Here is a 267,843-nt window from a genome sequence, read left to right on the forward strand (position 1 = left end):
CACTGGGGGAGTCCCTGTTCCCCCGAGCACTTCCAGGAGTGACCAGGAATAGCGGTCACAAGCTGGCAGAGGGCAGGTTTAGGTTAGATATCAGGAGGCGCGACTTCGCAGTCAGGGTGGCTAGGGTCTGGAACCAGCTTCCAAGAGAAGTGGTGCAGGCTCCTACCCTGGGGGGCTTTAAGAGGAGGCTAGATGTACACCTCGCTGGGATCGTTTGACCCCAGTACTCTTTCCTGCCATGGCAGGGGGTTGGACTAGATCTGCTCAGGTCCCTTCCGACCCTACTAACTATGAAACCCATATTTTAGTCACAAAAATAATCTCTCCAGTCACTAAAGTGCAAGGACATGCAGGAGCACCTTGATTTTTCTACACTAGCATGCATCTATTTGTACCCTGGCACATACGGCTTCTCCAACTGTTGGGTTCTTAATGAAAAAATTTTGAATTTTCACAAAGAGAAGTTTGCAAACACTGAACTTCCTTTTATAGCAATTTAATTTAACAAACTTGTGAGCTACATCCAGTAAAAAAACAAAAAAACCCAACAACCCCAAACCAAGCTCAATGAACTTAGGGACTATTTTTAGTACAATCTTAGAGCCCTGATGAACGCAGTGAAGTTGTATGGGACGGACACTATTGTTGGGAAATAAAACAGGAGCAAATGCAATCCCTTTAAATAGAAAACATTTACATCACATTGGAAAGAAACAAAAATACACGTGGTCAAGGCATGAGCTGCATTTTACATACAATTTATACAAAGGAATTTCCCTTGTCTTCTTGATTGATTGTGTCACACCAGGTGTGTGATCTGGCACATACAAAAAGTGTTCCTATATTGGGAACAATATGCCTGTATTGCACAATATCGTTTAACTGATACTGCGCTCAAGTTCCATTCAAACCAACGGGAAAATCCCATTCACTTGAATGCAAATAAAACTGTTTGCTGTCTCCAATTATGTCATCGTCTTTTGTTTCCTGAGGAGTAATCAACAAAGGAAGCTCTACCCAAAGGTTTCTGACCTTCTTCCAGGAACCAATATAATAGTAAATCCTTCCTGGTACACTGAGGGATTAACACACAGTCATTCCTGGAACCCTGATAAAGAAGAACAATATCTGCCGTAGTATGCATGTACCCTGTCTTTGTACAATATTGGATATTCTAGTTAAAAGAACAGACTAACTCGAACAAAAGTGAATCTATAATAAGCAGAAAGAGTTAAAAATTTGTAGGAACGCAAGCAAAACCTTAATCAACCCTTAAACTCATATAACATATTGGAATGGTGTGCAGAAATCCAGTTGTCATTAACAATCCAGTTTGCCATTTATGCCTTCCTGAGAAATAACAGAGAGAAGGTAAAACAGCAGGCTATGCAATCCAAACGCGCTGTTTGTCACACAGGCTAGAGCAGGACTCTGGACTTTTCATCGATCCCTACTAATGGTCCAGTAGTACTTTTAATTCAACATCCGTTTCCCCCCCTCCATTCTTGGTCTAATATCTCTACCCCTTACCTTCTGCCAAGACATATGCATGCAGACATGCAGCTGCTTTGCACAGAAAACCGCAGCAGTATTAAAAAGTAAAGAGTAATCAGATGTGCTGAGTACTAAGGGATCTGCAAGCCTAATACTTAGGGTGGTAAAGACTAGTTCAGGCATTTATCTCTTCCTTGCACCTTCTGACGGGCCTCAGCTTCTTGAATTATGAAGAATTAAGTTCGATGTGTAAACATACTTCTGCATATTTTGCCAGCGTCAAGTCCGTTGCGGAACAAAACCACTGGCTGCACTGTTTGGAATGACAGATGCTCACTTACACACACATATATAAAATAATAAAAAGACCCTGTTGGTTTTGTGCTGGCCTGCCAACACTTAACAGGAGGCTGAAAGTGTCAGATGATAGCACCATAAACCCCTCTGAGAGAGCTCCCCCAGTTCCTGCTGTTACGTGTTAGGTTTCTGAGGTGTTCCCTGCTAGATCAGCTACTTCTAGGTGTGGCCCAGAGGACGGGAAATTGGAGCTGTTCTCTGCTACTTGCTCAGAAACGGCGCGTTTCTCCATGGTAACCAGCAGGAACGCAAGTGCTACGCAGTGAGAGCCAGATCCTGTTTTCAGACAGATGAGCTGAGCACCATGTACTGTAGAAACCCCCCTCCACAAAACAAAATGAAAAATTAAAACAAATCGAAATGTCCCTGTGTTTTTAAAGAGCACCATATGGATCTGCACAGAGGAACACGGTTGCAACACTGCATCGCTAGAGGAACAGCGATGTCGTGGTCAAAGACTTCCTTTCCTTCGCTGCATAGTTTTTGTTCTCCTGAAGCCTCTCCAATTCTTCTCTGTCTTCCGCTCCCCCTCAAAAAAAAGTACCTTCCCACCAAAACGGTTTCACCTCCTGGAGGCACGTTCGTTGCCCCGGTCGCGGGTGCCGTGCCCGTGCTGGCGGCAGGTTCGGCAACACTGCACGTTGACCGTTGGGAGGTGGCACCTGCCCAGGATCCGTAGGGTTTGGCAGAAACTGAAAGTCAGGCGGTCGCGCTCGCAGACAAAGCCTGAAGGGGAGAAAGCAGAGAGGCGGGGAGGAAACCCCATTAACATCAGTGCAATTACTTGTATTTGGGCAACAGCAGAGAGAACAAAGATGGATTCACCCAGAAACCAGAGTCGCCTTTTCTCCCGGTGCTGGACATGGGGGAGCAACTTGGCAAACTTTGGGTGATAAATAAATGCTAATCAGTGATAAATAAATGCTAATCATTTTTGCCAGCATCCCTAATGAAAGGCTGGTGAGCAAGGAGATAATGAGGTGCTTGCCAGCGGCAGCAGGGGTTGGGTTTCATCCAGACCGTCCTCTCCAGGCTGGAGCCCTAGTTCCCATGTAAAATCTGTACCAGTGACTTTGTGCAGGGGCCTTGCCTAACTCTTCTCTTCTAAACTTCCCAGCCAAAGATCAAGTCAATCCTAGGTACATGACACTGTGCAGCATCATGAATGCGAGTAATGTCTCTTAGCAGGCAAATTCACCCAAATACTGTCAGCTAAACCCCTGTATGGATGCTGTCTGCAGAGCACCTGTCCCAGCAGTAGGTCGCACTCACAAGACAGCTTAGTATCTTACATCGAACGGTCACAAACTCCTGCAAGACCATTTCAGGCTGGATATAAGGAAGAATTTCTTTCCTGTCCGAGCCCCCGAGGTCTGGAGCAGTTTGCCAGCGGAGGTGGTTCAAGCACCTACACTGAACACCTTCAAGAGCAAATTGGATGCTTATCTTGCTGGGATCCTATGACCCCAGCTGACTTCCTGCCCTTTGGGTGGGGGCTGGACTCGATGATCTCCCGAGGTCCCTTCCAGCCCTGATGTCTATGACATCTATGAAATCAGCTCCATGAAATAACTGCGTGGCTTGTAAGGACCATCAGTCGCTGGGCTGGGTGTGAGCCCTGCTCTTCCATCACAGGAACCTTCCCTGACCCTGAAATCGCAAACCCCTGATTTCTAACTACAGTCCTCCTATAATCCTCCTGTCTTCTAGCCCTCTGTTAAACCCCAGGTGGCTCCTCAAACACTTGTTTCAGTCCTGGACCAGCTGCTCATAAATGTGAGGAGCATCCCCCGCTGTGCTTGTGTGCTAATGCTCTGCCTGCCTCCGTCAGAAAAGTAGGTTGTTGCCACTCAGGAAGCAAGCTATCAGCACAGCGAGCAGGGCAGCCTCTGAAATCACCCCAGGTCAGGCAGACTGATGGCCCTCCCGGTGACTTGGAATATACTCATAGAATCACAGGCAAGGAGGGTGGGAGGGACCCCAGGGGTTCCCATCTAGTCCAACCCTGCTCCAAGCAGGACCAGCCCCAGCCCCAGCTACACCATCCCAGCCAAGGCTTTGTCTACCCGGGTCTTAAACACCTCCAAGAATGGAGATCCCACAACTTCTCTAGGTGACCTGTTCCAGTGCTTCACCACCCTCCTAGTGACACAGTTTTTCTTCACAACGTCCCTTGCTGCAGCTTGAGCCCATTGCTCCTTGTCCTGTCACCTGCCCCCACTGAGACCAGCCCAGCTCCATCCTCTTTGCAGCCCCCGTGCGGGGAGGTGACGGCTGCTATGCAATCCCCCTTGGTCTTCTCTTCTCCAAACTACATCAGCCCCACAACCATTTTTGTTGCCCTCCACTGCCGTCTTTGTAACAAAACCACACTGTTGGCTCATATTCAGCTTATTTCCATTCCCCGGCACAAAAACAAGCATACTCCCTTCCACGGCCGTGTTGGGAGGGTAACACTAGCTTTACCAAACAGATTTTGACCTCAGCATTCCCATTTCAGGACCCAAATTAGTCCAAAATATTTCAAAAGTGACAAGCATCCCTGATGAGTTCTAGATGCTTTAAAATAAAGTTTTAGGCCACTTATCTGGAAGTATAAGATAAGGCCCCTGGTGCTGAAAAATCTTACCCTGAGAGTTCATTAAGTGACATATTGCAAGGGTTTCTGTTATTCAGGGCAGTTCTGCTGCTCGGAGGTATTGGGCCTGCTTTGTTTCTTGCACGCGTTTGAACTTGTGGTCTGATCCCGTGAACTTTTGCAACTGGTTTCTCTAGGACAGGATGAGCCCTTAGGATCCAGGGAAAGCTGTTGTCCTGATAGCAATGGAGACCGGAGCCCCTTGTTGCCAGACAAAACAGGTGCAGAACCAACAGCAGCATTTCAGCCCCTTCCAGGGATGCCAAGTCATTCCCTTCTTGTATCCCTGGAACAGCGATATGTGAGCGATCTTCGTTTTGCCAGGGCTTGCTTTCATTTTTCAAAGATGTCCCCGCTGTTTAGGGTTCATGACAGAAACAGCAAGGTCAGTGACACCCTACATTGCTAAGAGTGCAGCTAACTAATAGAGGTGCCCCAGCAGAGAATACTGATGGCCGATTTTTAATGAGTCGTATCGGCCAATACCGATCCCATTGCCGATCCAGTGTCCAGGGTCCTATTGCAAACAGCGTGGGAATCCTGGCTGACTGCTGCCCTGCCCTTCCACCCAGATCTTTAATCCTCTTGGAGACACCTCTTGTTGTTTGTCATTCCCACCTGTTTAACATCAATGACTAACGAACGTTATGGAGTGCTTGAGCACCAACTGAGGCCAGCTGGACCCGCCTCTCTCTTTGTTACTCATCACTTGCTAAGCCGGAGCAGGACTGAAAGTGCTGAGAGTTGGAGGGAAATCCCTGAGAGGCAGCAGGCTGTGGGAAAACCTGAAGTCATGCCTTTTCTGGAGTAGTAAATGACTGGCAACCTTGTAGAGGTGAAATGGTTTACCTGCTTATGTGACTCAGGTAATGGCATTGGCTCGGGCATTCGAATGGAGAGTTTTGAAGTGTTTTTAGCCCTGCCCTTCAAATGCTCTGCTCCTATCTCCATAATCAGCCTTTTCTTTCAGGGGAAAGGGTGGAGTGCTGCCGGCTGAGATGTGGCAAAACTTTGAGGCTTGTGAAGGAGGCTTTGGAGAAATTAGGGTTACCTTGAAAGGCACCCCTGCCTCGTAGCACTTGGAAAGGGGCGCAACCTCGTGCGAGCACACGGCTGTGCTCTAGTACTGGCTGCAAGCGGCACAACCCCTTTGCATTTGAAAGCCCGGTGAAGAAGCCACTTCCCCATGGCACTTCTGGCTTTAAAGGGCTAAGTACCATGAGGCCAGCAGACAGATATTCTGATTCACAAGGAGCTCATTTGGCAAGGGGCTATTGTTAAAGGCTAAACATGCGGTATCACAGTCATAGGTGGCAGCAAAAGGCCAAGACCCAGTGGCTTGGATTTGAAGCTAGACAAATTCACAATGGAAATCTGGTGTGAAAGGGTAACAGTGAGGGGTATTAACCATTCAAAGATGGCACTGTGAACAGGAGCCATTCTCCCCTACTTAGCAGCGTCTGGGTTGAAAGAGGCCCTCTCTCTAAAAGATTTGATCCTGCCCAAGCAGGAGTTACTGTTATGCTAGAGCACAGGCCATAGGATCCTAATCATCCCTTCTCACCTTAAAATCTATCCTACTGTGCACAACGAAGGAGCAAATCACAAGTGGCTTGTTCCCTTTCTGTGAGAGCCCAGCGTCTGCTGAGACAACTGTTGCCCACGGAGGGTGCATCACGGGTGCAGTTATTCTGTCTGCAGGAATCGCTGTGATGCACTCACAGTCTGGTCGGATTAGACGCTGAATACTAACCCGATCTGTTAAAGCGATGCTAAAATGCTGCTCAAGTCCGAGGAAATTCGGAGCGGGGACCAATGGAGAGGACGGAAGTGTTCCCAGGCCAGATGAGCAGCTCTCTGCAGGCGTGGATGCCGTCCCCCTCCGAGGTCAGCTCTGTGAGAAGTGTCCTTGCAAGGGAGATACCAGCTGTCCCAGGGACACACGGTGGGAACAGGCCTGCTGTTCTGCAGCATTCAGGGGCTCGGGACAAGGGCAGAAAGGGACTCCGGGTATTTTGTGCAGAGGCTTGTGTCAGCAGTGAGTGAGAGAGAAGATGCAGCTGAACACAACCCCATCCACCCGGATCCCTGGCCATGTACCAGAGCCAGAGGTTTCCCCATGAGGTTGTCCCAGATACATTCCCAGCACCCAGAGACCACTGGCTTGAAAGCAGCTGCATGGATGACCCTCTGGCTCTGATGCATGTCAGTCGGATTGAATGGGCTCAGTCCTGTCCTCCCCAGGCCATGCTCCTGACACAGCATGGACAAGCCCTCACAGTCCAGCCCTTTGTGCCTGGGCTCACAGCAGGGAGCAGACCTCTCGGTAAGGTCCTGAGACAGTGCGTGCATTAAAAAAAAATCCCAGCTCTGCTTCGCACAGCCAGACTCAGCCCAGTGGAGCAGCTCTGTTTTGGAGGCGTTCGAAGGGATCCCACGACTCTGCTGATGAGGCTGGAAACCATAACAGTGGGAAGCCGGGTCCTGGCTGGGGCACTCCCTTGAAGCAGATACAGGGACAGCAGAGGTGGGGTGTTTGAACAGCCCCACGCCAGCCAGGCAGCAAAGTGAGCTGTGAGATAATGGTTGGCATTTAGGGGCTTAGTCTATTTTAAACAGTTTTTTCAAGGCACAAAGAATTTTTGCCATTCAGGAAGAGCTGTTGTGGGGGGAGCAAGGAAGGGAGAGGAAATATCTCCACTGAAATAGAAAAGGCATTAAAAAAGGCTAGCGGCTTTTGCTAGTGAAAGGCTGGGAGGTGAAGGGTGGGAGCGGGAGTCCGAAATGGGAGAAGCAGGCTCTGTGGCTGGCGTCTCGCAGCGGTCGTTGCACTAACCACTGACGGCTACATTTTGTCTCATGGGAAATGGGGCTTTGGCCCGTCCCTGCACCAAAGCTTTGGTCCATGGAGCTGACACCCCATGAGGTGACGGTCAGCGCCCAGCGTCCCTCCAATTCGGTACCCAAGAGCCTCTCAAAGAGGGACGACTAACGAAGTGTCATCATCTCTGTTCAGACTGATCCAGGCCGGAGGCAGCACAGGCGCACCGGGCTGTTGGCACCACCCAGCAGGCTCAGCCAGGGGCAAGGAGCTCACTTATCATTTTCTGACAGAGATGCAATTTCCCTCGGTCAGTTCGGGGGTGGGAGGGTGCCGGGAAAAGCATCACTAGACAGAGATGCTGCAGCTTAATGGTGTTTAAAACAATCACAAAAAAGACACGGGAGTATGCTTTTGCTTTCACTGAAAGTTGGTTGCCTTCCTCTCAACAGCAAGAAGGATGCAACTAGCCAGCCCAGGAAACTTGTTACTAGCAATCCCGTAATCTCAGGCTGCCTATCCGCGTGCTCAGGGATGGGCGTGTTAATTAGACTCCGTTAATCGAGTGTGCTCTGACGCGCTCTAACTGGAACGCGAGCGAGCACATCTGCCGGCACCCTCAGTTCCTGCCGTCGCTAGCTGCAAAGACTGACGGAGCAACGGGGATCGGCAGTTTGCAGCAGGGTGAACCAGACGCCCTGTTTTTCATGTTGCCTCTGTTTATTTGACCAGGGAAAGAGTTCCTGTCGTGCAGACTCAGCAGGACTGCCCTGCCAGCTCTGTGGTGTGTCGCTTCCCAGATGTGGCAGTCGGGGCTCATCCCTTGCAAGCCTCCAGGCCTCCTATCCCCATCCGGCAATGACCTGGTTCTAGCAGACCGGTCCCCGGAGCTAGTAGTGCTTTGCATCCATACTCAGGTCTTTAGGGCTTAACCTTCTTCGCTGTGCAGGGCGAAGACGCGCGTGGGAGCTGGAACGACAGTGCACAGCTCAGCTCCGTGCTCCCTCACCTCACCCAGAAGATCCTTCAGAGCCATGGCTGTGTGCAGCCTTTGGGCTGCTTGGCGTGCCCTCACTTCACACCCCTTTGCTTCTCCGCATGGGATTGGGTCCTGGGCATGACCATAAACTGCGTCCGACTGGAGGGCCTGGTGGCTACGTGGTGGGGCTAGTCGTGGCGAAGGAGCTTCTATTAAACACCATAACGTTGCAACCTCCAGAGTAAGGCGAGTATCGGGCACCTCAAATCCTAGCCCCCACTCCCTTGGTTGCAGAAAGACTAAGGGTCATCACCCCGATAGAAACCTGCCCTCGCTGAGGATTAGGCAATCAGTAGCAATTCCTGTCTGTTGCTCTCTGGCAGATGCTACCACCGTCGCGGTGCTGAACGTCTGGGCTCAGTCTCAATGGTCTAAAGTGGGAGGTGGGGGATAGTCGGTCTCGAGCAGCCTCCTTTGCTAGGTGTACACACTGGAGGTCTTGGTATGATGGTCACATGGACCACCTGCACATACACCATGATCCCGAGGACTGACGGTTGCTGAGGTGCGATTGGGAGTCTTGCTGGACAAACACCGAAGAGACGCTCCAGCTTTTCACACACAGTCTCCCCCTCTGCACTTTGCATAAGATCATAAGAAGTGCCATACGGATCAGACCAGTGGTCTGCAGCCTGTCTCTGACACAGGCAGATGCTATAGAGGCAGTTGACCCAGGTCTGTCTGTAGTGGTGTATCCCCTCTTCCAGAGGTTCCCAAACTTTTCTTATTGCATACCCCCTTCCAGATTTACCAGCTACCCCTACCAGCATACAGTTTATATTCTAACTCCTTAAATACTAGCTGTTATTATAATGAAAATTAAATTCACCATTACACAATTTCTCCCATGAACCGCCAGGGGCTCGCGTACCACAGTTTGGAAACCCCTGCTCTATTCAGTACGATCTCTAGCATCCACCATCACCCATTTAGAGATGCCAGAGGACACATCTATGACTGTTAAGGGATCTATCATCCATGAACCTGTCCAGTCTCTTTGAATCTGGCTATGCAATTTGTCTTAACCAGCTCCTGCGGTGATGTGCTCCACAAGTTAACTATGCACGATATAAAAAAGTATTTCCTCTCATTAACTTTACAGCTGTTTTCTGTTCGTTTCAGTGGGTGTCCCCTAGTTCTAGTACTCCAGGACACGGTGAATAACTGATCCCTATTCTTTGTCCACACCCTTCATGATCATATAGACCTCTACCATATCCCCCTCAGCCTTCTCCTTTCCAAATCAAAGAGTCCTAGCCATTTCAGTCTCTCCTGGTACAGGAACTGCTCCATAATCCTCCTCATCATAGGGGACTATCAGACCTGCACCCAGAATAGCTCCCCGGCTGTTTGCAGAAGGAAACACCTCTTGCAGGTAACTATCCGTCTCCACGTGATTCACTTGTGCCTGGGCTGTGAGCTACAACGTCCTATGCCATGGCTGTCACTCCCTTGAGCAGATGATGCATCAAAATAGGCATGTTGAGTAAGGCCCAGCCTTGGGAACGCTGTCTCCAATGCAGAATGAGCAGTGGTGCTTTGATGTCTGCAGGACACCTGCAGGAAATGAGCCGCCTCCTTTGTTTTGTTTTCCATCAGCTGCACAATGCACAACAGAATTCCTTACCCCCTTTTTGAGTGCCGTCAGATGGCATTAAAATGCTTGGTTTTAGCATGGGAAAGGAGACGCAGCCTGGAAGCAATTACTCAGTGTTTCAAGGAATGCGTTCCCACCAAAAAATGGCAAAAAAAGAAAAGAAAATGGTTTATTCGAAACCTGCGTACCCTCTTGCCCCAGCTCTTGGACGTCTGCAGGGTTCAGGTTGATTCATCTACTGTTTTTTCTGTGGTGCCCCTGACTGAACTTCACTTCACACCTACAGGAGTGAAGATGGGGCAAGTCACACTCCCAGCCGTGTACATGGGGCCCCTTGGCACGAGGGAGGAGGCAGCTTGTCCAAGGTGACACCAGTCTGAGCAGAGCTGCTGAGTCCCCCATGAAACACCGGCTGACCTTTCCAAGGTGGAGACTTGTTTTCCATTGTAAGGCCAGCGCTGAGCCGTTGGACACCCACCCACGGCGAGCGCAGTTCCTAAGAGTTGAGGTCACAACTGGAGTCCGGTGTCCAGCTGTGGGCCCCTCACTATAGAAAGGATGTAGGCACATTGGAGCAAGTCCAGGGAGGGCAAGGAAAATGGTTCATGGGCTGCGGGACAGGACTGGTGAGGAGAGGCCGAGGGAACTGGGCTGATTTAGTCTGCGGAAGTGAAGACCGAGGGGGACTGAATTGCAGCCGTCACCTCCCTGCAGGGGGGCTGCAACGAGGATGGAGCTGGGCTGTTCCCAGTGGGGGCAGACGACAGGACAAGGAGCAATGCGCTCAAGCTGCAGCAAGGGAAGTTGAGGTTGGATATTAGGAAAAACTCTGTCGTTAGGAGGGTGATGAAGCACTGGAACAGGTTACTCGGAGAGGTGGTGGCGCCTCCATCCTTCAGACCCGGGGAGACAAAGCCGTGGCTGGGATGATGTAGTCGGGGCTGGTCCTGCTTGGAGCAGGGGGTTGGACTGAATGTGACCACTGAGGTCCCTTCAACCCTCATTGTCTGTGAGTCTGTGAAATTTAAGTTCCAGCTCCCTAGAGCAGTGCTCACCCTGCGTATCCCTCCTGTCTGTTAATCTCTTATTACTTCTTTAGAATCCACATGTGCGGCCCAGACACACATACCAATTTGCAGGATTACGCCAAACGTCAGTCCACAGCCCCTGCCTAAGAAACGGCTGCTAAAGCCAGGGCTCTGCTGATGCACGAGAAACTGAAAACACAACCTTGTTCTGGTTTGTTTTTTTAAGTTGGCATGTAGGTCACTTTAAATTTCATTTAAGCTCCTGCCATTCAGACATCAATGCTGACTTTTATGCTGGGAAAAATAAACTGCCTGGTACAGGTTTTGTAAAAACAAGGAAAAGTCGAGCTTGGAGCTGAGTTGGCAAGATGAGAGCATTAAGCTTCTGACCTCTGGCCTTTGCGATGGTCTGAGTGCCCGTCCTGAACTTCCGAAGTATTATCCCAGTCGGCTGCCTCTTTTAAGGCCGACCACAGTCCCTGTGAGAGTTGTGACTGAGAAAGTGATCCAAATGGCAAACTTCATCACAAAAAATATTTGAATGGGTGCGTACCATCAAGCCTGTACCTATATACATCTGCACGTAAATCTGTGTGACCCTCTTATGTCTCACGCACACCATGATGACATTGTGCACAGGTTGGGATTGTGTCCAAATGGTGACACAATCCCAACTCGGGATGCGAGAGCTGCCGCAGCAGGACTTCCAGCCGGCAAGCAGGGGCTTTTCTAAAAAAGGTGATTTCTTGGCTTCCTTTTTGGCACTTGCACAGTGTGAGATTTGCCAGGGCTCATGCAGTGTATCCAGCCTTTGCTTTCTCTCTGGGGGGCACTGAGATGCACATCTCTGCTCTGGTGTTTAGCTCCCTCCCCTCTGGAGCTTAGCAACAGGTATGAACCTCCTGCAGCCGCAGAGCTGCCAGCTCCTTTAGGCAACGCGGGCTCATCCTCAGCTACCATCCCTGCTCGGCCTAAGGCCCCTCGCAGAGTGGTCATTGTGAGAGACTCCATCCTGAGGGGGACCGAGGGACCAGTCTGCCGCCCTGGCCCCTTCACCCAGGGGGTCTGCTGCTTCCTGGGAGCCCATATCCAGGACATAGCCAAGAGGATCCCAAAACTCATCGGGCCCACTGACCACTACCCTATACTCCTTATCCATGTGGGCACAAATGACACAGCTTGGAGGAATCCCAGCCAGATCATGAGAGGCTACAGGGCTTTGCGAGTGGGGCTTAAGGGGTTGGGGGCGCAGGTGGTGTTTTCCTCGCTCCTCCTGGTTGTGGGTCATGGGCTGGGGAGGGAGAGCCGGGTCGAGGTAGTCAACCAAAGACTGTGGTACTGGTGTCTTAAATGCTACAATTTATGTTTGGGGCCAAGTGACCTTTTGGTAAAGTTGAGATTGTTTTCTAGTTTCAGCTTCCATGATCAAAGCCTGCTCTTTGGTGAGGGAGGTCTGGTGGCGAGACGGCTTCCACCTCTCTCCACTGGGGAGGAGGCTCTTCTCGGCCAGGCTGGCTGACCTGCTTGACCAGCCTTTAAACCGAGCCCACCGGGGGGACAGGGGGACTACCGCCACTGCAAGCCCACTGGGCAACCTTTGCAATTCCAGCAGGCCGAGGCACTGAAGGGAATCCACCCCTGCCCTCACCCCAAAACGATGTGTAGGGAAGGCAAGGGCCCGCAAAGGGACACCTGACTGCCTGTATACCAATGCCAGGAGCCTGGGGAACAAACAGGAGGAACTGGTCCTCCTGCTAAACCAAGAGGATTACAATGTCATAGGGATAACGGAGACCTGGTGGGACTCCACCCATGACTGGACCACAGGTATAGATGGCTATAACTTGTACAGGAGAGATCATGTGGACAAAAGGGGCGGGGGTGTAGCTCTCTATGTCAAGGACAGCTACATGTCCCTGCAAGCTGATGTTGGCACCCAGGGTGGACGACTGGAGACCCTCTGGGTTAAAATCAGTGGGGAACATGGCACAGAGGACACAACGGTGGGAGTCTACTACAGACCCCCTACCCAGGGTCAAGACCTTGGCAAGGAGTTCGCCAGGGAGTTGGCTGAGGCTGCACACTCCCGGTGCATGGTGGTCATGGGAGACTTCAACTACCCGGACATCTCGTGGGAAGAGCACTCGGCTAAATCTGAGCGGTTGCAAAGCTTTCTCTCGTATGTGGATGAGCTCTATGTGATGCAAGAAGCCTATGGGCCGATGAGAGGTAAAGCGCTGCTCGACCTGGTACTGGCAATGGGGGATGACTTAATCAGCGACATAACGATCAAAGGGAAGCTGGGTGACAGTGACCACGAGCTGATCACCTTCACCATCCACTGCAAAGCTGGCAAGTCAGTCAGCAACACGAAAGTCCTGGACTTCAGGAAAGCTGACTTTGACAAGCTCGGGAGGCTTGTCGGTGAGGCCCTAAGGGACCACAACCCCAGGGAGAGGGGAGTTCAGCAAAAGTGGTTGCTCTTCAAGGGAGCGATCCTGGATGCACAAGCAGTGTCTATCCCGTCTCAGAGGAAAGGCAGCAAAAGGGCACAGCATCCCCCTTGGCTCAACAGGGAACTCATGGACCTTCTGTGCCTAAAAAGAAAGGCCAACAAAGGATGGAGGACTGGAACTGCCACCAAGGAGAAATACTCTGCACTAGTCCGGACCTGCAGAGAGCAAACCAGGAAAGCCAAAGCTGCAGCTGAGCTTCAACTGGCTACACATATCAAGGACAATAAAAAGTCCTTTTTTAGATATGTGGGGAGCGGGAGGAAAAGCAAGGGCAACATTGGACCCCTGCTGAACCAGACGGGACAACTGACAACTGATGCCCAGGAAAAAGCCAACCTGCTTAATGGGTATTTTGCGTTGGCTTTTCACCAGCCCCGAGGGATGGCCCTGCTCAATACGGTATGGGACAGCCAGGGTGAGGGAGAATTGTTACTGTTCATCAATGTAGACCATGTGAAGGAACACCTTGAGAGGCTGGATACCTTCAGGTCAGCCGGCCCTGACAATCTGCACCCCAGGGTACTCAAGGAGCTGGCGAGCGTCATAGCCCAGCCCCTGGCACGGATCTTTGAGAGCTCCTGGCGCTCTGGTGAAGTGCCTGAAGATTGGAAGAAGGCCAATGTGGTGCCGATCTTCAAGAAAGGGAGGAAAGTGGATCTGGGGAATTATAGGCCCATCAGCCTGACCTCTATCCCAGGGAAGATCTTGGAAAAAAATCATCAAAGAGACAATTCCTGACAAACTGGCAGAAGCATGGGTTTGTTGCAGGTAGGTTTGGCTTGACCAATCTCATCTCCTTCTATGACCAGGTGACCTATCACCTGGACAAGGGAGAAGAGATTGATGTCATATATCCTGACTACAAAAAAGCCTTTGATCTGGTGTCCCACAATCATCTCATAGAAAATCTGGATAACTGTGGCCTCAACCTCACCACTATCTGCTGGCTAGGGAATTGTCTCCATGGTTGGACCCGAAGGTGGTGGTTAACAGAAGTCAATCGTCTTGGTGCACAGTCCTCAGTGGGATCCCCCAAGGCTCCGTTCTTGGACCCATATTGTTCAACATCTTCGTTAATGATGTGGACATTGGTGTCAGAAGTGGACTAGCCAAGTTCGCTGATGACACTAAACTTTGGGGTAAAGTGACCACACCTGAGGACAGGATGGTGATCTGGGCCGACCTTGACAGGCTCAGAAAATGGGTGGATGAAAACCTGATGGTGTTCAACACTGATAAATGCAAGGTACTCCACCTTGGGGAAAAAAACACACAGCATGCTTATAGGCTCAGCAGTGCTACGCTGGTTAGCACCACGGCCAAAGGGACTTGGGGGTCATTTCATAGATTTCATAGACATTTGGGCTGGAAGGGACCCCAGAGTATCATTGAATCCAGGTCGCTACCCCAGGGGCAGGAAGTTAACAGGGATCATAGGATCCCAGCAAGATAAGCGTCCAAATGTCTCTTGAAGGCGTTCAAAGTGGGTGCCTGAACCACCTCCGATGGCAGTCTGTTCCAAACCTTGGGGGCTCAGACAGTAAAGAAGTCCTTCTTATGTCCAGCCTGAATTGGTCATGGTGGAGTTTGTGACCGTTCGACCTCGTCATCCCTTGGGGCGCTCTGGTGAACAGACGTTCCCCCAGATCCTGGTGGTCACCCCTGATAAACGTATACATGGTCATCAGATCACCCCTGAGCCTGTGCTTTTCCAGGCTAAAGAGTCCCATGGCTCTCAGCCTGTCATCATAAGGTCTGTTTTCCTGACCTCTGACCATGCATGTGGCTCTCCTCTGGACTCTCTCAAGCTTCTCCACATCCTTTTTGAATTGTGGAGCCCAAAACTGGACGCAGTACTCCAGCTGCGGCCTCACCAAGGCCAAGTACAAGGGGAGAAGGATGTCCTGGGATTTGCTTGAGAAGTATCTATGGATGCAAGCCAGCATTTTGCTTGCTTTAGTAGCTGCAGCATTGCGTTGCGGCTCATGTTCATCTTGTGGTCAGTCATGACCCCCAAGTCTCTTTCTTCCTTAGTGCTAGCCTACGTAGCACTGCCGAGCCTATATGGATGCTGCTGGTTTTTCTTCCCAGGGTGGAGAACCTTGCATTTTTCAGTACAACACCATCAGGTTTTGATCCACCCATTTTCTGAGCCTGTCAAGGTCAGCCTGAATCACCCTCTTGTCCTCAGGTGTGGATGCTTTACCCCAGGGTTTAGTGTCATTGGCAAACTTGGCCAGTCTGCTTCTGGCACCAACATCCACATCATTAATGAAGATGTTAAACAGTGTAGGCCCGAGGACAGAGCCTTGAGGGACCCCACTGGTCACAGCGCACCAAGACAATTGACTTTTGTCAACCACCACACTCTGGGTCCTACCGCCAATTCCCCAGCCAGCGGATCATGGTGAGGTCAAGGCCACAGTTAGCCAGTTTTGCCAAGATGTGGTCATGGCATACAAGATTGAAGGCTTTTTTAAAGTCAAGATATACGACACCAATCTCTTCTCCCTTCTCCAGGTGATAGGTCACCTGGTCATAGAAGGAAATGAGATTGGTCAAGCAAGACCTACCTGCAACAAACCCATGCTTGGTATCCCTCAGGATATTGCCTTCAGCTAGTCTGTTAAGGCTGGCCTCTTTGATAATCTTTTCCAAGATCTTCCCCAGGATAGAGGTCAGGCTGATGGGACTGTAGTTTGCCAGATCCACTCTCCTCCCTTTCTTGAAGTTCGGCACCACACTGGCCTTCTTCCAATCTTCAGGCACTTCACCAGAGCGCCAGGAGCTCTTGAAGATCGGTGCCAGGGGCTGGGCTATGATGCTTGCCAGCTCCTTGAGTACCCTAGGGTGTAACCCATCAGGGCCGGCTGACTTGAAGGTGTCCAGCCTGTCAAGGTGTTCCTTCACGAGGTCAGCTTCGATGGAGGGCAAGGAATTTCCCTTGATTGACCACAAGATGAGCACGAGCCTTCAGTGTGATGCTGCAGCTAGTAAAGTGAGAAAAACTCTGGCTTGCATCCATAGATGCTTCTCAAGCAACTCCCAGGACGTCATTCTCCCCTTGTACTCGACCTTAGAGAGGCCGCAGCTGGAGTACTGCATCCAATTCTGGGCTCCACAATTTAAAAGAAGCTTGAGAGAGTCCAGAGAAGAGCCAAGCACATGATCAGAGGTCAGGAAAACAGACCTTATGAAGAGAGGCTGTGAGGCATGGGAATCTTCAGCTTGGAAAAGTGTAGGCTCAGGTGGGACCTGGTGGTTGCCTATAAGTACATAAGGGGTGTTCACCAGGATCTGGGGGAACGTCTGTTCACCAGAGCACCCCAGGGGATGACAAAGTCAAACGGTCACAAACTCCTCCAAGACCATTTCAGGCTGGACATAAGGAAAAACTTCTTTACTGTCCGGGCCCCCAATGCCTGGAATAGGCTGCCTCCTGCAGTGGTGCAAGCACCTACTCTGGACTCCTTTAAGAAGCGTTTGAACATTTATCTTGCTGGGATCCTTTGACCCCAGCTGAATTCCTGCCCCTGGGGCAGGGGGCTGGACTCAATGATCTCCCAAGGTCCCTTCCAGCCCTAATGTCTATGAAATCTGTGAAATAAATAAGGCACTTATGGCCCAGATGAAGCAAACACCAAAACTCCTGATAGGTCCTCTGGGTGCAAGGGCACTCCTGTGTTAGCGCTCGGCCCCTTGTGCCAGCTAAGCCACAGTTAATTCAGTGCATTGCATAACTGCAGAGTTGTAAAACTGTTGCAACAAGCAATCAACTTCAGCATTCCCTGTGGGTCCAATCCTGCCAGGAGCGAGCCCCATGGAGAGCCACTGCATGCCCCCAGCTTCCCCTGCCTTGCCAGGCCAGGCAGACTGGTCGCCAATCTGCTTTATGGTGTGCAAGGGGTTTGGGGAGCCCCCATGCCATGCTGAGATAGCAGCCCAGCCTCCTCTTGCTAGAGAGGAGGATGGAGTTCGATGACTGAGTCCACTTCTGAACCCAGTCACACGTGCAGGTATTGGGGTTTGTCATCCCTGGGTTACCCATCGGGTGCATTTAACACAGTCGGTGTGACAATGAGAGGTCAAGAGGCAGGGCTTTCTCTGCAGTTGTCATCAGCAGGATAGAGGTAGCTCCTTCCTCCCTGGCTGCTTGTCCCTGCTAATTACCTTCTGGCTCTGGTTGCCACCAGTGTTTCCCCAGCATGGGGATCTGGAAGCTGTGTTACAGTTCTCAAGCTTGCCCATGAAAACTGGTGGCTAGCTCCTCTCTTATTCCCACCTCCTTCAGGAAAAGGGGACACATCCTCAGTGCAGGCCTCTCACCACTGAATCACGCAACACAATTAAATTATACCACCAGTCCCTGATTATTAGGGGGACACATCTCTCTGGGTCCAAAACAGCCGTGGAAATTCATCAGAGCTTGCCAAGTGCTGCCCCAGGTCTAAATACCCCCAATTAAAGTACAGTGGGTGCCTGCCTGCCTTGCTGTTCTGCCCAGCCCCTGAGATTCCTACCTGGTGATCGTTTCCTGAAAACAGTTGTCAAAAGATACTCAGGGGTGGATATAATGAAGTTTTCTTTTAAAGAAGAATTTAACGTCTTAAAGTCCAACCATCTGCTGATGAGCAGATAGGATTAATCCTATCAGAATAACAACCTGGTTGTTCACCGAGAGGATGTGCAGATGTTTTTTTCTTTTGGGCTCAGACTTCAGCACAATAAAGTCCTTCTCTTGGAGCTGATGCTGGGTGGACAGACCCCCTAAGTCACCTGGAACCCTATTAATGTCATGGGAGCAGCCCACTCCGACTCCAAGCCTGCAAGCGTCACTGATGTGCTCCAAAGGTAACTCCTGTTTTAAAAGCACATTAGAGAGCAAAGAAGGCATAAATGTTTAGCAGCCCTAGAAGTGCTCTTTCTCTCTGAGGGGCAGTAGATCACACAGACGGGCACAACTCCATTTAACATTTGACAGGAAATAGTCACCTCGTAATATCTTTCATCAACTGAGCCTCTCCGTGTTGTCTGCTTTGGCAAATGTGTATCTCTGTGCATATGCATGTGTGTGTGGGGGAGAAGATACCCATTTTTGTTTATTGTTTTCTAATACTTTTTAAAATCAGCCTGGTCTTTGGGTTCTGTAGTGGAAGTCTGGAAACCAGAAGAAGGTACAGCTTGCACCGCTGAATAATGAACTGTGAAAACCAAGTGACATAAGCCTGCTGCACTATTACCCATTCTCCTAGATCTTTGTCCCCGTAATACTGGTGTATTGACTCTATCCCAGCGAACTCCTGCATTCCTGACTCTGGTTACATCCTTGGGTAAACAGCACCAAGGCCAAAGGGCAACCAGGAAAACAGCTTCTCTTGTGGGGTCTTATTAAGAAAACAGTTTAACACCTTTGCTATGGGTGACTTTCCAGCACAACTGTTATTACAGTCCCCTCTTGCTTTGTCTGTGTTCCTAAACGGTTTGTCACCACAGGAGTCAAGAACCGTCACAGAAGCGTGGGCTAAGACAGGCTGAGATGTTTCAGGGTAAATGCACTTTGTTTGTGAGAGTCACCTGGATCCTTGGAAAGCAGAGAGAGAAAAATGAAAAGATAAGGCTTCCATTTCTTTTGAGGCAGATCTTTGCTTCTCAGCCTGCTGGTATTCTCCATAAGGTGCCAGTAAGTCTAGACTACATTGCAACCCCCCCCCCCCCAAACCCCTCACACATGTAAACTGTAACACAGCTAAATTGCAAAAAAGGGCAATTTTTGTCATCTGTACAAGTGCTCCTTAATTTGGAGCTAGGGACCAAAGGTCAGTGACGCTGGTCTCTGAGGTGTAGGTATAGGTGGTAGAAGGCCAGGGCTAATGGGGCTTGGCCCCCCCAGACTAATTTCAGGGGGGCGAAGGTAAGTGGTGCTAGCCTGTTCTTGGCGGGGGAGCTGGGCTGGGGCTGGGCTCAGAACGGGGGGGAGCGGGGCGGGATTAGCTGGGTGGGCAGGTGGGTGGTGGCAGCGTTGCTGAGAGGTCTGGAGGCTCCCAGTCTGGCTGAGCCCAGCTCCCCTACTGGGAAGAGGCTGGGGCTGTTTCTGGGAGTAGGGATAATGGCTAGCCATAGTACAATCAAGTCCTGGTTTTGGCTGGAGCCTCTATCTGCTACTGTAATACAGACAGCAATATCAAATATATTATATATCATCTATCTAGACAGTAATATGAGATACTATATATACACACACACATGTATATACAGACATCTGTCTGTACATGTATACACACACAGTGGCTAATGGATGACCTATCGATAGTCTCAGCCCAGTCCCTACTGTCCATATGACCCAAATGCCCCACAAAAGCTCCATCACAAGTGACACAAATTGGCACTCTGCCTGTCTGGATGAAGAAGCCATGACCTGCAGATGCAGAAGCAGGACAGAACTACCCTCTCATTGCTCAGTGTGGGCAAGTCCCCTGGCAAGCAGAGCAGAGCCAGCGGGAATTCGCCCAGTCGTTCACCAGCACTACCTCCCTGCTAAAACATGGATGAGTATTGGACTGGGTCTTGTAGCCCATGAACCATTTTGTTGGGAACACACCTAGCCACAATGCTATTACACTGATCCCTCTTCTTCTTCTGGTGCCTGTTCTCATGCAAGGGTTTACTGGCCTGTCGTATAAATGGAAAACCCCATTGATTTAGGACCTGTAGAAACAGCTCAGTCTTCCCACTAGCTTTTTACAAGCATCTTGGACTGCACACTTCACACAGGAGCCTAAGACCTGCCACATTTAATAGGCGTGACAGTCCAATGAATTTACTGCCACTCCAGTGTTTTGCATCTGTGAGCTGTGCATTATGTCTCATGTGGGGTGCGCACACAGTACTTTCTTTGTGAGTGTGCAAAGGAATGGTGTGTAGCTGTGGGGTCCGAGCTGCTCTGGCAAGGAATTGCATGTCACAGGAAAATAGGAACTGTTTTGGGAAAGAAGCCAATCAAAGAGGTTTCGAAAGACCTGGTAGCATTCCCTGCCAGAGAGCTTTAAGAGACGGTTCACGGAGTCTCGTGGATACATTGCAGATGAAATGAGTTTCTGTTCCTAATCAAAAGATCTATGGTGAGCACTGCTACTCAACGAGCGCTCAGCACATCTGAAAACCAGGCAGTTATCTGAATGCTCAAATATCAAATTAGGAGAATGGAAATGAGGTTAATTTACAACCATCTTTGCCATAATGTTCTACAAATCCATATGACTATACGGGAGCTGCTATTAATCCACATTACATTCATGGAACCGTACTGTCGACATGTCAAGCATCTATTTTACCAGGCATCATTTTAGGCAGTTCTACTTCTGGAGATGATTATTTTAAAGCGGACATGACAGCTATAAAGTTCCCATGGATGTGAGGGGCTGGCGGAAGAAGCATGTTCTAAATCTGCCATTGTGCGTAACGATTCTTTGGCCGGCTTTTAAATTGGGTAACACATTGAAAGAGTTCAGCTTTGGCTTCTTCAATCCCAGCTTTTTCGCCTGTCAGAGGAAGGAGAAAGAAGAGGGTGGGGGGAGGGGGAGGATGTCACACGTTGTACCCTGGAGAGAATAGCTCTGGTTCTCAATGAAGTGCCCTGTGCCGGTCTCTAGCAAGCGATGACATCCACAGGTCATAGGTGACAGCAGTCCCATTCTCCAGCTAGTGCTGAACTAAGGCACAGTGCAATTATATAGCTGGCATCTAACACCCCCTAAGTGTCTGACTTGGAGAATTAGGGACAAAGGGGAAAACAAGCCAGTGCCTTTTAAGAGGCTAAGAAGGATTATCCATTTTCAGACTCCATGGATCTAAAGACAGAGAGAAATTCTCCTTTCCCAAGAGCGTGGCTGGGCCAGAACTAAAGGACTTTTCTTAAACTCATGAAAAATGAATGCCCTCTCTTTCACTCCATTCCCTATGAATAATAGGGGGAGAAAAGCCAACGACGTTCACATGAGTCACTGAATACGACCCTAAGGCTACGACCCTGCCACCCAAAATATGAAACCAATTTAAATCTTGTACAAAAGGCTCCTCACAGACTCTGGCATGTTGCATTAACTCCACCCTAAGCGAATAATCTCATCCTTCGTGAGCAGGCATTTTGCACGTGAAACATTTTAAACCTCACAAAGGTGACGGGGAGGGTAGTAACAAGGCCAGTGAGCACCTCTGGATTGCTCTGCTTTGCCCTCTGGAGATGTGGGCCCGCAGCATGGCTGCAGGGAGCGCGACTGTTTGATGGGAGGGGGAAGCGTTCATGGAAGTTGCCTGAGTTCAACCCATGCTCAAGCCTTACTGAAGTCTGATTTCTGAAAATGCAAGTGCGCGTGTGTGCGTCCGCGCGCGCGCGTGTGTGTATGGGGGTGGGGAGATGGGATGGAGAAATTCAAGTGCTTTCAAGGAGCATGCCAGTGTCCTACCAGTTAAAGGAAAGGTCCAGTGAGGGTGGGATTTCCTCGGTGACCATAGTCTTAGCCAGTCTCCCCTGCTGTTTTCTTCAACGCTGGATGGCTGTGATTAGGAAATAACCCACGAGGTCCAGATCAGCACACACCGTTGATGAGTGCTGCTTTGAAGGTGCAATCACATACTTGTGTTTTCTGGCCTTGGCTTTCACCATTGCCAAAGACCCTTTATTTTTTCCCCAAATCATTGAGAATCAAGTAGGAATTGGAGCTGACTGTCGATACGCCTTTCTGTCTTGCCCCTCTGGAGGGGGATCTGGTCAACCCCTTCTGAGGTGTGCCTGGCACACATCGACTCCCCCTCCCACAGCACAGGGGGTCTCTTGATCGTGGCTACAGCTGGAAACGTTGTTAGGGGTCCGCCAGGAGGTACAGCAACCCCGGCCCTTTCGGCAACAGCTCTTATCTCATGTCTTGTGCATCTCTGAAAATGCCACAAAAGGGGAGTAAGAAAAATGTCTTTGATGTGTCTGGGAATGTTTTCCAAACAGTTAAGTAAGGGTTAAGCTTTTGTTGTTCAGATTAGGCCTCACTTCCTCATTGAAAGGCCCCTTATCAAAGGCTTTCAAGAGAGGCTCCTTTACAAAGCTATTTAAATAGCCAGCCATAGAGCTCTATCATTTTAACAAACTAGGACTCCTTTCAGGATGAGACTCCAGAACACTAAATCTCCTTATGCATTCATGGCTGGGGGAAGGCGACACATAAGATAAACACAGCCAGTCTTTCAACCTCCTAATTGGTTGCACTGGGCAGTTATGGCCCCTGGGGATTTAGTTTTTAGAAAGTTATCTGCTCCCAGATTGCTGGGAGATGGGGGGAAAGCATCTTCTGCAGCAGTTGATCCAAAAGCATCCTTGTTTAAATAAAAGCTACACAGAGCATTTGCCCTTGTGATATGCAAAATCTACTCTTCCCATTTGGGAAGTGAAATGAGGCGTTGCTACTTCCTCTGCATGATGCATCGTGCCGCTGCCCAAGGCCGAGTTCTTGACAAGGATGCTGCTGTGCTGCTTGCTGTGGAAGACCAGTTGCTACGCTGAGGACATGCTGTAGTCAGAAGGGTGCCTGTGTCTATTCCCCAAAATATAAACTCATTTGGTGTCTGGGAGAGATACCAGATACCAAAAAGAGAGGCAGATTGGTGAGTTGATAGCCCAGGGGAGCCCAGCACTTGCAGCTGCAGATGTTATCCCATATCCCTCCATCAATACACCGCGCAGAGCAAGAAGGATAAACACAAGCGGTGTTTGAGCCAGAGAGCCCAGCCATCATGCTGAGTCTTTTACTGAAGGCTTGTTTGCAAATACATCTGAAGTGTCCAGCAGGTATGACTCCTACACTGGATCAAGGAAGATGTCCGTTGGGTATAGGTTTCAAGACTGCATATTCCTGGGAATTTGCAAGAAATAAAAGAATGACTTGTTTATCTCTGCTTCCCAGTCTGTGGAAATAGGATGCACAAACCATACGAAAAATAAGAATGTGTTGCAATGATTGCTAATGGTCGCATTTACATGTGCGCATTTACTGTGCACTACTGCACAGTACAGGCGCATGTCTACACATGCATGCCTGTACTGCACAGTAAATATGGTGACTTCCACTGACTTGAGCATAAATTTGATACCTGAATCATGCACCCGATTAGTTACTGTGCAGTAACACATGTGTAGGCGCCTTACTCTGCAATAATACTGTGTGGGTGAACTAACCTGGGACTAAGTTTAGTCCCAAGTCAGTCCACACACAGCATTAATGGGCTTTAACACAAGTACATGTAGATGTTGGCCTATTCCAGCTTAATGCACAGTAAATTTAAGCCAGTGTAAATGCACGTGTAGACATACCCAATGTGCCTTTCTCGAGGACAATTTAGTTTTATAGAAAACTCATCAATTATTCTACTGCCTCACTCATACACTACATTTGTATTTGCTTTGCTTGTTCATTAGTACCAAGACCAACCAGACACTGTATATTTTAACTAGCTTGAAGTAGAGGAAAGAATTAAAACAAGAAAATAAACTGCCCTGTCTTTAGCGTAGGAGCAGAGGACTGGAAGAAAGGTCCAGGGTCAGCAAATCCAGTCATCTGTTATCACAGGCAGCTACTTCCTGCAATCCCTTTCATAAACTGGTCAGACTATTTTAAAGCTAGTTAGATTTTTTTTTTATCTCCATGACTCCTACTGGAAGGCTGTTCCAGACTCTAACTCCTCTGATGATTAGAAATCCACTAGTTTCCAGCCTAAATGCATTTATGATCTGAACTGAACTTTAAATGCATTTATGACCAGTTGACAGCCATTTGTTCTTGAGCCAGCAATGCCTTTTTATCTTAAGAAATTCTCCTCCGTCCATGGTGCTCGTTTTCCTAATGCATTTGTAGAGAACAGTCATATCCCTTCTGTGCCTTGGTGTTAGGCTTAAGAGCCTGAGCTCTCCTTGCTTCCTCTCAGATGGTAAGTTCACTGAACTTTGATTCTTTTTCCTTAGTGGCATTTTTCTGCAACTCTTCCAGGTGCAATTTGTAGTTCATGAACACAGCTAAGGAAAACTTTATGCATTGTCATATAATGGCATTAATAGTTCTCCGTCTCTTGGAATGATCTTTCCAGGCATGTCTTAAAATGTGTTGCAATGCCAGTGTGGCCCTAGCAATCCAGGAGCTATGTGAGAAGGAGAATTACTTGAGAGTCCACTGTTTCCATTTGACCAGTAAAAGATTTTCATTTGCTTTTTCCCCAGGTGGATCACATCAGTGACCTGTAGCATCCTGTGATGAAGTAATACACACGGCTTATTTTCCTTCCCTGTTGTTTCCAGCTCATGAGCTCCCAACTTCTAGAAGAAATCTCCTTGCTTCCTAAGTTAATGCCCTTTCACTTAGCACTAGGAAAGTTTATTAAGTTTCTATTGCTGCAGACTTCAAGATCATCCAGTCGTTCTCATATGACATCCCAATCCTCTTCTGTCTGGATGATTTCTCCCATTTTTGAATCCCAGTGTTTCTTCAGTCTCACGCACCGAACCTGATCTGAGCAGCCCTGCGTGGCCTGTTTCTAATTCTGAAAGCTACTCTCGGTACTCAGCGGCTTCTGAAGAAAACCCTCTTGTGCCAGTTCAGATGATCCCAGGATTTGTGGGACCAGTGTACTGGCTACCTCTATCACTCATGGGGGACGGGGGGGGTGGCTGAATCTTTGACAAACCTGAATCAAATTAACAGTCTTTGACAAGCTTGAATCAAACATCCCAAGAGGGACGTTTACTAGGAGAGAGCCAGTGGCAAGGGCTTCAAGGCAGAGGGGAAAGGGACCCAGCACTGGGCAACAGCTCAGAGTAAATGAAGTTTAGGTTTAATGATATAACAGTTGACAAGATACTTTAATGGCACTTAACATGTACGCGCTCCTCGTTAGCCAAGATGTTTGTATACCTGAACAGGGTAATAATGGTGACACATCCCAGCTGCTCAGCTTCCCCCTTGGATGACAGCTGATCTTTCCCTCCTGACATCATTCCTTAACACATTTCAGACTTGGTCCTAATTAGCTTTTTGGCTACCCAGTAGAAACAATTTACTAACAATTCCCCTGTGCAGAAGGTCCACTGCAGAGTCATACGTGTTACAAAGCTACACTTCCAACCATACATCGGAGAAGTGCTTTTGGAGCCCTGTGTGCTAGGTCCATTCAAGGCCGGACTGTAAGCAAAGCATGGAAAGAAATCCTGTCTAATAATCTTGTTTCTCTTCCTACTGCCTGACACATTTTTTGCAATCCCTCACTTCTGTTTTAGAAGGCGGCGGCTCCTAGGATGGGCACAGAAATCATTTAATTCCTACAAAGAGAAAATTCAGTGAAAAGGACTTTCAGGAGGGGAAAACAGAGCTCTAAGCTCTAAAACAGGGAAGGGATTTAACATGCCCTAAAACCGCCATTTTGTGCACTCACTCAGCACTTTCAGGGACAGACGCTGCCCCTCTCTAAATGCCTCGCACACCTTCAACAGTGATGCAAGGCACCCATTTCTCAGGGTAGCAATATACTGCAACTCCTTAACTTTGGCCTCAGAAACATCAGTCTACGTGTGTCAGACATCTGCGCTGGTCAGTTCAATCGCATGTGTTTTCCCAGTGTGGATGTGTAATGGTGGAACTATGGGCCCCTAAGCACGCTTCAGAGCTGCCCTGAGGCTGCCCTAAATTATATCATGAACCAAAATAGCCCTGCCCAACTCCAGTGTACAAACAGAAGCCACCTTTGTACCCTCACCCCTTGGATCCCATAGGAATTGAGTCCTCCCCTGCTTTTTGCAAGTGGTTTAATACTTTGTGGCTTTTAGCAATACCAAAATGCCGGGTCACAGCTCCAAACAGGCTTGCACTGAAGTGTGGCAGTGATATGAAAACCAAATCAGGAACGTTGCAGCTGAAACAGATATGTGCCCACCCTGCTGCCATCATAGTGTCCTCTCTATATTTTTCCCCTGAAGTTTTAACCAGGACCAGGGATATTTTCTTTGCAAGAAAACAAGCTCCCCAAGACTGTTGTCTTTGATAGCTTAACTGGTTAGACACCAGTCCTTAAGGTGCAGAGCACTGCTTTGCTGGTTTACTTTGTGCAGGATGATCACACGTGCCAGGCACCTCAGTGCATCAGTAAATTGTGTATGAGCAGGCAACTGCACTCAGTCAGGTGCATACAGATTTGGTGCCCACAGAAGTCAACAGGAATTTTACCATGGGCTTTTGTAGGAGCCATGTCAAGCCTCCAGTGCAGCAAAAATAGTCTGGGGGCTTCCCTTTCAGAATCCAGAAGGAATAGATCTTATTGTGGTGCCAGCGGGGACTGGCCAGGTTCTGGGATGACACCATGGGGATGGTTCACGAGCTTCCCTCTGCTGCCTCACCCCTCTTTGAAACTGCGTTCAGGGGTTTCTTCCCCATGCGCTCTGTGCATACCGTCACCCGCCGTGCCGGTCGGGGCCAGCTCTGATACGTTTCCAGCAATACAGACCCCTGCCTGCCATGCACTGAACTGACGCTCTGGACATGCTTTGGATTCAGGGGAAGATATTAAAAAAAAAAAAGCCTAATGGAAGGTGAGATGGTAAAATCATGGTTATCTGTGATTTCAGCTTGGCGTGAGATGCCGAGGCAGCCTGATTTCCTTGTAGCAAACACTCTTCCCTCTCCCCCGACCCTGTGAATGATGGGATCTGCAATGCAAGGGGGGCCTCAAACCCCAGCCATCTCCTCTTGCCCTCTCAGGTCTGAGTGACTGAGAGAGGGTGACCGTGGGCAGAGGGGACGGTGCCATCACTCCATGGCAACCTGCACCAAGGTGGTTTAGGGCAGCTGTACAGCTTCCCTCCACCATCCATGTCAGCCAAGTGCAGCCCCTTCCTGGGACCCAGGGGAGCCAGTGGCACTCAGAGCCAGCAGACAGCAGTGCTAAGAGGACCTGGGTGCAGGCTCAGGGGCAGGGCAATGCCCCCAGATAAAATGTGCGGCTGCAACAGAAGCTGACTAGGGACAGTGAAGGAGTTAGAATAGAAAATTCAGGCCGGAGGGGACCTCAGCAGGTCACATCTAGTGCAACCCCCTGCTCCAAGCAGGACCAGCCCCAACTACATCATCCCAGCCACAGCTTTGTCTACTCGAATCTTAAACACCTCCAAGGATGGAGACTGCACCACTTCTCTGCGTAACCTGTTCCGGTATTTTGCAACCTTCTTGTGAGAGTTTTTCCTAACATCCAACCTCAACTTCCCTTGCTGCAACTGGAGCCCATTGCTCCTTGTTCTGTCGTCTGCCATTGCTGAGAAACGTCTAGTTAACAGTTAATCCATCCTTTCGCTGCTATCTCTATGTGATTCCTGCCGCTCCATGGAGCTGTATTAAAGGATCATTTCATCCTTGCCAGACGAAGCCTGAACAGGAGGAATCCCAAGGAGAGCGATTGTGCCTCTCCTGGCATTGAGAGGCACGAGGGCCTGCTTCTCTATCTGCCCATTAACATTCTGCTCTAATGAAAAGTAACTGCTGCCTTTGTGTTTAGACCAGCTTCACCTGCAAGATAAAAGGGCTCCTGTTACTTCAGCCTCCTGCAGTAGGTCTCTCTCCTAATTACCTTCCAGAAAACTAGGTACACTCCACGACCCTTTTCCAATTTTCTGCATAAAAGCTAGGAGTTAATGCATTGCTTGGCGGGGGGATAAGATACCCCTCTGCACTGCCTGCGAGCTCCAGTGGTTGAGGCAGGGGTGCAGGGCACAGAAGCAAGCTCCCCTGAAGCCTTCTCTTATTCCCATTGGCCTTGCTGGTATCCCAGCAAATCTGCTGCTGCCTTATCCAGAAACTGCTGTTGGAGATGGTGACATCCAGATTCTAGTTTTGCAAGTGAACAAGAAATGGGAGGGTTGTCTACTGTGTGGCTTGCTGCTTTAAAAGAGACGTACAGAGTTGAATGCGAGTCTCCCAGCTCAGCAGCAGCAGATGAGCAGCTCTACACACCTACAAATATTGGGGTTTTTTGGGTTTTTTTGGAAAGGGAGTGGATGAAATTTATGGCTGGATGAATCCGGCAGTGGGAAACCAACATTTTTTTTCCATTTATTCCCTGACAGCTGCCGTGTGGGTGCTTTCCAGACTGCCCCCTCCAATTTTTTTGTCAATGGCAGGGTGAAAAATGATTCATTTTTCATACCGCTTTAGTTCCGACCATGCTGAAAGCAGACAACTCACCCAAAAATGAGTACGACAGCACTGCGAATCTCCACGGACAGGGGTTTATTTGCTAAGCTACACAGTGCCTGAGCCAAACGCTGAGTTGAAAATGTTCAAAACAGGCAAGGCTGGACAACATCCCACATGTCTCAATTAGCTTCATCCCTTGCTGTTTTCCACGAGGAGCATTGTGTGCGAGCCATATAGGTCGCTCTCTGAAAGAAGAGTATATACAGAACCTCACAAAAAATCTAACAGGGCTTAACCCTCTTTTCCCCCCACTAATGATGATGTCTTTTGCTGCAATTTCCGGATCCGCTGAGATAATAGAGGTCATCTCTGTGCAAGAGGAAATCCGTGCCAGCGAAGGGGGGCTGCTGGAAGACGGGGGTGTGGGTGTGAACTGGAGAAGGAGCCAACATTCAGATTTTGCCTGGAAGCTCGGGACATTTTTGAGGTTTGCTGTTCCCCCTCCTCTTCCAGCAGTTCTGCTGCTGGCTCCATTTGAAGCATGAAGCTTTGAGACCTTCTGAATATGACCTGATATATTGCTGTTAAAATATAGTCCAGAAAGGACTATGCCAATCTTGTGACCCATTGGGAATGACCCTCTCGTCGGCTTGGGTGGATGAGTGTTAGAAGCTGGTTATGCTCGTCAGGCACCAAACTCAAAGTCAACAGATCTGGGTCCGACTGCAGCCCTGCCATGGACTTCTTGTATGGTGCTGGCCCACACAGCATCTGATGGCCTCAGTTCCCTATCTGCAAAATGGAGATAATAAATCCCCACCCTGCCTTACTGAGGCCTGTGCCCAGAGCCTTTAATGTGAGGAGCCATTTCAGGACACATAGGGAGATCATATTATTTCCACCCCCACAGCTGGATGCAGATGTAAAATCAGAGGGTCACTGAAAAATAACTTATCTGCAAGCATTAATTAATTTATACCATGGCAAAAGGAACAGGGTTCAGGCTTTAATGAATTCTGACCCCCTTTATTTTGCTGAGACCTGATTAAGACTGAGATGCTTGTTTACTTTTGATCTGTTCTCTCTCTTAAAATCAGAGCTATTATGTTTTTAACCTTTCAACTCTGCTGAGTTTATTTGCATTTTTATGGTCAACCTACACAAAATCACTTAAAAAAGAGAAATAAAGGAGCTGGCTGATATCGGAGGAGATTATTTGACAGTAGTATTCTCTCTATCCCTCTAACACAAACACACAAATCACTGCAGCCTTCATTAATCCTGGGCAGTAAAGGCTCTTTAGAGCCCAGGAAGGGAATATAGTTTATGTTCATGCCATTTCTGAGAGCCTTTGCCTGTGGATTTACACATCTGTGACTTCCTGCCATGTGAAAGTTTTCTTACTCTTCAGAGTTTGGCAGGAAATGTTTGTATTTCCCATTGGTGTTTCCTGCCCTGGGCTCTGTCCAACATTCATGCCATTTTTAACCCAAAATTAGTGTTTGCTTTTTTTTGTTTTGAACGGATATTGGTGCGTCACATATGGAACAGATGGATATTCGGGTCAAAATCATGGCCCTAGATCTAAGCATCTGCATGCCTGCTCACTTAAGGAAGCAAACACGAATTCTTTGCCTAGACATGTTCAATGGCAGTGACGTGGAGCTTTTGGAAAGTAGAAGGAAATGACTGCAGAAATGATGTGGACCCATTGGAGACAGTCCAGTGGAGGGCAACAAAAATGGTTTCAGGCCCTTGGGCACATGACTGGTGAGGAGAGGCTGAGGGAAACGGGTTTCCTTAGTCTGCAGAAGAGAAGACCGAGGGGGATTGAATAGCAGCCTTCAGCTCCCTGCAGGAGGTTGCAAAGAGGATGGAGCTGGGCTGTCCTCAGTCGGGGAAGATGACAGGACAAGGAGCAATGGGCTCAAGCTGCAGCAAGGGAAGTTGAGGTTGGATATTAGGAAAAATTTTCTAATGAAGAGGGAGGTGAAGCACTGGAACAGGTTACCCAGAGAGGAGGTGGACTGTCCATCCTTGGAGGTGTTTAAGACTTGAGTAGACAAAGCCGTGGCTGGGATGATGTAGTTGGGACTGGTCTTGCTTGGCACAGGAGGTTGGACTAGGTGTGACCTCCTGATGTCCCTTCAACCCTCATTTTCTATGATACTATCACAATCCTTATTCGAAGCTGGATGGGACAGTACAGCAGCTAGAAAGAAGATCTTTAATGACCCAAAATTGTCAGAGCCATTAGCCTATGTTTCATAAGCAAGGCAGCATGCATCTTCAGTGCCGCAGTGTGGCTTAGTTCTAGCTTGGGCAATTGGTTCAAACCTAACAGGGTTGGATCCAGACTCTAATAAATCAGTGGAGAGAGGTGCACTGACACGAAGAAGGTCTGAGTGGAGCCCTGAGGGGAATTGCAGCCACCAACTAGATCAGAAACACCACGTTTGTGGCACACAGACAGGCAGTCCATGACTTATGGGAAAAACTGTCCTTAAAAGTAAGACCATTCTGTAATAACAAGAGGAGATTTAGAGTGGGAACACATATTACCAGGCCGGGTCATACGGAAGTCGAGAAAAGGCAGCAAAGTAGAACAGAGACACGTGGACTAGGAAGCCATGTAGGCAAGGGCATCCACATATGCATGCATATAATTCAAGTTAAAATGCTGGAGATTTTTACCTAATTTTAAACTCTACTCAGCTTCTATCTGTGGCATGTCTATCTGTGGCAGATACTACGATGACTTCAGAGGCACTTCTATACTACATTCACAGCTGTCGACTTGAACTTTGTGCGACGATGAGGTTTATTTTCATTTTGCAAGCAACTCTGACCTCAGAAAACGGCTCCCATGACTTGAATTATGTTCTCCGTGAAGCATGAAAGCAACTTTGTTAGTGGGTGAAGGAAGCCTAAAATATGTTCCTGGTTTTTCTAGATTTTTTCTTTGTGGCAGATCTGCTAACTATAGGGTGTCCCTTAAAAGATGAAAATGAATAACCAACACAAAACCTAACAGATGGTAAGCCTTTGTGGCTTATAGCCACATCTTTTGCTGAGGCTTCTGTGTCGACTGAGACGGCGGCGTGGGAGCCATTATTTTGGCTGCAGGTATGCCTCCCATTACAGAGCAAAGGCAGAAGACTCTTCTTCAGCTGAACTTCTCAACTGTCAGAACTAGTAGCAGATCTCTGCCCAACTTGCCCGGGATCCCGTTATTAGTCATTCTTTGTTAAACAAACCTCCAAAGGGTTTAATGTTTCTTTCTGTGCAGACAAAAAGCTCTTTTCCAGACACATTAAAGAGATAAGGATGATTAATGATTAACATGCTATTATCTGTGACATCTAATCCACTCATTATATTGCTTCTGCTTTTCAGCGCTGTTAACCCTGCGAGCCCCACAGAGATTGCTAGCAGATAGGAGATTGTCTGGGACCAGGGCGCACGTCTATGTTTCTCTAACAGAAGGGGAAAGCAGCAAGGAACAAAGGGCCTGTAGCATGGAGGAGCATTACGCCTGCAGCCAGGTAGGTAAATAAAGGTGGTAAATAGTCCTCCTCGTTCCAGCCAGAGACAGAAGTAGCTCGTTGGATTACTTAACCCAACGTTTCAAGCCACCTCAGTAGGACTGCACTATGCAGAAAGTGCTGGTGCTAAGTCCGGACTGTTATTAAATATTTGAAGTGAAAGGACTTTCCCACTAAGTCGACATGTTGCTTCATGCACTAACAGATGCTCCCATCAGAAAGCTATTGCGTGATATTTCATTTGCTGTTTTAACAACATCCCGTCACCTCAAGAGCCAATCCCTTCGCACCCCCATAAATAATTCCTCTCTATCCCTTGGACTACCTCCATGCTAGCTCTACGTTGGTGGGCTCCTACCGACTGCAGCGGGGCCAGCCCTGACGGACAATCCGTCCCGGCGGTGCCTGCATGTATCAGACATTTTGCAGACGGTTATCAGGGTCCTGCCTACGTAATGATAGATGCCCCTGGTAGAAAGCGCCCCTTCCAGCCCTCCTCGCGCTCTTGGAATTTCCTCCAATTTCTCTCCCTCTTTCTCTCCACAACCAAATGCAGCGTTTCAGGTGCCATCTGCCAGCCTGTCCCAGAGAGCGGTTACCGCTGCCCTCCCTCGTGGCGCCGGTTCTGAGCTGCGCTGCAAACTCGGAGCTAATTTCCTGCCCCCTCTTGCACTTGGATCTCTTTCAGCATCCTTGCTTTCCAGGCTCTGTCCCCCATGGGTTCCCTGCGTTTCATCGTATATGCCCCCAGATGGATTCATCTGTAGGGCTCTTTCCTGCTGTTATTTCCTGTCTTTCTTTCTAACCTCTCTGTCGCCCTGCTCTCGCTGCTGTTGGGATCACCTCCCGACTCAGCAACTTCCATGCATTTCATTAACACGCTGCTAACCCCTAGCGTGGCGTGCTTTGCGCCTTTATTCTTACCCTTTGTTTGTGGCACGATGTGAAATCCATGTGCCGGTGCCCCTGTCTGAGCCAAACTGATTCCTAATGCAAGTAAGATTTCATGAGATGTTGCATCGAGTGACTTCCTGAACTGGGTGCAGCCTACAGCAGCTGCGTTCCCTTCATACACAAATTCTGAATTTTGATCAGGAAGGAATATCAAGTTGATGAGGCCTTTATAAACTCATACTGCCGGCGTCTTGGTTTTCTAATGAATGCATACATTTGCCCTTGAGCTTCTGTCCCAAGAGGGGTTGAAATGAGATATAGTTACCAAACGATTTCTTTCCTTTTTTTTTTTTTTTAACCTCAAGACTGCACTGGCCTCTTCCACTCCTCTGATACATCCCAGTCCTCCAAGTGATCTAAGAAAATAATTATTCCTTTCCACCGCGCTTAGAAGACTGCAGTCAAGACGGGGACCCTATTGTGCCAGGTACTGTACACACACATCTCAACAACTGAAGGGGCCAAAGCTGATAGCTTTGTATATAGTGATAGGGATCTTATTCCACAAGCAGTCGCATGGAAGTGACAGCAGATCAGCAACCTATGAAGAGTGGGGGGAAGCCACTAAGATAGTTGCTGTAATTATGCACAATATTTTGATGTGCCAGTACAGAGATGGATAACTGACTGCCATACATGAATGCAGCTTCATCAAAGCCAATGGTGCTATGCTGACTTTCACTGGGTATTTCATCCAAATATTTTTGCTCAGGCTGTTGGTTGATTTCTGATGGGTGTCACCACCCTTGGAGGTCCTAGGAAGGGCAGCAAAGGGCACTGCTCTTACTGATCAGTTCTTTCCCTGGTGCCACACAGGGAAAAAAGCACAAAGATAGCTCAGGACAGTGAGCTGCTGGGCATTTGGAGGCTGGGGGGATTGGTGGAGCAGAAAGGTCCAGCAATAAAAGGGACTGTAAACACAGAGCTGTGAGGGGCCTTGGAGGAGAGAAGAAGCAGTGTGAAGTTGATGTGGTGGAAGAGGAGGGAAAATTGGTTGATTCTTTGTCTGCAAATCCTGGACACATTGAGATGATGCACAGGTATTTATTCCAGCGTTGAGGCTCATCCACCTACTTCCAGCCACTCCCAGAGGGACAGCTGCAGTGCCTGGACCTGTGGGATGTTCCCTGACTTGATGGAAGCTACTTTGGGGGTATGGGATTGTCAAAAATTAACTTTACACATGTCCTGGTTGATGGGTAGGCGGGAGATCACATTCCTGGCTCTAGGGGAATTTTCCAAGGATGCTCCCTCCTTGAACTCAGGCACATCTCCAAAGCTGAAACCATGAAGATAATGATTCACATGGGGTTTCACCCTGGCAGGGGAAGAAGCAAAGGCTGCTATGACCTAGTTCAAAAGCACTAGGGAGGTTGAAAGCCTTGAATGGTCTACAATCAATCCCTGGCCTAGGCACTGGAGAGATTTTCTTGGCTCAAGAACCTACAAGGGGAAGACTGACCCTTGCAGGGTGCCTGTGTCCAGATGAGTCTCCTTTCCAGAGCTGGGCATACGCAGAAGCAGCTTCTTCTCCTTCACTTCCTTTTGCTCTGGATACTAATGATTGCCTTAAGGGAGCTGGCTGGTCACTGGGTAGCCCCCACATTGCCCTTGAGGGAACAGAGCTTGTACTGAGCTCAGCCCTACTGGGAAGGTCCCAGGCTGGAGTGGGGTCTGCTCACACCAGGTTGATGGCACGAAGTCTGGATCCTGAGTGTGGAACCCTTGAGGAGCCCACAAAGGGGCTAGAAGCACAGCTAACTTGGGAGCTGTGGGACCTACTGCCCTGTGGATCATCCTGTCCATCATTTAGCCATAATCCTAATTGCCCCAGCTACATTGCCAACCTCTTTGCATTCGTGCACAGCATGCATTGAGTTTATTCACCCTCTGCCTCCTCTGTGGAAGATGGAGATCTTCTCCCTCATTTCTGCATGTTGGAAGCAAACACCAAAGAATTTAGGCTAAAAAGTTGCCCTGTCTCCCCTCTGGGATTGGATTCAGGGATGTTTCAGTAGCAAGAAGAAGTGATACAGAAATCCCAGAGAACGCCGCCCCCCCCCACCAACACTTAAAAGCTGCTGCTAAATGAAAACAGCACTCTCAAGGATGGCCAGATGCCCACTCAGATATAACTTCACAACAAAGATGTTTAACTCTCTTCTTCTTCTTCCAGCAAAACTCTAGTAAGCAGCGTTCTTCTTCTGATCTTTCCTCCTCCCCTTTAAAACTTTGTTTCTCTAGGCCTTTAAGGACTCAGAAGATTAATTCTGATCTGCACCCCAGGATGAGAGACAGCAGAAATTGAAAGAGGCAAAAGAAGCAAATGCACGGGTATCTGCTCGCTGACATTGTCCGATTGCTATCTTGCACAAGCCATACTTCCTCAAATGAAAAACAGTGGCCAAAGAGAGCCCGAATAAAAAGGCAAATTGTGACTCAATAGCTGTGGCTTATCATTTGACCCTAGATGGAGTCAGTTTTGTTAGCACTGGTTTTTTTTATTTGAAATGCTGAGGCAGTGATAGCTTCATTCGCATTACTCCAAAGGAGCACCACAGATTTCAGCGGCACATGTCATAGGGGAAGGTGTTCCTTGCTGTAAGCGTGTCACAGCTGGGCTCAACAGCCCAAACAGTGATTGCTACTGAACACCCCTTCGTGTACATGCGATGGTCTCCGTGAGGTAGCGTTTTTACACGAGGCCTTCAGGCCTTTGAAGTGCATCATCCACAAGAGAGCTCGGAGAGGTCGTTAGCCATGTTAGTTGGAAGTCAGGCAGAAGGCAGGGTAGCAATGCACCTTACTGACTAACTGAAACAGGGTGCAAGAGCTCACTTCATCAGATGCTTCTTCCAGTGCTCCTGATATAATGATGGCACACCAGAGCTAAAGACTGTTTGATCAGGGGGGATATTTCTTGCAAGGTTCGATGTGGGTATGTTGATAACGCAGGGTACTTACGACTGGAAATAGCCAGCTTGCACGTCATGCTCTCCAGCTGTGGACTTTGGAGGGAGCAACGTTCTCCTGTGAATGGCAATGTACCCTGCGGCAAATAGCCAGGAGCTGATAGCAAGTTTTTCATCTAGCCGTCTTGTTACGGCCTAAGTATGTAGCACCAATGCTCATGTGTGACAAGATAATACCTGAAGAGCCAGGGCATGATGGACTCATTATGAGACAGAGCAAGGCTGAATAGGGGAAAAGACTGAGGGACTGGGCCTTATGCCAGCTGTAGCATGGGAAGGAACGAGGTGGTCGCAGCAGCATCCAGATGGGTTCTGAATCCTGCAGCTTCAAACCTTCAGTCTGTCCTTGGGACAAGAGCATTTTCGCTTTCAAACTTGTAGCATGCACAATGATATTATCTGCTCCTTTCTCAAAATCTCACTGAACATTTAAAAACACTGTTTTTTACCCCTCCAGATGTGGGCTGACAACCTGGCAGAGCTGAGTGTACAGAGTCTATCTACTGCATGTCAAGCAGGCAGCATCAGGTGTAACTATTTTGGTGTGAATGGGTGTAAATAAGGACAGGAAATGCATAGGAAGCAAAAAAGTGAAGAAGCCATTTCTTGCATTAATGTGCTGCACAGAATACTTCCTCAGATGCACGGACCACATTGCCTAATCACTTGGTCCCTGCTACAAAAGCCCTTGAAAGTGTCAAAGCCTATTTGTAGGCACCGCAAAGAGCCCTGAAAGTACAAAACCTTCCTGAAACCGAGTCCTTATCTCTGCCTGTCCTTGGTTCCACGCCATTATCGCTCCTCCTGGACTTGCCGTCATGCTGCTGCTTCAAGGCTTCTTCAAAACGCCCCTGGGAATTCAGCCTCCCCCGCTACCAGGGAAGCACAAATCTGCTTCCTCCAGGATTTCGATTGCTATGTAACTGCAATTACAGCAGCCCAGCTGCACAGGGCAACTGGGTAACAACTGCTCTGGGGGCATAGGAGAGGGACACGAACTGGCCTTATAACAAAATAGAAAATCAAAGAGGGTTTTTAGCAAATTGCTCTGATGGAAAAATATGTGGGGAAAACCCTGCAGCTTCTGGGTTGGTGTTTTTTTGTGCCTTTCCAAAGGCTGCTAATCTGTGAGGCACTAATTATCGCAGATAATCTTCACCAGCTGTCATCTCCACAGTGGTTAGCATGCCAGAGCACAGTGCTGGCACATGCTAATTGACTGGCTGTAAATGAAGCTCTCACCAGCCTGAAGTTTTTGGGCTTTGGCTTGGCACCATCCTTACTTGTTGCATGGATCAGGATTGCCTGTAGCCTACGGTGGCACCAACTGACTGGACCCAGGACCACAAACACCACTGAGCAAATTCACCATTAACGTGGGAAGTCTGGAACGAATGGGCTGCAGAAGTAGGAGGTACCTGCAAGGAGAGTTATTAGCTAGAGATGCTCTGGGGGTATATGCACCACAGGGCCTGGGAAACACAGCCCAGACCCTCAGCACCAGAGATTTCTCTCCTCTTCCTACCTGCCTTTCCCAGCTACCAGGTCAATGCAGCCCCCTTTCCTGCCAGCAGCCTGGTCAGTCCCTCCAACCTGGCCACTGCCCCTGGACACACCAGCTGCTCGCTCCTGCCTCTGCAACCTCCCTGCAGACACGGCCTCCCCGGCTTCCTGCCGACCCCCGCAGGCAGCAGCACGGCGCATCCTTCCCCTGCCATCAAGCAGGAAATCAGAGGGCCTGGGAAAGTAAGTGAGGATCTAAAATGAAAACCACAGCAAGATCTAGAAACAAAGCAGATGGGGCCAGGTCAAAACACCCAACACAGTGGGAACTACCGGCAGGGGGGGCCACACTTCAGGGGACCCTTCGAAAAATCCAGCTGCTGCCCCTGCCTCCAACCCAATTCCTTCTTCTCAGTTCCAGATGTGAGTAAGGACCCTCTAGTTGATTGCACCCAGCACCCCACCCCCGTAAAACCATCGGTTCAAGCCTTCGAGCTCTGCCTTAAACCCACTGCATCATTGCACCCCACGGGGCGGCTGTTCCAGACTCACACTCAGCTCTCCCTTCTCATTTCCAGCTCACGTTTATTCATGGCCAGGCCTAGCCAAACCTCATTCCACCTCAGATAAACTGGGGGCTGCTCTGAGCAGCCTTGGTTCAGAGGTGATGGAGTCAAAGGAAGAGCACCAGCTTATTCATTGGAGAGCAAAAATAACAGGCTCCTCTGTGATGGCTGCAGCAAGCCATCAAGTGCAGCCTGTAGAATCATAGAATCAAAAAAATGAGGGTGGAAGGGACCTCGGGAGGTCACGTCTAGTCCAGCCCCCTGCTCCAAGCAGGGCCAGCCCCAGCTACATCATCCCAGCCAGGGCTTTGTCTACCCGGGTCTTAAAATCCTCCAAGGATGGAGAGTCCACCACCTCTCTGGGGAGCCTGTCCCGGTGCTTCATCACCCTCCTCGTGAGAATTTTTCCTAATATCCAATCTCAACTTCCCTTGCTGCAGCTTGAGCCCATTGCTCCTTGTCCTGTCATCTGCTCCCACTGAGAACAGCCCAGCTCCGTCCTCTTTGCAACCTCCTGCAGGGAGGTGAAGGCTGCTATTCAATCCCCCTCGGTCTTCTCTTCTGCAGTCTAAATCAGCCCATTTCCCTCAGCCTCTCCTCACCAGTCCTGTCCCCCAGCCCTCAATCATTTCTGTTGTCTTCCGCTGGACTCTCTCCAATGTGTCCACATCCTTTCTATAGTGGGGGCACGCAGCTGGACACAGGACTCCAGATGTGGCCTCCCCAGTGCTGAAGAGAGGGAAGAATCACTGCCCTCGATCTGCTGGCACTGCTCCTACCAACGCAGCCCAGGATGCAGTTAGCCTTCTTGGCACCTAGGGCATGCTGCTGGTTCCTGTTCAGCTCCTTGTCCCCTGTCACCCCCAGGTCCTTTTCTGCAGAGCTAGTGCCCAGCCCATCACCCCCAGCCTGCACCGGTGCAGGGGATTACTCCCTCCTCAGTGCAGGACTTTGCACTCATCCTTGTTAGACCTCATGAGACTTTTGTTTTGACCCAATCCCCCAATTTGTCCAGGTCACTCGGGAACCCAGCCTTTCCCTCCAGTGCATTTACTACTCCTGCCAGCTTGGTGTCATGATATTTCTCACGCCGCTGGCTGTCAAGGTTGCAAGCAGAGATGAGTCTTGCCTCCCCGGGTCAGTAATGTGACAATATTTAACTTGGCCCAGAGGGCAGACAGTTTGCAGCTACCGCTTCCTTGCTCAGTTCATCTCCCTTCCCTCTCTGTAACTGCAGTTGCTTGACATCAAACTGTGCGTAGGACTTAGAGCCGGCTGGTCCTCCAGATCCTGTGATGTTGCTGCAGAGCCAGCACTTAGATGCTACCTGGGTCTGATGTTGAAGCCAGACCAGGGCTTCACACAATCACAGCATTATCTGCAGGTGCTGCAGGGCTCTGCAGGTTCAAACTGTCCGGAGGGTGGGCCGGACAGATTCCTTCCCACTTCTTGTGATACCACCCTACAGCCTCCCTTGCAGTCTATAAGGAAGCCAACCACTCCTTTTGTGACAAGGAAGTCCCTGGGCCTTTACAACTGCTGCATGGGGGAGGAATTGATGTTTATGATGGGCATTTTCTTGGCTGGACCACAACGTACAGAAAACTTGCACCAGACTTCTAACCTGTCAAGGGAGGCATTAATTTCTTTGGGGGAGTCTTGCTGCATTGCTTCATGTGCTCATTTAATGTAGATTTTTGTGGTAAGGCAGCTGCATAGCATCAGTTTTTGAGCTAGTTTAAAACTGTGCTACAGCCAGAGGTAGACTTGTTTATGTGTGTGTGGCTGGCTGGGGGTGAAGCTGAAGGCAGGATTTCCTCCTTCCTCTGTGGACTGAAGGAGACCGTCCCAGCACTCCTGCTCTCACAAGAAGGAGTTGTTTGTTTCATTTGAAACGAGCTGCTCCATATTCGGTCAGCTGGTGGAGGAGCTAGGGATACGTGGGCACGTCTACATGAGATGCTAAAAGCGCAGTAGACTAATTGTACTGCACGTTAGTGCAACACAGCGAAAGCCATGCTAATGCGCAGCAGAACTAGTCTATTGTGCATTACTGTCACGTAAAAGATGGGCACCTGTGCTAGTGTGCGGCAGTGCTGATTAGGGTGCATTTAGTACCTGTTACCCCAGGTACTAAACTTAATGCACTGTAATTATGGTGCATTAATGCACGTGTAGACATGATCGCTGAGTGTTAGCTTACCACTTCTGGCTTTTTGCTCTGGAGAGCAGGTTTAATCTTCAGTGCAGGCATTGCATCCAGAGTTGGCTGGTTCTGATGTGTTAAACCCCAACTGCCTGCTTGTATTGTAGCTGCGACCCAGTGAAATCCCAGTCACCACTAAGTCTCCTTGTGTTAGCCCTATCACAAGCCTGATTTGAGGCATGAATCCTGGGTTGTTCATTGACCCTTTCAAGATTCCCATGCAGTCTGGATGAAGCTAGAAAGCGATGGATCTGCCTCTCATGCCTGACTACAGTGATGGAGAGAGACAGGCAGCAGTTAAAAGTCACAGAAATCATACAGAAGTAGAGATGTGGGGCTGGAAGGGACCTGCAGAGGTCACATCTAGTCCAATCCCCTGCCTGAGGCAGGTTTATTTCTGTCCAAACCACCCCACACAGTCCACCTCATCTAACCTCTTTGTAAGACTACCATAAACTCTGAGATAACACAAGACTTAACACCCCAACCTAGAATCATAGAAAATGAAGGTGGGAAGGGGCTGCAGGAAGTTACATCTAGTCCCACCCCCTGCTCCAAGCAGGACCAGCCCCAAGACTTTGTCTAGCAGGGTCTTAAACACCCCCAAGGGTACAGACGCCACCACCTCTCTGTGGAACCTGTTCCAGTGCTTTACGACTCTCCTCGTGAGAATTTTTTTTCTAATAGCCAACCTCAACTTCCCTTCCTGCAGCTTGAGCCCATTGCTCCTTGTCCTGTCATCTGCCCCACTGAGAACAGCCCAGCTCCATCCTCTTTGCAGCCCCCCTGCAGGGAGGTGAAGGCTGCTGTTCAACCCCCCTCGGTCTTCTCTTGTGCAAACTAAATCAGCCCAGTTCCTTCAGCCTGCCTCACCAGTCCTGTCCCCCAGCCCCCAACCATTTTCATTGCCCCCTGCTGGACTCTCTCCAATGTGTCCACATCCTTTCTGGACACAGGAGTCTAGATGTGGCCTCTCCAATGCAGAATAGAGGGGAAGAATCACTGCCCTCCATCTGCTGGCAGCACGACCAATGCAGCCCAGGATGCCGGTAGCCAGCAAGGACACACTACTGGGTCATATTCAGCTTCTTGTCCCCTGTCCCCCCAGGTCCTTTTCTGCAGAGCTGCTACCCAGTCTGCACCGGTGCATGGGGTTGCTCCCTCCTAGGTGCAGGACTTTGCACTTGTTCTTGTTGAACCTCATGAGATTCCTTTTGGCCCAATCCTCCAATTCGTCTAGGTCACTCTGAACCCCCCAATTTGTCTAGGTCACAGGAAGAGCAGGGGAAACACAGCAGCTATTTAAATGACATTTAAAGGCATGTATCATGGTACAACCATGGCTCCAGATTCACCGCTGGCTGGAGCTAAGGGCCACCCCATGCCATTCTACTCCTGAATGAGGGGCGTCCTGGAGTCTCCCATAGCCAGGCCCTTTTCCAATGGTTTAAACAGCTTGTTCACACTCGTGTGGGTGCTGGGAGGTCCCAGCCATGGCCAGGTTTGCCCTCAACATACTGCAGGTCCAGGACCGGTGGGATTGAATCCGAACCATGAAAGGGGCCATGCCCTCTCCACAGGATCAAGGAGCAATGACCCTTGTGATAACCAAGGAGGCCGTTGTAGGGGTGAGTTAGTAAAGGGTTTGCTTACACTCTGTGGCCCCCTTGGCACATGTTTCTCATTCTGGTGCCCCTGGGCTGATGCTCTGATGCTCATAAAATCCAGTGAAGTTAATAGGGAAAGAGACTCTGCCAAACACACGCTGGTGCAGTGACATTCAGAGCTGAGAGCAAAGGGGTGAAACGGAAAAGAGCATTTATTGCCCTGCTGGCTCTGTGCTGCTTTATTTGATGCAGCAGTGCCGCTGAGTAGAGGGCTTCAGGTCTACAGCTGTACTGGCTGCTTGCCTTTCCTGAAATAAAATGGCCAGACCTTTGGTGCCACCATTAGATAATCACCGAGGAAGAGCTGCCCCACTGTCGACCCCTCCTCTTGGCTACCCGAGCTGTGAGAGCACAAAAGCATGAGCCGCCCACAAACAGTTTTAACAGCACATACCAAGTCTGCCTATTCAATGGCATGCTGAAAGGCCTGGAACAGAGGCACGCCTTATTAACAGAGAGAAAGTGCCTTTGGCCAAGGGCAATGAACCGGGTATAAAGGGGCATTCGCGCTTTTGGGGAGCAGGCCTCTGCAAGCTCTTGGCCATTGTCAGTGCTGTGTATTGTATCCTTCTCAAGGCAGACCTGTCACCTCTGATCAGGCCAGTGTCTTCTGAAAGCTTTGTTGCTGTCGTTCCCCTCCATGCAAATGCCCATATCACCTCCATTCACCGCACTTCCCCAGCCAGGGCTGGTTCTGCAAGGGACCTGAACGCTAACCCTACGATGCCAGACATGGCCTGCCCCGGGAGGGTGATGGGGCAGAGACTGCAACACAAAGGCTCTGTGAAGGCCCTAGGAAGTCACGGGTATACGACGTCGCTGTGGCCTCTTGTCTAGGGCCCTTCACACCGTTTACACACACTTCCTCTGCAGACGAGGAATTGTGCCTACTGCTTAGGACCCTAATGAAGGAGTAGAGGGTGGAAAGGCCCAAATCCACAGGCTGCCCACCTGAGCAAAGGGGCTATGCTCCACGTAGCTCGGAGGGGCCCGGGAAGAGGAACCTTCCCTGCTTCCACTGCCCTTCTGCGGATGCAGCTGGCACTCAGCGCTCACGGGCATCTTCTGCAGAGCATCCAGGGTAGGATGTCGCAGCACTGCCCCTGCCCGACTGGTCCGAGGTGCCTTGTTGTCTTTGGCCACGTAGGGCACAACCTGCATCAGTGCCAGGCAAAGGATGAAGCTGGGGACAGGGTTGTCCCCAAAAGTTTCACTGGGTTTTCCCACTCTTTCAGCCTTACAAGTTGCTCATTCCCTAGTTACCCCGAGGAGTTCACGAGGACATGGAAGGAAGAGGAAACACACCCGAGGGTGGGGCACTGAAGCATGGCTGGAAAAAATACTGAGCTCGATGACCCACGAAACGCACAGCGTTCCAGCAAGGTGGCTAGTTCTCCTCAGTGCATAGCTCCAGAGGGGTTAAAGAGAATACAGGTGCAATGACGTCCATGGCATAGACCAACCCCATGCAAAACATATAGGGCTACACTGCCCTGCATTCATAATGGGAAAGCTGTGACATCCCAGATCCTCTGACAGCAGCGTGCAGATGCTGAGCTTCTAGTGGGTTAGCACCAGTTAGAGAGGATGTGGGAAGTAGCTGAGGAGCATGCGTGAGGGAGCGGACGTGCAGGCCTAATGGAGCAGACCGATTTTTGCCAATTCAGTTGATGTTTCCTTTGCACATGTGCTTTGAATCCAAGATGGGTTCAGAGGATCCGGTTCATGATCAAAAGCCTACTAAATCAATACAAGGCTTTTAGCTGGCACTGACTTCACTGTTCCTGCTGAGGTCCCCAGTAAAACTCACTCCGGTTTCCTTGGGATCAATTAAACCAATGCTAAGAGCTTCTGCAGACCCTGTCTGCAGAATGCAGTACAATCGCTAGCCTTTTGTTCACTGTGCTTGAAAACACCAGATAAGCTTACGCCCCTTAAAACCACGTTCTCTGTCGAGCCTGGCTTTTAACATTGGCTGAATTACAACATACAGCAAAACACCGGGCTCTTAAATCAGCCTCACTAGGGCTCACCTATGCAATGCACCAGGTACTTCTGCCACAAATGTAGGCATGTGCTTCACTTTAAGCATGTGAGTGGTACCGTTGTGGCAAGTGTTTTGCTGACATGGGCCAGCATGTTCATCAACTTGAAGCACTAAGCTCCAAAGAGCTTAGACTCGTCTAGATCAGAGGGGACCATTTTCCCAAGGACTTTAAACCCATCCCTACTCAGCGCTATAAATACTGTTGGCTCTGAGGCTGAACTGCTGCACTACCCTGATCTGTGTTTACATGCAAAGGTTATAACGGCAGCTAGCAGAAGTCAGCATAGCTCCACTGAAGGCCAAGAAGCTAGTGGTTTGCACAACTAAAGGATCTAGCCCATCTCTTATGCACTGTGGCTGCTAGGGCATCTCCACCAACAAAAGGCCAGCCTGCTGTTGCAGAAGCTGGAGTTCATGCTTATATCCATCTCCTTGGAGATTACCGTTAGGGTTAGGTGACTGGGAATCTAAATCCTGGTGGCAAGAAGTGATTCTTTTTTTTCTTTAACCTTGGTCTCCAAACTGGATGTGGTTTAAATGCATTTCAGTCATGGCACAGTTATAGGTCTGTGAAGTCTTACCGTGCAGGAACAATTTAATGCACATACTCCTTCTCAAGGCAACCTCTCTGGTACAGGTACAGCATCTCAACTTGAAAACAAAATCTCCTTGACTCAACTGTTTCCTTAAATTATAACCTCTTGCAGAGTTCATGAAATGAAGAATTTGTACCACAGAAAGCTTTGCACAAGCCCTTTGGCAGCTCAAAGAAAGAAAACGTATTTAACTTGTAATTCATGGCCGAAAGGTACACCGGGTCCCTCTGAAGCCCTTTGGCCCCATAACAGTTATCAAACACTTACTTGACTCGCTGTGGTCACAGTCCTGAGGATTGCACTTCTGGGTGTTTTCTGGCCACTGCTCGTGGTCACACAGGCTGCTGTCTTCTTCAGCTGCACCTGTTTTAGTGTTCATGCATTTCACCTGCCGCCGCTGGATGCCTCCTCCACAGGTAGCTGTGCACTGCGGGGAGTTAACAGGGCAGGGTGTAAACAGCCGCATCCAGACCCGCCACTGTCTCATGGACGGTGGTGCTGGATGTGAGACTGTACTTCAGTACCTGTATTCAATGTACCCATGTACAAGAACACCCGAGCCAAATTCCTACACTGCCCCCATCAAACGTGTGCAGCTCTTTATCCCCTGGCTGCACCAGCCAGACCTGTTGCTATGGAGCACAAAGGCATTTTTATTGCACATAGCCCAAAGTTTATCTGGTGTAGGTCTGCACAGGATGGCTTTTAGCTAAGTCAGTCAGACCTCAGGCCATCCTGGCAACAGAGCAGGCTTCTTGTTTGGCTGGAAATCAGGAGTGTTTAGCTGCTTGCATCTGTATTATGAACTGTGACCGTATTGTCTTCCAAGCTGGACTCTGCAAGTTCCGATTTCGCAAGTTGTCTAGTCAAATCGGGATGCCTTTGGAGTTCCTCTGCTTACCATGGAGGGCCAGGAGAAACTATTATTTGACTATTCTGTGCTGTTTAGTGATACCAAGTCATTTTTAAAGGCCCAGTGCAGTTCTTGTGGGCTGTGTCAGGGCTTATGGCTGCATCGCACTGGAAGTTTCACCGACCTAGCTAGTTATTGGCCACTGCTCAAGGTCAGTTGTACAGACCAGGTAGCATGGGATGTCTGCTTATCTGAGACTGCCATCAAGTCCTCGGAAAACTGCCTTCCAGAGATGATAAGCACGATTAATTCTATGAGCAAGGCAGCAGAAGGAAATGCTTGTTTCTCTGGGATGTGTTTGCTCACCTGCCCCCAGGATCCCACCACCCAGCTGGTACACGGATGAGCGTTGCAGGGCCTCGTGTTGTTTGGCCTCAGCATTTCCTCACACCGTCCAAACTCTGGGCACGTCACCAGACGCTCCTGTTGTCCTCCTCCACATGACTCGGAGCACTAGGGAAAAACACAATGGCTGTCAAAAACAGGAGATCAATTTGGGATAGTGGATCAGGAGGTACATGGCTCTTTCTGGGTCCTTACAGAAATAGTGTCAAGTGGCTCCAAAAAGTGCTGAATGCTCTTGTTTAAGTACCCAGCTGTTTAAGTACCCAGCTGTGGGTAGTGGGTGGTTTCACTCCGGCTAAACTGGATCACAGTTGGCCCCATCAGCTCATCAGAAGACAGAAGGTCTCAGTTTGGAGGCAGGCCTGCTCTCTACGCTCCAGATACTTAGAGGGTCAAATTCTGCCCACAGCTGAGCTCAGGCAATCCTCCTCCCACTGACTTCTTCCCAAGGAGAGCTCCAGAAGCGAAGGCAGGGCTTCTGGCCCCAGCCTGTTAGGCACTTTTTAAATAGCAGCCATTATACTCTGTGCTGCATGGCTAAGCAAAGCCAGAATGTCAGCTAGTTGTGTCTCCGGAGGAGGAGATGAAGAATAACAACTGGTGTAAAACAGCACATCACAAAGCAGACAAAAAATGTATTTACTGACTGTGCAGCGAAGAAAATGAATAAGGCGTCTCCTGACAAGCTGATCTAAATTTGGAAGGTATTTGATGGCACGACTGCCAAGTAAATGATGGACCCTGGGGCCCCTGGCTTCTCTTTTTCAGCCAATGTGTCATTTTTAAAGCTGATGGCAAAAAAGAAAGAAATGTCATGGGCTAATCGAATGGCACTGTGGGTTATGAAAGCAGGGCTGCTGGGTGAATGTGCCCTGCTCTGGAAGGGAGGAGCAGAGAATTCAAGGCAGAAACAGGCTTGTTTGACCGCTTGAATCTTTTCTCCCCCTATGCAATCCTCTTACTATAAAGACACCCCCGGTGGCATCGTTATACGGCTTCACGAATTCCAGAAGTCCCCTTGTAATCCATCCATCAATGATGTCACCAAAGGATGCATTCTGGGGAGGTCACTGTCATTTAAATGCCATCAGGTCTATTTGGGAACAAGTTTTAAAAACAAAGCAGTGGTTTTCTGAGTCTTCTGAGACGACTGACCCTTCAGCTGAAAACTGGGGATAAGAGCCATGCCTCAGCTGCTGATGAGGATTTCCACTCTGGCAGCCAGAGTATGTCCCAGATTCACCCTGTTTGCATTGTCGCTGGTACCTTTGCATTCCACCACTTACAAAAGAAAAATAAAAAGACTTGTCATAGAATCATAGAGTCATAGAAGTCGGGTCGGAAGGGACCTTGTAGCTGTTCAAGTCCGACCCCCTGCCTGGGCAGGAGAAAAAACTGGGCTCAAATGATCCCAGATAGGTAGGCATCAAGCCTCCTCTTAAAGACCCAGGGTAGGAGCCAGCACTGCTTCCCTTGGACTTAATTCATCATCATCATCATCATTACGGCAAGCCATTGTTCAAGCACATAGAAGAGAACTTGGTCAGTGCGTCTCCATGTTGGCATCTTACAGATGGGTCTGGAACGACGTCCTGGATCAAGACCTTCTGGATTCCAGCAGAGTTTGAATCAACCCTGCTATGAGAACACATTGGGCATGTCTACATGTGCATTCCAGCTTAAACTTACTGTGCAGTAAGTTACTGCGCAGAAAGCTGGAATATCCCGGCATCTACATGTGCAGGCATTAAGGTGCATTAACACTGCGTGTGGACTGATTTGGGACTAAAGTTAGTTCCAAGTCAGTCCACACATAGTGTTACTGCGCAGTAAGATGCCTATAAGTGAATTACTGCATAGTAACTAATCAGGTGTAAATTTGATACCTGCATGATGCAGGTATCAAATTTACATCCAAGTTGGTATAAGTCACTATATATACTGTCCTGTACAGTCACACACGTGTAGATGTGTGCCCATACTGTGCAGTAATTTTGCGCAGTAAATGTGCATGCATGCACCCTCCCGCCCCGGACACCCCCCCTCACCTCTCTCCAGGAGGACGTGTACCAGTCCAGACAAGGCTTGGTTTGACAGGGAGCCTGCACAGGTGGCTTGTAGAGAACAGCCTGACAGTGGAAAGGCCTCAACAGCCTCTGATCTCGGGTGTCGATGCAATGCACGTCCCGGACCTGCAGTCCCCCTCCGCAGTTCTTGGAGCACTGGGTAAACAATATAATGAATCATGCCACTGGAAGGAAGGCAGTAAGAGTCTCCAGGCTGGAATCCCTCTGGCAAAGTGGAGTTCAGCCGGTTATTAAAGTGAATAGTCAAGCTTCATCTTTCACTACCTCTTTGTTTTGTTTCCCTGGCTCTTTGTGGCCCTCTCCATTTCTGAACCTAGGGTGGTCCAAAACCATGTCTGCTCTCTGCCTCGAATGGGTTCTGCTTGCATTTTTAATACTGACAGATTTTTCTAGGGTGTGCAGACAGAGCTGATGCTCCCAGGGCTGAGGATCTCGGGAACGAAGACCAGTTAAGATCAGCAGCAATAATCAGGACTCTCCCCTACCACTTATTCTCCTTTACGCTGGATTTGTCCAGCCTCAGTTGACATGCTCCTAGGAGTCCTTGTCAGTGCTGCAGATGCCACCATCTTGCAGGAGATTGCCCCAGCAGTTCTCCAAAATGTCTCTTTCCTTTATAGCAAGAAACTATTTCCCCGTTTTTGATCTCCCCAAGAGCATTCCCACTGTACCTACTTCTAGTGACTCCCTTCCAGTCAGAGGAGATGGCTATTCCCACTTAGTTACCCATTACCAAGGGGATATATATCAGCTGCTTTAGTCTTCCTGCATATTGTAACTCTGTTTGGCTTAACTAACAAGGCACCTAGAAAGGGCAAGAAGCCCTCACGCCCTCCCCTATGTGTTTACCTTACTCCAGTTGCCAACACGCCACGATGAGCACGGTCTCAGGGAACACCTTCGAGCAGGGACGGGTTTATTTGCAGCAACACAGTTGTCATCGTTGCCTGTGCTGCAGTGCACTGTCCTCCAGATTGCTCCCAAGCCACAGGTGGTGGAACACTGGAATGGGGTAATTGAAACAGAGGAGAAATAAATCCTTTGCTCTTGCTTCACTGCAAGCAAGACCTCAGCAGCTGAGCAGCACAGCGTCTGTGCGAAGACATGCAACCAGGCAGCTGCAAGCCCCTCTGGCCATTCTGGAGGAGTCCTATGAAATGCAACAAGGATGGGACCACCAGGACATGATGGAAATGAAATGGGATTCAGCAGAAAGGCCTCTCCAAACCTTGGAGGTGTGTTTCTCTTGGCTCAGCTGTGAATCAGAAAGGTTACACCAGGGTAGAGCCAGGAGATGGTGATGGAAGATCAGGGGCACAGAAGCTAACAGAGAACAAAAGTGTGGCAGCTGAAAAGTGTGTCTGTGTGATAGAAGTGCTTGCTGAAGGCTCTATGAAGATTAGACCAAGTGTTTTTCTGTATTTGTTTAGATATTAAGCTATAAGTTGTTGCTAAAAGCCTAATTATAGTTTAAGATGTAGTGAGGCCTTGTATCAAGTAAGGCCTAGTAAATTTAGCAAAGCTTAGAAGTAGTAAGGCCCTGTGGCACAGTTAAAATTACCTTATCAAAGGAATGCAAGGCTTGTACTGCTATTGGTCAGTCTAAGGACGGTTGAAGAAAAAGGAATCTAAGTGGTTGTATGTTATTAGTGTCTTTCAGAAGCTATAAATTAGCTGAAATATCTGGAAACCATTCAGAAGAAAGATGCAGCTCTGTGAAAAGGATTAGTTAGCTGTTGCCTGGATCAGTGGGCCTGTGGACCTTGAGGAGCCCAAGAACTACATTCCAGGGTCCTTCCCGGCACCCCTCAGACAGCGTTGTCCGGGGACGCCTGACCTCACTGAACTTTGCGGAAAGAGAAGCTTGCTGTGTATCAGGCATCAGAGGGACTGCTGATAAGTTGCTGGCACAAATTGCTTTTGTCTGTCATCATTTGTCTTGTTACTACATGTAGTTGTGTTTTTCTTAAGTCAATAAATCTTTCTTACTTTTCTACCCCCAACCACACTCTCAATCTAAACCCTCCGCAGGCAGCTGGGACATAAATTGGCCTCATGAACAGGATTGAGAGGCTCTGGTCCAGAGAGAAAGGTCAGAATGGAGGGAGTTGCATGGGCTCCATTAGTGGCTTTGCTTATGGAGGTGACAGGGATGGAGAATCCTGGGTGGGATAAGGATAGATTGAGACCTGCCTGGAGTGACCCAGGAACTGTACCCGATCATTGGGCTAGGTTTGCTGCTGCTGCCCGGGGTAAACCCAGGAAGGGATGCCTGTCATGGCTGCTGGCCACATAGTTTCATAGTTTCTAGGGTCAGAAGGGACCTGAGCAGGTCATCGAGTCCAACCCCCTGCCATGGCAGGAAAGAGTACTGGGGTCAAACGACCCCAGCCAGGTGTACATCCAGCCTCCTCTTAAAGACCCCCAGGGTAGGGGCCAGCACCACTTCGTTTGGAAGTTGGTTCCAGATCTTAGCTGCCCTGACCGTGAAGTGAGGCCTCCTGATAGCTAACCTAAACCTGCCCTCTGCCAGCTTGTGACTGTTATTCCTGGTCACTCCTGGCGGTGCTCGGGGGAACAGGGACTCCCGCAATGCCTGCTGATCCCCCCTGACTAGTTTGTAACAGGCCACTAGATCCCCCTTAGCCTTCTCTTGTGGAGGCTGAACAGGTTCAGGTCCCGTTGCCTCTCCTCATAGGGCCTGCCCTGCTGCCCCCAATCATGTGAATGGCCTCCTCCGGACCCTCTCCATGCTGTCCACATCCCTCTTGAAGTGCGGCGCCCAGAACTGGACGCAGTCCTCCAGCTGCGGCCTGACCAGTGCCGCATAGAGGGGGAGGATCACCTCCCTGGCCCTGCTCGAGATGCATCTGCAGATGCAGGACAAGGTGCAGTTGGCCTTCCTGACCGCGTCCCCACACTGCTGGCCCATGTTCATCTTGGAGTCAATGATAACTCCAAGATCCTTTTCTGCCTCTGCACTGATGAGAAGGGAGTTCCCCAACCTGTAGGTATGGTGCTGGTTCTTCCTCCCCAGGTGCAGCACCTTGCACTTGTCAGTGTTGAATCCCATCCTGTTCTCATTGCCCACCCCTGTAACCTGTCTAGGTCCAATTGTAGCCTATTCCTCCCTTCTAGTGTGCCCACATCCCCCCACATCTTACTCTCATCAGCAGATTTGAACAGGTGCTTTTTACCCCCTCGTCCAAGTTACTGATGAAGATGTTGAACAAGTGCGGGCCCGAGGACCGAGCCCTGGGGGACCCCACTGCCCACATCCTTCCAGGTCAAAAATGATCCATCCACTACCACTCTCTGGGTGCGGCCCTCCAGCCAGTTGGCGACCCAACTGACTGTGTTGGTGTCGACACCACAGCCCCCCAGTTTCTTAATGAGAACGGGGTGAGAGACAGTGTCGAAGGCCTTCCAAAAGTCCAGGAAGACGATGTCCACTGCTACCCCTGCATCTAAGGATTTGGTGACCTGGTCATAGAAGGCCACCAGGTTGGTCTGACAGGACCTGCTGCTAATGAACCTGTCTGCAGTTAGGGGCTGAAGTCACCCAGCTCCAGAAACAGGTCACCTGGCTGAGTAAGGAGTTAGAAGATGTGAGAGATTCCAACAGTGTGGCATGTGAGGCGGCGCAGGCCTCTCAGAGCCGTTTGGAGACTTTGGAGAGGAGGGAGGGAAAAATTATGATCGCGTGCATGGCCGTTTCCCCCAGAAAAGGGCGCAGTTAGCACAGGCTGTGGAGCCATCCTTCCACAAGATCAGACAATGTCTTTATGGGCAGGAACGGGAAGTTGAGCTCTGGGAAGATGGAGAGGAGGAGACTGATGATGAGCCTAGTGTTGAACCGTCCCCTTACCTCCCTGTCCAGAGGGAGGAACCTAGCCAGGTCTTCCTCATGGTAGTAACCTGTTCAGGGCCACAAGGAGGGAATCCCCGAACAGACCTATGTTCATTTACCCGAGCAGAAATAAGAACCGCATAAGTCCAAGCCAGGAGAACCAGTGATAGACTGGCTAGTTTGAATGTATAGTGAAGGAGCTTCTGCAATTTCAGTGAGTAGAGCCGAAGCAGCCCAAATCATTCTGTGCCCTGAGCTCCAGTTAAATCAGTTTGCAGGAGGTGATGAAAATGTTGCTTTGTTTTCTGCTGCGCTCCAAGCCACTGCAGCCAGTTATGGTAATATGGAAGAAGAACTTAGTCCTGCTCCTCCAGCATGGCTCAATTTGGAGGAGGCTGTTCGTTGCTTGTATCAACTGGTGCTAACAGATCATTCGTGCAGCAGTTTGGACTTGCACACCAGATGCAGAAGTTGTGACAGCACCGTTGTGGAGGAGGTTTTGCCGATGAGCACCAACAGAGTGTACCTCAGCCTTGTTGGCCTTGGAGCCAGAGGCAGTAGATCACTCGGTAAGAGATGTGATTCGGTGATTAATGCAGCTTCTACCCATTTTGCAGAAGCCAGGGCTGGCTAAGCCAACAAAAGCTGCCAAGGCCATGGCGATAAAAGACAAACTCCCTGATCCCCCTGAATTGTTGGAAAAAGCTGGAGAAGGCGGCCCAAGACCCCACTAGCAAAACTGTGGAAGGACTTGTTAGCTGCCGGTTTTAATAAGGTGCAAATTGATGGAGTGCCCACCAATTTTTTGCGAGAGCTGTGAGCTAAACACCGCAGTGAAAAAGCAAGCCCAAAAGCAGAGCCATCAGTGCCACCAGCAGGGTCACCAAAGGGATTTTCTGCCCTGAGGGCAGAGCTGTCGACATTGTCCCAGGCACCTGCGGGGCCACCAGCCTCTACCCTGCCTGATCACATGGCCTAGGGAGTCCGGCTGGCCTCAACTCCCAAAGACAGGGGCCACAATGGCGGTGAGTGTCAAGGGCTATAGGCTATACAGGAAGGACAGGATAGGAAGGAAAGGTGGAGGAGTAGCACTCTACATCAAGGAGGAATATACTTCCTCGTTAATTAGCATGGGGGTAGAGGGGGGGCACTCTGAGGTGCTCTGGGTTAGAGTAAAAGGCAGTCCAGGGGAGAGAGACTTAACGGTGGGAGTCTACTATAGACCTCCCAACCAGGGAGAAGAGCTCGACCTGGAATTCTTAGGTCAGCTTACAGAGGCAGTGAGGGCTAAGGATGTGGTCATCATGGGGGACCTAAACTTCCCAGACATCTGCTGGGAGGAGCAGTCAGCCAAGTCTGATCGCTCACGTCGGTTCTTAGCCAGACTGCAGGACCTCCATCTAACCCAGGAGGTGCACAGCCCCACCAGGGGAGACGCCTTGTTGGACCTAGTGCTGGCCACGGGTGATGACCTGGTGAGGGGGCTGCGGGTGATGGGCCACCTGGGAGACAGTGATCATCGCTTGCTGGAATTCACCATCCAGCGTAAGGTGGCAAAGGGCTGCAGCAAGGCAACAGCCCTAGACTTTAGGAGGGCTGACTTCAACAAGCTAAGGAGGATAGTTGGGGAAGCGCTGAGGACCCAGAGGGGAAGGGAATCAGATGTCGAAGGTGAGTGGTTGCTCCTTAAGGAGACGATCCTCCATGCCCAAAGGGAGGTAATCCCAACAAGGGTCAAAGGGAGCAGGAGGGCACATAAACCCCCATGGCTCACTAAGAGCATCCGGGAATGTCTCCTTGCTAAAAGGGAGGCATATACCCAATGGAGAGATGGGGTCATCGCCAAGAAGGACTATGTTATAGTCGCCCGAGGATGTAGGGGGGCAGTCAGGAGGGCCAAGGCAGAGTTGGAGATAGGACTAGCTTCCCGGATTAAGGACAATAAGAAGTCCTTCTTCAAATACATAGGGGGTAAAAAGAGGGTCCCGGGTAATGTGGGGCCCCTGCAGGACACGATGGGCAACTTAGTCATCACGCCAGATGACAAAGCTAACATATTTAACGATTTCTTTGCCTCTGTCTTCCTAAGTAGGGACCAGTTCAGCCACCTCCCTGCTGGGCCCCCCTCGGGCCCCGAGAGAGACACGCCTGGGCCAAGGGTTAGCGAGGAGTTAGTTAGGGTACTTCTGGAGAAGCTGGACGTGTTCAAGTCCGCTGGTCCGGACGATCTTCACCCTAGGGTTCTACAGGAACTGGCTGAGGTCATTGCGGGACCCCTGGCACGGCTCTATGAGCACTCGTGGTGCTCTGGCGAGGTGCCGGAGGACTGGAAGAGGGCCAATGTGGTCCCTATCTTCAAAAAGGGAAAAAAAGAGGACCCGGGAAATTACAGGCCAGTTAGTCTGACCTCAATCCCGGGTAAGCTCTTTGAAAAAATTATCCTGGCACACATCCAGGAGGGCCTTGCGGGGGAATGCATGCTCAGGGGCAACCAACATGGGTTTATCAGTGGCAGGTCTTGTCAGACCAACCTGGTGGCCTTTTACGATCAGGTCACCAAATCATTAGACGCAGGGGTTGCTGTGGATGTAGTCTTTTTGGACTTCCGGAAGGCTTTCGACACTGTCTCTCACCCTGTCCTCATCAAAAAGCTGAGAGACTGTGGTGTCGATGCCCACACGGTCAAATGGGTCGCCAACTGGTTGGAGGGCCGCACCCAGAGGGTGGTAGTGGATGGGTTCTTCTCGACCTGGAAGGATGTGGGCAGTGGGGTTCCGCAGGGCTCGGTCCTCGGGCCTGCACTGTTCAACATCTTCATCAGTGACTTGGATGAGGGGGTAGAAAGCACCCTGTTCAAGTTTGCTGATGACACTAAGATGTGGGGGGATGTGGGTGCACTAGAAGGGTGCAATAGGCTACAAGCTGACCTTGACAGGTTGCAACGGTGGGCGGATGAGAATAGGATGGGGTTTAACACTGATAAGTGCAAGGTGTTGCACATGGGGAGGAAGAACCGGCACCAGGGGCAGTAGCCAGCCGGGGACCGGTATCTAATGTTAATATTGGCCCCTTAATTCGGAAAAGGAAGTACCTGTACAGATTCAATTAGGTAAAAGTAAAAAGTCAATTGATATGCTATTAGACACTGGTGCCCAGATTTGCATTTTAGATTCCGCAGATTGGAAAGGGGAGAAAGGAACCCTTTATCAAGTAATTGGAGTCGGAGGCACCAGACGACCAGGGCATCTGGTCCGAGCAACCTTCACATTACCTAATGGCTCTAAGGTAACAGCGGCATCAGTAATACTTAAAGGGGGACCAAGTTTACTGGGACTTAATGTACTAAGAGGACAGTGATTTGCCCTTGAACAAGAGAATTGGCAGTCTGGGTGTGCAGTGCCTCACCAAGAAACAGAAGAAACTGCTATAACAGCTGTAACTCGATGTAGCATGATCCCACTAACCCTGCCTCCCATGAAAGGAATACACAGACCCCAGTATCGAACTCCCACCGAGGCCACCCAACCTATCCAGTGTATCATAAGTCAGCAGTTGGAAGACAGGACGATTATCCAAACCCACTCTCCGTGTAACAATCCAGTGTGGCCAGTGCACAAGCCAAATGGAGGGTGGTGGCTGACTACTGACTTTCAAGCTTTGAATGTTAATACTGACCCCTCAACAGCTGCTGTCCCATCACTACCAGCCTTGGCAGAAAGCATCTGGTGTTATGGACCTACGTGGATGGGATCCGTTGATATCAAAGACATGTTTTTTGCTATTCCCATCCAGGAGAGCCACTGGCCACTATTTGCTTTCACGTGGATGGGGCAGCAGTATACCTACACCGTGCTGCCCCAGGGGTGGATACACAGTCCCACCCTGGCTCATGGGGTTTTAGTTACAATAGTTCATGAAGTTCAAGAAAAGTACCCTGATGTATGCATGTGGCAGTATATAGATGACGTCATGGTAGGCAGTCAAGACAGAGAGGCTGCCACCAAGGCCTTTGAATCTTTACAAGAAAAAGTGCTTACCTTTGGATTCACACTGTCTGAACAAAACATTCAAAAGGTAGGGCCCTGGTGTGAATTTCTAGGAATAGCATGGCAAAATGGGGGGCCCACAATATCATCTGAGGAGCTGCAAAATATAGCGGAGACCCCGACTCCCACTAATGTGAAAGAACTGCAAGCCCAATTGGAAGCACTCAATTTCTGGCATATGCATGTTCCTGAGTTTAGTGTATTAGCTCATTCCCTGTATAACCTATGTAAGAAGAGAACTAAATGGGAATGGGGTCCTGAGCATAAATATGTTTTACAAGCCCTTAGAGAAGCAATAACTGTCCATGCCTCCCTAGCAGCACGATGTCCAGAAGGAGAGCTTTGGCTCCATATAGGCATCTCGGAAGGAGGACCACACTGGAGCCTGTGGCAGAAGAAGTCCTCGGAAGCAGAAGGAAAACCCCTTGAATTCTGGAGCCGAGGCTGGAGAGGGGAGGAAGCCAGGTACGCTCTCTTAGAGCAGATGTTGTGTGCAGCAGCAGCAGCCCTGGAAGCCACAGAAGCACTGAGAGGAGAATTGCCCACAGTTATCACTACTCCGATACTGATTCTCGAAATGGCTCTGTCAGACCACCAGCTACCCCCTTGGGGGGGAGAGCCCAAGACACCACGGTCCAAAGGTGGATTTATTACATTCTGAGCCAAGTCCAACGAGTAACCCTAAAGGGACGCCCTGCATTAGTCGAAAGAGTCGCAGAAAGTACAATTAATGTTTATCCTGATCAAACTAGCTGCAGTGAACCTTCACCCATCAAAGAAGTACCTCCTTTCTTGCATGAAATGAAGACCTCAGCTGACGTTGGAGTCTGGTTCATAGATGGGTCCGCTCAAGGTCGTGCCTGGAGAGCAGCTCTCTTGAGGATTTGAGATGGCAAGCAAGTAGTATCACAAGGCCTCTGAAAAAGTGCGCAGTATGCAGTGCTCAGCGTAGCTGTGTAGGAATTAACAGAAGGTCCATGTCCTAAAAGGCCCATCTATATTTATAGTGACTCCTGGATGGTAGTAGAAGGATGTACTAAATGGCTACCCCTGTGGCATAAAGAGAACTTCAAAAGGCGAGGACAAGACATTTGGAGCCATGAAGAGTGGAAAGTCTTATGGGAGTTAGCCCAAGATAAGCTTCCTCTGCACATCCGACTTGTGAGTGCAGCACATGGAAATAAAGCAGGGGAAGGCCCGGAGGCAAAGTGGAATAGGCGAGTTGATCAGCTAACACAAGAGGAGAGTGTGGAAACCTTGTATGCTGAAGAAAAAATAAAGCGGCTAGTCCATCGTTACCCAATTCCTCCTCCCACTGCACACCTGGGGAACGAGCCGCAGAATGGCTGCATCGACAACACGGGCACCCCGGGCGTGATGAAACCGCCTGCCTGGCCGCGTCTTGGGCCATTCATGTAACTAAGAAAGAAGCACAAGAAATAGTCGGTGCATGCATCACTTGCTGTGGGGTAAAAATGCGACTAAAACCCTGCCCGACTGTCCCATTGTCATTACGTGAAGGAAAAGCAGTGTGGCAGGTATGGCAATGTGATTTTATAGGGCCCCTCCCTCGGACTTCCCAAAAGTGACCGTACGTGTTTGTAGCTGTAGAAGTTGTCACAGAAATGACGTTTGCCCGTGCCTCAGCGAGAGCTACAGCCCAGGACACTTGTGCAGCACTGGAGACTTTGCTCACTGTGTATCCACCACCTATAGAAATACAGAGTGATAAAGGCCCTCACTTCTGCCACCATCTTGTGTATGACTGGACGGCCAAACACAGCATATTATGGACCTATCACATCCCGTACCATCTGCAGTCTAACGGATTGGTAGAGCGAGCCAATGGCATCCTGAAATGCAGTTTGCGGTTGGCCACTGGCCCAGCTCTTAAAGACTGGGACTTGCACCTGGATCGAGCTATCAATTGGGCCAATAACTGACCCCGACCGGGAAGTAGCCCCATGCAGCAAGCCTTTGGATTGGGTGGTCCCCGCGAGCCGGCAGTAGAGCGACCTAGGGGTGGTGACCCGGGAAAGCTCCAGGCAGGAGATCGGGGAGTAGTGAAGCATCCTCAGGGAGATAAATGGGAGGGGACATTATTAGCCAGAGGTATGCATAATACACGGTGGGTATTTAAGTCAGATTCACCTAATGGGAGCCAAGCTCCTTGTCGTCTTGTTCCTACAGATTGGATCTGTCCACAAGTGCAGCCATAACCATTCCTCATTGAGCCTCCCACTGAAGACGAGTCCTGCTCTGTCAGCGGTCTGAATCGACCAGCACCATGAAGTGGTGGACTGTTATGAATGTACTCTTTTTATTAATTCCTTATTGTGTTTTCTGGGTAGGGCATGTCTACTATCCTTCTTATTACCCAGATATTAATGAACTTGCTCCTGAAGACCTCAGGGAGTGGCCTGACCCTGAAGAGCATTCCCCGGAAACACGCTCAGATGGCCTTCACGTGGTCCAGCTGCAGTATCCATACTAGAAGAAACCCGCCACCCTGGGGCAAGTGAAGTCCTGGTCTCTGAGTAGAAGAAGCAGGATAGTTGACTGGCAAGGTGGTAACTGTCAGTGCACCTGTGGCACCAGTTATTATCTTGGGTTCATTCCCCACCTGAAGGCTGGAATGGCTGACTGCGGGAGGGGAGGTGATTGTTGTAGCTCTGCTTGTTTGGGAATTCATTGTTACCTACTTCCCGAGGGGAACCCCGTTGAGCTCAACGCCCCTGAGTTTGTGTCCCCAATAGCGCATTCTGCATCTGTTCAGCCTCTTGAGCCTCTGCGTTTACGGGAGAGCCTGCCCCCTCCCATCCCTATGGCTGATCGCACTCTCCAGCGGTGGGGTGAGGCCCACCAGGTGGGAGAGCGCATTACAGATTGGAACAAAGTTATTACGTGGTTTGTGAATCATACCTGCACAGAGGCATGGTGGAATGGTACCCACTTTAATACAACCAGAAGGAGGCTGTATGCGCAGGCCTCCACCACTTATCCTCATCCTTTCATACCAGTGGGATTCCTAAAGCAAATCAGTGCTATGATCCTGCCAGGACAATGCTGTTTTATTAACCCAATACAGCATCGTCTCCATGAGCGACAGTGGGAGCTCTTTCGCTCTCTGGGAAGTGAAGCATGGCTACAGGTTCCCCGAGAAGGAAGGATAAATGTGACTTGTGAAAAAATGGGGTGTTCACTACTACCTCTGGCTGTTCTCCCATGAGAGGCCCCGACATCACCTGTGTATAACTCCACACCCTGGTGGAGGTCACAAGTTAAAATCCGAACCCTCCTAAATGCTTCATTGTTCACTGCCTGGGTGTTGTTCAGACCAGAACAATGGTATGGCTGAGCTACTTTTCCAAACTGTTCAGCAGGGGCCCGGGTAGCTGAAGGGTTGCTTAGCTGGGAATGGCCAGTTATTTTCCATTCCATAAGTGCACTTAAGCCCCTCAGACAAAGAGATACTCCAGGTTATCTTTGGGACGGACTTAACTCAGTTATGAATGTATGGAACTTGGATAAACCCCAGAAAAACACTGAAGGAGTAGCCAATCTCCAACAGGCGGTAGGGCTTCTCACCAGAGGAGGCATGCTCAAAGGAAAAACGTTAGAACGCACTGACAAATTGCTAACTGCTGTAGGATTAGAGACAGCTCATCTTGCCCAGGTCATGATGGACACTGGTTTTAAAGCAGACAAAAATCAGACTTAGATTACTGCTTGTGTGCAAGTCCAGTTATCATTGAACATGCATTTTTCCCAGGTAATAAACAAAGTTAAAAATAGAGAATGGCCCCCTGGCTTAGAGCATCATGGGATGCCTGCAACATTTAAAGAGAGACACCCCTATCAAAGTACCTGGGTTACTACTTGGGAAGGCTGTGATAAAGGAAAATGTTCATTCCTGGTGCAGGAGTAAAAGAGGGAAACTGGACCACTGCGTATTTGCTCAACACAGGGCTAGGAGGGACTGGAATTTGCATTGCCCCATATGGGAAATAGTTACCCCCGATGGCCCACGGTATGTGGCACAGTCCCCCTGGTTCAAATTAGTAGCACCTTGATTGGATTAGGGACCCTATGGAGAGGCTAGCCTCTCAGCCCGCCTAACACGATCTGCATATACAAGTTACCTAATGTGTCATGTAACAATAGGGCAACGTGATTGTTGGGAGGGACCAGGTCGTTTGCTGCATGAAAATGGTACCACCTGGACTTTGTGTAATTCGTGTTGCTTAGGAGCTAAAAGTGGAGCCGTTGCTCTACTGCAATTAAGTAACTGCACTATTGCCCTAAAATGGCCAGAAATTTCCTCTGAAACTATATCTTTCAACTTCACGATATCCACTTCATGGGTATCAAATGTAGACATGCTACGGTTAGAAAACTGGAATAACGTGAAAAATAAGCTGCAAAGCCTTGAAGCAAAGGCTCAGTGAGGCACTCAGTTAGCTCTCCTTCCTTGAGAGGGTGGGTGAATCATCAGCCTGGCTGTCAACGTGCCCAAGCCATGTAAATGGTATGATGTAATCTGTGCTAATCATGTGTCACCAAGTGTCACCTCAACTACATGGCTAACCAACTTGAGCATCATAGTATTCTGCATTGCCCTAGTGGCAACCGCTAAATGGTGTTTCAGCCGTTGTTGTTGTAAATCTGTTCATGCTATACAAGTTAAATTTATAGATCCCTCACTCCCCATTTCCTGAAGTAGCGCATGTGGCTTTGGCATCTCAGTTGTAGCTATCATAGTGCTTCAGCAAGCAAGGGGTGGAGTGTGGCAGCTGAAAAGTGTGTCTGTGTGATAAAAGTGCTTGCTGAAGGCTCTATGAAGATTAGATCAAGTGTTTTTCTCTATTTGTTTAGATATTAAGCTATAAATTGTTGCTAAAAGCCTAATTATAGTTTAAGATGTAGTGAGGCCTTGTATAAAGTAAGGCCTAGTAAATTTAGCAAAGCCTAGAAGTAGAACCCCTGTGGCGCAGTTAAAATTACCTTATCAAAGGAATGCAAGGCTTGTACTGCTATTGGTCAGTCTAAGGACAGTTGAAGAAAAAGGAATCTAAGTGGTTGTACATTATCAATGTCTTTCACAAGCTATAAATTCCAGATATTTCAGCTAAATGATTCAGAAGGAAGAGGCAGCTCTGTGAAAAGGATTAGTTAGCTGTTGCCTGGATCAGCGGGCCTGTGGACCTCAAGGAGCCCAAAAACTACATTCCAGGGTCCTTCCCGGCACCCCTCAGACAGCGTTGTCCGGGGACGCCTGACCGCACTGAACTTTGCGGAAAGAGAAGCTTGCTGTGTATCAGGCATCAGAGGGACTGCCGATAAGTTGCCGATGCAAATTGCTTTTGTCTGTCATCATTTGTCTTGTTACTACGTGTAGTTGTGTTTTTCTTAAGTCAATAAATCTTTCTTACTTTTCTACCCCCAACCACACTCTCAATCTAAACCCTCTACAGGTGGCTGGGACAAAAAGCTTTTCTGTGGAGCGCTTGAACCACCCCATACAATTTAACTGAGAACTTGATGTTGGGCTGTTCTCAATGGGGGCAGATGACAGGACAAGGAGCAATGGGCTCAAGCTGCAGCAAGAGAAGTTGAGGTTGGATTTTAGGAAAAACTTTCTAATGCAGAGGGTGGTGAAGCACTGGAACAGGGTCTCCAGAGAGGTGGTGCAGTCTCCAGCCCTGGCGGTGTTTAAGACCCAGGTAGACAAAGCTGTGGCTGGGATGATGTAGCTGGGGTTGGTCCTGCTTGGAGCAGGAGGTTGGACTAGATGTGACCTCCTGAGATCCCCCCCAGCCCTCAATTCCTATGCTTCCATACCTGCTGGAGAATCATCTGAAATCCCTCTTACCTTCTGGTCTAGTCCAGAAGACACCAGGCTTTTGGGAAGAGGATCTCCTATATATTCTCTCCGGTCTCTGCTCTGACTGTGAGCTTGTGCTCCTCATTCCCCCTTCTTCTGAAATATTTTACACAGGTCTCAGACTCACCTATGTGAGACCTATGAACTCTGAACTGGGGTCACCTTCAGCTGGTTTCCCATTGACTAGGCAGCTCTGTGCAGTCCTGTAGTAAATGGGTGAAATATGAGTGACTTCAGCCAGCTGTGGGAGGAGGGGGGGGCACTAGCCTGTTTAATTTTTACAGCTCTGTTTAATTAGCTTTGCTGGCTTTGGTTGTTTAACAGCTCTCTGGTAAACATTTCCTCTCCATCTCCATCTCTATCTCATTTCCTCTGAGGTCAGGACTCCCTTTATTTGCAGTTCCTGTCCTGTCTCATCAAGTGCCACAAGCTCAGATGCACTTCATCTGTTGGTGACCTCTGAAGTGCAGCCCAGTTTTGCTCTCCCTTCTGGGGCTCAGCTCCTGTCTCCTGCACTCTGAACGGCACTTGCTTCCCCATTGCCTCCTTTCTCTCCCTGGAAAGCCTTGTGCAGTGGCTCAGTTACCCCACTGCAAATCTGCATCATGGCACTGAAATGGTACCTGTCCCACTGCACACTGAAGGAGTAACTGGGAACGCAGTTTAGCTCAGTACCCTCCAATATACTCCTCTCGTTCCCTGAGCAGCACTAAAATTAACACCCCGCTCAGTGCCCCTCTGACAAGCTGCCCGTGCTGGATTGTGCTTTGCTGGTATGAGGTGATGTCCCCAAAGCTCTTACGCTTGTCACGGGAATGTCTCCCAAATTTCTCCTAGGGATTAGTCTTTAGTGCTGCATGCCCTTGAGGATTCGGTCTTCATCTGCATTGTGTTAGATACGGGCCTCATTACCTTGCAATGACCTGCATAAGCCAATTCACCCTCATTGCACAGTCTAGCCAAAGAAATAGTCCCAGCAATTATGTCATCCTATAACCAAGCTGTAGCTAATGATTAGTGATGGCATTGCAGGGAGCAGGCTCAGCCTTCTGGGTAAGCCACAGCTTTGTTGCAACCTTAGCACAGGCATTACATTTCCATCATTTTAGCCAGTTTTAAGGCTGCCTCCACAGCTGAGCACTGTAGGGCAGGGTCTGCATCTTACTGGGTGTGCTGGCACATCACCTGTGGTCTGTGATGTGGACTATGTTGGTGAGGGGGCATCATCACTGGACCATATAATGCAGATTATAACATCTGAGGTTTGTTCATATGCTGTCAGATACGCCATCAACTGCTTACTGTGCCCCTCTGCTGTCGACGTTGGGCAGACATAGGGGTTATCCCTACTTGTAGGAGTGAACGAGGGGCAAACTGAAATCGGCTCCAAAAAGACACACAAGCCCACGGCAGAACACTTTGAACACTTCCTCGCTGACCTCCGGGTGCTGGTTGAAAACCAGTTTGACTGGGAAACTGAGGAACCAGAAATCACCCACAGACTGGACTGTGTTAAGTATGGTCTAAACTGAGACGAGGGACTTTTATCCCATTACCTGGATTAGTTTCATTCCCCACCCTATGCCTCTCAGTGAGTTAACTGCTTTGTCTTCCTTTCTCCTTCTCCTGCTCACCTTGCCTGTCTCAGCAGTGCCCCCTCCTTCTCCTGCCCCCTTCCCTACCCTTGGTATTTTAACCACTGCTTTCTGTTCAGCAGCTCCGCTTCCCGCAGCCCCTTTGCAGCATCTGACGAAGCCTGCCGCTGCTTACAAAAGCTTATGCTACTCATCTCTGATTCAGGCAGCCTACAGGGTGCAAATTTGCCCTCTGCCCGACTTCAGGGTGGTGCAGGTAACTACCTCTCTGCCTCAGTAATGGATGCTGGAGATAGTAGTAGGGGAGCTGGGAACTTGGCTGGGACTGGCAGCATGTTCCCTTGTCTGCTGGTGTACTGTTAGCCACAAAGAGAGCAGCTCAGTGGTATCTGGATGGCAGGTGAAGAAGAGGGCAGGGCCACTTCAGACTGCTGGGAGCAGGGGAAGGCACGGCCCCAGGGGGAAAGCAATAGGTCCAGTGGTTGCTGCACGCTGTGTGCACTACAGGGCCGGTGTGTGCACCCAGGAAGGAGGCTGCTCTTGCCCAGCAGAAGTAGTGTGTGTGTGTGCAGGTGTGTGCTCAGGATCCAGAGCCCTGACCCAACTCCCCCCAGCATCCTTTCAAAGAGCAGAGTGATCCCTTTTCTGCTGCCTGCATTTCATTAGCACTAGCCAGCCCCGACGAGGCCTTACTAATGCCTGCAGTTGGAGTCTGGCCAAGGAACTGCACTGACTTGTGAAACCAGCCCAGCTCCCATGGACCAAATGAGAGACCAGCCTGGCTGGTTCAGGTAGCTAATGCCCATGTCCTTGATGAACAGGTCTCAGCGATACTTACCTGACTCCAGTTCCCTACTTCCCAGCTGGCTGTTACTGCGGCTGCTTCCGTAGCTGAGACCCTGAGGACAGACTCCTCCTTCACGACGTTCTCCGCCTCCTCCTGCGGCAGCTCTGGGTGCACTGGGGTTGGGAGAGAGGGCTCAGGTTCTCCGCTGCTGTGGGCAAATGTGGTTTGGGTTCCCTGTGGGGACCCATCCCCTGGGGCTGCACTTCGGCGTATGTCTGCTGGGGTGGTCTCGTGGGCCCTGGCAGCAATGTGCATTGTGGGATAAGTCCTCTTCATTTCCTCTGATTCTCCATCAGCCCATCCTGTAGAGGTTAATGAGGTGGGCAGAGTTGCTGATGGAGCAGCTGTAGGGCTTTGACTGGAGGGTCTCGGCACTGCAGGGGTCTGGGTGCCTGGGTGGGCTGGATTGCTTGGGGTAAGCATTTCAATTACTTGGGTAGATGGGCTGGATGTTAGGGCTGTGGTGGCTGCTAGGACATCCTGGGTGGGCAAAACAATGGTGGAATAGACTGTCTGGTTCTGCGCACCTCCTGCATGGACCAGCTCTTTGTCCAGTGAACTGTTTATTCTCAGAATAGAATCAGCATCTTTTTGGCTGTCTCCCATTTCCTGCTCACCCGTAGGCACGTGGGAGAGGAAAGGGGTGGCATTGGCTACAGGGTACGGTGACTCACTTGTCTGTAGCTGGGGTGGCAGGGTAGATGGTCTCCCACTGGTGCCTATTGTCTCCTCTGTTGCAGCCCTACCTGCCTGTGCATCTTCATCTTTGGTTTCAGAAGCAGCAGCATCACCGTCACCACTGTCATTATCATTGATGACCAAATCCACGTCACTCACATCTCCGTGGCCTTTCTGTGTAATGCCAGCCAAGATGTGGTCTTTCTTGCTGTCGTTATCAGGAGCCTCTGTGCTTTCATGATCCTCTTCCCTGCTTTTAGGCTTTCCTGTGCTTTCAAGAATGGCGTGCGTGTCTTCCCCACCGGTGCTGTTCTTGTCAACGGGCAGCGGTGGAGAGAGAATGGCCAAATAAGGAAACGTGGTAGCGAGGTCGGTGATTGTAGAAATGGTACTTGTCAGCAAGGCTCCTTGGGGGTTATCAGTGGGCGGATTATCATAGCTGTTTATAGAATAATGGCTCGTTGCACTCAGAGTGGGTGGAAGGTCTTTGGAGAGCGGCGTATGCATTTCCTCCTCTTCCTCGTCTGTCGTGTAGTAAGTGGTGTAATCAGCAGGGGTTGTCTTGATAACCTCATGTTGAATTACGCTGAAGAGGGTTTTGTTGACTTGAGCCCCCGCGTCTTCCTGCTCTTCACCATGCACCTTTGCAGAAGGGTTTGTTTCGCTGCCTGTTAAGATTGTTTCGCTGGAGTCTCCTCCTGGTTTCTCCTCATATGAAGTATCGGGAGACACTTCATTGGACTCTTCCAGACTGTTAGCTGTCTTGTCCCTAGGATCTGGTTTAAGCCCATTGCTCTTGATGTCCTTCTCACCAAAATGGTCATAGGACAGGTCTTCATGGAAATTGATGAAATTGTAATCGTAGTAAAAGTCATCAATAAACACGTTTCCCTTTTTGTTGCTGCTGGACGAAAAGTCCTCCTCGGGTATGACGTTCACGTCGTTGGACTCTGGGACATTTGGAATCGAAGGGCTAAATTTAGCAACGTGATTATGGGGCATGTGATGTATCTCATTAAACAGTTCTCTGCTGGAAGACCCACTGCCAGACCAGTCAGCATTGGCATTTTCTATTTTCTTTTGACACGGCTGTAGGGAGCATGTCATTTCTGACCCTGGCTTTTCTGTAGGGTCGCAGGTCATCCGAGTATTGTTACTGCAATAAACAGGGCGTCTCCGTGTCCCATTTCCACATGTTACTGAACACTAGAAAAGGAAGAAAAGAAACCAAGACATTAGTAAAGAGAGTCTGCAGTTTAAGTTGGTAAATTATGCTAAGGATGTGCATCGTCTTGGGAGCATGGGCATCCCTATGCAGATGAGCTGACATCATGACATAATATTGGCAAAGTAGGAATCACAATTTCATCAGAAGTCAAAACAGACTTGAGTTGAGTGAAGTTCCTGTGCCCTTAAGCAAAGCCCAATCACCTGACTCCTGAGTGAGTGCTTGGGTCTTCTGGTTAGATATACAGCACAGAGCAACCTCTATATTGTTTTAAGAGTCTGGTGATGAGGCTTTAATTAAAAGCTGCATCCACTTCTGTCACAAACCACCTTATTGATATATTTATATCACAGGCTGAAGCATGGCCAACATGTTTTTGGAGATAGGGGTAGCAAGGGGCAATGGCTAAGATGATCTAATAGGTCTTTTCCATCTGCAGTTTTCATGAAGGATAGCTCTTCTTTTGAAAGAGGTTGTTAAATAAAGGGGCAATAAAGATGGGTGTTGTCCCATAAAATGAAAAAGGTGAGGATCAAAAGTTTTGCTGAGGGGGAAAAGCACATAATGGACCCATTGATATTTACTCAGCACAGAAGTGTGCCCACAAATCGGAAAGGAGGTCAATGAGATGTCCCTGCTCAGCATGTAGAGTATACTTCCACATATGTTGCATTTGGTCTGAATGAGCCATAGATTGACAGAGCTTTACTTGGAGGTGACACGAGTGCCTTGCTAAATCAAACCTAGCAAAATGATCAATGGGCATTTTTAGACTGAAAAGCCATTACCGTGGCCACAAATGTATTTTTCAGTGACCACAGCACTAAAATCAGAGTATAAGATAAACTGCAAAGATCAAGTTCTCACCGTATTCTCTGAGTCCCTACATAGACTTTGGCCAGTCTTGGCCTGGGCAAGGACTTATAAGTATGCTTACTGCACATATACAGACAAACACACATGGGAAAAGGTCCCTGAAGTCCAGCTTTGTTCCTCTGCATCCCACAGCACTGCTCAGGACTGATGTGGCCTTCAGCATATACGAATGGACCCTGTGGGTCGTTATCACTGAATCATATAAAATTGAGGCTGGCAGGGACCTCAGAAGGTCACTTCTAGTCCAACGCCCTGCTCAAAGCAGGACCAGTACCAACTACATCATCCCAGCCAAGGCTTTGTTGAGTTGTGTCTTCAAAACCTCCAAGGATGGAGATTCCCCTACCTCTTTAGGTAACCTGTTCCAGTGCTTCACCATCCTCCTTGTGAGAGAGTTTTTCCTAATATCCAACCTCAACTTCCCTTGCTGCAGCTGGAGCCCATTGCTCCTTGTCCTGCATCTGCCCCCACTGAGACCAGCCCAGCTCCGTCCTCTTTGCAGACCCCTGCAGGGAGGTGAAGGCTGCTATTCAATCCCCCTCTGTTTTCTCTTCTCCAGACTAAATCAGCCCATTTCCCTCAGCCTCTCCTTCCATTCATGTGCCCCAGCCCCACAACCATTTTCACTGCCCTTCACTGGACTCTCTGCAATGTGTCCACATCCCTTCTGTAGTGGGGGCCCCAAACCTGGACACAGGGCTCCAGATGAGTACTGTGTAGCATGGAAGAGCCCTCTGGCTACACCCCATCTCTTAGGTCCATAACGGGACGGTTGGTGACAAGAGGACCTCACAGGCTGCATGTTGTCTGGGCTTTCTCCCAGGCAGCTTGCCCAGTGGGAGCAGCTCTGTAAACTGTATTACAACCAAGGTATGTGGAAATGAGGCCCTATTTCCTTTGCAGGCTAAGACAGAGTTTCAGATGGTGATCTGCTACTGCAGTTGCTGAGGAAAGAGGAAGGATTATCCACTGGCCAGGCCAGGGGAGAGGAAGGTTCAATTCCCTGCTTCTCTACTTTCCACAAACTTATCCCAGAACGAGCGTTAATTAGCCTGAGGAGGGATTTGACAACAGTCTTGAAGGGTGATGACAGAGAGGATGGAGATGGGCATTTCTGTGTGCCTGTAGGGGACAGGACTAGGAACACTGGCCTCAAGCTACAGCGGGGGATATTCAGGTTGGAGATGAGGAGGAAATCCCTGACTCAGAGGGTGGTCAAGCATGGGAACAGGCTACCTAGAGATGTTGTGGAGTCTCCATCCTTGGAAACTTTCAGAAGTAGGCTGGACAGATGTGTCTGGTGGGGCTTTGTCAGGGATGATCCTGCCAGGAGCAAGGGCTGGACTAGACGACCATCCTGCCTGACGTTCCTATGAGCCCATGATTTCCTGGGTGACCTTAAGTCACTTAGCCTCTTCAGACAGTTTTTGTGCTGGAGGGACCCACGACAGCATCTTCCCCATTGCCCCCACGTGGCCCGGGAGGCCTGAGTGCTTCTGCATTTACCCAGTGCTGACTGTGCTGCTCACCCCATGTGCCTTGGTATCAATGGGCAGGCTGGGGCCTTCATCTATCTTAGCTTAATGCCTCCTTGGATATGTGAAATATGAGTGAAATCAAGACGAAGGAATGTGCGGGCACAAGGGCAACTTGTTGATAGACATACATGCCCCCGCTCAGGCATTTTGTCATGCACAAAACAGGACTGAAGTGAAGGATTTCTACATACAGCCGGTTGCTGACGGGACCCTCGTCCACTGCTTCTCCCCGCCAGGATGCTGTGGTTGAAACCAAGGGAATACAGAGCAATATCCACAGCTTGTCCCTCACGACAACATACACTAATGCCCAGACAGTGTGTAGCAAATTTGGCTGAAAAGCCCCAAGGGAACGGAGTTGTAGAGCAGAACACCTCACCGGATCCTCAGCCCCTCACCACTTCAACTGAGGAGACTGCCTCCCGTGTTGGGAGAGGAAGAGACTGCAACAACTGATGGTCTTAGGAAGGCTCAGCATGTGCAAAGGGTTAAGGAAAGATTGTGTAACACTACTTGATGGGGGCTTGTAGGTCTATACACACACACACACACACACACACACACACACACACACACACATTTAATTAACCTGAACCTCATTTAAGTGCAAAGAGAAGTCATTCAGAGAATCTAGCACGTTTAACACGGATGCGCATTGGAAACCTCCTGAATGAAAGGACCAACGGCTCTCACCAAGCAAAGCACCTAGGCATGTGTTTAAATCCCCTACTTAAAAGCCATGCTTAAATGCTGTGCTTGATAAGGGCCCGTGTGATTATAAGGCTTTCCTATTATAATCGTACAGGCTTAGCTATTATGTCCCTGTCAAGTTTTCTCCCCTTTATTTTCTATCTTTCATTGTGGCTGAGAGAGAAAAGGAAAGAAGACTCTTGATTAGAGATAAGAAAGAATTTGTAGAAAATAATGGGGGATCTTTGGAAAAGCCCCAAAGAATTTTTTTCTGGACTCACTATTGATCGTAAGGCCAAAAGGGACCATTGTGAGCATCTCATCTAATCTCCAGCCTAACGCAGACCATATCACTTCTCTGAATTGGCTGATTATTTCAACCAGGGCAGCCTTCTTTCTCAATCAAGGGATTGTGGCTTCGTCTCAGAAAATTCCCATTTATCATTCACATTTTTTCAGTCGCATCTTCTTCCTCCTGTTATTTTTCAGTCACAAATACTTCCTTTTTTTATTGTTCTACTGATTTTTTAAAAATTAAAACTTATTAATTTCTTCTTTTCTTGGGGGGAATGGAAAGTTTTGGAAATATAAATCTTATCTTGAATTTACAGTTTTTTTGGTTAAGAAAAAAAACACACAGCCTATGATTTAAGCTGAACCATCAATCAACATCCTCTCACCCCTCCCAAAAGCTGAGTAGATTTTCAATAAAAGTGCCCATGGAATATTTCTTATAATATGAGACAATTTGGACATAGGCTTGAATAAAGAATTCAAGATGTTGCTTGTGAGCGAGAGCCACATTTCACAGCAAAAATCATTTTACAGAAAAGTTTTCCTTGACTCCATGCTCACTTTGTTGCCCCACTTTTTGCAAAGCCCCTTAGGTGCTCTGGCCGTGCAGGCTTCAACCTCCAACTTCCAGTGCAGGGTGGGGGAGATGAGGCCAGTAGGATTAGGGAATAATTGCCCTCCGAGGGTGCTGAGCACCAAGCACAAAGAGCCATTTCCTTGCAGAAGCCCCTAGTCCTGACGCAGGCCGGGAGCGGGGCTTTCTCCTAGCCCCATCACAGTGCTATGCTCTTCCTGTTCCAGATGTTAGCCTACGCTGGGGCCCTTGTATGCTGGAGACCCAGGACAAGCCACACTGGTGTGCCACATCTGGATTGGGTTTTGGCATTGCTGCAGATGCACCACTGTTGCCACCCCTGGGTATATATCCCCATATAGACAGGGCCTGGTGTTTAGCCAGAAAGAGCCTTAAAAAAAGACATAACCACACCAAGCCCCTCGGGATCTGCTCTTCCACAGGCGGCTGCAGAGAAATGGTAATAAATTCCATCTGCAAATAGACAGCGCCTGCTTAGATAAATACTGGAGGGGGGAAGCGGGGGCTACTTTTGTAACTTGCTATACTGCACTTTTTGTTTCTGGCTTTAAAACAATGATTGTGGAGATGATCAGTGTGAAGGTTGCGTGGGTCAAGGTCAGTGCTGACACTTAACAAAACCCCCAGTCTTATGAGAATCCCTCTGCTTCCTCGATTCAACCGGTTGACTTATCTGTTGAAATCCATTAATAGCAGGGCATCCCATAAACTAACTGGGGAACAATCTGTGCTGCTCACTCCCCATACAGCCAAGTGGGCTAGGCTGGCCAGAGGGCTTTTTTAGAAGAGAAGAGTTCATTTCCTCCCTGCCATATATTACAAAGAGTAACCAGCTGCTGGCCAACATGCCCACCCGCTGTTTTGGCTTGCCAAAAACACCTTGTTTCAGGAAACTTAAAACACGAGCTGGAGGCTGCCAAAGTTGAGGGTGGAAACTTTCTGAGCTGGAAAACATGCAAAAGGCTTTAACAGCTCTTATTTCTGCGATTCTTGGTGCCAAAACCGGCCTATTTACTTTGCCCTGATGGAGAAAACAGCACAATTCACAGGCAGAGGGAAAGCAAAGATGAAAACTGCCTGGGGCTCATTCTTTCTGTTAAGATCTGTCTGAACCACAAGCCTGCCTTGCATGTGAGCTGGCTGTAGACTTGCAGCTTCTCCAAGAGAAAGAGAGAAGGACATCTGCACTGTTCGGTTTATCCGGAGCCCTGCTGCTTGCTGGGGTGTCTGAGAGCTGGCAGCATGGGAGCTAGACCCTGCACCAACCCCCTGCCCCAAGGATTTTGCCTGTCACTGGAGGGAGCCCGTCAGGGAAAGCCTCTGCGTCTCACTGCCCGGTTCCAAGAGACCTCTTGTTTGCAAGTGCAATGGAAAAGGGCAACCTAATCCCCCTGCACGCCCTGGGAACATTTATCTACATGGGCCCTCAAGCCTCTCCAGGAACGAAGACTAATGTTCTCTCTACCCTCTGACTTTCTCACCTCGGACCAGTTGCCCACAGCCCACCGAGCAGGGCAGGCAATATCCCTATTGCAGGGACCGGCAGCTTCTGGCTTGGAGAGCGGCTGACACTCCTCGGGAGGCAGGGCTCTCTGTTCATCCACCCCCACGCTCTGGATGCAGAGGACCGTCCTCCTCGTGAGCCCCGTTTCGCCGCATGTGGCAGAGCACTTCTGCCACTCGCCAGCCCACCATCTAGGAGAAACACAAGCGAAGATCAGTCAGGTGGTGCTACCCTTTCACGCATCCTGGCTTATTTCTAGACCTCCCCCCCAGCTGAACGGTCCACAGAGAAGGGCCTGAATTTCAAACGCTTTGAAGAGCGCGCAGCAAGCGTTTGCACCCAAGAGCCGGTTGTTTGTGGAGAGCAAAGCCATTTGCAAAGCTCAGGGCTGCACCGGGATGCTCGCTGCCTCTCCAGCAGACAGCTCAGAAGGGCTGTGAGAGAGGCTGGGGTCCCTGGGGAAACTGGGACTTGACTGGGGGGTGCATCTCAACCCTCTAAAAACTCAGATCCAGGCTGCAGGCCTACGATTCGTCTCTGGCTTCGCGTGCGACTTACCCTGCAACATGGTGGGGGTTTCTGGCTTTTTCCAGCTGGGTCCCTCCCAGCGATGCTTCCTGTCACAGGGTTCGACTTGCAAATCCCTACTCACAGGAGAGACCCCTGGGACGTCACTGTGAGCCAAGATTGCCTCACAGGATGGGGGCCACTGCAGGGTGGGGGATGAAAACCATGGTGTCTAATGGTGCTGCTTATGCCCGAACCCAAGCTCAGTGCCATTTCAACAGCACGAGTTTGCCGCACAGCGCCTGGCCCAGGAGAGGAGCAGGGGGAGCAAGGAGAAGCGGACCTGGCGGGGCAGGGCTCCTCGCTGCACGTCCGCTGCCTGTCGTCGGGGCGGCTCAGCGACTCGCAGTACCGCTCCTCCACGATGCCCGCCATCTTTTCAGCACAGTGCACAATCTGTCTCTGGACACCTGGGGAGAGAGACCGCAAACACAGGTTCGCTGGGGCAAGCGGGGCCCTCGGTGAAACTGCCCTGGCATGTCGAGAGCCGAACACCTGCCGGCTGCCGCAACAATCAGCTCCCTTGGCGGGGGGGTCGGAGGCCTGGAATGCTGTAATTAAGCGGCCACTGAATGCAATGATTTGGGCCGGGGGTCAGCAGATGTCAGGTCTGGATTGCAGCTTGCCGAGACGCACACGTACAGTACAGATCATCAAGAATTAACAACCAGCGCCTTTGTCTGCCTTCCCCCTTTGTTGGGCAGCCTGTTGGCAGCAGCTCCCTTGCTCAACTCCCTGTTTTCAATCACCCAGAAGAAAAATGATTGCCTTAGAGAGAGAGAATCCTGACTATGTAGGAGGAATAAAATTAACTCCTTTCAATGGTCCCTTTAAAACAACAAGCTACATAAATGCCAGTCAAGTCCCCACGATGGGGCGGCTTTTCTCCTTCTGTTTCATTTACCCCAAGCTGCTTTAGCCATTGAAAAAAAAATAGCCACTGTTAACAAATAACAGGAGGCCTCCCAGCCACCTGGTAGGAGAGAAGGGAAAGGAAACCCTTGAAGGCTGCAATTTGAAAGCCCCCTCCAGCCCCATGCCCACGGTGCCCACCCAGAAGAGCTCAAGACCATTCCCCAGACTCACAAAGTCTAAACGTTTCTGGTCAGCAGCCACTTCAGGTTGCTGGATCCACAATGGCACAGATTGTGGGGGGAACAATGCTCCCATTGTTGGGCAGAAGTGCAAAGGAGAGTGGGAAACCCAATCCGCGCATGTTATCACGATCAGATTTACAGAGCTTCGCAGTGCTGGAAAAAGGATCCTGGCTACATGTCTCCTGCCGGGCGCTGCAGCCCAGAGGTGAAGGGTTAGAAATAATACCAATCTGTCCAGGGCGCAGACACCGAGTCTCTCAAAGCAAAACACATCACGCACGGGCACGGAGTCCCCGGGGAGGCAGGACATATTATCCGTTTGCCCAGCGTGAGATAAAGATTAGTTAGATGCTAATCCCGGCCAACCCAAACACAGAGCTAGCGCCTGATTACGGAAAGATTTGGATAAATCTTGTAGCTGCCTTTAAAAAACCATATGTCAGGTTGTACTTTCTCGGTTCCCTGTCAGAGCTGGGGGTGGTCAGGAAACGAGGCAGAATACGCAAGGATGTTTTCTGAAGTCTGTGGCCCTGGGAAGAGCATGAGCTGCTTGCATTATGTGTTTCAAGGGAAACAAAATGAACTTTAGAGCCTAATATTCATCTCCCCCTACTTTAACCTTCATCCAGAGAGAAACTGCCCATGCTCCAGGCTCTGCGCCACTCCTAAAGAGCAGAGCTTGCTTTCATGCGACACAGCCTGCACTGCAGCGCAAGGAAAACTGCGAAGGAAGAAAGAGCCAGGAAGAGGTCCCCTAGCCCATGGCAGCACTTTGCATCTGCCTTTGACCCGAGTCGTAGCTGCCTCAGGAACAGGCGGGGGGGCCCCCTGGCACCCGCTTCTCCCCAGCATCCTGCAATGTGCAGGTTTGGTGGGTGGAAAAAGCAGCTGGCAGCGCGGTCCAGCAATCAGGCAAAGTACCCTGGGTCTCGTCTGTCTGGGGGTCCATCAGATGACTCTCTCATGTCTCCGAACAACCGGGACTGAGAAACAATAGAAGGACAATCTTCACCTGCTGCTGTCTCCATCGGGCCCCGGGGGACACGCTGGCCAGACCGGACTTCTGCTGCAATTGGAAGGAGCGCTGGGCGTAGCAGGCTGCAATTATGATAACCGCTCTGCTGGGGAGTGCAGCCCCCCTTGCAGCAAAATCCCACTCCCAGCCAAGTCTTGAGGAGTGTGGCTTGCTCCTTTTCTCTTTTTTTTCTGATCCTCCAAATTATTTTAATGTAATTGTTTGTTGGAATATACAGGTACCTATTAGCTCACTCATAACCAAGCCTGTTTAAAATAGGAAGCATCTGGTGAAGAAATAAGAAGGATCCCCTGCTGACTCCTTCTATAACAGGCGTGTTGCTCATTATTACCTATGACAACATAGCATAGGGCAAACTTGATTTCCTTTCAATTATAAACAGCTGAACCATAAAAACCAGCTGTGAGCCAGTCTCTGCAGGTGGAGAGTCCTGTCCCACATGGGATCTGCAGGGGTTTTCAATCTGGAATGAGGGGCAGCTTTTGAATTGTTGTACTTCTTATTTAATTGCCAGCTCTTTCTCTGGAAAAATGCAAGTGGTAGCAGCCAGCTCTCTTGGCTTTCACAGGTCCCAGCTCAGTGCAGTTAATCCACCTGGGGAGATTGTGAGTGTCTGGCACAGAAAACTGAACCGTCTTTAATGTGCAGGAAGGGGATGGTGATTAATGCTGAACAACAGAGGTGCTAAGCAGCTGTTTCCCTTGTACTCCAGCCCTGGGCACAGGACTGCCCAAGCTCCTTGTCCTATTGCTGTGGCCAGACAAAAGTGAAGCAGCAGTTTGACTGATAAAAGCAGCAAGGCTCCCAATTTCTGAATGGTATTGATGGGGGGGAACCCACCCCTAGCTCAGTGCCTGTCCTTGCCAGGGGGCATACCCGCCCTGCGCATGCCTGCACTTTGCAGCTGTTGACCTTTAAACCGTTGTATTTGTGTGGTGAGGCTGGACACGCGTGTACTTACTCCAGCTCACCGACTGCACCCTCCCTGCGAGAACAAGGTGCGAGACCAGTCCCTGGGAAGTCCACTGGCGTGGTCCCAGGCAGCTCTTCTGCCCTCGCTGCCGGAGCTGCTCCTTGGCTTTACGGCTTGTGCCTGCCTCTCTGCACCCTGCAAGGCTGATGCTGCTTGTATTCTGTAGTGGTGCAGCACAGTTGGGCTGGCAGAGGCCTCGAAAGGTCACATCTAGCCTAGTCCCTGCTCCGGGCAGGGCTATCCCTGTCTAAACCTTCTCCTCAACATCCCAGGATCTAGTGCATTTTACTTACTTTAATTTAAAGGGTTTGAAGTGACTTCTAGTCCCCCCGAGAGCTGAACACAGGCAGTCCATCAGTCTGATGTCCTGCTCTGCACTTGCAGTTCCTGCATCTGCCCCATCCCTCCCAACTGAGCTACAGCAGATCTCAGAGAAACAGCAATTTATGGATTTCAGCCCCTGAGAAACTGCTCTTCAACCCTGTTAGGACTGCAGGGGCCTCCTGGGCCACTGAGCTTGGTCCCTTGCATTCGCAGCAGACACTTGCCAAGGAAACTCCCGAAGTCACCGATTCAAACCCCCGTGCACCTACAAGACCCAAACCAGAAATGCCAAGCCTGTGTCCTGAATGCCCTCAGTAAACCCAGGAAAGGTTTACATATGAGACTGCCAGCTGCCTCCCACTGCAGCAACAAGGAGGAAGTGGTGAACTGATGGCCAGAGGATCCCAAGAAGAGGACTATGCCCCGCTCTCTGGAGGGAGCCTCCCCTGGCTCGCCGGTCTGCCTACAGGAAACATTCCTTCCTGACCCCAAACTGTCTCTACAGCTGCTCAATTAGTACAGGACACATCTACAGGGTGACTCATTTCTTGACAACACTACACATCGGTGTCTGACTTCTGTAGCTTTTTGCTCAGAAACAGCTATCCAGATGTTCAAAGTAGCTTTTTCCCTTAATGCCAGTAGCAAGTTCCCACATTCGTGTCTTTAACCCTTCCCCAGCTGGAGCACGGGGAGCCCATTCTTTTCACACCAGCTAAAAGTCCCTGGTGTTTGCGGCTGCAGCTACGACTTTTCGACTTTTCAGTGAGTTCCCCAGACAGAGACGAGCACCCAACAGGTCAGTGCAGCCGCCGGCTTCTTGCATGCAATAACAATGCATTGCTGTGCATCACATATTGCCCTCTGCTAGAGCAATAGCCAAGGAAGATGTCTCCAGAGAGGGGGGTGCCGGTTTCATGGTCCCAACAACCTTCCAAGCTCTCCAGCACTGGCACAGAGGAGCTTAATCTCCCATGTAGTTGAGGGTAGTTTCCTGGGACTTGACAGATCTCCAGCTATCTCTGAACCAAGCAGTCCATTAGCTTGAGATTAATGTCTTCCCTAGGGGTGTAGAGGACTTGAGATTGCGAAATACATCTCCCAGGGAATGGACTCTGCTGTCGTGTTCAGAAGTCAGTGAGTCAGTGGCCAGAGGGGTTTTGCAGAAGCAAGCTAGGCCTCCATCCAAAAGGCCTTGGGACATGCTTTGCAAGTCACAGCTGGTCAGAGAGGACTCTGACCCCATGAAGGCCTTTAGTCGTGGCCTCCCAATCCAGATGACCATCCCATCCACCCAACAGAGAGGTCCCCAGGTGGCAGCCGTCCGCCGGAGGGGAGTGGACAGGGCTGGAGGCACCTGCCACCCGCCTGTTTTCCCCAGCTGAAGAACGTAGGACTGGAAGGGGCTACTTGGCTCACAATACTGGCATTGCACCCTCCAGCCTGGCTGTGCACCTCCCTCCAATGTTTGCATACTGTTCCCATGCTCCGATGCCTCATTTTTACCCATCAGTGTCTGCTCTTGTGTCAGTCCCCTCCAACACCTGGTCACTTTTGTTGGCCCACTATTGTTCAACCAGTGGGGCACACACGAGGGGACAGGACAGGGCACTCGCAGGGGTCTGTCGAGAGGGTTAACAACATGCCAAGCTGGGCACTGCTGCCTTTACAGCACAGCAGAGAGCCGTAGCAGCTGCTTTTCTTTCAGCCCTCTCACACTTTAAACTCGGCCTTTGTTGCCCCTTTCCTTGAACACGCAGCCTCCTGGCTTCCCAGGCTCTCTCTGGCATCTAGCATGCTCATGCTGGCTTGCTTCCCCTGAACAGACTACCTCCAGGGCTTGTTTCAGTATTCGCCTTTTCTGCCAGTCCTTCTCATTCCTCTCACTTGACCCAGAATCTGCAATCCCCTTCGCTTGTCGGGAAAACCGGCCTTTTTCTCCTTGTGGAAAATCATTGTGAAGAACCCCGGTTCTTGGGAGACAAGCACAGAGCACCCCTCTCTGGCTTGTCACCACGTGCACAGACCTGTGCAAACTCGTGCCATCTACAGCAGGTTTTACAGGCACCTCTGGTCCACGCAGGCCATGACTGTCATGCAAAAGGCTGCTCCTCCCGTGAATTTACAGCTGCATAAAGAGGACAGTGAAAGGAAGCTTGCCTTGTACAGCTCCTTGCTTCATCCCCTGGCAGGCAGCTGAAGGTAACAGAACCTGCCCCGGAACCGCTTTCGTTTCCTGACTGGGCGACATCTGCCCTGCAGAGCAGGGCCAGGGAATTTAATAGGGTCACAAAACGGCGCGATGCCTTTTGCATAACAGTCCCGTTAACAGCAGGGCAGGATGACTTGCTCACCCAAAACCTTTCCCTGATATGGAAAGAAAGTCATTCATTACTATGGGAGAAGCCTTGAAAGGCACGAGCTTCTGACCCGACACACAGGCGACAATATTATTCTCTGTTTCTGAAAGGTCAGTGCCTATTGAAGGCCATTCTCATCGCCACCCTTTTTCCAGGGGCGGCGAGACCTGGCAAAGAACTCAGGGTCTGACCTAAAGATGTCCTCCAAGCTCGTGTTAAAAGAATAAATGGCCTGGCACATCACTATGCTCCCTAAAGCTGACCACAGCCACTGAATCTTTTGTGAGAAAGCCATGCCCTGTGGTATAGCCACCAAGACCAGGAAGGGAGCCAGCATGGGTGGCACTGGTAAAAAGGTGAAAAGATCAATGCACAAGCAGGGAACATGTCCATACCTTGAAGCAGGCTGGGCAGTAAGATCAGGGTCCAGTTTTGGACCCAGGACTCTGGCATCTGAATCAGCATAACCTGAGCATGAGAGATCTGGAAAGCAGAGGGAGAAAAGCAGCACAGGCAGGAACCAGGGTGAGATGTCCATGGGTGGATCTAGGATTTTGAAAAGAAGGGTGCAAATCACAGAAAATGAGGGTGGGAGGAGACTTCAGGAGGTCACACCTAGTTGAATCCCCTGCTCCAAGTGGGACCAGCCACACCTACATCATCCCAGCCAAGGCTTTGTCTACCTGGGATTTAAAAACCTCCAAGAATGGAGAGTCTACAACCTCTCTGGGTAACCTGTCCCAGTGTTTTACTACCCTCCTAGTGGGAAAAATCTTCCTAATATCTAACTTCAACTTCCCTTGCTGCAACTTGAGCCCATTGCTCCTTGTCCTGCCATCTGCCCCCACTGAAAAGAGCCCAGCTCTGTCCTCTTTGAAACCCCCTGCAGGGAGTTGAAGGCTGCTATCAAATCCCCCTTGGCCTTCTCTTCTGCAGACTACATCAGCCCAGTTCCCTTACCAGTCCTGTCCCCCAGCCCCACAACCATATTCATTGCCCTCCACTGGGCTCTCTCCAATGTGTCCATGTCCTTTCTGTAGCGTGGGGCCCAAAACTGGACACAGGACTCCAGATGTGGCCTCCCCAGTGCTGGATAGAAGGGAAGAGTCACTGCTCTTGGTCTGCTGGCGATGCTCCTACCGATGCAGCCCAGGATGCCGTCAGCCTTTTTTGCACCAAGGACATACTTCTGGCTCCTATTCAGCTTATTATCCACTGTAACCTCCAGGTCCTTTTCTGCAGAGCTGCTGCCCAGCCAGTCAGCCCCAGCCTGTCCCGGTGCACAGGATTGTTCCCTCCTAGATGCAGGACTTTGCAGTTGTCCTTGTTGAATCTCATGAGATGACTTTTGGCTCAATCCTTCAATTTTTCTGGGTCACTGTGAATCCTAGCCCTGCCTTCCAGCATATCTACTACTTCCCACAGCTTGGTGTCACCTGCAATCTTGCTAAGGGTGCACTTCATCCCATTCTCTAAGTTGTTGATGAAGATACTGAACGAAGCTGGCCCCAGGACTGACCCCTGGGGCACTCCACTTGATACTGGCTGCCAACTAGACATCAAGCCATTGATTACTACGCTTTGAGCCCAATGCTTCAGCCAGTTTTCTATCCACCTTACTGTCTATTCATTTAGCCCATACTTCCTTAAGTATGGTGAAGTGCATTATCACATATAAAACAACGCATATTTTTCACCCATTAAAAATAAGATAGAAGTTTTACTAACATGCTGGGGGCCTATGGCTGGAAGATTCAGTTTAAGATTGAAGTAAAAATGAAGATAACATCATTGGAATGAGTTTAAAGCAATCTGCAGGGCTGTGAACTAGGAGCTATATGACCAGGAGCAGCCAACAGAGAGCAGAATGGCAGAAGAAAGTTAGCTTGATTAGTGGAACATTGAGATTATTAAAAAGGAGAGAGGGTCGTTAACACCTGTGGAATGAAAGCTTAGAAGGAATCAGGTAGATGATAATGATTCCCTCAGTGAGGCCTGAGTAGAAATGCTGCTGTCACTGCTGGACAGGTGATTTTAATCTTTGGAGGGAGCAGGAATGAAAGGGGGATGGAAGTGCATCAGTGCAACACTCCCTCCCCCAATGCATCCCCGGAGGTGTCAGTGTTGCAGGGACCAGTAAGCCTCATTCCAGCAATGGGGCTGGATGCTGGTGGGCTATGAGGAAGAGTCAGGAGAAAAGGATGGTGTCTGCAGAGCAGAGGTGAAAGCCAGCCAGGACTCGCTGCTAACACCTCTCTGTTTCTGCACCATCTTCCCAGCGGAGGATCTGCAAGCAGCTCACGGGGGCAAGGACATGAAATCTTTCAATGCCTTTTGGTCACGTACAATTTTCTCCATTCCCCATTTGGCAGAGGGAGAAACAGGAATGCAGAGAGGTCCAAGTCTTGCAACATTTGCTTCTGCCCTGGGACCCCAAGCCCATCCTTCCTTTCTTCCGTTCTGAACAACAGGGACAATAATATCATCAAAAATACACCAGCTTGCTAAATCAGCTTAAGGCAGGGTAGATAATGAACCTCATGCAGAACCACTACTGGATTGCAGGAAGCCTTGGACAGGACAGATTACCCAAACCCTTCATCAAACATCATAGGCTCTCTCCTTGCCATTGTGTTGATGCTTTGGCTCTTTGTGCAGAAACAATTCACCATGCCATGACTGGCATAAAAGCAGACTGTTTTCCTCAGCCAGCAAGCTGGCTTCCACTGTCACATGGACTCATTGATATTTGTGGCATCTGGCTGGTCCCTTTTGTCACAAATGATGGATTGTGGTGTGGCGGCATGAATGGGGCTAAGTAGGAAGGGGAACAGCTCCTTTGGGTGAACAAGTGCCTTTATATTCCACGATGGCAGAAAAAGATAGAAAAACGGTATCCCTCCAGCAAGACCCCGCTGGAATGTAAGAGGGGCACAACCAAAGGGGTGCTATAGCAAGACATCCAAAGGCATGCCCTGCCAGGCTGGAAAGAGGCCTGGGTCAACAGGCAGACAATACAGCCAGCCACCACCAGCAGAGACCTCAGCCCTTGAACTTGAATCCAGACTCATGCCGGCTCCTTCCTAAATCCTTGCAACCCGTACTACAAGAAGACCCAGTTTTTAAAGAGATCTTCTCACACCCACCTATCCCAGCTTTTAAACAAGCACTAAACCTCACCAACCTCATCACCAGAAGCAAACTTCCTATGGCCCAAAATACACCGAATGGATCCAGACTATGCTGGGACAAGAAATGTAAAACCTTCCTACGCAAAGCCATCACCATTCCTGGATCTTGCACCTACTTCTCCAGAAATGTAATATAACTCATCCTGTGCACCAAATACCCTGATAGAAAATATGTAGGAGAAACCAAACAACAACTGCATACCAGAATGAAAGCACACCGAAAATCCACTGAAGACAAAAATACCCAATTTTCTGTGGGTGCACACTTCTCACAAGACAACCACTCTATCTCCAATCTCTCAGTTCTAATCCTCAAAGGGAATGCACAAAACACCTTTTGCAGACAAGCCTACGAACTGCACATCATAAATCTCCTGGATACAAAAAATCATGGACTAAATATAGACATTGGATTTATGGCACATTACAACTTCCCGCCATCTGATAACCCCAGGCCTGTATTTTGCATATTGGCGCACAAACACCAACAGACTTTCCACATGCCTGAAGAAGGATTTTTGTGTCTGAAAGCTTTCAGAGAACAATTTTTCCAACTACTCAGTTAGTTTAATAAAAAATATCACATCTACCCAAAGAACCTTGTTTGCCTGGCTCCTTCCTATAGGTTGTAATGCTGTTCTTAATGAGAGAGAGAGAGATTCATTCCATCCCAGTTGCATGGGTCTGCAAACCCTATGGGAAGACCATCATCTTCCACTCTTTTTCTGGGTGGGATGACAGGCTAATGGGGTGCTACTGGTGCTGCTGAAGCATGTGTCACCACACTCGTATGTCGGAAGCATGACAGCCAGAAAGCCAGCAACAGGTAGAATGATCAATGTCCATAAGACCTTGGGTGCCCAAGGGAAGTCCATAAGGGCTCTTGCACATGATGTGGTCAGCTGTCTGAGCTTGAGCACCACAGCTGCAGCCAGCATCATGGGAGAGGCCTCAAGGGTGCATGCTTGCCTAAAACTATCCAGCACCCATTCTGATATGGCTAAAAGCAGTCCAGGCCCAGCGAGGCAGCTGCCAACCTGAGGGGCAGATGCTGGTGTTAGGGATGAAGTCCTCTGGCCGCAGCTCATATGCAATGTATTTCCTGCTTCATCGAGGGGAGGTCCATGCTGTGGGTGAGAGGTTATCTGTAGATTTGACAAACTTATTGGCCTGAGTGGAGAATGGTTTTCAAGACTTCAAGTGGGCGTTGGTTTTCTGGCTTGTGGCTACTAGGCTGGAGTGCAAAAAATGGTCTGGATCTTGGGCTTTGAGGCTTAGGGCCAGGGCAGCAGCTTATCTCCAGAAGTTGTGGGGTGGGAATGCCCGAGAGGACTGGTAAAAGGTCAACCAGGGTTGGCGTAAAGTGTGCTGATGCAATATTATGGGCTAAACAGTGCCCCAGAGGTTCCCCCAGTGATAGGGGTTGTGAAGAGCTGTACCATGCACAACGCCTCTGGGACCGTTTGCTGGCCAGTTCTGTAAGCCCAGGTAGGAAAGAGATCATGGCTTTGCTTTGCCCTGCCCTGGCCCCTCCCTGGGGTGTTTCGGGCTAACGGAGGAGCTGCTGAGCTCTGTCACTTCTGCTACGGTGCCTCCTGGCTTGGGAGAGGGGCTGGTTGTGGGCAGAGGTCAGCTCTGACACAGCAGTGATACTCCAAGGGGCTATTCCTGTGATGACCTGGCCATGTGGATCACAGACCCAGTCCATTCCATCTCAGGCACGTTCGACCAGCCCAGGAGCAAGCAGTGGGTCGTCCAACTTCCAAAACAAACAGTGGTATTGCTCCCTGGGCCCATAAGGGAACCATGTGGAAGCCAGCTGGGTGTCCCTGGGCATGCATGGTGCCAGGACCTGTTGCCAGGCTGGTAGTTTGCTTCTAGGACTGTTTTGTTTTGTTTTGTTTTTTTAAAGCCTTTCTTTACAGTCCCTGATTGGCACGGGGACAGATCGCCAGACAGATCCACCTTTTTGCTTTCGTTCCATGCTGGTTGGAGGGGGACATGTCTCGGGACAACCTCATGTCTCATGACCTGCTTTGCTATCTCCTGCTCCTTCTCACAGCACAGGTTTCAACTCTGACTTTTGACTTTTGCATTATGCTGTGATGGAGTGAACACGTCACTGCAGGTTCCTGCTGAAGTGACAAACCCTCCCAGAGCACCTGGCTGAATTTCATCATCAGGACTCTTGCGTAGGTTTGGTGCTGAAGGTTGGCATTTGGCGAGAGAACCAGTGCTTTGAGTCACCATTTGGTCTCATCTCTGCCTCTGGAGAAATGCTGGCACACGCTGCTCCCTTACACAGGGCAGAGGACAAGGCAGAAATGGAGCCCTCTGGTATAGGAATAGGTGGCTGTGTGCATGCAGCGTGGCACTAACAGCCTCCTGAGATGCGGGCACGCTCCCTGCTGCAGCTGACTGGCCGGATTCTGATCTCTCACCACTTCCCCACCCATGCATCTCCATGGACTTCAGTGGTGTAACTCTTGATTCTCTCTGCTGTAAACGGTGTAGGCTCGGGGTGTGGACAGGTGTCTCTTTTTGGCCACTTTATTTCCCCACCTTTGGTGTCAAATGATGAATGGAAACGTGTAAACGCTCCCCAGTTCAATGCTGGTTTGGGATATGAAGCTCTCCTCCTCCTATTGGACCCTTACCACAGGGAGGTGAGGTTTCAAGCCCCAGTATAAACAGAGTTGAGATCCAATGCCCAGAGTTACAGCAGTAAATACCTGCAAAACTTTGTGAAGAGCATCAAACAGTTGTGTGCCAGGGCAGGAGCCAACCACTAAGTATTGCAAGCTGCAAGGAAACTTCTCCCTGGAAGCAGGTTACTCTGGGATTCCTCAGCGCAGGGTATGTACCAGGGAAGCAGCAGGCACTGGCCACTGGAGCAATTAGGACCCTCATCATTAACAATGGGAGTCTAAGGTGAAGTTCTCTTGTATGGCAAAAGCCCCTTCTGACTGTTGGAAATGCGACTTCACTGTGTGTGTGTGTGTGCATGTGCATGTGCATGCGTGTGCATAGCACAGAGGGAGAGAATGATTGCTTGTGTACACATACACACACAACATATAAATGTACAAACATGCATGTACATTTGTGTGCACATATAAACATACATATACATCTAGCTATTAAAAAATTCTCCAGACTAATGTGATAACAGCAAAAATCTCCCCTTGGCTCCAGTGGGAGTACAGATCAGGCACTTCTGTCTTTATGCACTGGAATCAGATGCTCTTTTTTTTTTGACATTTATTTAAATATAAAATCTGTACCTCTTGGACGTTACAAAAATATGTGCAAGGCATGTGCCTGGTGCTTCCTGAAAGGGTGCTGCCTGGACACCTCGGCATGCTGGACGCCGGGGACCGGTACAAGCCGGCTGTGTAGGCTGCTGAAGTTCTCACAATGAAACTTGAGACCGATCTGGTTACAAATAGATTTCAACCCAGTCCTGCAGGGCAGGAAGAACTGTTCCTCCAGAGAACGAGGGCGCCGGGGAGAGTCCAAAATAATGCACTGAAAAGAATGGACGCGGCAGCTCCCTGCCATAACTCATCACTGCAGCGGGTTTGAATATGTCCCTTCAACATACTGCACCTATGTGAGGCAGTGCTAGGGCTCCAAAGACTCTACACAGGGGTTAGTGGATGCACAAGTGGCCAGTGAGTGTGAGGAACGAGTGGCAAAGCTCCTATGCAGACAGGTAACTCGCTCTGTGTACTATGAAATGCTAAAGCTACTGCAGCATCTTCCACAATGCCTTCAGGATGGATGGAGCTGCAAGCAGGGCAGGACTAGGCATGGGCTGACACTGGTTGCGGTGTCCCTTGAACCAGTCTCACACATTTGCAAACTCGGCACTGAGACATGAGCCTCCTTGCCAGGCAGCTCCCCCAAGCCCAAGTTATACGTTCAGGTCGTGGTTTGTACAAAAACCCAGCGCTGTGCTCTCTGCCACCTCTGATCGAGATGCATCAGAGGTTAGTGAAACACAAAGCCCACAACAAAGCAAGAGGCAGATTCTTCTGATTTCTGTTTATGGAGTAGAATAAAAACCAAAGTTTTCTGTTGATTCAGAGAAGTTGGCAATGAGATAAAGAGGACCACACATGCAAACACACACAAGCATGCGCTCTCTTCAAAGACTTAGCACCCTGAGTAAGCCAGGGGATCATATCCAACAAATTTAAGGTTCAAAGACATGGAAAAATGTTACATGAGCCTGGCTGGGGTATGTGCTCCATCTCAGTAACAGAAACTTCAATGTTCAGCTTTCATCATTTTGGACGGGCAGTTCTGTAAAATCCTCACACAGCTGAACACACATGCATGCACACACATGTGCACACAAACACGCACACAATCACCCACCCCTGCTGAATAAATTGTCTGTATACTGCTGCTGTTTGGGAATTCACTGGGACTGGCCACGTATGCACAGCCTGACACAGCCCAGCAAAACAGCTTTATAATCAGTATTTACCTGCAAAGGACCCCCTTCTCCACCCCCAAGAAATATCTGCCCTATCTGCAGCTGCTGTGACATGTAAAAGGGACATGGCATCCCTCTTTATCAGCATAGAAGAGCAGAGTGGGGAGGAACTGTCACTTTAACGAAACAGTTTGTGAGCAGAAAGTAAATTGATTAATAGCTGTCAGTGTGAATTGACAGCTGCCAACCTGCTGCCCAGCCAACCCCAGATAATGGGTCAGCAAACACATTTGGAGGGCCCTGTTCAGGTGCATGTGGCCACCGGGAACCCCGGGGGCAATGCTGGGGGTGGCCTCAAGACTATGCACCTGACCACAAATCCATCCATCCCATCCAAACAGCATGGTGGAAAAGAGGTGGAAGGAAACCTAGTGGGAAAGCCAGAAAAAAGGGGACCAGGGACCTGGAGAGGGCTTGGGAATATAATGCCTCAGGGAGCAGTGGGGGAATGGCAAAAGCTCTGCCCTGCATGTTCTGCAGATTTGGAGGTGAAAGCAGATGGGAAGTCTCCACTAAACCTCTGGGGTTTGAGCCTCTGCAAAGCAGCTGCACCAGCCTTTTTAAAATGGTGCTGTACAAATCCATGTTGGACTCAGGGGTGCCTGTCTGACTCCCCTAGGACTGATCTGTCTTAAGTCCTGGGAACCTCCGAACAACCAAAGTGGACTCGGGACCTGGCACTGAGCCGCGCAGACTCCCCACGGCGGTGCTCAGCAGGGGTATAGCTGGGCAGATGTGTCTCTCCCTTAGCCCCAGTGAAATGAAAATCCAAAGAGTTTTTAGGACAAACATTGTGCCATTCCTGGATTGCGATGCAAAACGTGGCATGAGCTAAGCACTTTGGTTCCTTTCATGCGACGCATTAGACCGGACTTCTAGATGGCCTGAGTGTTTGAGATGACCACAGGTCGGGAGGTGACACCGGCTCCAGGGAAACCGGAACCCCTTCCTGGTAAATTCCAGTGGTCGTGCCAACTTTTCTGAGGGAGATGCAGATAAAATGGGTGGACGAGCCAGGAAGGCTGCAACGTCAAACAGGATGTGCCGTACCAGTGCTACGCGGATCTCCGGCGGGTCCAACACAGCCTGGGAAAGCAGCATGTGGGAACAGAACTGCCAGCCTACATGGGCCCCCCAGCATGGAAAGACTGACGGACATACCTGTCCCACAGGTCGCAGTGCACTTTGTCCAGGAGCCGTAGTGCCAGAAAAACTCTGCCGGCTGAATCTCGTTCTCATTATCGGACTCCCTGCGGATGGTGTATTGGTAGCGAACCCCCGGGTTGCTCTCCTGAAACAGCAGCTGTGAGCAGACAAAGAAACAACCCAAGTCAAGCTAATTGAGGGAAGAAATGATTTTCTGCCGGCATTTCCCAGGCTTGTCAGCACTTATTAGATGCACAGCTGGGAAACAGCATCAGAGACACCTCTGCTCATGTACAGCCCTGGGACAGAGAGAGCTGCTCAGTAAACGCGGCTCTTAAATGTGGGTTTCTAACTTGGATGTATTGTTGTCTTCAAATGCTGAAAGCCCGGAGCACAGAGACCCTGCACCAGATACAAGGCTATGCGTCTGAATGCAACAACTCCAGATATCGTCTGGTGTAAACGAGATGGCGATCTGTCCTCCTACGTGCTGTCCTGGGGATCAGGGGCAACAAATCTAGCATTTGCTGATGCTCCTGGACTGGTTCCAGCCCAGCAGTGCAGAGGAAGGAACAGGAGAGCTGGATTGGGATGTCCTGCCCACGGTCCCTGCTGGCAAATGCAGCATGACTGCACATGGCTTTGTGCAGCTACTTTTGCAGGCAAGAAAATGCTTTCAAAAGTCCAAGACTATTATGTGTGCATGGACTGGGTTGGGCTGCCCAAAGCCAAAGGCCACTGAGCACCACACCAGCTGAGCTGCATGGGAGTTGCAGACTGGGGCAGGGGGAGACGACCCCCAAAGCCAGCTGAAGCAACAGTGGAATTGGGGGAGGCGCTGCCATTGCCCAGGCTGACCCTTCGTCCAGTCACAGACTCATTGAAACAAGGGCTGGAAGGGACCTCAGGAGGTCACACCTAATCCAACCCCTGTTCCAAGCAGGACCAGCCCCAGCTACATCATCCCAGCCAAGGCTTTGTCTAGTCAGGTCTTCCTCCAAGGATGGAGACTCCACCACCTCTCTGGGTGACCTGGTTCAGTGTTGTACTACCCTCCCAATGACAAAATGTTTTCTCATATCCAACCTCAACTCCCCTTGCTGCAGCTTGAGCCCATTGCTCCTTGTCTTGTCATCTGCCCTCACTGAGAACAGTTCATCTCTGTCCTCTTTCCAGCCCCCCTGCAGGGAGCTGAAGGCTGTTATTCAATCCCCCTTGGTCTTCTCTTCTGCAGACTAAATCAGCCCATTTCCCTCAGCCTCTCCTCACCAGTCATGTCCCCCAGCCCCTGAACTATTTTCATTGCCCTCCACTGGTCTCTCTCCAATTTTTTCTGCATCCTTTCTGTAGTGGGGGACCCACAACTGGACACAGGACTCCAGATGTGGCCTCCCCAGTGCTGAATAGAGGGGAAGAATTGCTGCCCTCGATCTGCTGGCACCGCTCCTACTGAAGCAGCCCGGGATGCCGGTCGCCTTCTTGGCACCAAGGGCACACTGCTGGCTCCTGTTCAGCTTCTTGTCCCCTGTCACCCCCAGTCGAGGAAGCACAGCCTTCTGGGTTGTGAGGAAAACACATTTAAAAACTGCTCTTTGTCCGCTGAAGATTGCCAGACTCCTGGGATTTAAATATAGCCCTTTTGGCAGCACCGGGCCTCTCAGCACTATGCCGACTGGTGAGGAAATCTGCCTTTGCAAGGGGATTCTGGAGAGGGACTAGTTAAAAGATTTCCCTTTTAGTCCAAGCAGAGTCTGAGCTGCCAAGTGTGGGCCCAGAGGAGAGGTTCCCCACTGAGCTCCTGGCAGTCTGGCTTAGGTCTGTATAAATGGCTAAGATGAGAACCAAGCTCCCAGTGTTTGAGGGGAAGGTCTGGGATCAGGCCCTGCTGTGAAAGAGCAGACTCGGGGGGTTAGCGGCAGGCTCAGGGCCTGATCTCTGCTTTGCTGTCCAGAGCAGTGAGTTGGGGGGAGGCACTGAGCACACACATGTGGTTTTCTTGCTCTGAAGTCCAGCATGTGCAAAAAACTTGTCCTGAGCCCCGCAGCGCAGAGCTTTGCTGACACTGGGATTCCCTGCAGCTCCCACTCTTCCTGCACTTGTGCTGGGCAGGCAGCTGCCAGCCCCCCACAGACAGAGGAGGGATGGAGGAAAGTTAAAATACCTGGGGAAGTGCTGGCTGTGAACACTTACACAGTGACCTATCCCCACCCTGCAAGAAGGCAGCCTGGGGAATGCAATTAAAGAGGCAATGTTAACAGGAGAGGAGAGAGGCAGGGAAGGAGCAGGAAGAAAATGTTCTGGCAGCCACCAGCATTGAGCAGGGAGCTGGATGCCTGAGTGCTGCACCTCCCTCCCCACCCTGCCCTTCTACAACCCTATGCTCCAGGCAGGGCTGTCCAACTGGCAGCCTGCAAGGGGTTAATGTGAAGTCCCCAGGTTCCCACCCACTGCCCCTATCACCCCAGCTACAGCAGCAGTTGGGGTGTCTGGGCTCCTCTCCCTCCTCTGCCTTCTGCTCCATGCCCCCCTCCAGGTTTGCAGCCCACGGTGCTGGGGTTTCCATGTGCAACAGTGCAGCAACTGCTTCGAGGTTGGCCAGCCCTGTTCTCAGAGAAGATATGTGGTTGAGATGTCCTTGCTGTGAAGCGTTCATGCCGAGCAGACAGAAAATGCGGCTGTTTGTTTCAAGTTTGGCTGGAAAGGTCAAAATAGGTTTCCCCTCTCCTCTCCTTCCATTACAGTGAAATGAACCTTGCTACCGAGTTGGGCATGACAGTAGCACTTCCCCCCCAGATTGCTCCCTACTCAAAGCCTTCCACCAAGGGGTGCCTGGTTGCAACTCTTCTTAGCAAATGCGCATCCTGGAGGGCAGAGCGCAAGGTGACTTGGCATCATGCACACAGCAGGTGCGTCTACACATGCACTTTAATGTGCATTAGCTAATTTCAATGTGCATTACAGCATGATTAAACAAACATGTTTTAGTTAATGTGCACTAAAATAGGCTAATGCACACTAAGCGTCACTTAAAAACCATGCTCTTTTGTTAATGCACATGATGACAGACTAATGTGCGTTTTTTCAGTTCCTCATAATGGAGGTACTAGATTTAATGTGCATTAACTAAAGCATGTTAATACACGTGTACACACACCCAGGGCAGCATGACATGGGGCAGAGTTAAAATGATCTGTGAGTTGTAGGGGTGTAAAAATAGCTGATGCAGATGGAGGAAAAACATTGAATCTGAGATGAAACAAGAACCCAGCTGGCAAACATGGGCTGGAAGTGAGTCTCTGAGACCCTCCCCCTGTCAAAGGTGGGGCTTGTCCTTCTCAAGATGATTGAAGCAGTCTCACCAGCGGATATAAATTTACTGCGAGCTGCCTCGACTGCCAATCACTCCTGCCGAAAGCTCATGGGCTTAACGTTGTTTTCTTAGCCTAAGCACGTCCATTATCGCCAAAGCTTTGTTGTTCTTGGAACTTTGGCGGAGTCGAGGGCGTCCTTCCAAACCCTTCCTGCCGAATATCAAAATGTCTTTGGCCAAGAGGTTTGAATTACATTACAAATCCCAGAAAGCTTTCCAGAGATTTGCTGGTGGAAGGCATTCCAGACCTTTAACACAAACAAGGAAAACAATTTTGCAAAGGTCAGGACAAGGGGTCTCCAGGCTTTCTTTCTGAATATACCTTAACACTTCTGCTCCCTTGATATTTAGAACTACCCTTTCCAACACAGTGGAGCATGAGACCCAAGTGCCCTGGGTTGCTACTTGTTAATGCCACTTTGGAGACACCCTTGGGCTTTGCCTCTAGCTTGTTCCTTTGGCCTTTTGGCTGGGGCAAGCAAGACTAGGGGGCATCTGAACTCCAAGGCCTCTGGGCCTGGGGTGTGCATATAGGATGCTTGCCATGGATTTGGGCCTGGGGCTTGCATGTGGGATGCCTGTCATGGGTTTGGGAGTACCTGAAACCCCAGGCTGAAGAGCCTGGGAGGGAGGAGACTTGCTGGTGGTAGCACCTTGCAGACTTAAACCATTGAGCTCTGCTCAGCTGATAGACTTCAGGACTGATTTGACGTGAGACACGAAACTTCAAAAAAACAATGCCCTGCTTTGGAGATACTAATCTGTCCTGCTGGGTCCTCTGTGCCAGAAAAGGCACCTGAAGGTAGCATGAAAGGCCATTGCAGGCATGTAAAAAGTCTTCAGACCGTTCCATCAAGCCCTATAAGTGACTGGGAGGGTCACAGCAGCATTACGAGACTTGCTATAGGCCACTTTTTAAGGCAAAGTTAAATCAAATGAAAGCCACTAGTGGCTCTTGCAGGTTTTTGCACTGCCTATGAGTTTTGCCTAATTTATGGCTGTACTTTTGTGCCACAACATGTCAAGCAGACTTCCTGAGCAGCACGACTTGAGAGAGCCTGACCCTTCTGTGGGTGGCTGCCAGGATTTCCCTTCATTGCATCAGTATAACATGGGGCCTTCCAATCACTGGGCACCATGCAACTCGCGCTCAGAGCTCAGAAGGAACAAAGATCTCTGTACCAGGTTGGCTGTAAGGCTGTGGGGTTGGATTGGCCATAACCTCCCCTCCTTCCACAGCTGGGTGTGCCAGTGGTCCAGGGTGCCCCCCATGATGTTTTACACCCTCCTGTGACCTCCTACCCATACGACGCATGAGAGCTATGTCACTGATTTCACAGGAAAAAGAACCAAATGCTGCCTTGGCCCGGGTGAGTGACTGCAGACAGTGCAACCTAGCAGAGGATCGGGACCAAAGACTGTCCCTCCTCTGCACCCTGTCGTGCTCATGGAAGGGAGTGCTTGAAGGCTGGGAGTCTTTTGTGGCCCCAGGGTCCACCTCTCCCTTAGTGTGACACACATGAGTGTGTCCCAGTGAAAGGGTGAAGGCAGTTCCTTGCATCAGCTGCTGCTGTCATTCCCTGGTCACCAAGGCAAAGTGCAAGGGAAGGAAATGCGAACAGAGGGGGAAGATGATGGGGAAGGCAGAACTGCAAAACACAGCCCCCTCAGGACTTCTTCCCCCACCCTTGGGGGTTGGAGAGTGAGCTGCACCTCCAAGGGGCTTCTTCGCTCTCTTCTTCCTCTGCCTCCCTCTGTTTAAAGGACCCCACTCACAGAGCAGATGCAAGCTGCATCTCATGCATTCAGGGGTGGCAAGAGGATCAAAATGATCTGCACACAAGCCCAAATGCAGCTTACTCTGAGGCTTAGCTTGGGTTGATTCCCCAGAAACATCTATGTTTCACTTGGCAGGAACCTCCTCAGTGCTTACTGTTCACCTGTGTAGCTGCAGTGTTCACAGTGAACACACCATGCATCACAAGGGCACGGGAAGATCCTGGGTTTTGAAAAGTAGCGTTGTAGGTGGTGGGGTGGTGCATCATCACATACAATACGTTTTTCTCCAGTTAAAGAGAAACTAGAAGGTTTACTCATATGCTAGGGGCCTGGCGCTATGCTATTCAGTTTAAGATCAAAGCAAAAACCATTGTAACTATTGGACTGTGCATTCATTTACTAGATTATGTATTAAATTTAATAATAAACAAAACGAACTAGGCAAAAAATAGTCAGAAGCAATTGTGTTGTTAGCCTGTAGTCATTACAGTTGCATGCACGTCTCTCATTTAGATTTGTAAAACAAATTCTAGGCTTCTTGTGCATCTTGACAATGCCTCCATTTCACTGTCAGCCATTTCCACACCTGATTTAATATAACTGCACCTGCATGTTTTTAGCTAGAGCTAGAAAGAGTTTGCGGGGCTGTGAAATGGAAGAGACATGCCCAGAAACGGCTGGCAGACTGCAGAAAACAGGATAGTCTGCAGAGTGGAACATCAAGAAAGGAGAGGGGGTTGTTAACACCCACGGAGAGGAGGGAGGTTAGCAGGAATCAGGGAGATTATAGTGACCCATGAAGTCAATCCATAGCCTTAGTTCTGCCTGATTAGAAATGCTGGAGCCCCTCCCAGGCAGTTGGTTTTTGGGCAGAGCAGGAATCAAAGGAGGATGCGACTGCACCATGCATCCCCCTGGATCCGCCCCAGCAGATGTGGGATGAGTCTTGTCCTTCCTGCTGCTAAAGCCAGGGGCCGACCGCCCACGACCCCACGGGAGCAGGACTGGATCTGCAGCCGAGAGCCAGCCCACTCGGAGCTGGCTGGGGTCACAGCAGCAGGCTGCTGTCCGCTGCTCCGGCCAGGGCAGTCCTCCGCCCTGCTACACACCTGCGTGGACTCTAGCAGGGTGGACACGACTTCCTAGAAATCACTCCCTTGTCTTGTTGTGGTTCAGCCTGACTCTGCCTAGAAAGTTATTCTTATCCTCCCTAAAACGAAATGGAAGCAGAAAGCTGGACTGAAATCCGACTCCCGGCAGCACTTTTACATGGAAAGGAGGTGAAAGGCAGGATAGCAGGGGTTGTTTGCTAAACAGAGTGATTTCCAAGTAAGCACGGAGGCTCTGGCTGCTGCAGCTGAGATAGGTTTTACTGGAGCCCAGCCCTGCTCTTGTTAGGTATGTATCGAGGAGGCATCAGACCAACGTAGCTGCAAAGAGGCGGTGAAAACCCCAGTGATTTCAGATGGCCTCGGCCAGTCCCAAGACAGCCCTGCACCCTTGGGAAGTCACTGGGTGTAATGCACCAGCTGGAGGGAACCCCCCAAAGCCCTTTCTCATCCCGCTGGGCAGGGAGGGAGCAGGGGATGTTAAAGTAAAATTCATTAACTGCTCACCCTGCTCCAGGACTGGTTGTCTAAGCAAAGGGGAGACTGCATCTGCAATGCCTGCGACAAGAGACCCCCAGCTGCCCTTCCCTCCCCCATCTCCACCTCCCCACAGACCCCTGTATGCCTGTGGGGCTGGGGTTTTTACACGGGCATTGACTGCACGTTAGCAGGACTCTCTCCTTCCTCTGCTGTTTCCCCTGTTTCTGAATTTCTCCTGCCTCGTCTTGGCACGCTCACCTATGAGCTCAAGCAGAAGGCAGGGTAGAGTTGCACCTTAGAGTACATCTCTCTTTCTCTCTCTATATAGCACAAGCATATAGCATATATATATATATATATATATATATATAAAAAAATGAAGCATTTGTCTGTCTGTCTATTTGCTTACAACTCAAGAATGGCTGGTCCTATCTACTCTAAACCTAACAAAATCACTGAATTACCACCCAAAGAAAATTATAGGTGGGTTATTTTTCACTTGACCCTTTTCAACTCAATTCTCATGATTATATTGATGCTTGCCTTTTTTTGCTCCACATTAAATATTAAATATGTTGTACTATGTTCTTTACAAATAAAATATTTTTGACCTAAATATGTTGTACTTCAGAAATAAACAAACTGCAATTAGAAAAATAACCATCTGGGTGAAGAATGGGTACCTCAGCTAGTATATCTATATATCTATACCTATCTATCTCTCTATCGATATGTGTGTGTATATATCTATATCTATATCTAGATAGATAGATATGTGTGTGTGCGTGTGTATCACATATCAATAGAGAGAGAGATATCTAGAAATATAGACATAGAAAGATAGATATAGGTCTATAGCTAGAGAGATATCAGATGGCATACACACACACGCGTGCACACACACACATCTATAGAGAGATAAATAGCACAAGCTTTCCAGAGCTCACTTCATCGGATGCTGGGAAAGGATGTGCAGCATCTGATGAAGTGAGCTTCAGCTTATGAAAGCTTGTACTATGTATATATGTACTTGGGTTAGTCTCGAAGGTGTAAATCTACCTGCCTTCTACTTGACTTCAGACTAATAGGGCTGGCTATATCTGTCTGATAAAAGCCAACCATATCCCAGCAGTGGTGTCTCTGGCAAAGCTGGCTACGCATTTTTCGTTGAAATGTATGTGTTTTTCTAAACAAAGAAATACTGTTTGTTGGTTTTTTTAAATGGACAAACATCAAGAGAGTGACTTTGCCCTCATCCTGACAGAAACATACTTTGAAATGAAAATACTTTCATTTCTAAAAATTTAGGAATTTGGCCTTTGTTTAAAAGTTTATGCATTTTCAGGTGGATGTTGTAGCTCTTATTTTCTTTCATAGGGTGAGAAAATGATATAATGTAATAATTAAAATATTCTACTCTGTTTATTTTGTTGTAAAGATCATTAAGGACAGATGCTACCTAGTACTGACTTATCTTCTTTACTAGACTCTCTTTCTTTCAGGCTCAAATAAATCATGATTTAACTTACTTGTATTGCTATGGAATCAGGCAGATGTAGCAGTCACCCTGTAACAGCTGCTGCACGTTCCCCCCCTTTCAAAAGGCACATGTTGGTCCTGCTTGGAGCAGGGGTTTGGATTAGATGTGACCTCCTGAGGTCCCTTCCAACCCTCATCTTCTATCATTTTATGATTTATCCACAGCCAAAAAGACATTGAAATTTTGACATAGGCAGACAAGGTGCTTTGGGTAGATATGATATCTTTTATTAGACCAACTAAATAGTTGGGAAAATTGTTCTTTGCAAGCTTTTGGGTGCAAATAGTTGGAAAAGTTTTGGGTGTAAATAGTTGGAAAAATTGTTCTTTGCAAGCTTTTAGTTGGTCTAATAAAAGATATCAGATTTACCCAAAGAACCTTTTCTGCCTATGTCCTTAGACCAACACGGCTACAACCAACACCCCTGAAATTTTGACACACACTTTTGGACGAGTTCCGTATTAGTCCGTGCCTTTTGTAGAACTGCTGAGCTGTGCTGAAGTGTGATAGGCTTTCTCCTACAGTGGAAGTTCATATTTTCAAGGGGAAACAACATAAAATTCACTGGTATGTTCCCCTTTTTCATCAGCAGTTACCTAAGGACTCCTGCAGGCACGAACGCTACAGCATTAGGCAGCAGCAGCCAGATTCAGAACAGAGGACAGGCAGAGCAGCAGAGTGGCTCTGCTCCCCACACTAAATAATCGGGTTGATAGATCTAGGGGACAGGCAAAGCTAAGGCTGTACTCCCCCCTTCTTCCCCACAGCAATTCCTAATGATCCATATTTGAATGGAAGAGCGTTCAAGAGGGGGCCGAATCAGCCACACACAAATCATTTCATCCTCAGCTCCTCAGCGGTCTGACACTGCAGCAGTCCCTGCACAGAGGAAGGGGTAAGACACGGCAGGTTTTTTGGAGCTACTAATTGGAAGGAGGGAAGCCAGATGTTAAATATCTGAGAGGTAGTTTGCCCTGTTAGTGTGAAGTCAGGGTAAATATGCACCTTCTAGACTAACTCAGCAGGCTATATAGAGAGCATAAGTGAACTTGAGCTCATTTCATTGGACGTTAAATATTTATGTTAAATATCTGCCGAAGGACACAAAGCGAGAGCACTCATGGGTGTCTCTGCCTGCTTTCCTATCACCGCTCCCGGTGGGTGACCCTGAGTGTTAGAGGACAGTGTTTCAGTGCGGCTGGCATTGGGTCTGCCCTTGGGTGAGGTCTGGGACATGTGTACCCCCAGGCTGGGCAGTGGGAAAGGGTGCACTGATACACTTGGCACTAACAGCGAAAGCCCGAGTTAGACCCAACTACCCTCTAGAAATCTCCCTCACCCACCCACGCGCACACACACACACACACACACACAAAGATCTTGCACATGCACATGCACGCACACACACACAAAGATCCTACACACACACACACACACACACACACAAAGATGCCTCCCCACACACACATACACAGTCATTTTGAATGGTTCCCACAGTCCCTTTCCCCACTACCACATGAAAATAAAACCCGAAATCTCCCCCCAGCTTGACCCACAGCCCACTTGGGTCACAGCAGCAGGCCTCTGCATGGCTTTCAGCACAAGGATCTGAGATGTACATTTTAAGACTCCTCAGTCCAGCATCTCGGGCTGCACATTGTCACCGCACCCCGACATTTCCCACCAAGACAAATGGCCAGGCAAGCCTGAGCCTGGTGTCTGCGTCAAACATCGTGGAGCCTCTGGGCTTGCACAGGGCCCTTGCTCCTTCCTGGGATGCGATGACCTGCTCAGCCCCAGAAAGCAGCATCAGACTGGCTTGGGCGGTGAAGGAAATGGCAAAGGGCAATTTCCCATCATAACTCAAGCTCCAGCTGGATGGACTCAGAACCACAAATAAGAACCAGCCCCCACAAAAGCCAGGGCCTCCTAGCTCTCTCTTGCAGGCTCAGCAGGAGGGAAAAGCAATCCCATGCATACAGTAAATGCAGATGGGGTCCATGAGGCCACAGCCCGAGGCCACAAGGCAGCTCAGAACAGATTCCTAGGGTGCAGATACAGGGGTTGGAAATCAGAGGCTGGCTGTGTGTGCTGGAGACAAGAGGCCAAGGGAAGGAACTGTAAGCGTGTCCACAAAGAAGGACAGTGTTTCTTGGGTCCTGGGCTCTCAGGAGGGGCAGACGGAGTTTTTGGGCTGCTGCTTGTGTCTCCTTTCCTTGGCAAGCAGGGCTGCGTGATCATGCATCCTTTTGTTAACGGGCAGAATCGCACCAAAGTTAGACTCGAGTCACTTCAGCTACTTGTCCTCCTCCTGGAAGCAGCCCTGCAAGGCTCTACACTTAGCTCAGCCCCCTGGGGCAGCGACTTAACACAAAAGAGAGGCAAATCTGTGTCTGCAAATGTTCCTTTTTGCTGCTCATGCAGAGCAGACAAAAAAAGCCTCTGCATAAATGTGGGACATGATGGATGGGTTGGTTGGTGCTCTGTCCTGATTAACAGAGGCTCCTTGGCACTGGCTTTGCCCTCACGGCCACGACCTACCATTACCCCTGGAAGTGGGAGTTGATTACCAGTGTCTTTGACATCACAGTGCGCGTTACACTTGTCTAGTCAGACACCCCAGGGCAGCCGAGGGCTGAACCTCACTCGCTGCTCTTGGGTTTGGCATGATGCTATCAGGTTGTGATGCTGCACTGCAATGGGGTGGGACGTCACATCCCAGCGCTGTGGCCCTGCGTTGCAATGCAATGAGACAGCACTGTAATGACAGACAACCCTGCCACGTTTTGGAAGTGCAGCCTCGGCCAAAGAGCCTGAGGTCAAAGCCCCGCTTCGACCCTAGGGCTCTGGGCCGTCCATTAGTAACTCTGCGAGTCCCTCTCTCTCTCTAGCCATGAAAAAGTCTTCAGGAAATACACAGGTCTTTTAATACCCTCCTTCCTATGTAAATATTTTGAAGAATCAGATTACTTTCAGCTGGAAAGAATAGAGGCCAGAACCACCCACGGATTTGGAAATACGTGTCTCAGGTCAAACGTCTCCTTTTGGCTGCTAGTTGCATTTGTTCCCAAAGAAACAGGCTTGTTTTTGAGTAGCAATCAAAGCACCAGTTCCCTCCGAAGCCCTGACCTGTCCCCTGGACACAGCACGCTCCTCTGCAGAGAAGTCCCCTCGGTAGCCAGGACCACTCCAGGGAAGGGGGAGAAGCCAGCACAGGACAGCACCATTCCTTGGAAAAGATGGTGGTGCTGGAGATCAGGCTCTGCAGAAGGCAGGTCCAAGTGCTGCTAACCCCAAATGGCATTACCATCTAAGAGCAGGTGCCAGCAAACACACTTGAGATGGAGCAGGGGGCAAGACAGCATCCGTTCCTGGGTTTCACCGTAGTGTCCCCAGCATGGCTCAGAGGCTGGGTAGCCGTGTCCCTGGGGGCAGGCTTGCTCTTGCCGTGCAATGCGTAACTGCACAAAAGCTGATTGACTGGAGCAGCTGCTGCAATTGGATTCAGAAGGGAAAATCCAAATCATTGCACTGGCTGCAGTTACTATGAGCTGAAGATGTTTTGCTCGGCCACACCAATTGGAAACCGTACAGGAAGCAACCGCATCCACCTTGGCTTGGCCTGCTGAGGCATTTGCTCTGCTTTCAAGCTTAAAGCTTCCCTAATTGAGGGGAAGGAGGATGGAAAGAACTGGTAAAACACTGGGACTGTGCAAATCCCTGCTGTGCTGCACGGTCCCTGGGAGTCTGAAATCACAGGGCTGGGGCAGGGATTTGCTCACCGTGCACATGCATATGGCACCAGTGTCCCGATCAGAGCTGGAGGCAGCGTCACAATGTTGTTACTACTACTGATTAAAAAATATGTCACCGATGAAAGAGAATTAGCTGCTGGCATTTTGCGAAGTGTGAGTTTGCACACACATCCATCTCCACCAAGCAGAGCTTTGCACGCACTGTGTGCTGCTACCACAGCAAGACAAAGCACCGCTCAAGTACCTGGATCCAGACCGGCTCCACCGTGGGCCCAGGGGACGTGAGGTTCTCCCAGTTGCCTGTCCTCTCGTAGGTGAAAGTTGTCCCAGCCACTTTGTAGTCCCCGTTCCACTGGATGGTCCAGCCGCCATTAAGGAAGTATTTCTCAGGATCTTCGCTCCTCAAAGCCAGAAAATTCCCAGCTTCTGCCACCTCTTCGATCCTAATCTCACGGGCTCCAGTGGGAATCATCCCGATGTCAACATAACCTAGGGATTTCATCACATGTCAGTCTCAGGCAGTCAAGGAAACACTGGCAGATAAAGCAATTGCTTCTGGTCCAGCTGCTAAAGTAATAACAACCAGGGTGGATTTGAGCTAGTGGCATCAGTACTAAAATGTACTAGAGTCCTGGTGAGATTGCTTTTTCTTTTTAACATGCTGCAAGTTTTATTTTATGTTGAACCAGGCTGGGCTTTTTCTCCGCAGGGATTATAAAATCACAGACAATGAGGACTGGAAGGGACCTCAGGAGGTCACATCTTGTCCAACCCCTGCTCCAGGTGGGACCAGCCCCAGCTGCATCATCCCAGCCAAGGCTGTGTCTACTCAAATCTTCAAAAACTCCAAGGATGGAGACTCCACCACCTCTCTGGGGAAACTGTTCCAGTGCTCTGTGACCCTCCTAGTGAGAGAGCTTTTCTTAATATCTAAACGAAACTAGATTTTCCTTCCTGCAACTTGAGCCCATTGCTCCTTGTGCTGTCACCTGCCCCCACTGAGAGCAGGCCAGCTCCATCCTCTTTGCAGCCCCCCTGCTGCTATTCCACTATATAAGGGTGGATATTTAACTACAGAATGACAAATATCCCTAATGACCCTTGTCAAATGCATTTAGTGTACTTTTGCCTTGTCCCCAATGGAGATGCCAGCCCTCTTACACCTTTGGTTTAGCAGAAGCCATAAGAACAGTCCCAGCACTTTAAAAACAAGTCAGGGCTGTAGGAGCAGGGGGTCTCCAGAGACAGGTTTCCTCGGATAACTCTGAATCAGGAAAGTAACTCCACATCCGTCTGTGCTAGGGGCTGGATCTTGGTCCCATTGAAGTCAATTACAAAGCCACTAATTAATAACTGACTAATCAAGGACCAAGATTAAAAGGCGAGTTCAAGCTTTTTGTCTCTAGCTAATGAAATGGGTGCCATCAAAGGAACTTTTTCTATAGCTTCCTGAATGCCCCAGCCACAGCCCCTGAGAGCAAGAGCATGGGCACCAATTTATTCGGTCTTTCCCCTGCAGCCCTGACTAACAGCCTTATTAACCAGTGCCTGTTTGTAGCCCAATCCCTGACTGTGCTGCTGCTAGAGGGAAAAACTACATTTGCAGATGGTGGGTATTTATTTTAAGAACATTGTTTAAAACTACCCAGCCTGAATCTTTTCCCTTTCATCCTCAAATAGGCAAGATCTTCATCTTTGACTTAACCTCAGTCACTGCCTTGCAGTGAAGGGTCCTGGCACTTCAACAAGACGGTGTCGTTGTGTCCCTGCTTAGAAAGGAAGCACTGTCGTTGTCTGTCTCGTTGCAAAAACCCTCCGCTGAAGGTCTGGTGGTTTCACAGCCTGCACTGCCTGTGTGAATGCTGCTTACAGAGCCCACAGGACCCCCTTTCCTACGAAAAACCATCAGTCCTCTCTCATCCATGTTTGCTCGGTCTTTTGGGTCTCATCCCCCTCTAAAAGAGCCCCGTGGCAGGATGACTGCTTTGCCTTCTCACGCAGGCAGCCTTACCCAGCCCCTCGCTCTCCTCGAATGTCTTCTTCACTGTCTGGCAGGCGGACCCATCACCGTGGCACACACCGCAACGGTCCTCGATGGCGTTGGAGTCAATCTCGTAGTCGCATCCCACATTCTGAAACACAAGAGTGCCTGCGGCTCAGACTCAAGACCCACCCTCTTCACAGGCCCCTGGTTTCTGGCAATGAGAGGCCCATAGTTGTTCTAGCACAAAAACAATATGATAAATGCAAATGGTTTCTAGTTCTTACAGAGTTAGAAAATGCCCAGCAGCCCAGACGGCTCTAATAATGGAAGTGGAAATGCATGGACTAGGATGCTCTCCATGTGCTTGCTTCACTCCCTTTCTGGGCCTGCCTGTGAGCCTTTATCTATACTTGCAATTCTTTCCATTTTCTACATGTTTTGTACAAAAAGGCGGGGGGGATAGGGCCTTGTTTATAAATATCCAGTCTTTCTCTATCCTACTCTTCCATGGGGAATCAGCTTTGTGGCAGAGAAATGTTGAGCTCTGCTGCACATTCATGCCAGAGACCCTACTCCCACTGCTTTCCCGATGCATCTTCTGTGCAATGCCAGAGATCCAGGGCTAATGACACCCTCCTATTCTGGGTGCTGGGGCCAAATGCGTCGCCTTTTGGTACCGCAGGAATCCGTCTGATTCCAGTTCAGGGAAAGCTCTGGACTGAATGCCCAAAGGGGCCCTTCTGTGCTACTAGAGGGCTAGATGCACTTGAGAGCAACAGAGACCCCTTGCCCTTGGCACGTGAGGGAAGGAATGGTGTTATTTTTTTGCTTCCGTGGGAGCTGTTCAGGAAGTTAGTTTAATGCTGGTGTCAAAGACCAACATGGTGCCAGCCGCTGAGACATGAAACAGATAGGACTGTTGTGTGTGCTACAATGGGCTGACGGGTCTTGGCAGGCAGTTTTCAGTTCTCACTTCCACTTCAGTGTGTCACTAAAAGTTTGTGCCCCTTGCGCGCTTGTGTCAGCCTTCAGATGCTGCCCATAAAGCGGACGAGCAGAATGGTGTGACTGCCACACCGCCACTGGGCAACTGGCTCCAGAACAAGGAACAGGGAACGTTTCCATGAATGTCTTTGACATACATGGCTGCAAGGAAACTGGCTGACTTCCCCTGCTCCGGATGGCGGGCATGAGCCCAGCTGCCCACCCGGGCCCGGGGACGCCGTGTAGCGGTGCTGCTATCCTGCACTTGTCGGCTTCCCCCGCGCACAACGAAGTCCGGAGCAGACAGTGCCACGTTTCCTCTGCTGCATTGGGAGCCAGCCTTTTTGGGGGGTGTCTCACTCCCTGAGTGTCATTCTGGTCCCCTTCCCCTGCCCTGCCTGTGATCTGCTTTCTGTTCCCCGCCCTGTGCTCCTTATCTGATCTGCTGCTCTGCTTTTTGCTCCCTGCCCTGTCGGATGCTCTGCTTTTCACTCCCTGCCCTGTACTCCTCGTCCAATCTGATGCTCCACTTTCTGCTCCCTGCTCTGCCTTCTGTTCCCTGCCATATCCACGGCTCTGCTTTTTACTCTCTGCCCTGTACCCCCATCTGATTTGCTGCTCTGCTTTCTGACCTATTTTCTGCTCCCTACCACACACATGGCTCTGCTTTCTGCTCCCTGCCTCTGTCTACTGCTGTGCTGTCTGCCCCTCACTGAGCTGCTGTAAGCCCACACACACAGGCTCTGCCCCTGCCACTGGTGGCACACATGCCACGGATTGCCCCCCCTACTCTGCTGAGTCCCACTTCTCTCTCCAGTCAGCAGCCGTGAAGACCCTCAAGGCCACTCAACGTTTCTGCCGCTGCGCTGCTCCAGGTAGTGCTGGCAAGTAACTCGGCCACCGGCAGGAAGCTGAGCATTTCTTTCCTCCTCCCTGTCCAGGGGAATTCCCCTTCTATGCATTTCCTCCCACACGGGGGTCAGAGCGGGCGGATGAGCAGGTGGCTCGACCCCATTGCTGGCAGCGCACAGGCTAAAGCATCCACCCTCCACCGTGCGGCTTGCACTAATGCAGCATAAACAACACACGCTCCCATTCCCGAGCTCGATCGCTCAGCTCAAGCCGACCCCAGGGCTCCCACCCCTTGCACCCAGGGTGGGAGACAAAGCCGGGTAGGCCAGAGCTGGAACATGGTGCCAGCACAGCAGAGCTGTGGCGCTGCTCTTACACCCAGCACACCCAGGCCGTGAGACGGTAGGCTGAGGAGCAAGAGTGAGCTCACCAGAGGTTTCCCAGTGCTGGGAGGGCAGGACAGCCTGTGCCTGGGTGGTCTGCAGGGTCATGCAGCTGGTTGCCATCCAGGCCTGGAACGAGGTGCGGCAACGGGGCGAGGGCCGGGGAATGAACTCACCAGGCATCCGCCCCACCGCTTGGGGCTCCTGGAGGCAGACACTTGACCCCACGCAGGCGGGGAGCAGCAAGCAGTGCCCGGGCTGGAGCATGGGGGGATTGCCACGTCCCAGCCTCGGGGGACGTGTGCATGGTGCATCTGAAAGTGTCTGCACCCGCAGCTGCTCTGGGGAGTGGCTGGGTCGCAGGCTCCAGGCATTTGTCAAGGGCAGGAGGTGGGAAGGAGCTCAAGCTGAATCATCTATAAGTGCCCTGGCCTTGAGAGCAGGAGCGACTGTCAATGGCAGCCCATGAACTACCAGAGACTAAAGCTATGGCTGAGGTTGGTCCATCCATTGCAAAACCAAGACACCCTGAATGGCTTCCTAGGCCTGCGACTGAGTGCTCATCTGATACCATCGGGATGCTTTCCATTAAATCCAGGGGTGCTGGCCGAGGGCCTATGTCCGTGGGCCAGAGCAGGACTTAAGAGGCTTTGCTCTGTGAAGACACTTTCTGCTAAAATGCAACGGGTATTTACTCTGTCCTGAACCTCGGGATTACCGATCAGGGCATAGGGGCGCTGTGAGAGCAGGATGTAGCCCGACGAAGCCCCATTGCCTTTCACTGAAAACTAAAAAAAAAAGCCCTGTGGGGTGTTCAGAGAGGCTCGATCTGTCTCTAACCAGGTGCATTTTACTAGGAAGATATTTTGTGTAGCAGTTATAATCAGCTCTCCATCAGCCCGGCCTCCCACTGTGTCTGCCCATGCTCTTTCTGGACGGGCTGCTCAGCGAATTGCCTCTTGAGGCTGTCTGTCCTGCCTTCCTCATCATCTCATGGTACACTTCGGACCACAGGAGGTCACATCTAATCCAACCCCCTGCTCCAAGCAGGACCGGCCCCAAATACATCATCCCACCCAGGGCTTTGTCTACCCGGGTCTTCAAATCCTCCAAGGATGGAGACTCCACCACCTCTCTGGGTGACCTGTTCCAGTGCTTCACCACCCTCCTCATAGTTTCATAGTTTGTAGGGTCGGAACGGACCTGACCAGGACATCTAGTCCGACCCCCTGCCATGGCAGGAAAGACTGCTGGGGTCAAACGACCCCAGCAAGATGTTCATCTAACCTCCTCTTAAACACCCCCAGGGTAGGGGCCAGCACCACTTCTCTTGGAAGCTGGTTCCAGCTCCTAGCCGCCCTGACCGTGAAGTCGCGCCTCCTGATATCTAACCTAAACCTGCCCTCTGCCAGCTTGTGACCGCTACTCCTGGTCACTCCTGGCGGTGCTCGGGGGAACAGGGACTCCCCCAGTGCCTGCTGGTCCCCCTGACTAGTTTTTAACAGGCCACAAGATCCCCCTCAGCCTTCTCTTGTGGAGGCTGAACAGGTTCAGGTCCCGTCGCCTCTCCTCGTAGGGCCTGCCCTGCTGCCCCCTGATCATGCGAGTGGCCTCCTCTGGACCCTCTACATGCTGTCCACATCCCTCCTGAAGTGCGGTGCCCAGAACTGGACGCAATACTCCAGCTGCGGCCTGACCAGTGCCGCATAGAGGGGGAGGATCACCTCCCTGGACCTGCTCGAGATGCATCTGTGGATGCAGGACAAGGTGCGGTCGGCCTTCCTGACCGCGTCCCCACACTGCCGGCCCACGTTCATCTTGGAGTCAATGATGACCCCCAGATCCCTTTCCGCCTCCGTGCTGACAAGAGGGGAGTTCCCTAACCTGTAGGTATGGTGTCGGTTGTTCCTCCCCAGGTGCAGCACCTTGCACTTGTCTGTGTTGAATCCCATCCTATTCTCGTCCGCCCACCCCTGTAACCTGTCTAGGTCTGATTGTAGCCTGTTGCATCCTTCTAGTGTGCCCATGTCCCCCCACATCTTACTGTCATCAGCAAATTTGAACAGGGTGCTTTTTACCCCCCTCGTCCAAGTCACTGATGAAGATGTTGAACAGTGCGGGCCCGAGGACCGAGCCCTGGGGGACCCCCCTGCCCACATCCCTCCCATCCACCACCACTCTCCAGCCAGTTGGCGACCCAGTTGACTGTGTGGGTGTCGACACCACAGCCCCCAGTTTCTTAATGAGAACGGGGTGAGAGACAGTGTCGAAAGCCTTCCGGAAGTCCAGGAAGACAATGTCCACTGCTACCCCTGCGTCTAATGATCTGGTGATCTGATCACAAAAGGCCACCAGGTTGGTCTGACAGGACCTGCCACTGATGAACCCGTGTTGGTTGCCCCTAAGCATGCAGTCCCCTGCCGGCCCCTCCTGGATGTGTGCCAGCATAATTTTCTCAAACACCTTGCCTAGGATCGAGGTAAGACTAACCGGCCTATAGTTTCCCGAGTCCTCCTTCCTGCCTTTTTTGAAGATGGGGACTACGTTGGCCCTCTTCCAGTCCTCCGGTACCTCACCAGAGCACCACGAGCGCTCTCTCCTCATGAGAGAGTTTTTCCCAATATCTAACCTCAACTTCCCGTGCTGAAATGTGCTGAAATATTCCCTGCAACCCCGTGTGCTGGATGGGAATCAAGGATGGGAAGTGTCATTTGTGCACATGAAAGCAGTGATGATGTTCATCATTACAACGTGTGTTTTGAGCAGGCAGAGTCTCCACTCTCCCTTCATGCTCAAGAACATGGACCAGAGAGCACTGCCAAGCACCCCCAGCTCTGGCTTCACCTTTATTTAGGAGATCTCTGATGCAGGGACTTTGCTGAGCTAGGTTCCTATCTATCCCTCAACAACTCTTGTCCTCAAAGACTCACCCGGAGGAGAAGCTACAGGCTTCTCTACACCTAATAGTGCGGCACATCTCTGCAGGGTCCCAAAGTCACATTCCCTGAATCCCAAACGTACCTTGCAAATACCATTGATGCAGATGTCCCGGCTGCCGTTCCCGTCATAGCACGGAGTCCCATCAACGACGGCATCGCGGAGCTTTTCCGCAAAGTAGTCGTCTTCCGGGCGGCAGTGCAACTCGCACAGATTCACTGGGGGTCCAAGCAGATGCTGAGCAAACCCAACAGGCCAATAGTATCTGCACCCTTGTGTCCACCTCCTCTTTCCCCCCCACAGAGGCAGGACTCGATCTCTCAGGGCTTCCTATGCTTCCTTGAACATCTCAGTTAAACCTACAGTCATGGCTGTTGATCTCTGTTTAAAATACTTCTAAAGATACCTGAATTGTGATGGCACTGAAAGCTAACCCTACCTGGCACCGAGCATAGACTCTGACCAGGAATAATGAAAACAGTTCATTAATAAAAAAATCCACTTAAAAGAGCCCTCTGGCTCTGGAAGTAATACTACTACTACTACTAATTTAAAAAAAAAAGGCTCAGCAAATGTAAGGTTGACTTACCGTTGTGGAGCACGGGTGTCCACTTGTGCAGCTTCCCCTTGTAGAGCATGGGGTCAAACTGGCTGCACTGGAGCTGACGGAAAGACGGTTTGTCGGTGGGGCACGGCTTGATGTTACAGATACGAAACCGCTTCCTCTCACCGAGACAGTATTTCCCACCGTACTTTGGCCTGAGATCCCACGGGGGGAGAGACAACGGTAAATGAGGGGATGCAGCGCATGAGGATGGAATTTGCTACCATTTCACAGAGTATAAGGGGCGAAGATGAGACCTCATCTTTTAACGGAGCCCTTTGTGGGGCACTAAGATCCACATAGTTTGCCCCACCTGCTATTCATTCCTATTGCATCACTGTAAATCCGGAATAACCTCCCTGGAAGGAATAGGGTTTCCCCAGCACAGCAGAGAGCATGGAGCCCACCCAGCGCTCGGATCCATGAGGGATGTTTTGGAGGGACAGATGCAGACCTGAACATGCCCTTGGGACAAGGGCAGGGGGGAAGGGAGGCTGTTTGGAGCTAGCTATTTTGGAGAGGAGACAAGGCTGGATTTGAGTTTCTACATCCTGGCAGACTGGGGTCTGGGCTTTGGTTCCAGCCTCTTGCTTGTGTCAGTAAATGTGATTTGCTTGCTTCCAACAGACCAAGAAGCAGGAGAGCAGAGGACACATCTTCCTGCAGCTAACAGACCCCAAGAAGAAGCACTGTGGGAGAAGGCTCTTTGTGCTGTGGCAGGCAGGCGCTAACAACGCTGTACTTGTAACCACATCCCTTTCTAAAGACATTTATTTATTCCGGGTCTGAGCCTTGCTGGGGTGCACAGACTTTTGCATTGGGGTCAGTAACTATAGAGCGGGTTCTCCAGTAATAATAAGCCCATGAAAAAAAAGCCAATATTTCAGCTTAAATGCAAAGCCAGGAAACAAGGTCTCTGCAAGATGACCATACCTGGATACATCATTCATTTCTAGATAAATTACCTTGCTGATGAGGTAATCACTACCCTGGCTCAGGGGCCTATTGGGATTAAAACTTGACCTTTGGCTGGCTATTAACACTGCAGATCAAGGTTGGCTCTGGCCAAGGGAAGGCTGTCGGGCTGCATTACTGTGCTGAAAGCCCCAGCTCTCGGGTTGAGAGATGACATCATCCCCCCAAAAAGAGGAAGCATTGTCTGGCCTCTTGGAGGGACCTTTGATCATGGGGAATAAATCCTTTGCTCATCTTTCAGCAGATTCTGTTCACAAATCAGCCCACTGAATGCTGGCTTCTAGGCAGAAATGAGCGGCACCAATTAAAAAATAGCAAAGCCACAAGTTAGTGCAGGGCTCTTTCTTCTTCCCCACCCTGGTCTGCAACAATAGCAGCCTTCAGAAGCAAATTCCCCGATGAGCCGATCTGCACGGACTGCGAGATGACAGGCTGAGGTGCATGGCTGCGTCCCAGCTGCAGGTGCGAGTGCCACGGCCCTTTCTGGCTGAGCCTGGGCACTGCCTGTGATACTTCAGAGAAGACTTGTCATCCCAGTGCCAGCTGGTTGTGGGACAGCCATTTTCCTACGCTGCTGTCACACGCTGCTGCAGCATGGCAGGGCTTTGGGTCCTGGCACTGGAGGAGTGCCCGTGGAAGGTCACTGCTTTCTTGGGCTTTGCTGTAGAAGAGCAAGCGCGAGGAGCAAACATGCAGCTCTGATGGGCAGTCTGGGCTAGGACACATGAAAGGGGATGGTTGTGTTTTCCATTGCCCCAAGAGCTAGCCACAACCCAACTTGAGGCTTAGAGCTGCAGTGTTCACAGCCGGGCCCTGCTGTAAACACGACCCCAGAGGTAGTGGTGCCCGGATCATACAATCACAGACAACAATGGCTGGAAGGGACCTCAGGAGGCCACATCCAGTCCAACCCCCTGCTCCAAGCAGGACCAGCCCCAACTACATCATCCCAGCCAAGCCTTTGTCTACCCGGGTCTTTAAAACCTCCAAGGATGGAGAGTCTACAACCATTGGGGAGCCTATTCCAGTGCTTCACCACTCTCCTAGTGAGAGTTTTACCTAATATCCAACCTCAACTTCCCTTGCTGCAGCTTGAGCCCATTGCTCCTTGTCCTGTCATCTGCCCCCACTGAGACCAGTCCAGCTCCATCCTCTTTGCAACCTCCTGCAGGGAGGTGAAGGCTGCTTTTAAATCCCCCTCGGTCTCCTCTTCTGCAGACTGAATCAACCCACTTCCCTCAGCCTCTCCTCACCAGCCCTGTCCCCCAGCCCCCCAGCTGGACTCTCTCCAATGTGTCCACATCCCTTCTGTAGTGGGGACCCACAGCTGGACACAGCACTCCACATGTGGCATCACCAATGCATAATAAATTGGAATAATTACCTCCCTCAATCTGCTGGCAACACTCCTACCAATGCAGCCCAGGATGCCATTCGCCTTCTTGGCAACCACGGCACACTGCTGGCTCCTGTTCAGCTTCTTGTCCACCGTTATCCCCAGTTCCCGCAGCCTCTCCTAACAAGTCATGTCGTCCAGCCCCACAACCATTTCCACTGGACTCTCTCCAATTTGTCCACATCCTTTCTGCAGTGGGGGGGCCCACAGCTGGACACAGGACTCCAGATGTGTCATCACCAGTACAGAATAGAGGGGAAAAATCACTGCCCTCGATCTGCCGGCAACACTCCTACCGATGCAGCCCAGGATGCTGTTAGCCTTCTCAGCACCAAGGGCACGCTGCTGGCTCCTGTTCAGCTTCTTGTCCCCTGTCACCCCCAGGTCCTTTTCTGCAGGGCTGCTGCCAGCCAGTTGGCCCCAGCCTGCACCGGTGCATGAGATTGTTCCCTCCTAAGTGCGGGACTTTGCACTTCTCCTTGTTGAACCTTGTAAGATTTCTTTTTGGCCCAATCTTCCAATTGTCTAGGTCACTCTGAATCCTAGCCCTACCCTTGGTTCTCCTGCGAAGCCTGGGGGAGCTGCACTGCCCCAGGATCTCCTCCCCAGCCATTGTATGCATGGGAGCTGTGTGCTCTGCACCCCTGCTGATTGCTGCCCCATTGCAGGGGGCCTGTGAGGCAGTGGTAGGGCTGTAGCCCAGGCTCCTTCTTGTCTGCTCGTGGGCTTCTTGCTTTGATGAGCAGGTGATGGGACAGCAAGTGCCTGCTAGCCCAACTAGCTGTGCAGGGAAGAGCAGACTTGTCCCCTGCCTGCCCCAGGCAAGCACTTTCCACCTGGGCCATAATGCCTGGTTGGAACTCTGTGCCCCTTCCCCGGATCCAGCGGGGTCTGCAGTCTCATACCCGGGGGCAGCTAAGACTTCTGATCTGTCAGTCTACAAAGCAAACTTGCAGAGCTGGGGACCGAGCCCACGTGAGCTACCCAACCTGTGCTCCACATGTGTCAGAGAGGAGTCTCTAGGTGCCACACTGCCACTGAGGGCAGTGAGGAAGGATCACAGAGTCACAGAATCACTGAGTCGGGAGGGACCTGGACAGATCATGGAGTCCGACCCCTGCCAAGGGCAGGAAGGAGCGCTGGGGGTGGGAGGGCTCATAAGACCCCAGCCAGGTGCCTATCCAGTCTCCTCTTGAAGATCCCCAGGGAAGGCGAAAGCACCACCTCTCTGGGGAGCCTGTTCCAGGCTCTGGCCACCCTGACAGTGAAGTAGTTCTTCCTAATATCCAACCTAAACCTCTCCTCCCTCAGCTTGTGGCCACTGTTCCTGGTGACTCCAAGGGGGCCGGGTGAACAGACTGTCCCCGAGTCCCTGCTGGTGGCCCCTGATAAGGCTGTAGGCAGCCACAAGATCCCCCCTCAGTCTCCTCTTGCAGAGACTGAAGAGATTCAGGTCCCTCAGCCTCTCCTCATAGGGCTGGCCATGGAGGCCCCCGACCATGCGAGTGGCCTCCTCTGGACCCTCTCCAGGGTCTCCACATCCCTCTTGAAGTGCAGCGCCCAGAACTGGACCCAGTACTCCAGCTGCGGCCTGACCAGTGCCGCATGAGGGGGAGCAAGACCTCTCTGGACCTGTTAGTGATGCCCCTGTTGATGCAGGACAGGGTGCAGTTGGCTCTGCCTGTTGCTTCGTCGCATTGGCAACTCACATTCATCCCGGAGTCAATCCTGACTCCAAGATCCCTCTCTGCCTGAGCTGCCAAGAGGGGCAGCCCCTACCCTATAACCATAATGCTGGTTCCCCCTCCCCAGGTGCAGCACCCTGCACTTGTCCTTGTTGAACTGCATCCTGTTCAGGATGACAGTCCCCACTCAAATGCCAGCATGGTCCATGAAGACTCCCGCAGGTGCAGCTGGTCCTGGGCTTGGATGCTGGGTCTGTCCTGTTCCTGGCACATCACTTGAATCATGTGACAATAGCAATGTGTTTTAAACAAAGCCCTATGGTATTTTATTTTCCAGATGCTATTTTTTCGGAATGACAAAATGACAAAGGGGCATGTCAGCCTCTAAAAAGGGTCAGAAGCAGACGATTTGAATCTAATTAGGTTTTGGGGGAATATGTGGCAATGGATATTGGAATTAAGGGGGCACTAAGAAATCTTTATTTAAAAAAATAAATTTACAAATAGAAGTGATAGAAGCTGCAACGTCTAACGGACTGTCATCAAGGATTCTGCCTGGTTGTACCTTTTACATTTCCCTTTCCTTAGAGGATGCAAACTCCCTCATCCGCTCTGTGGTTGTCCCTAACCAGCTTTCCTTTCCTGTTCTCAGACCGTAGCAAACCACTTCTATACGTTCTTGATGAGGCTTTCAAAAACTTAAGAAAAATCAGGGTTACTACTGAACTCCTTGCATCTTGACAGCACTGTGTCAGTGTTGCCAACATGACCACTTTTGTGGCTTGGCTTACGATACTTTAAAAACAGTTATTAAAGTGAAGCATCAATGATAAGCCTTGAAGTCTGAAGCCTTTCTCCTCTCTGAGATTTCACTCCAGAATCATTATCTGTTGGGGACCCTCTCCTCACCTACATCCACAGAGAGGCTCTTCCTCATTGCTTTCAGTGGCTGACAATATTCTTTACAAGATAACACAGGCAGTTATATTGCACTGAGCCATCTGCTATATCATCCTTGCAGTTAAGGACTGGTGAGAGTGCTTTGGCTAATAGCGGACATAACTGACCATAAGTGTACCTGAAACGGGCCCGAATGAGAGCATTTTAACAGAGGTTTCTTCTTCTTTTAAACCCACTTATGCATAAAAGACACGGGCCTGGATCCTGTTCTGTCATCATGCAGGAATAACTATGGAGCAGCTCCCTGCTCATAGCAAAGCTCTCGCTGGCATGGCTCCAGGGGAGATCAAACCGTGGCCCAGACCAGGACCAGGCTGAAAGGTTCAGCTTTCCCAAGGACAGGTCTCTAGCCCTGGGCCTTTCCCTTCTCCAATTCACATCCATGGCAAAACTGCTGTGGCTGAGCCCCTCCTGCTCCACGTTTTGTGCAAATAGCATCCACAGCTTCGCCTCCTTGAGCCTAACGTCCTGTGACAGGCGACCGAGGCACACAGGGCAATGGTTACTCCCTCCACAATCACACTTCGTTACAGGAGCTGTTTAATTAAGCACACTCCTTTTGTTCTCCTGCGCAGCCATTTCTCACAGCAGAAGAGTCAACGTCCCATTTTTCCTATAAACACATTTCTTCACAGCTACACTTAATGGTGCGTGTGACTATTATGTACACAGTGTTTGTAGCAAGAGAGATTTCCACCAGCCAGAGTACTTTTTCCTCTACAACAGTTGGTTATAATAAGACCTTCATTTGTCTCCATGATTTTCCCACCATCATGGAAAATCAGTAGGACCACTACTGAATGGGCAAAAGCAATTGGTGACAGACAGGGGGGACAAGGCTGAACTCCTCAATGAGTTCTTTGCCTCAGTCTTCCTAAACGAGGGACAAGACAAGTCTCACACTGTAGAGAGGCAACAGCTGGGTGCCAGACTACCAAGCGTTGACCCTGAGATGTTGCAGAGTCACTTGGAAGGACTGGATGTGTTTAAGTCAGCAGGCCCGGACGAGCCCCATCCGGGGGTACTGATGTCATTGCACAGCCACTGCCAAGAATATCTGAGCACTCGTGGCTCACGGGACAGGTCCCAGAGGACTGGAAAAAGGCCAATGTGGTCCCTATTTTCAAGAAAGGGAGGAAGGAGGATCCAGGCAACTACAGACCAGTCAGTCTCACCTCCATCCTTGGCAAAGTCTTTGAAAAGATTATTGAGATAATAATAATCTTATTATTAAGATTATTAATTATTAAGATTATTAAGATCACTCATCATGGTGTCCTGTGACCAGTGGGGTCCCCCAAGGCTCTGTCCTTGGACCCATATTGTTCAACATCTTCATTAATGATGTGGACACTGGAGTCAGGAGTGGACTGGCCAAGTTCGCCGATGACACCAAACTTTGAGGCAAAGCATCCACACCAGAAGATAGGCAGGTGACCTGGACAGGCTCAGCAAATGGGTGGACGAGAACCTGATGGTGTTTGACACCGAAAAATGCAAGGTCCTCCACCTTGGGAGGAAAAACCTGCAACATCCTTATAGGCTCGGCAGTGCTACGCTGGCTAGCACTATGGAAGAAAGAGACTTGGGGGTCATCACTGACCACAAGATGAATGTGAGCCTTCAATGTGATGCTGCGGCTAGTAAAGCGACCAAAACACCGGCTTGTATCCATAGATGCTTCTCAGGCAAATCCCGGGACGTCATTCTCCCCTTGTACTCGGCCTTGGTGAGGCCGCAGCTGGAGTACTGTGTCCAGTTTTGGGCCCCACAATTCAAAAAGGATGTGGAGAAGCTTGACAGGGTCCAGAGGAGAGCCACGCGCATGATCAGAGGTCAGGAAAACAGATCTTACGATGACAGGCTGAGAGCCATGGGGGTCTTTAGCCTGGAAAAGCGCAGGCTCAGGGGTGATCTGATGGCCACCTATAAGTTTATCAGGGGTGACCACCAGGATCTGGGGGAATGTCTGCTCACCAGAGCACCCCAAGGGATGGCGAGGTCGAACGGTCATAAACTACTACAAGACAGTTTCAAGCTGGACATAAGGAAGAATTTCTTTACTGTCCGAGCCACCGAGGTCTGGAACAGCCTTCCATCGGAGGTGGTTCAAGCACCTACATTGAACACCTTTAAGGGCAAATTGGGTGCTTATGTTGCTGGGATCCTGTGACCCCAGCTGACTTCCTGCCCTTTGGGTGGGGAGCTGGACTCGATGATCTCCCGAGGTCCCTTCCAGCCCGAACATCTGTGAAATCCATGAAATCTATGAAATTAAGGCTCATATATGTGAGAGCCCAGCAGGAAAAATTATGCTGAGGGGACACCAGCACGGGTTCATAGCAGGTAGATCATGCCTGACTAATCCAGTCTCTTTCTATGACCAGGTTACGAAACACCTGGACACAGGAGTAGGGGTAGATATCATTTACTTAGACTTCAGGAAGGCCTTCGATACAGTATCCCACTCCATACTGGTGAACAAGCTAAGAGGCAGTGACTTGGATGATTACACAGTCCGGTGGGTGGCAAATTGGCTAGAGGGTCGTACCCAGAGAGTGGTGGTGGACGGGTCGGTGTTGACCAGGAAGAGAGTGGGCAGTGGGGTCCCACAGGGCTTGGTCCTTGGACCGATACTCTTCAATGTCTTCATCAGTGATTTGGACGAAGGAGTGAAGTGTACTCTGTCCAAGTCTGCAGATGATACAAAACTGTAGGGAGAAGTGGACACACTGGAGGGCAGGGAACAACTACAGGCAGACCTGGACAGGTTGGACAAATGGACAGAAAACAATAGGATTCATAGATTCATAGATTCATAGATGCTAGGGTCAGAAGGGACCTCAATAGATCATCGAGTCCGACCCCCTGCATAAGCAGGAAAGAGTGCTGGGCCTACATTACCCCAGCTAGATACACATCTAACCTTCGCTTGAATACCCCCAGGGTAGGGGAGAGCACCACCTCCCTTGGGAGCCCGTTCCAGACCTCGGCCACTCGAACTGTGAAGAAGTTCCTCCTAATATCCAATCTAAATCTGCTCTCTTCTAGCTTGTGGCCATTATTTCTTGTAACCCCCGGGGGCGCCTTGGTGAATAAATACTCACCAATTCCCTTCTGTGCCCCCCTGACGAACTTATAGGCAGCCACCAGGTCGCCTCTCAACCTTCTCTTGCGGAGGCTGAAAAGGTCCAGTTTCTCTAGTCTCTCCTCATAGGGCTTGGCCTGCAGGCCCTTAACCATACGAGTGGCCCTTCTCTGGACCCTCTCCAGGTTATCCGCATCCTTTCGTGAAGTGCGGCGCCCAGAATTGCACGCAGTCCTCCAGCTGCGGTCTGACCAGCGCCCGATAGAGGGGAAGTATCACTTCCTTGGACCTTATTTGTCATGCATCTGCTGATGCACGATAAAGTGCCATTGGCTTTTCTGATGGTTTCGTCACACTGCCGACTCATGTTCATCTTGGAGTCCACTAGGACTCCAAGATCCCTTTCCACCTTCCGTGCCACCCAGCAGGTCATTTCCTAGGCTGTAGGTGTGCTGGACATTTTTCCTCCCTAGATGCAGCACTTTGCATTTCTCCTTGTTGAACTGCATTCTGTTGTTTTCTGCCCACTTGTCTAACCTGTCCAGGTCTGCTTGCAGCTGTTCCCTGCCCTCCGGCGTGTCCACTTCGCCCCATAGCTTAGTGTCATCTGCAAACTTGGACAGAGTACATTTCACCCCCTCGTCCAAGTCGCTGATGAAGACATTAAAGAGTATCGGTCCAAGCACCGAGCCCTGCGGGACCCCACTGCCCACACTCTTCCAGGTCGAAACCGACCCATCCACCACAACTCTCTGGGTGCGACCCTCCAGCCAATTCTCCACCCACCGGACTGTGCAGTCATCCAAGTCACAGCCCCTTAACTTGTTCACCAGTATGGGGTGGGATACCGTGTCAAAGGCCTTCCTGAAGTCCAAGTATACGACATCCACCCCTCCTCCTGCGTCGAGGCGTTTTGTGAATTAACAAGGATGTGATTTAACAAGGAGAAATGCAAAGTGTCAGTGCACCTAGGGACAAAAAATGTCCAGCACACCTACTGCCTAGGAAATGACCTGCTCGGTAGCACAGAAGCAGAAAGGGATCTTGAAGTCCTAGTGGACTCCAAGATGAACATGAGTCGTCAGTGTGATGAAGTCATCGGCAAAGCTAATTGCACTTTATCGTGCATTAGCAGATGCCTGACAAACAGAACCACGGAGGTGATACTTCCCCTCTATCAGGCACTGGTCAGGCTGCAGCTGGAGTACTGTGTCCAGTTTGGGGTGCCACACTTCAAGAGGGATGTGAATAACTTGGAGAGGGTCCAGAGAAGGGCCACTCGTATGGTTACGGTCTTGCAGGCCTAATGTCTATGAAATCTATGAAATCCTATGAGGAGAGGCTAGGGCACCTGGACCTCTTCAGTCTCCACAAGAAAAGGTTGAGAGGCAACTTTGTGGCTGCCTATAAATTCATCATGGGGGCACAGAAGGGAATTGGTGAGACTCTACTCACCAAGGCATCCCTGGGGGTCATAAGAAATAATGGCCATAAGCTAGCAGAGAGCAGATGTAGACTGGACATTAGCAGGAACTTCTTCACAGTTAGAGTGGCCAAGATCTGGAATGGGCTCCCAAGGGAGGTGGTGCTCTCCCCTACCCTGGGGTCTTCAAGAGAAGGTTGGATGGGCATCTGGCTGGGGTCATCTGAACCCAGCGCTCTTTCCTGCCCAGGGCAGGGGGTCGGACTTGATGATCTATTGAGGTCCCTTCCGACCCTAACATCTATGAATCTATGGAAGTCTCCATCACTTCCATACTTCTGTGGTTTGCCTTGGTACAATTTCCTACTGATGGTTGGCCAACAATTGCTAGAACAAGTGTAAGACAACAGCTAGATGGGACTTGCCCTGCAACATTATGAAGCGATAAGGCACAACAACACATTTTACTAGCTGAGACCTACATAGAGCTGTGTATAACCTCGAGTTCACCGTAATTCACATTACCCTAGGATGTGGATAGATGTCACAATTATGCCTGTGTGGAAAGACAGCAATATAAGTTGCTATGATGTACATTTGATGCCTGTGGGCTTCTACTGAGCTAAAAGTCTAGGAAACCATTGCGAATTTAACCTTGTTAAAGCTTTCGTGATTTAGCTCACTTGAGTCGCTATAGGAGTACACACTGGTAAGAGTTCCACATAACACAGGGTACAAACTCCTGGGCTGCTGTTCCCTGTTACAGTGGTTGGAAGTTACCTCTGCCGATACAGCCTTTGAGGGCTCGTTTTCACCCTGGTGTGAAGTTACGTCTGATTTCCATTCTTTAAAAAAGAAATGGAAATGGTGGTGTTGAAAGGCTGGAGGGAGGTTACTAATGGAGTTACTATCTTGAAGCTAATTGTATTTAATGTTTTCCTTCAAGGCCTCTGCACAAGAAGATGAAATTTGAGGATGACACACATTTGCAGGCACTATCAATGCAGAGAAGGGTCATAGCATTGGAGAGGAACAACTAAATGACCCTGAAGGCTGGGGTAATACCAATGGGAAGAAATCCAATTATACCAAGTGCATGATCATGTATTTAGGGACTAATAACAAGAATCGCTGCTCTAAAGTGGGTGTTCATTAGTTAGAAATGAAACATGGAAAATGAGGGCTGGAAGGGACCTCAGGAGGGCACATCTAGTCCAAACCCCTGCTCCAAGCAGGACCAGCCCCAACTACATCATCCCAGCCAAGGCTCTGTCCAGCCGGGTCTTAAAAATCTCTAAGGATGGAGAGTTCACAACCTCTCTGAGTAACCTGTTCCAGTGCTTCACCACCCTCTTAATGAAAGTTTTTCCTAATATCCAACTTAAAATTCCCTTGCTACAATTGGAGCCCATTGCTTCTTCACTTGAGATCGCTGCTCCTTAAAATGATAGAGGAGGGGAAAGATATAGGTGTCTTAATTGATAGCAGGACAACTATGATCCTTCACTTTGGTGTGGCCATGAAAAAAGTTAATGTGATCCAAAAATGTTCCAGGAAAAGTATTTCCAGAAGAGTTAAGGAAGGATTAATGACATTATACAGGGCATTTTCATGACCATCTCTGGAATACTACATGGTATTAGTCACTCAGTTTCAAGAGAGGTGATTCAAACTGGAGTACGTACAGAAAAGGCCAATTAGGATGCTCATGGGAAGGGGAAGCCTGTAGTAGAAGATGCTAAAAAAGCTTGGTGTGTCTAGCTTAGAAAAATAAATGGTGAGAAGGTATCTGATTTCTGTCTACAAACACATCCCAGTAGTTAAGCATCGGGCATGGGAAGGAGCTGCGGAAAATAAGGACCAATGGCAGCACAAAAGCAAATGAGTATAAACCGGCTGTGAGTTGATTTAGGCTGGAAATTAAAAGCAAATGTTCCAGTTGTCACAGCAGGAAGGTCCTGGGTCCCGATCAGGGGAGAAGCAACAAGAACTATTAGCAAATGGAGGCTAATCAGGGTGTGAAAGGGATCGTGTGATGTGGCGTGGCTGTCTGGGTCTGCAGGACATGGGACTTAGTCATCTCAGAGGCTTCTCTGTTCCCATGCTCCTGTCCTTGAGTTGCAGCAAGGGAAGTTGAGGTTGGATATTAGGGAATTTTTCTCACTGGGAGGGTGGTGAACTACTGGAATAGGTAACCCAGAGAGGTGGTGCAGCCTCCGTCCTTGGAGGTGTTTAAGACCTGGGTAGACAAAGCCTTGGCTGGGATGATGTAGTTGGGGCTGGTCCTGCTTGGAGCAGGGGGTTGGACTAGACGTGACCCCCTGAGCTTCCCCCAACCCTCATTGTCTGTGATTTTAAAGTGATCTCACAGCTGGGCACGTGGTCTGGTGTGTAACATGCACAGTGCAAATCACACACCACGGTTAGACACAACACCCACAAGACACTAGCAAGAAGTGCTTCCTAGACCCCTCCAGGGGATAAAATAAGGACATTCATTTTCACCTCTCAGCTACCTGAACTGAATATATACTCCCTGGAGAAGCACTATTTTATAATCATTCAGTGCCCAGCAAAAAACAGGCTACTATCCCCTCATTTGCTGTGCGTGCTAGTTCTCGTATAAGTCAAATTGGGGGTCTGATACTCGTGGCATGAGTGGTCTCATTAGACTGTGTCTGGATGGGTGACAACAGGATTCATGTTATGCATACAGTTCCCAGAAGGGCTGTCAGATGCATTTCAACCTGCTGGCTAGGCAAGGAGGGACACCCAAACACTGCCTGTGTTTTCCACGAAGAACAGATTTTTATGAATAACAGAAATCTTCCAACCAGCTCTCGCCACCACTTGGGCCATGCAAGCCCTGCTCTCGCTCTGGAGGAATGAGCCCTAACGAGCTGGTCTGACAGTGGTCTGACGTGAGAGGTCAAGGCCTGGCTGAGCTGGGGGTCCAGGACCACCTTCCCAAAATGTTCACAAGTGACCATTCTCGCGCCCTCCAGCTCTGGTTCCCACAACAGCTGGTCTCACCCCTATTCACATGAACAAAGACATAACAGAGACACAGGAAATGGTTTTGGGGGGGGCCACTTGTGTGAGCACGAATTTCAGGACCGGATCACAGACCAGCTAGGACGACGTCTAGAGCTGATAAACTATTTGCATAGACGAAGGACGTTTCATTAGGGAGATGAGCCAAGGCCCTGGGGGCTCGACAGGAACCTTCTTGTTGATTTTGGGGGATTTTCGATCAGGGCCTCTGTGCCAGTGGTTTGTAAAGGATGGAAACAATTTCCATCCTGTCCTGAAGGTCTAAGTTCTGCCTTGTTTTCTAGGGGACCATGGGAAAATGTGTCCAAAAGGAAAATAAAAAAGAATTTCTCCAAGGCTTTTTATTAAGTAGAACTCCCCTCCCCCCATCAAAAGCAATTACGTCTTTTTTTCCAATGCCTGGACTCCACCAAACCATCCGCAGCTGTTCCCTGGTCCATCACAGTTTGCCAGGTAAGGATGGCCGTGCGATATTGTTTGATACCCTTCCACATGACCATTAGAAAGTGACATCTCCTCCAATCCATCCCTTTATGTGGAAAATACGCTATGCAGGGAAATGTATATATTTTTTAGCATTATGGAAGCACCAAAAGAAGGAAACATGACACCTATGCAATCTTTCCTCACTTCATTAAGGAGCAAAGCCAAGGGCTATTCAACTCCCAGGAGCTGAAAGCAAGAGTCCCCTTGGGAGAGCTCTGCCATGGCTGCTCTCCATGAGCCAGTGCCCGTGTGTAAAGCTCTCTGCGAACCACCCTGCACTTCTGCTGCAGAACACGTGCCAAACTCACACCTTGCTCTAGGCCTGGGAGCAAGGTCGTGTGCGTTTGTTTTGCACCTCGTTCACTGGTACAGGATAAAATACTGGACTTAATTGGAGAGTTTAGCAGGGAAACAGACTCCGGTTGCATTCTGAAGTTGGGAAAGACTGGATTCCAACCCCCCTCCCATTCCCCCAAATTAATTGAGGTCCATAAAATTGCTGATTGTGTTTTAGACCCACCACTGGCTTTCTCATGACCTCTTGCACATGCAGTCAGTCACAACACTGAGCAAGGGAGTGCTATGGAGTCATGTGAGGTCTACATGGCGAGGGCAGGTTTGCCATGTCTGGGAAAGCACCATGAAGCAGGTCCTGCCTTTTCGCTCCTGCTTTCCATGCCAGCTCCTAGAAAGAAGGCAGTGCACTTTTCTGGGTGCAACAGAGATGGTGCGTCCAGGCACAGCACCATGGGGGCTCAGGCTGCTTCGCCTTGCTCTTTGGAGATGATGTGGGTAGGCCAGGGTCCCCAGGGACCCTCCCTGCCAGGACGCTGACAGCACAGATCTGCCATCAGCTCTGCCATCTGGAAAAGCCCGTGAAAGCACTTCTGGCAGGACAGACCCTTGTGCAAAGTCTCACTGCAAGGGGCTGTGAGGGAGGTCCCTGGTTTCCTGGCCATCGGGTCTAACTGCTGACCTTGGCCCTTTTTCTGGTGGGTGGATAGTGAAAACCTCTCTGTCTTGTGTGCCACTGCCTGGCAAGAATTGCTCCTCTGAGGACTATCACGGCAAGTTCCACTTGCAAACTGGTGGCATGGCATGACCTCATATCCTTCAGAGCCTGGATCATATGCAACCCCTGCTCCTCACTTTGGGACCCAGGGCTTTCCCTACATGCCCGGGGACCTGGGAAGTTCTTGCTTCTCCTACACTACAACAGTCTTGCAGGGGAAGAGGCACATGGGGAGCAGAAGCATCAGCCTGAGTGGGGGACAGCGCAGCGCTATGCCACAGCCTGTTCTCCAGTGGTTTTCATGGCAGAGTTACCTTCCTTATGTCACCTTTGGCTGCTGCCACGATAAAGCCTGAGAGCAGGAAATCCTCTGGCTGGAGCACACACAGTAAAAACTGTGCATAAACTGCTGGGAGCAGACAATGGGCAGCAAACAGCACCAGACATTTTCCAGGTGATTTTTGCTTAAAGGAATATTCTGCTTTTTTTTCTTGTGGGCATTAACAAAGGCCACGGCATGTGGGTAACTTCACAAGGGTCTTCCCGTCATCTCTGAACCACTTCTCTCATGCTTTCTGCCTGGGCTTATCGGATAGACTTGTATACAAAACACACATCAAAACCTCAATCCACCAGCCTTTTACTGCAGCAGTGGGAAATAAACCCATCCCATGAACTGCCTGTATTGCCACGCAGGAAAGCTGCTTAACACGGTGACAAAATAAGAGCCCATGGAAATGCCCTCATGACCCATGGATCACCTCTTGGCTGTTTGTGCAATGCATAATGCATTGCTAAGCCAAGATCCAGGCAGCTTGTGCACGTGAAGGAGCAGGAGGTGTTCGGCCCTGCACGGTGAGCTGGGAACAGCCCCATGGGGACTCTGACTCCATCCGGCCACAGCGAGAGTGCTCACTTACGTGGGGTTGCTGCACTGGCGCTCCGCGTTTTGCACGCCAGTGCCACACGTCCGTGAGCAGCTCGCCCAGGAACTCCAGGCTCCCCAGCTGCCGTCGATGGCGTCGGGACGGAAGCCCACTGGCACGCACTCCCCATTGAAGCACCACTGCGAAGCAACACACAGAGTGAGCACAGTGAAGGGTTAGCAGCTGTACAAGGTGCTCCCTGGACACACTGGGAGCCTGGAGTGAGAAACCTCTCAGAGGGCAACCTGTCTTTGAAATACAGATACTCGCTGAGGATTCATAGCTGTGTTTGCACCCAGTTGTGAGCTGGGCAGCTTGGTGTATCCCAGGGGAGAGGTCTTCTGACCCCAGCTGTGCTCCCATAGCTCACAGGGAAAATAAGAGTGGGGATACATGCTTAGTTTAGGATTTGCTGGCAGGAACAAAGCTCCCTGGTGCCCTGGACCTCTGGGCAGCATCTGGACAGTTTGCATTTCACGCCCAAGACATTAGCTTTGCCTTTGGTTTCTACAGGAAAGCTCCAATGTAGCTTAACTAAGGAGAATGGGTGAGATGGCAGACGTTACAGGCAAATCCTCTGGAGCCCTTCAAAATCAGCAAAGCCTGGACCAGGAGGGGGAGGGGAAGATGCGCTCACAAGATCTTTATGCTGTTTAATGCTACCTGGGGCCGCTGTTCCAGACTCAACGTGCAGCTCAGAGCAGCCCTGGGGGTGCTGGCAGTAGCCTATGAAGGATCGTGGCTCCCTGCTCCTTTGCCTTCGCAGGGCTGCAAACACCAGGAGACGAGGCCAGGCTGCTCCTAAAGCTCCTTGTTTGCTTTGCTGCTGCCCTGGCATCTCAACAGGTGGAACAAGAGCCTCCATCAGGCCTTTTCCTCTCCTTGGGACTTGGCCCAGGAGGGCAACAGCTGCCAGAAAAACCCATCTGAGAGCAGAACAGGCTCTGGCTCTTATGCATCTTAATGAGCTGCTGCTTTATGCATTTAGGTCTCATCTATCTCATTGGTCTGAGGCAATGGGGGCTTTGCCAGGGTTTGGGCTGCCTGCAGTCAGCATTCCCACTCATGCGTGGCTGGGACACGCAGGCTTTTCCTATTCCCCTTTAAAGCCAGGAGCACAACCCCCTGCATCTCTTCTCCCTTTTCCTGGCTGCGCTGACCCGTGTGCACAGAAAGATGGCACACCTGTATGTACATGTCCTTCCACCCTAGCAGAGCAGGGCAGGCAGGAGCAACACAACAGACCCCTGTGGGGCAATAAGCACAGGCTGGTTTAATTATCTCCAGTACAGGACGTATAAGCCATTCTCAGATTAAGCCGACTGGACATGTCCACTCTGCAGCTGCTAACACCTATTCTGTGACTCGCCGCCCCGCTGCTGGCTCTGTGCCCGACAGCCCATTGCCCCTGAGGTCCTCCCAGCTGGAGCGTGAGCCAGGTGATTGCCTGGAGTTACCTTGTTCTCCCCACACTTGGTGCCGTCCACAGCCGCGTCCAGCTTCGAGTGGCACGTGTTGCCCACCGTGCACCAGAGTGTGTTGCAGACGCTCTGCAGAAAGCAAGCGGACATGGGGAGGGGTTAACGACAGCTTCACGCTCCCAGCTCCCATCAGCCCAGTTTGAAACAGCCCACTTCCTCGGACCTCACGGATCAGCAAAGACCTGACCTCAGTGGCTGTTTGGTCTGCAACCCCTGCCCCTTCCCTGTTGCCCTTTCCTCTTCCAGTTTGGACCTTGGCTTCCCCTTTCCCCTTTGCCATGGCTGCAGTGACCCCGGGCTTGAACTTCCAGGAGAATCTGCCATCAGTTTGGCTCTGTGTGCTGCTCCGGGGAGCTGAAGGCTCCACACACAAACCTCCCTTCTGATTCAGCCAAGACAACCAGCCAAGGGTCAGGGAGGATCTAGTCAGGGAACTTCTGGAGGGACTGGATGTCTTTAAATCAGCGGGTCTGGACGATCTCCACCCCCGAGTGCTGAAGGGAATTAGCTGCGGTCATTGCGGGACCCCGGCATGGCTGTACGAGCACTCGTGGTGCTCTGGTGTGGGGCCAGAGGAGTGGAAAAGGGCCAATGTGGTTCCCACCTTCAAAAAGGGGAGGAAGGAGGACCGGGGAACTAAAGGCCAGTTAGTTTTACCTCGATCCTGGGGAAGCTTTTTGAGAGAATTATCCTGGCGCATGTCCCTGAGGGGCCGGGGGAGAGGTCATGCTTACGGGCAACCAACGCGGGTTCATCAGTGGCAGGTCCTGTCAGACCAACCTGGTGGCCTCTACGACCAGGTCACCAAATCCTTAGATGCACGGGGAGCAGTGGATATAGACTTTCTAGATTTTCGGAAGGCCTTTGACACTGTCTCTCACCCTGTTCTCATCAAGAAACTGGGGGCTGTGGTGTCGACACCCACACAATCAGACGTGTCGCCAACTGGCGGGAGGGCCGCTCCCAGAGAGTGGGGGTGGATGGGTCACATTCGACCTGGAGGGAAGTAGGCAGTGGGGTCCCCCAGGCCTCAGTCCTCGGGCCCGCACTGTTCAACATCTTCATCAGTGACTTGGACGAGGGGGTAAAAAGCACCTTGTTCAAATCTGCTGATGACACTAAGATGTGGGGGGATGTGGGCACGCTAGATGGGAGGAATAGGCTGCAATCAGACCTAGACAGGTTACAGGGGTGGGCGGATGAGAACAGGATGGGATTCAACACTGACAAGTGCAAGGTGCTGCAGAACCAGCACCATACCTACAGGCTGGGGAACTCCCTTCTCATCAGTACAGAGGAAGAAAAGGATTTTGGAGTCATCATTGATGCCAAGATGAACATGGGCCGGCAGTGTGGGGACGCGGTCAGGAAGGCCAACCGCACCTTGTCCTGCATCCACAGATGCATCTCGAGCAGGGCCAGGGAGGTGATCCTCCCCCTCTGTGCGGCACTGGTCAGGCCGCAGCTGGAGGACTGCATCCAGTTCTGGGCGCCGCACTGCAGGAGGGATGTGGACAGCATGGAGAGGGTCCAGAGGAGGCCACTCGCATGATTGAGGGCAGCAGGGCAGTCCCTACGAGGAGAGGCGACGGGACCTGAACCTGTTCAGCCTCCACAAGAGAAGGCTGAGGGGAATCTCGTGGCCTGTTACAAACTAGTCAGGGGGGACCAGCAGGCACTGGGGGAGTCCCTGTTCCCCCGAGCACCGCCAGGAGTGACCAGGGATAACGGTCACAAGCTGGCAGAGGGTAGGTTTAGGTTAGATATCGGGAGGCACGACTTCACGGTCAGGGCGGCTAGGATCTGGAACCAACTTCCAAGAGAAGTGGTGCAGGCTCCTACCCTGGGGGGCTTTAAGACACGGCTAGACAATCACCTTGCCGGGGTCATTTGACCCCAGTACTCCTTTCTGCCACGGTAGGGGGTCCGACTTGATGATCTGCTCAGGTCCCTTCCGACCCTAAAAACTATGAAATTATGAACCACAACATTTTGAACAACAATAGTTTATCTGGAAGGACCTGTCCCTCCATCATCTGGGTGGGGGTCTCTGTGCACAGATTTACAACAGCAGCCCAGGAAGACCCAGCCCCTGCTTACATCCATGTCATCACAGAAGGTGGAATATTGTCCGTACTGCAGCCTGCACTGATGGCTAACGTCGTAGAGGACTCCAGGGGGGACTAAGGGGAAGTCAACCACATCCTTGGCTGGTGGGTCATCCAGACACAGACCCCAGCCCCGACTGCAAAAGGAAACAGGCATGTCAGAATCAAACAGATGTGCATCAACAGAGGGCAAGAAGCAAGCAGGTAAAAGAGCCTCTTCTATAATGCTGGAAGAGGTTTTAGAGGAGGAAGCGCCTCGTATCCTTCTACAAGCCCATCAGGGACTGGTGCAATCATTGTTTGCAAACATTTCTAGCAGTGACCGTTCTTCAGGGCTCTTCACATTTTACACACCTGCCTTCAACATCTGATGTTCTCAGCTCACAAATCATCAGGTGCTGCCCGAGCACGCTCCAGAGCAGGGGAGGGCAATTATTTCAGGCGGAGGGCTGCTTACTGAGTTTTGGCAAACTAGTGAGGGCGGCATTTCCCTCTCCGGCACAGGGAAGCAGGAACAGCCCCACGGGCCCAGGCCAGAAGCCTCTGCTAGGCAGGGGTTTCTAGTTGTGGGAGTAGGACTGGGCAGGCCTTGCTTCTGGGTCCTGCCACCAGTTTCCTCTGGGCCCTACTGCCCCTGGCTCCTGCCATCTTTGACAGGGAGCTAGGAGCAAATAAATGTTAATTTTCAAAAATTTTTAGGGGCCCCACGGGCTGGATAGAATGGCTTGGCTGGCCGGATCTGGCCCCTGGGCCATATTTTGCCCACCCCTGCTCTAGAGCAACACATAATGTGAGGGGTGGGCTGCCTGACTTGAAGGAAAGAAAAATAGCAGGCCATTTCCCTTCTTTCCCCAAATCAGCTCTCATTTTGGAGCCCAGCTCGAGCTCAGTCCTATGGTTTTGAATGTGCCCTCATTTCCCACTGGCAAAGGCAGTTCCCAAATGTTGCCATTGGCATGGGAGATCCAAGGAGGACCCAAAATGTTGGGTTGCAAGGTCTCCAGAGGGCACCACCACCCACAGTCTTTCCCAGGTCACATCTGCAGACTCCCCAGACCTGGGGTGTGTATATGACTCAATTTAATCCGTGAAGTTAGAGTCACTTATGCCAAACTGGAATAAGGCCCAAGGCACTTGGACGAGCTCCAAATAAACCTCCAGGCTTCATGGAGTAGAAGACTGAGCTAGGGGTTTGCAAGGTTTACCAGCACTTACAGTTTACCCCCAGTGCACGTCCTGTAATATACTGCCCAGTTAGATAAGACCTACCCCTGCTAGTATCTTCACCTGGTTCCCTTTCTCCCTGTGCCATATATGAGAATATTGCACCTCTATAGCCATTCCGGGGCACGAGACACCATCATCTGAAACACAGCCAAGGAGTTTTTCCCATTCCCAGCTGAATCATCTCTGCCATGAAACATCGACTTGAGGAGTAAAACTGGCTCATGTGTGGGTCTCAGCCAGTCTAACTGGATGAGATCTCCAGCCGGCACCCAGGCACATCATCCCTATGCTGAGCTGAGCAAGACCCCAGGGGAGAGTGACAGTGTCTCATGCTGTCTTCACTTGCCCGAGGGAAAAAGTCTGTTATCAAACTAGATGTCCCGGTGAGAGTTGGTCAGGTTTTCTATCACAGCGGGATAAATCAAGGAGAGCATCTGAACCTCAGGCCCCATCCTTATGCCTAGAAGGGCCCCACACTTGTCCCCTCTACTCTGTTCACCAGACCTGCTCCTTTAGACTTTATCAGGAGACAGAACTAACTATGAAACGATAAGAATTGATGCCCTCAGTCTGCCCTGTAAATTTTTTCCCTGCAAGAACGTATTGAAGGACAGGGCTCTTGACTTGATTCCTCTTCAGAGGAGACACGTTTTAACCTGGTTGCATTATGTCTTTGCCCTCAATGCTGCTGAAGCAGTCGGTCACACCTTATTTGAAAGCTCTCACACGTCCTTTCACAGCATCTGATGAAGAGGACTTCAGCTCAGAAAAACTCAAGCTTACACACACACACACATGCACGCGCACACACACACTTCGGTCAGTTTATAAGGTGCAAATTGATTCCTTAACTCATGAAATCAAGGGGCCTCTATGCAGCCGAACAATGTGTTTGTTAGGAGAAGCAAACCATGGATCTTCTCCTGAGATGCCCTGTAGCACTGCAACACACCCCACAAGATCTGGCAACACCAACGCCAGAACCAGTGGCCTGTGCAGGATATTGGGAGCTGACCGTATAGAAAGGCTAGACTGGAGACATGACAAAGAAGAGTCCTTAACTCAGGAAACCCAGCCCCATCCCAGTCACTGAGCGGTATCGCTTCTGGCCTCTTTCACGGGAAGGTTTCTGAGAAGAGTCATTGCAGTGTGCTGGCTGCTCTAAGTCAGTGAAGAGGTAAAAGCTCGCAGGCTCCTTCTTATCCCCGCTCTGACCAGAGCAAGGGCTGGTGTCAAGAGCTGCAGAATCATTTCAGCTACAGCCGTGGTCTTTCATCTTTCCTGGACGCAGAGCAACAATATTGAGCAAGTACCACACCACTGGCAGCATCGGAGTTTGCTCTTCCTGCTCACCTGCAGGAACCTGTGTGGTTAGAAAGCAAATTTTCCTAAGGATGAAAGGAACATTGTAGGATCTCACAAGCTTCCTCTGTAGCAGGTTTGTGGCCCTCCACCTGGGATCTCTTGAGCACAACCTTTTACAGAAGCAGGCTGTAGGTTGCTGTGGTCCCTCTGCTTTCCCTGTGGCAGGTTTGAGTGTGATGTCTAGGTGGTGTCAGGGTTGACAGCAGTCTTACATAGAGTTTAGAAGATGATGGATGTGTCTGGGATGGTTTGGACAGAGCTGAGCCTGTGTCAGGCAGGGGGTGGGATAGATGTGACCTCTGGAGCTCCCTTCCTGCCCTGCTTCTCAGTGATCTTCACTAGGGGCTTTGCCATGGCTATCCCAGCACAGCTGCAGCAGAAGGGGCTCAGTGATGGAGATAAACCCTCCGGCTCATGGCACATCAAGTATATCACAGATGTGAGTATGTGGAAGAAGTCGTATCCTGCGGTGTTCCCGTCAGTCCAAGGCATCAGTGTTTATGTTCTCCTTGTTTAAAGCAAATTAAGGAAGTCCAGCTGTGGAGCTGGTGAGGATACTCGTGCATGTCGGAGACCAGTCGTAACAGCTGCACATCAAGTTGTGACAGTGTTTATGTCCGCACAACAGCCAGATATAGACAAAAGCAGCAGCGGTTTGATGAGACGCAGGGAAAAAACCCAAACAGGTTTCAAAGCAGCCCAGCAGGAGGGGGCATGAGCAAAATATTTTGAAGCCAATGTTTACAGGCCTTCCACAGAAATCCCGATGGATGTTTATGTTAGAATGGATTTTAATTCCAGCGAGAAGACGAAAAGTCAGAGATAAAAAAAGAGGTAAATAAAATGATCACAGCTGGTTTTTCCTCCTGCCTTGTGCTTTCATGGTATTGGGAGAGTGATGTAGTCAGATGCATCGGGGTCCTCACTTGGCAACAAATGCAAGTGGGGAGGCAGTTTAAGCATCATGGTGCAGTCTTCTCGGGCAGAGACTCCCAGACCGCTGGTCCTATGGCCTTTCCAAGCCCATAGAGACCTGGCTGCTCGCATAGTCATAGAAGCTTAGAAAATGAGGGTTGGAGGGGACCTCAGGAGGTCACATCTAGTCCAAACCCCTGCTCCAAGCATCATCCCAGCCAAGGCTTTGTCTACCCAGGTCTTAAACACCTCCAAGGATGGAGATGCCACCACTACACTGGGTAACCCATTCCAGTGCTTCACCACCCTCCTCGTGAGAAAGCTTTTCCTAATATCCAACCTCAACTTCCCTTGCTGCAGCTTGAGCCCATTGCTCCTTGTCCTGTCATCTGCCCCCACTGAGACCAGCCCAGCTCCATCCTCTCTGCAACCTCCTGCAGGGAGGTGAAGGCTGCTATTTAATCCCCCCTTGGTCTTCTCTTCTCCAGACTAAATCAGCCCAGTTCCCTCAGCCTCTCCTCACCAGTCATGTCCCCCAGCCCCACAACCAGTGTCATTGCCCTCCACTGGACTTTCTCCAGTGTGTCCACATCCTTTCTGTAGTACGGGGCCAAAAACTGGACACAGGACTTCAGAATCAGCCTCACCTAGTGCAAGACTACTATTTGTTTCCAGCTCCTAGATGGCACAGAAACACCCAGAACTTCACTCCATCCCTTCCTAGGGTTGTCCTATGTGTTGGTTTTACCCACCTTAGGCTCACTACTGAGCTGCAAATGGGCCCAGTGAGAGAAGGCATGGGGTAAACGAGCAGTACAAAAGCCATGCCAGTACCAAGACTCTGCAGAACAGATGTGAGGCTGTTTGATTCCCACTCCAAGTGCCCCACGTGCACCAGGGCGCTCTCAAGTGAGTGTCTCACATGCGTGTGGTCCCTGCTGGGATCAGAATCGGCTGTTCCAGGAAGCCATGCTAACACCTAATCACTTGCCTTGCTTGTTAAAGATATCACAGCTTAGTCAGATGGAGGAAATCTGAAGCGTCCTGACTCTTGGAGGATAAAGCACATGGGAACAGAGCAGCCAGCTGAAACCCAGGTTCCTCCTGCTGGTCCTTTTCACAAGACCTCCCCCAGAAACTGTTGCCCTTGACCTGGAGCTAACTGCCCATGCTGGGAGTGTGGATGCTCATGGAAAGGCCAAGGGCAGAGCAGCCATCTATCAGCCTTTTTCATTCAAACACAATTCTTCTAAGCTTAGCCCATGAAGAAGGAGGCTCTGCACAAAGTCTCTGGGTGAGTTTTTAGATGTGTCACATGCAAAATACTTACGGGAAACATCATGTCACATTGCGGGACACAAAAAGACACGAAAAATAGATTGACTGGGAAAAAAACCAAACACGCACGTGTAAAAGCCGCCAGGGACAGCTTAGACTTGGTTCCTGAAAGCCATGCTAATTGACTGAATATGAGGGTAATGTGCCCACATAACAATGTTACGGGGTCTTACAAGATGGGGCTACGTTTGAAAAGAAAACATGACAACACGGCACCAGGGGCTCTCGGGTTCTCCAAAGCATAACAGAATAGAGCAATAGCCAGGAGATCCTCTTTCACATCCTGACATTGCTTCTAACCCTGTTTTGCTTAGGAAATCGGGAACTCCTTCCTTCCCTCCCCAAAAGGAAAATATGGAGCAAAGGATCCTTTCTGGGGTGAGAGGGGCCATCAGCCTGCTTACCCCCACTTTGGCTCTATGGATAGTTCCTTGTTTCGCGGCAAGATGGTTCTGTCTGCAATACTGTTGCTGGCATCTTGTCTGGTCACACAATCCTCTGTAGCCTTGTGGTTTGAAACCAGATCCTTGGATTGCAATAGTACAACAGACATGCATATAGCAAGAGACTGGTGAGAATCAACCTCAAACCTCCTCATAACCTCATTATCCAAGTCCGAATAGGAGCCACAGCGAGCTCCTGCAGGAGCAGTCATAAACCTGCAACCTCTTATTGCTTCATAATCCACGTCTGTTCACAATGCCCTTGACTCCCACCACTGTGCTCATTCACAGGCAGCAACAGCTTTCCTCCCACCACTTGCTTAATGTAGCCTTGTGCTTTTGTTTGAAAATGAATTACAAGTGAATGCCACTGCTGGGCCCCAAAGGTCCAAGTGACGCCCTGAAGCAACGCAAGATGCACTGCAGTTACCAGGAAAAGCCTGGGCTGACTTGTAGCCGTAAAATGAAGTCATGACCTCAGTTTCCCCACTTAAGGTAAAGGGTCTCGTGAATAAGCATGGCTAGAAAGAGACATTCATGCGTCTTTCTGACCCTGTAAAGGTCTCTGTGAGTAGTCCTCAATGACCTACTAATGCAGATAAAACAGACTATCAGCCACCAGACCTATCAACCTGCCTTATTTGCAGCTACAGACTCTGAACCATGAGAGGTGTAGCTTCTAGCTGCTCTGGGGTTGCTCCTACCGGAGGGGTGCAGGAGAGGTGCATTTCTGCGGCTAGGTCCATACACACCCAGTTGCTATTTCTTGGTCTGCGCATATTCCTCACATCTTATGTTTCTTCTCTCTTTGAACCATCCCGGTCTTCTCCAGGGATAAGCACAGTTACTGAGAGCAGTCTGACACACAACAACAATGCTGGAGGCTAGGAAAAGGCATGGCGGTGCAAGAGCATGGTAGCAGGCTATATGTGCACACGTCATGCCTCAACCATCTTGAGCTGCCTTTATCATTACCAGATGCTGGTGTTGTATTGCCAAACAGACTGCTGACAGGGGAAAGTGTCTCTGCTTTCACTTTAAGACAATGATGCCCAATCTTTTGACCCTGCAGGGCCAAATCCATGGGCTGGATCCCTTGTGGGGTTGGCATGATGTGGTGGGCTCCATGCACCTGGATCTGGCCCCATAACACTTCAGCCTGGTCCAGCAGACACTCTGGTTTCAGTCTGTAAGTGGATTGAGTCAGTTCAACATGACAGAAACAGGGTTTCGGGTAACCTGCCATGAGCCACTTTGACGCCGAACGCAGTGTCCCCTCAGGGCTTTACCTAGATCAACCTGGAACCTGGTTTAGGTTAAATCGGCTCAACTCTCTTGTGCTCTGCGGGGCTCCGGTCAGACACAAGCCCTCCCCGCACAGAAGGATGGCAGGATGTGTCCCTGACCCTTGCCGGCTGCATGCTTTCGGAGGCGGCCGCAGGGGCAAATGCCTGCAGAAGTTCCCGAAAGGGCAACGCGTCTCCCCTCCATTGTACCATGCTGCCTGGGCCTCCCAGACGCATCCAGCCCAGGGGGAACGCGACCACTTAAAACTGCATATATCTTTTTCCATAAGCAGCTTTCCCAGCAGGACAGCTGCCAAGTATGTTGCTTTTAACAGGCTGTTGGGCTGAAATCTACTGTTTCCTTCCAGCAACCTGCTTCTGAGTCTAATTATAGCCAGGACCCCCTGGGGTCTACACTGTACTTCTAGTTGGGATGTCTGGCAATCGAGCCGGGTTGAACTGGCACAAAATAAAGAGCCGATCACGTGACCGGTGGGAATATTAGATTCCCACTGAGAATTTATCTCCATTTCAGGCTTCAGCAAAGTTGCTGCCTGGCAGCTCCAGCGTGGGTTTATTGACTCACGTAAGGGGTAACTTCAAAAGGGCCCTGCAGACCCAGGGAAACAATGCGCTCTTTGCAGTGCGCGGTCAAGCTGTAAGAACCGGACACTCGCAGCATCACCGCACCGCTGCTCTCACTGTCTGATAGGAAACTTCAACCGCAAGAACAAGGAGGGAAAAATAAACCCCCTGCTCTTTGATCTCTCCCAGGCATTGGTTAGCGAGTGAGATGTGCCAGGCATTTAGGAGAGAAGAAGTTAGCTTTGCTGCTTGCTTTAGCAACAGCACGTCCAACAATGACTTCTCTTCTGTTTCAGTGCCACATTGTGCAATGCTCTCTATGCTCCCAGCTCCAAGCTGGCCTCCGAGCTTGTGTGTACACCAGGCTGGGCCATTAGAAGATGGCTTGGCTTTCACTTGGGTATTCTCCTGGCCAGGGCTAGATGGCTGGTTGCTCACGTCTCATTTGCAAAACACGATGGCTTATGTTTGCAAAATTTGCAAACCACCTTTGTTTGGGCAAAGGATGGGGTTGGGAACTCCTGGGGCTGGCTAGGAAACCTGGCCCCTAACGTCTTTCGTGGTTTTGCATCCACATCCTGCCTGCTGTTTGCTATCACAGCTGGGCCAGCAGCCTGGCTCAGCGCAGGTCCAGGACTAGGCTGCCCTCTCACAACCAGGGTTCAAGCTACCAGTGGACAGCTTGGAGCTGGGATTCACACAGTCAGAGGTGGGGCTGTCAATGCACAGGCGATCACCGGGGCCAAGGATGCATAGAGACAAGGAAATTGTGTTCAGTCACCTTACTGACAGCCCTGCACGGCGAGCCTTGATGCTGAGCAGAAGCAGTAAATCTGCATCCAGATGCCTGCAGTAAGCAGAGGCAGAGCGAGCCCTTGCTCTTCAAGCTCTGTTTTCGATGCTGTGAGCACCTTCCCTGACACCCAGCCCAGACCCTTTGGTGGTCACAGTGCCAGATACTCACAGCAAGAAATAAGGCTGGCACCCCAAAGAGCCTAACCTCACTGTGATTTGAACCTCCAGCCGCAGGACCTGAACCCAGGACAGTCTCCACCGATGATCTCATTCACCGCTTCTCCCAGCCGCAGGATGGGTTCTGTTGACTTCAAGAGATGCGTCTTAACAAAATGATTCCCTTGCCATTAAAACAAAACTAGTCCCTACCAAGGATGAGGCAGTGCTTCTGCTGGGTTCACCCGACTTGGTGTCTGAGACCCGGCCCAGCTGAGTGCCGCGGACCCCTTGCAGGCCCCAGCCGCTCAGCCCTGCACAGAGTCAGGCCCAAGGGCTCCAGAGCCAGTTACCCAACTCCTCAGCTGCAGCAGCAGATTATTCTCAGATGCTGTCGCGGGTGCCGTGGAGCTCCCCCTCTTTCCTGAACAGACTGACACTGCAGTTTTCAAGGCAAAGGTTGTTCCAAGCCCATCCAGCAACCCCAAGCCATCAGGGTCTCATTTCTTGGTTCACTCCTTCTTGCTCTCCTGCCAAGCAGTTATTATAATATACTCATGTCTGGGCTCACACCAGGCTTTTCCCTTGCCGGAGGGATGTCACACACAATGAAATACTCCTGATGAAGTGTTTTCTCCCTTTGAAAGCAGAGCTGCCACTGTGGGTGCTGGAGTGGGGAGAGTAGAAAGGGAGCAAAACAGCTGGAAAGGCATCCAGATGGTCCTTCTCTTCCTTGCCACACTTAAAGGCAGTTCAAGGTTATGGTGATCAGCAAATTCCTATCTGGAAAGTGAAAGGGGAAATGACAGGGCTAGGCCAGGTCCTCAGCTGGTGATAGTCAGTAGCTCCACACCATGAGATGGATAGCTCTAGACCAGTTGCACCACTCAGGGGTCAAACCCATCTGAGCTGGGGGGGACCACTGGTGTAGCCAGGCCTTGGGCAGGGCTCACACTTGGGTCTTCTGCAGGGCTGCCCAGTTCCCAGCAGCGCTGCTAAGAGCTGGCAGCTGATGGCGTGCAGCTGTGGCTCCAGTCCCAGCTCCCTGGGGGCGTTCTCCTTCATTGCTCATTTTCCTGGAGTTACAAGGATAAGGTCCTAGATAGGCAAGGCATGGAGCGATGGAGGCAAAAAGGGGCAGGGAGTGAGACGTCCCTTTTCCTCCAGCACGCCAACCGCAATGAGGGTAGAGCCCCAGGAAGCAGCCACTGCAGCCTAGTGCATCCCCCGGCCTGGGAGCCGTGGGCACACTGGAGGAGGAGTATGACTTGGGGAGGGGGTCATGACATCCCTCTGGGGCTGCTGCCTGGGTAGCACAGCCAGGCACTGCTGGGCTGGACTCTAAGTGATGACCAGGGATCCTGTTTTTCTCTGATTTTAAAAAATCCCCAATTTTCGGCTTAAAAAAGGTAACCCCAAATCCACATTTTTCCATGATTACAATGAAACACCACTATATATCTATCTATATATTAGTGGCCTTTCATTTAAATCATGGAAAAATGTGGTTTTTGGGTTACTTTTTTAACCAAAAATAGGGTATTTTTTTTAAATCAGAGAATCCCTGGTGATGACTTAGCCAGAGCAAGCAATCACTGTGTCTTTGTGCCTTTGGAAAGCTGCCCCTGTGTTTTCGGGTGCAATGAGGTGCCATGTGTTCAATGAGCAATCATAGAATCATAGAAAATGAGGGTGGGAAGGGGCCTCAGGAGGTCCCATCTAGTCCAGCCCCCTGCTCCAAGCAGGACCAGCCCCGACTACATCACCCCAGCCAAGGTTTTGCCAAGCTGGGTCTTCAAAGCCTCCAAAGTTGGAGATCCCGCCTTCCCTCCAGGTAATCTGTTCCAGTGCTTTACCACCCTCCTAGTGAGAGAGTTTTTCCTAATATCCAATCTCAACCTCCCTTGCTGCAGCTTGAGCCCATTGCTCCTTGTCCTGCCATCTGCCCCCATGGAGAACAGCCCAGCTCCACCCTCTTTGCAACCCTGCTGCAGGGAGATGAAGGCTGCTATTCAATCCTATTAAATCTCAGTGAACCCCTGTGACCTGAAAACTGCTCTCATACTCATGACAAGCAAAGCAGCATCTCTAGGGCCCCTGTCTGCTGCAGCAGAGGGAGGCTCCATCTTTGCCACAGCCGCAGATGTGCTGCCCTTTTTGACTACCCAGACTTCAAGGCAAAGAGAAAACCACTGGGGTGGATATGAGGTGTCCAGGCTGAGAACAACAGCCTCCTGCATCCATTCCACACCATGTCCAGTATGCGTCTGTGGAGTAGGATACAGGGTGTTTCCCTGCGACATAAGGATGTGTGATGCAGAAAGTTTCCTTCAAATCCAAGGTGCATTGGCAAGTTGGGTTAATACTCCATGAGGTAATGAAATGCACACAAAAAGGCAATCAAAGCCTTGCACGGCTCATCACCCGGCCAGTGAGTTCAGAGCAGCCAGCCAGAGGCAGCCGATGCTTGCTGGTTGGGGTAGGAACGAGGATAGAAGGCTGCACCTGATAAAGGAAATCCACGTCTTTGATATTGTGCTCCCCTTTCAGCCAGGGAAGGAATAACCCTGGTCCTGGTGCCATCCATGGCAAAACACCCAGCAACTTCACCCAAGCCAGGATTTCACTCTCTGCGTTTGGTCCAGCCTCCCCGCCTCGATCCAGAGCGCAGCCAGACATACGAACACATTAACATTCCCAGGGCACCTCAGCCAGCGTGATACTGGACTCCAGTGGGTGCTGCTTTCTGCATCTCTCACTCCAAGACCAGCACCTCAGAAGATTTTGGGGTGTGCAACATTTATTCTGCTTGTCTCTACGCTGCTCTCTGTACCATCCTGTGCACTGAGAGCTGGGCAAGCCCACGGGAATGCGTGGGTTGTGGTGCTTGTAATAGGACAACCTGTCCCATGAAGAGGAAACAGTCAGTCCTGTTCAGAGAGCCCAGCTGCAGGGCATTTGGATACCGAGAGAGCTTAAAACCTGGTTGGAGAGAGTGGAAGAGGAAGGCAAGCTGTGGGCTGAGGAGCCAGGCTATTTTGCTGAGTCCAGGGCAGGACAGCAGGATTTTATTTTGCTTTTGTTGGTTTTAAAGCTGCTGTTTGATTTGGGAGGCTGCTCTAGAATACCAGACGCAGCTGCTCCCCATTGCACCAGCCATGACCATGACCTTCCAGTCCCTAGGAGACCTGTGCTGCATTGTGCTCACACGCCCAGGATCTTCCAGTTAAACCTGCTGCTGCCAGGAGTCAGGGCCTTCCTTCCAGCACAGGCAGAAGGAGCCAGCTTTTGCTCCCTTTAGCCAAGCACTTGCCGTTCCCTTTTCCAAGCCCCTAAAATGCAGCAAAATGAAAACCTCAGCTGCACCCCAAGAACGACAACCACACGAAACCAAATGATGAAGCACGTGTCACAGAAAGGCCCACGTCCTCAATGCAGTAAGGGTCACTATGCATGGGTCAGGGTGAAGCCCTTCTCTAGCACAGTTTCTGCCCAACAGATCCTACCCAAGCAAAAATGATCCTATTTCCCCATTTTGATTCTACACAAGTGCTTGGCCTTCCTTTGCTCTCAAATCCTTGCTGAGACAGCCAAGCCAGCCCACCCTCACCCCTGGGGCAGCCGGCAAGAAGAAATTAGGCGCACAGTGTTTTCAGGGACACCCTCGGGCACCCAGATCTCCCGCCCACGTCAGCCATAACATAAGGTCATGGCATTAGCACAGATGTGGAAGGAAGCTTGAAGGAGAGAGAGAGGGTACGGACTTACTCAAGGAACCGTGTGATGTATTCCCTGCTGCAGCGCGACCAGGTGAGTGGAGAGGTGTCATACAGGAGCTGTGGAGACATGACGAAAGGTCTTTTCCCAACTGGCTCACAGTCATTGCCGCTTCCATCATGCTGAATCCCAAAACTGTGTAAGAGCACAGTCCCACAAAGGAGAGGTGAGCCGTACGCCTGCTGCAGCCACCCCTAGCAGATGTACCACCACCCCCAGCCCCGTAATGCTGCGCAGCAGTTCGGGAGACCCCTCGGGCTAAGCTGCTGCTTTGTGAGCTTGAATGCAGCTGGAGCTGATGCCTTGGGCAGTGTAGCTTATGCAGGAGGGCTGAAGACCTGAGTTCAGCCCCTGACCCACTCCCCACAGGGAAGCTGACTTCTCTGCTTCCCCATGCAGACTCACTGGAGACAGGAAGCTTGGGGACACCCCCTCTCACTGGGGGCAGGGCTGGGACCTCTATGCGGTACCGTGATACGGGTGACTAGTCCGTGGTCAGTGCATGGAGGGCAGCGGGCCCCTGGGGGATGTGACAGCCTCCTCCTAGTGCACTTTGCACCAACTTCACCCACATTTCAGGGTGGAGCAGAGTGCTGGGGCAGAGGCTGAGCTATGTCGTGTGTTTGCAGGAAGGAGCCCCGCAGAGCACTGGCTGTGAGTGGTGCTGAGGGACTAGGTTACTAATCAACGTAGCCTCTTCTGCTAGAAAAATCTCTGCGAACAGCTCAGTTTTGGTTGTAATTTAAAATTTGGCAGATTGACTATGGTGTCTTTAACTCCAAGGTTTTTTTTGCAAAGAGTCCTGATACTCTCTAGAGCGGAGTTGTCTGGTTACGATTCGGTTGGTCAGACAGTGTCACTTCTGTCCCTGGCCTGGGCAGGCCTACTGTGTCCTGGAGAGTGCATTCAGCCCTCCAGCTCACTTTCTGTGAACAGTAGTGCCAGTGGAGCGCACTTGATCCCACAAAGCCAACGCAAGCAGGGCCTGAGCCCAGCCGATGGGAAGTCACATATAAGTTTGAGATGATGCTGCCTCACCAGTACTTTTTACCCAGCGCTGCCTGGGTCCTGTAGCAAGAAGCCAGGTCAATAGTGGCAAGGCTGCAAGCACCCAAACAGAGCAGGGTCCCAAGGGCTGGCATGCGCTTAAAGGTGGCTGTCTGAGTGACTGTCCAGCCTCCATGGACACAAGAGAGGCCACAGTAACATATCAGGCATCCACCAAGTGATTTAGGAGCCTGAGTTTTTTAGCTACTGTTGCAAATTGTGCCCACAAACAATGAGGTTATTAGCACCAAGATCTGCTTGTGATGATATCAAGAGCAGGGAAGAGGACGGCTCCATTGTACTCTATGTCCCATGGACACAGAGGCTTGCTTCTCCCCTCAGTTATGCTAGTATAAATCAGGAGGATTTCCACTGGATTCAGTTGAATTACTCTGGCCCCCATCCTAGACAAGTGGATCAGACTGGGGCCTGGAGTGGAAGCTTGTCTGGTGAAGCCTGACTGCCTGGGCGGCACAGTGGAAGTCAGAGGCAATTTCCACCTTGCTCGCTACAAATAAATCTTTGCCTCATAGATTTCATAGATTTCATAGACATTAGGGCTGTAAGGGACCTCAGAAGATCATCTAGTCCAGACCCCCGTGTCAAGCAATTGAGAGTTCATGAGCCAGCTGGAGTGGGCAGAGTCACTATCTGACTCCTTCTCCCTACCTGTGGTTCATTGCTTGCTTTCCCAAATGCACAGACTCCTGGCTTAGCCTAGCCCTGATTGCTGCTTTCTCTCTCATAGAAATGCCTGTGCTCAGAGGCATGTATATTAGCTCCTTCTGGGTGCATCTACATGTTCATTAATGCACTTTTGCCGATCCACATTGAATTTAGTACCTCCATTGTGAGGTACTAGAAAAAGGTGCATTAGCAAAAGTGCACTTTTTGTGATGCTTTAATAAGCATTAAAATAGGCTAATGCGCATTAAAACACATGTGTAGACATGTCCAATGTGTACCAAGAAGGGACTCTGCAGGGTCTTGTTCCAAAGGGGAACACAGAAGATGAACTTCAAAAAGCAAGACCAGGAGCTTAAGCCGAGTTTCTGAAGCCAACATTTAATTCAGGAGATCAGTGAAACAAAAGTTTAACGCAACTTGTCAGTGTATTGTGAGATGGCACTTTTCTTAAGGAACATTTCCATTCAAAAAAATGATGAAGAGTTTTATAATAGGCCTCCTTACTACAAACCCAAGTCAGGAAGAGATTGTGAGAATACTACTTTCATTAAGTGTCAGAAAATGTATCCTTAACCAAAGCCAGGCAAGTAGAACATACAAACGTTGCAAGGAACACTTAAAAACATGTGATGTTTTCCCAGACCTATGCTATTTAAAAGAGCTTTCCAAAGGTCAATTGTACTAAACCCACAGTGAAGTTCAGGAGGACTAACTCTATTTAATTTAATGGAATCTGGGAGACACAGACAGCAAAGTCCCACCGCTCACGCAGGTTTCTAACCTGTGTACAGGACCTCCACCTGACGCAGGAGGTACATGGTCCCACTAGGGGGAATGCCTTACTGGATCTGGTATTGGCAACGGGGGATGACATAGTAGGGGACCTACAGATCGGTAGCCATCTGGGGGACAGTGATCACCTAAAAGTACAATTCAACATAAGGCGTCGAGTGGGTAAGGTAACTAGTAGGGTGAACGTGCTGGACTTTAGGACAGCTGATTTCAGTGAACTCAGGCGATTAGTGAAGGACGCACTGCAGAGTAGTAGTTTTGAAATGATGGGAGCCCAAGAAGGGTGGCTGTGCCTTAAGGAAACTATCCTTCGAGCACAAAGCGAGATGATCCCCGTGAGAGGTAAAAGAGGGAAAGGGGCCAGGAGGCTTCCCTGGCTGACCAGAGAAATCCAGGGCAGACTAAGGGCCAAAAGGGGAGCACATAAAAAGTGGAAACAGGGAGAGATCACCAAAGAGGAATATACCTCTTCTGCTCGTGCTTGTAGGGAGGCAGTTAGACAGGCCAAAGCTACCATGGAGCTGAGGATGGCAACCCAAGTAAAAGACAATAAGAAATTGTTTTTTAGATATATAGGGAGTAAAAGGAAGGCCCAGGGAGGAATAGGACCCCTGCTAAATGGGCAGAAACAATTGGTGACGGACAGAGGGGACAAGGCTGAACTCCTCAACGAGTTCTTCGCCTCAGTGCTCCTAAGCGAGAGGCACGACAAGTCTCTCACGGGGAGTGTAGGGAGGCAGCAGCAAGGCACCAGACTGCCATGCGTGGACCCTGAGGTGGGGCAGGGTCACTTGGAGGAACTGGATGCCTTTAAGTCGGCAGGCCCGGAGGAGCTCCATCCGAGGGTACTGAAGGCACTGGCCGACATCATTGCAGAGCCACTGGCGGGAATATTTGAACGCTCGTGGCGCACGGGTCAAGTCCCGGAGGACTGGAAAAGGGCCAATGTGGTTCCCATTTTCAAGAAGGGGAGGAAGGAGGACCCGGGTAACTATAGGCCAGTCAGTCTCACCTCCATCCTTGGCAAAATCTTTGAGAAAATCATCAAGGCTCACATTTGTGAGAGCCCGGCAGGACAAATTATGCTGAGGGGAAACCAGCACGGGTTCGTGGCAGGTAGATCGTGCCTGACCAATCTAGTCTCTTTTTATGACCAGGTCACAAAACGCCTCGACGCAGGAGGAGGGGTGGATGTCGTATACTTGGACTTCGGGAAGGCCTTTGACACGGTATCCCACCCCATACTGGTGAACAAGTTAAGGGGCTGTGACTTGGATGACTGCACAGTCCGGTGGGTGGAGAATTGGCTGGAGGGTCGCACCCAGAGAGTCGTGGTGGATGGGTCGGTTTCGACCTGGAGGGGTGTGGGCAGTGGGGTCCCGCAGGGCTCGGTCCTTGGACCGATACTCTTTAATGTCTTCATCAGCAGCGACTTGGACGAGGGAGTGAAATGTACTCTGTCCAAGTTTGCAGATGACACTAAGCTATGGGGCGAAGTGGACACGCCGGAGGGCAGGGAACAGCTGCAAGCAGACCTGGACAGGTTAGACAAGTGGGCAGAAAACAACAGAATGCAGTTCAACAAGGAGAAATGCAAAGTGCTGCATCTAGGGAGGAAAAATGTCCAGCACACCTACAGCCTAGGAAATGACCTGCTGGGTGGCACAGAAGTGGAAAGGGATCTTGGAGTCCTAGTGGACTCCAAGATGAACATGAGTCGGCAGTGTGACGAAACCATCAGAAAAGCCAATGGCACTTTATCGTGCATCAGCAGATGCATGACAAATAGGTCCAAGGAGGTGATACTTCCCCTCTATCGGGCGCTGGTCAGACCGCAGCTGGAGTACTGCGTGCAATTCTGGGCGCCGCACTTCACGAAGGATGCGGATAACCTGGAGAGGGTCCAGAGAAGGGCCACTCGTATGGTTAAGGGCCTGCAGGCCAAGCCCTACGAGGAGAGACTAGAGAAACTGGACCTTTTCAGCCTCCGCAAGAGAAGGTTGAGAGGCGACCTGGTGGCTGCCTATAAGTTCATCGGGGGGCACAGAAGGGAATTGGTGAGTATTTATTCACCAAGGCGCCCCCAGGGGTTACAAGAAATAATGGCCACAAGCTGGAGGAGAGCAGATTTAGATTGGATATTAGGAGGAACTTCTTCACAGTTCGAGTGGCCAAGGTCTGGAACGGGCTCCCAAGGGAGGTGGTGCTCTCCCCTACCCTGGGGGTCTTCAAGCGAAGGCTAGATGTGTATCTAGCTGGGGTAATGTAGGCCCGGCACTCTTTCCTGCTTATGCAGGGGGTCGGACTCGATGATCTGTTGAGGTCCCTTCCGACCCTAGCATCTATGAATCTATGAATCTATAAACTGAAATCATTTCTAGGCATCTGTATTCATTTAAATAATTCACCCTCCTTATTCAAAGCCTAGCTTGAACTGGGCCTGTTCATTTCCAGCGCCCATTCAGCTTCTGCAGAAATCAGTGCCACTGAGTAGAAACGGACTCTTGGGAACACATGGTTGTTTTTTAAACTTTGGTACTAAGAAAGTCATAACAACTGCATGCCTTGAGCAAAACTTGCAGGGCAAAATTAGATGTAGCTCCCATTGACTTTGGCTTTTTCCCCATGCCCAGTCCCACTTGCCCTTCTTAAAGCTGTGCAGTGCATCTTTCCCTGCCAGAGGTCCCAAAACAGACTAAAGTAGCCCAGCATACCTGTGTCCAAGTTCGTGTGCCACAGTGAAAGCCAAGGGCAGGCCTGTATCCTCATTGATATTGCAGCTTCGGTGGGGCTGGCACATTCCTGACACATGAGACAGACCCAGAGTCTCACACGGCCGGTTCATGGCTGCACAGATGTCTTTCCTTTTACATCCAGGAATGACAGACAAACACACACACACATGCACACATACACACAGCAGATAGGTGGTTTAAATACACTGTCCTCCAAAGTAGGAAAGTTAACTGAGAGTTGAGACGATGGATTTGTCTGGGGTGGTTTGGACAGGCAGGGGTTGGACTAGGAGGTCCCATCCAGCCCCATGACTCTAGGAGTCCATGAAAATAGAACTGAGCAAAACAAGGCTCTGCACATTATGAAGCTGGGCCAGCCACCAGATCACAAGGGAGAGCCTAATCAGTGGAAACCACATGGGATTTGCATTACGGAGGAAGGAGTGAAGCTCTCTGCACACAAGAGGGGCTCTGTTTCAGCTCAGCAGAGTGGAAACCCCTTGCTGCATAGAGGCTGCATGCAACAGGGACGCTCTATCCAGCAGCTCCTAGGGTGCTTGCATTCCCTGGTGTGACATGACATAACATTGGCCCAGCTGTCACACGTACGTAAACAGTGCAAACGCATTGTCACTAGCTAAACAGTGGCAAAGAACAGCTATAGTTTCATAGTTTCTAGGGTCGGAAGGGACCTGAGCAGATCATCTAGTCTGACCCCCTGCCACGGCAGGAAAGAGTACTGGGGTCAAACAACCCCGGCAAGGTGTCTATCAAGCCTCCTTTTGAAGACCCCCAGGGTAGGAGCCAGCACCACTTCTCTTGGAAGCTGGTTCCAGATCCTAGCCGCCCTGACCGTGAAGTCGCGCCTCCTGATATCTAACCTAAACCTGCCCTCTGCCAGCTTGTGACCGTTATTCCTGGTCACTCCTGGCGGTGCTCGGGGGAACAGGGACTCCCTCAATGCCTGCTGATCCCCCCTGACTAGTTTGTAACAGGCCACGAGATCCCCCCTCAGCCTTCTCTTTTGGAGGCTGAACAGGTTCAGGTCCCGTCGCCTCTCCTCGTAGGGCCTGCCCTGCTGCCCCCTGATCATGCGAGTGGCCTCCTCTGGACCCTCTCCATGCTGTCCACATCCCTCCTGAAGTGCGGCACCCAGAGCTGGATGCAGGACTCCCGCTGCGGCCTGACCAGTGCCGCATAGAGGGGGAGGATCACCTCCCTGGACCTGCTCGAGATGCATCTGTGGATGCAGGACAAGGTGCGGTTGGCCTTCCTGACCGTGTCCCCACACTGCCGGCCCATGGTCATCTTGGAGCAATGATGACCCCAAAATCCTTTTCCGCCTCCGTGCTGACAAGAGGGGAGTTCCCCAACCTGTAGGTATGGTGCTGGTTCTTCCTCCCCAGGTGCAGCACCTTGCACTTGTTTGTGTTGAATCCCATCCTATTCTCATCTGCCCACCCCTGTAACCTGTCTAGGTATGATTGTAACCTGTTGCATCCTTCTAGCATGCCCACGTCCCCCCACATCTTAGTGTCATCAGCAAATTTGAACAGGTGCTTTTTACCCCCTCGTCCAAGTCACTGATGAAGATACTGAACAGCGTGGGCCCGAGGACCGAGCCCTGGGGCACCCCACTGCCCACGTCCTTCCAGGTTGAGAAGGACCCATCCACCACTGCCCTCTGGGTGCGGCCCTCCAGCCAGTTGGCGACCCATTGACTGTGTGGGTGTCTACACCACAGCCCCCCAGTTTCTTAATGAGAACGGGGTGAGAGACGGTGTCAAAAGCCTTCCGGAAGTCCAGGAAGACGATGTCCACTGCTACCCCTGCATCTAATGATCTGGTGATCTGATGGTAAAAGGCCGCCGGGTTGGTCTGACAGGACCTGCCACTGATGAACCCGTGCTGGTTGCCCCTAAGCATGCAGTCCCCTGCTGGCCCCTCCTGGATGTGTGCCAACATAATTTTCTCAAACAGCTTGCCTAGGATCGAGGTAAGACTAACTGGCCTATAGTTTCCCGGGTCCTCCTTCCTGTCTTTTTTGAAGATGGGGACCATGTTGGCCCTCTTCCAGTCCTCCGACACCACTCCTGAGCACCACGAGTGCTCGTAAAGCCGTGCCAGGGGACTTGCAATGACCTTGGCCAGTTCCTTTAGAACTCTAGGGTGGAGATCATCCGGGCCGGCTGACTTGAATACGTCCAACCCCCTATGTCCAGAAGACAGATTTTTTCTATTTAATCTCCTAGTGGCCCAGCTAATGAAAGAGCTTGATTAATTAAAAATCCACAGTCTACATTAGTTCCATCTTCTAAATACAGCTGAGGCTGGAAATAATTAAACAATGAGTGGGCAGCGCATGTCTCAGGGGATTACTACAGCCCCAGGTGTGCTGCCATTGAAGCAGAGCCACTTCAGCCACCCAGGAAGAACAGTAACACCCCGGGAGTGCACAGCTGAGAGCATCTTATTTCTGTTACCAAGCCAATGCCCTGGAGAAGAGGAGGGTGTTGGAGGAGATGCCATGCCTAGGAGTTTACTGGGCATTATTGCAGTGGCTTGACTACTGCCAGTGACCGGAGTGCAGTGGCTCAAAGCCATTGGACTGACTGCCTCGGCTGGGAGTTTCAAAGTCGCCAGAAGGAATTTAGTGGCCCAAACCCTTGCAGCTTTGCTAGGAGTGAGGCCCCTTCCCTGAGGCCCCTTTGCAGATCCCCACCTTTGTTCTTAAGGAAAAATAACAAGTGCAGCACAAAGACAAGTGCAAAGTGCTGCACCTGGGCAAAATGACCCACCAACACATCTCCAGGCTGGGGGATGACCTTCGCAGCAGCACAGCAGCAGAAAGGGATCTCGGAGTCATAGTGGACTCTGAGATGAACATGAGTTGTCAATGTGACAGAGTGATCAGCAAGGCTAACCGCACTTTATCATGCATTAGAAGATGCATGACAAACAGGTCCAGGGAGGCGATACTTCCTCTCTATGCGGCAGTGGTCAGACTGCAGCTGGAGTACTGTGTCCAGTTTTGGGCCCCGCACTTCAAGACGGATGCGGAGAATCTCGAGAGGGTCCAGAGGAGACCACTCGTCTGGTCAGGGGCCTGGAGGCAAGGCCTTACGAGGATAGACTGAGGGACCTGGGTCTCTTCAGCCTCTGCAAGAGAAGGCTGAGAGGTGATCTTGTGGCTGCCTACAAATTCGTCGTGGGGGGCAGTAGGGAATAGGAGATGCTCTGTTTACTAGGGCACCCCCTGGAGTAACTAGGAACAAAGGCCACAAATTGATGGAGAGCAGATTTAGGTTGGACATTAGAAGGAACTTCTTCATGGTAAGGGTTGCCAGAAACTGGAACGGGCTCCAAGGGAGGTGGTGCTCTCCCCTACCCCGGGGGTCTTCAAGAGGAAACTGGACAAGCACCTGGCTGGGTTGTCTTACCCCAGTGCTCTTTTCTGCCCAGGGCAGGGGGTCAGACTCGATGACCTACTGAGGTCCCTTCTGACCCAAACATCTCTGAATCTATGAAAGTGAGCATCCTTTCAAGATGGGTTGGCAGGGTTGGCATTGGGGCTGTGCCGAAACCTGGCACCTGGACACCGTAACACTTGAGTAAATACGGACCTGAGCTCTGAGGCCAGCTCCAGGTATTAATGAGCTTGCCCCAAACCATCATGGTGCATTTTCCAGCTGCCCCAGAGCTGTCCACACAAGACGCAACAAAGGAAAATGCATGGCAAATAGCCCCGCAGGGGACCTAGCAAGTGCCCTGTCCCCTGCCGTTTCCAGCACCTCTCTGGCTCAGCAGAGAAGGGGCCCAAGTGCCACACACCTTGTGAGCAGGACGGCCACGTCGTGATGCTGCGGGTGGGAGTCTCCTTTCACATTGATGCTTTTCTGCCACTTGCAAAAGCTTCTCAGGGTGTTGTCGGCGTGGTGGGTGATTTTCAGCTCCTCCTGCCAACAGCAACAAACACGAGGCTGCTGTCAGACTGTCACCCCTTTTGTCACTTGTGGGAGTGCTGGGGCCAGATTCTGCTCTCCATCACACCAGGGTACGATCAAGAACAACCCCTCCTCCCCTTGTCTAAATTACTCCAGATTCACACTGCACAGTTGGGGCCAGATCTGGCATCTTTTCTGCTTCCACTGGATCTGGGATCAGACTGCAGCATTGAATAGTTTAATAATGCAAGTTAAAGTGATGGTGGGAAAACTGTTTTGCTCAGGCTGATGAACCCATGACCAGGACACAGCTGGGGGAACCAGATCAATCAGCTGAGCAGCTTCAGCTTAGCGGAGAATGAGAACTGCAGCTGGGGGACACAAACAACCAGACAGTCACATTCGCGTGCCACTGCTTCTTGCTGGGTTGGTCCCGGGAGACCTACCCCGTGCTGGAAACCAGAGTCAGAAGAGAAGAACATCTTCTGGCTCCACCCTGATTCCCAGCCGCAGCGGGGCCATTGCTGCTCCTTTTAAAGGAAATGCTGCCAAGAGCCAAACCACATGTCCAGATGCCAGTAGCAATGAGGTAGTTACCATTGGCTGCTGGATGGGGCAGGCATGGGTTGCATTTTGCTGGGAAACCTCTATGAATGACTGAACCAACAGCTCCTAATCACAGCGGGGACCAGATTCTTCCATTTCTCTGCTTGTGGATGTCCCTCTGCCTTTAAGTAGTTCACCCGTGCAGCAGCCACAGTCAAGCAATCAGAGCTCTGGTGTCTGGGCTGAATCAGTGCACGTTCTTTCAGGCTACTGAAATCATAGACTCATAGAAAATGAGGGTGTGAAGGGAGTTCAGGAGGTCACATCTAGTCCACCCCCCTGCTCCAAGCAGGACCAGCCCCAACTACATCATCCCAGCCAAGGCTTGGTCTACCCAGGTCTTAAACACTTCCATGGATGGAGAGTCTGCAACCTCTCAGAAACACTGGAACAGGTTATAGGTTCCAGTGCTTTACTACCCTCCTAGTGAGAGAGTTTTTCCTAAAATCTAACCTCAACTTGCCTTGCTGCAGCTGGAGCCCATTGCTCCTTGCCCTGTCATCTGCCCCCACTGAGACCAGCCCAGCTCCAGCCTCTTTGCAGCCCCCCGGCAGGGAGGTGACGGCTGCTGTTCAATCCCCCTCCGTCTTCTCTTCTGCAGGCTAAATCAGCCCAGTTCCCTCAGCCTCTCCTCACCAGTCCTGTCCCCCAACCATTTTTGTTGCCCTCCACTGGACTCTCTCCAATGTGTCCAAACGACGGGAAAGGGATAATGCCTGGTCATGAGCGACCAGCTCACCATCTCCCATAGGGAAAAGAAGTCAAAACACCCAGGCACAAAAAGACCAGAAATGTCAATCGCTCTGTTTTCTTTTTACCTCGTCATCTTCCAGCAGGATTAGCCGCACAATGGCAATGTTGATAGGGTTTCCGATGCTGGCATCGTGGAATATACCTGCCACCTGCAAAACACCAAGCACACAAGGGCTCAGAGGCAGCAGTCGCCCTGCTGGCAGGATTTCAGGGAAGTGCATCCGGGAGAGAACTGGGGTCCAGAAGGACAGTGCCGAGCACTGCCGGCTCCAAATCAGAAGTTCCTCAAAATTAAGGATGAGATTGATTCCTGGTCCAGATCAGGGCCAAATGATTACACAAGTGTTTTCGCTCTGCTGAAGTCTCAACCTGGGTGACGTGTTGAACTCAACCAAGCACGTGCCTGGGATCAAGTCTCTGCCTTCACTGTACGAGTGTGTGTGGTTTCTTGTGGGAGCTGTTCTCCATCACACAAATACAGCAAATGGCCTTGCACTGGTGTCCCCTGCTCTCTGCTCTCACTGTCACCTTTGCATAACTGTGCTGGTGTAGTCCCAAGGAAATAGCAGGTAAATCGTGCCCAAGGATGCTAAGCTCTGTGATAGAAGCAAATATCCTGAAAGGAATCGTGCCATGACTTTTACTTGATACCCCAGCCAAGCTGCCCTGTCAGTGAAGTGCTTCTTCGTTAACCCCCCAAGTGACCTTGCTTCTGATTTACCCTTTCCTCCCAGCTCTGGAAGTAGTGGCGGCCATGACAGCTGCTGAGGAATTTGAATGCAACGACTGCAACAAGCTTTTGGAGCCTGAAGTCATTTTTATGAGAACCCTGATGGCCCAGAACAGGCAGCCCCATTTTTCAGCGCTGGGAACTCTTCCCAGCTCTTGGGTGCTGCTTCACTTGACTGTCTCCCTGTAACATCTTCCAATGGCATGTTCCCAGGAAAGCAGGCATTTTTGTCCTGCCAGCCAGGCTAGGTCATGGGCGAGTGGGCAGCAGCCCAGCTGGGAGGCGTTAAGGGCAGGCTGCAGGGAGCCACTTGTTGACCCGGTGGCTAAACACACCTGCATCTTCTCTGCAGGTCTTATTTCACAAACCATTCCCTTGGCATCACTGGGAGTTCCCAGAGCCCTTTTGAGCACAGGACAGTCTTCCTATGGATCCCAGTGGATTAAAATCAGACCCAGCAGGATGGCACATGCAGCCTCTACAGGGCTGCCAGCGGCCTTACACGCCTGTATCGGGCAACATGGGGTTTTAGCTTCGTGGGTGCTCCCTCCAGGGCTGGCCAGAGCACAGGCAAAGGGTCTCCGTCCAGCCCACCAGTGCTGATGCAGAAGGAACAGCCATTCTCCCCCAACAGATCTGGGAGCGAGTGGTCAAGCCACACACCACCCATAGTTTAGGGCTGGCAAAAGAGTAATGTCTAGCCCAGCTAGGATAACTGAGTCTAGGTAGCAAGGTAGCAAAAGGAGTTATTGGAGCCAGGAGTTGGAGTCTTGTGGTGCAGAAGAGGTGCACAGGAAAGGGGAGGTAACAAGCAATCAGCACAGGCCAGCAGGGACCCAGGAAGATGAAGAGACGAACCCTGGGAAGTCCAGTGACCATTAGCTCTTACAGTTCGGCCGCCTGAGTCATTAGCAGCTTTCACTGCCAACCCAAACTCACCATGTTCATGACGGTCAGGACGTATTTCTCGATGTTTTCACTCCCATGATATTCCACCATCTTGGTATCTGCTACCACCAGTGTTTCCACCCACTTCTCCTTGCTGATGGAGCGCTGCTTTATTCTCCGCTTCTTCTGCTGTTTCTGCTCCCAGCGTTCCCGCCGTTTCTCAGACTTCTCCAGGCTCTTCTGCGATTCTGAAGGATTGAGGAGAAAAAGGGGTTTCTGGGACACCTGAAAGTAAATGAACTTTTTTCTAAAAGAAGGAATTACCCCGATGCAAGTAAACAGAGCCTCCACAGAGTCTGGAAGCATGGACTACTGGTGTACTCAGAGTTTCATAGTTTCATAGTTGGTCGGGTCAGAAGGGACCTGAGCAGATCATCACGTCCGACCCCCTGCCATGGCAGTAAAGAGTACTGGGGTCCAGGGCTGCATCCAGGGCTTTTGTGACCTAGTCAAAAGACCCTGGCAAGGTGTTCATCCAGCCTCCTCTTAAAGCCCCCCAGGGTAGGAGCCTGCACCACTTCTCTTGGAAGTTGGTTCCAGATCCTAGCTGCTTGACAGTGAAGTAGCGCCTTCTAATATCTAGCCTAAATCTACCCTCTGTCAGCTTATGGCCATTATTCCTTGCTACTCCCAGTACTGCTCGGGGGAACAGGGACTCCCACAATGCCTGCTGGTTTCCCTTGGCCAGTTTACAGATGGCCACCAGATCCCACCTCAGCCTTCTCTTTTGGAGGCTGAACGGGTTCAGGTCCCGTCGCCTCTCCTCGTAGGGCCTGCCCTGCTGTCCCCTGATCATGCGAGTGGCCTCCTCTGGACCCGCTCCATGCTGTCCACATCCCCCCTGAAGTGCGGCGCCCAGACCTGGACGCAGTCCTCCAGCTGTGGCCTGACCAGTGCCGCATAGTGGGGGAGGATCACCTCCTTGGACCTGCTCGAGATGCATCTGTGGATGCACGACAGGGTGCGGTTGGCCTTCCTGACCGCGTCCCCACACTGCCGGCCCAGGTTCATCTTGGAGTCAGTGATGACCCCCAGATCCTTTTCTGCCTCTGCACTGACGAGAAGGGAGTTCCCCAGCCTGTAGGTCTGGTGCTGGTTCTTCCCCCCCAGGTGCAGCACCTTGCACTTGTCGGTGTTGAATCCCATCCTGTTCTCATCCACCCACCCCTGTAACCTCTCCAGATCCAATTGCACCCTGTCCCTCCCTTCTAGCATGCCCACTTCTCCCCACATCTTAGTGTCATCTGGGAATTTGAACAAGGTGCTTTTCACCCCCTCGTCCAAGTCACTGATCAAGATGTTGAACAATGCGGGCCCGGGGACCGAGCCCTGGGGGACCCCCCTGCCCATGTCCCTCCAGGCTGAAAATGACCCATCCACCACCACTCTCTGGGTGCGGCCCTCCAGCCAACTGGTGACCCATCTCACTGTGTAGGCATCAACACCACAATCTCCTAATTTTTTAAATGAGAATGGGGTGAGAGACAGTGTTGAAGGCCTTCCTGAAGTCCAGAAAGACTACGTCCACCGCGACACCTGCATCCAGGGCTTTTGTGACCTGGTCACAGAAGGCCACCAGGTTGGTCTGACAGGACCTGCCCCTAATGAGCCCATGTTGGTTGCCCCTAAGCTTACACTCCCCTGCTTACCCTTCGCAGATGAGCACCTGGATAATTTTCTCAAAGAACTTCCCCAGGACCAAGGTAAGACTAACAGGCCTATAATTTCCTGGGTCCTCCTTCCTCCCTTTTTTGAAGATGGGAACCACACTGGCCCTTTTCCACTCCTCTGGCACCACACCAGAGCACCACGAGTGCTCGTAAAGCCGTGCCAGGGGTCCCACAATGACCTCAGCTAATTCCCTTGGGGGTGGAGATCGTCCAGACCAGCTGATTTGAACACATCCAGTCCCTCCAGTTCCCTGACTAGGTCCTCACTGGCCCTGGGACCATCGGGGATCCCGGTGTGGGAGGATGACCTGGTCCCTGCTCAGAAAAATGGAGGCAAAGAAATTGCCCTCCCCTATCAACGCTTATACTCTTCCCTCCCCTATCTTGACTTATAGAAGAAAGGCCTCTGAACTTCTTTTTATTGGTCACTGCCCTTGCATATTGGAAAGAAACCAGCGCATGGAAAGAAAATGCGCATTTGGCTCAATTTCTTTCACTAGACCTCTGCCCTGGAGTGCCCATGAGGGACATGGAGACCCAAGCAGTCATGGGAAACTATATTTCACAATGCTTAATATTGTTATTGAAATTCTGTCTCTATTTATTATGCAAGCATACAGGCGCCTGTGGGTATATATAAAGCAGATCCATGATACCAATGTCTAGCCAATATTCACCCATCCAGCTCGGGAGGTTTTCATATGGGAAGACCATTCTGTAACGAAATACAGTCCCTGCTTCAAAAGCCTGGGCAGCTGGCTTGCACCCACTCCTAGACGTTGCTGGATATGTCCTGATCATGTTCAAAAGGACCCCACAGCCTAAATCGGGGTTTCCCGGGCTGCAGCAGAGACTTCATTGAGAATTCCCTTGTTTCCCGCCACCCTGGGGAGAGAGAGCAACTGCATTCGTGCAAAACACAGCAGGATGCTGAAGCGAAGACGGGACATACCCAGCACGTTACAGCAGGTTTGCCTTCTCAGGCAAAGCTTTCCCTCTGGTGCTGTTCCAGGCAGCATGAGGGTCAGTCACAGGCTAAATAAGACCTTTATAGGCCACATCATAAACACTTGGAAAGGCTTTTATGGTCAGGTTCTAAAGGTTCAACAAACTTTCAATGGCAATAACCTTCTACATGTTTATGACCTGCATTGTACTTGAGTAGCAAGAGACTTTCCCTCTCTAGCCCTAAAGAATCCTAAGCATCCAGCTAAGTTGATAAAGCCCCACTGCTATGATGCAATCATGACTCTTTAATCAAAATAACTGCCCCGGGACTCATTTCTGTTGTGACCTTGGCAGCCAAAGCTTTGACTTCTGTGACTTTTCCAATGCAGAGCAGTTGGCAAAAGACACCAGGGTAATTTTTGCACTTGTGCATGGCAGTGGCAAACACCTTCCTAAGCTCCTTCCCAGATGTTTGAGTATGGCTGCCCATGCAGCAGATGGCACTGGCAAGAACAAAACCCGTGGCCCATAAACCGTTACTTTGCTGCCCATTGTTTTACAGATGAACGCGCCCACGTGTCAAGGCCACAGGGAAGAAGTGGAGTGATGCCTGTTGTACAGCTTTCCCATAATTTCTTTTCCATATTACACACAGGCTAAACTTCTAGCCCCTCGTTCAGTGGTAATTCAAAGGCCTTATGAGCTGGATGAAGGTGGTCCAGTGGGATCCTTTTTGTGCATTTGTTTTTATATCTTACCAGATTTCTAAGGTCCGAAGGGCCCATTATAGCTGTTTTGATGGATGAGAGGAGCTCTGTTCATTTGGATTAATGAAGAGAAGGATGATAGTTGACTGAGATCACGTCATCTCTAAGTACCTACTTGGGAAAAGATTTCTGGAAGCAGAGGGCTCTTTAGTCCATCAGTCAAAGACATATCAGGACACAGTGATGGCATCCTGTAGCTAGACAAATTCAGACCAAGGGTCAGGTGTGCCAGGGATGGGTGTTGGTCACTGGGACACCTTGCTTAGGGCAGTGGTGGATTCTCCATTAGCTGCAGTCTTTAAATCAAAATCTGAGGGTCTTTTCTGAAAGATTTGCTCTAGCCTAACCAGAGGTCAGGGGCTTGATGACTAGGTGATGGTCTCTGCTTGACTGCAGCAGAGAAGCCATGGTCAGAGCATAAAGGCAACCCTAGGCTCAACCAAACCATGAGCATCTCTCAGTGCTTTCTGTCACTGCAAGTGTTGAGCAGATATTTGCATTCTGGACTATTTCTGTAGTAAACTCCCTTGTTCAGAAGCTGATCCACTGCACCGACCTCCCCAGTGAGTTGGTAACCGATGAGCTGTGCATTTAAAACTGTCCACCTTGGAGAGTGAGCATGGGGTACACACCAACAGCTACATCAGCTCTGGACTTGGTAGGTGTGACAGTGACAGGCTTATACAGATCTTGAGTCTAGCTAGCTCTGGCACCAACAGATGCATCGCTGCAGCAAGACAGGCCTTCCAGAGGCTGTGCAAGCTGACCCGAGCCCCTGGCTATTGGCTAGATGACTGATGGTCCTAATTACTGCTCTATCCTCCTTCTTGGAAAAACCAGCTGTGGCATCCTAGTGGTTGGACTCAGATCTCCATTCCAAGCCTCTGAAAGCCAGTCTGTTTTACTGTCCGAATTGTCAGCAAATGTTTGAGGCATAAGATGTAATTTGGAAAACCACTGATGATACTCTAGTAAAACCCTGGTCCCAGGGGAGGGGGACCATGACTCCTTCTAGGGGCTCTCTTTTGATCTGAGACTCCAGCTCTCCTCGTCTGGGCCACTTCTTCTAAATCAAATAGTCCCCAGAGACATCCAGATGGACTGCAGGAAAACCACTGATCTGGAGGAATCTGCCGTTGCATTTATCTGGGACAGCTTGCTTGTTTTGAACAACGGTTGTCCTTTCTATTGTACCTGCCCCCAAAAATCAGGAGATTGCAGCTGCCTTGGAAAGCACTGTCTATTAGTTCCTACGTACTATCATTGTTGTTTGATAGTACCTACGGGTGTGTGAGCTGCTACAGGGTTGGGTAAATGCCAAATTCCCCTTACACGCATGCATGCGACTGTGGCTGGGTGCCTTGAGAGAAGACTGAGGGTGACGTCCTGGACCCACTGGCATCGGGCGGTTGCTGCTGTTGACTACAGCAGAGTCAGGCTTTCATTTTGATAATCCAGTCAGATGCTGAATTGCAACAATACCGATTTGTTAAATATTTGCTAATACACAGAGCGGCAAGCTGGCTTCTGAGAAAAAGGAAGGACATAGCAATCAGCAGCCTGTGGTTTAAGGCTGCAGTGACTCTGAGCACATGCAGACAAGAAGCCTAAGCAAACACAGAAATGTTGCCAGATGACAGGAAAAATGTTTTGCTTTCAAGTAACCCGCTACTTGAGAGATTCAGTCACAAAAGCTGCCTTATCGCTGCCCGGCGGTGCAAGATGAGCAAAGTGCCACTCACCCAGGAGGAGCAGTGTGAAATGTGGTCCGCCTTCCTGCAACAGAGATGCTTGTGGAAATAACGTGTTTGTTTCTAATCCTGGACCCTGTGCTTACCTGCACATGGTCTATTTTAGATGTGTGCATTATTAAATCCCCTGTCCTTTGGCTCTCCACCAAATGGAAATAAAGCAGATAAAATACCTTGCACACCACATGTTCTCACAGTACTGGGCTGGTTCCTCTCTTGCTTTCTGCTGGACTCCACCATCAAGTCTTCTTGCCCAGGTTCTGGTGCATGGCGCTTATATATCCGGTGGGGTCGGGCTGTGTGGTCCTCATGCATATTTACAGCCAGAGGCTCAATTAAATAGTCTTCGTTAGCAAGCCGAAATGCACCTTTCTGGGAGGGAAGAGAAAGTCAGTGTCATTTGCACAATATGTCAACTTACCATGGAGACAATAACAGGGTTTGCAGAATATTTTGTGCAGAAACAGACATTCTCTGAACCAACTGCTTCTACCTCTTTATCAGAGTGGTGAGCTATAAACTCCCAGACATGGAGGAACAAGCCAAAATGGACAAAAAGTCCCATTCTAGCCTTGAGATTCAGAAAGCAGCATTTTTGCACATGTAGTAAAGTTAAGCTGATCCTATTGCCAAAGTGCAGGTAGAAATGTGGCAGAACAGTGGGGTTATTTGACCCTGAGGCACCCAGTAGCAGCAAAGATGGAGATGGAGCCACATGGGGCCTTCTCCAAATATGCTGGCGTAGAAAATGCTGAGAAGGAAGCAGGCACGTGTTCCAGTATGCTGGGAGAAGCTTTTTTTTCTCCCCTACATCAGTCACACTCTGTCTTCTGCCCTCATTGGAAAGGTTCTTCCGTGTACTACCGTAACAGCCCAAAATCGTACTGCTTACCAAGGAGCATTGGTAAAGTGCCAAGATAATGGAAGCCAGCTGCGGCTGCCTTTCTGCACTGTCCAAGCCACTCGTGGTTCTCAGGCTTCCTTAGCCAGAGGCCATGTATCCTGTCTTCACACATCAGGACATCCTCAGGGAAGCAGAGAAGCAGGAATCTGCAAGAGTACCCGGTCAGGGCAGGATCTCGAGCATCTGAGGCAGCTCGGAGGGCGCTTGTACACGTGACGCCATGGCCATGTACACATGATGAAAATGTCACTTTGTGTGGCTTAATGGCATCACACGGTACATGTGCAAGACTCTGGGGCATTTTAAATGAGTTTGCATCATTGCAAACTAAACTGCATCCTGATGTCGTTTAGTTTGCAACTTTGCAAATTACAGTGATGCAGCTGTCAGCTTGTCCCCCTGACCGCGGGAAAGGTGGGCAGGCTCTGCAAAAAAATGGATCAGCCCCCTCACCGCCTGTAGGTGCCTGCTGAAGACAGCAGTGGTGAGGGGGATGATCCTTTTTTTCTGATACCAGGCAGCCCTGAGGGGTGGCACCACTGTGGAGGAAAGGACTGGGGTCCCCTGCAGCTCAGGGGCTGCTCAGCCTGCTGGCAGCTTTCCCCTTGGCTGTGGGCAGGCTCTGCTGGAAAAAAAAAAGGGGGATTGGACCCCCTTGTCGTAACAGTCCTGGAAACCCCTGAAATTGAAATGGTAGGTTTCAATTAAAAACTCACCATTTTCAATTTAGGGGCATAGAATGCAACCCTATGGACTAAACTCCTGTCCCGTGTACAAGCGCCCAGTTATTAAGTGAGACAAACTGCATTTACTTTCAGCACAATAAGGAGAGGATGTGCTGTTGACATCGGTCCTTTGGTGGGAACTGAAATCCAAAAGCTTCTGTTTGGTTAATAATAAACTCTCTGGTGCCTGACTCACACGGAGCACCCCGGCCTGGCCTCGGACCAAAGAGCCCTTGACAGCAAGCTATCGGAAATGCTTCTGTTCTCCTGACTTTGCTCTGTGCATCCCTTTCATCCGATGGGGAGTTCCCCGGCAGGAGTCGGCAGGTTTATTACACGTGGGTGCTCATGCAGCTATGGGGAGGTATCGCTGCTGGCAATATGTTGTTTAAATGCATTCTCATGCTTTGACATAACTTGGTGGGGTCTTAACTGCGTGAATTGCTGCAGAGGAGCCTTGTCTTGTCTCAAGTTTGTCTGCAACAGTCGGAGGTGCGGTGTGCTGACTCAGAAACCCGTTGGCGCTTGGCTTTGTTTATTATGCTTTATGATCTGACATTTCCACTGTCTGCAGGCCACGAGGAAGAAAAAAAAAAGGGGGAAGATTACAACATGGCACAATAAAGCTGGTTTTCTTAGCCTCTCGTGTTTGTTCCAGGGAGTGTGATCACTAGCTCACTGTGCTGTGTGTGCACTGAGGCCTAAGAGCACTTCAGGCTCCTTGCTCTCCAGGGCTCCTTTCACACGATGGAAATCTTCCTGCCACAGAGCACGCATGCACACTGCAACACACCTTCCAGGAGGCACTCACAATCCCTGTGCTGTGTGCAGATTTAATGGAGTATGGAGAGAGGGAAGTTTCTGGTACTACATGCTCAGATTGTCCATGCCAGAGAAGAGCCAAAATGCCGCTCACTGGCCACAGCTACAAGAGACGCTTGCTGGGCAGTAGCTCATTACTACTGTGCAGTAGCGTTGCAGGGCAATGCCGATTACTAGGCAGTCATTTAGTACTTGGGCATGCATGACTAAATGACTGTGCAATAACAACTGCGCAGTCAGCGTCTCATGTAGACGCGGCCCCTGTACTCCAGCCTCCCATAAACAGGTGGAGATCCTGGGGAGTCCAACATGCAAGGGCAGACTTTTCCCCCAAGTTAGGCCCTGCCCCTGCTCTTGTATCCACAAAGGCAGGTTCTCCTGAATTATATTTTGGGGCTCAATCAGAGGAGCCCAGCTGTATGGATCCAGCCTCAGGGCTGTGGCCTTTGTTAGCCATGCTACCTCAGTGGCTTCCCTTGCACAAGACTGGGGGGTGGGTCTTCATTTTCAGATGCTGAGCACCTGCGGATGTCAGATGGAGCCGTGAAGGCTCAGAGCCTCTGGGGATCCAACCCCTGCCTCTCCCTTATCTCTGCTGCCAGCATCAGCCACAACACCGGCCCTTGCGCCTTTCCCTGCCTGCTATCGTCCTGTTTGCTTCTTGAAAAGAAAATGACCTCCTGCGTCCAGTGTGCTGGGTACTCACCCCATCCTCTCCCACAGCTCAGGAACATGAGCCAAAGACTTGGGGGAGTTTGTCTTTGGAGCAGACCTCCCAGCAAGCCCTACCTCTTCCAGGGATGTTAACAGATCGGGATCTCACAGCAGACCCCATAGCTGGGACTCCTCTGGTCTTTCTGAGCCCCTCCTCAGCCACTCTCCCACTTTTGAGGTGACCGAGCTTTGGTTGGTTCTTTTATGTCCGCTGCTCATGAGAGGCAGCTGCATTTAAGGCACTGAAGCCCCAAAAGCTTAGTTTTCATCACAGAATCACACTGTCCATCTGCTGCCTTCTCATTCACAACCCAGCCAGCCTTTCCTCGACTTGCATTTCTTCAGTGATGCTTTCTATACTCAGATCCAACTAATGATGCTTTCATGCCATGCATGTGATTTGTGGACCTGAAATTGCCCCCTGCTCCCTTTATCCCCCCCAGTGCAGGAAAGCACCTAGTGTGTGTGTGTGTGTGCGCGTGCACGTGCGCGCTTGCACACATTCAGGGGCAGATGACAGCATGCCCTAGAATGTGCTGCAAATGCCTCCAGCCTGTATGTTGGCTGCCCAAAGACCTACACATGCAGTTTAGCCTTCCAAAGGACCAGGGTTCATCACAAGACTTCCTCCTAGATGAATCTTTAAACTAAATGATAATCAGCAATGATTGGGATTTGTTTGGGGTGTCTATATTTAAAGCTAATATTACCAATAATTTAAAGCTAATTTTACCACCATTTTTCAATCCTGATAGTCCATCAGACTAGAGTCCTAACTGTCCTGAACTCGTGTCAGTATTTAACATGCAGTTCCCAAGAGAGACACTACTTTGCCCTACACTGGTTGAGATCACCTAACACAAATCTGGAATGGAAAGCATCCTAAGCAACATAGGGTTATTCTAACTTACATGAATAACATGCTAGAGCAGACGTTGCACAAAAAGAAGAGAAGAGCTCCTTGGCCTCTAGGAATGCTAATTACACTTGATCTTGCCATAAGTAGGAATTTCAGGTCAAGTCATTTGGATAAAACAACTTGGAACTGCAAAGCCGTTTTCTCCACCCCAATTCTTTTTCCTTGGAAGGCTGAAAACAAAAGCTAGAAACCCATCATCATGAGTCCAAGCTGTAAAATTGAGGGTGCGGGGTGGGGAGTGCAAATTAAAGAGCCTAATTCTGCACAGTAATGAGTTGTAATGTGGTGAGAGTTCCCTGAGACCATTCATATCATGCTGGTCTCAGAACAAACCCAAGGTCCTCTGTACCTCTCATCGCTCTTTCTGCAACATATCTCCTGCCAGCGCTAGGAGAGCAAACCTTTCCTGACCCTGATATGATGCACTGACAAGGACCTCCTGCACCTTTCTTTTTACACCCTAAATCATAAATAACACCCAGTGCAATGGCATCGTCACAGTCATCCTACTTCAGCTTTCTGCATGATACACAGGTATCCTTTGCCCCCTGCTTAGATGTCTCTCTTATGGCTTTTACAACTAGACACACTGGAGCTATCACAATTTCCACCAGTTGAGCACCTTCCCCATGCCATCGGTGGTTTCCTCACAGAATCTGGGGGGTGGTAAATGCCTACATTTGGGTATCATTGTGATCTTTCTGGGTCTCTGATTAAAAAGAACATCATATTTCTGCAGACCAAACCCCCACACTAAGCAAACCTTGTTCGTGCTTAAAATAGCTGATGTCCTGGTTCTCAATCAGAGCCGCCTGCTTTGGGACAACAGACAGTCTCATATGCAGGCATCAAACCAAAACCTACTGAACCCTCCTCATCTCTTGAATCACAGACCTCCTCTCTCACTGGGGATAACAGTAGTAGGTCCCTCAGTCTGACTATGGTCAGACACATAAAGGCAACACGACACCTTTCCCTGCCTCCTGGCAATCAGCGTCCTTGCTACCCCAAGACATCTGCACAAGAACAGGGATGTCTAAATCTAACAGCAGGCATCAGGCTCTGGGATCCAGTATTCAAAAGTGCCCAAGCAAATTGGTGGGAGGACAAGAGCTAATCCTGCACCAGGGAGATTTGCCATTAACTTTACTGGGTGCAGAATCCAGCCTGTGGGAGGAAGCTTTGTCCTGAAGAAGGTCAATGGGAGTTTTGTCAGTAAAAGCCTGGATTTCACCCATCATTCAGAACAGATCAATGTAAGAACTACCATTTACTGGATCAGACCATAGATCCATCTTGCCCCATCTCCCGTGGCACACCGTGGCTGACTGTACCCAGGTCACTCTGCCTTTCAGCATGCACAATGTGGGGGTTTCTACCCATTGTACCCATTGCACCGAAGGTCTGGGAAGGTCTGATTCAGAGGCCATGCCCCTCACTCCCATGCTCAATAGCGACTGAGTTATTTAGTGCTTTGATACAGGGTGATTAGTTCAGTGAGCTCCCCGGGAATACTTACCAGCCCATCACAGGTACTCACAGCTGCCAAACCCCCTTTCAGCGCCGGGCTCCGAACCTCTCCGAGCATGTGGCAGGAATTGTGACTGTAGGAGCGGATCTTGGCCTGAGCGATTCCTCCATAGCGCCGCTCGCTCACAAAGCCAGGAGCCAGGAGCCGGCTGTTGAGGCTTAAGTTGAACCTCAGGTGCTGTCCTTTGTAACGCAGTTCATAAAAGGCGGGCGAACCAGTCCTTGGGGAGAGGGCCCTCTTGTGAACCACACGGTGAGAGAGATCATAGGACAGAAATGACCCGCTCTCGTCCACCTTGATGGGATGGACGATGTCGTAGCCAGGGGCCGGCTGGAGAACAGGCTCTGGGGAGACAACATGTGAACTGTCACACACACATAACCATCCCCAAAAAGCACATAGGCATCTTGCTGCAAATCAAATCCGAGAGACTTAGGCACTTATGTAGCAACAAGGAGCCCAAATACTTTGGTGGATGGGAGCCTGTATGTCCCAGAACACAGCGCCTGTCCCGCCCCAGCCCTGCCCTGCAGCCACGGGCGGGATGATAAATGCCGAGCATTCAAGAGAGCGCAGAGATACTCCAAGACAGCGAAGAACAGGAGCAAAGGGCAACAGAGGGAGGTGTCGTGGGAACTGAAGGACGGGAATAAAGATCATTCCTCCTGCTGGAAGGTAGTTGGGACACCTGAGCTAACACCTCCGCCCCTAACAAAGCGCCAAGGAAATATCCCGTGGGCATCTGCAAGTGCCATGAGACAAATGAACGCATGGACACATGCTCAGGCTGCTACAAGGCAGCGCGCTCTCTCGGTGAGCACATGTTCAACCTAAGTGGTGGTTAAATACTTGTCCTGGATCTGACAAGCAAGAAAGCATGTCAAGCTTTGCTTCACAAGGCTTCCCCGGCTGCTGGAAAACCCCTGAGACTTGCCCCAAACATGATACTAAAAACATTTTTGGATCTATTTTCCTCCACTGGAAGTTTGGTGCCCAGCAAAAGACCTTGTCACAACAGAGATACTCCCCCCGCCCGGCCCGGTTTCGGTCACAGCAGGACCTAGCAGGCTTGCCTTGCCTGGGCCCCTGCTGCCCGCTACATACACTAGTAATCATGCAACATAGTCGGACCGGGCGTGAGTGCAGGGGAAGGACCGCGCCAGCCACTGGTGAACTGCGCCGTGCGCTTCCACCGGCCGCTCCTGCAAGTCACAAAACCGGCCGTCCAGACACAAAGAGAGGCAACCAGCCACGGGCCGTGTAATGGCTCTAGGGCTGGTCTCTCTTCACACCAGCCCCGCGGGCAGCGGGCTCAGCGCTCGTCAGGACCAGGACGGGGGAGCTGACCCCCGGCCCGGCGCTCCAGGTGCTCGACCTGCCCGCTGCCAGCCCCGTCCCAGCCCCGGCTGCAGCCCAGAGCTCTCCGCGCAATGAAGCCGGTGAAGATGCCCCGGCGCTACCCACCTGGCTCCGGGCTCGCCTGGCTCCGGCCCCCGCAGCCGCTCAGCGCCAGCGCCGCGGCCAGGAGCCCCAGGGCGGCGGGGCTGCGCGGGGGCCGCATGGGGGGCTGCCCCCCCCGGCCCTGGGCGCCCGGGTCCTCTGTGCGTGACAGCCTGCGCGGCGGTCCCGGTGTGTGCGTGCCTGTATGCGCGCGCGTGTCTGCGGGACGGCGTTTGCGCGCGTCCCGAGTGCCCGCGCGTGTGGGTGTGCGCGCGTGTGCCCGCTGTCAGCCGCTCGCCGCCGGCGGAGGCGCCGCCCCAGCGCCGGCAGCCCGGCCCCGGGGCACGGAGCGTGTGTCCGCCCCGGCCCGGCCCCGCGGCGCCGCCTGCCGGCGGCGAGCGGCTCGGCACGGGGGCCGCCCCCCGGCGCCTCCGCCGCCCCGGCTGCCGCCCCCCGCCCATCCAGGCTTGGGGCCGGCGGCAACAGCAACCCGGGGCCGGCAGCAAGCGTTGTGAAAAACAAAGCCACAGCAAAGGAGGCAGAAGGTGATCAAGATAGCCGGTGCGGTCATGAGGACTTCTCAGGCTTGCAAAGCGACATCCAGCCTTCTCGACAGAGGCCCCCATGCTTCAGACGGCCTAACAATGACCGTCCGGCTATAAAAAGAGGCGACCGGCGATAAAGATAGTGCTTGACAACGCGCAGTGGCTCTGGGCTGGTTTCTATCCTGCTTTCCTTTGAAGGTCTGGCGAGATTCTCGCAGCACAGCACTCGCCGAAGGCCTGAAGCCTGCAGCCGGCCCCGGCAGCAGGCTCAGGACCCGCCAGGACCAGGAGGAGGAGGAAGAGGGAAGAGGCTGAACACCCAGCCTGGGGGGCAAGATGTGAGAGGTGTGAGCCACTGCTCACCGCCCGCGGGCCTGAGGGTAAGTTAGCTGCAGTTAAAAGCCGTCGTGAAACAGAAGCTCCGTGACCAGGACCAGCCGGCAGAAACGCAGAAGAAAGACTGGCTTAATCTGTGCATAACTCAGACCGCTAGAAAGAGAGGGAAGAGAGGGGCGTTAACACCTGTGGAGTGAAGAGCTTCGAAGGAATCAGGTGGGCTAGAACGAGTCATGAAAGACTGACTGCTGCCTGCGAAGAAATGCTGTGGTCACAGCCAGCCAGCTTTCAACTGAAGGAAGGGTTTGCAAACCTGTCATCATCATCAGGCATAATTATCATATCACCATCCTATCAGCATCGTCATCACTCATAATTCAACAATAATAATAAAACCCTAGAAGCCATGACAACCAGTAAAGGCACCTATCCTGAACCCCCTGCCCAACCTATACCTCTTTCCAGTCGGGACTGGAAATAGCTGAAGCCAAACACCTGAGCTCTGTGTCACCTGGGGTTTCTCCGCAAGTGTGAGGAGCTCCTGAAGAATCACAGACTATGAGGGTTGAAGGGACTTCAGGAGGTCACATCTAGTCCAACGCCCTGCTCCAGGCAGGGCCAGCCCCAACTACATCATCCCAGCCAGAAGAGCTGGTTAAGCACACTTTCATCTCTGCAAAGTCCTTGGCCTGGTGTGAAAATACTGGCACAGTGGCAGAACCTTCCAACTGGAGGATGTCAAAGTACTTGGCAAAGGTCAATGAAATGTCATCTGAGTCAGAGATGTGTTATAAGTGACTTGCCCAAGGTCACATGGGACGACGGTAGCGGAGGTGGGACTAGGATGCTGACCTAATTGTCAGACGTGGCAGTTTCATGCAGGGCCCTTCTTCCCCGCTGTGGTCTACCAAAAGCTGCTCAGCAGCTGTAGCATACATGGACACTCGGCTAGCTCCTGTTCAGCCCAGATCCTCACGTTGGAGGATAGTGTGAGCTTCAGGACAGCAATAGAGACCTGCCAGTTCCCCCCGCCACCCTCCAGCTTCCCATGACTTGTGCAGAATAATATAATAATACTGTGTCTCCCCTGAACATTAGCACTTGCAACAGGGTCTATATATTTCTTTTTTTCCCATTCCCCACAGCACACATGAGGTATGGGAAGCTGTATTTCCCTTTATCCCTCTGAAAAAGATGGGGGTTATCCATAAAGACCAGATCAAGAATATGACTGCCGAAACACGTACAATTATAAAAGGCTATTTTCCTAAATAGAAATAAGAAAATAATATGATTCTAAGTTTTGCCCTGCAAAATACTTTATTTCGTTTTTCTTCACAGAACAAAATGAATGGCAATATAAAATCATGTGGAATTTCTTTAAATAACGGCTTCAGAAGAGCATGGGGACTGCAGGAACTTATACACTTTCATTTATTAAACACATTAGATTTTTTATTTCATGGAGATAGGTGATTTTCTATCATTTTGCTGAATCTGGCCATGCACGCATTCAAGATTGGCATATACCCATTTAGGCAGGAAGAGATGGGGGTAGAGGGGGAAGTAATTAATGGCAAAAATTAGCATTTAATTAAAAGAAAAACAGTCTGAATGACTGTGTGTAATACAAGACTGGTGAAAACAGGGTATTTGATTCTTGTTATGTTATTTTCTTTTTTAGTAAAACAGTTCATTCCCACAGCTCTTGGGGATTTCTGAACACAGTTATGCCACTCTGCACGACACACTGTGACAGATGTTTTGTAGAGTAAAAAGCACATGAGCCCAGTTCCATACTTTGGAGCTGATCTTCCCCTCCCTGCCGTAATCACCTAATGAATCTGCTGTGACCGGGGTGAACAGGGCCTGTAGGATGATGGTAGCATTGACACCGATGATGGCTAAGACGCTGTGTCCAGGGGACCTCAATGAACGAGTCACTGTAGAGTCAAACCTAGTCCTTGCTCCCAGGAGTTTACAGGCCGGGTCAGGACAAGAAGCAACAGGTGGATACAAGAAACAAATGGTGAGAGAACAAAAAGGATGAGGTGCAGGGAAGCAGCCGCTGTCAGTCTCCAGCGCTCTGGGCTCACTCCCTGTCTAGCCATTGTCAGAATCAGACCCTTTATCTCCTCTGCAAACAGGAAAGAACAAGAAAGTCATCTGAAAAGTTTCATGTCATTTGAACTGATGTTGCTGTGATGGCAGGACTGGTCCTGAAAGGTGCCAAGTGCGAGTGCTTTCTGCGAGCTTGATGCTTCACACCTGACTGGCTGACTGATATATCTCATAATTGGAAATTTTCAAGTTTTTAACTGAACATAGATCCTTGTAGCAAAGCCATGAATGAGATTTTTACATGTGCTCAACCACAGCCTAAATTTGACTTTAGTGGCAGCAGAATCAAATCACTGTGGACACCTCTGAGACTCCCATCCATCATGTCCCAGTTACTTAAGGTTTGGCAAGGTTCTTTGGGTAGATGTGATATCTTTTATTAGATCAACTAAAGAGTTGGAAAAAAGTTTGTTGCAAACTTTCAGCAATCAGGACTCCTGGTAGAGGTGATAAACATTCTTTAATTGCAAGCTTTTTTTCCCTCAAAAATCGAGTTGGTCTAGTAAAAGATATCACCTCTACCATGAATCCTGATTGCTTTTTCCTATAGACCAGGATACCTTGCAAGCTTTCAGGCACAAACACAGTTTGTACCCGAAAGCTTGCAAAGAACTTTTTTTCCAACTATTTGGTTGGTCGAATAAAAGATACCACATTTACCCAAAGGACCTTGCCTACCTATGTCTTTAGACCAACACGGCTACAACCAACACCCCTTGAACACGTTTTGCAATTCATTTTAAAACACATTCACAATGTCTGCCTGACTTGAGGCCAAGTGCTATCTTGAGCTACCCCAGAGTAGCTGCCAAGTGACTCTATGGACGACAAAGGACCTAATATATACCTGTGTAGTGGAGCGCTTTCTGACTTGCGGAAGTCTTGCTTTGGAAATAATACTTGTCCCATCTGTATTTTACAAGGCGTGCGACACCTCGTGGAGGACCGGAAAACCTGCAGGCTGCTCAGGGCTGATCAATACATGTTTTGCTATAAGAGCAAAATACAATGAAATATGCATGTACATATGTGTATATGACCTCACGAAGGACAGGAGATCTACTTTAGTGCCAGTGATGGTGTAGAATCCAGTTGTCATCAACAGGAATGATTATATCCTTAGAAAATGAAAATATCTATTTGCATATCTCCTGACATGACATTTCTGAAGTCCTGCTCTCAAACTTCCAAACTATATTAAATTTATAGTAGCTTTCCCATTCAATTTTCTTTTTGTACTGCTTTATTTTCGGAGCATGTTTGAGTATTCTTCTTGATAATGCCACATGAGAAAAGAGCCCAAGAAAAATCAACACAAGAGAGATATTGTTTAGGGCAAAACTAGCAAACTTTTAGTCCTAGCCAGAGACACTTGGATGATGACATATTTATGCAAACAAAACTGCCAGATTTTACTAATATGCCAATTGAGAGTCTTTTTAAGCTTACAGCTTTGAATTACTCCTGTTCAAATAGAATAGGATGTGGTGGCTACCTCAGGAACAGCAAGGCAGAAAGATGCTGGTAGCTACTACGTTGCATGTGCTCTTGTAACCACGCCACAGAGTAGCGTGCTTGTGTGCTACCAAAGGGCGCTGTGCTCCACACAGTGAGTGCAATGGGATTTCAGCCTGTGGCGTGGCCTACAGAATCAGCCCCTGCATCTGGTCCAGGTTGTACGCCCCCTAAAACATGCTGCCAGGAAGTCAGTCTTTTGCAGCTCTTTATACCTGATGTCACCCCTGCTGATCCCACTCTGGGCTGCCTAGTTCAACTGGTTTGGGCACAGCACTAATCATTTCCAGTGGGTCTGTTGCCCACCCTGGCTTGGCTCTGGACTCCAGTTGATTATGATCTGCTGTTAATAATGTCAAGGCCAATGGTTTGATTCCCCTGTGGATGTAACTGGTGGAGAAAAGCAGCTGTTTCTGAATTAGAGAAAAGCAGACATCTTTGCACAGCAAGACTATGCAGCTGTATTGCTGGGGGCTGGAGAAGGGCTATCTCCATGAAACTGCACAGGAAGCTTAAATTAGGCAGAAAGCAATTGCCTCTGTTGCAGTTTGAACAGATCCATGCACTAGCATATCAAAGAAAGCAGCATGGGACAGCCCAATGTCTGGGCACTGGCTTTGTTGGTTTACTACATCTGCAATGCAACCTCCCCAGCAGCACCCAACCTCCTAACACCTTGTTGGGATCTTGAGGCAGGGCTGACTCAATAGGATGCATGTGAGCCAGGGAAATACCCATAGCATCCAGCTTCTGTTTGGATACACCCTAGCCTGACGCTCATCTGGCGCTACTTTTCTCAGGCTGGGTAAGCTGCTGGAAGTGGAGTGAGTGAAGGGTCTTCAATATTCTTTGAATAAACCAATGTAAGAACATCTTTTATGAACTACTGTTTAATTTCACTAGAGAATCTCCTTCCTCACTTCACTCACCATCTAGTTGGCTAAGCAGCAGCTCTGCAAAAAAAAAAAAAAAAAGGCCTGGAGGTGACAGTGGACAAGAAGCCAGATAGGGGCCAGCAGTGTGCCCTTGTCACCACAAAGGCTACCGGCATCTTGTGCTGCATCGGTAGGAGCGTTGCCAGCAGATGGAGGGCAGTGATTCTTCCCCTCTATTCAGCACTGGTGAGGCCACATCTGGAGTCCTGTGTCCACTTGTGGGCCCCCACCACAGAAAGGATGTGGACATGTTGGAGAGAGTCCAGCAGAGGGCAAGAGAAATGGTTGCGGGCTGGGGGACAGGACTTATGAGGAGAGGTTCAGGGAAATTGGTTGATTTAGCTCAGAGAAGAGAAGACTGAGGGGAGATTGAATAGCAGCCTTCAACTTCCTGCAGGGAGGTTGCAAAGATGATGGAGCTGGGCTGGTCTCAGTGCAGGCACATGACAGGACAAGGAGCAATGGGCTCAAGTCGCAGCAAGGGAAGTTGAGGTTGGATATTAGGAAGAATTTTCTCACTAGGAGGGTGGTGAAGCACTGGGACAGGCTCCCCAGAGAGGTGGTGCAGTCTCCATCCTTGGAGGTGTTGAAGAGCCGGGTAGATAAAGCCTTGGCTGGGATGATGTAGATGGGCCTGGTCCTGCTTGGAGCAGGGATTTGGACTAGGTGGGACTCCTGAGGTCCCTTCCAGCCCTTTTTGTCTGTGATTATATAATGACTACATGCTAGAGAATTACCTTGCTAACTGTCTAGCTACTAGGAGTATTTGTGGCCAGCCATCAATTAATTTAATCCACATTAAAGACCCTTAGTAGTAATTGTAATATTTCAGTAAATACATTAGTATTTAAAGACTCTCCCTTCAGATTTCCTGCTACCTGGGCATATAATATGATTTCATCTGGCATGGGAATGGGAAATGAAGGGAAACTACAAGCTACTGCTGAAACTCCGTTATTTTTTTTTGAAGCAAAGTCTAATGAGTACCATGGGAAAGACATAACACATTTGCTCTAATTTTGCATAATACAACTAATTTCATGCAGACTTCCCTGGCAGTTTATTAGCCACATATTGAGGACACAGGCAGATATGGGGAAAGATCTCTGGCCCTTTTAAAGCTCCTGATAAGGTTTCATCTCTTTGAACTGGAGGTGGGCAATGTACAGACCTCCTTCCACTGACAGATAGTCAGAAACCCTGGCAGAGCGCAGGGGGCACAGACAGCAGTGCGAGTGGAAAACCGGCTCTGTGGACATGATCTGTACTGAGCCCCTAACAAGTCGCACAACTCTCCCTTCGACGGTAGCCTGGAAAGCCCCATCCTGTTCATCTGAACTTGTCACCAGAGGCTCACATCATGCTACGAAACTCACGGCTCCATCCATATATTCCCTATGTGCAGATCTCTTCTGACATCAGTGGGAGGCTTGAACAGAGTCAATCATTGTAACGCTGCAATTAAACATCTGTTCCTTTCCTCCTTGGGGTAACACAAGTCTCTGCTAGGATGGCTCCTAATTCAGCTCAGTGGTCTTCATCCTTCCTCGGGGCCTTGTTGCCGGCACAAGGTGCCCGAGGGAGGCAACAATTGGGTTCATTGCCCGGTGTGTGTCGCGCCAAATAAACACACTGGGGGAGAAGCAAACAGAGTTTATTTGAGCTCAAGTAAAAGGCACAGGGAGACTGTATTGTCTCAAATCCTGCACCCCTAACCCTGCAACAGTGAGATCTTTATACCCCGGGCAGTTTCACTGTCAGTGATTTCCCACCCGCTGGCCCCCCCCCCCCTCCCCTCTCTCTCCCAGCGGTGCCCTTGCATTCCACAGATAACAGTTTTAGCTCACCTGCTTTCTGGAAGGACAGGAGATTTGCAGGCGCCAGAGAGAAAGGGTTGCAAAGGTTGGGCAAGGGGGGGGCTTTGGCTTTTCTGAGCCTGGAGCAGAAGGACTTCCTCAACACTCATGGTCTTCCATCCCTCTGAGTTACCCAGGGTTATGCCCAGTGTCACCAACAGCTCCCCCCTTTGAGAATACTCAACAAAATTTTGTTGAGTATTCTCATATTCTGAAGACAAAAAGTAATTGAGTGTTTGAGGCAATGCAAGGGTATAATGAGGCGCTTGGGAGGAGGATGCACAGACTTTGTGCAGGCGGGCGTTACAGCACGCAAATAAGAGGAGAGTAATTAAACACAACACAACACAACACAACACAACACAACACAACACAACACTGGTGATCAGGAGGTTAAGGATGCCCGCTCCTAGGCCTCCGAGGTTGGGCAACCAGCTCCAGAGAGAATCAAAGACAGTGGGTTCACGTTCCTGACTTTTCCACAGCTCAAAAGCCTGTTCAGCTGACAAAATGTGTTTGTTTATACCTTGGGAATTTTCTGGGACATAAGTACAACATTCGTTCCCAATTAAAGCACATACCCCGCCCTGAGAAGCTAAAACATAACCTAGGGCCTGACGGTTTTGAAGAGATAATAAACGAAGTTGATAAATCTCGGAGTTAAGGCTCTTTTCAATAGCTAAAGTATCATTGGCAAATTTTGTAAGAAACGCAGAAAGTTGACGATACAGCTTGGCTAATCGGCCCACTCCGTATGCCAGGAGAAAGATCATGCCAAGTCTGTCTCGTGATGAATCCAGTTCTTGTGTCCATTGACCTTTGCCGCTGTGTGGGAAACTAGTAGGACAGGGTGAGGTCCTTTCCACTTCTCTTGGAGGGGCTCATCCTTCCAGGTCCGAATGAGCATGGAATCTCCGGCTGTAACGAGTGGACTGGAGCATCCAGCGGAAGAGGCTGCAAGTCTTTAGTGTACCTATGGAGAGAAGAAAGAACAGCAGACAGAGAGCACATATACCGTGACAAAATATTACATCCTATTTCCCACTCCCCTGCTAGAACCGGCGTCCCGTTCATAGGCCATGCCCTTCCAAACATAATTTCAAAGGGGCTAAGCCCTAATCTTCCCTTGGGGAGGGGGCACAGATACGAAGCAAAGCAAGGGGAAAAGCATCGGGCCATCGCAGAGAGGCCTCCTGGCAGATCTTTGATAGATGACGCTTGAGGGCCTGATTTGTACGTTCTACTACACCACTAGCCTGTGGTCACCATGCAGTATGGAGTTTCCAGGGGATCTGTAAGGCAGCTGAGATGTTTTGGATGATCTTTGAAGTGAAATGCGTTCCGTTGTCAGATTCCATCCACTGAGGAAGTCCGAAGCGGGGAATAACTTCCCGGATGAATTTTAGAGCTACAGTCTTGGCTATACAATTGCGACATGGAAAGGCTTCAGGCCATCCGCTGAATCAATCTATTATAACAAGGAGATACTTAAATCCTTGAGTTCGGGGGAACTCAGTAAAGTCTATTTGCCAAACCAGTCCGGGGCCTGGAGTAGGTTCCAAAGTGGCTGGAGGTGCTGAGAGACTGGGTCGAGGGTTATTCTTTTGACAAATCGAACAGCTGGCCTGTATTTGGGAGGCCAGAGGTTGAAGTCCAGAAGTTAGAAAATATTTGTTCACCAACTGAGAGCTTCTTTTCCAGTGTGTGTAGTTTGATGCAGCCGTTGCAACACCGGCTGGGTCAGGCTCTTTGGTAGGAGGATCCTCCTGTCCGTGGAGCAGAGCCATCCCTTCTTTTCTTGGAGACCAAGCTTGTCGGCTAGTTCTTTTTCTTCATATGAGTACTGGGGATCCGGGAGCTCCCCCACTGATGGAGTGAGGGCATGCATGTGGGTGTCAGCAGGTCTCGGTGTCCTCAGGGTGGCAGCAATTTTAGCTTCTCTGTCTGCCCGGGCATTACCCCTGGCTACGTCTTGATCCTCTTTCTGATGCGCCTTACAGTGCATTACTGCCACTTCAGAGGGAAGTTGAACAGCTTCCAGGAGTCGGAGAATTTGGGGTCCATACTTCACTGGGGAGCTTTGGGCTGTCAGCAGTCCCCTTTGTTTCCATAGGCCAGCATGGGCATGCGGTACTCCAAAAGCGTACCTGGAGTCGGTATAGATGTTGACTCGTTTCCCTTTTGACAGTTCTAGCGCCCGGGTCAGGGCCACCAGTTCAGCAAGTTGAGCAGATGTTCCGGCAGGCAAACCCTTGGCCTCAACAACGTCATAGAGGGTCACACCAGCATAACCTGCCCTCCTTTGCCCTTCTACAACAATGCTACTACCATCAGTGTACCGCTTACAAATCAGCATTCAGAAGTGGCTGATCCTGTAGGTCTGCACGGCTGGAGTACTGTGCATCTATGATGTCTAAACAATCATGCTCTTGTTCTTCCGTTCCAGGTACGAGAGCAGCCGGGTTGAGGGAGGGGCAGGGCTGCAGAGTCACTTCAGGGCTCTCCAACAGCTTCGCTTGGTACCGAGCCCCCCGAGCCTGGGTGAGCCAAAGACCCCCCTTCGTGTCTAGCAGAGCCTGGACCATATGAGGGGTATACACCTGCACGGCTCCTCCCAGCGTTAACTTTTCAGCTTCCTCAAGTACTGGGGCAGTTGCCACAACTGCTCGTAAACACGCTGGCCATCCCTTGGCAACTGGATCAAGCTGTTTGGAGAAATAAGCAATGGGACGTTTCCACGCCTCCAACAATTGAGTAAGCATTCCCAGAGCCATCCCTTTTTGTTCATGCACATACAATTGGAAAGGTTTAGAAAGGTCCGGTAACCCCAGGGCAGGGGCTTCCATTAGTTTCCTTTTTAGTATCTTAAATGCCTTGTCGGTTTCTGGAGTCCAATAAAAGGGGTCATGGTCTGCCCCTTTCACACAGTCATATAGTGGTTTTGCTCATAGTCCAAATTCAGGGATCCATATTCTGCAAAAACCTGCCATGCCAAGAAACACCCTGAGCTGCTTACAGTTGCTTGGGGTGGGAACCTGCCATATAGCCTCCTTTCGCTCGCTTGAAAGCTGGTGCTCCCCCGTCTTATGTGAAATCCCAGGTATCGTACTTCGGGGAGAGCAACTTGAGCTTTATTTCGAGCCACTTGATAGCCTTGAAGTCCAATAAGGTTCAGGAGGCTTACTGTGGCGTTAAGGCAGGAATAAAAAAAAAAAAAAGTTTAAATCTATGGCAGCAATTAATAAATCATCCACATATTGTAACAAGAGAACTTCATGCTCATTATTCCACTCCAAGTGTTTAGCTAAGGACTGGCCGAAAAGGGTAGGAGAGTTCTTAAATCCCTGGGCTAATACTGTCCAACAAAGTTGTTTCTTAACCCTTTTTCTGTCCTCCCATTCAAAAGAGAATATCTCCTGAGAGGGGGGGTCAACTGGAATCGTAAAGAAAGCGTCTTTCAAATCAAGAACTGAGAAATGAGCATACTGCCCCCCTACGGAGGCCAGCAAGGTATACGGGTTTGGGACGAGAGGATGAATAGTTTTAACCCGTTCGTTAACCGCCCTTAGGTCCTGCACCAGTCGATATGTGCCATCAGGCTTCAGTACCGGCAAGATAGGAGTGTTCCCGGCTGACTGACACTCTCGCAGTATGCCGTGCTTCAGGGAACGGTCTATAGTCTCCTGCAGTCCCTCTCTGGCTTCCCTTTTGATTGGGTACTGCTTGATTCGTACTGGACCTTTTCCTGGCAGTAGTTGGATATTAATGGGGGTTTGATGTGTAGCCTTTCCAGGGACCCCCTCTGCCCACACCAAAGGGTATACCTGGTCTTCCCACTGGTTCCACTCCTGGGGAGCGTTCATGGCCGAGGGTTCAACCGTGAGGGTCATTATCCATGCATTTTCAGGGGGCAATGTGAGGGTTATTTCATCCTGGGTAAAATGCAGTGATGCACCTAATCGACAAAGCAGGTCTTGTCCTAGCAGGGGTGTTGGGCGATCTGGAAGGCAGACCAATTGTGAGAAAGAGCCTGGTCTCCCAGAGCACATTCTGCAGGAGCATACACTGGGCACTGAGTCTTTTTCCCCCGTGGCACTCACCACAGTGAGAGAGTCCGCTACGGGAAGTTGAAGAGGTTGATTTACAGCGGTCCGTGCTGCCCCGGAGTCTATCAAAAAATCAATTTCTGAATTCCCCACCTGCATTTTTACTCGGGGTTCCGGGGGTGGGGTGGTCCGTTTCCCCCGACACCCCTACTCCTGTCCTCCCGCTGCCATTACAGGAGTGCAGTCTCTCCCTTTCTCTGGGCATTCATTCTTCCAGTGTCCCTCTCGCCGGCATCAGGCACACTGGTTCCGTCCCAGGAGTCTCGTGGGCCAGGGCGCCTGCACCCACGACCCCTTATACCTCTGCCTCTCCCACCTTCTTGTGGCCTTTCTCTGACTCCAGCCTGTGCTGCTGCTACTAGCATTCTCACTTGTCTCTTGTCCTTTCCTCCTTCTCTGAGAGTATACGCCCTGTTTGCAGTTTCCAGGATTTGTGCTACAGACATACCCATTAAGTCTTCCTTCTTTTGTAACTTCCTCTTTATATCAGGGGCTGCACGGCTAGTAAAAATACCCTTTATAATCGCCTCCGTTGCCTGATCATCAGGGTCTGCATTGGTATTTTGCAGAATGGTGTCTCGGATGCGCTGTAGGAATGCAACGGGACTTTCCTTCAGCTCCTGTACTATTTCATACGGCTTTGCCCAGTTATTATGTCTGTCACGGGGGGGCCCCCCGCGAGCAGCCGTGAACTCGCGAGCGCCCCTTTGCCGTGCCAATTAGGGTGGACTGGCACCCTCTACTCGCCCGCCACGTCTTTGCTGTTGAGGTTCAGAATGGGAGGCTGCCTACTTACACCTAACGGCACCTTGATGGTATCCCCTCCATTCCAAAGTGGGGGTACTCTCACCCCAGCCCTATGGGCAAATGCATGCCTCCAAACCTCCCCTTTAGCATGCCCCAAGCCTCGCAGCTGTCCTGGGGGATGTTGTCTGGTCCCCTGCCCCTCGGGTGCTCTCCCTCTGGCACCCTGAGCTCGTCTGGGTCTCCCTAGCCTCCCTCGGGGTCTCTGCCGTGCCCTCCGTGCTTGCGGCCCCTCCCGGGGTCTCTGCCCGCACTCTCCGTGCCTCCCACCCACTTGGGCCTGTACCGCGTTCCTCGCGCTGCGCCCTCTCTGGGCCTGTACCACGCTCTCTGCGCTGCGTGTTTCCCGCGCTTGGGGCTCAGGTGGGCGTAGCTGTGCCTGGCCCCCTTGACCCTTTCCTGGGTCTTCTGCGCCTCGCCCTCTCTGGGGCCTGTGTACCACGCGCCTCGCCCTCTCTGGGGCCTGTGTACCACGCTCACCGCGCTGCGCACCTCCCACGCTTGGGGTTCAGGTGGGCGTAGCCGTGCCTGGCCCCCTGGACCCTTTCCTGGGTCTTCTGCGCTGCGCCCTCTCCAGGGCCTCGCCCTCTCTGGGGCCTGTGTACCGCGCTCACCGCGCGCCTCGCCCTCGCTGGGGCCTGTGTACCGCGCTCACCGCGCTGCGTACCTCCCGCACTTGGGGCTCAGGTGGCCGTAGCCGTGCCTGGCCCCCTTTGGCCCTTTCTTGGGTCTTTTGCCCCACTGGCACTGTGCCCCTATTGGGCACCTGGAGCCCCCAAACTGCTGGGGAGCCCCGCTGAGGCCTCCTCACTCCCTTACAGCCTCACCCGGTCCTCCGGTTAACCATAACTCAAGCCAAGCCCAAACGGCTGTAACAAAACCAACAAAGAGCCTACCCACTCGTAATGCAAACTCTCAGCCCCCCTCGGGCTCCCAGCCCTACCTTTTATCAGGGTGTTCCCATCCCTAGCATCATCGCAGCCGATCAGTAAGGTAAGGCTCCAACCTCCAACTCTGGCCGCTCAGCTCAGCCACAGACCTCCTGCTCCTGCAGCATCCAGAAGGGTACTGCTAGCCAGGCTTTGGCCTAGCTGTTTATAAGGGCCTGGCCCTGCCCCCTCCTGGCCACATGACCTGCCTGGTTGCCCTAGCAACCCCCATCTGTGTTGCTCCAGGGTGTTTCAGTAGCCCTATTCCTCCTGCTAGTAGCAGGCACCCTGGTGCCCTGCTACAATGTTGGACAGCGAGTGCCTGAGCCCATGCATAAGTAGTTCTTTGTGAGAGGTAAGACAGGTATGATCCACAGGATCGTTAGGGTCCCATCTAGGGTCTGCTAGGGGAACTACTTTTGCCGGACCAGGAACGTTGACGGGAGCCCTTTCATGCCTCCGCTGTGCTTCCTCCCTTGCTTTGGAAATAACTTGATTCCGCTCTACTTCAGATAATAAGGTTCGCATAAGGATATTACAATCATCCCAATCAGGCTTGTGACTAATTAAACATCCCTCAAAGACAGAGATAAACTTACCCGGGCTAGTTGAAAATTCTCCAGCCTGTGCTTTAAAAGCCGCCAGGTCCACCGGGTTAAAAGGTACATGGGTGTATACTTGCATGGTCTGGGCTGCACACCCATCTGCCCCAGACCGGGCTATTACAGTTTCAGTAAGTAAAGGATAAAATCCCACTGAGGGAGGGATCTCTGGGACTGGAGGCATCTGACCTTTATATGGTGGAGGTGTTAAAGCCGAAGGGGACGCCAACTCTGGCATTACAGCAATGGGGGGGAATGCTGAGACTCAGCACTAACAATTACTGATCCTATCGGAGTCAAATTACACTTCTGCAAAATATCTGTCTTATTTCGTAAAGCCATAAACAATTGTGCATACAAATGTTCATTCCACTTACCCGTCCGCTGACAAAACAGGAGTAATTGGAGAATTGTATTGTAGTTAACTGACCCTTCCGGAGACCACCTTTCCTGATCCTCCAGTTGATATTGAGGCCATTTCACTGTACAGAACCTTTTAAGATCATTTTTAGTCATTAGATCTGACTTAAACAGTTTCCAGTTAGTCAGAATGCATTCTAAGGGTGTACACCGTGCCCTGCCAACGGTGCTCTGTCCCTGCCCTTACTCCAGGGAGACACTGGGCGTCCCCAGGCCCTTCGGGGAGACACTGGGCGTCCCCAGGCCCTTCGGGGAGACACTGGGCGTCCCCAGGGCTTAACAGACAATGCTCTGAGCTTATCCTACCTTATCCAAGGGACCGGTTCCACACCGTCGCCCACGATTGCTTCTCCACTATTAGAGCGCGTTGCACCGTTGTGCCCTCCGGGGTCGATCAAACCACGTCTCTGCCAAGGCCCCTGATGAAACCACCGGTGCGCGCTGGGCGTCGGTTGTTGCCGCAAGTCGTCGACCCCAGGAGGGATCCGTGCAAGGCGAAATGTTAGCCTCGAGCCCCACGTTGGGCGCCAAAACTGTTGCCGGCACAAGGTGCCCGAGGGAGGCAACAATTGGGTTCGTTGCCCAGTGTGCGTCGCGCCAAATAAACACACTGGGGGAGAAGCAGACAGAGTTTATTTGAGCTCAAGTAAAAGGCGCAGGGAGACTGTATGGTCTCAAATCCCGTGCCCCTACCCCTGCAACAGCGAGATCTTTATACCCCGGGCAGTTTCACTGTCAGTGATTTCCCACCCGCTGGCCCCGCCTCTCCCTCCTCCCTCCTCCTCTCTCTCTCCGAGCGGTGCCCTTGCATTCCACAGATAACAGTTTTAGCTCGCCTGCTTTCCGGAAGGACAGGAGATTTGCAGGCGCCAGAGAGAAAGGGTTGCAAAGGTTGGGCAAGGGCGGGGCTTTGGCTTTTCTGAGCCTGGAGCAGAAGGACCGGAAAACGCAGGCTGTCATAGCAGGGCGGTCTCACACCAGGAGGTTATATATGTGTGCACGTGCACACACGCACACAGCAGCCAGGCAGGGTGAAAAGCAGCACTGCAGCTCCCTGCAGGTAGGTCTACGGGGGGCATAGCCATGCTGCCAGGCATGGGAGGAGGAAAGGACGGCGTGGAGTACGCTGCCCGCATCTCCTCCAGCTGTCAGCAATGGCTCTTGCCCACTGCCATACCCCCGCCACCGCTCTCCTCGGGGCATGGCTCTACCCTGCACCATGGCCGTAGCCCTGCTTCCCTCAGGCCACAGCTCCCACCTGCCGCTACTTTGAGACCACAGCTCTAGAGCCCTGCTGTGGCCTCCCCACACCACGGCTCTCCCTGCCACCATGGCCCCGGCACCGGCCCCGCTTTCCTCAGCTCTGCCCCGCGCCATGGCCGTGTCGATGCTGCCCTCGGGGTGTGGCGTATGCCCGCCGCCGCTCTCCTCATGGCAGAGTGTACCCCACACCATGGCCGGCTGTCACCACAGCTCCGCTGTCCTCAGGGCACAGCTTTACCCTGTGCATGGCTGGAGCCCTGGCCCCGCTCTGCTCAGGGCTCGGCTGTACTCTGCACCATGGCCTTGGCCCTGGCCCTGCTCTCCTCAGGGTGCAGCTGTACCCCGCACTGTGGCCCTGCCGACACTCCCCTCAGGGCACGGCTTTCACTCACTGCCGCTCTCCTCAGGGCACAGCTCTACCCCACAACATGGCTGTGGCCCTGGCCCCACTCTCCTCAGGGTGCGGCTGTACCCTGTACCATGGCTGTGGCCCCGGCCCAGCTCTTCTCAGGGCAGGGCTCTACCCCACAACATGGCCGTGACCCTGGCCCCGTTCTCCTCAGGGTGCGGCTGTACCCTGTACCATGGCCCTGCCGACACTGCCTTCAGGGCATGGCTTTTACTCACTGCTCCTCTCCTCATGGCACGGCTTTACCCCGCAACGTGGCTGCAGCCCTGGCCCTGCTCTTCTCAGGGCACAGCTCTACCCCACAACATGGCCGCGACTCTGGACCCGACGGCCCCATTCTCCTCAGGACGTGGCTCTACCCTGCACCATGGCTGTGCCCCAGCCCTGCTCTCCTTGGGGCATGGCTCTAGCCTTCATGATGGCTGCAACCCTGGCCCTGGCCCCGGCCCCATTCTCCTCAGGGGGTGGCTCTACCCCGCAACATGGCTGTGGGCCTAGCCCCAGCCCAGCCCCACTTTCTTTGGGGCACGTATCTACCCCACACAGTGGCTGTGGCCCCAGCCCCGGCCCCACTCTCCTCAAGGTGCAGCTCTACCCCACAACATGGCTGTGGCCTGAGCCCCAGCCCCGCTCTCCTTGGGGCATGGCTCTACCCCACACAATGGCCACGACCCTGGCCCCAGCCTGGCTCTCCTCAGGGAGCAGCTCTACCCTGCACCATGGCTGCAGCCCCACTCCCACCTGCCCCTCTCAGTCTGTTCTCCAAAAACTCTTTTTGGGAGGGGGGATTGCCATTTTAGAACCAGAAAAAAACCAAATCATACACTAAAAGTCAAGCACCTACTATAACAGATTTTAATTTCATAGTTTCATAGTAGCTGGGGTCAGGAGGGACCTGATGAGATCATCTAGCCTGACCCCCTGCCACAGGCAGGAATGAATGCTGGGTTCACAAGACCCCAGACAGGTGATCATCTAACTTCTTTGAATTTGCCCAAGGGAGGGGCGAGGACCACTTCCCTGGGAAGCTGGTTCCATATTCTGGATGCCCTGACCGTAAAATATTGCCTCCTGATCTCTAACCTATTTTCTAAAGCTATTCTCCATCAGCTTATTACCATTGCTCCTCGTCACCCCAGGTGGTGCTGGGGAGAAAAGGGCTCTACCTCTTTGCTGCTGATCTCCTCTGATGAGTTTGTAGGCAGCCACCAGGTCCCCCCTCAGCCTCCTCTTGCTGAGGCTGAACAGGTTCAGGTCCCTCAGTCTCTCCTCGCAGGGCCTGCCCTGTTGCCCTCTCACCGAACGGGTGGCTCTCCTCTGACCCCTCTCCATGCTGGCCACATCCCTTTTGAAGTGCGGTGCCCAGTACTGGATGCAGTACTCCAGCTGCGGCCTGACCAAAGTCGCATAAAGGGGGAAGATCACCTCCCTGGACCAGCTTGAGATGCACCTTTGGATGCATGACAAGGTCTGGCTGGCCTTGCTGGCTGCGGTCTGGCATTGGCAGCTCATGTTCATCTTGGAGTCAATAATGACTCCAAGATCCCTTTCTACCTCTGTGCTTTCAAGAGGGGAGCCCCCCAGCCTGCATGTATGCTGTGGATTCCTTCTCCCAGGGTGCAGCACCCTGTATTTATTTACGTTCAACCCCATCCTAGTCTCGTCTGCCCACTTTTCTGGTCTGTCTAAATCTAGTTGCAGCTTCTCTCTCCCTTCAAGTGTGTCCACCTCGCCCCACATCTTAGTGTCATCAGCAAACTTGGACAGCTGCTTTCCACCCCTTCATCCAAGTCACTGATGAAGATGTTAAACAGTGTGGACCTCGGACCGAGCCCTGGAGGACCCCACTGTTCACATCTTACCAGGTTGAGTACAACCTGTCCACCACCACTCTCTGGGTGTGCCCCATCAGCCAGTTTTTTACCCATCCAACTGTACAGGCATCAATGCCACAGTGGCTTAATTTATTGATGAGGATGGGGTGAGAGACAGTGTCAAAGGCCTTCTTGAAGTCCAGAAAGGCTATGTCCATGGTGACACCTTCATCCAAGGATTTAGGTACTTGGTCATAAAAGGCAACCAGGTTGGTCAGGCAGGACCTGCCTTTGATGAACCCATGCTGATTGCCCCTGAGTATGATCTCCCCTGCTGCCCTCCACAAATGTGCTCCTTGAAGATCCCCTCCAAGATCTTCCTGAGCACCGAGGTGAGGCTTACAGGCCTCTAGTTACTTGGGTCCTCCTTCCTCCCTTTCTTGAAAATCGGGACCACATTAGCCAGTTTCCAATCCCCTGGCACCTGGCCAGATGACCACGAATGCTCATACAGCCGGGCTAAGGGCTCTGCGATGACCCCTGCCAGTTCCCTCAACACCCTTGGGTGGAGGGCATCTGGACCTGCATATTTAAAAATGTCCAGCCCTTCTAGCAGATCCCTAACTACATCTGCACTGACCCAAGGCCTGACAGAGCTATCTCTGAGATTGTCCCTACCTCTGGTAGATGGGATGTCCTGGTCCCTGTTCAAGAAAACAAAGGCAAAGAAACTGTTCAAAATATCAGCTTTCTTGTCTGGCGTAACCACAAGATTACCGTTTGCATCTTGGGGCCCTACATCGTCTGGTTCCCTCTTCTTGCTCCCAAAGTAGTTGAAAAGGGACTTTTTGTTGTCCTTAATCCTGGATGCTAGCCTGAACTCCATCTCTGTCTTGGCCTTCCTAAGAGCCCTTCTACACTCACAGGCCAAGGAGGAGTACTCCCCCTTGGTGATAGCTCCTCTTTTCCACTGGTTGTATACCCCCCTTCTAGTCCTCAGGCATTGCTGAATGCCCTTGCTGAGCCAAGGGGGTTTCTGAGCACTCTTACCCTCCTTGCTTCTCTCAGGTACTGTTATCCTTTGGGCCTGGAGGATGGCCCCCTTAAGGTATGACCATCCCTTGTGGACTCCCATCTCCTTTACCTTCTGGGCCCTCAGTGCCTCCCCCACTAGTCTCCTAAGCTCATTGAAGTTGGCCTTTCTGAAGTCAAGGGCTTTAGCCTTGGTGTGAGCCCTTGACGCCCTGCGTTGGATAGTGAAATCCAGCAGGTGATGATTGCTATTGCCTGTCGCATCCGAGGACCGGTGCACCCTTGACCTGCGAGCCTGGGTCGGCACGACCGGCTGGACGTGGGTACGATACAGTGGTCCTACAGGTGGAAAAGCAAGAGGAGTCAGGGAGTTTAAATGCGTTTTGGTTAAAGATTTATTGTTACTTACACTACAGAAGATTTGCAGCGTAGCAAGGAAGTCGTGGTTACACAGTGAAAAAGAGGAAGTTTAGTTCAGCTCATAGATACTTTTCTATTGCAGAGATTATAAACTGCTTGGTGCAGATTTTCAGCAAAGCGTACAGGTAACTTTGGTTCAAAGACGTTCGTGAGCTCTTGGTGAGAACGGACGGGCCGACAAAAATTCGGATACAACACCTGAAATTTTTTGTCCGCAGGTGGGGAGGGGTCAACAACTGGCCAGGCCGCTGACTATGACTCCTGGGTGTGCGTGGAGGTCTCCGCAGAAGGCGGAAATCTTTCCAAAATTAAAGGTTTTCAGGTAGCCAATCACAACACACCAGGCTTGAATAATTACAGGACTGCCAATTATAACTGTGAGCAGACTTTGCGTGTTTCTTACTTCTGCTCAGGTTTCATGCAAGGTTGACTGCGCATGTATTTAACATTTAGGCTGGGGGAGGGCTGAATACGGAACTATGATGACGAAATATGTCATGTTAACCTTTTGACCTTTTTGCCATCGGCAGCTGAAATCAAAGATTTTTCTTTGACATTGCCCAGGTGGTCAAGGACCTGCAGTCCCCTCACCAGGTCATCCCCTGTGGCCAGGACCAGGTCCAGCAAGGTAGACAAAAAAAAATATTTTTGTCATGATTTGTGTTTGCATAGTCTGTATAGAGGCGATTGCATAATAATTAAAAAAGAAAGTCTTAGCTTGTATGTATGGTGTGTGTGTGTGCGTGTATGTATGGTGTATGCTGCCTGCTGCCAGTGCCCTGAGCCCCCCACCAGCTGCTGCTGCTACTGCCAGCAGCGGGGGATGCACATCATGGGGGAGCATTTGGGGGTCCCCACGCCCCCCACTTTTCCTCATACCCACACCCTGCCCAGTGTGCCCCACTGGGCATGGGCTCTGCACTGCTCTCTGCACTTCCACCCAAGTGTTAAAAGGCACCCTAGGTTACCTTGCACCTTCTTTTTGCTTCCTATGTATGTATTGCTTCCACAGCTATGTATTTTGTAGGGCTGTGAGAAACAGCACCGTTCTTTTTCACCTTGAGTTTTGACAGTTCGACTGAACAGTGTTTTGTATCAAATTTCATTTCGAGTCGAAACAGCTGTTCCATTCCATCAAAACAGAAAGGCTGTTTTGACGCTGTTTTGAGTTTTGCTGGGGATGAGAAGTCAGCCCAGCTGGGCTGCTTTCCCATCCCCTGTACTAGATCACACCAGGGGCAGAAGTCAGCCCAGCTTGGCTGCTTTCTGGCCTCCCTGTGGGATCTAGCATGGGGGATGGAGAGGCAGCCCAGCTGGACTGCCTCCCCACCCCCTGCCAGACCTTGCGCCAGGGATGGGAAGTCAGCCCAGCTGGACTGACTGCCCATCCCCAGCGCCATGGTTGAAACATTTCAACTTTTGAAATGTTTCGACCAGCCTCATTTTGTTTTGAGGCTATTTCGACAGTCTTTGTTTTGTTCTGATTTTGCTGTTTCAACCTCAAAATTGGTCGAAACAGTGTTGGAATTAAATGGTCAGTGAAATTTCGCACAGCCCTAATATTTTGCCCACGCCTGTTCTGGACTGAGCACTGAGTCCCACTGGGGTAGAGTGGTTTTCTTTAATCTTCACTAGTCTATACAGGAGCTTCTGGGAACCTCATAAAATCGGGCCCCTATTATCATCCATGGCCTGTTGTGACCTATTTATAAAACTTTTTTAAAAAGCTTACATAAATATATTGTCTCAAATAGTACATAATTAGAGGTTATAATCCCCATTCCATGATGATATCTTTGAGCTTTAACATGAACATATGTAAAGACAGTTTTGATTTATTTTTTTTAAAAAGGATCTTAACAAAAAAGATAAATAAATCATTATTAAATTAAAAAAATACAATTTAAATGAAAAAATATGATTTAAATAAAAAAAATTTTTTTTATTTTAAAAAAATCATTGATTTTTATCCACCTTGCTTGGCAGCAGGGCATCACAGGAGCTCACTGCCTCGTGAAGTGATGGGGCTGCGATGCCAGAGACCCACCAACCTCTGAAAGTCCTTTCAGGGGAGGTTGTGCTGCCCAGGGAGGCGGAGCCTGGTAGAGGGGAGCCTGAGTTGAAGGCCAGGGTGAGAAGTGTCAGGACCCTTCCCCACAGTCTCCAGACCCCTTGCTGCTGGCCCTCCCTCCACAAGCCAGGACTGGACTGGGCTGGCTCTGCAGCAGGAGGTGGCCCCACTTCCAAGCTGTGCCTAGAGCAAGTGCCCTCCCAGGAAAGCCATTTGGGGGCTGGATGGGATCACTGCTCTCACACTGGGCTGTGAATCTGAGCCCCCACCGGGGGGATGGCCGGGGTAATTGCTGCCCTGATCAGCCCAAGCTGGGAACACTGAAGCACCCGCCCTGCAGCTCAGCTCCCCTCCCTCCTGCTAGGAGCCAGTCAACCCTAACGAAAACCTTTTCTTTCCTCCCCCCAGGCTCCAGAGCACCTTACAGGAGCTGCCATGGCTGGTGCTGGTGAGAATATAGATCCTGAAGCCTTTTCCTCTATCCCCCCAGAACTGCAGGAGGAACTGAAGGCTGCACTACAGGAAGGAGACCTTGTGGCAGCAGCCTCAAAAGCCCAAGAGGTTCTGTGCAGTGCAGACAAGGTGGATCTCAACATTGCCATCACAGGGATCACAGGCTCTGGCAAGTCATCCTTTGTCAACGCCATGCGTGGTGTGGAGGATGGAGATAAGGACGCAGCTGCCACAGGAGTGACAGAAACAACATCTAAGCCTGCTCGTTTCCCTCACCCTCAATATCCCAATGTCATCTTCTGGGACCTGCCAGGAATTGGGACACAAACATTTCAAGCAGACACATACCTCCAACAGGTGTCGTTCGATCGCTATGACTTTTTCATCATCATTTCCGGCACGCGCTTCAAAGAGTACGACATCAAACTGGCCCGTGAGATCCAGAGACTGGGGAAGCACTTTTACTTTGTGCGCTCCAAGGTGGATCAGGATTTGAAAAACGAGCGGAGACTGTACGATCAGTCTGGATGTCTGAAGAAACCTTCTGCTTCACGCCCACTACAGTACGCTGAGGATGTGATCCTGAACAAAATCTGAGATAATTGCATGGAAAACCTGCAGAAAGGAAGGGTGGATTTCCGACAGGTTTTTCTTGTCTCAAACTGGTGCACTAGCAAGTATGATTTTCCCAGGCTGCAGGAGACTCTAGTGCACGAGCTCCCCAGTTACAAGCGATTAGCTTTTCTCCGCTCCCTGCCCAACCTCTCTAAAGAAATCTTGGAGGAGAAGAAGAAATACTTGATGAAACAGGTATGGCTGACGAGTTTAGCTTCCTTAGGAGCCGGTGCAGTTCCTCTGCCAGGCTTTTCTACTGTCTGTGATGTAGTTCTCCTGATGTCAGCCCTGAAACAGTACTGCCAGGACTTTGGCCTGGATAGCAATTCCCTTGAAAAGATTGCTAGCCTCACAAACAAGCCTGTTGAAGAGCTGAGAGCTGTGATAAAGTCCCCCCTGGCCCATGAAATCACAAAAGATCTCGTCATTAAGCTCCTGTCCAAGACGGTAGGTGGGGGAGTGAAATACACTTTGCTTTTCAAGAATATCCTCCCTGTGGTGGGTCCCGTGGTAGGTTCTGTGGTATCAGGCACCATTTCTTGCGCTACCACATACATTTTGCTGAAGGGTTTCCTGAATGCTGTTGCTGATGATGCCATGAGTGTGCTGGAAAAGGCTTTGGAGTGATAAGCCTGTAAATCAGCAAAAGGCCAGCGCTGGCTGTGTGAGAGGGATGCAACAAAGTGAAAACCCCTTAGCACTTTCTCCCCTGCTGCCCCATTCCTGGGAGAGCTGCCAGCAGCCAGCCACGTGTTTCTTCTGCCCTGGGCTGTGACAGCAATCCCAGCAGGCATCTTGTTTCCTTGAGCAGCTTTCCTCCTCCGTGCTGGGCTTGCTTTGCTTCTGGACTTGACACCAACCAAGGCCAATGGTGGAGCCTGAGGGAGTCACGGGGTGATCAGAGACTCCCGCACATCACCATGAGCTTGGCCATCTCTGCCATGGGGCCATCACCTCGGCATGAGCCTTTTCTTCTCTTAATAATCATTCAGTTTTGTATCCAGCTTTCAGGATTCCTAGGCTCTGATATTGCCTCCTTGCAGGTCCCAGCCTGGGCCCTTCTTTTCTTACCAAAACTACACCATACTTTAATTGCAGTGACCCGCATTTTGTTTGCATCAGCAGCCCATGTCCAGTAGTCACTGCTTGGAAGGCGGTGTGGTTTGGGCCCAGAGACACTTTGAACTTGTCCTAAGGGGAGCTCTTCTCAACAAGCGTCTCTCTCCAGTTCCTCCCGAGACAGCAGGTGCCTGAATCTGCAGAACAGGGCTCTCAAACTGAAGGCCTATGGGCCAGATCCACCCATACGGCTGGGAGAGGGGCAGGGTGCCTGGGGGCAGGCCTGCCACTGCAATCCAGGGAACTGAGCCTCAGGTGTCACCTGGCTGCGTGAAACCCACGGCTGCCTCCACCACTCACCTCACTAGTGCTGCCTCGCCGATCTGGCCCTCAAGGAGCTGATCTGGCCCTCGCTGATCTGGCCCTTGAGGAGCCCCAGTGTCCAGATGCAGCCTAGGCACCGAGTCTGACACTCCTGCTGGACAGCTTTGGAGAAAATGAAGCAGGGAGTGGAGTGCAGTGAGGCTGCCCCGGGAACACACGGGGGAGTGTCCATTAACCTCGGGGAAAGACCCCCCCGGGCACCCCCTGCTCCCCCACATCTGCCTCTGCTTGGAGATGGAAGAGAGCAAAACCCCATGCCTGGGTGGGGGGAGCTTCTGTACGTCTTCGGATGCTTTGGAGGAATAATTTAGGCCGTGTTAGCATGCGTGGAGTTAATCAGTAAATCAACTGCTAGTGGTTGTGAAGAGTCCAGGATTGCTTTCTTGCTGTTCCAGGTATTAGAACGCACGAGCATTTTACCATTTGAGGCTGTAATAATCACGGTTAGACATGGCTTGTCTTGCTCTGTATTTACTGTCTGTATTCTCAAATTAAGATTTACATTAAAGTTTCCTTATAACCATTCCTGCAGAGTACTGGGGTTCATTGGGACAAGCTTTCTGACCCTGCTTTGGGTTGGTCATGTCACCATGGGCACAACAGGTCAGTGCTTGGTCCTTCAAGCAGAGAAGATGGTGAGAAACCTGCCTGGTCCCTGGCTAAAAACACCTGGAAGAGCCATGAGGGGCACTTGCTCCCCTCCTAAATCAAAAGGCAAATAGCAGCGGCGCACACACACTCCTCCTTCCAGCACAAACCTCCTGCCTTGCTCCTTTTCCCTTCCATTACTAGCCCACCCCATAGCAACCTCTACCTCTCCTGTGCCTATCCCTTAAGCACTCTCTTGGGATAAACCAGACTCACCTAGGCAGCAGAAACCTTGAATTCCCCATCTGCCCAGTACTTTTCTAAGCCAGATCTAGCCTGCCACGCCACAAGTGTGTGGGTCTTGTCAGGCCCCAAACACTCCAGGGCCAGCTTACAACAAGCCTGGGATCAGAGCCATGGGACTGGAGTCCCACTGTGGGTACAGGCATTCAGAAATGAGGAGTCAGCTCCAAGCTTTGAGGCCTTGTTTTTAAGAACTGGCCCCATGTGCAGTGCCCTGGCTGGCCCCAAAGTGCAACTATCTGGTGCTGCAAGGGAGGAAAGAGCCCTGTGCCTTCCTCCAGCTGGTTATGGGGTGTCACCGCTGCTCACTACCATTCCAGCCTCCAAGTCAGGATGAAATGGTTCCAGTTCACAACCGGCCGCCCGTGTCCCCAAGCACAGATGACAGCCATTTAACTTGATCCACAAAAGCAACACCAGACTGAGCTTCCCAAACCTGGTCTCCCCAAGCCAGGCTGGATACAGGTGACTATTTGCAAAGCTGGTGGCAAACTTACCACGGTGTGCTGCTGTAGGCAACTGTTTTTGGGTGCAGAGACTTTGGGTTAAGCAGGCCATTCACTGCCTGGCATAGTCCCGCAAGTTGGCACTGGTCAGACACTATGGCAGGGGAGAGGAAATAGCATGTCACAAATATCACCGGCCTAATACCAATGCACAGCCCCGCGCCTGGCCCCTCCATGAGTCCCACACAGCCTCCGTTTGATTCCCCCCAGGGTGCTCTGTCTCCTCTGTGCTGTACCTGCACCTGCCCAGCCCTCTGTTTTATACAGCTGCTGCCACCACAGCCTGATCCCAGTCCTGCCCGGACCCCTGAGCCCTCCAGCTGGAGCCTCATCCCTTTTGTTTCCCCCAACACCTCTGCCTGACCCCTCAGTCCCTTTGTGTCACCCTGAACCACCCCAGGGCTGGCCCTCTACAGCCCCTTATGTCCCTCCCCAGCCCCTCACCTGGGCTCTTTCTGTCCCCTCCATTTCCCTTGCAGCCCTGAGGCTACGGCCTTGCTGGCCACGCATCTCATCTTCCACCAATGCCACAGGCCTTCTGCTCCCTCCATGGCACCCACAGCTTCTGTCCCTCACACTCCCGCCATGTCCCTTTGTGGCACTGTGGCTCAGCCAGATCCCTCCTGCCCAGCAGCTTGTCCTCGTCCTGGCTGTGGGAACACCTAGCAGCTCAGCGTGACCCCAGCCTCCATGCCCCACCACCTGCCATACCCAGCCTGGCCTCCCAGCCCTTTCGTTTTGAGCCCCAGCACCTCCCCGATGGCTCCATTACTTATGGGAGCCTTATAAAAAAGGCATTTGCCAGGGCTACTGTGCAGCAGCTGGACTTACTGCACATTTAGTTTAGTACTTTATTAAACAAGTACTAAAGTAAATGTGTAGCAACTACTGCGCATTATATTTTTTTTGCAAAAAATATTTCCATAAATGAATAGACATATATTTAATATATACTAATATATTATATATATATTGAATATATATAACTACTGTGCATTAATGAATGTGTAGACGCACCCAGTGAGAATTAAAACCCTGGCTTTTGTCCTGCAGGGGTCAGCACAGCTCTTCAGCATCACAGCCAAGTGCCCTGGCACTGCATCATGGTTTCCCCTGTCCTGGGGGAATGGTGGGGCACTGCCAGGCACTCTAGGAAAAACCCAATTTAATACATGTCCTTACACATATGGACAAGAGAGGGAGGAGGTGGAACTACCGCGGGTTTTTTGACCAGTGCCCGGCTAGCTCAGTCGGTAGAGCATGGGACTCTTAATCCCAGGGTCGTGGGTTCGAGCCCCACGTTGGGCGAATACTTTTCTTCTCTTTTTCCCCTCCCTTTTCCTTAATCCATTTTGTAACCCAGTGAATCACGCCTCTAAGGGCATTAAAGCACTGTACAAACCCTTAATGCGGCTGCCCGCACTCCTGCTGGAGGCACAAACCAAGGTCAAATGGAGCCGAAGGCTTTCCACGTGCAACCCTAGAGCGTGCCCGGGAGCTCAGGGGGAGCAATGCCCACCCACAGTGCTAGCGCAGAGGGTATGCACACACTAACTGGCTGCTGGAAGCACGCTTTGCAGACCCTTCCTCCTGCAGCCTAGGTGGGAGAGCGCCCAGGACTACAAGCCCCAGCATGCCTCAGGGCAAGCCGTGCCTGCGCAGAGCAGCGCCGGGGGGGAGCAGGCCGGGCGGACTGCGCCTGCGCAGAGCGGCTCCGGTGCCTGCCGGCTGGACTACAAATCCCGGCACACCTGCGGGTGGCTCGCGCCTGCGCAAAGCGGCGCCGGGAAGGGGGGCCGGCTGGAAGGCGCGAGGCCCCGGGGGGGGCGGCGGCGGCGGCGGGAGCGTCACTTATAAATGGCGCCCAAGCAGGACCCCAAGCCCAAATTCCAGGAGGGTGAGTGCGGGGCCCAGCGGGGGCGTCTGGGGAGCTAGAGTGTCCTTGGGGGGGCAGGCTGGGTGGGTATTGGAGGCTGGGTGCGTGTGGGGGTGTATTGGGGGGCAGAGTGGTGGAAGGGTGCATCTGGTGAGGGGTAGGCTGGGTGGGGGATGTATTTGGGGGGGCTGGATGGTTGGGGGGGCTGAATTGGGCAGGGTGGGTGGGGGTGTATCTGGTGAGGGCCTAGATGGGTGTGTACTGGGGGCAGGGTGGATGTGGGGGTGTTTGTGGGTGCAGGGTGGGTGACAGGCTGTATTGGACAGTGTGGGTGTGGGGGTATATTTGGGGGGCAGGGTGGGTGTGGGGGGGTGAGGGGTGTTTGGGGGGCAGGGTGTTTGGGAAGCTGTATTTGGTGAGGAGCAGGTTGGGCGTGGGGGGTGTTTGGTGGGCCTGCGTGTAGGCTGGGCAGCAGGATGCTGGGAGCTGCAGGGCCGTGTCGGGGCGAGGAGACCGGCACGGGCCGATCCCCCGCCGTCGCCCCACACCAAGCCCCTGGTGCGTGCTGCCAGCGCCTGGGGCACAGCCCCGCGTTCCCCACCGGCTGCGGTCTATCCGCAACCTGTGCGCTGGGTGGGGAGGGCACGCGCTACACCAGAAACAAAGGGAATGGCATTTCTCAGGGAAGATGAAGCAGCGGCTGCTGGAGGCAAGGCGGCTCCATCTCGCTTGCAGCGGGTACGTGTCCCATACCTATGGCCAGGTGCTGCAGCAGGGCCCCTGGACCCACTCTGCCTGCCCAGCGCCCGGCTTGGGGAGCATCTGCCCAGGGAAGCGGTTAGACGCTCCATTTTACAGGAGCTTGCAGCGCTTGGGAGGCTTTCAACGAGGCCCTTAGTTCAGCCAGGTTTGGACTCCCTCCCAGGCAGTCTGATGGCTACAGCTCTCTCTTTTTTTGTCTTGATCAGATGCCAAAGCTCAGTTAATATCCTCTCTGTCTGCGGTTTTTTTTCCTTCCCCACAGTTCTCAGTTCATCTGTGAGCATTGGGGGGAAAGGGGAGGGCGTTTCTGCTCCCCTGAAAATGAGCTTATATTTTGTTTTCTCACTGGGATGTGGCAAAATAATCTGCTGGAGACCAAACTTTCCTTTTTAGTAGAACTGCAAGGATTTTTTACTTGTTGGGTTGGGAAGTATGCATTTACTTAATATGTTTTAAAAGATAATCCTGTTAGGGTCTTGACTCCTGCTTTACAATAGGCCTTTTATTAAATCTGACTTAAGGATATTGGAAAATACAGTGTGGTCATTATAATGGTGACTTAGAGCACTGCTGTAACTATAGTGGACTCTTGGCATCACAACCCCTGTTTTTTGAAGCATGAAGTCTTAATTCCAATTAGGATATAACACAACATACACAGTGTCTTGAAAGATCCAGGGTTTTATTATATAAGATCTGATTTAAATGTAGCTGATAGATGAAAACTCAGGAGATTAGCTAAGTCTGGTCTGCTTCTGAGCAGCATTTTGTATAATAGCGTTTCTGGCTTCTAAAAAGCCATTTGCTATAGATGGTTAAAGTAGGGAGCTGGTTAAAAAAGCAAGTAATTTTACATACTTTGTAGCAACCTTTCAAAACCATGTTCAATCGCATATCAACATTGCGTCCCATGGTTTGATGCGTAGAGCCTGGCTATTGTGTGAAAACCTCAGGAATTTCAAGAGGATTGTGGTAAATGTTACATTACAATCCTTCCACTAATATTGGATTGGGTGGAGTGCAACATTTTTTATAAAAATTCGAGAGGGAAATGCAGCGGGTTTGTAATTTAGGGCATTTTAAAACTTTGGTCAGAAAAGGAAACTTCTATAAAACCATATTTTTAGAAGGCCCTAAGACTAAAAATAAGAGTTTTCACAGTCTTGGAGGAGGAAAAAATGTAAAATGAGAGGGAGCAGTAAAAACTGCTTATGTTTAAACTTGTATCCCCTGTAATGGCCCAAACTCAAATGTTCAGACTCTGAAAATAAACCGTGTAAGTGATTATCCCCGGCTACAAAGAATAAATGGAACATGAGCAGTAAGAAGGCAATTGGATTTTTAATCCAAGACATGGAGGAACGGTAACTTGTTTTTAAAAGATGATTTTCATGTTGAGTCTCTCTTTAACGGTGACTCGCATAATGCAGCCATCATCTACTTTCTCTGAGATGATCTTCTAGCTGAGACATTTTGGGAAAGTGAGAGGGAGTATGTATGGCTTTTTATAGATGGCTTAAGATTTTTTTTTTTTAAAAGAGGGGCATTTTGTTGCAACTTAGATAGGTGGAAGGACTGGTGGCACTTAAATGCACGTATTGAGAGGTCTTAAATATGATATGCTGCTCTCTTACTTTAGCTTAAACAAGAGACTGAGTAACCTTTACATTTACACTTGGACTTAGGGTATCTTTAGTAGATTCTGTGTGGGACATTTTCATGGGAACCAGCAATTGGCATCTGATTTGGCCTGGCTGAGGTTAAAGGAATACTTCCCTGGCAGGGTTGAATCGGGTTATATATCTGTGGGGAATATAAAGGTTCAAGTGAGAAGTCCAAGTTGTTGGGTGGGGGAGAAGGGTTGAGTAGGCATGAGAACTGGTGCCCTCTCCCGCCCTCCCCACCCCCGGTCAAATTTAATACTGTTTGTCTCTCAGCCACCCCAGTGAATGCTTGTTTTCTCCTGCACTTAAAAAGCCTCCAGTGACTGCACTTCTGCAACCTTTCTAGGTCATTTGTTTCCGTGCCTAATTATGGTCATAGTTAGAAACTTCTTCCTAACATCTAACCCAAAAATCCCTTGTTGCAACATAAGCCTGTTACTTCTCTGTCCAGTGGGGACAGGACAAGGGAACCATTGATCACTTCACTCTTTTTATAAAAACTTTTTATTTGAAGACTATAGCAAATCCCACCCCCATTTAAAAAGAAAAAAAATGCACAATTCTTCCAGCCCTTCCTTGTATGTCAAGTTTTATAGACCGCTAATAATATTAATTATTTTCTTGATTCTCCAATTTGTCTGCACATCTTATAATGTGTAGTACCCCAAACTGGATGCAGTACTTGAGGAGACGCTTCTGAAGTGTAGAATACAGGGGGCGAATCGCATCCTGTGACTTGCAGCGATGCTTTTGGTAATGCATACTTAGTCGGATAGGGCTTGTATTTATTTATTTTGCATCTTTATTATGCTGTTGAATGATACTTGGCTTGTAATGCACAGTGATGCTCGGATCTTTTTCTGCAGTAGTATAGTGTAGCTAGTCATTCCCCATATTTTAACTGTACCTGTAATTTTTCCAAGTGTGCTTTGATTTCATTATAGTGGTGGATTGGGGGTGGGGGTGGGGGTGGGGGGGGAAGGGAAGGGAAGGATTCATTTTGGGTTACAAAGTATTCTTGGTCTATATTTACATAGAGTTCCTAACTTACAGCTTTCAAAAGTGAGCAATTTGTGTGTGTGTAAACAGGGCATGTTTTCCAGTAGAATCAACAAACAGTGCAAAAACCTAATGTGAGTATGATGAATTAATGTAACCATAACTCTGACATAGCTGAGTTGCATGCTGAGTAACTACTTTTCAGTTTTAAGTATCACTTATGAAAGCGGTTGTAATAAATGCACAAAACTTCACTGGTAGTTTTCCTGCTGAAAATATGTTTCAAAGCTTGGAAATGTCAAACTAGACTTGGTAAACAGCATACAGATGTCTCTGACCGCTCTGGACAGACTTTTTGTTATCTTGGATTTTCCCTGTCCTAAAAAAATGTGTGTTTTCCTTTTTTCCAGCCTGGGGAGTATGTGAATTCTACAGATTAGGATTTACACTGACATCTCCAAAATCCTTTTATCATGCCACTATGTTGAAGCTAGGAAAGAAGTATGGAGTGGAAAAGGGCAGCAGTAAATTATTAAGGAAATGGACAGTGCAGTTAAAGATAGATTTAAAAACATCTTTGTGTGTGGGTGCTGAGAGAGGATGAGCAAGCAAAGCTAGAAACTTTATAAGGAAATACTTGGGAGGAAACATCTGTCTCCTTGGATCTTGTGTTAGATAAACTAGACTTCCACTTATTAAACAATTGCACAGAAAAGATTGTATTGCAGCAAACACTGTAAAAACAATCCTTTCCTGTTCAAAGGTGAGCTACAAGGTGAACAGTATCTCCCTTTTTTTTTTTTTTTTCTTCTGGGCCATCACATACAACATGCCTTTTTTCCTGCTTTTTTGGGGTGGGGGGTGGGGGAAAAAGACATGATATCTTTGAGCAGGACACTTGGTATGTATCTCTGACCATAGAAATGTTAAGTCGTGAGCGTCAGCCAGGATAAAGGGACTTCTTATTAGGTTACCGGTGGGCCAGAACTTTAACATTTGACAGTACCCTGCATTGGTAAGAGAGGAAGTTCCTTTTCTTAAGCCAAGCGTAACTAAACCAAGCCTTGAGCAATCCAGCTCCATTGCATCCTTAGTGATGTGTTCCTGCTGAGCAATTTGCTTCTTGTGCCCTTGGGTTGAAGTGTATGCAAAGCCAGAGTCTCATGGCCCTGTTCAACTGGAAGGCCACGAGGTGACGGAGGTGGAATCTGGGTCGGGCCTGAAGTGGGGAATAAGGTTTCTGGGCAAGTCTATCATGGCTGCTGTCCTAGGCTGGGCAGAACATAGCACTCTGTGCCACTTGAATGTTGCATCTGCCTAACCAGTGATAGTGGGGTGTCCACAGCCTCTTCCAATGTGGCCTTGTGTTGGCCGGCCTAGAAACACGTGGTTGGTGTGGAGGTGCTCCTGCGTGGCTGCTCAGAGGTAGCCCCTCTTGCACACCTGCCTTCCACACAGAGTTGAATTTCACCTTTGAATTCAAGTTTGTTTCTGAACTGAAGTCCTGGTTGCCACTGAATTGCTCAGCATAGGGTGGACTGTGCTGCTGCTGGGCAGGCTCTTGCAGCAGTACTTTTAGTGCAGCGTTGTTTGCTAATATGACTAATCAGACTGCTCTTTTTGCTAACTGTGTTCCAGGTGAACGAGTGCTGTGCTTTCATGGACCTCTCCTTTATGAAGCGAAGGTATGTCAGACTTCTCACGTTTGCTGAGGACAATGAAAAACCATCTGAAAATAGAATGGCTGTTGGCAAGTTACCCAGTAGATTGGATTGAGCTGAGAATTCAAAATAGGCTGAGAAGAAGGCGGACAAGAGAACAATAAGCTTGCTTTTGTTTTTCCTTTTAAAAGAACTGTAGTGTGACCAGTGGTGTGACACGGGTACTTTTGGGTATTGCTATCAAAAATAACTTTTTCTGGTGCGGGCATGTAATGCTGACAGTAGGTGGTTGCTTAGAGCAGGGTGGCCAATCAATTGCTAATAGACTTGTGTGTTTGTGAAAACGTGAGTCAGACTTTCATGTTGCTGAGCTCATGAATATTGTGAGAGTGCCTACTCACTGGTTCCAAATATGTCCCACACATCTTGAGGAGAGGTGGGTGTTACAATATATTAAAGTCATAAATTGGTTTTCCTGCGTGTTTTGGCTTCCTGTTTAATCATGAACATTATTGCAATCTTACTTCCATCCATTAGTTGTTAAATGTGATATCTTTTCTTTGCTTTTAACTTACTGAAGCCCCTTCCATACAGTTAATATTTTCTTTCTAGTAAGGTCTTCTGAGAGAAGTTTTCTATCTCTAACATAGTTTGATAATCTGGGTGGAGAGCAAAATGAGTTACTTTTTGGAATTCAAGACCTTCTGTTTACTTCAGATGCTTAAGTCCTAGGACAAAATAATGCATGTTGGGGAGGAGGACAGAGGCAGATGGGAGTAGAGGTTTAAAAGATGATTTTTAGAGCAGGACACAATCACAGATGTCCTGCAAGCAGTCTGTCCTAAAGTGGATAGCCTCCATGAAGACCTGAACTCATTAGCTACCCAGCAGTTTAAAATCGGCTATCTTCTGTTTTGGCTCAGGTCTTTGCCCTTCCTTCTGAGTGAAGATATTAAGCCTTCTCACAGTAGCAGTTTTTCTGCAGGCATAGTTCTCCCAATGCCTTAAATATTTAACTGAAATACAAAGCAAATAATACTTTTATTGGAAACCTTTCTCTATCATAGGCCAATATTTCAGTAACTTACATGAGGATCCTTGTGTTTTAGCTAGTCATTTTAGGACTTTTTGACAGAGATTTCTTGTCTTTCTAGTGTGTAAAGGTTGCCATAAAGGACAAACAAGTGAAATACTTCATACATTACAGTGGTTGGAATAAAAAGTAAGTATTATGTTTCTGAAAACAAGACTGTATTTTCCTTTGTAGTTTAAGTTCCCACTCCAGCTGGAGTGGGACTGGTACTATCAAGCATGTTACCTGAAGGCTCTTAGCTTGGAGATCAGTCTTTGCTGATCTACATTAGCTTAAACAAGCTAATCTTTAAATTTAAGTATGAAATGACACAAAGCAAACATTGCTTAAAATAATCATCTTGTTCAAAAGAGAAATTTCCTCTTGAGCTTTGATTGTGTAGACAAACTGGCTTAGTCTCACTAGACTAACAAGGCTGCTTGTTAGCAGCTGTCCAATGCACTGGTTAACCATGTCTAGGTACAATTTTCATAATTCTGAGATTATGAAAAACTGTAACACCATTATTTTTATCATGAGGTTGGGCAATGCTTGCTTGTCAGGTGGAGTGCTACTTTGACTAAAAAACAAAAAAACAAGGCTGTCTGTTGTACCCAAGCTTTGCTGCTAAGGGGTATTGAGTAGTAGGAGTAGCCTTAATCAGAAAAGATTCTTCTTAGAGAAGGGATCACAAGTTTTTAATAGGTTTTTCAGTCTCTACCTCACTTCCTACCTCCCATGAGTTTCAGCAGCAGTGCCATTGGGGCTGCAATTATTTTTGCAAGCAAAAAACTAATGGGAATTGAGGAGAGGAGGAAATTCTAAAGAGTGAGAACTTATCATGGGGGACTTCAAATAATCCAAAAGTGTTTGCTTCTGGGATTGCAGGTGTGGGTATAATTTTACGTTCTTCTTTCCCAGTTTCCTAAATCTGAACAGAGGAGCATCCATTTGTTTACAAAGACTGATCAGCTTTGAAATCTTTCAAATCAAATCCCAGTTTAATGTCCCTGTTGTTATATGCAAGCCACTACCTGTTTTTTGGACAGCGTTGCTGTGTTGCATTTCTCCACGCCCCACTCTTCTCAGGCTTTCTGATGTGATACGTTCTGCTAAAAACGAGCGTAGGGGCAATAATTACTTGGTTCTGAATGTCAAAGTTCTGACGCTTCCTCTGCCTGACGAAGGGTAACTGTACCTGAAAGCTTGTAAAGAAGAATTTTTCCAACTATTTTGAGTTGGTCTAATAAGGGGTGTCGGATTTACCCAAAGAACCGTGCCTGCCAAAGTGCTGATAGAATTTTCACCTTTTCGTACTCGGAGTCTACTTCAGGGAGAGAGAGACAGAGCGTAATTTCAAAGAGCTGTTTTGGTTCACCTAAACACTACCGTGTCATCTCCTGAAGAATGCTCTTGAGCCCATGAAAGCCTTTTGTGTGTATGGTGTCAAGATTCAGTGAGGTCTGAATTAAACTTTGTATTGGTGTCTGATATTCTGAAAGCAATGCTCCCTTAAAGCAGTGAGCAGCTAACTGGGTGTCATAATGCATTTGGAACTCTGGTTCCATCTCCTAAATTCATCTTAACTTCTGGGTATTGATGAGAATGCACTCCTTTCTTCTTAATTTGTAAAGGAGTGTGCCATTGGCTATGTCAAATGACTCTTTTTCTGCTTTTCTTTTTTTCCCCACGTTTGCACTAACTGTCTGCCTCTGATTATTTTCTTGCCTTCAAGCTTCCAATTAACTACATTAAAGGTGGCATTGCTGCAGCATCTACACCTGGGACTGTATGGCTTTTTAATTTTATGACTTTATAATTAAGTTATGGCCCTCAATAATACATTAAATGAGTTTTAAATTGCTTGGCTTTTAATGTTTTTGCAAGCCTTGCTAGCGAGGAAACAAAAGTAACTTTCTCATTATGTTGTATAGTACAATTGCATGCAGTTATAGTGTGCTTGTTTAGAAAGCTTCTGTCAACAATGAAAATGTTGAGAGCAAAGATAGTGGCTGAGACCCTTCACTAAGGCCCTGTCCTAACTGATACAGCCTTTAGTGTATATACAGTTGAAAACAAGGTTTTTGGGTTTTTGTTTTTTTTTCCTTTTTTTTTTTTAAAGAAAACCCTTTTCTTGAGACTCTTGAAACACTTGTACTCCAGTGCTTTCATAGAGAACTTGTTTTTACCACATTGGCATCCTAATCTTGACAGCTTGCCGTGAAACACCAGGATCTTGCTGCATAAATTAGCAAAACTGGGGAAACCATTTGCTTAGGGGAAAAAACTGAATTTCATTTTCCCCCTGGAGAAATTTAGAACTTCAGTCGGTGGGAGTATATTTTACCTGAGAACACATGTTTTAAGTTGGGCCAGCTCGTGACTTGTTATAAAAGCAGAGTTCAGTCTCAAATTCTGTGAAGCTGTTAATTGATTATTGGGAACATAATCTCTGTGTGTACTGTTTTGTTATGATGGTTTGATCGTTTTTGGTTTGTTTTTGTTTTTTTCCAGCTGGGATGAATGGGTTCCGGAAAGCAGAGTTCTCAAATACGTGGATACCAATCTGCAGAAACAGAAAGAACTTCAAAAGGCCAATCAGTAGGTATCTTTTGTTGGAGAAAACCCATGCAAATTACATAAGGATCAAATCTCAGCTCATCAGTTATCTGTCCAGGAATATTTGGTGTTTAGAAGACTTTCAGAGATCAGCTAGTCATTATGTCTTCTTTGCTAGTCTTCTTTAGATACTGGTAATATGACCATATCTAAATGTTTATAACTTAGCAGTCAGAAGAGCTTGTCCATGGTTGCTAGATATAATTTTTTAAAATTAAAAACGATGGTGTTCATTTCAAGCTTCAAGGAAAAAAATAAAATAGATTGAGGAATAGCTAGTAAGCTCTGAAAATACCAGTTATGCATCCTTGCCATCAAGTCAGTTTTGCATGATGGTCACCTAAAAAATATTTCGGAAAATTATGAGATCATGAGATGAGCACACTTATTAGGCAGCTATAATTGCTTTGAACTTGTTGAATGCTCTTTTTATTACTTGTCGTTGCAAAAACTTAGAAAACCTAGAGTTGTATTATTCCATTTTGTTTTAGAGTGGCTGTTTCTGAAATAGTTCTGATGCATATTTATTTCTAGTAAAAATGGTTGATAGTACAAAAACAGTCACATCCTGTCATTGTGATTTGGTTTCTGCTTGCCTTCACTAAGGCAAGTTCCCTTGGGTACATCCAGATGATCATGGATGTGTGGTACATGGTGCCGCAGATCTGCCTTGTGGCTTCATGCGCACCGCAAAGGCAGGCGTTCCCTGCACTGACACTTTGCAGTGAAGGGTTGTTTTTGTGTCTTGTTTCCCCCCCCAACCCCCTTCTCGAAAAAACAAACAAACAAAAAGGGTGGGGGGTACACACAGCATCACTGGATGCCGCCCAAATCAGGAGCCTGGCCAGCTGGAGTCATGCTTCAGCTGCTGGCCAGGCTTCCTGCCAGGTAAGGCTTCTGGGACCAGCCCAGTTGCTGGCCCCAGCCTCTCGTACCCCTCCTGGGGTAACCTACCCCGTGTGCACATGCATGGGTATTACCTGGGGAGAAGTAGCAGTGGCACAAGGTGTGTTGCTGTCATTTGTCCCCAGGGAATCAAATGTTTCCACTTATCTGGATGCACCCTCTATTGCCATTCATGAAAAACCCTCTAAATCAGGGGCTGGCTATGTTTTTGGGCACAGTGCCAAAAACACCTGCAACCTTGACTTCCCAGATGTTGGCATGCCAGCGGCAAATGGTGGGGGAGTCGCAAGGGGCCTGATCCTTGTGGCAGCACAGTTCCATCCCCTCTCCTGCTGTCTGCCCTGAGGTGCACGTGCCTTCATGTGCCATCTCCTGGCACCTGTGCCAGGGGTTGCCTACCCCTCCTCCTAGATGTTTTTTAGCCTGTGTCCTTTCTGGAAAGGTATTGGCCTCTCTTGCAGTAACACTTTATTGCCAAATTTGTTTTTTAAAGGGAACAGTATGCAGAGGGGAAGATGAGAGGTGCTGCTCCAGGCAAGAAGACATCTGGTCTGCAACAAAAAAATGTTGAAGTGTAAGAAGCTTTTCTTTTGTTTAAAAAAAAAAAGAAAAATCTGTTGGCCAGTTGCACTCAAAAACCATATGTAGCTCTTTTTTCCCACAAGGCCTATATTTTGGGTGCAATAGCTGGGCTAAAAAACTCTCAAAATACTAGTTATGTTATGGGGTATCTGTTTTGGCAAGATACTTTTCTATTCAAGAAAGCGCTTCTACATAGCGCTCTGTTAGCTGAGGCAGAATTCATGTTGCCTTTTGTAAATGTTGCTTCAACGTTTACATATCATTCCTCTTAAATGATTGAACTGAAGTTGTATGATAACACATCATTTTTTGCATGTTAGATCTTAGTAAAACTGAATCTTCTACAGAATGGTAGGAATAACTCAGGTTATGAATAGTATTTCTGGGAACAGGAGTTCAGCTCAAAAGAATACTTTGCCTTGGGTATGTATCTGTTAAAATAGGGTTTAGAATGCAAATGGAACTTTTTTATTTGCTGTTCATAAAATGCTAGCTTGCTTACTGAAGGCTGCATTTTGTTCTAATTAGTCCATTTCTTCCAACCAACGCAATGCTAAGCCCATGTGTAGGCTTTAAATAAAATGGCTTTGTATTTTAAGATCGGGAGCTGAATAAATTAGAGGCGAGCTTGGATAGTTGTCGCAGGTGACACAATCTCAGAATACTCAGCTGAATTTCTCAGCTCCATTCTTTGTGCTTCATTGAGGCTTATGTAGCCTTATATTTGAGGATTCCTTCCTCCCATTTATTTAGTGTTAAAGTGAAATGGCAAAATTTCATGGCTCCACACGATTCAATGGATCATTTTATTTGGGAATGTGGAGGAGAGAGAGCCCTGGCTTTACTTGATATTTTTTTTTCTTTTGGATTTGTTCATTGCTAATGTGATCTTTTGGAAACTTTCAGCTGTTAGCTTGACTTGTTTTTGTTCTTCACTAGGAAGAAGGTGTTATTGACACCATTTTCTAAGAAGAGTGTTGGTGGAAGTTTCACATCTCTCTATTTTAGGCTTTGTATCATTCTTGGGTATTTTTGATAAGTATGTCCGTGATCTGAGTGATCGGTCTTACTGTGCAGCTCCAGACTTGGGTCCAAAGCCGTTTCCAGCTAACTAAGCTATAGAAGGGTATCTGGATCTTCAGGTTAGCAACTCAAAAGTGGCTGGACATATTAGCCATGTGGCTTCTTTGCATGTCATTGGCTCCAGGAAGTGGCATGCCTTAAGCATGCTAGCTCAAAGTGCCTCCTGGCTCGGACAGACTCTTGATCAGCCACCTGATCTTCCTTTTTTCTGATTTGAGAAGAAGGCTATTAAGTTTTTAGTGCAAGTTTAAAACCAGTCACAGCTGTCACTAGAGCTAGTGCTTGAGTGCCTGGTACCTCTGACTCTGCCTGCCCTAAAAACAGAGAGGACGGGGTTCCTGGTAGCTCTGACTGTAACAGGGTAATGGATAATGATTTTAATTAGTAAATTGCCATTTTTTTTAGTTTAATTTTTCTTAAAATAAATTTTTTGCATTGTGAACACCCCCAAAGAGTGAGTTTTGGAGCAGCAAACAACTACATCTTACTTGCATAAGTCATCCTGTTTGGATCTGCTGGGATGACTTGTGTAAATAAGGTGAACATGAGTCAATGCTGAAGGTTTCATTTGTGCTCATAGAAACAATGAGATCCAAATTGGGCTAGCCTAAATCCCTTGGTTGCAGGCTCCCATGCCAGGATGAGATTAGTACATAAGCAGGTAAAAAGGCCTTGAGGAATTTTATTATTTGAAACCATATTTTCAGTTGCTGGCTTTGCTTTCTGGCTGAAAGCAACATCTGAGGGGTGGGGTGGGGTGCCTTTGCTTCTGCTGTCCCCATTGGAATTGGACCCAGGGATGCATGAGTCACATCATGGTAGATGGGTTGTTACCATGAATGAATTCTGCTTCTCAAAAGCTGCTCTTGTTTTCGGGTTGTGGATGGTTCCTTGGATGGATCTTCACATCTTCAGGAGCCGGTGGAAGTGTTGGGGAAGACACTATCATTCGAGTGGCGAATTGGCTTTTTGTGTTATCACCCTTCATGGTACTGAAAGTATTTCTACATAAAATAATACCCTGTGCCTTTTTCTTTGATCTTGCTCCCAGTCTCCGACTAATGCCAACGTGTGTGATGCATTCTTCTCTGTTAGCATTTTATACACACCGACTCTTCTTCCCCCAGTGGAAACTTGTTGTTCCCCTGCCTTATCCACTGGAGGGTGAGGGAGAAGAGTCACTTATCTATGATATACTTCAGGGTGACACCTGAGACTGGAGGCCTGATGCAGTACTGGTAGAACCAAGGTCTTCAGATCCTGCCTTCAGCCACACAGTGAAGCTGGGTTCTGATGCCTGCAAATACAGCGTGAAATTGCATCATCAAAATAAGGCCTCTGGTTTAAGAAATTACAACACACTTCAACAAAGGGTTATTACAGATATGTAAAGTGTGTTTGGTGTGGAGGGGGAGTAATTCTCTAAGCATTTTATTTGTTTTAAAAGGGGTGACACTGTCAACCTGTTTAGGCCTCAGAATTTACCTTCTGTAGCATGATCTGAGGATGGCACAAATAGTAAAAATAGTAATAATAAAAAGTGGCTCTTCTGTCACCTAAACAACAGAAGGGAAATGAGTGTCAAGTTATCTTGTCCTCTGTGGATGTTGAATGAGACCTAACTTTTGCTAAAAGGTAAATTTTTGAAGCTTAAATAGATTCTCTTTAAGGCTAAATATCAGGTCTGACATTCTTTCCTTAACTCAACCCCCATTGTGCCTAGATTTTTCAGACGAGATGGAGCGCACACTGTTTGCTGTTTGGAGACCCCTACAATATCGACGCGGTGAGTTAAGGATGGATTGTCAAACCAGGAGTTTCATCCTGAAATCTAAATTTCCTTGCTTTTGTACATGTCTCTTAGACTCTTAAAGTCTTAAGTTTTATAATAATGTAAATGGTGATAGTAATAAAGGTAACAGTTCTCAAAGTAACTCTTACTTAGACATCTCTCTAAAGTATTGTAACGTGTGTTTTAATTATTTTTAGAAGCGAGTATGGGCTAGCAAAATCATCATGGGTTTCAGAATGTGTACACTGCAGATTTAAACACATACACTTCCATGATGTGCCTCCTTTAGTGAGAATTCAAGGCATTCTCTTAAATTCAAACAATTGACTCCTTTTAGACTATTTTGGAACTGCAGGTGGTTTTGGAAGTTTGTCTTGGTTGTCATAGGTGAAGTCCTACTCTCAGGACTCTTAATGACACAAATCTTCCAGACCCAAGTGGGGCTAAGATCTAGGCTTTTTGTCATAGATGGTGTTGAGTGTTATGTATGGATTGAGGAAACTTCCAAAACACTGGCTAGGTCAACTGCATGTAGCTTGTGTATTTAACATAATGTGGTGAGGATGTTCATAAGAAATAACTAACCCAATAGAATGACCTACAACTTGCAGGTTGTAATGATACTACATGTTTGTTTTCATGATGCTGGTTGTTCTATTGGTGGTAAAAACTCTGTTAAATGACAGTAGGCTAGCCAAAAAAATTCTGGATTTTTTTTTTTCCTTTTTGGGCATTAGTTTCCCTAGTTGTACACAGTTGCAGACTTCTGACTGCTGCACCCAGGGTTATTGGGCACAGTCCTGTCCTTCGGAGAAGTCTGGCATAACTATCCTATAGAGAGCTTCCAGTTAATGACTCTGTGGGTTGGGAGTCAAAGACAGCTGGTGTGATAGAATCTGTTAAGGAAGGCATTCGAACCTTTGTGGGGTCAAAACACAGGCCCAGCAGCCAGTCTTTGAAAAAAGATGGGAAATGCAAGTTGCATTGGTTTTTTTTTCTTTTTTTTAAATGACATTTTTGCAAGGTATCTGAGCAGATATGTTACTGGGATAGTTGCCTCTGCTTTAGTTGGAGGGGGATTGGAATTTGTTTTAACTTCCCCTCTTCCTGGTGCATGACTGGGGGGTGGGGTGGGGAAATGAAAGAAAGAAAAAGAAAGGAGAAAATGTAATTTCACTCTCCTTCTTTTTTCTTTTTCCTTGCTCCTTCCTTGTGTAGAAACTTCCAAGTGTCAAGCTGCTTAAAACCGAGAAACTTTCCCCAAAGTTAGATGGCTTTAGTTACATGCAATACAAATGCTGCCCATGTACAAGTAGCTGGCATTACCTAGATACTGGTGTGGAAGGCTCTACTTGGATATCTCATGGTTCTTTATTGCCTTCCTGTTCTTGCTTAACTTTGCTGGATTTTCCCTTGTCAGTGCTTTGCTGGTGATTCAGTGTTCATGAGAAGGGAAGCCTGAGGCTAAATCCTGAAGTGCAAGAGGGCTATCCTTTGTCTGTACAGTGGAGTTGGAAACTAAAGCTGATTTTGACACCCAGTGTGTTCGGTTGATCTTGGGTAGGAGCAGTCTGGGACCAATCTTAAGCCTCATTTAATTAAGAACAACTTCTACAGACAGGGCTTTTCTGAACTGGCTGCAAGGTCTCCCTAGGGGCTGCTGTTTTAGGCAGAAACATGTATGAGGGAGAGGAGCATGGAGGTTTATCTAATGGAGTACCCATCCCCAAGATAAGTCTGCGTTCCAGTCTTCGCTTCACTTTCCTGGACTGTGGCTGCACTTTTCCTGGCATGGAGAGCCTACCCATTACTAAAAGCATGCGTGTTTTGGGTGTCTGCCTCTGGCAGTGTGAGTTAAGCTGTGTTAAGACTAGAGTGCAGTGCTCTGTAAGGTGCAGTCAGTATCCAGTTACTGCTCAGTCCTACAACAAGGAGTTTGTCTGGATTTCAAAGCACTCGGTATTTGGTTAACCTGTAACTTTGCTTCAAAAGGAGCTGGGCCATTCCTCACTTGAGTCCGTTCCTCACGTGAGCTGCTGGAATGGAGGAAGGTAGTTTTGGCGACTGAGCTCCAAATTGCATTTGCAGTTGGCCAAATGAAAATTTAATGCTCATGAGCCAGTTGGCGAGCAGTGGTCACCAAGTTGCCAACTGGCATAATAGGACCAAAACCTAATGTGAGATTGAATTGAGCCAGGTCTCGTGTGGACAGACTGTTTTGAAAAGAAAACGTGGTAAACACTTTGTTACCAGGATGTGAGAGCTCTGGAACATGGGGACTCTTCAAACTGTTTGCCCATTGCTAGATAGAAATAGTGGGTTTTTTTGTAGTTAAAGATAAGTCTTAAAAAATTAGCTTCAATTTTAGCTGAAAACCAACGCTGTTTTTCAAAAAGCTCTGATGAGACAAACTGGAACGTGATGACTTCCAGAACAGTTGCAAGAGCTTTTTAAAGCTTCTTTTGGTTTCATTAGCACTAAAGGAGGGCTGTTAAACAGCTGCCACACTTTGGGTTGAAGGCATTTGCACCTCTGGATAAATGAGCATGGTCTGTATAGGCAGCCTGATGGTTTTTTGGGAACAGTGGTGCTGAGTAAATGTCAAACTAGAAATTAAACCTGAGATTGCTGTTCATAGCATAGCTGCATCAATGGGAATAAGCCTGTTCTTATGCCTCTGTGGTCACACAAATGTTGAGATGCTTGTGTTCATCATAAATCCATCACTGGGATTTTGCTTCAATAGCTGTGAAAAAAATAAAATTCTGGTTTGCACAGCTAGCTGCCTTATGCTATGAAATATTACTGTTTCAGATTAGCTATTGCAAACTGAATAGCTAGATTTTTTTTTTTTTTACAATCCGTCTTACAAGTATTATAGTGTCTCTATATTATTGATATTGCATGCCTTCTGCTACAGCTGTTTTTTGGGGAAGTGGGGTTGGGGTTTTTTGACAGTCTAGTCCAAGTATGACCCTTGCACCTACTGTGCAGGCATGGCTTTTTAAACTCCAAGGATCTGAGATGGGAGAGCACAAGTAATTGGTCAACTGACATACAAAATGCACAAATGGTCTTGGAATGGTAACTTTGGCAGTAGCTCTTGAATACTTATTTCGTAATTATCATTACTTAATTCTTGTGTTATACAGGTCCTAGGGCTTTCCTTTTACCTGATGGTATATGTATGTATGGGTTTTCTGCTTAAGTCTAGGAATCCTGGTTACAGTGCTGAATAGCATTCAGAATCTTTTTACTCAGGTTTACGCTATGGTTTTCAAAACGATTTTTTTCTTTTCCCCAACCCACAAGCCCTGATAACTACCTGGACCAGGAATGGGCAGCTGTCCCATCCAAGCTGCGCTGGCACTGGAATGGATGGGGTAGTGGTCTGCTGCCTCTCTCCTCCCTACGCGTGCCTGTAAAACATAAAGAGTGCATTTTAAGCTCAATGCTCAGGGAAAAGGAGTCTGTCATTCTTCCCAAGATGTTGTGGTGACACTGTGTACCTGTTGTAACCTACCTGTCCCCTCCTCACAAAAAGGAGTCTAGAAGCTGACTGTAAACCCAGCACAGTTGCAGGTTTATAAATGGCTTGATTCAATAGTATTGAAGTAAATACGTGTCTTTCTAGTGACTTCAGTGCCTATTGGACTGGGCCCTAAACAGCATGTGTGAAGGCTTCTTAGCAGGAAAAGGTTCCTTTGGTTTTCACTGGCTTGTTGGCAGCCAAGAGCAGAACCTGCTCTGATACTGTACTGGATTTCCAGAGCAGTATTCATGTGTTGCTTGGAAAACCAACCTCAGCACAGGCCAACTTGTAAAAATGCACTTGTTGGTCATGACTTGAACCTTTTATGTGACATCCTTTGTCTGTCAAGGCTGTAAATACCATGGCAATCTGGGCAAAATCATGGTATTACTTCTATCTATCTATTTAGGCTTCTTAGAAATAAGAATTTGACAGACCTGTGAGCAAGTCTTTCTTAAGAGTAAGTCCGGACAGATAGAGCTAATGACTAGGGCTAGCAAATGAATATAGCCCAGGACATGATAGCTAAGAAAATTAACAGTTTATATACCTCTAACTGCTTTTAGGCAGAACTTTTAGGCATCTTCCACACTCGTAAATATTGCAAGGAGTGCTCATATTTCATAGTTTCATAGATGTTAGGGGCTGGAAGGGACCTTACAGTTATTGGGTCCAGCTCCCCTGTGCTTGGGCAGGAAAGACTACTGCCACATAGAGTGAGCATCTTAATATATTCCTTAGATATTCATGGAAACTCTTTTTAAAGATTCAGTTCTGCATTTAGAATAGCAACTTGACTGTTGCTAGGAATACTGTGTTCAGAGATGAATTCTCTAGAAATAAGGGAAGGCATTTGGAGTAGGAGTGCTGAAACTAGTAGGCCTGTGTGAAGCGGCTAGCATTCGCTTTGGATTTGGCTGATTCGGGGGACAGCGATTCGATTTGGTGATTCGAATCACTCTCCTGAATCTGATTCGGAGATTTGGCTGCTGCTGAATCGGCCGAATCACCTAGGTTCATCCTCCCCCAGCCTGGCAATGGCTGCCTCACCCACCCCAGCTCTTGGCTCTTTGTGGGGGGGAAAAAAAGCCCCAGCTCACCAGGTGCTGCTGGATGTGTGTGTGTGTGTGGGGGTGGGATTCCTGTTGCCCCCAACTGCCCCATGCTGTATGGGGGGCTCTGCATGAGCCCCCTGACCCCCCCCACCCCAATCCCCCCATGGTTGCCCTGCTCGAGCCAGCTCCGGCCCTTTCAGAAAAAAAACAAAACTGAGAAAAGCCCTGCACTCACCATTCTTGCCAGTGGGGGGCAATCCTTGCTGCCCCCACCATGCCACCCTGGGGGGGGAGGGCGCTCTGCATGAGCCCCCTTCCCACCCTGAGGCCACTGCAGGAGCAGTGAGTCCCTGGGCTCTTCTCCATTTCCCACCCCCGCCTTTAAAGGGCTGGAGCTGGCCCAGGCAGGGCACCCATGGTGAGGGTTGGTGGGGGCTCATGCAGAGCCCTCCCATGCACTGGGGATTTCCCCTCTGCCCAGTAGCACCCAGTGGGCACCGTGGCTCTTCTTTAAAGGGCTGGGAGCTGGGGCAGCAGGGCACCTGGGTTGGGGGGGTTGGCAGAAGTGCCCCCACCATGGTCCCCTCCCCTTGCCCCTCCTCCTCCTCTGCCCCTAGTACTTACATGCTTGGAGTTGCATGGGAGCTGCAGCCACAAGGGACTGCCCAAATCATCAAAATTCTGAATCTTTTTCTGAAGATTTGGAGAGCTTTGAATTGATTCAGACCTTTTAATTGGTCCCCTGATTTGATTCGGATTTGGAGATTTGGTCACTGAATCGGGCCAAATCTCCTCCAAATCCAATCGCCACCCGAAGCTTCACGTAGCCCTGCTGAATAGTATTGCAACGGTCATGACAGGTGATTGACTTGCCCTCTGCCATCGTGATGCATACTTGAATGACAGGCCATGGAAGCTTCATGTCTCTTTCTCATCTCGACTCTGCCATTTCCTGCACCTACAGTGGCAGCACTGCGCAATAAGCCAGCCTCACTTGAAAGTCCAAATCAAAATTTAGCTAATCCACTAAATCTTGGTATCAGTTGACTTTATTTATATTCTATTGCACTTTCTCTAGGCAGTGCCTGAAATGCTAAAATTGACAAACTGCAAATTGAGCCCATGTCAGATCCTTAAATATCTTTTGAAGTGTTATCCCTGCAAAGTTCTTTGGATATCTTGATATTTATGGCAGTATCTCCCTTGGAACCTGAATAAATTCTTGGTCTCCAAGTTACCGAATGCCATCACTTTAAGTATGCATTGAATAAAGTTATACAATTTCCTCCCTGTCAAACACTGTTCAGACTGAAAGTCTTGTAAATGTTCCATTTTAAATAGGGGGAAAAGCCTGTAGTATTAATTGTTGCATATGAGCCAACAATATTTTTTCATGGATCTGTTTTAAAATGTTCTGCCTTTAACTTCATTAGGGTATCCCCCTGTCTCTTATCGCAGAGGGTGGAGAATAGTGCTGCAGTGCCCTTCTCAGTTTCTTTATTTTTACCTCTCTCCTGTATGTATTCTGGTAGGCTGCTGGGCTCTTATTCATTGTTTTGCATGGCAACTTGATGATTTTATACTTAAGATCTTTGTGCCTAGCTTTCCCCCCTCCTCTCCCCACCCCATACCAACTCAGATTTGTTATTAAAAACACCTTTTTATTTTTATACTTGCAATGACGCATCTTCTTTTTGCAGGAAAACAAAAAAGAACAAACAGAAAAGTAAGTATTTGTTTTATTCATAGTCATAGTATTTAGTATATGATGCAAGATGCTCAGCTGCCATAGCTCTCACTTGCACAGGCATATGATAATTGGGTGTTGAGGATCCTAACTAAGCTTCTGGAAGGTCAGCTCTCTATCTTGGATTCTTCCTAGCATGGGGGTGTCTTGGTATGCCAGGGTCAGGCCCTCTGTAAATTTTTAAATTAAGGCAGTGCCTACACAAACAGTTCTGAAATTTAGTGTTTTTCTTTCTGTGATTAAGTAAAACTGATGGATGTTGAGGATTTTATCCCCAGTGGAGCACCTGGGAGGTGGAATATAGTAAGGCTGCTCAAGCATATCTCCAGGGGAACATGTTATACTGCAACCTGTAGTGTTTCTTTGCCTGCATTTTAGGGTAGCATATGTAGCAGGCAATCAATTTCAACATGTATATCTGCATCTAAAACTGGAAGCTAAAACTTCCCTATGTTGTTCATAATCAGGGTGGACAAAAATTGACTATTTTTTTTTTAGAAATAAAAATACAAATCAAATTTTAAAAAAATTAAATCAGATTTTTTTTTAAATTTTAGTAATTTTTAAAATATTTTTTGTTTTAAATTGCTTTTTGCTTAACCTTATAAAGATAGCTTTAGTTTAAACTATGTTAAACTTTGATACGGTATCCCACCCCATACTGGTGAACAAGTTAAGGGGCTGTGACTTGGATGACTGCACAGTCCGGTGGGTGGAGAATTGGCTGGAGGGTCGCACCCAGAGAGTCGTGGTGGATGGGTCGGTTTCGACTTGGAGGGGTGTGGGCAGTGGGGTCCCGCAGGGCTCGGTCCTTGGACCGATACTCTTTAATGTCTTCATCAGCAGCGACTTGGATGAGGGAGTGAAATGTACTCTGTCCAAGTTTGCAGATGACACTAAGCTATGGGGCGAAGTGGACACGCCGGAGGGCAGGGAGCAGCTGCAAGCAGACCTGGACAGGTTAGACAAGTGGGCAGAAAACAACAGAATGCAGTTCAACAAGGAGAAATGCAAAGTGCTGCATCTAGGGAGGAAAAATGTCCAGCACACCTACAGCCTAGGAAATGACCTGCTGGGTGGCACGGAGGTGGAAAGGGATCTTGGAGTCCTAGTGGACTCCAAGATGAACATGAGTCGGCAGTGTGACGAAACCATCAGAAAAGCCAATGGCACTTTATCGTGCATCAGCAGATGCATGACAAATAGGTCCAAGGAGGTGATACTTCCCCTCTATCGGGCGCTGGTCAGACCGCAGCTGGAGTACTGTGTGCAATTCTGGGCGCCGCACTTCACGAAGGATGCGGATAATCTGGAGAGGGTCCAGAGAAGGGCCACTCGTATGGTTAAGGGCCTGCGGGCCAAGCCCTACGAGGAGAGACTAGAGAAACTGGACCTTTTCAGCCTCCGCAAGAGAAGGTTGAGAGGCGACCTGGTGGCTGCCTATAAGTTCATCAGGGGGGCACGGAAGGGAATTGGTGAGTATTTATTCACCAAGGCGCCCCTGGGGGTTACAAGAAATAATGGCCACAAGCTAGAAGAGAGCAGATTTAGATTGGATATTAGGAGGAACTTCTTCACAGTTCGAGTGGCCACGGTCTGGAACGGGCTCCCAAGGGAGGTGGTGCTCTCCCCTACCCTGGGGGTCTTCAAGCGAAGGCTAGATGTGTATCTAGCTGGGGTAATGTAGGCCCAGCACTCTTTCCTGCTTATGCAGGGGGTCGGACTCGATGATCTATTGAGGTCCCTTCCGACCCTAGGATCTATGAATCTATGATATCATCATGGATTAGGGATTATAACTTCTAATTGTATGCTATTTGAGATTATATATTTTATGTAACCTTTTTAGAAAAGTTCTATAAATGGGTCACAACAGGCCAGGGGCTACATTAGGTGCCCAATCTTACAGAGTTCCCAGAAGCTTCTATAGATTGATAAAGATTAAATAAAACCATTCTGCCCAGTGGGACTCAGTGCTCAGTCTAGAAGATCCCAATAAGCATCTCTGTGATGCTTAGTTTCAGCTCTCAAACTGGATGTGTGTCTCCAGAGATCACATCCTCATTAACAGCAGTATTTGGGGATGAGAGAACAGACTTGATTACTAGTGCTGTGCAAAATTTTACTGCCAGTTTTTTACTCGTTTCGTGGTTGAAAAGGCAAAATTGAAATGAAATGGATATGGTCGAAACAGCCTTGAAACAAAATGAGGCAAGTTGAAATGTGTTGACCCTGTTTTGACATTTTGCCCATAGGCTATTTTAACCTCCCCCACTATAGCCTATAATTTTGTCATTTCTGGCCTGACTTTGATGAAACCTGCAGGAATGGTAGCCCCTTCTGAGGGTATGAAGCCTGCCATGTTTAAAGGAAATAGGTGCAGGGTGTTTGGGGAAACAGCACCTGAAAGTCATGAAAGCAAAACTCCATGTTGCATGTATGTGTTAAGCCACAGTGGGGTCAAAACTGCAGGCACGCTAGCCCCTGCTGGGGCCACAAAGCCTGCCAAGTTTCAAGGAGATAGGTGCAACAGTTTGGGGGAAACTGCACCTCAAGCTGTGGACAAGCAAAACTTGTGCCATTGGTGACGGTGTGTGTCAAGGAGATGGGTGCAGGGGGCGTTCTGGGGCCCTGCATCCCTAGCTGCCGATAGGCAAAACTCGTGACTTTCATAGATTTCATAGACATTGGGGCTGGAAGGGACCTCGGGAGATCGAGTCCAGCTCCCTGCCCAAAGGGCAGGAAGTCATCTGGGGTCATAGGATCCCAGCAAGATAAGCATCCAATTTACTCTTGAAGGTGTTCAATGTAGGTGCTTGAACCACCTCCGCTGGCAGACTGTCCCAGACCTTGGGGGCTCGGACAGGAAAGAAATTCTTCTTTACGTCCAGCCTGAAACGGTCTTGCAGGAGTTTGTGACCGTTCGACCTCATCATCCCTTTGGGGCGCTCTGGTGAACAAACGTTCCCCCAGATCCTGGTGGTCACCCCTGATAAACTTATAGGTGGCCGTGAGGTCACCCCTGAGCCTGCGCTTTTCCAGGCTAAAGAGTCCCGTGGCTCTCAGCCTGTCATCGTAAGATCTGTTTTCCTGACCGCTGATCATGCGCGTGGCTCTCCTCTGGACTCTCTCAAGCTTCTCCACATCCTTTCTGAATTGTGGAGCCCAAAACTGGATGCAGTACTCCAGCTGCGGCCTCCCCAAGGCCGAGTACAAGGGGAGAATGACGTCCCGGGATTTGCTCGAGAAGCATCTATGGATGCAAGCCAGCGTTTTGGTCGCTTTACTAGCCGCAGCATCGCATTGGAGGCTCACGTTCATCTTGTGGTCAATGATGACCCCCAAGTCTCTTTCTTCTGTAGTGCTATCCAACGTAGCACTGCCAAGCCTATAAGGATGCTGCAGGTTTTTCCTCCCAAGGTGGAGAACCTTGCATTTTTCGGTGTTAAACACCATCAGGTTCTCGTCCGCCCATTTGCTGAGCCTGTCCAGGTCAGCCTGGATCACCCGCCTATCTTCTGGCGTGGATGCTTTGCCCCAAAGTTTGGTGTCATCTTGGGTGCTTGTGCAACTGACTGTCTCTGTCTCGGGGCAGAGGGGGGTGAAAACAATAGGCCTGCTAGCCCCTGCTGTGGCCACAATGTTGGCTACAAAGGACCAACTCGCAGGATCATCGTAATTATAGTTTATTAAATGGATGCAGAAGTCAGATCATAAACCTTGAGGCTGACACCAGTCGTACAAACTTGCAGTAGCTAGTTATGAACACTAAGCACTGATGTCAAGATATAGCTATCCCCAAGTGCTGGAGTCCACTGTCGATGGCCAGTCGAGGCTTCTTTCAGTCTGTTGTTGCTTCAGAAGGAAGTAGCCAGCTGGTCCTTCTGGCTGGACTGGCAGTGTGCTGGTAAGGTCAAAGAGGGCACCATTGGGGGTCATTTTTCGCTGCCTTTCATCCCTCTCTGGCAGACTCTGACTCCCCAGTTCTTGGGCTTACCCAGTCCAGGGGTCATTGACCTCGTGGGATGTCCCCCTTGGTGGCTGCTGGATGACAGCTGTCAGCCCCGGGGGTCATGCCTGCGAGTATGTGTAGTCTTGGGAGTTTGTTGATGAATTTTGATTAATTCACTGCTGTGTTGAATAGGGTTCTGGGATCGGTTGATTGGGGTGGGGGGGAATTCAGTCCCAAGAGTCAGTTTCATTAGTTCAAACTGGGGCTTTTGTATCTTTTTAACTGTGAAGTTTGAAGGCTCTGTATTGATTCTTTCCTTTCTTAGCCTGTGGTTTAAACCTTGCTCATTAATTTGTTACCATAGCTAGCTACTGTGTTACACAATGAATCTGTGATTCACTCAGGGACGACTGTAACACAGTAGCTAGTTACGATAATGAGTTAATAAGCAAGGATTAACACACAGGAAATGACTAAGGAGAGGAAAGAAACAATACAGAGCCTTCAAACTTCACAGTTAAGGGTACAGAAGCTCTGGTTTGAACTAATGGATGCTGGAAATCAGCTCTTGGGACTGAATACCCCCTGATCAACAGCTCCCAGAGCCCTATTCATCATGGCAGTGAGTTAATCAAAATTCATCAACAGACTCCCAAAACTGCACATACTCGTGGACATGACCCCCAGGGCTGACAGCTGCCATCCAGCAGCCACCAAGGGGGATGTTTGATGAGGTCAATGACCCCTGGATTGGGTAAGCCCAAGAACTGGGGAGTCACCACAGTCTACCAGAGAGGGATAAAAGGCAGTGAAGAATGACCCCCAATGGCACCCTCTTTGGCCTCATCAGCACACTGCCGGTCCAGGCAGAAGGACCAGCTGGTGACCCCCTTGTGAAGCAACATTGCACTGAAAGAAGCCTTGACTGGCCATCAGTGGTGGACGGCAGCACTTGGGGATAGCTATATCTTGACACAAATGCTTAGTGGTCATAGCTAGCTTGTGTGTGTGCACGCGCGCGCATCAGCTCCAAGGCTTATGATCTGACTTTTGAATCCATCTAATAAACTGGAATTTTATGATGATCCTGCAAGTTGGTCCTTTGTAGCCAAAATCGTGGCCGCAGCAGGGGCTAGCAGGCCTGTTGTTTTCACCCCCCTCTGCCCCAAGACCGAGACAGTCAGTTGCACAAGCACCCATGTCATGAGCTTTGCCTGTCAGCAGCCAAAGGTGCAGGGTCCCAGGACTCCCCTGCATCCATCTCCTTGACAGCTGGCAGGCTTTGTGGCCTCAGCAGGCGCTAGCAGGCCTGCAGTTTTCACCCAGCTGTCCCTTTTAACACCCAGTGTCACCCATGTCACAAGTTTTAATTGTCTGCAGCTTGAATACAGTTTCCCCCAAACTGTTGCACCTATTTCCTTGAAACTTGACAGGCTTTGTGCCCTCAGCAGGGGCTAGCATGCCTGCAGTTCTGACCCCGCTGTGGCGTAACACGTGCACATGACATGAGTTTTTGCTTTCAAGATCTTATGGTGCTGTTTCCCTGAACCTCCTGCGCCTATCTCCTTAAAACTTGACAGGCATCGTGCCCTCAGAAGGGTCTACCATTCCTGCAAATTTCATCAAAATCAAACCAGAAATGACAAAGTTATAGGCTGTTTTGATTTCCCCCCCACCATTCTAGCATATGGGCGAAATGTTGAAACCGGGTCCAAACGGTGAGACGTTTTGATGGAACTGACCAGCTGTTTCAGCTGGAAATGGACCGCTGCCTTGTCGCGCAGCCCTCCTGCTTACCTACCTGGCGGCCCTCTTGTCTTGGCAAGTTTGTGTACAAACAATCAAGTCCTTGCCTTTCTCTAAAGGTGCAGGGTTTCAAGAAGTTAAGTGAATAAAGGGTATCAAACAATAAGAATGCACTTTTGGTAGGAAAAAATGATTAAATTGAGGCTTCCTAACCAGTGAATTAAATCATAATTTAAATTGATTTGATTGAAATCAAACCCACCCTGTTCATAATGCTTAAGTTAAAGGAGTAAAAACCTTCTAGAAAAAGGAATGATTTTCTTTAAGTAAAAGAAGTTCATCAGAGCTTTGAGAGAAACCTGGGTATACTTGTGAAAATTAGTATTAAAAGGGAGACTTGTTTGTAAGCCGACATATTTTATACATGCGCTGACAATATGACTATATTTTGTGTAGCTCCTGGAATTGGGGAAGGAAGCAGTAGCAGTGAGACTCCCCAGCCTCCTAGGAAGAAAAGGGCTCGAGTAGACCCCACAGTTGAAAGTGTAAGTTCCTTCAAACGTTCGATGTATTGTCATTTTTAAAATTGGATTTCAGCTTTTGGGCAAGAAGTTTGTTTTCATTTGTTGTTGCTGTGTTTTTTTTGTTCCCCCCGTTGAGGTCTGCAGCTTTTGTCCACTTTATTTCTGTGATCTCAGATGTGACAGACTGGACAATTCATGGAACAGTTGTTGGGTGTTTTGTTTTAACTAAATTGATTTTAGAAAAATGCAAGGGTGCAAAGTAGAGGTATTTCAAACTCCTTTTACTTAGCTCCTTGTTTTCCCTGCAGGTCTGGTAGGGTCTGATTAGCATCATAATGCTTTGACACTCTCTGGTACCTTAGCAGTCTGTTAATGAAGGCTGACAGTTGGGAATATTTGATCTTTTGTACTTTAGTATATGCCTGTTGCCAGCTGACAAATTAAACCAGTGAGTTGGGAAGTAGCAGTTGCAAGAACTAACTGCAAAAATGCAAAACCTGTTGTAACTTTGATCAAGCTGATTTGCTGAAAGCTGATCAACTCTATTGCCTGCTCTGCTCCCTCCCCTCCTCCCCCTGCCACTGAATGATGCTGGTCTCATGAAGATAATTGCAGCTGTTTGTTAGTACTCCCTGTATCATACTTATTGATGAAGGAGCCAGAAACTTAAAAATAAATTAAAACTTCTATTTGGTCACTGATATCTTTACTCAGACTTTATAACTTGGAAAGTTTGCACATGTTCACCAGGACAGTGAAAATTGATGTTGGTGAGGCTTGCATGCTTAGACCCTGGTTTGGGACTGAACCCTCTGGGGTCCTGTGAGCTCCACATGAGTGCTAGGTGTGGTTCTCAATCCAGTTTGGGGAGCCTCAGTTTTTTTTTGCAAGTATGTGAAAACAGCACAAGCAAATGACTTCTCCTGGTGGAATCGAATTTACCTACCACACAACGATGTACACCTTGCTGGGGTCGTTTGATCCCAGTACTCTTTCCTGCCATGGCAGGGAGTCAGACTAGATGATCTACTCGGGTCCCTTCCGACCCTAGAAACCTATGAAACTATGAAATACAGAAAGTAAACTTCTTCCATAGGCTAGCCAATTACCTGTCAAGAATGATGGGCAGATGGGGACAGTGGCCCATGTCCGGTGAACCATTCCCCTCCCTTCTGGTCTGGGCCTGCATGCGTGTCCTCTGACCTATGCCATGCCTCCTGGAGGAGTTTCCTGGGCTTGGATTTGCCCCACAACTTGGCCCAGTCAGGGCCCCAGTGAGACAATCGGAGCTCAGCGGCTCGCCAAGGGGGGGGCCTGTGGCCCCCCAGTGTGTGCATGGGGCAAGGGCAGACTGTAGCTGCAGGCTGCACTCAGCCTCTGCTCTGCCTCACTGCCACTGCTTCGACAGTGGCGCGGCACAGTGCCATGTGAGTCCCGCCACTGGGTGGGCTGGGTAGCAAGGCACGTGGCGCTCCACCGCACTGCTGTCAAAGCGTCAGCAGCGAGGCAGGGAGCAGAGGCTGAGCACAGCCCGCAGCTGCAGTCTGCCTTTGCCCTGTGCAGACTGGGGGGCCATGGCCCCCCCCGGCTCCCCAACACTGCACATGTGGAGGAGATGCTGGGCTCTGATAGTCTGTTGACCTGGCCCACCCGGGGCCCCAGTCATCGAATGGGGCCCTGGCTTGGCTGGGCCGGGTCGGGGACGAGATGGAGCATGCCCGTCTGCCGCCTCCCCTGAGCCCTGGTGCAGTTTTGCATGCGCCGCTGATTGGCGCGTGCACAGTTGACCCAGAGTGTGACAGACTAAGACTTTTTTATTATATTTGAATGTTGAAGCCATTGTAGCATTCTGTGTCGTGTACCTGCCAGAAATGGCTTTTCTTCAATAGTTAATACTGAATTTCCAGATCTCGTTCTCCACACAGTTGTTTTACTCCTGGCAGGAAAAAGCAAGCATATGGAGGAGAATGCCCTAATGCATATATGTGTGAGCATTTATTCATAGTTGTGAATATGTTGCAGGCTAAAATTTGGGAGCTTTGAGGCTTTTTTTTTTCCTCTCAAAATACTACTTCCTATGTATGTCATAGATAATGGAATAATTCTTAAATGCACGCAGATGGAAACGGTTTTAATTAAAAAATCTACGCAAGTGGTCTTTAACAAAATGGGGGTTTTTTTGTTTTTTTTTGATTGGCCACAACAAGTTAGCTTAGCAATTTGTCCTCCTTATCTTGTGAAATATATTAGATATGTGCTTGGAGACCGAGTCTAAGCTGAGCTTGTAGAGCGTTCTGTAACGCACGTCACTGGAAATACCTATTTAAGATTGACTTCTCTTGCTGTTGAATTGAGGGTTGTAAGCATGAATTCATGGGCAGTTAATTGGAAATAATGCTCCCAGCTTCAAAAGCTTTAAGTATATATGTTAACAAATGAAACGAGCTGAGTGCCATAGTAGAGTTTCTGGGATAGTGGGTTCTGGTTACTGTCAAGCTAAGTGGAGCTGAATAATCTTTCACTTAATCGGAGAACTTGAAGTGACAGTAGCAGCTGCATAGTTGTAAGTTTTTTGTTCAGGAAAACAATTGCTCTGCCTGGGTGCAATAAGCCAAGAAGAGAGGATGACTTTTTCCCTCCCACCCTTCTAGGAAGAAACATTTATGAACAGAGTTGAAGTAAAGGTTAAAATTCCAGAAGAGCTGAAACCATGGCTTGTTGATGACTGGGATTTGATCACAAGGCAAAAACAGGTACATTTTTTAAATGTTATCTTCTTGCTGTAAGTGCATTCAGTGACATGTCTCCTCCAGCAAGGCATAATGGAGCAATCAGTTTGTGACTTTGCCTCCCCATGGCCTTTTTGACTCTAGATGCCCTCTAGATTCTGCCCATAGTTCATGGGTGGGTACCGCAGCCCAGCACAGCTGCCTGTAATCTTCCAGAATAGATTCTAGTGTCTGGACTCCGGCTGGCACAAACTAAATGTTAACTTGCCCTTTTTAAACTCTTACTAGCCATAAGTGTGGTGTCAACCTGTGTGTATTTCTTGAGTTTGATATACTGTAATGCACAGTTTACTCTAATGGACAGAAAAGGTTGGTCCATAGCAATGCTTCCTTATTGATGTTGATGACATTTCACATGTTTAAATTTCAGGACAGAGGAGGAGTTGAGATCTTGCCAAAAGCCTAGGGTGTAGCACAAAAAAACAGCTTTCTAAGCAGGGAGGCTCTGTGGAAACCACCTCTGGTGTACCTGTGCAGGTTACTGTTAATCCTTGTTCTTCGTTATTTAAATCCAAAATAAGCTTTCATACTAATTGTGTAGGTAAATTTAAACTTTGCTTGTTTTTTTTTCTCCTGTAATAGACTACAATCTAGCTCTCTTTCAGTTCAGGACCTTTAATGAGTTGTGACTAGTTTCACGTGCTGAAACCTTAGTTAATAAAACTGACAAGAATCTTACGGAGTGATAGAAACCTTGTGACTGACTCATTTTCTGGTAAATTGACTGGCTTGTTCTGATGTGAGCACAGGCTGTCACTTCTCATTCCTGTCGTAGACCATAGCTTTGCTCCTGCAGCCGTTGCGCAGCCAAGGCTCCCTTTGGAACCAGTGGGGGTGGGAGGGTGTCTTCCCTTGTCTACTTGCTTTTGAAAACTTTTGTGTGACACTAAAGCAAAGGAGCAGTAACCATAACTTGAGTGACATGGAGCTTGGGTCTTTTTCCTACCAAGCTTGCTTCAGTACTGGTATCTTACACAACCTGTGTTCTAGCTGTGGGGACTTAACAGTCCAAGAAGATCCAAAAAGTATAGCTTGCTTTTAATGTTAAATTCTAAATTCCATCTTGATCAAGTTGAGATTTCAGTCCTGATGGAGAACTGAGAATGACAAGTACTTGCTGTACTGCTTCACCTTGCAGTAAATTAAGGCTAGTTGTATAGGTGCAGGAAAGTGGCTTGATGGATATATAAGGTAAAAGTAGGGTCCACAGTTTATAGGCACAGCCTGGGTAAAGTGGTGATGAGTCACAGACATCTGTAAGGAGCAGAAAGGGGAATATATATTGACTTGCTGGTCACACAGTGCAAGTCTCAGCTGCTAACAGATTTGGAAAATCATACTTGAAAGGTTAAGGTTTAGTATGTAAAAGTGTCATAGTACTCCCTATACAATACTCCACCATCTCCCTGGAGCAGAAGTCTGCCATACCTAGCTATCATGAACTTTTTTGCTCTATTCTTGTGTCTTTTAGGCTACTGCTGCATGTTGAGTGGTTTTTAAGAGATCTGCTTAAACAATAAAATGAAGTTTTTTTTTTTTTTTTTTTTTTAAAGCCTAAAAACATGAGAGGACAAAGGGGGCAATGCAGGAAAGGTTGGCTATAATTTGATACTGTCAGTCACGAGGCACATACTCCAGTAAAATGTGCATCTCCCAATAACAGATTCCATGAGCCACTAAACGTTTCTGAAGAAATCTTTTTCTTTGTGTTTCCTTGTCTCTGTGTCGTAAGTGGTATGCTGACTTATAAATATTATCTGCAGAAGTGTGATTTGCTTGCATTAGTCCAGCTATACTTTGTCTTTCCTAGCTCTTTTATCTTCCTGCGAAGAAGAATGTTGATTCAATTTTAGAGGATTACGCGAACTACAAGAAATCACGAGGAAACACTGATAACAAGTAAGTGTGAGCCCCTCCTTTTTTAAAGGGATTCTCCTGAGCATGTCTGAGCCATTAAAATAAGTTTTTGCTACTGTTATGATTGCTATATTCTCCCTCTGGATGGATCCTAGAAAGTTAGAGTGGAAAGGGACCTCAGGAGGTCACATCTCACTGTGGTGCTCTGGTGTGGTGCCAGAGGAGTGGAAAAGGACCAATGTGGTCTCCATTTTCAAAAAAGGGAGGAAGAAGGACCCAGGAAATTATAGGCCTGTTAGTCTTACCTTGGTCCTGGGGAAGCTCTCTGAGAATTATCCAGGTGCACATCTGCAAAGGGTAAGCAGGGGAGTGTAAGCTTAGGGGCAACCAACATGGGTTCATTAGGGGCAGGTCCTGTCAGACCAACCTGGTGGCCTTCTGTGACCAGGTCACAAAAGCCCTGGACACAGGTGTTGCGGTGGACGTAGTCTTTCTGGACTTTAGGAAGGCCTTTGACACCTGTCTCTCACCCCATTCTCGTTTAAAAAAAAATTAGGAGATTGTGGTGTCAATGCCTACACAGTGAGATGGGTCACCAGTTGGCTGGAGGCCCGCACCCAAAGAGTGGTGGTGGACAGGTCATGTTCGACCCGGAGGGACGTGGGCAGGGGGGTCCCCCAGGGCTCGGTCCTCGGGTCCGCATTGTTCAACATCTTCATCAGTGACTTGGACGATGGGGTGAAAAGCACCTTGTTCAGATTTGTTGATGACACTAAGATGTGGGAAGAAGTGGGATGCTAGACAGGAGGGACAGGGTGCAATTGGATCTGGACAGGTTACAGGGGTGGGCGGATGAGAACAGCATGGGATTCAACACTGACAAGTGCAGGGTGCTGCACCTGGGGGGGAAGAACCAGCACCATACCTACAGGCTGGGGAACTCCCTTCTCATCAGTGTAGAGGCAGAAAAGGATCTTGGAGTCATTATTGATGCCAAGATGAACATGGGCCGGCAGTGTGGGGATGCAGTCAGGAAGGCCAACCGCACCTTGTCATGCATCCACAGATGCATCTCAAGCAGGGCCAGGGAGGTGATCCTCCCCCTCTATGCGGCACTGGTCAGGCTGCAGCTGGAGTACTGTGTCCAGTTCTGGGTGCCACACTGCAGGAGGGAAGCGGACAGCATGGAGAGGGTCCAGAGGAGGCCATTTGCATGATCAGGGGCAGCAGGGCAGGCCCTACGAGGAGAGGCGATGGGACCTGAACCTGTTCAGCCTCCACAAGAGAAGGCTGGGGTGGGGGGGGAGGATCTAGTGGCCGTCTACAAACTGGCCAAGGGGGACCAGCTGGCAGTGGGAGAGTCCCTCTTCCCCTGAGCACCACTGGGAGTAACAAGGACTAACGGCCATAAATTGACTGAGAGTAGATTCAAACTAGACATCAGGAGCGCTACTTCACGGTCAGGGCGGCTAGGAGCTGGAACCAGCTCCCAAGGGAAGTGGTGCTGGCTCCTACCCTGGCGGTCTTCAAAAGGAGGCTAGACAATCTCCTAGCCGGGTTGTTTGACCCCAGTATCCTTTCCTGCTGTGGCAGGGAGTCGGACTTGATGATCTGCTCAGGTCCCTTCCGACCCTACCAACTATAAAACTAGTCCAATCCCCTGCTCCAACTACATCGTCCCAGCCGAGGCTTTGTTTACCTGGGTTTTAAAAACCTCCAAGGTTGGAGACTCCACCACCTCGCTGGGTAACCTGTTCCAATGCTTTACTACCCTCCTAGTGAGAAGTTTTTTTTTCCCTTAATATCTATCCTAAACTTCCCTTGCTGCCACTTAAGCCCATTGCTCCTCAGTGGTGGTGGCAGATGACAGAACAAGAACAGTCCAGCTCCATCCTCTTCCAAACCCCCCTACAGGGAGGTGAGGGCTGCTATTCAATCCCTGCTCACTCTTCTTCTCTTCTGCAGACTCAGTAAGCCCAGTTCCCTCAGTCTTCCCTCACGAGCACCAGTCTGTTGTAAACAGGCCTAAATTTATGCATCCATTGTAGTGCACAGATTTCTTAACTAGACTCTTACTCCTGAGCATTACTAGAGTGTTGAAAATCCTTGGCAAAAACCAAATTCTTGAATATTATTATACCGCTGTTCAGATCTCCTCACTTTTGCCAGACTTGGCTTCAGTCAGCAAGACATAGCTCAGGCTTCAAACCTGGCAGTCAGTAGCTTGCAGCAACCCTTTCACTGGCAGTTTTTCTTCTCTAGTCTTGTAGCCAAGCTACAGCCTCCCTGTCACCATTCCCTTTAGACGGGGGAGCTCCATCCCCTTCTGGTCGGGGTTTGTGTAGGCTGTTCAAACCTAATGGTGGTCTGACCAGTGCAAACCGTGTGTTCCAGCAGGGGAGAGTGGAAGATATTGTGTTGTGCTCACAACTATAGTCACGCAGTATGTGCTCAGCCTCTGAAATGAAAGGGATTTTCAAACTTCAAGCTGGAGGTCACAATGCAAAGTAAATGTTACAGTTAACATGGAGGCTAAAGTGCAAGTCTGCTTAGCTTTAAGAAACCAAAATGGAGTTCAGAGCTTGACCCAGACCTTCTTTCTTCCCCCCACCCCAACTCCCTGTGTGTAATGCAAGCTGGAACAAGAACACCTGAGCTGCTGTATAGAACTAAACCTGAACGTATGTGGAATATGAAGTTGCAGCAGGGTTCAATTGACCTTATAGCCATGAGGGCTCGGGAATAGTGTCTGAAAACTTGTCTGGAATCTCTCCCAACATACTTTGGTCCAATTCCAGCCTATATGTGCAGCTTCCTCTCTCCTCTTGTTGACTTGAATTGATGTGGGTCAAGGTCCAGTTCTGTGGTTATCTGAATTGTCAGTGAAGAGGGATCTGTGCCCCTGCACATGCTAATTCTAGGTTGGTGCTTCTGAAAAGTGGGCTCAGGATCACTTCCAGGATGTGGATTCTTGATTGAATTGGTGAGTGTCGTAGACGGAGCTGTTCTGACTTCAGCTACAGACATAGCACCATATCCAGTCTGGGCTTCTCTGTGTATCTGTTTAAAAAAAAAAACCCAAAAAATGCACCCTGTGCAACACTGGCTTTGCTTTATGATTTCTGAGCATTTCATTGGCACCTTAATAGTCCTTTTGAGGCTCTTCTAAAGGCCGTGGAGAGGCAGTAAGGAAGGCCAGCTGCACCTTGGCATGCATCCACAGATGCATCTCGAGCAGGTCCAGGGAGGTGATCCTCCCCCTCTATGCAGCACTGGTCAGGCCGCAGCTGGAGGACTGCGTCCAGTTCTGGGCGCCGCACTTCAGGAGGGATGTGGACAGCATGGAGAGGGTCCAGAGGAGGCCACTCGTATGATCGGGGACAGCAGGGCAGGCCCTATGAGGAGAGGCGACGGGACCTGAACCTGTTCAGCCTCCACAAGAGAAGGCTGAGGGGGATCTAGTGGCCTGTTATAAACTAGTCGGGGGGATCAGCAGGCACTGGGGGGTCCCTGTTCCCCAAGCACCGCCAGGAGTGACCAGGAATAACGGTCACAAGCTGGCAGAGGGTAGAGTCGGGCTAGACATCAGGAGGCGCGACTTCACGGTCAGGGCAGCTAGGATCTGGAACCAGCTTCCAAGAGAAGTGGTGCTGGGTCCTACCCTGGGGGTGTTTAAGAGGAGGTTAGATGAACATCTTGCTGGTACTCTTTCCTGCCGTGGCAGGGGGTTGGACTCGATGATCTGCTCACGTCCCTTCCGACCCTAGAAACTATGAAATTAAACTTTAAAGACAGCAGAGATGTGGAATGCTTTTTTGTGGACTTTGAAGCCCGTGAGGGGAGCCCTTCTTCCAAGTGTCATCAAAACTGCACACAGTCTCAATCCTATCAACATCCATCTTCTGCGGACTCCCGTGACGTGATCCCGTCCATGTGCAGATGCATTGCAAACCAGGCCACAGGACGCATTTGTATTTCAGTGGGAACAGAAACAGATGGTTGATCCAGTGATTATCGCACTTTTCATCCTCCCACTGTGGCCAGGACCAAATACACTTGCTGTGTTCACCTAAAACCCTGAATAGGCAGATGTGGAGATGATTTACCCTCTGGGATTTTAAATTAATCTTTAATAGTTGAAGGCTAGTTTAAACTCAAAGCACATTTTTCTTCCAGTTCTTTTCAGCAATAGCTGCCAGAAATCTGAATGTGCTTGGTATTGACATAAATAACGTATCTCCTTTCTCTTGTTCTGTTTTTGGCATCAGGAACAATGTGGCAGCAAGTCCTTCAGCCTGATGTACATTTTATGGCAAAAAAAAAAAAATACTGGTTTTGAATTTGGTCACGTTTCCAGCTCTTTGACTCTGCCCCTCTTCTTGCAGGGATGTGAGAACAGAAGCTCCCCCTCTGCCTTTTTGTGTGTTGTTCCCTGTGTTATCCATGTCCCCTCCTGGGTCGTCTTTCAACAGCAAATGATTCATCTTTCAGTCACTCTTCTATACCCCTCCTGTTCTTGTTATGCTTTTCTGAAAACTACTTCAGTTTGGCTGCAGTATCTTTCTTGAGATGGGTGACTTGTTCTGGCCACTCGTCCTTAAGGAGAGAACTGAGACATATGGTGGCCTTGATGTTCATAGTGTTCTTTATCTTGTCTTCTGACATCCTTTGGGTTTTGTATTGCACTTCTTGCAAGCTGTCTTGAGTCGAGGTGTCACTATGTAGCAATGAACCCAAAGGAGAGAGAGAGGACCCTTACATTTTCATAGAATTATGGGAAAATAATGCTTAGAAGGGACCTCCAGGAGGTCGCATCTAGTCCAACCCCTGCTCCAAGCAGGACCAGCCTCAACTAAATCATCCCAGCCAAGGTTTTGTCTAGGTGGGTCTTAAACACCTCCAAGGATGGAGACGCCACCACCACTCTGGGTAGCATGTTCCAGTGCTTCACCACCCTCCTGGTGAGTTTCCTAAAATCTAACCTCAACTTCCCTTGCTGCAGATGGAGCCCATTGCTCATTGTCCTGTCATCTGCCCCCACTGAGAACAGTCCAGCTCCATCCTCTTTGGAGCCCCCCCTGCAGGGAGCTGAAGGCTGCCGTCAAATCCCACCTTGGTCTTCTCTTCTGCAGTCTAAATCAGCCCAGTTCCCTCGGCCTCTCCATACAAGTCATGTCCTGCAGCCCCACAACCATTTCCACTGGACTCTCTCTCTCTCCAATGTGTCCACATCCTTTCTGTAGTGGGGGCCCACAACTGGACACAGGACTCCAGATGTGTCATCACCAGTGCAGAATACTGGGAAAGGATCACTGCCCTTGATCTGCTGACAAAGCTTGTACCAGTGCAACCCAGGATGCCATTTAGCCTTCTTGGCATCAAGGACACACTGCTGGCTCCTGTTCAGCTTCTTGTCCCCTGTCCCCCCAGGGCCTTTTCTGCAGAGCTGCTGCCCAGCCAGTTGGCCCCAGCCTGCCCCGGTGCAGGGGATTGTAAGTGCAGGACTTTGCACTTGTCCTTGTTAGACCTCATGAGATTTCTTTTGGCCCAGTCCTCCAATTTTTCTGGGTCACTCTGAATCCTAGGCCTACCCTCCAGCGTATCTATTACACCCTCCCCCCACCCCCCCCCAGCTTGGTATCATCCGTGAACTTGCTGTGGGTGCACTCCATCCCATCTTCCAGATTGTTTAATGAAGAGCTTGAACAAAGAAGGTCCCAATACTAAGTGGCCCTGGGGCACTCCACTTAATATTGCCTGCCAGCTAGACATTGAGCCTTTGATTACTATCTGTTGAGCCTGATGATCCAGCCAGATTTCTATCCATCTTACAGTTCATTCATCTAACCCGTACTATCTTGGCTTGCTTGCAAGAATGCTGGTGGGGGGAAGACTGCATCAAAAGCTTTGCTAACTTTCTTCTGTTCAGGCTAGCATTTTTTTTTTTTTTTTTTCTTGCTCTTGCCCTCACAGAGCACAGGACTTCCCCTGCCAAATTTTAAAATGTTACCTGTTGGAAGTGGATACTCTGACTTTTAGAAAAGAGAATAAATTGCAAAATGCTAAAATAAAAAGGAACAATCCCAGTGTCTGAATTTAGTTTTATAGCGGGGGTGGGCAATTATTTCGGGCAGAGGGCCGCTTACTAAGTTTTGGCAAGCCATCAAGGGCTGCATGACAGGCAGCCCAGGGCAGATAAATATTAATTTCCTAAATTTTTTAGGGGCCCCGCGGGCCAGAAAGAATGGCCTGGCGGGCCGCATCCAGCCCCCAGGCTGCATTTTGCCCGCCCCTGGTTTATAGGGTGAAGACTGAATCATTTCTAAGAGATGGGCAGCAAATATGTTTTGTACAGAAGGCTACGTCCGTGTGTAACTACATTGTAATCAGAAATGGAGTAAAGTCTAGGGCTACGAGAGTTGTGTTCAGGAAATTTAAGGCAAGAATTCTTCAGCTGAACATTTTATGATCTCTTCCAGTCGGTTTGCTCTTCTGTTATAAAGTACTGGTGCTTCTTGAACTGCCACACCCAACTCTGGTCTAATTCCATTGTAGATTATTACTGATCTTGGTAAAAATGAGTGGAATAGAAATGACAACTGTACACTTCAAGACTTCAAAGAAGTTGCTTTTCCATCTTGGTTTCAGTACTACTTTTGTGTTTTTTAAAGCATTTGGTGAAACATTGCCTTGGAGTGTGAAGCTTGCTACTGGCCTCTTTTTCCTTGTGTTGAAATTTTGCTTCAGATGTCTCTTTATACAGAACAGTGCATTTTTAAAAAGACACGAGAAATAACAAGGGTTTTTTTTGTGTGTGCACGTGTAATGTACCATTTAAAAAAAATATATATTTTTTTAATGAAATCTTGCCTGGACTCTTCAACGGGGTTAAGAGTCATGTGGCCAACTCTCCCAGTTCTTGTGACTATGTATAAAAGGACAAAAACACAGTAAGCCAACCGAAAATGTTAATATTCCATGTGTCTTTTTTGTTTATCAGAGAATATGCTGTTAATGAAGTTGTTGCTGGGATTAAGGAGTACTTCAATGTAATGCTGGGAACTCAACTGCTGTACAAATTTGAGAGGCCCCAGTATGCTGAAATCTTAGCAGATCATCCGGACGCTCCCATGTCCCAGGTCTACGGTGCACCTCATCTGCTACGACTCTTTGGTAAACACAGTGCCTCCCTGCTTCCAAGTAATTTAATCATTTTTTCTTTCCATCTTGCTGCCTGAAATTCACCAATATCTGAATTTGAATGAGAAAATGAGTGAAGTGTCTAAACCAATGGCTCAAGTCCATCCTCAATTTGGTTGTATGAAAGTTTTAAAACAACAGATCTGTTCTTCAAAATCAGAAGTGGATTTTCCACAACATAATTGTTTAGGCGGGAGAAAGAAGAATCTATTGGAGGCTTGGGATTTTAGGATCATAGGAGAACAGGGCTGGAGGGATATCACAAGGCCCTCTAGTCCAGCCTCCTGCCCGGGGGGCCGACTAAATCAATCCAGCCAAGTGTCTGTCCAGCCTGCTCTTGAAAATTTCCAAGGGTGGAGATTTGCACAACTTCTCTGGGTAGCCTGTTCCAGTCCTTGACCACCCTCAGAGTTGAAGTTCCTTCTAATCTCCAGCCTGAATTTCCCCTGCTGCAGCTTGCTTCTGATGCAGTCCCCTACAGCCACAACATCAGCATCCTTGTGTATTGAAATGTGCTTGTTTAAAGCAGTCTGTCAGCCTCCAGAGGGGTGATGCTGTTCTCTTTTTTTTTTTTCACTGAAACAGTGAGGATCGGAGCTATGCTTGCTTATACACCCCTTGATGAGAAGAGCTTGGCTTTGCTATTAAATTACCTGCATGATTTCTTAAAGTAAGTATAACATTTCATGTCTGATTACAGTATAAATTGAAAGCCTCTCTTTATGGCTGTGACCCTGTAAACACAAGTGTGTGTGCACATGTGTGCTGGGTGGGGGGGATTACATGTTGCTGTTGTCAGACTAACATTTGATTTGTGATGTGCATTAATTTTATGAATAATTAGCAATTTAGAGGTAAGTTTTAAATGAATCAACTTGGAGGTAACTTTAATGTGCAGCAGCCTGATGGGCTTTAAGGGATGAAAATAGTTTTCTTAACTTTTTTGGAGCTGTTCAGTTATGAATAATTCATATTGAAATTTGAAACCAGTAGCAGACTTGCACTTTAGCTCACTTAAGTGCTAACTTTAACTTAAGTGCTTTAAATTCTTAAATTAGCAGGAAGCATCTTTCTGTTGAAGATGCATCACTTTTTGGGGGAGTTGCCATTGCTGAAAAGAGCAAATGTTTCATGATGTCTGAAACATACCATATTTCTGAAAGGAGAAATCATCAGAACAAGTTTTGGGAAGGGGTCAAAAACAAATGTTTGTTCCTGCACAAACTGCAGCAGCTACTAATTCAGGCCACCTCCATCAGGAGAGTCTGTTTTGAAATTGGTCATTTACTATTATTCTCTAAATGAAAAATTTTTGCCCTTTTGTATTTTATATGGCACTTCATAGGGGCACCAGCAAAAGTTGCACTGCATTGTATAGGAATAACATATAGACACTCCTTGTACAACTTATTTAAGTAGGCAAAACCAACCTATTTTTTCGCCTCCCCCATTTTCAAGATGGGAGGAATAAACACAGAGAGCTTAGATGACAACTGACCTGAGTCCACACAGGAAGCTAGTGGCAGAGTTGGACCTGAATCAGACCTCTCAACCCAAAGTGTGCCTGAGCTGCCGGCTCTCTTCATGAACAGCTCTTTGCTAAGAAGAGCTTAAGCTGTTTTCTTTCTTGGTCTGTTGCACAACTTGTTGACTTTAAGACTGTTCAAGATGATGATGATGATGATGATGATTAGCCCTAAATGAAAAGCTGGTGTGCACTTTTAAAAGAGGCTTAAACTCAACATCGTTGACGGATGGTGAGACTTGGGTTTTGCGGCATTTGGAAGCTTTTAAAAATGTTTACCCTACCCAAAATCTTTTTAACATAGGACATGAATGCACAGTCTAAAAGTGGGGATTTTTCTCTGTTCTCATGAAAATCATGCCAACTGCTCTTAAGTGTCAAGCTCACTTACAACTTAGCTCTGATTCTTTTGAGTTGTGAAAACCACAGGGTATTTATTCATGATGGTGAAGGGCTTAACCTAATTATGGCTTATGCACTGGAGGCACATTGAGGGATCTCCTGGTGTTACACACATGCTTATCCCCAGTAAATGCATGAGCAGGACTTTCTTTCAGTTTTCAAATATCCCTTCATCTGCTGGAAGCTCTTTCTTTTTTGCTTTCCTTTTTTGTTTCTTGATTTTTAAAGTAATTGGTCTTTCTTTGTAACACTGTCATGAAGAACAGCAAACTGACTTAATTCTGTATGGGAAGGAGGGTAAGACAAAAGCTGTTGGTCACCAGTCCATGGGGCTTCAAATAGTGATTGTAAATGAAGGACACACAGTAGTAAAAGAGCCTTCACTGCTTAAAAATCAGTGCTTTCTACTTCTGTGTAACTGAATGTGAGAGAGAGAACTATTGGGATTGGGGAACACTTTGCCTATAATGCACCAAATCTCTGCAGTGTCATGATGAAGCTTCCTGAGGTGAGCCCCTTACTTGGTCTAAGCAGAACTGTTTTTACCACACTTACCAGTAAATCTGAGAACTGAACAAGTGGGGTGTCTGATACCCTTGGTATCCTTCATAGAGCCCCGAGTAGCCCCCCTTTTTAAAACTGTAACATAGGGATGCATGCACATTATCTACTTTTAAAGGGGTAGTGGGAACTGCTGCTTGTGAGCGCACATCAGCTGTTACTTGTGTCACTACAGGATCAAACAGCTAAATGTGAGTTAAAGTACTTCAAATTTGACCCTGAATGAAGTGGGGGTAAAGGGGTAAGGACCAGTCTTGCTACACTTAACATCACTACAGAATCGCGCAGCATTACCAGTTTATTACATCTGTCTGTCCCCTAAAGTAGTCGTTGGGTAGGAATACCTGAGCCTACCTTCCAAAGATGGCTGGAGCATCCACGCAGAGGATGCCCTATTATCCAGGGTGTTTTGAATGACTGGCAGACTCCAGCAGAAGAATGATGCTTGATATTGTAGCCAAACCTTGAATTCAGATTTTCTCTCATCGTTGGAGGCCTTGTAATCTTCTCGGCGCTCATCTGCAGTCAGGGTTGCTTGACAGGAATATGTCACTTGAGAATTGGATGTCAGTGTAAGCTGTTGAGAATCTCTCCTTAATCATTGGCTTTGAACAGCCTGGAGCACTGCCGAGTTGAGTTCGTGCTAGCTGATTACTGTCAGACTTCTACGTCTGAAATTTGGGATTGAGCTTTTTGGATATACAGGCTTCTGAATTGCTGGCTTCTGTATGAAACGGAGTAAGATGGCATAGGAGTGCAACTTGGATGCACTAGGATCTAGACAACGCAGTGTTCTGATCTCTGAAATGGGTCTTTTTTGTTCCTAGGTATTTAGCGAAGAATTCGTCAACGCTGTTTAGCGCCAGTGACTATGAAGTAGCCCCACCCGAATACCATCGGAAAGCAGTATAACACCATGCTGGCTTAACGCAGTAACCATTAGGTCTCTAACTGTACTGTCTCCTGCCACACTTTGTTCTTCATTTTTCTATTGCACATGTCCCTGCTGCACAGATTATATAAATTTTGAGTGAATAACGTGTGTGTGTGTGTGTCTGTGTGAAACGAACTGACACTTGTGAGTTTTACCGTGTTCTTCTGTCCGTTCTGAAACGAGCTTGGAGACGGCTCCAAGAATCTGTCAGTGATCGTCTGCGCATCAGTTGAGTTGAATGCAAAAAAAATGCAAGTGGGGTATTTGTTGTCTGAGCTGCTTAATGCTCGTGTTTTGACACCCAAGACTTACCTAACTAATCTGCATCCTTACTTAGTGATAGTAAGCCCCGACTCACTGGGGGTGAGATGCTACTAAGTCTGACTTCCAAGCCCATTTCCTTCCCCAGTGTCTGAAGTAAAACAATTGTTGGTCCATAAATTTTATTCCTAGCCTAGGTGGCTGAAGGATTGTGACTTTTTTTTTTTTGTATTCTAACATAATGGCAAATGAACTAATGAATTGTTGTATCTTGAGTGTTCTGGAAATGTTTTGTCTTTCAAAGAACTGTTTTACAAATCTTCAAATAAATTTTTTTTTTAATTTCAAATGTGTTTAATTTTTATTTAATGTTTTGCCTAATTGGAGCCTGTTTTTAAAAAAAAAAAAAGTTAAGTGCTCAGATGTGGTAATCAAATCACTGTCATAGTCATGGTTTTCAGCATGCTAAATCTGTAGAAAGCATAGTTTCTGATTGAAGTTGAAACAGGTTTGCAGCTGTTGTGTTTGAACTTGTTTTAGTTCTCAGTACTCGGAACTGAAAGCGGTTGGAATTGTGCATCATTTCATGCATTTATTTATGAAAACCAGTTATCTGCTGTTCCTCAATGTTTTTCTGAAAGTCCCTGAGAGAGTTTTGGAAGACTTTGGTCAGTAGCCAGTTAGACTGAGGTGGTGAACAGAGAACCCCGTCTGGGATCAATGGCTCTTTTTCAGAAGTGATAGGAGGCCCCTTAGTGCTATAAACAGCACTCTCCACTAGTAAATGAGCATCATGCACTTGAACTTGCTATCTTTTCACGCAGCAGATTTCTTCCTTTTGGTAGTGAATAATTCAGTGCCTAGCTACTGATACGGCAACTCCGATGCACTTGGCTTTTATATCTGCCTACCCAGAGTGGGAATAGGTTATAGACAAATCCATGGGTGGACAAAGGTATATATTTATGGTTCTAATGGTCACAACAGCCCTCAATTACTGAATAACAGTAGTTTCAGGTGGTATGCATGAAGTCACAGTTTGTTTTACACAAGATACTGCTCTTCTGCCTCTTACATGTTTCTTCTGGGTCCAAATTCTGACTAAAATTAACACTGACATGTACTTAAGAAACTCAGGTCCAAGACGGAACTTCTTGGTGCTTGTGATGGATTTGGATCAATCCTGTTGGAAGCTGTACAGAATCACAGACAGTTGGGGTGGAAGGGACCTTAGGAGGTCACATCTAGTCCAGCCCCAGCTACATCATCCCAGCCAAGGCTTGGTCCACCCAGATCTTAGAAACCTCCAAGGACGGAGACTGCACCACCTCTCTGGGTAACTTGTTTCAGTGCTGTACTACCCTCCTCATGAGAGAGTTTTTCCTAATATCCCACCTCAACTTCCCTTGTTGCAGCTTGAGCCCATTGCTCCTTGTCCTGTTGTCTACCCCCACTGAGGCCAATCCAGCTCCATCCTCTTTGCAGCCCCCCAGCAGGGAGGTGAAGGCTGCTATTCAATCCCCCTTGGTCTTCTCTTCTGCAGAATAAAGCATAGATTCAGGGGTTGGAAGGGACCCTCAGTGGGCCATCTAGTCCAACCCCGTGCCCCTGGCAGGCAAGAAAAGGGTCACCAAACCTGGAATCCTGTGATCCTAGCCAGGTGCCTGTCCAGTCTCTTGAAGACCCCCAAGGATGGGGCAAACACCACCTCCCTTGCAAGCCCATTCCAGATCCTGGCAACCCTGCCAGTGAAGAACAGTTTTCTAATGTCTAGCCTAAACCTACTCTCCAGTAGCTTATGGCCATTGTTCCTTGTTCCAGGGGGTGCCCTGGTAATCGGCCCAGTTCCCTCAGGCTCTCCTCACAAGTCATGTCCCCCATCCCCCCCAACCATTTCCGTTGCCCTTCTCTGGATTCTCTCCAATGTGTCCACATCCTTTTTGTAGTGGGGGGCCCACAGCTGGACATGGGACTCCAGATGTGGCCTCCCCAGTGCTGAATAGAGGGGAGGAATTGCTGCCCTTGACCTGCTGGCAACGCTCCTACCAATGCAGCCCAGGATGTTATTAGGCAACAAGGGCACACTGCTGGTTCGTATCCAGCTTCTTATCCTTTGTAACCCCCAGGTCCAATATATGGAGTGGAAGATATGAATAGTCTGATCTAGTTTCTGAAAGTGTTTGCTATGCATAAGAATAGCGTGCTCTAGCTGCTGGCAAAATGGCTGGCATGCTAGGCAACACCCTTCCCCTCACCCCTCTCCCCACACATCTCTCTACCTGAAACTAGCTTTTCCTTTTGTCCTTAGTCTATTAACCTATTAGATGGAGCCTTGTAATATGAAGTTTTTATGAAGTTTTTAATAAATCTTTTCTTGTTCTTCAGCCCTGTGAGCTTCATTGCAGAAATGGAGGGCACGTTTCCATGCCCATGTTCTCAAACAGCATCACTAAGTAAGTGAAAAAATCCCTGGTTGAAGGATAGTCATCTCTTCATGTATAGCAGTGAGACAAGACTCCTGTTAGAGTTTGAGTACTGAACCCTCTCAAGGCTGCATTGTTGCTGGCTTTTGTGAGGCTGAATCACTTCCATGCATGTGAAAGTTACTTTTTTAAATTGGCTTTTTGAGTAACACATTTGTGGAAGGTGACAACATCCAAGTCAGGAGAGAGCAACTTGGATTGTGTAGTGGCTTTCTGGAACCTATTATGGTTAGGATTGTTGGTAACCAGGGCTGCTTATAGCATGGCTTTGGGCAATCAGCATTTCCTGGTGTGAATGCAAAAGGGCTAAAAATCCCACCATGGTGTTTTTGAGCTATCGCAGTTTGAGCCAAGTGAGCTGAGTTGGGTTCTAGGTGCAGACCTGTGGGGTGGGGAGCTGGAATTGTTGCTGAAAAGGGAAATGCTCTTACAGGGTCACAGCAGGACTGCCTGGCAGCACAAGCTGCCCTGTGCCCACTGGGATTCCTGCAAACAGGTTTGGCCTGGGCCTCTTGAGTATTGGATGCATGGCTTTGATGTGAGTTCCCTGCAGGCTCAGCGGGACTTGCCTTGGGAAGGGCAATACCAGGACCCGGTCATGTGTTGCTTTCTGCTGATGCTTGGTTATAGTCATACTCCCCTCATCCATTTCCATTATACACGTGTTTGCTTTTATCTGTGCAGCTCCCTGTTGCTAGGAACAGCCATGATGTTACATGGCAGCCTTTGTCTCCAAAGCTGGGCAGTGAATGCAGTGCAGGTACTGCAGAGTAACTTACCCCAAGTTTTTATGCTGTAGTAAATGTACTTCTTAGTAGGGAGTGGACACTCATCCAGTTCTCCTAGGCTAGCTGCCTGCAGTGTGCTATGTTATAACTCCAGCCCTTTAGGTAAGCAGAGGAGCTGATTGCATGAAGCAAACAGCTACCTTGGGTTAAGGTTGATAGGGGATGGACCCACAACACTTATTCTACAGTAAATTACCCAGGTTTTAATTGCTGCCACTTTTTTTTTTTTTCAGCCTAACTGCCTGGAAAAAGAGACTTGCTCTATAATCAAGCTGAGTTGTCTGTCCTACTGTTACGATGCAGTAAGGCAGTGCTAGATTCAAGGTTCTCCTCATTAGACTCCAGGGCTCCCTTCAAAAAGGCCAGTTCTTGGTTTTCACTCATCCTTTGACTGGAAAAAATACTAGATCAGTTCTTCTGTGGCAAAGAGCTCAGACCACAACAAGACAAGATGGTTTTAACTTTCTGGATTTATCTTGTGAATCAAGTGTAGGTGTTGGCACACTTAACAGTGTAAATGTTGCACAGTACCCAGTTTGTAAAAGGATTTCACGGCACCGTAGTTGAGAACTGGGGTAAACCCTTCGACATGCCTGCAGCCCTCCGTGCCTCGCTGATGGGAACAGAAATCTGCAGGAACAGCGTTAGGCTTGTCAGATTGGTTTGATGAGCCAAACACTTTCCTACCTTTCCTTCGGTGCATATGAGCTCTGCTGCTAGAAGAGTTTTTGGGATTTTCCTCTCATTGCATAAATCTCTCTAGCAACAGGCTACTTTTTGGGTGTATGAAATGTCAGTCAGTTATGATAGTCCTTGGGCAGGTTTGCTGGGAGGGTGGCTCAGCTGTAGCACAGATCCAGCATGTGCCTTTCACAGGACAAATGAACATCGTTTTCCAGCCCTCCTGAAGACACCTGGTATCACTTGACTCAGACATGAGTTAAGGCATTGGTGTTTTTGAGGAGAAGGACTGATGATGTGTGATTGCAGGACAACAGGACATAGCAATGCCTGGGAAGCAGGGTTTTCCCTGCTGGTTGCATCTGGACCCCTAAGCTGAGGACTAATAACGACATTTAGCAATGATGTTTGTGAGTTGCTATGGAAATAAGGTGGTTCTGAACAGCCTGCCTGATGGAGATGTTGGCTACAAAGGACCAACTTGCAGGATCATCAGAAAATTCTAGTTTATTAGACAGATGTAAAAGTCAGATCATAAATCTTGGGGCTCATCCCCTCATACACACATTCATGCACGCACACACACTTGCAGTAGCTAGCTATGAATACTAAGCACCGGTGCCAAGATCTGCCTGTCCCCAAGCGCTGGAGTCCATTGTTGATGGCCAGTCAGCTTCTTTCAGTGTGATGTTACTGCAGAAGAGGGTTGCTGGCTGGTCCTTCTGGCTGGGCAGGCAGGTGCTGGTGAGGTCAAAGAGGGCACCATTGGAGTCATTTGCTGCCTTTTATTCCTCTCTGGCACTCTGACTCCCCAATTTTTGGGCTTACCTAATCCAGGGGTCACTGACCTCATGGGACATCCCCCTTGGTGGTTGCTGGATGGCAGCTGTCAGCCCCAGGGGTCATGTCTGCAGGAACATGCAGTTTTCGGAGTCCGTTGATGAAGTTTGATTAATTCACTGCCTTGATGAATACGACTCTGTGGGTGGTTGACTGGGGGGTGGTATTCAGTCCCAAGAGTTGGTCTTTAGTGTTAATTAGTTCTAACTGGGGCTTCTGTACCTTTTAACCGTGAAGTTTCAGGGGGTTCCTGGCTCTGTATTGATCCTTTCCTCTCCCTAGATTGTGGGGTCCTAAGTGTTAATTGTCACTTGTTAACTTGTTATCCTGGCTAGCTACTGCCTTATGCAATCAATCAAAATTCATTCAGGGACCCGCTCAATACAGAGAAGACCCAATTCCATTCCTGCCCTTGCTAACATTGTTACATGGTGCAACTTGCTTTTAAACTTAAAATGCTTTTGTTACAAAGTTTAAAAAAAAAAAAAAAAAAGCATAGAATATAAAACATAAAAGGGTGAAATGCCATGGCACATGCAACAAATAGACCAAATACAATGTGGGGTCAGCATACTGATACAGAATACTATAACAATGAAAGCATCTCCAAACTATATTTCTATTACAAGTATACCTTATATTCTATAAAAAAATAATATAATAAAAGAAGAAGAAGGAGGAAGAAAAGGGAGAAAAGAGAAAGCGTCCCCAAAAGGGGCCAAATACTGCAAAAGGGGCTTTTGTCATATGGAGGTGCTTTACATTGGATGGGGGGGCAGGCAAAAAAAAAAAAAAAAGTTTCTTGCTACAGAGAGGCCTGATTAGGAAGGGAGCTCAGTACAGTGGGGGCGAAGCATCTGCAGCCCAGGGCCCACAGAAGTGACACGATGTAGGCTGTGGTGTGCTGCACCTCCTACAAGGTATGTATGGAGCTGGTGTCTCTGGTGCCAGGATCGCCATGTTTGCTGTTTGAGCGCCAAGAGCAATGCAGTTGGGAGGGGTGGCAGCAGAGGCAGATGCAGGGCCTGGGATCTGCAGTCCTAACTCGAGTAGGATGAGGCCAAGTAAGTCCTTGGGTAGAACTGCCCCCTTCATCTGTCATTCCCAGGCTCCGAGTCCAAGCCAGCTGCCAGACCCCGTAGAACTTCCTCCATCGCAGTTTCCTCCCATGCTCTTACCCAGTAAAGCAAACAGCAGGCTAGAGCTCAGCACAAGGGGCTTGTCATCTGAGGACCTACCAGCCCTTTGGCAGAGTTGAGCAGATGCCCTCGCTTCAGAGGGTGCTGGACACAGCAAAGCAGGGGGGGGTCTCTAAATCACCAAGGGAGTTGGATAGGACTAGGCATGAGGCTGTCCTGGCCCCAGCTGTGTTTTCTGACCTGGTTCCCTTGGCCATGAGGTTGACTTCAAGCCTTGGCTCTCACCATTGTGCATGACTGCTTACGTCCTGGCAGTGATGCATATGACTGGGAGGGAGCTTCAGGGGTGCTGAGCTCTGTCCCTGCCATCCCAGGCAGCTGCATGTGAGCTGATGGAGAGCCATGGGCTACAATATCCATCACCTCCTGTTTTAGCCCTAGGACCCCTGTGGTCTCGCCCAGGGCACAGGCAGGATGCCCAAGGGGCAGTTACGCATGCATTGGCAACTAGTACCCTCTTTAACAGCTGAAGGTGTGGCTTGGCAGCCCAGCTAGGATGCTCCTTCCCTGCAGCTGGCTTGGTAGAAACATGTGGAATTTTTCCCAGGACAAAACTTTTTATCCTGGGATCCCCTTAGAGGTGTAAACCCCATTGTCCCACTCAAAGTACCTGTGAAGTATCATCAATGACACTTTTTTTCTGGAGAGACAATTTTTTTTGCAAAAATCTAGTTGGCTTAATAAAAGATGTCCCCTCTACCTATCTAGCTTTTTTTTTCTTTAGACCGATACAGCTACAGCTTGGATACCTGTCATTCCTGGGACAGCTGTAGCTAATTAAAATTAATGGTCATAGGCCACCAATGCAGTTCCCTGGTTTTGACTTGGATCAATCAGAGCAGCCTCAAATGCAATGTCTGTTTTTACCCCTTGGTATGTAGCACCAGGAAAAGCTGCAGTGATTTGAAGGGGTCTGGGTTGTAGCCGGGTTGGTCGAAGGACATAAGCAAACAAGGTTATTTGGGTAAATGGGCCTGAAGTTTGACATCTTGTTTGCAGTTACTGAAGCAAATGGTGAAGGCTTTGGCCACAGGAGGGCACCACATATTGCAAAAGCACGTTGCGTGTCCCTGGCGTGGTGCGTGCTGTAGGACTTGGCTGGTAACTCAGTTTGGAGGTGGGCGTGGGAGATGCAGGTGCATTGATCCTACTGCAAATCCCCTAGACCCAGTGGACTCTGTGACGCTGCCAGGAGAGTGCTACGGTGACTTACCTCTCAGCCAGGCTGTGCTGCTGCTGGTGGGAGGCGAAGGGCTTGGGGGTGAAGCTGAATGCAGCAGCAGGAGGCGCAGAAAAGACCGGCCCTCGGAGGTGGTGCCTTTCTCCCTGTAGCAGGACCCACACTGAGAAGAGCATCCAGTCCTCCTGCTGCCCCTCGCAGGCTGCCTGCCAGCCCCACAGGTCCCCTCTGCTGAATAACCCACGCAGCAGCCCAGCCCCTGCCTGGCTGGAGATGCCAATCCTGCCCTGATCAGGGGACTGGACTAGATGACTTTGAGGTCCCTTCCAGCCCTCCTTTTCTATAATCCTAGAAAACGAGGGTTGGAGGGGACCTCCAGAGGTCACATGTAGTCCAACCCCCTGCTCCAAGCAGGACCAGCCCCAACTGCGATGATGACCCCAGACAAGGCTTTGTCTACCCAATGGAGAGTCCACCACCTCTTTGAGTGACCTGTTCCAGTGCTTTACTACCCTCCTTGTGAGTTTTTCCTAATTTCCAACCTCAACTTCTCTTGCTGCAGCTTGAGCCCATTGCTCCTTGTCCTGTCATCTGCCCCCACTGAGAACAGCCCAGCTCCATCCTCTTTGCAGCCCCCCTGCAGGGAGGTGACGGCTGCTATTCAAGCCCCCCTCGGTCTTCTCTTCTGCAGACTAAATAAGTCCAGTTCCCTTAGTTTTTCCTCACAAGTCGTGTCCCCCACCCCCTCACCACTTTTGTTGCCTTTGGCTCCCTGTGTGCCCAAGCTCAGGAGAGGACAAACCCTGCGGAGAGCACCAGGAGAGTGAACTCAAATGTGGGGTGTGTTTCTGTGCTGAGGCTTGGCTTCCTGTTTCCTTCCTCCTCCACCTCTTCCTGAACGCACTCATCCCACCACTCTCGCCTGCAAACTCAGTGCAGCGCCACATGCTCCTGCCTGGTAATAGGTCTACTGCAGATGGGCAGCACAGCTCAGGCCTTTCCAGACCAGTGGAGTGTCTGAGGACACCCGTGAAAGTCCGTGCTTGTGCTCCTGGGTCTGGCAAGTGCTTTTGCAAATCCCAGTCCTAGCAGTGCCTTGAGTCAGTCGTGTCAAACGGAGCCTGTGTGTGTGTGTGTGTGTGTGTGTGTGTGTGTGTGTGTCTCTCACGGACACCGTAATGGTGGCATCGATGCACGAGGCACCAAGGTGGCGAGCCCTGCCCTTCTTCCCCGCAACCATCACAAAAGGGTACAACAAACACTGCTGTACCACTACTTTCGTTATCAGAGCATCACCAACATAGATGAGGTTGGCTAGTCTGCAATGCCAAATCAGGCCGGGACTCAGACCCTGGGAGGTGATGGGTGAGAACAGCCAGCTCACCGCTGAGCACATCACCCGAGTGATATAAGGGAGCGCACAGCCACACCCAGGCGAGGTCGTTCATCACCCACTTCAGTTATCGCAAGGGACGCTAGCCTGATCACCTCGCGTCCGCCTCCCATTCACGATTAGCAACCGCCGGACGCCGCTTCGTTGCCGGCCCGACATGATTAGCGGTCTACTTCTCTGCATCTCGTTTCTCTCCTCAATGCTCACTGTGAGTAAATAAACCTCTACCTCCAACTCCTCTCCGTCTCCGTGACTCACCTCACCTCCAGTCTCTTCGGGCGACGTGAGCTGGACTTGCGTTCACCGTCCCATAGGCAGCTAAGTGGCCCTTCTCACCCCGTCGCTCCGGACCCTTGCGCTGCGATCGGACGGCAGCGTGACAGCCTGAAAGTCGGGGCAAGAGGAAAAGGAAAATGGTTTTTGTCAGAAGTGAGGGTGAGATGTTAAGCAGGAATGTGAAGTTTGTAATAGTTCTTGCCAAAAGCCTCGTCAAGCCTGGAGCGTGGCCTTTCTCATTTCCGGGGAGAGGGGAGGAAAAAGTCTGGAGAGAGCTGTGTCACTCCTACCATGTAAAGTGCAAGGGGGAATGGTCCTGGGTATCATGATAACTGTGTTAATCGCCAGTGGTTATTCCTTCTTCCTGCATTGAGTGTAGCTTGACCAGAACCTGTCCCAGGTCTTGGTTGTCACTTGGCCAGCACAAAGGCGTCCGTCCCTTAACTTCAGCGGGGGTCATGGCACTGTTTCAGAGATGAAGGGGGTCCCAGGTAAGTGATGCCCCAGCTGGCGCTTTAAAGATCCCTGGGGTTTGGAGCCCCAAGGGGGAACTGACCCCCCGTTCCTGGTTGTTACGCAAACTCCCAGGAAAGCTCCTGACTGTGAATTATCTCCTTTATTAACTGCTCACTGGAGAGAGACACTGCTCCGATGGCCTCTCAGACAGAAAATGAGGCCATTAATTGGCATAATTGCCTGCCTGCCTTTTTGGCTTTGCAGACCCTGGTAGTGAGAATGCCTTGCTCATTAAAGCCATGTCCCTGCACACTCCAGCCTGTTTGTCTTGTAGGCGGGCAGGGATGGCCATGCTAGTGATACAGAGGCTTGAATGCCATGGTAGGAAGGAGCTGCCATCCCTCTCTCAAGGGTGCTTGCATGTACTGACATTTTTCTCCCATAACTACCCCTCTGCTGTCCTAGCCTGTTGGCTTTTTATCCCTAGTTCATATCTGCTTTCACTCTTTCAGGCCACCTTGGTCACTGAACTGTCTATCACCTGCCGCATCTTTTCCTGAGGAAGACGGATCCCAAACGCAGCTCATTTTAGGTAAGATGGCTCCTGGTGAACAGAACAAGAGGGAAGGGCAGGTTTCAAAGCAGCAGGCGTGGGAGCTAAGTAGCAGGATGAAATCATGAGACTGCATCTGTCCAGGGGCAGGTCCTGCTGGGGTGAGATATTTGGGCCTTCTTGGGTTAAGACGAGCCATCTTCTTTCCTTTGCATGGCCAGGAGGTTCCCTCTGCTCGTACAGGGGTATGTTAGGGTCAGAGGCCCTGCTGGTCCTGGAAATGGAGCTCAGCCATGGAGCATGTGAGAACTGCAGCGGTTTAGGACAGGTGCCTTTTTCAGGTTTGAGCAGGAAGCATTGCCTTTGTCCCCTCCAGTGGGGAATGAATGAGCTGCCCCCTGTCCCCGCTTTTTCTTTACGCTTCCTCCTGTGCCATAATAATGTCCAGCCTTAAGGCTACCTTCTGCCCTGGTGCAGCCAAAGACCTGGCCGACTGAGTTTGGTCTGCTCTGGGATGCCCTGTCCCTCTGGCCAAGTGACCCCGGGCCCTTGCACACAGCTGCATCTTCTTGTTCCTCTGCAGCTGGAGTCCCTGAGAGGCGAGCAAGTCCATTGCCTCTGGAAAGCCAGGCCCTTGGTCTGCGAACATGGGACCCCTGCCATGTTGGATGCTTGTGCAGGTTTTGCCCTTCACTAAGGGTGCAGATTCCTTCCCTGCCCACAGGGAAGCTGTGGAAATGCACTTAGGAGCATCTGCAAGCATCTCTGATGTTGGGCTGATGAATGCTATAGGAAGCCCAGGACAAAACCACTTATTCCCTTTGCAGTGCAAAGCCTGGAGGGCTCCTGGGAAATAAGGGGGACCTGCACTGAACGTGGAGGATAAGAAGAAACCAGAACTTGCTGGCTTATTCCCTGAGCACCAAATGAAACCTGGGTCTCCCAGGAACCTGCACCGTGGGCTGACCGGGGAAGATTGCTTGATAGTACTGGAGCTGCGGCCTCGTAGGGCATCAGGGTGCCGTGAGAGCAATGGATGCCTCCTGCCAGGCTCCTATGGTGAGGGGGGGGTGCTTTGCTGCCTTTCTGCCATGGTCTTCTGGCTTTCATGCACCCATCCTCAGCAGGCAGAGATCCTTGGCTGGTGGTTTGGAAAGGCACCTCAGGTCTCTGGCTTTTGGTCTGGGAGGTCCAGGAGTAGTCGGTTTGTTTCATGGTTGTACCCTGCGGGTCCCCACCTGCCTCCTGTCACGTCTGCGCAATGTGCGGTCTGAGCCAGCAAGGCCTCTGGTGCCCCTGCCATCCCAGCAGGAAAGCAGCCAAGACGTGGAGGAAGCTGCTCCTGACTGAGCCGTGTATTTAATAACATACTGTGGGCCAGCGTGGGAGCAGATGGACTTGCTATATATGTGTGTATATATGTATATAAAAACCTGCCTAAATTAACAGGATGAAAAGGGAAAGCAATCCAAGACACGGCAGAGTGAGTTCATGCAACTACCAGGAACATGTGCTAGGGTGCTTAAGCCTCTCGGAGGCATTGGGTGTTGACCACAGCCCAGGTTGGGGACTTGGACTGAGCTGTGCCAATGCTACAGCTGGTTCCTGACTTGAGGGTCTTGCCCTTTTGCTCAGGGTCAGACTGATGCCAGATTTGGGGTCAAAAAGGACATTTCCCTCCATGGTCAGGGTGGTATGGATTGGGGGGATTTGCCTTCCTCTGTTGTCCCCTACCTGGGTTCCCTTGAGCATATATTGACAACATTTCATAGAAGCAGGACACTGTCTGCCAAGGTCCCCCTGCAGTCCCTGTGGCAGGTTTGGATGTGATGTCTGTGATGTCAGGGTTGACAGTAGTCTTACCGGAGTCTAGATGATGGATTATACGGGCTGGTTTGCACAAGGCTGATCCTGCCTCAGGCAGGGGTTGGACTGGATGTGATCCCTGCCAGCCCCACGGCTGTGCAAGTCTATGGTGGGTGAAACATTGGAGCGCGAGCCATAGTTACCCAAGGGTCTTGTCTGCGGGGGGACAGGAGAAGGCAGCGAAGTAGATTTAGAGACACCCAGGTTAGGAAGACACATCGGCATGTCTGCAGTTTTAAATGAAGAGTTGACTAAAAGTCTCTAGTGCTTTATCCACTCTGTGTTTTGCAAATATTATTGAGACAGAGGCTTGATGGTGAGATTAACGGTGCCATATATTACATCGGGGATGACGGACCATGAGATGGAGTCAGTGGCACAGATGGGCGCCTGTCTCCAGGATGCTCCATCTCCTGACCTTGGAAAAGTGCCCAAATGAAGCAGCAGCCGTTCTGTCCAGGGTGTGCATCATAAAGAGCCTGCGTCACTTGGAGCGACATCCCCCTGAGCCTGATCTCCGAGTGCATGCAGCGTGTTTAGGGGAGGTGGTGCACGGTGAAATGGGAAATAGAAATGTCATTGCCCACCACTGCTGCCAGCCCCAGATGCTGGCTGGAGGTACTGAGAGACAGCAGCCTTTTGTTGGGTAACCTCCCATCTCTGTCATTCCTGGACGAGACCATGAGCTACCAGGAAATACCATGCCAGCCTTTTTATTCTCTGCCAGTCTTGCTATACCAGCAAAGGTGATCCAGGCTGACCCGGACAGACTCAGCAAATGGTCGGACGAGAACCTGATGGTGTTTAACACCGATAAATGCAAGGTCCTCCACTTTGGGAGGAAAACCCTGCAGCACCCTTATAGGCTCGGCCATGCTATGCTGGCTAGCACTGTGGAAGAAAGGGACTTGGGGGTCATCGTTGGCCACAAGATGAACATAAGCCTGCAATGCAATGCTGCAGCTACTAAAGCAAGCAAAGCGCTGGCTTGCATCCATAGATGCTTCTCGAGCAAATGCCGGGATGTCATTCTCCCCTTGTACTCGGCCTTGGTGAGGCCGCAGCTGGAGTACTGTGTCCAGTTTTGGGCCCCACAATTCAAAAAGGATGTGGAGAAGCTTGAGAGAGTCCAGAGGAGAGCCACGCGCATGATCAGAGGTCAGGAAAACAGACCTTACGATGACAGGCTGAGAGCCATGGGGCTCTTTAGCCTGGAAAAGCGCAGGCTCAGGGGTGATCTGATGGCCACCTATAAGTTTCTCAGGGGTGACCACCAGGATCTGGGGGAACGTGTGTTCACCAGAGCGCCCCAAGGGATGACGAGGTCGAACGGTCACAAACTCCTGCAAGACCGTTTCAGGCTGGACATAAGGAAGAATTTCTTTCCTGTCCGAGCCCCCAAGGTCTGGAGCAGTCTGCCAGCGGAGGTGGTTCAAGCACCTACATTGAACACCTTCAGGAGCAAATTGGATGCTTATCTTGCTGGGATCCTATGACCCCAGCTGACTTCCTGCCCTGGGGTGGAGGGCTGGGCTCTGATCTTCCAAGGTCCCTTCCAGCCCTGATGTCTATGAAAGGTTGTGCTATACCTTTCAGGTTGTGCGTGTTATGGAGTTTTCTATTTCTTAGTGTTTTGGTTTGATGGGGAGAGTGAGTGGGAGGAAATTTCCTTATCCAGACTCAGAGAGAAATCTTAAATGGATAATACTGATTTAAATCTGGGGAGACCATCCCTTTACTCTGGTTTAGTGGAACGAGGTACTCAGTTTGTCTTTAGATGTCTTGTTTCCAAAGCATCTCTTTCTCTGCAAAGGAGAAGCCTTTCCTCTCAAACACTCCTATGGAGCAGGGAGGCGGCCATGTGCTATCACCTGGGGCACCCGATTCTGCACAGCCAGATGCTGAGAGGTGGCCTGTGTCTCGTATTATCCAGACCTGGAGCACTGGAGGGTCGTTACTGGAGGTATCATCCAGACCTGGTGCAGCTGAGGCTCAGGGAAAGCAGCCCAGCTGAACTGGACTGTCTGAAGATCCCCCAAGCAGGGAGAAGAAGAGATCAGGTATTGATGCTTAAAAACCAGCAGAGCTTTAGAGGCTCTGGGAGCATGCACAGACATAGGAAACATGGACAGGAGAGAGGAAGAGAAGGGCACGGTTCTGGGACATCAGAGAGGGGTTGTGCCCAGGCGGGCAGTCCTGGCTCCATGACTCGCCGGTGCAAACCCTGGAAGGGCGAGAGCTGAGGCAGGGGCTGTGTGCAGGCTTTTCTGGTCTTGTCTAGACCGTGTGCTGGCTCTGGAAGGAGGAATTGGCTTTTGGAGCCCACATGCAACCAGTGGGCCCATCTCTTCCACTGCTGTGTGTCCTGGTGCGGGGGTGTGCAGCGAGCCCCGAACACGCCTAGGCTCAGAGACCTGGGGCGGGAGGTGTGTAAACCAGAAGGAGGTGGAGCAGGGCCAGCTCTGGTCCTGAGCTCCTTTCCTGTGGAGAAGCCTTGGAGCAAGAGCTGGACTCCAGTGGGGTCAGCTGCTCCCAGGCTCTGGCCCTCGGGCCCAGCAAGACTGCTCTTGCAGCCCACATTGGTCATGTCCAGCTTGCTGACAGCTCTCCTTGCTTAAACCTCTGCAAGTCCCACATCTGCGGGGACCTGTCACGCCAACTGCATGTCTCCCTTCCTCTGTTTCCATCCCGTGTTCTTGTTTCTGGGTCATTCCTGACGAGCTCTGCCCTCCAGTCTCCCCTTTTTGCAGCGTGGGCTGGCCAGAGCATCGCTGACAGCCCCCACCTTCCCGCTCCTGCTGGGCAGAGCCGCTGCGTGCGGGCTGAGCTCATCCCTTTTGCAGAGGCCCTTTGTGAGCAGACGCCAGTGCAGAGCCGCGAGCTTTGCAGAGGTTACTTGCACCTCACCGGGCCTGCAAGGCCCTGGCTGGCCGTGCCATCGCCCCGTGAAGCTAGAACAAAGCCCCACACACATGCTTTGATCCTTTCCTTGCCAAGCTGGTAAGGGCTAGTTAGTGCGGAGTTAAGGCTCAAGAGCATTGGTGAAATGGGGGTCCAGGAAGGGTGGTCGTTCCTCAAGGGAGCGATCCTACCGGCGCAGAGGGAGACCATCCCAGTGCACAGAAAAGGGGGCAAAGGGGCCAAGAAGCCCTCTTGGCTGAACAGGGAAGTCCAGGAAAGCCTGAAGACAAAGAAAGAGGGACACAGGCTGTGGAAACGGGGTAGCTAGCTACACCTCCCTGGCTCGTGCTTGCAGGGACTCAGTCAGAAGGGCCAAAGCAGGATTAACACTTAGGCTGGCAACAAAAATTAAGGACAACAAAAAGTCTTTCTGCGGCTATACAGGGAGCAAAAGGAAGGTGCAGGGTGGCATAGGACCCTGCAGGACAGACTAGGGCAATTGGTGACAGAGAGGGGGGCAAAGCTGAGCTCTGGAGTGAGTTCTTTGCATTTGTATTCCTAGACACAGACCAAGACAAATCTCCCAATTGGATCATAGACAGACACAGGAGGGACACCAGCCCACCAACCGTTAGCACAGACTTGGTGGAGGGGCACTTGGAGGGGCTGGACATGTTTAAGTCAGCGGGCCCGAATGAACTTCACCCAAGGGTGCTGAAGGAATCGGTCGGGGTCACAGCTGAGCCGCTGGCACGGCTGTTCGAGTGCTCATGGTGCTCAGGTCAGGTCCCTGAGGACTGGAAAAGGGCCAGCGTGGTCCCTATTTTCAAGAAGGGGTGGAGGGAGGAACTGGGAAACTACAGGCCAGTTAGTCTCCCTTCTATCCTTGGGAAAACTCTGGGGAAAAAATATTAAGGATCGCACTTGTGGGAGCCTAGCACAGGAAATAATGCCGGAAGGAAATCGGCACGGGTTCATTGCAGGTAGGTCCTGCCTGACTAACCTTGTTTCTTGTTATGGCCAGGTCACAAACTGCCTAGACGCAGGAGTTGAGGTAGATGTCATCTACCGACTTTTTAAGAAGGCCTTCGATACAGTATCGCATGCTGTTCTCATAAATAATCTGAGCGGCTGTGATGTAGATGATTACAGTCCGGTGGGTGGCAAATTGGCTATGGGGTCGCAGCCAGAGAGCGGTGGTGGACGGGTCGGTATCGGCCTGGAAGGAGGTGGGCAGTGAAGTCCCGCACAGCTCGGTCCTTGGACCGGTGCCATTCAATGTCTTCATCAGTGACTTGGACGAGGGCGTGGAGAGCACCCTTTCCAAGTTTGCAGATGATACCAAATTACAGGTTAAAGTTAACACACCAGAGGGTAGGGAACAGATCCAGGCGGATCTGGAAAAATGAGCAGAACGAAACAGGATGCAGTTCAACAAGGACAAGCGCAAAGTGCTGCACCTGGGCAAAATGTCCCACCGACACGCTTCCAGCCTGGGGGATGCCCTTCTCAGCAGCGGAAAGGGATCTGGGAGTCGTAGCCGACTCCGAGGCGAACATGAGTCGTCAGTGTGACGAAGCGATCAACAAGGCTAACCGCACTTTATCGTGCAGTAGCAGAGGCATGACGAACACGTCCAGGGAGGTGATGCTTCCCTGGTACGTGGCACTGGTGAGCTGGAGTACTGCGTCCAGTTTTGGGCCCTGCACTTCAAGAGGGATGCGGAGAATCTCGAGAGGGTCCAGAGGAGGCCACTCGTATGGTCAGGGGCCTGCAGGCAAGGTCCTACAAGGAGAGACTGCGGGACCTGGGTCTCTTCAGCCTTCACAAGAGAAGGCTGAGAGGTGATCTTGTGGCTGCCTACAAATTCATCGGGAGGGCAGCAGGGAATCGGAGATGCTCTATTTCCTAGGGCACCCCCTGGAGTAACTAGGAACAAGGGTCACAAATTAATGCAGAGCAGATTTAGGTTGGCCATTAGAAAGACCTTCTTTATGGTAAGGGTTGGCAGAATCTGGAAGGGGCTCCAAGGGAGGTGGTGCCTGGACATGCACCTGGCTGGGTCGTCTGACCCTGGTGCTCTTTCCTGCCTAGGGCAGGGGGTTGGACTCGGTAACCTACCGAGGTCCCTTCCGACCCGAACATCTATGAATCTATGGCACACTTCCGACGTGCTGAACTGACTTGCGGTGGGAGGGAAATCCCTTGGTGGAGGGACTTGGACCCTCGGGTGGTCGAGGGTGTCATTTGTGCCTGCGGCTGGTTCGTTGCAGCGAGAGCAGGCGATGTGCTTGCTTCTGAACGGTGGTCTGCTCCTGCACATGGCATCGATGCCCACGTGTGTCTGCACAGATGCATCCGACACGGGTCAGCACCGCTTGCATGTAGCGCCTTTGAGCGTGGGTTCGTGCAGAAACTGAGCTCTGAGAAGCTTTGCCACGGCACGTCAGGTGCCGAAGGTGGCTGATAAGCTTCCATTTCTGGTCTGAGACCTTCAGTCTCCAACAGCTCTTCTCCTCCCCAGCTGCCGGTGCGGTAACCGCTCGGACCCGTGGGTGAGGTTGCTTGAAGCACAGGGTTAACCTGTTGGCTGTTTGGCCGCGGCCTGCCCTGCACATTGTTTCACCTTTTTCCTTCCGCTGCCGTAATCTGATGGTGGCTTCCTCCCTCCCGCAGGGCTGGGGGTATCCTAGCTTGGCTTCCTTCCCTGCCGTGTCGCGCTGCTTTTGCTCCAGCCCAGCAGAATAAAAAAATTGCATTGTTCCTCGGCCCTTTGGGCTTCTGCTCTGAATCGCTTCCTTTCTCCCTGGAGATGGGGGTGCTCTGAGGTCTGAGTGCCCGTCCCTCTCTTCCCCTGTGCTATAACGCTATTATGTTCGGATGGGCTCCTGGGTTGCCTCTCGGGCCTCCTGCAGTGGCTGATTTGGAGACGCTTGTGTTCCCGGGAGAGAGACTTCAGAGGACAGGAGCCGGTGCCTTGATTATCACCTGCTTCCACCTTGCTCTTCATGCAGCGCTCCGCCATGGCATCCTTCCGGGTGAGGCTGGTGGTCTGTTGCTTCCTCTGCGATCGTGGTCAGGGCATGTTTGGCTTCGGGTGGGCTGTGCCAGGGTGCAGTGGGGTGTGTGCATCTGCTTTGCTTGTCCTGTGGCCAGGGGCATGTTGCTTCTGGAGCTGGGTGTTGTTGGAAAGGACATAGAGGGCCAAAAATGAAGGGTGGTTTTGCAATCCTTTAGCTATGTTCTGGCAAACTGACATAATTGAGGTGCTGGCTGAGACCTTTGGACCGGTATGATAGTCACCTGGGGATGCTCCTGCTCTCTGCAGGTTTCTTGTCTACGATTACTGGTGCCACGGGAGTTAAGTGACTAGGAAGGGATGCGTTGCAGAGGCGTGATTCTGGGACTGGTGGCAGGTGCATCGGAGGTGAGGAGCTTAAACCCGAGGTCCGAGGAATGGTCCGTCTATCTTGGGAACTGCGCAGGCAGCTCAGTCCAAACCCGTTGGAGTCGACGGGCACCTTTCAGCTAGCTTCAGTCAGCTGTGGGTCAGACCAGGACTGCGCGCCCTGCGTGTTCGGGTTACTGATGAGCAGGAATTGAATGAGCTCGTGGACCCGACGTGAGAAAGGTGGAGGTAGCATGGCTGCCCAGTGGGGCACAGTGCCACAGGCATGGCAGGGCTGAGCACCCCCAGGCAGCAGGCTTGCTCTGCAGGGGGGTCTCCAAAGCCAGGCAGGGCCTGCTCCCCACTCCCCTCGAGGTGTGCATGCATTACTCAAACTGGTTTCTCCTAGAAATTCAACTGGGAGCCATCACTCCAGCAAATCCTGTGCCAGCCTCCCTAACGATCATGCTCGAGGCTTTTTGACTGCAGCGCTTGGCTTCTGACTCGGTCTGTTCCCAGCTGTCCAAAGAGATGGCAGGAAACGTCCATCCAGGCAGAGCAGCAGCCTCAGGCACATATCCCAGGTGGCAAATCCTTTCCCTCCTCTCTCCTTGTCTCATCTCTGGTGCAGTTTTGCACAATGGTGGGAACTAAAGTTCCTCTTTAATCCAGTTTGTGCAACATCTAGATCATGGTTGTAGCATTGCGGGGTTGCAAGGGACCTCTAGCCCCGAGTATGGAGGCTTCCTCTGTGCTTCCCCATCTTGAAGGATCTGGGTGTAAAACAGTGCGTGCCGTTTCTCTGAGCTTTCCATGAGCCAGAAGATCTCTTGCTCCACTGGGAATTGAACTGAGGTCCTCTTCCTGCAAGTCCATTACCATCCTGCATTAAAGCCCTGAACTCAAGCCATCATTGATGCAGCAAATGTATAAGGCTGCTTCTGCTCCAAGAACCAGCCCCACTCTCCCTCTGGTCCCAAAATGACCCTGCATTTCAGGGTTTCTGAAATAAGGCTCGAATGATCTCTGAAATGCATTTCCCAACCCAGGAGGGGGCTCCGAGTTTGATGCTGAGAGGAAGGGCAGTCCTGGATCTGGTGCCGAGTGATCTCTGCTTGCTGCTGTCCGGGTCTGAAGACCCCAGGCACGTGAGATCACTTTTCCTCTTTTGCTGTCTCTGCAGTGGTTTTGTTGAGCAAAGGGATGCCAGTCTCGTTTTCTGTTCCCATTGCTCATGTAGATAGCACAGCAAGTGCCTTGAGTGGCTGGGGTTAGGCACGTGCTCTCGTGCCCTGCTGGGGAGCAGGGAGGGCACATGCAAAGATCTTGCCTACGTTCTGCTCTGCCAACCAGCGTGTGGACAGTGCCATGGACATGCAATCTCTGCCTTTGGCTTCATGGTTTTAGCTTGCTTTCCACGTAGGCTGGCTACTCTGAACGAGGCCTCTCTGCCAGTAGGCAGAGCACAATCCTCTATTCCCTGTTTTAGCGCTGGCTAGCACCCCTGCGAAGGGCATCGTCTTACCGTGGATGGTGTTTGTTGTTCTTGCCCAAAGTCGGTGTCCCCTCCTGGGTTGGGGAGAGATGCGTTTTGGAGATTTGTACCAGACGTATGTCAGAAACCCTGAAATGCAGGGTCGTTTTGGGACGGTGGGATTGGTTCCTGGAGTAGCAGCAGCCTTGCACGTTTGCTGTGAATGACTGCTCGAGTCTTGGTTCAGGGCTTTGTCCCAGAGCTGGGGCAGGGCGAGGGCAGGAGAGAGGGGCCTTTCCAACCGGCCGAGTGAGCAAGTTGCTCTCTGTGGTGTCACCCTCTCCAGCTTCTACCTGCCCAGGTAAAAACCTGATGTTCGCTTAACTGAAGCTAGCGTGTGCAGTAAGAAGCCCACACGAACTTTTACGGGTCCGGGGTCGAAGTCTCCCTCCTTTACTCAAGATGTTGCCACTTGGTGAATGTCCTTGGGGGCATCCGATTCATTGGCAGTGTGGTTATAGGGCAGGATTGGGGGCACGTGCCATGCCGCTCGGTTAGGTTTCTGGCTTCTCCAAGAGAAGTAGAAAGAGTTGGAGAGAAGAAGCCCCAGGCGCTGGCAGGAACAGCCTGATGTTGAGAGCTGGGGGGCCAGACGCGCGCAGCACCCCGTGGGGTGGGTTCACGCATCCCTGCCGGCTCTTCTGTGGGGGGCTGAGTTTAGCAGCTGGTCTCTCATGCCTGGCATGGGTCTGTCTGGAAGCAAAGGCTTATTTCTGCTCTAGAAACTTTGCATTGGCACAGTGGTGCTGGAAAGGCCCCGTGCAAGGCAGCACCATCTTGGCCAATTTGGAAACTGCCTGTCAGTTTTAGTGTCCAATTAATGGCCAAGACATCATGGAAAGAAAGGGCTTGGCCAACTGATGCATTCGCACAAGAGGCTTTCCAAGAACAAACGATCCATCCAACCAATATTTCCAGGCCCTCTTCCAGGGGGCAGCGATTAAAGCCACAGGGGCAAAAAGCTTCACGTAGCAAAATGGAAACGGGATACGAACCCATGCTTTCTCCCTGCCGTCGCTCTTCTGTTTGCTAAAGTCAGCAGTAAGCCCTCTCCAAGCATTGTTTCCCACACCCCGTGAGAAATACAGCTGGAAGGATTTCATAACAGACTCGTCAGTCGGGTGATAAATTATCTACTGTCATTAATTCTAAAGCTAGCCGAAGATTTTTTTTTTTTTTTTTTAATTAGCAAAAGTGCTTTTGTCAAAATTGCCTATATGGGGGGAAAAGGAAAACCTGGTGCACTCTGGGAAAGCAGGTCTGTTTCCCCCCCTCCCAGATTTCCTTTTAAAAAAAAATTTTTGAAAACGAAAAATATAGTTAAAAGTTTTATTGGTTTTCTTTTCACCTCCTCTTAATAGCACTTCTCCCATGGTTTTTTCCCATCCATTTTTTTCAGCCACAAAAGGAAGAACACAAGGAGAGCCTCAGTTTCATAAATGACCATTTTCTATAGAAAGCACTTGAACAAATCGATGCCAGCAGTTACTTCCCCAAGCCTGCTTTTTTTACCAGTCGTTCTTCCAGTTTTTCCCCCAGTTCCAAACTCCCTCCTGCTCGGTCACTGCCCGCGTTGCCCCAGCAGCATCAAATGAGGATGGTCCTTTGCTAACGGGACCGCTCTGCATACATTCAGGCCCCATCTTCAAGCACGCTGCACTGCTCTGTCCACGCAGCTCCGCGGGCAGGCTAATTAGCGCAGGGTAGGCTAATTGGCACTGCTACTTAGCCGTGCTAGTTAGCCAGGCTGAAGGGCCTGCACTGCTTCCGGTTCAGGAGGCTGCCTTCCGAGAGCAGCACCATCGCTTGAGGATGCCCTGCATGGGCACGGTGACTTTCCCATGCTGTGAAATGGCGTCATATCGTCAGCCTTGTAAAGCTCCGCTCCTCCGTGCTGTGTGCAGGGTATGTAAGGGCAGCTCCTGCATGCCAGGAGGGGAGTTTCTAACCTGAGCTTGAAAGTCAAGTCACCCATCTGGGGAGGGTCTCTACAAGACCGTTGCAGTCCTTGACGTCCTGTTTCACCCCTAATTCTAGCCCGGAGTGGCGCCGGCTCGCGGTGCTGTAGCACTAGTCCTTCGAGAAATCCTTTGTGATATGAAATGTTTAGGCAGACTTTGAAATATACCCCAAAAGCCACCGTTGCCTCCTGGATTTATGACTGAAGTTGAAATGAGCTGTCGATGATCTCGCGTGGCCGTGCCCGGAGCCCCAGTCAGGAAGCGAGATGCTTTGTGCTTGTTGCCAAGGTCTGAGCCTTGCAAGAGGCTCTCGGATGCAGGAGCCCACCCTTGCTCAGATGCACTCTGGTGTCGCTGGGGCTGGATGGACGCGAGGGGTCTGCCTCTGTGCGGGGGCCGCAGAGACAAGCCCATGCCTCACCTCCATGCTGCCCACCCAGGGTGGCTTGCCCCCGGGGCAGTCGGCGTGAACGTTGTCTCCCTTCCTTGGCAGCCTCCAGAATAATGCGCGGAAGCTGTTCCTTGCAGGGTAGGCCGGAGACCCCGTGGTCCCACAGAAATCGCACCTGGTGGCTTTTGGTTTCCCTTCCTGGTGGCTGCAGGATCGTAGGGTGGTGTTTTCCCTCTGCTGAGTGAGGCTGGTTTAACATCGTAGGAGGGATGCAGGTTGCACCCGCTGTCCGGGGGCTGCAATCGGAGGGGTTTGGCCGGCTTCTGGAAGGGCGGCTTTGGGAGATGCTGCCCTGACTTCCTGCAGCTGACCCCAGCTCGGATCCTGGACTCGCATTCAAGACGGACGTCTGTCCTGCAAGGCAAAGTGGCCCTGGAGGGGGGAGGCTGTGGGGGGTCTAGATAAGGCGTGGGACTCGTTCCTCCAGCCAGCGCTGGCTGTGATGAGGGTGGAGGGGTGCTTTGATGATTTACGGGGTGCCTTGGTGTCGCCAGCAGAGCAAGGGATGCTTCAGGGGAAGGAGACGCAGTCCTTTCTAATAGTTATCCAACACCTCCTCGGACGGGTGCTGGGAAGGGTGTCTGCACTGGTCTGAAGCCAGGCTGGGCACCCTCCTGAGAGCCAAGCCCGGCGCCTCGGAGCCACGCTGGGCCGGCGGTGAGAAGCAGATGGCTCAAAGCCCCTGCAAACGTGTCCCAGAGCCATCCGCTTTATCCAGGGCTACTCTGGGCTGTCTCCTCCACAAGCTGAAGGGCCCAGATGCGGATGACGAAGGCTGGAGGGGGCGGTGCTTTTTCTTGGCAACCCAGTCTCAGTTGGGAGGCATTTGGAGAGATGCTGCTAGAGCGGGTGGCTTCGCTGTGCCGGCTGCACTGGGGAGCATCCCGGCCAGTCTAAACACGCTGAGTTGGACTGGGAAAAGCAGTGGGAGCATGTGATTTGGTTGTGTTCGTATAACTGGGGAGGGAAGCCAAAGTAGCTTAGCTTGTCCTGAAGCACAAGGGGAGACGGCACCAAAAAAAGGGTGCTGGCTTTCAAAATCCCCCCCTTTTTTTTTCCTGCTAGTGGTGAAGCATGCTGTAACTGCGATGGTTCAGGAATGATGCAAAATGGAAGGGTTTCTTAGAGTGACCCGATGCCTTTGAAAGTTTGTCTAACTCTCTCCTAATTATAACGGGTTCAATAAAAGATATCACCCAAAGAAATCCTTTCGTTTTTCTCAAATGCTTTCTTCCAGCAGCTAAATACAAGTGGGTTCTTGTGAGGAGCCAGCAGAGCACTCAGATGTGGGTTTAAGGGGTGTTTTGTGAAGCTGACAGACGTTCCCAGTGACCAGGGGTGTAGGGGGCTCGTCATTTTGAGTAGTCCAAGGAAAGGCAATGGCAGGGGTCGGAATATTTGGTGCTAGCATTGCATAGAGGAACGGTACACCCCGTATCAGTTGGTGCTGCAGCCCCCCGTGATCTGGCTGGACCACGGCTAGAGCCAAAACCAAGACCACCTCGACGTCCATCGGCAAGCTCCAGTATGCTGATGATGCTGTAGCATGCGCTTCACGCGCCGACAGCAGCTCCTGGACCAGGTGGAGGCAGATCTGCTGCAGGGATCTCAGTACTTTGAAACCTCACGACATCAACAGGAGCTGGAAAAGCAGGAGCGGCTGAAGCAGCGTGTCGCCGACCAAACCAAGACTCTGGAGCCACCCACCCCCCATGGAAACACGTGTCTGAGTTGCAGCAGAGCCTGTTGATCCCGGATCGGCCTCGTCGGCCGTCTTCGAACCCATGGATAAAGCAGAAGCTGATCATCCTCGACTGTGAAGGATTGCTGCCACCGAGGCATTTAACCCAGAGGTTTCCGTCACTAGACGCTGAAGGAAAGCCAATCCCCAAGGGTAAGTTTTCTAAAGCATTGCTGTCGAATGCTGCACAGGCTTGGGGGCATTGAATTATTTGCACAAGCAAATGCAGAGTTATCTGCATCCACATCTGACCCTCTAATGCACGTCTAACTCCTGCCGCTGTGGAGCGTGTACCTGCCGTCTGCAGTGCGTCATCCTCATGACGAGAGCTGGTGGGGACCCCCTGCTTCATGTTTGTGGGAGAGCATATTGCAGGACTTGGGACCTACAGAAATGTTCCAGTCTGATGTGTCTTGTCCTGATTCAGGATAAATGAGTGTCCTGAAAACGTGCCACGTTCAGTGAAAGGAGGGTATGTTGTCCTGGCTGGCTCTGTGCTGGAGGAAAGGAGGTGATCTCCTCTTTTGCAGGTGGGGACCGAGATCCAGGGGATTGCAGGAGGGCCATGGAGGAGGCTTGGGGCAGAGCTGGGATCCCCAAGTCAGTCATCCTTCCTCCCCGTCGCTGCCAGGACTGCGTTGTGAGTAAGGAGGAGAGAGAGGGCAATTTGGGGTGAAACAGCGATGCGTATCAGTTGTCCAGCCTGCTACGTGCAGAGCAGAGGCTGCAGCCGGGTGCTGCAAAGCCTCTCTGCAGCCTCCCAAAGCAAATTCCTTGAAAAGGGCTGCATTAAATGACCTGTGCAAGCTGTCCTCTGACCCCCACCCCAGCTCTGCCCTGCCAGTGGCTTCAACTCCAAGCTTTGGTTTTGCCTGATCCTCCCTGCTCTTGGTCTCAGTTCACACTGGGTTCAGTGCCTCCGTGTCCTGCAGCTGCTGCTCCACTTCCAGACCAGTCGCACGGCCCCTGTTGGTGCACAGGTTTCACCACCACTTGTTGGCTCGGCCCTCTCCCCGCGGAGGCTCTCTGGGGCTTCGCCAGCCGCGTGGCCGTGCAGCACGTGGCTGCTGGCGGTCAGGGTCCCACTGTTCCCAGCTGCTTTTCCTTCGGGTGGGTGCATGTGGTCTGAGCCCGGTGTGGCAAGGTAGCATCCTCATCATGACCTGATGTCCAGAGAAGTAGCGAGCAGTGGAGAACGCCTTGCAGGGGGTGCACGGGGGTTGTCGACGCACGCGGGCTCCCAAGGCAAAGGTGCAGTGAAGACGAGCTGCTTTAGTTGTATTGCAACGGGAAGCTTAGTGGGGTGCTGCCTCGTGGTGGGGGGCCTAGGCTTGCATGCACCTTGCCTTCCAGGGGATTCTCCCAGGGGGCTAGTTACCCTGAGATCATTATAGGAGCTTTTGTAGTCGTTTTGTCCCAGCAAGATAGCGGTTTGGAGCCCTGTCAGTGTGTGATCTACCGCTGCTCCATCCTCTGTGGTCTGGTCTTGGGGCGGGGTTGGATGCATGGTGAGATTCCCCATTTCCTTTTAACCAGGAGCGCTGGCTCGTCTGCAGGCCCTGCCACGTCATCAAGGCTAATGAAGCCGCAACTCCCCCCTCCTCCCGTATCGCAGTCACCGCCTGCTCCATGGAAACAGTGCTGAGCTTTGTAACCACCTGGGCCTTCTTGACCATACCCGGCTGCAGAGCCCGGGGCTGACGGCAGGCTTGCGAGGAGAGGGAGGGATGTGCGCGGTGTGTGCATGTGTGTGTGTACACCTGGGGGGCGTATTGTGCAATCGGTAGCAGCTTCCTGCTTATCCCACAGACCCTCATGAGTTGCCATATATTTGGGAAAGGCTAAAAACGAGCCCTTCGTGAGCTGCCGGCTCGCACGTGCTCCCCTCTGCGGGCTCCGATCCTCCAGCCCGGCAGGGTGTGTCTGACGGAGAAAGCTGAGAGTCGTCCACGGAGCTACCGAGCCTGCAGCTTCGCAGCCGGGACTTGATGGGTCAGTCGCGCAGTCAAGTGACGTTGTTGCAGGAACCGTCCCACAGGTCTGTGACTTGCGTGCCCACAGTGGATGCGATGTGACCAAGCGGGTAGTGGAAAAAGCCGCTTATCCCGGGCCTCTCGGCTTTGCTGGTTGCCACTTTTGGCCGGGAAGGACTCTTTCCCCATCTTGTTGCGAAGGTATCAAGGACGGGGTTTGGGGTTTTTCTTTGCATTCCTCATTAGGTGCTGGGACTTTGACTGGGCTGGCACGAACCCCGGAGGGTCCTGGCGAGACGGTCTTGCCCCTGCACTCGGGGTCAGATCGACGCTGCATCGGGGTCAGGAGGGAAATGGACTTCCTCTGCAGCAGGGCCACGGCCTCACCCTGGCACCTCGAATCTAAGTGAACTCTTGTCCTGGCAGTTGGCAGGACATTGGCAAGGCTCACAGCCGCCCGCTCGACCCGGCGTTTTAGGGCACTGCTCCTGGGAGCTGCGGGGTTAGGACTGGAGTAGACAAGGCCCTGTCGGGGACACTCAGGGAAGGCCTGGGCTTCGCTGCAGCTCCCTGGGGGCCCTGCTCTGCTTCTCCCCAGTGCCCAGGCAGTAGTTGAGATGAGCCACGTGGGACCTGGCTAGACGAGGCCAAACCCAAGGGGTGCCCTAGAACGAAATCCTTCCCCAGAGCTCTCCCTGTCCTCTGCACTAGGAAGGAAACTGGGCCAGGTTTTGCACTTGCCTTTGAGTGCCGCTCGGGCCCCCGGTCCAGCTGGCCCCAGACTCTTCTACAGGGCCCCAGTTGCATGGTGGGGACTGGATGGGCAGCACTGCCCTGCCCTGGACGCCCAGAGCTTCGGGTCTGGGAGCACGGGGCCTCCTAGGAGCATCTTGGAGGGGCGATCCCAGCTCTGCAGCTGCCTTCAGTAGCACCGGGGGGTTGCCCTGGCCGCACAGAGCTGGGCAGGTGCAGGAGGGCTTGGGCTGCGCCACACAGTGCAACGAGTGCTCTGGAGGCTGGTTCCCGATGGGAAATGTTTCTGTTGTAATCAGCAGTGAGCACCAGCTCTTCCCTTGGGAATTTCAGTGCCTGTAGGGATTTGCATGCCGTATGGGTACCAGGTGGGGGACTGGGCGTCCCGCCTGCCCCGGCCTTGTGCAGAGCTCCCGGTGCCAAGCAGCCTTTTCCACTAGCGGTAGCTGCAGGGGTGAGTGTCGGCACCAGCTGCGGGGAGGCAGGGACTGCTGTGCTGCTGAATAGATGGGATGGAGGGGGGGAACAGCCCAGGGGTCCCCATTATCCCCTCAGTGAGCCCTGCTGCCCCACCTGCTCCCCTGCCTGGGCTGTTACACACATGGCTGCGCCCCTCGGACGTCCAGTTCTTGCATGCACAGGCCTGGAGGGACTCAGTTTGGATCTGATATCACGGCCCAGGGACTTCTCCCCCTCCAAAAAGCAGCCAGGAAAACCCCACCTGCATCAGGGACTGCATGGGGAAGTTGCACTGGAAAAAAAAAACAAACTCACTTGAGGAAAAAGGAGTGTGTGCACGTGTATGTGCATGCGTGTGTGCTTTGGGGTTTGTGGCTTTGCAAAGAATCCCCAGGCTTTTTTCCATGAAGCTTTAAAATGAAGCATTCAAAATGTAATCTGAAGAGTAGGTTAACCAAACGATGTAATAATCATCATTCTTAATTCATGATTACTTGCCTTTCTCCATTAATAATTGCATTGCTGAATAAATAGCTTCTGGTATCCAAGGCCTATTTTTGTTATCATGGGGGTGGGGGGTGGGGGACGGGAAAAATGGGTGTCTGTCCATATGCCGATAGTCCTCATTAAACAGGATTGGTAGCATTGCCTACGATCATCCGTGGTACTTGTCACTGAAGGCTGGCATCTGGCCTGTGGGAGAGGAGTCGGGTGCTGTGCAAGCGCCTCGGAGAGCTGGGACCCTGCTCTGCACAGTCTTCGGGGGATTTTAAGGACCAACAGGAGTTGAGAGGGAGGATTTCCAAGGAGCAGCAAGGTGACCGGATACCTTTGGAAATTCCCCTCGGCCTTGTGGGGCAGAGCGCCTGGGGGTCCCTCTCTCTGCAGGTGAGACTGTGTCTTGCTTTGGATTTTTTTTTTTACTAGTTGTTTTTTCTTATAACTGGCTGGGGGGAAACGGTTGCTGTTCAGGCACTTGACTGGGACCCAGGAGGTTGGGGTGCTCTTCCCAGCTCTCCTCCAGGCCCGAGGTGAGACATGGCACTCCCTGGGCCCAGCTGGGAGATGATCCTGTCCCCTTCCTAGAGGCGTGGAGGGGCCTGGCCCTTGGTCCCTGCAGAGCCCCCGGCGAGCGGAGGGCCAGAGAGTGCAGAGTCCGTGCCCCAGCACTGCCACCAGCAACTGCCCCTTGTCTTGTCTCCTATTCTGCCACTGTCCCAAGGCTGGTGGGTGTCAACCCCTCGCGGGGAGCAGTCGTGCTAATGCCTCTGAGCCGTCACCTGGGAATCCCTGCCCCTTCTGCAGTTCCAGCCTCTTGCGTAACAGGACCACGCGGGGCTGCACAGAAGAGGAAATTCGCCCTCCTGCGTGGGCCTCAGCTGCTGGTTGCCTGCGCAGAGCTCGCTACCCTGGGGCTCTGACCTGTCAGCCGAGCGCAGTGCAAGGCTGGCTCCAGAGCCAGCGTGGGAGCTTGGCGCTAAGGCAGAGAGAACTGAAGAGGATGACGAATAGTAGCTACTTGCGTCAGATCAGCAGATCCAGATGCTTTGTGTCCAAGAGTTTCCAAAGAGCTGGCTAAGGATTTTGATAGATGGTTAGGGGAAGTTCGGGAACATTGGGGAGGTGCCTATATTGAAAAAATAAATAAAGGGGATTACTCTTGTAATTATAAGACTGGCAGCCTGATGGTGATTCTGGGCTGGATATTAGAATGGCCGATAAAGGACTGAGATAAAAAATAAAATAAAAAATTAAGGTAGAGAAATATAATGAATTCCAAATAACCCAGAGTTATGGAAAATAGGCTTTGTCAAATCTGCGTGATCTGTGTTGGTGAAGTTACAAGTTTGGCGTCAGTGTTTCAAGTGCTTTATAAGCAACTCAACTCCCTACCCACCTGGGTACGAGCTCTCCTGCAATTTATGGATTAAACTAAACAGGATTTTCTCTAGAGCGGGACACTTTAATGCCATACTCTGTCTAAGATTGGCTGAAAGGACTGTCCAATGTGTAAGTGTGGTGATGCACCATGGACTGCTGGCGTGTGCAGCACACCCGTGCGCCTTGGAAAGCGTCAGCAGCGAAGTAGTCGTGTGGCTCCACCGCGTTAATGATGCACAGTGGGGGAAATGAAGTGTACAAGAGAAGAAGTTCCCCCCTCTGGGCCCCCCTCAGGCCCCAGGGGAGGTGCAGCCAGGCCAAGGGTTAGCGAGGAACTAGTCAGGGAACGTCTGGAAGGACTGGACGCATTCAAGTCAGCGGGTCTGGACGATCTCCACCCCCGAGTACTAAAGGAATTGGCTGCGGTCATTGCGGGACCCCGGCACGGCTGTAAGAGCACTCGTGGGGCTCTGGTGTGGGGCCGGAGGACTGGAAGAGGCCAGCGTGGTTCCCATCTTCAAAAAGGGGAGGAAGGAGGACCCAGGAAACTATAGGCCAGTTAGTCTTACCTCGGTCCTGGGCAAGCTTTTTGAGAGACTTATCCTGGCGCATGTCCACGAGGGGCCGGGGGGGAATCATGCTTAAGGGCAACCAACACGGGTTCATTAGGGGCAGGTCCTGTCAGACCAACCTGGTGGCCAGATCACCAAATCCTTAGATGCAGGGGTAGCAGTGGACATCGTCTTCCTGGACTTCCGGAAGGCTTTCACCACTCTCTCACCCCGTTCTCATTAAGAAACTGGGGGCTGTGGTGTCGACACCCGCACAGTCAGACGTGTCACCATCGGGCGGGAGGGCTGCACCCAGAGAGCGGTGGTGGACAGGTCATGTCCGACCTGGAGGGACGTGGGCAGGGGGGTCCCCCAGGGCTCGGTCCTCGGGCCCGCACTGCTCAACATCTTCATCAGTGACTTGGACGAGGGGGTAAATAGCACCCTGCTCAAATTTGCTGATGACACTAAGATGTGGGGGGATGTGGGCACGCTAGATGGGAGGAACAGGCTGCAATCGGACCTGGACAGGTTACAGGGGTGGGTGGATGAGAACAGGATGGGATTCAACACAGACAAGTGCAAGGTGCTGCGCCTGGGGAGGAAGAACCGGCACCATACCTACAGGCTGGGGGACTCCTTTCTCGTCAGTGCAGAGGCAGAAAAGGATTTTGGAGTCATCGCTGGTGCCAAGATGAACACGGGCCAGCAGTGTGGGGACGCGGTCAGGAAGGTCAACCACACCTTGTCCTGCATCCACAGATGCATCTTGAGCAGGGCCAGGGAGGTGATCCCCCCCTCTATGCGGCACTGGTCGGGTCACAGCTGGAGGACTGCGTCCAGTTCTGGGCGCCGCACTTCAGGAGGGATGTGGACAGCACGGAGAGGGTCCAGAGGAGGCCACTTGCATGATCCGGGGACAGCAGGGCAGGCCCGACGAGGAGAGGCGACGGGACCTGAACCTGGTCAGCCTCCACAGGGGAAGGCTGAGGAGGGATCTAGTGGCCTGTTACAAACTAGTCAGGGGGGATCAGCAGGCACTGGGGGAGTCCCTGTTCCCCCGAGCACCGCCAGGAGTGACCAGGAATAACGGTCACAAGCTGGCAGAGGGCAGGTCTAGGCTAGATATCAGGAGGTGCGACTTCGCGGTCAGGGCGGCTAGGATCTGGAACCAGCTTCCAAGAGAAGTGGTGCAGGCTCCTACCCTGGGGGGCTTTAAGAGCAGGTTAGATGAACACCTTGCTGGGGTTGTTTGACCCCAGTACTCTTTCCTGCCATGGCAGGGGGTCGGACTAGATGATCTGCTCAGGTCCCTTCCGACCCTAGAAACTATGAAACTGTGAAACTAAGTTTGGCTGATAAAGGTCGTAATGTTGAGGTAAGAGACTTTGTAAAAGTTTTGACTTGCGACTTGGAGTGGCAAACCAGGACAAACACAGTCGACTCCATGCACATGCAGTGGATTAAAACAGATTAAGAGGTCACTCCCAAAATGTTGTCGGAAATGGGCACTCCTCGTTGAGAAGCTTTGTTTCCAAGTCTCGTCCCTACACTATTTACCCCTTTTTGTTCGGGGCGTGGGAGCCGACACAGCAGCATCTGGGCGCGCAGCTTGTAGGGGCTGAGGACACATTGCCTTGTCGGAGTGGTCCATACTGAGGTCAGGATACGTCCCTCAAGCCGAGCGATTGGGATCCCTGGCGGAGCTGGACACGGGCACGAGGATGTTTCAGGGTGGCCGAACGGGGGCTGTTTTCACAGCCCTCCAGGGACCCGCTGAGCATGGAAGCGGGATTAGCAAACGGAGCAGCAGAGAAACGGCCCGACTCCGCTCTCCGTGGGGCAAAGGGGGCTCGTGAGCCTGCTTGCCTGCCAGCCCCTGCCCGTCATCCTTTGCTTTTATGAGCACGAACAAACCCGAGGGCCATGATTGAGACGGCAGTCGCTCGGCCTGTCGGATGCTTTCCTCCAGACTCAGGCATCCTTCCTCCCATCGCTGCCGCCTGCCGCCTCCTTGCTAACTTGAGCCCGGCTCGGTCTCCGTCCAGCTGACCCGCATACTCGGGGTACCGGGGCTATTTTGTTCAACGCCGTTTCAGCAGCGGTCCTCGGGTTTCTGCTGCGGTGTCACGCACGGGGCGCTGTGTCCGGTTACCGGTGCCTTATCTGTTTATACGGCCTGGGTCACGGAGCAACAGGCCCTGCGATGAAATGGGGGGGAGGGGAAGAAGGGGCTGTGCTTTAGCTGCGTCTGGTATGTCACCACTGACCCCGGGTAGAAATAGGCCAGGGAAACGGGATGGGAACATTGCAGCATATCTCTGCTTTTAACATGCTAAGTATCACGTACGTCTGTGACCTCCTGTAATTTTAGGTCACGATATATCTGACCTGCATGCCTAGCGTGGAGGGGATGAGTCCAGGTATAAAATTAGAGGCGGTATTTATGGATTGGCGGTTGCCAGTCCTCCATCGCCAAGTAGCGTCGTGCTCGTTCATGTTTGTCGCGCCAGCAGCTAATAAAACAGACTTCCTCGGGGTCAGCTGGACACAATCAAAACCTTGTTATCCGGGCAGAAGCTCAGGGTGAGAGGAAGCTGTTGCTGTGCGTAGCTCTATATTGGGGTCAATTGGACAGGGCAATCTTTCATTCTTGGCTGGAAGGGGTGGAGCGGGGCATTTAACCGTACACCAGCGCAGGCACAAATGGTTCGATTGTTGCTTATGGCCTCTGACACGACCGAGGGAAAAAAATCCCACTTAATAACGGTGAGCTAAATGGTAGCTGGTGTTAGATGTAATCCAGTTTCCATTATTCAGGACCGCTAACTAGGTATTAAGACAAGGCTCAGATTATGTGACCGTGGCAAAGGGGTTCTGGGCCCTGAGGCAGTGGATGCGGGGAAACAAAAAATAAATAAATAAAAATAAGAAGAGCTTTGGTTTAAAGCAAAGTAGTGTTCCCAGCCAGGATGAATGTGAAGAGAAGAGGCAGGATGCGACCCCGCTGGAAATGCATGCAGCGATGCTTGCAAAGAGCCTGGGATGTGGCTCGAAGGTGCGTTGACTCTGAAGCCTAGTGATGCTGGGCGGTGCAATTCGTGGCAAAGCTCCCTTTGACCCAGCGTGGCCAGGGCTTCACTTGTGGAGCACGCAGGGTCTCGGGCTGAGCGTGAAGTCGAAGAAGAGCGATTGCACTGAGATCCGGGTGACGCTCCCGTGTTGCCGGCTGCTGGTTTATGTGCTCGGCAGCGGCTGGGTGTTGGCCCGGCAGAGTCCTCGATGCTCCTTGGGACTGCGTTTGAGGATCAACTTGCAGCGAGCGCAGGGGAGAGGGACGGGTTCATTTAATGCATGAATTGCCCGCTCCCCTCTCATCCCTGGACAAGCAAACACGCTTGCACGTGCTTGAGACCCAAGAGCGAGGGGGGTGCCGACAGCGCAGCGGGACGTCGGCAGGAGTCGCAGCCCCCAACTCTGCCCTTGCTTCCTGAGTCCTGAGTGTTGAAACCCTCCTGGCTCTGCTCTCCTGATGCCCTTGGGCACCTGCTGCAAGGGCTGGTCCTTGGGGCAGTCCGAGCTGCTGGCCTGCGTTTTCCTCCTTGTAAGCACGAGGCAGAGATGCTCCCTTGTTCAACGGGCGCTGATCACCACGGACTGGCACACGAGGGTGTGTTATTCAGCTCCAGGCTTGCAGCATCTCTGCTGTTTGGTCCATCTAGTTTCCCGTCATCATGCATGGGTGGGCAGCACGGTGTGGAGCTGCAAGGCACCATCGGCGCCAGGGTCTCCAGCACAGAGCAAGTGACCGCTTGCCTGGGCAGACAATAAATGAGAGCTCGTGGGGGCTGACTTCCACTCTTCCTGACCCAGCAAAACAGCCTCAGGTCCAGGATGCTGGGACCCTGCCCTGGGGGGAGAGCTGCTTTACCCCCCCAGCTCCCAAAGGGTGAGATTTAGACGCCATCTGGGCTTGGACACTTGAGAGAGTACAAAGCCATTTTCTTGGAAAAGCCATGTGGGATCTACCGTGCTGAAGGAAGCCCCGGGGTCCCCCCATCAATCTAGAAATAATCTCGACTGTCTCTGCTGGGGGGACGTGATGTTGCCGGCTGGGATGGGGAGCAAGGATGTCACTGGGGGTTCAAGGACTCCGATTTCGCTCCGTATCGCCTTAGGCCCAAACGCTTTTCCTATGGGAAGGGCTTCCCCTTCCCACTGACTCTCCCTGCTTGTGCAGGGGTTGTCTGGGCAGCGTGGGAGCGGGAACAAGCCAGGCCGGAGCACAACGGGGATTGTCTGCAGAAAATGGGGGTGCTCTTCAGGCGGTTCCCACAGGCAGAGGGCTGGCCTCCCCGCGGCGATTCTCCGAGTGCCCAAATAGCCTGGGAATGGGCGCAGCATCCGTGCCCATCCCTGCTCCTGGCTGCAAAGCCAATGGATGGATAAGTTGAAGCCACTCTTGCGACATGTCACGGGCTGCTCCCCACCTCCCTATGTCACCCGCTGCTCGTGCCACCATCCTTCCTGTTTGCTCCCCTTATCATCTTCCATCGGTCTCGTGTTTGCTCCTGGCTTCCCTGTGGCCAAACAGACAGGGTCTGTGCTGGCGAGCCCATCCCTTGCTGGTTTGGAGCCTCGTCTATGCTGGGACTTTTCCCTAAAACTTCCCCCCATTTCTATGCTCCCCGTGCAAGAGCGCTGATGTTGAACGGGCACTGCAGGCTCCGGGGTTTTAGCCCTGTGTTATCTAGCGCTGCTCGGTGCCAGTGCTGATGCAAGCAGTCACCTGGAGCCGTCAGCTGTTGCTGCAGAGATGGCACGTTTGCAGAGATCTGGTGCCAGCTTTGCTCGGGGAAGGAAGCCAGCATCAACTGCAGCCAGCAGGGGTGGATTTGGCCTTGGACAGGTTTCCCCAATGACTCTCCAACCCCGCAGAGCAAAGTGTGCCTATCGATAGATAAGCAGAAAGGATTCATGGTCTTGGTCTACCTGGATTAAACTAAACCCTCTCAGGTGGCAGCCTTTGGAGAAGAGGGTCCACGTGTCTGGTTAGCTGTCGTGAGCAGCGGGCCGGGCCACACCACCACCCGGTGACGTTTGCCCGTTCATGCTCTTCTTGCCCAGGAGCGGTGTTCTCCAAAACCGGTCCCTCGTTACAGCCCGGAGGAGCCGGTGTCTGTTCGTGCTGATAGCAGAGCTAGCAGAGGACTGCACCGCTGTCTGCTCTGGTGGGACCCAGAATCAAATCGCCATTATTTCCTGAGCAACATGGGAATTTCCGAGGGAAGGTCTGAGGTGCTGGTGCGCGTGTGCCCGCTTCTAATTCTGGCCCAGCCGTTTCCCTCAATGCACCTGCAGCATCTTGGTTGTGATGCAGCTGTTCGCTATGCCACGTTTTGACCCCTTTTTCTGGGGTGAATCCTGTAAGCTTTAGGCAAACGATTGAAAACCTGCCATTTGTCCAAGCTGGAGCTGTGCACTTCAGTTCAGCCTCTGCTCAAATATTGGAGCGCTGGGCTGGGTTTGTGAGAGCTGTGCATGTCCTGTTAATAACTGCAATGCTGGAGCCTACCTGATGAGCACTGGTTTGTGTTTTTTGGAGTTCTTTTGTTTTTTACCTGTTGTCTGTCAACAGTGCTATCACTGAATTATCTCAGTGGTTGAACTTCTTGTCCTCATGGAAAATCCCCCTTCTGTGGGTTGCTCTTTGTCCAGGCTGTCCGCACAGGGCTGAAAGTCCCACTTGCAGTACATGAGGATGAAGAGCTCCCCTGAGCCCTGTCATAACTGACACTGGTATCATTTAAGCAGCAGGGATACTTCCTCGGCCCTTCCCAGATGTGTAGACCACCTTATTCACAGGGGGAAGCTAAAGACAGCGAAACTCCAACTGCCAGCACCTTGCAGAAACCAGCCATGTGCCAACAGGGCCACGTGCAACTTCTGTTTTGGAGAGCAGGGTTGTCATGCACTCCAGTTTCCTGATATTTGCCATGTTCAGAATCACTTCATTTCAGCACTGGCTTCTTAAAACTGATCTCAGTGGTCCAGGCTGGCCAAATGCTGGAAACCAGATCCATGGACACATGCGTTCTCCCAGGAGAAACTCTCCTGGGAGTGATTTAATTCTGGTTGTTCCTAGGTTATTTTTCTCCTGGAGCGGCCATTTTTACTCTGGGAGAAAAAGCCTGAACATTTGTACACTTGTGGTTTTTTATGAGAGAGCAGTGATTCCCAGGAGAAACTGAGTGTGTGTATGAGGCCTAGAGCTCATGATTGAACCCCTCTGATCTGCTATGTTCCTCTGGGGACTCTGACTGTGTTCTCAACTAGTCACATGTGTGTGTTTGTGCAAAGAGACATTCTGAATCGGGTGTGAAAGGAGCTCACACGTGGCCTATGCTCTGAAAACTAGCTAAACAAAATAGCGTATGCTAGCAAATACCAAATCTCTTTGCAAATGCCAGATCAAACTAAACAGAAGCCGAACCTTGTTGATTCTTTGGTCCAATGACTCCTGTTCAACCTGCCGGGAGGAGTTATGTCTATTTTGGCTGTGATGGTCACAGGGGTTGTGAGTTGCCATTTATCAGAAGGCATCTGAATTAGGACCATCGGGTGGTGGAAAGCATGGGGTCAGGGGGCTCCGAGGCAGAGTGGGGAAGACATCTTGCCCCAGATTAAAAGCAGGAGTTCAAGCCTTGCTCTGGATTTATGCTGAAGGCTGCACCTGGTTGTAAATAGGGAGCTAGCTGTTTGAGCGTTGAAGTCAAATGCAGCTGGACATGATGCTGGCCTTGTGGGTGGTGGCTACAGAAGCCAGTCTGCCTTAACCGGGCCAACTCTGTGAGCTCCTAGATTTGGGCGGATCAAGGACCTTGAACTGGGGCTTGACCCAGTAGATCAGTGATGCATCTTGCCTGGTCTCTGATGGCATCCGATGCTGAAGGCCTCCATGCAACATGCTAGGCAATAGTCATTGTATGCCTACTAGCCAATTACCCGTCAACAATGACTGGGTGGGGTGGAGTGTCACCATCCACTGCCCCGTGCTGCTGTCCCAGTCCATCCCTGCTGTTGCCTGTCATGACTGACCGGCCCTGTGCGCCAGAGTGGGGGACAAGGCCAGGACTGCACCGGCAGCTCCCCGCGCCTCCTGTCTCCTTAGCACTAGCTACGACGCTATCCTGCTCTGAGCCCCAAGATTGGCCGTCGCCTCCAAGCCCTGCTAGAAAACAAATGCTAATAATACCAAACAGCAGCCAGCTGGACAGCTCTGCTTTTCCCCAATTTAGCTCTGTAGAAGCTGGCACCCAGTTTGTTTGTTTTTCCCCCTCTTGGGCCAACATGGAGCAAAGGTGGTTCAGGGGCGCAGCATATCAACACAGCCCCCCTGGAGCTCCTCATCTAAACCTGCTTTTGCTTGTCTGGGCGCGCAGAGCATAACGTGGGCAAAAAAGTACGAGGAAGGCACTGATAGCAGTAATCAGGTGCGTGGTATAGGGGCACCCCTGTGACCCGTGGGTATGCATCTGGGCCTCCTTTCTGCATGTATGGGGCTGGCAGGCGTGTGTGTGCATGCACTAGTATCACTTTTGCAATGCAGGATGAGGTCGGCGCACAGGACTAATCTTCTCTTCCCCGCTTGGCCTCGGACACATGACACTAACACCCAGGGACGTGACACTGGTGCACGTCACACTTCTGCCCAGAGGACACGGCTGCCCTCTCCCCTGGGTAGCTGCCACAGGAGACGCCCCTCACGACTAGGCGATGGGGAGCTGTAACAGCTCATTGCACTGAACAAACAGCAGCTCCGGGATAGATACGACACCTACATTAACGTAACTTGAACTGGGGTAGATTTACCCCTGATTGGTCTCGGCCTCACTCTGCACTGGGTCCTGGTGAGTTACCCCAGCGTAGGACTGCCCGCCCCTTGCCTGCAATGGGACAAGGGTAGAAGTCATGTATTTGGGCCCTCTATTGCCAGGGCAGATGGATGCAATAGCTCCCTTCTGCTTTCCAAACCTCTCGATTAGAAATAACAGAAAATGAGCCCATTGCTCCTTGTCCTGTCACCTGCCCCCGCTGAGAACAGCCCAGCTCCATCCTCTTTGCAACAGGCTTCAGCAGCCTGGACTACACCAGCACTGCCAGACCCCTCATCCCCTCCATCTTCCTGGCTGGCTTGCTGGCAGTCTCCTCGCGTGGCTTCGGGGGTGCAGGCGCCTGGCTGAACATGTAGCGGCTGTCTGAGGCCTGCCTCCCAATGTCACCTGAGTGGGGAGAGGGTTAAAAAGCCCCGTGCACCTGTGCACGGGGGAAAGAAGGGCTGGAGTAAACCTGGATGCTGGGAGGTCACGGTCATAATTGACCAGGTTACAAAACGCCTGACCAGGTCACAAAACACCTCGACACAGGAGGAGGGGTGGATGTCGTATACTTGGACTTCAGGAAGGCCTTTGACACGGTATCCCACCCCATACTGGTGGACAAGTTAAGGGGCTGTGACTTGGATGACTGCACAGTCCGGTGGGTGGAGAATTGGCTGGAGGGTCGCACCCAGAGAGTCGTGGTGGATGGGTTGGTTTCGACCTGGAGGGGTGTGGGCAGCGGGGTCCCGCAGGGCTCGGTCCTTGGACCGATACTCTTTAATGTCTTCATCAGCGACTTGGACGAGGGGGTGAAATGTACTCTGTCCAAGTTTGCAGATGACACTAAGCTA

The 267,843-nt window shown here is 50.1% G+C and overlaps 3 protein-coding genes, 1 long non-coding RNA gene and 1 other non-coding gene across 9 annotated transcripts; 4 read left to right on the top strand and 1 right to left on the bottom strand.

Annotated features, from left to right (window-relative positions):
• Positions 1-480: 480 nt before the first annotated feature.
• Positions 481-161,969, bottom strand: ADAMTS7 (ADAM metallopeptidase with thrombospondin type 1 motif 7). Of its 2 annotated transcripts, none has more exons than XM_090029355.1 (24): positions 161,642-161,969; positions 160,187-160,521; positions 154,736-154,934; positions 149,418-149,614; positions 147,814-147,897; positions 146,277-146,401; positions 142,425-142,574; positions 137,176-137,319; positions 125,290-125,434; positions 123,166-123,258; positions 121,703-121,848; positions 106,689-106,858; positions 106,184-106,317; positions 100,971-101,091; positions 99,204-99,448; positions 86,942-87,083; positions 72,579-72,705; positions 71,706-71,919; positions 64,317-66,209; positions 48,953-49,105; positions 48,065-48,238; positions 45,978-46,124; positions 45,026-45,185; positions 481-2,577 (listed from the first exon to the last, which is right to left on the bottom strand). In XM_090029355.1, the coding sequence occupies exons 1-24, from the start codon at positions 161,736-161,738 to the stop codon at positions 2,414-2,416; spliced, it is 5,559 nt and encodes a 1,852-aa protein (XP_089885481.1). In that variant the 5' UTR covers positions 161,739-161,969; the 3' UTR covers positions 481-2,413. The 2 variants fall into 2 exon arrangements, with proteins under 2 accessions (XP_089885481.1, XP_089885480.1); XM_090029354.1 differs by having other exon boundaries at positions 482-2,577; positions 160,166-160,521.
• LOC149851993 (uncharacterized) lies at positions 32,100-61,531 on the top strand. The gene is made up of 3 exons (XR_016439387.1): positions 32,100-32,247; positions 33,507-33,628; positions 58,190-61,531. It is a non-coding gene; the product is annotated as an uncharacterized LOC149851993 (long non-coding RNA).
• Positions 161,970-176,630: 14,661 nt separating the features above from the next.
• LOC149851994 (interferon-inducible GTPase 5-like) lies at positions 176,631-185,823 on the top strand. Its single transcript, XM_090029358.1, is given in 3 exon segments — positions 176,631-176,846; positions 181,289-181,352; positions 183,286-185,823. Coding segments are annotated over 3 exon segments (1,338 nt in total). The 5' UTR covers positions 176,631-176,777; the 3' UTR covers positions 184,491-185,823.
• Positions 185,824-187,938: 2,115 nt separating this feature from the next.
• On the top strand, positions 187,939-188,011 carry TRNAK-CUU (transfer RNA lysine (anticodon CUU)). The gene has a single exon. It is a non-coding gene; the product is annotated as a tRNA-Lys (tRNA).
• A 453-nt stretch (positions 188,012-188,464) lies between these two features.
• On the top strand, positions 188,465-230,153 carry MORF4L1 (mortality factor 4 like 1). 4 transcript variants are annotated; one of them, XM_090028955.1, is made up of 13 exons: positions 188,465-188,600; positions 193,643-193,689; positions 194,820-194,887; positions 197,252-197,338; positions 198,756-198,836; positions 201,651-201,713; positions 208,007-208,032; positions 214,208-214,296; positions 216,927-217,028; positions 218,875-218,963; positions 225,922-226,121; positions 226,707-226,791; positions 229,437-230,153. In XM_090028955.1, the coding sequence occupies exons 1-13, from the start codon at positions 188,561-188,563 to the stop codon at positions 229,519-229,521; spliced, it is 1,062 nt and encodes a 353-aa protein (XP_089885081.1). In that variant the 5' UTR covers positions 188,465-188,560; the 3' UTR covers positions 229,522-230,153. The 4 variants fall into 4 exon arrangements, with proteins under 4 accessions (XP_089885081.1, XP_089885082.1, XP_089885083.1 ...); XM_090028956.1 differs by having other exon boundaries at positions 225,922-226,094; XM_090028957.1 differs by lacking the exon at positions 201,651-201,713.
• Positions 230,154-267,843: the final 37,690 nt, after the last annotated feature.

Source organism: Crocodylus siamensis, chromosome 15 (assembly GCF_052110815.1).
Source record: "Crocodylus siamensis isolate JL-2025a chromosome 15, ASM5211081v1, whole genome shotgun sequence".
Classification (NCBI taxonomy): domain Eukaryota; kingdom Metazoa; phylum Chordata; order Crocodylia; family Crocodylidae; genus Crocodylus; species Crocodylus siamensis.

Bases quoted from the DNA above. Each gene is read 5' to 3' on its own strand.
- ADAMTS7 (XM_090029354.1), bottom strand. From the start codon at position 161,738: ATGCGGCCCCCGCGCAGCCCCGCCGCCCTGGGGCTCCTGGCCGCGGCG. The intron at 154,935-160,165 runs GTAAGTATTCCC...CTTCCCTCCCAG, and splicing joins TGAGTACCTGTGATGGGCTG to AAAGGTGCATTTCGGCTTGC. The intron at 123,259-125,289 runs GTAAGCAGGGGC...TGCTTTCTGCAG, and splicing joins CCTTCTGTGATGACATGGAT to AGCGTCTGCAACACACTCTG.
- MORF4L1 (XM_090028955.1), top strand. From the start codon at position 188,561: ATGGCGCCCAAGCAGGACCCCAAGCCCAAATTCCAGGAGG. The intron at 194,888-197,251 runs GTAAGTATTATG...GTTTTTTTCCAG, and splicing joins TACAGTGGTTGGAATAAAAA to CTGGGATGAATGGGTTCCGG. The intron at 218,964-225,921 runs GTAAGTGTGAGC...TTTGTTTATCAG, and splicing joins CGAGGAAACACTGATAACAA to AGAATATGCTGTTAATGAAG.